Consider the following 236,427-nt stretch of genomic DNA (forward strand, 5'->3'; position numbering starts at 1 on the left):
TATAGAGTTACTACACAAGGTTTAAAAAGGAGAGAATTCTAAATATAATTTTTAGTATCCATATAACCTCTGAATCTAATAAAGCTTTCACCAAAATGAGACATTATATGAAGACTGTTTTTACATTTACTTCTCCAGAAAGGCACCCAAAACCTGTGCTATTTGTGCTGCTCTGTTTCTGTGGAAACTGTGTGTTGAAGTGGAATAGAAAAAACAGGGGAAAGAGAATGAGAGGTGAAGTGTTTTTGGCTGCAGTCCCGTTGGCCAGTCACAGTTTGAGCTGGGGTAAGTCAGACAAGGAAGCCCTCAATACTGAAGTCCAGAGTTTTCTTTCTTCCTCTTAACTTGTGGTGAGGGAGGAGCCTGGTTCAACAGACACCATTCAGAAAGTGGTGGCTTAAGCAATTTATCTGGGTTTTCCCCTGTTTTTTTACTCATATTAAAGAAGTAATATTTACAGATATTTTATGCAACAATAATTTTAATCAATCGGGAATGTTAGAGAATATCTACCTAAGCAGTAGAGAGAGATTTGCTCTGAAAGGAGCCTTCCATTGATGGACAAGTTTCACAGTCACTGCTTTTCTGAAAAGCACCATTGTATCCTTGAAAGGACAGTCTCCTCTTCCAGGACTGAAAATATACCTTTTCATTTTTCTAGGGCTTCCAATACATGCCTGGTTTTGATGAATTGCTATGAAAGACAGACAGCCTTGACTAATAAACTCAGCTCCTTATTTTCTGTTCCCTGGTAATTGGTTCACTGCCAGTCATACTGCTTTTTCCAAGAATAAAAACCTTTCTTTAAAATAATATCTAAATGAACATCTTAATATATTGGGATTTTTTTCAGCTGTTGACCAGTATTGCCTGCTGCTGTGGGTGTAGGTCCGGGTAAAAATTCTACAATGATACAGTTGGGGTTGATGGCTTTATTCTCTAAAAATAAAAAGCAAGGGTGGATCTGTTTCTACCACATACCAACAAAAAAAATGACCAGACAATCATTGCAGTCTGGTGCTCCAGGTTGGAAGGTCTGGGCATTTTCCTGTCTAGCCTCAGTAAATGCTACTACAGAAAATCAAATGGAAATGTGCAGCACATAACTATATGTCCAAAGTAATTCTGAAACTACTGCTGGAACAGATAAAGCAGTTTGGAAGAATGCAGATCCTGGAGGAAAAATTAACTAAGAAAGTGACATTATCTTTTCAAATTCAGGTATAAGTGTGTGCAGACTCAAAAATTTCAGAATAATTGCTTATAGATAGAAGGTGAAAGGAAGGGCCAAACAGGGAAAGTACCTGTACATTTTCAGGCTTCTGCATGGGGCAGTGAACACCTGCTCCTTGCTCTGCTGCTGCTTCAGCTTCTTCATAGACTTTAAAGTCTATTCCAGTCTCCCTCTAATCTCTATGCATGGGAGTTAGCAGTCAAACATGAAGAGAGTTGACTGGAACAATTCAGGGAACCCTGCAGCCCTTTCCTTTTGTATGCTTGTAGTGTGTTACACTGTGCATGAAAGCAACAGAAAGAGAAAAGAGAAAAAGCAGAAAAAAGGCACTGGTGCTGCCTTCATTCTTTCGTGTATTAATGTTTTCATAAACTACAACTGAGTTGCAAGTCAACCTAACTTTTCAGTTTTATTATATTTGTAAGCCATTCTGCATTTTAGAACAGTGTTTACTCTTTACAGTTGGCAGGTCTGATTGCATTTCTCTTTAAGTTTTTCAGGCTTTGAGTTTGACAGCTTAAGAAATACCTGTTTGTTGAACTGCTTACTGCTGTTCAGTGATTTGTAATGAATAGGAAGTTCAGGCCACACAAAGACATAGATACAGTCAGAACATGCCAGAAACACAATACATTGAAGCAACACTCCATTAACCCAAGTTAGGTAGCACAGAAAAGTGATTACATTTATATCAATATATGCTTTAGGAGACAAATTAGCCTTTTATTCACTGTAATCCATAAAATTCTCCAGGCACAGAACAGAAGGCATTAATCAGCAGCTATTTGGCTCTACACACCTCCTTACAATAGGGTCTGGAGCTGCCTTTTACAAACTGAGAAAGTGTGAAAAACTCTTTCCAGTGCAATATGAAGGTCCCATTTGAAAATCACTGATGCTGAGCTAGGTAAACAGCCACCACAGAAATACTGTGCTCACTGCTGCACTGTAACACCACACAGCAGCCCTGTGTGGGCAGCTTCTGTACAGAGACTTTCCTATGGACAACATGCTCCTCTGGAGACAGAGTGTTCTTTCATAGGTCCATTAAGTTTTCATGCCACTGTTAGTCACTGCAGTTCTACAAGTAACAATTCCACTCATTTTCTTGGTGTTACTTTTCCCATTACAGAAATACAGTTGAGGATAGAGTGGCAATTACAACGTGAATACTCATGTACAAATACATTGTATTTCCAATATTTTCTCTCTTGCTGACAACCATACAGTCTAATAAACCACCAAAGCTTCTTAAAGCATTTTGAAGCATCCCTCTACAGAGCTGTTCAATCACATACTTCCTTAGATACATTCAGTCCCTTAAAAAAAAAACCTTCCTAAGTGTGTATTTTTACAAAATGCATTTACAAAGTGTGAGAACAGCATCTGCATCCTTTAGCAGCACACAGTATTTGTTATTGAACTGATACTGAGAAAAAATGCCCCACAACGCACTGCTGATTTTCAGAAGGGTTTAGCTCCAGGCATCTAGATCAGCTCCAGGTAGCTACCAGTGCTGTACCCAAGTTAAAAGAACTAGGTTCAGGATTTTTCATAGCTTAAAAAAAACCTGCAAAAATTAAATGGGCGAATAGCTTGTATCCCCCCATGCTCAATAACAGCATATTGATAAAGGTATGCTCAGTTTTTCTCAGCAAGGTTTGTCATATAAACACACACTCAACAAGCAGGCAGCTTGAGTCACTGTATGGCTGCAGCTGAAACAGTGTGCCTTAAACAAAGCTGCAGCTCAGACTAATAAATCCATTATTTGCTTTAAAGAACAAGATGGTAGATTCTGATTTTCTGCTTTAAGTCTAGATGGTTTATATAACTGACCAAGAGGCAGGTGTACTTTCTGAGCTAAGAATACCCACAAAAGACCTATATTTATCTGACTTCAGATATATTTGTACACACTGGTAAAAATATGAACCAATTTAGACATTGGGAAGAATGCAGTTCAGCTGGTCCATGAGAGACTAAATGAGAAGATCTTGAACTTGGTGCAAATTAGAAAGTATTATCTTAAAATCATAACTTTGCACTTTTTCTTGCATCTCTCAAATAACTTTGAGACTTAATAACTGGCAGGCAAACCCACTGCCAGCTTCATTTGAAATCAGGCAATTATTTAAAAATATATCAGAGGGAGAGCAACCCTTCAGACAAATCTTGTTTTCTTGGAAAATATGCTAAGAAAATACTAATAGAAATCCCACTAAAAATTAAAACAGGACTAAAAAAACAACTAAGATAGCTTTGTGGATGTTTCATGTAGATGTTTTAATTAGCTTGAGAGTATGGGATTGCTTGCACTTAGTAGAAACAACTTTCCACTTTAGAAAAAGAAATTATGAAGGATGTTAAACGAGTTATGAGATAAGTTACTTAGCATGAAAACTCTAAAAACTTAACCAGAAGTTTCTGGCATTTCAAATGTTCTGGTGCTAATCTTTCTTGACATTTTAAAATTACTGTCTTGCAAGCTGTAGTACTTATTCAAAGAAGAACAATTTGACATATATCTCTGTTTAGGTTCCACACATTGGGCTCTACAAAAGGATGATTTTCCAATTTAATTAAATGCTACTTGATTTGAAAACTGTCTGTGGTTAACTGAGTGTCTGTTCATTAACAGATGTCTTTGTTGTATTGCTTAGGAAACAAACATAAATGCAGCATGACAACAAACATGATACTTTTTAGATAGCTTTTTTGCAAAGTTTTTGGGCATTGCAAACAGAAGTTGGGAGTTAGGGTACCATGACCTTGTTAATTAAATTAAACCTTCATTTAAAATATGAGTGTAGTAAAAATAAAGATGTTTAAAATCTAAGTGCTTAATTATATGAGGTGAAATGTTGCTATATACAAAGAGGGATGATTATCCAGAGATCAAGCCTAGAAATCCCCCAAAATAACTCTTAAGAAACAGGAAATTAATGGTACTCTATTTTAAGGAAAAAGGGGAAAGAATCTAAAATGTTTATGCTCTTTTACTGTCTGCTGGGGAAGCATGATTAAGCAGTGATTAAATTTAGAAAAAAAGAAGATTTTCATACACACAGTATTCAACACATTATTAATCTGAAACAGTCTAAACTTTAACAAGTCCAGTCTAAAATGCAAAGTGTTGTGCTGCTCAGTATAACCAAACCCTAATTACTTAGTTCTTCCAGATCAGAGACTACATCAGGGCACAGCATTGCTGCTTTCTGGCCTCAGGCCCAATTCTTATTCCACCCATGAAACCAGGTGGTGGAGAAGGTCAAGCCTGCTGGATTTCATTTCAGTGTAAGGCTGAGAAATAGCTGGGGATTCTGAGCCCTGAATTTCAGATTGACTCAGTGGTCTGCTGGCCAATGAGATTGTAATGTGTTGCTACATGGCAGAGGGTAATTTAAGTCCAAGATCACAGATACAGTTCTCAGCTCTGTAGATCTTGAGTAACTACAGATTGTCCTAATAAATTTAAGCTAATTTTAACTAGTTGACTTGCATTTATCCAGCAGTGTAGCCTGCTAATTTTCTAGGTTACTAGTTCATTAATTCACTAATTTAGCACACAGTAACCACAGGTCCCAAATAACAGGCTGCTGCTGTAATACCCAGAGTAGCTCATTTAGAGCTAACATAGACCTGCTTATGCAAGTTGCACCCGGATCTTTGTCTGCAGTGGGCATTTAAAAAAAATTCAGGAAGGCATGTTTGTTCCTGACAACAAACAAAATTACTGTGATGAAACTCTGAAGCATTTCTTCTCAGAGAGAGGAAAAGTTAAGAGTTACACAAGGCCACTGATGTCCAAAAATAGGGCAGGAGAGGAAGCATGGCTTATACTTATATACTTTGCAATCTCTTCCTGAAACAGTCATATTAGGAAATATTCTTGAAGTCCCCTGAGTCTAGTCTTATCTTCCTAGCTAAGTGTATAAATTAAAGTCATTTGGTATCCATCCCACTTATGCAGCAGAGTGAACATCAATTGCAGCATGTGCACTGTGATACTATTCTGTGGCCTTGCACACTTCAAGACAACTTCTATTTTGTCTGTCTGCTTACCCATTTTCCATGAGGGACCATACAACAGTTTAAGTCCCTGTTTTCACATTACTTTCTCCATTTCTGTACAGCTATTTCATTTAAGCAATGCAAAAAGAGACTTCTGGGACAGCTGTCTCTCAGCATGCTGTGAGCTAGCTGGAGACTGGCACAACCTTCTACTGGTCCTCTAGGGTGAGCACAGGGAAAAAGATAATTCAAGGTGGCAAACTCTTATAGTAAACACTTTTTGTAAGTCTGATAATTAAAGAATCAAACAGTCATTCAATATCAGAAAAAGAAAATAAAGTACATCTGTGTCCATTCACATTGGACAGCTTTTGAGGCAGAACGATTTGTATCAGATTTTAGACTGGGGCAAAAAGGGCTGTACTGTAAAAAATTCCTAGAGCAGAGGTAGTGAAGTAGTGACTGTGATGTGGAGGAGGTCTCAAAAACAACCAAATGGACAGAGAGCATGCCATTACCAAAGGACAGACTCACACAGAAACAGAAGTGGTAACAGCCAGTGTGTAAAATGGATAGAATTACAGCATCACCACAATATAACCTGTGCAGGTATTAATTAGTAGGGGGATAGCAGATGGCACAGTATGACTTTCTTTGGTTAAGGACAGGAGCTGTAACTTCTGTCTCCTTTTTCCCCTTGGGACCCTGATTCTGTTTGGTATGTGCACATAGAATCCCATATAAATTCCCACTGGTGAAAATTTACCTGCAGAATTAATGATTTTCTCTAGGCATGGTTTAACTGGTAACTATTAGGTTTACTGAAAGCTGGGATTAAATGCTTAGTGGGAACCAAGTGCCCGCCTTTTTATCTACCTGAACTATGTGAGTGTCACACAAGTACTAGCATTAAAGCACTGTTCCAGGGAGTGCCCATGCTAAGTCACACTTGTGTTAGTGAAGAAATAATTTTGTATTTGCTGTGTTTGGTCTCTTGTCTCTTTAGTTCACAGGATGCCTTCCAGCCAAAAAGATAAGAATCAGATTTATTTTTAGCTAGCCTTAGCATTATAATTCAGGATCCTTTTAATGTTCAACTGTGTAATTTCCCTGTTCTTGCTTGATGATTTACAAATGACTGAAAAATGACAAAAATGAAAGTGGTGAGTAAAACTGTTGGAGAGAACTTCCTTTATCTGTCCTATGGCTTACTATCTCTCTCCATTTAGTGGCTGGCTAATTGCCTGCTAGACTAAAATGGTCTTCCACCAGATACTGGGAAAAGTTGTTTCCTATTCCAGTCTGGGATCTCCAGCTGATTAATATATTCTCATGGCACGCTGTTTGAAACCTTAACTCGTAAACATCCCTTTTATCTGACAGCTCCTGTCACTCAGCAAGGGCCTCCTTAACCATCAGGGTCTCTGTGTAAGAATGCATTAATATGAAATACTATAGGCCCTGTACACTGGCAGCATGAGATACAACTGTTTCTGAACAGAAAAAAGAGATGAAATGAAAGCACAGTAAGCACATAAAATATTAATTTAAGGCGCAGCATGATACGAAGTGTTACAGGGTGACACTTTTTTTTCTTTCTTCTCTCTGTGGGCTAAATCAGATACACATTTGGTAAAAAGGACCCTTATCCAACAACAATTAAAAAAACCCAACAAAGCAAAACTAACAAAGATTCAAGGATAACTTACCACAAATAGACCTTGGATATGGGCCTAAGCTGCATGTTGAGTTCCTAAGGTGCTTCTTGAACTCTGAAATGATAGATGAGAAGTAGTTGCCAATAGTTTAGAGAACAATTGAAAAGTTAGAATACATATTACAAAATCAAGAAGAGTTACTTGAGTTGCTCCCTCCCTGCACATCCAATAAGCTGTAGCACCCATTTTTTACCAGGTTGTATGTGATATACAGGGGACATGTATTTCCCATAATCAGGTTCTTCAGATGGCTAGGCAATTCCAAATTTTAAAGAGTAATATCCAATCATTAACTCTAGAAATGAAAGACTATTTGGACATATGTAATTCTTTTATATGAGGACCAGGCTAACTCTAGAGAAAAGGATAAGAGTATGCTGGCAATGCAGACTTCCATTGCAATTGAGATTGATTTCACTGCAGATAAGATTCCTGCATACTTTTTTATTTGCAGGTAAATTCCCAGTACTATTTCATACAGTACTTTAGTTTGTAACAGAATTCTTAATCTTGAACTATGTATTATTTTGGGGGAAAAAAGGACAAGGAGCCTTATTCAAAACTTTGATCAGGGCAGGCAAAGATCATAGTCTCCTAGAATTGTTTAGGTTGGAAAAGACCTTTAAGATTATCAAATCCAACCATTGTTGTTATAACCAGAACAGTCTTAGATAAATTGATTTGTACAAGAAACCATCAACATCATCATATTTCCACATGGATTTCAAGTACAGTTCAAAGGAGGAAACAGAAAAGGCACTCTGTTCTCCTGGGTTTTCCATGATTAGAGGCATGCTGTGAGTGTACTGAGTTAGCAGTATCATTTCTTGCTTCCATTCCCATATAAATGGTCCAGTGCATTGTTCCACTGAATGCAAATAGTGCCAAGCATACTGGTAAACACATTGATTTGGATGTATCCTACCATCAACTAATCAGATACACATTCTATCACCATTTTGCAATTGGTTCTTGCCATTCTGCTTTTTCTGCAATTTTCTGCAATTTTGTGCTTACTTTAAGAAAAATGCATAAGTTAGGACAGAGGAGGAGGTTTTAGGAAACTAGTGGTTTTATTGCAACTGGTGTTTGAAGAAAATAAACCCCCTTATTTTCAAAACAAGTTAAAGTCAGGTATCTGAACAAAGAAGAAACCATTGTCCTACACTTGATTTTTTCCTCACTAGGAACTGAAATAGACATAATCCGTTAGTTTTGTGGTTTATCTGTACCAGGGCAGCCCATCTAGTAAGGCACTGAGTGTTCTGGAAAATGGATAAAAATCTTCATGGCTTAGAAGTTACTATAAATAGACAGACTTATTGTGTGAATATATTCTAACAATATAGTGATTTTAAAGGCCTGACTTGAGTAAACAGTGCAATGAAGACATACTCTTTGGTGACAATATTTACACTCTTAATGTTTATTATAATAGTTTGCAGCTCTGAAGGCAAAAGCATGTGAATATTTCCTACCACAGTCATTTGTGTTTCTACAATGAATGGTAAAGTGGGCGTAAAACATGATTAAATCAAACCCAAAAAATCAAGCCCACGGAATTAATTTCTAAGAAACAATGCACAAGGCCAAATTGCAGTAGATTAATTCTCTGTGCTTTGAATGAGCATAGATGACTATTTATAATATTTTCACCGTGATTTGATATTACATGTCTTATAGTAGGAGCACAGGGAATTTCCCATGCCTAGAGGTGAATAATCAGTCTTTCTTCAGTTCTTTGAAAATAACAAAGTTCATTCATGGGTGTTCTTTGTGAAGGCTAACAAGGTTGGCTAACAAGTTAAGCTATTTCTGCTTTTATTTTAACAATTAGCTGTAAGATTTTCTGCTTTTGAAAACACTCCTGTTGCTGCTTTACATGGCATAGATGTGTTACAGACATCTATGACAGAATGAAACTGAAGGGCTAGTCCCTACCAGTTATGAACCAGGCTGGTAATGCCTATGACTATGAAGATGGCTGACATTTCGCTTTGTAAGATCCAGTTACTGTTAACTTTGTAAAACTTTAATAATACGATATGAAATATCCCATGCTGAGTAATGAAATAATTAATGCTTTAAAAGGAATGCTGTTTTGAAAATAAGAATCCTCAGCCACTTCTCGGAAATGCCCCTGTAGCCCAGTAGTTCTTTGGATTCAGTATGCAGTCAAAACTAATTAAGCAAAAGAGGCAATGTTCTGTGCATTAAGGACAAACAATAGTATTGCCAGCGTAACTGAGCCATCCTTTACCAGATGGCTGCTTCCAATGAAACAAGTCAAGATGAAGCTCTGGAACTGTACCCAGACAAACTTGTTTGGCCAGTGCTTCTTTACTGGCCATTCCCCTCACAGAAGTTTATTTCAGGATGCATTGTAACCTGAAAGTTTGTAGAGGAGCACTGGTCCTCTCTGATCAGCAGAGGGGTACTGGCTGTAAATTTCCCAGCGGGTGTTGGCGAGGGCGTTGTAGCGATGTCACACTGCAGGATGTGTGAAGAAAGGACGTTTGGGGTACTACTGACATAACATGGCATCATCCTACTAGTCAGCTGGTGTCTGATTTTTCTGAAGGCTGTGAAAACATCTTGTATCAAGTAAAAGTACAGGGGAAGTTACAGGGAAGAAAGAAGCTTTATTCTTCTATTGAAAATGAGTCCATAGCTTCCTCTTACATTACACTTAAGCTTATGATGTGTCCCTTATTGTTTTAATTGTGACTATTGTTTGTGTAGTCCAAGTCAAGAGAAAGGGAAACAATGTAAGCCCTGAATCTGATTTCTAAGGGATTCTCATCTCACTGGTTGGCAATCCCTACCTTTGAGTAGGAGGCTGAGATTTCATAGAAAGAGGCCTTAATATCAAAGATGTGCCATTAAAATCCTTAGGAAAATCTGTTTAAACGTGGGCAAATTACGAGACTTTGTAAAACAGCATTTTGTGCATGTTGGAGACATGTGAGTATTTAGTATTTAATAATTAAGTTTGAAAGTATCCCATGCTTACTTAGCAGATGAATCTCTCACATGCACGACCATACTGCATAGCTGCCAATCAGAAAGAAATAGTAGGACTGAATCCAAAACACCACTGCATCACTGTTGAGAAGCTTTTGCTGTAAGTGCTTGTGTTAAGGTTGAACAGGAAACTCAGAGCAGTCGCTAGTGATCCTTTCTTCCCTTGCTGACCTCTAATCAGTGTGAAGGAAGAAACCATCCAATTTAAATAGAATTTAAAAAAAAGACAATGTATTTGAAAAAGGAGATGATGCAAGTTGAGATGAGAAGGGCAAGATGGGTAAAGAGCTGAGAACAAGGAGTGGAGTCTAATGAAGAAATTCAAGACAAGGACCCAAGAAACTGGAGGAAGTTTAATTGAAGGAGTGTTTGGGAGATTGCTGGAAGTAATGGGGGAAGCTAGAATGAGTCATTCTGAAAACCTAAGTGCTTCAACACTAGAAGAAATATTTTCATAAAAATATTGCCAGAGTCTGTTTTAGTTCTATTTCAGATCTGAGTTAAGTCATGCCAGTTCATGCCCTATTTTAGACAACATTCAATACATATCTGGGTTGATGCAGCTATTTCTGGGCACAGGTTAGTCTTTAATTTCATGTCAAATTGGTGTTAAACCGGTCTGCTTTGTCCTTCATGTCTTTCTTCTTTTATTAGTAATCCAAATTAACTTGATAAACAAGAGTTCTCTACCAATGTAAACTCTGTGTAGCTGGCATGCACTGTACCATTTTATAGATGAAGAAAATTAGTCAGGTGAGTCATGTAATTTGCTTTAGGAAGGGCACAATGAATCAGTGAATGAGCCAGGAACCTAAACTGAGGAATTTCTGACCTCCTGTTATTTTGGAAATCCCAACTCATGCTTCCTGCTATTTTTTCTCATTACACTACTGAGATAACAGCCTACTTTTCTTGTTTAACTTGTGCAATGTTCCTATTAATGTTAACTGGTTGTACTTAGGCACTGATGAGCCAATAGTGTTGACCTTACAAGAAACTCGGCTACTTAGTTACTGTTGCTTAATCCTTCTTATCTGTAAGTTTGCTGTCTGTGTTGCTCAAAACCAAGCTGAGAATTGTCCTCTGCTTTGTTTACATATTAGAGGAGGAAAAAACCCACTTTGGTAGACAGAAAATTCTTCAAGTGAGCAAGAGAAGGACAGATTCATTGTTTGTATGCCTCCTTGGGTGTGTCATACTTAAATTCAGAATGGGGATGGGAACTGAAGGAGCAAGAGACAACAATGAAAGGCGAGAGGATGAGAAGGCTGGACTTGCATATTAATGAGAGCTTGCCTGTAACTGGGAATTTCCTTTCACTACATTTTTCTTTTTCCTTTTTCCACCACTTACCATTTTGTTGGTTTTTTTCTTTCTCTGCCTTATACATTATTTCATATTTGTTCTATTCTGTGCAAGAGCAGCATAGAGTTGGCTCATATCCTGATTTCTGCGCCGTGCAGAAATACAGATAGGAGCCCATGCTATTACAGAGTGGGAAAAGCAGTGCTAAAAGGAAGTGGTACAGAAATCAGGGCAAAATCTTCTAACATCCCTCTGCTGAAGGAAGAATTTTCAGTTATTCTCAGATGGATGACAGTATCATGTTTACAGGACTGCTGCTAGGCAACTTCTTATTCTGTACAAAAGGAAAAGTTAGTCTTCATATGTAAGGGAATATTTCAAAGCTAGGTTAAAAGGAAACAAACCAAATATCTGTGGGTATCAAGTCCAAACTATATTATAGACAAGAAAAATACCATTCCATAAAATGCTACTTAATTATTCTTCTATCCTGATGTTTGCACCTATGATCACCTAATTCTGCTGTTGTCCCTCCCTTCTGCTTAGGTCATATCACCTGAACCTCACAGCACCTTTCCCCTGGGTGAACGAGCTCCATGGTAATCCCTGCAACAAAACAGACACCTGTTTCCATAAAGTGTTCAGAGAGAGACAGGCAGAGACATTCTGGCTCAGTCCACCTTTATGTTGTACACTGATTTTGCAAATGCTGCCTCTTGCTATTACACTGTCTTCCCTCTTGCCTCATAATTTCGTTTTGAAAAAGATGTATATTTAAATAAAGCTGGAAGATTTCCCTGAAATGGGTGGATTCAAATAAGCAGGGTAGACTCTCTCTTAACAAGCACATGAATAAAATTATTCTTGTATTTTTTTAAAAATTTAATTTACTATTTTTGTTTTCAGGGAATTATTCCGTCGAGCTTAGAAACAGGGTGGGGGTTTGTTGGTTTTTGTTTTTTCATTTTCTGAAATATGTTTAGCCTTTACTGACCTTAATTTACTCTCCAGTCAGTTAATTGCACATGATAATCCTCTATACATACATAGAGAATCTCAGTGATTTTTTTGCATTTCTGCATGATCATCCTCTGAGAGATGCTTGGCAGGGTAAGGGAGGAAGAAAACAACAAAACCCTGATAAAATGCAGTCCCAAAATATGTTTCCACTAGAACTGACTGAAATTGTATGTGCAGGATACACTCACCTCATCCTAACAATTCCTTTCTCTGTGTGCTGGCAGATTGTTCCCTTGCCCTGATTATGTTGCTGACATTATGCTCGTGAGGGAAATTCCTTCCTGACTCCAGATCTGGTGGATTTATAATCCTGTTGATGTAAGCAAAGCTGCCTGTACTTATCTAAGACTCAATTGTCCAATCAGTTCTACATCTAAAGCTCCTATTGAAGTAAATAGGAGTTGCTGAAAAGATGATCAGGACCCTGGTATGGTTTTTGCTCTAGAACCACAGCTACAAGATAACTTTAATGCAGCACTGCCCTGACAAATAAAAAAGTCTTATTGTTTTCTCCATCATCAGCTGCTTGTCTCTCATTCTCTACACAGTACAAGTATTCATGCAGGCCCACAATTTAACCAGTGAAGTTAAAATTAGCCTGGAAACAATGAGTAAATAAACTGCTTTCTTAACATTCAGCCATTATTAATTTTCATGCACCTAAACTTTCTCAGCAGAAAGCCTTCAAAATTTCAATAAAGCCTTCTGTTAAACTAACCTATCACACTGAACTAAAAGACTAACAACAGCTAGGGAGAAATGTAACCTACCAGGGTAGCAGTTTATACTGGAAATGTTTATTTCTTGTGTACTCTTATGGTGGAGGATGGGACACAGAAAATGTTTTAATTTAGAAATGCAGCTGAGGTGCCTTATGAGGGCTGCATTTTAGAAACTTCACGGTCCTATTGTTTTCTGTTCACCAGGCTGTCTAGTCAGACAAAAAATCATTGTAGTGCCTCCTTTTTGGGTTGTCTAGCTTTATCTTTCTGTGGCTCTACCCCTCCTAAGCTGAACTAACCAGACCTAGGGATTCAATTTTCTGTCTAGATGAAATCTCAATGATCCAATTACTTAAGACCAGCAATTACTGCTAGTTCCCTTCACTCTCATAATGCCTTGACTGCAGCTGCTTTTAGGATCCTCATCCTTATGGATTCTTTGTGTTGTCACTTAGGGAGCAGTTCTGCCTCAAAATTTAATGTCCATCCTCTTTTATCTTTCAGTTACTATGCCTTGGAATTCCAGTGCCACGTGAAGATAAGCCAGGTAAGCCTCACACTTAGACTGGAGCTTTGTGTATGACCATGATCATAGCTGGCCTCAGGCACTAAGGTATAGATGGCACAAAATTTCGGTCACAACAGTGTCAAGCACTGAGCCATGCTGTGCACGGCTCAGGTAGGAAGGGGCAGTGTTCAGTGGGTCATTACTATGGCAAATCTGAGCAGTGTCTGCTACCATGGGCAACAAGATGCCCTTGGCAGGAAAAAACCAACTGCCAAGAGTTGTCCGTCATGTTAATCAAACAACTTAGTGAGAATCAGAATTAAGGAAATCTAATTTCCCTGGATTTGGCCACGAGGTTAATTGGTTCTGGCATCTCACCCCACACAGGTTTCGGGACAAGCTAAAGCTGATCTCGCCGCAGCTGCTGCCGCGGGGAGAGTCTGACGCCTCTCGGCTCTGCCCCTCGCCACAGCTCCCAACGTGGCACAGCAACAGGGCGGGTCACTCCGCTACTCCGACCGCCACCCAAAACTTGGCCCAATTAATTCCCATTTGGTTCGGCGGCCCCACAAAGCCGCGGCCGCGGGGCCGCTCCCGCCTCAGGGCCGCTCCCGCCTCAGGTGCGCCCGCCCGCCGCCACCTGCCGCGCCCGCCCCGCCCCGCCCCGACCGCGCCTTTCCGGCCGCGGCCCCGCCGCTCGCCCGCGCCTGCGCAGCGGTGGCGGCGGCGCGGGGCGGGCGCGGGGCGGCGGTGCCGATGCTGCCGGACGGTGCCCGGTGCGCGGTGGCGGCTGGCGGCGGGGCCGGGAGCGGCAGCGGCAGCGGAGCCGGGAGCGGAGCCGGGCGAGCCCGGCAGCGGCGCGCCCGCCGAGCAGCGCGCGGCGCGGGGCGATGAACTCGCGCAAAGGTACCGCGCCGTGCGGGCGGGAGGGAGCGAGCGGGGGGGGCTGCGCGGCCGCCGCTCACGCCGGCTCCCGGCTGTTCTCTTCTCCCGGCAGTGCTGGCCCTGCAGGCCCGCAGGCGGCGGCCCAAGCAGTCCGCGGCGGCCGGCAGGAGGGACAAGCACCCGGCGCCCCACAAAAAGTGAGTACGGGGGCCCCCGACCTGCCGGGACGGAGCCTCTCCCGCGACCCCTCCGTTGTCCGAGCGTCCCTCACGCGTCGCTCCCGGCGCCCCGTGACCCTCCTGCGGGGCCGTCCCGGCTCCCGCTGCCCGCGGGGCACACGGCGGCTCCCCCGGCACGGCACCCGCCGGGCCGGCCCTCCCAGCGGGGATGTCGCCACGGCCGCTCGGGGACCGGCCCCAGCCCGGCCGAGCATCCATCCTTCGGGCAGGCCGCCCGGTGTCCGTGGAGCCCGCGCCAGGCGCTCCGGCCGCCGGCTCTGTGAGCCCCGGTGTGTCGGGGATCTGCCCAGCGCACGTGTTCCTCTCGATTCTCCCTCCAGTTCTCTCACCTTTGTGGTCTCCTTTCTCAGTGCTTTCTGTGCCGAGGTTTCTTTCTGCATCATTGTCCCATCTGTAGGCTTTTTCTCATCCTCCTCGGTACCATCAGGCTAGTTTCCGTTCCCAGATGTGTCTGATCACCAACGATGCTGATACCAGCATCTTTGGTTTGTTTTAAGTTTCTGTTAATCTTACAGATAAGAACAGAAGTTGTCCTCTGTTTTCCCCTTCTTGTTTTCTGCTAGCCCTTCATTGTTCTTGTCACTGTCCAGTTGATCTTTTCGCATGATACTTGTTCACTGAACCATGTAGGAATTCTTCCATCTCTGTAGTGTTCACACTTTACTCTTTCCTAGGACAGTGTGGCTTTGGACTATTTCATTTTTTGTCCTTGAAGGATTACATGTTCCTGTCACTAACTTTCACTGTGTTTTGTTCCGTGGGACTTTATTGGTGACTCATTAAATTGCCAATTGGCTCTTGTCTGTTTTTGTAACTTGGGGATCCAGTCTACCTGCTTTGTTCTGACAGGGAAATATGTCCTGATGTCACTCATTCCCCTCTCCTCCTAGTTGGCTAGAACTGGAAAGTGATGGATGGATGGATTTATATGTGGTGGGGAGAGATGTTGCTATTGCTGTGGCAAATGGCTTAAGGGGCAAGGTCTCTTTCTTTGTGACTTCTATTGGAAAAGTAATAATATATCTCTCACCATGAAGTATTTTACTTGCTTTTTTTTTTTTTTCTAGTTACAATGAATTGATGCTTTTTTCCCCTTTAGGATGGGTAAAAATAACATAGTTGAGGTGCTGCTGTGGTGGTGATCAGACTTCAGCAGCTAACTTTTGTTCACATCCTGTTCCACTAGTGCTGTTTCCTCCAGCATTGTGTAAAAGCTGCATTGCGCTTTCAGTCGTTTGAATTTGGAGTTACTGCAATGGAAACAAATGTCATGTGCAAGATATGCAGTAATTGATTCCCTTGTTTCCAAAAACCTTTGTTTTTGTAGTGTTTTGTGGTGTAGTTTCTAGTGTTACATGGATTTGTTTTTTGCCAGTTTGAAAACGGAAATAGGTTAAATTTCATTGTAGCTTGAGGTTCAGAGTTATTTTTGAAGCTTTCAGTTAAGTCTTAACCACAAGGTTGTTAATAAACTTTGATTCTTAGGTGATAAAGCATTTAATACACTTCTTAGTGGAGCTAAGTGGGATGTTTTGCTGAATTAGTTTGTTGAAAGTTTGCTTTCACAGAGACTTACTAAGTACAGAGCTGGTAGTGTTTGTGTTTGCTGAAGAAGCTGGCTTCTGTTAAGTCGGGCTGCACAGTCAGGAGCTGGCCATTTGCCTGACTGAGTTGGCATTTCCAGATGTAATGCTCCAATCCGATCAGTTGCCTCATGAAACAAGTGGTTTTGCTGTGGTTGACAGGAGCCATATTTTCTCTTCTGCTGTGTATTTTTTCTCTTCAAACCACTTTTATGCTCTGGACATGTCCTGTTCTGTTTTATGCTTGGATATGAAAGCAAGACTCTTTTCAAGTTTTTAAGTCCCCTTGCAAATAGTTGAAGTAAAACCATTATCAGACATTTTCAGTATCTCTTTTGTCCTGTGCCTAGCCTTACATTAAATTCAATTGCTATAGCATATACTGCTGTTTTGGAGGTGTATGGTATCTGTGATGCACATTGAGTGTATCTGCAGATAAATCAAATGCAGTATCTGCAGAAGAAGCTTAATTTGAGGGGTGGAGAATCTACACCATAAGTTCCCTGTAGTGAACAAGTTCACTACAAAAATTGTGAAAAAAAAATTAGTTTTGGATTCAAAATCAGCTTTGAATCCAAAGCTGAGGCTTTTTTGGATTTTCTTTTTTTTTTCTCCCTTAACTGTGGTTCTTAGGAAAACTTTTCTCTGCCAGGTCAAAGCTTTATGGAGTAACTTCCATTGTTGCTGTTAACAATGTGCTTCAAAGAGAACTGCAGGACTCCTCTTGTAAAATTGGCTAGGAGAGTTATATTGTATTGTAGCTTACTTGCAGGCTTTTGTTTGAAGAGTAGTAAGGTGATGACACAAGAAGAAAAAATTGCAGTACTCTGAATAGCTTTTTGTCTGTTATGACCTTATTTGCCAAAGAAAGTTGTAAGATTGGTCCTGTAGCTGCTCAGTGTTGACCCCCTAAGTCAATGAGGAGAACTGGTGGAGGTGAATCTGGGTTTTTTTTGCAATAGGGTGGGAAAAAAAGCAAATAGAAGCTAAGTGTCTCATATTTTGAAGAGGAAGCACCTCGTCTTGAATGAAGATTATATCTATAGTTGCATGCAATAATAAAATTTACTTGGTATGGCTTTCCTTTGAAATTAAACATCCAGGCTACTGAGACAGAGTATCTCACCGTATTAAGATACATTAGTGCTTGATTTTGGTTGTAATAGATGAATTTGCATGCAGTGTGTGCAAACTACTTATGTACTTTTTCAGCTGGACAAAAGATTAATCAAAATTGTTAATTTGGGTCTTCTGTGATTTATTTTTCCTTAAAGTGGAGGTCTGCATTGAGAGAGGTCTGTGAAATAGTGATTTTGACAGATGCCTGAGTCTGTTCAGAGATAAACTTGCTTACAGGCAGACAAACCTGTTTACTGTCCTTCACTTAGAGCTACCAGATGGCCTCAGGTTCATCTACCTTTTGCATTCAGTGGAATGGCAGGCTCTATGCTCAGACTAGTACAGGCTTCAACTGGGGTAAACTTCTACCTTGGATATATTTCTTTTCTTGACTTTATTTCTAAGTGAATATGACAAAAACCAAGTGAATACCCAATTAGAGTTGTCCTCTTTAGCATGTCAACTGTATATCTTTATCCAAAGTTAAAAGAAGGCATTTTGTAAGTTAAAAAAAATCCAGATGATGGTGTGTGTATGGAGAGAGGATTATGTGTGCTACGTATTTTGATAAAAATGTATAAATCCAGATACAAAGATTGATATTTGCTTTGTTATTAAGCAGTACTTTAGAACAGGTGATACAGACCATGTGATACTACTTGGCAGTGGTGCAGAACATCTATGTTGGCTAGCAAGGGAAATGCCAGATTTCTGCACTGTGCACCTTCCACATGTCTAACTTCTTGAACCCACAAGTATTGTACAGCTATTGAAGTTTAGGATATATTATATTATTATGCACCCTTAAATGTGTAAAAGCCATGCACTGCTTTTGTTTGTTAGTGCTTTTCAGTGTTTTTCAGCCTCTTTCAGTAAGTTTTTTTTATTTTCTTAGAAGCAGCATCTATTAGGTAGTTCCTGTTCCCATGAGTACTGGCTGCATGTGTTCTGACCCAAGGCTACAGATGTAGCTCTTGGCCTTTCTATAGAAGAGTCACCATAAACTCACACAGTCTGCAGTGGTCTTGTATCTGCCCCTCAAGTGTAATGTTTGTGAAGTTGTTGGCTGGTTTGTTTTTCTTCTTGGGATGATTTACTGAAGAATGTCAGAGAAGCTAATGTTAAATTTTTAAAAGCTTTTAAAAGAGGAGGAAAAGATTCAGAAGGATAAAACCCCAAGTTATGCCAATACCTAATGAATAAGGTGACCTCAGTTTTCTACCATAGAAAGGAATAGGACTGATAAAAATGAAAATGTGACTGTATAGCAGTTGTATTCATGATTGATCCCTTCCCTTTTAGAAGTAATTGCTTTGTTGTGATTCTACCAGAGTCTTATCTTTGCAATCTAGCCTATATTTTAATAATCAATAAGTAATTCTGTTCTAATTGCCTATGGGGACTTTGGGAATGGGCACTGTTTTACTAGGTTGTTTAAAAAGAAAATTAAAAATATTAATATTTGAAGAAACAAAAAATTGTCTCTCTACCTGTCATTATGGCTCTCAGTACTTGAGAGTACTTTGTTTTAAAGAGAGTATTTTAAAGTACTGTTTGTCTCAGCCTTCATATATTTGAAGTGATAACCCCTGCATCCAGATTTTCCTAGCAAAAGCTTTTTTTTTCCTTCTCTACAACCTTTCTCCTTGTTTTCTCACTTTTCACTTTTAATCTGTTAACAGTTATACCATATGGTAAGTGTAAGAGGGGTGGTCCTATTTGAAGTGCAGAGCTTTGACAACAGTCTTCTTGTGTCTACTGTCTACCCCAGTAATACACCTTTCAGGATGAACTCTGCTTTTGGAAACTGTTGTGTTTGGATGGATCTCTGATAATGTGCAGAAGGTATGTGGAGAAGTGGCTGGAAAAATAATCCTAATATAATAAAGCACATGTTAGAGAACAGAATTGCAGCAGTCTGCATCTGAGCCTAAGATAACCACAGAACTTTCTGCATTTAAAAAAAGATATGCTGAACCAGCTTCTTGCCTGTCAAAGGTGGTCTAAATTTCAAAGTGAACCTCTGTAAAGGTACTAACTTTTTCTGTATTTCATGTGTGCTGTTTTTATTTTAGGCTATACATTGGGAAATGCTATGATTAAAATAGTATGTATGTGTAAATAACACATGTTCTGGTTTTGTCCAGCCAAGCAGTTGGCAGACTTTTGACTTTTATACTGACATTCTCTATTTTGAAGAAATGTTCTGCTGAGGAAGTCTCTTTGAGTGTTAATGCTAAAGGAATCTTATCTTGAGCATCTTGGTTAAAGACAAACTACTGAATAGACCCTAGTGAAATAATGCTTCTTGACAGTGTTGGTGCCTCGCTATTTTTCCTCAACAGAAGTTAGTCAATTAAAAGTCAATAATTTGAATGTAGGAGATTAAAAGAATCAAGGGCTTAGGTTGCCTTGAGCTATTATCAATGCTTAGTTTGCAGTTTTCTAAAATGGAAGGGAGTATTCCATTGTTAGAGGTCAATTATATTTTCCTATCCCTGAGGAAAAAAAATTATCTCTCTACTGTTCTTGTTGCAGTGATAAAGGTCAGAGCAGTCTAGCTACAGTATATGTACCTTAAATTCCTGCTTAAAATCAGTTGTTTACTACCTTTTAAACTGAATTAAAATGGTATTGGTTTTGTATTCATGTTTCTAAAGAAAGCTCTCTTGGGATATATTTCTTCCCTTTGCATTGCTCTGCTTTTTCTAGTCTCATGTTTCACCCCAGTAATTTCTCTGTGTAATAACTGTGTTTGTGTGCTGCTTGTTATACTTGTTATGCTTGTTATTGCTCACCTGTATGTGATGTTATTCCTTCATCACAGACTGGGATGTAGATGTTTTTAAAAAATCATTAAAATCCAGGTAAAAAGTAATTAAAAGAATGCCAGTTAAGTGCAGCTGAGACTTCAGTTAAGTAAGGTACTTGACTAAAAATGTAATAAATAAAGACAGCCTTTATTTATGGCTGTTTTAATGTTTGAAAGCTAATGTTTTAAAAGAAATCGTGCTTCTCTATAAATTGTGGTTTACATTTATGGTCATTACATAGTTCACATTGTACTGTTTCAAAAAAGATTCTGTAGAACTAAAAACTGCTCAAAGAAGGAGGCAGTAAAGGTAAGGATATTGGGCAGCTTAATTTATGGCTAATACATTTCAGATATGCAAAGGTGATTAAGGGGCATTTTTATATGCCTAAAAAATCATTGCAGGTATAGAAAGGGTAGAAGAAATAACTTGCCTTTATTCATTACAAAGCAATGGTATTCAAAGAATGGCTTCAGTGGGAAACAAACCCAACCCAACTTTTTGTACAGTACAAGAGACAGAATGTGGCTTTGCAATATGTTGTGGAGTCCCAGGTTACTGGTGGGGTTTAAGAAAGATAACACTGGTAACCAGAACCATCAGTAGTTTTTAAGAATGTCAGTGCAGTGATTTTCCAAGTCCCTGTTTGCTGAAGACCTGTCAAACAAATTTGTCCTGATACAGAGTGATCCACTTGTATACTCATCTCTAAGCATATGTTTCTGGCACCCAGTGGTATAATACTGGCCCAGGTATGTGACCTAGATTAGTGGGACAGCCCTTAGATTTTCAAGGCCACCTCTGTGGATCACTTGCATCATCTGATGGTATTCACAAGCCTGACAGGATCTGTGAGGCTGGATCCAAACAGGGTGGTCTAATTGTGGCACTTGTGGACCTGGCTCAGGAAGGACCTGTGAAACTGGAGTTAGCTCCTAAATCCCAGTGTACAGTGTTTGAGAATCCAGGAGGTGTGTTTGAGAAGAGCTTTCATGCCCAAGAACAGGAAGGTTATGATGATAGGGTGAGGAGGCTTTCCAGGGAGTGGAGAATACTGAAGGAATGGGCATGCTTGAAATGCTACTTTCCTGTAGGCTTTGATGCCATCTGCAGGTCTGAGTTTGATGCCAAAATGAGCCTGGGATTGCTTTAAAGTTGTGAATCTAAGAGTTCAGATTATTTCCTCAGTTGCTGTGAACAAATAGCTTTAAGGTTTCAGTTCTCATACTTATGTAATAGCTCAGTAGTTCACTCACCTGTGAAGTAAGAGTTAAGGTGCCTGAGGAATTTCAAGCTGCTTATTTCAACCTGCCATGCGTAAGTGTCAATCATAAGATTACAGGCCATGCAAGGCACAGCCAGTAACTTCACAACCCTCCTGCAAAATAATCAGGAGCAGCAGACTGATGGAGTGGGAAGGTGAGTGATTAAAAGGGAAGCACTGCTATCAAGTTTCACGCAGGTATCAGCATGCTGCTTGACTGCTGCCAGGTAACTCTGAGTTACAAAACAAACACATGGTGATTTGGTTAGAATGAGCCTGTATGGGTCATTAAATGATTTTTCTTTTTTGCACAGTGGTCACAATTCAGCATTTTTATAAAAGAGGGAGCCCTGAGGAGATCAGAGGCTTAAGCTTTCTTTCAAGTTCCCTTTCCTGGTATCAGAAGGCATAGTATGACAGATCCCTTTTGCTGGAATCTATTCCCAGGTGAATGTTGTAAAGTGTCATGGAAACCTGAATACAACCAGAAGCTTCATGATGCTATTATGAGTTCTGGCTCAAAAGAATAAAAATCATCTTCTTGGATAATAGTATCTGAAAAAGCATTTTACTTTTTAAGGTACTCTATTGCTCAGGGTGACCTGTTTTGTGTAGTAGTAATGTGGTGTCTCAGCATATATTGGTATCCAAGTGCATGATGCTGGTCCCTAGGCATCTAATCAAATTCCACTCTCTGTCTCTTTAATGTTAATTAGAGATTTTATTGTTTGGGGTGGTTTTTTTTTTTGTTTTTTTTTTTTGTTTTTTTCTTTCCAGAAATGTTTTCTATATTGTAACTTGTAGATTGGATTGTGTCAGCTGTGTTCAGAAGATGACGCACAGTGATTTTGGTAGTTGCTTCCTGACTGTGCATTTCATAGAGACACTTTAATCAGGAATGAGCAGTGCTGGGAATTGGGAGCTTTGTGATGAACTCAGCAATGCTGTTGTGGGCAGACATAATTTGGGCACACCAGCCAGTTGAGGCTCTTGGAGAAGCTGGATGTGAAAACACAATTTGTGAATCTCAAGTGGACTTAAAATAGTGAGAGTGCTACGAAGAACTATGCTGAGGCTACCACTGTATTTTAGATCACCAGATACCTGTTACATAACTGGTTTGGTGTTTAGTACGGATCAGTTGCTTTTAAATGTTGCATTCTCACTGTTAATCCAAGTTGTTTAGTAAATCCAGCATTTAAAAACAAGGTTAAAACTATTTATTCTAATAGACAATACCTACTTTTCTTTATTTGTCTAAAACAAGTGTAATTGATATTTGGTTAGTTTATCTAAAAATGTTGCAACAAAGTTTTTCTAAGGAACATGGTGCAGGAAATAAAATTGTATTGTCCTGTTCTTATAATTGAAAAGTAGTATACTTGTATTCTCGAATGTTTATTTCTGAAGCCAGAAAATCAGTTTTGTGCAATGAGAATATTTGTCTTGGGAATAAAGATAATTCTCTTTTGAAATTATCATTTTGATCTAATTTTGTATTTCCAGAGTGACTCTCAGTGCCTTGTGTCTCACAGAGTGCCTTATTTTGTCCTAATTGTAGCACTATGAAAACTTGAGATAAAGTTTAGGTAGATCAGACTCCCTTCTCTTCCACCTTCTCTGCAGGTGCTGCTTGTCTTAATTCTTGACTTCTGCTTTGCTATGCCAGTGCAAACAGAGAATTTCTAATAGCTACAACTAAAAGGAGCATTAAAATAAACTACAGCTGAATACATATATTGAAGCAAACCTACAGATTTCATTTTAAAGTTTTGATGTTTTCATTATAGTTTTTACTATGCATCACTGTGTGGGATCACTGTATGTATCAGTGTCTGGTGAGCAGAATTCATTTTATAGTTAAAATTCTAGGCCTTTCTTAATAATTTGCCTGATATTCTGCCTTTGCAAAGGATGAAAAAGGAACATGATAACTTGGGGGCTATACAAAGGTAGGAATAAAAAAGAATAATTCACTCTTCTAATTGTGTGGCAAACTAAATCAAACAATTTGACATATTTGGCTTGCTATGCTCCTTTCCCACTTTAAAACAATCAACATTTTAGATAAGTATGTCAAGTAGTAAAGCCAGTTTAAAAATAAAACTGTGAAACTGTAAAAGAAAGTTCTTTTATGATGATTTTGACACCAGAAAGTTAAGTGTCAGCAAATAGTTCTTTTCACTTTATTTGTGAGATGCATAGATGGCTAAAAATCAGTTTATCTGATTTCTTCAATAGGTGGGAATTTTTATGGAGGACATGCATTTTAGTGGAAAAATTTGACTGAGATTTTAAATCAGGAAATGGCGTTCTATATATGTCAACAGTGTCTCTTAAATCTATACAGTATGTGTTTAATTAGGGCAAAAATAACGAGGGGAATTCAAGAATTAACAAAAACTTAAAAAAGAAAACCAGAGCTCATGGGATCTCTGTGAGTTGTTTCTTAGCATCAGGACCTGATGGGCAAAGTGCAGAGAATGTGCTTGTTCTGTTGGTTTATTCAGAATGTTTTTAAGACATAGTGATGTTAATATGCAAGGGCAATGGACCTGAATATGTGCCAACTTCTTCCTAATTACAGTTCACAGCCTGAGGTATTAGGTTGAATTGGAACTGTGCATAGTTTAAATTACTGTGTTAAACTCTGAACTCTGGTATACCAGATGCTGGCAGGTTTGACTTAGCAATGATTGCTGCAAAGCAGCAATATCCAGGAAGAGAATCTTAATTCTCAGAGTCTGCTTTTCAAGCTGTTTTAGATTTTGTTCTGTAGTGATATTTCAGAGTTGATGCTGTGAAATTTACGTTGTTAATAAAGGAGCTGCTTTAAAATAATACTGCAGAGCTAAGCAAAGGATTTTATTGCTTTTCGGTTCTTGTATCCTTTATTGATTTTCTTCTCCACAGTTTGTGTCAATTCTGCCAATATTTTATTTTTGAGAAAATATGTTGCAGTTCATATTTCATGGTTGATTTGTATTGGTGCAGGTAATAAATGATGTATGTGCATGTACTTAAAATGTTGCCTTTATGTAAGAAACTTAATTTGGGAGTCTTTAAATATAATTTAAACTCAGTAGATAAAGTCCTTTTCGTCTTCATCATAGCAGGGTTGAAGTGTGTAATCTCTTAGTGTTCCAGAAGAGGCTGAAAACCACAAAGTAGAAAAATTGGTCCCCTCTCACTTCTTTGCCTGGTACTATCACCTTTCTTTTTGGGTTTGCTTCTTGTGGTATGTATGACAATTATAAGCCAGTGAAATAATATGAAGCAAGCTTCTTTGTTTTTAAGATGCTGTGGTTTCCTTCAAACTGAATTTATTATAGATCACCTGGAAATAAAACCAAATCAATAACTAAATGTATATTCACCCCATTTCACAGGATAAAATTTAATTTTGGCTTTTATCAGCAGCAAAGGCCATATTTGCTGCCAGTAAATAGAATATACCTAGAATATCAGAATGAAGAGTCAGTGAGTGTATAGTGACACTGCCTTATCTTAGCAGATATATGTGAATATAAAGGGGGAATGGTTGGAGAAAAGAAATAGAAAGACAGAGCAGAGCCAAAGTAAGGGGATAAGGGGACTATTGCTTTATCAGAAGATGGAAAGAGACTGATGTACAATGTAGGGTTCCAGTGATGGGGTAAAAATGTGCACGTGCTCCAGTTAATCTGAGCAGGCACCCAAAATGCTCTAATAAGTCTGTGAAAATTGGAAATGGGGACCTAGTGAGGTGAAGAGAGCATATCTGTGTGTTTGGATGTATAAATAAAATGGCTTGCTATTTCCCCTCTGAGTAACACATTGTCTTATTTACAGAATGAAAAATTAATTTTGAATGCACTCTTTTCTTTATGGATACTGGGAAGGAGGGAATCTAATGACTATTCCACCTCTGTGCTTTCTCAGCCTGAAGTTCTTCTCTGTTTGTCTCCCATGTTTGCAGCATGATCTGCACCCACCAGATGCTGAGGTGTTCTGTTATGCAGCTTGGACATGTATTTCTCTGCAGGTTAAATAGCTACCAATGGATCCATTTGTATCTGCTCTTCCAAATTTCAGTCTCTTCTCACATCTTTGTTGCACCCAGGTTTCAGAGAGGTTGCCAGAACCCTTAAAGGTCAAAACAAATAATTTTTGATAGTTAGGTTACAGTGATATCAGTATTTACCAGTTGCTTATAGACAAAATGATCCATACCCAAACTTTGTAGTACCTGCTCTTTCTCCAGTGCTATGCTTACCCTTCTGGGATGGATGCTTGCATTTGGGAGAAGGGAGGGATATTGCCAGTCATCAGCCTCCTGGCCCTGCTGAGAGGTCTATGAGCTTGATGTTGGTAGCTTTTTACTCCTTATTCTGAAATCCATTTGAATAATTTTTATGTGATTCTACAGGTTGTTTCTGTGCTGCCTTGTAAATCCATGTTACAATCTACGTCGAGCCATCCAGATTTACTATATAATGGTGTATTTTACATCAGTTTGATGCTTGTTCTGTTACTTCTGTGAGTGATATTGCTTGGCTCCCAGGTTGCAGTTCTGCAGCCAGCAGCTGATCACTGTGAGGTGTTTTTAGCCTCAAGTCTCTGTATCATTCTGTCACATTCTAGTCCTCTGCAGTGGTTCTGTATCTTGAACGCTTTATACTGCATTTTATTCCAGCATCTTAAATAGTTTTATACACAGAATGATTATTATTGCTGTATTAGTTCCATATATATATGTATATATATAACAATGGGTGCTAAACTGCACAGCTGTACAAGGTGAAGCAATAGCTGGACCAAAGTAGGTAACAGTCCTTTGATCAGTGGGCTGTTGCTATTCAATGCTAAAACAAATCTCCAGGCAGGCCAGAACGTGGAAAGTCCCAGAGCTCACCTTGAACAGAGCCTGTGGCCCATTACAGACAATGGCAGCAGCATTTTTATTTGCCTTGCTCAGTGTGATCCATGGTGAGCAGCAATTGCCATTCTCTGCTCAGGCAGCCTGGATGCAAATATGCTGAATGCACAAAACTGCTGCTCTGAACTTGCTGCAGCTCAGGTGATACCAAAGCTGGCAAGAGGCAGTTAGGAAGTCACAAGGCATAAATTTGTTGTTGGTGATGGCTGAGTGAAGTGGCATTCTGGGCCTTTTTCCAAGATGATGGATCATGTAGGAATTCAAAAGTTGGTACTTAAATCAGCACATTTGAGAATGTATTTGCAGAAAGTAGGGGCAGAAATTTTGTTAGAGGAAGGGGTTCATCCTGTACATTTGAAAAATTGAGAGTATTAGCTTTAAGATGCCAATACAATCTGCTTTTTTTCTACAGAAAGTCTATATAGTCTTAAACTTTTTTATTGTTATCTTAAATTATTTCCATTCTGAGAACTGCAGTAGTAGCTAGTGGGAAAATCTGGGTAGTGGGAAAATTCTCCAGTCTGCCCAGTGAAGTGATGGAATTACCACCTGTGAAAGTGTTCTAAAGGCATGTGGATGTGGCACTTAGCAACATGGTTTAGTGGTGAACATGGTGATGCTAAGTTAATGGTTCCAGTTGATGAGCTTTTCCAACCCAAACAATTTTATTATTATATGAAATAGCAATGGAAAAGCTGTATAAATACTGAGAACTTCTTGTCTAGTTTTTCTTTTCTCTTGTAACTAAGATGCACTTGCCAGCACAGTTGTTTTGAAAGTTTTATAAGTTTCCCTTATATTAGGAACTTGTTCTGCGTTTTATTTTTTGTATTTAGGGTATTCAGATCATCTTGACATGAAACATACAACAGCAGACCTACATTCAAGTGAAGACCAGAGAGATGATCCTCTTCTCTATTTTGTATTCAAAAATAGAATACAATAGAAAAAAAGTAAACTTTATAAATAGATTTTCATAGTGGTACTTCTCCTCTGGAATTATGTGCTTGGAGAGTTTTTCAGTATTGCATTATAATTGCAAATGATTTTATGATGCTGTTTTATTCTGGCTTTAGAAATAATTTTCTTTTGAGAAGTATGTACTACTTAGCCTTAGTTCTATATGTAGTCCTTGGGGTTTTCCTTTGTTTTGGGTGGAAAACAGAATTAGATTTTTCTGTAATAGTGAAAAACGTTATCTGATGGGTCTTGAGAAAATTATTGTCGGTGTTGATGTTCTCTTGCTGGCTTTTATGATTATTTAATATTGTTGAAACAAGCCACTAGGTGGCAATATCAATTAAAAAATTTCCAATACATGCAATTCCAAGTTGTCATCTAAAATGGGGCACTAGGGAGTAGGTTTGATTAAAGGGAAAACTTACAACTTGTTGTATGCAAGATTTCCTTGATGTAGAGAGGAGTGTTCTGCCAAAGCACTTGGTGTGGGTGATTGGTGACTGAGGACAGCTGGGTGTATTTGCTTGGATAGAGAGGAAATGTGTTTTTCCCTCTTTTGTGTTTCTGCAATATTTGTTTGTTCACCATTTGCTAAGGTGAGCTGTTGTCACACTACTTCTTGATAAAACTTGTTTTAACCTACCAGTTAGAATCAGTTGGGTTGTATCAGTGTTATTTGAGAAACAAATCCTTACTGGTGTGAACATGAAGCATTTCAAACTATGTGAAATCAATATGAATTTACTTATGGCTGTGGGTGAAATAATGTTACAAGTAGACACTTATTAAGGGATGTTCTGATTATATCTTCTTTGGTGTGGGTGCCACTGTGCAGGTTTGTATAAGAGAGAGAAGACTGAAGGGACTTGCACAGCTTAGCATGTACTGAAACCATGTCCCATGTCACAGGGCTTGTCTTATCAGAGGTGTCTGGTCCTTTTATTTAGATATACATATCTTTTTTCAGCATGTTTATTGAAGATGCTTTTGCTGGTGTTCCTGCTCAGGGAACTGTTCAAGCTCCTGTTTGGATTATTATTTTGGGAATACATATAATGAAATTGCTGGCATGTGGTAACAGTGGCATTTCTGCTTCAGTGTGGTTTTACTGGAGCTCCTGTCTGCCTGCCCCATCCTGCCTGTACCATTCCACATGCATTTTTGAAATATCTGTGTAGTATACTGTGCTCTTGTTAGGTTTTTTTCCTGGGTGCTTTAACTTTCTGGGGTTTGTTTTCAGTGCTTTATTCTGTCAGTAACCTTGCTGTGTGAGGAGGTAGTGCTGTCTATTGCTTTAATACTTAGTCTTTATATTGTTAGTACTTATAATCATTTTATCAGTCAGTGGCTAGAGGAATTGATTTATCTTGAAGTGACCTATATTTTGCCTTTGTTCTCTTTGTTTGCTGTGTATTAGGCTTTTGCAGTGACTATGCTTCTCAGTCCTTATGTTCTGTAATTTCTCCTGATCTATTTCTGGTGTGGTTGGTACAGCACAAGCATTCCCTTCAAGTGGTGTTGAAAATTCTTGATCTGATGGTCTTTGTGCCCAGTAAAGTCTGTCAGGATCAGACTGGACTGCTTGTTTACAGAGGTTTTGAGTGGTGCTTCCTAAAGTCAGTGGTAGTGTTCTCATAAGTTACTATATCTAGTATATCAAGTCAATGCAATTAAGGATTGTGCCCTTAAGGATTGGATTTTTTTTTTCCTTGTTGAGGGTTTTTTACAGGTTTTACTTCAGTTTCTTTTCTATTTACTTTTTAAGGTAAGTAATTACATCATACATGGTGATGTTGTTGCTCTAACGTGGTTCTCTGCATGCACTGCCTGTGTAAGACTAGATAGTTTAATCTTACTGTATTACAGTAGACATTTAAACACTGCTGGGATAAAAAAAGTATTTTCAAAACTCTATATTGTGGTGAGACCTATGCCTGTAGAGTCTGCTGCTATTAAGGTTTTTATTAAGTTTAATAATTTATAATTTATGCACTGTTAGAGGCTGTGTAGAAAGTGCTTCATGGTTATGGGCTGTGTTAGGCATAGGGATCAGTAAAACCACATGGATATTGTATCTGGGATAACTGAGCAGGGAATGTAAATTCTAAAATTCGCTTAGCGGGCAAAATGAGTTGGCAAATGCTGTTAAAGGTTTTTAGACTCTGATCCAGAGTCCAGTGCTTTCTTGCTGTTTTTCCTCTTACTGGTATTGTCACATATTTCTGTAGGTGAGGTATCCTGGTTATGTTTGAGGTGGGCTGGGTGGGCAAGGCAGAAACTTTCCTGTATTATACATTAGAGTGTGTTTTCTGTTGTCAGTTTTGAATCCTGGTGGTATTTCTTCTGCTACAAAGAAACACTTATAATTCTCTTAGCTGTCCTTTTTCTCAGGGTGTATTGTATCCAAAAATGTTATGTCATTGCTGCTTAACAGTTTTTCTTCCAGGTGTGGTATGTACTCTGCACAACGTGTCCATGCCCTCCTGGCATTCTTGTTCTGAGTACTTTGCTTTCTGTGAGGGTCTGGTGTCTGGGTTAACACAGGCTTACCATATCTGAGTCTTTTCAAATGGGTCTCTGTTAACAGTCTTCTAATACTTTTCTGTGATTTTCTATCTTAGTGTTGCTCCTGGTTCTGTAGGAACAAGCACAGCCATGACACAACCTGAACATCCATTTTTATTTGGTGCCATCATGCTTTCCTTGTTCTGATTTTTTTCCTGATATTTGAATTGTACTTAATTTTTATTTTTTTTTTCCTGAGGAATCCTATTAAGAGTGAGTACTGAATGCCTTTGTTCTTGTAAAAGCTACGTTGTCTTTTACTGATTTCAGCTGGGTTTATCACTAAGCAGGTCCCTGATCACATTTATGTCTGGGAGAGCTTTTTTCCTTTGGAAACAAGAATTCTTGAATAAGATAAAACATAGAAAAAGGCAGCAGGCTGCAACTACCTGCCTAGCAAGTATCCTATCAGGACTGGTGCTCTGTAGACAGCCTTGTGCTTTTGTCTAAGACATATCAGAAAGTGGGATGTTTTGTAGGATGCCTGTTTTTTTTGTCTGCCTCACATGCTGCAAATGCTCGCTTTAATTCCCTTCATTTAAGGCAATTTTCACATTTTTTGCAGTGCTTTCCAGTTTAAAGTTTATAGATTGTACATGTTTTTAATGTTTTTTTTTCCCTATGCAAATAACAGTTTTGTTATTTTCCCTTCTGTTTCTTGAAGACGGTGTGCCCTTGGTTTGTCTCCCAATGATCCAGCAGAGCAGTACCTGGTTTTGTGTTTAGCAGCAACACAGCCCTGGGGAGCAGGGACTGCAGGCTGCCTCTGCAGTGAGGGACATGTGGCTCCTGGGAGGGAGCAGATCCTTGAAAGCAGCATGGGTTGAACACTCAGCACCCAAGCTAATTGATCTGTTGTTTCTTTAAAATCACCAGAAGTGTGTAAAGTAGTTACATAGGGTACTTCCTGCACCTTATGATTTGTGCTCAGGAGCTACTCCCAGTATGTGTGTGTTTGTAGACCCTGAAATAAAAAGTGTTTCTGGTTCATCTGTGTTCCAATGCCTCCTTAATTGTGATATGATAGGCAGGGAAAAATGATTTGCTGTGATTTTGCAGAACTACAGTAAATGCAAAGTTGGCAATGAGTTTTGGTGGTGATTTGAGAAATTTTGGGGGATGGCAGTGGTCTTTGCTCCAAAATAATCTGAATCCATCTGCTCCCTGTGTGGATTTTCATTCCTATTCAGTACTACATGCTTTTGAGAAATGGATCCAGCAAAGTATGGATCTGTTTTTGATAGCTGCAATACAAAAACATTTGTATGTAGTAGAATTATTTTCCTTACTTGTTTTTTTACTTTGTAAAAGAAGAGCAAATGCAATGCAGTTTGGCTACAGGGTTCATTTAGTTAAATACTGAATACAAACTAAAATAGTGTTTCTATTGTATTGAGTTTTCTCCTGTATGTTTGTTGTCTCAGGCAAATTATCCAAGTAGCCTAGGCCCAAGATCTTATCTTGAAAGATAACCAAGTTATATGCTACAGAATCTATTGTGTTCCCATTACACTAAGCTTTGTTTCCATTTGTGTTCAAGTAATTTTCTGTTTACAAGTACATGTTGACTTTTACTTAATTTCTCCTGCAATAAAAGGTGACTGTTCTGTCAGACATGAAGTTTGACATATTATTTACACAGCTATTTGTAAGTCATGTGTACATGACACACAATTGAAATTTTAGCTGGCTAAGCAGCTGGTTGTCTGTGTGCTTATGAATAATTTGAACATAAGCACAGATGCAAATAGTAAAGGGAAGTCAGATCCACAACCACAGGAAAAAAAAGCAGCATCTTTTAGTACCCTTTAGTGCATTTTGGTTTTTTTTTCCCCCTTAATCTTCCTCAAAGGTTTGGTAGTTCTGTGGTAGCAAGCAGAATACTGTCCATAACTCAGCTGCGTGCTTGGGTTGACCTCTTTTCTACTTTTGTTTGTGTTGTGTGATTGTTAAAATTAGTCAAAAATGCACCATTTTGAATGTTTCACAGAATTAGGTATTTTGTAGTTTGTTACTAGGACCATGAAGACTATTTAATAAAAATGCAAGTATCCTTGTAACTACCATGATATACTACACAGCCTGATTTTTTTTCACTTGAATAATGAGCAACTTTAGTGTGCTACTCTGAGATAGGTGAAAGGTCCCATCTATTTTCTGTTCAGATTTTCTGTGAGTGCTGTCCTCTTCTACAATGAGATTTTTTTTGAATAAAACTCTTCTTTTTATTCCTCAGCGTAGAAATTACATTTTGCTTTGGTGGATTTAAGAGCCAAGAGGGCACTGGCTTATGCTTTTGTCTAAAATAGTCTGTGAAGTAAAAGGGTCTCACTTCTTCTTGCTGTGGTTTAAAATAATGTTTTAATTTGCTTTAAACTTCATCAGCTAATGTAACTAATCTCCATGTTAGCATATTGAAGGGCTAAGATGAGCTTTACATGGTAAGAAATCCCTTGATGTGCGTATGAATCAGTGCTAGACCAAAAATAATAGTGAATGCTAGAATACTTATTTTTTTAACTTCTAAGTACAGGTAGTATTCCAGAGAAGTTGAGAGTTTCAAAATCTTCCAGGGACCTGACAAGCTTTGCAAGTGGCCATTTTTTCTAGACTAATCTTAAAACCTCATCAGGAGATCTGGATCTCAAAGGCAAACCATAAAAATTCACTGGAATTGCCTGCTGAGCAGGGAGTGCTGAATTAACACCTCTGTTTTGGCCAGGTGTCAGAGTTTTGCTGTCCTGTGTCAGGAAGGTGTATTTGAAGGGTCCTGGAGAAGCTTGCAGTAGCTGGAGTAATAAAATGCTGGGAGAAAAGGTTTAAATAATAGGAAATCAGGTTCTGTTAATTATGTAATTTGTTTATGACAGTGTTCTTGGGATTACTTATTTTTGCAAGTACTTCTACTCACCCTTTTGAATTTATTTAGTGAACATACTCAATGAAATCTCAATAATTCAACAACTAAAAGTATGATCCAAATATATCTTAATAAATATTACTAAATGGGAAAATTAGTGTGGGAAGGAAGGTGAAAAGGATACTTCTGTCTTATTGAAATTGTGTAGTTGGTTAAATTTTTTCCTAAAATATTATAAATAATAATTAATACTAATAAATACTGGTAATAAATACTAATCAGAATTGTCATTAAGAAAAAACACTCCTGGATAACCTTGTTCTTCCATGTCCTGCTGCAGATTCACCTTGTGCTGGAGAGGGAGCTGTGCTGCTGTGAACATTGTTCTTATGTGCTGTGCTGCTTTGGAAAATGGCTTTTGTGTTCTGCAAACCTGGAACTTGTGTCTAACAGGGATTTGTGACTTGTGACTGCATTTGAGACTCACTGCCAGGCTATGGTGCAGAGGCTGTAGAAAGCAAATCTTATGGAAATCTCATCACTGTGATTTTAAGACTGGAACTTTAAGCGAGAATTAGGTATTCCTATACTGCTTTATTTTTGGCTTTAGACTACAGTGACCAGGAGTGTGGATATGGCTTCAAAGATGTGGTAGTTTCAGGACTGTAATATGTATATTATGATGCATCAGTGTTATAATTTCAGAGAGCCATAGTTATGAATTTTATGCTATTCTTTAGCTTATGTGGTATTATTTAACAATATGTAAAGAAATGGCAAGTGTGAGTGAAGCTAATATTGTGTTACTTCATTTTTTGAATGCCATTAGGGTGATGTAGCTGCCTTAGATGTGGCATTTTGCACTTGTGCTGGGGTGAAAAGTATGGAGTGGGCAGAAGTGGTTGGAAGGCTTTGTATTCAATTGTGTGAGAAGAGCAATCAAAGTGCTAGTTAGTCTTGCCTATATCAAGTTAAAACACCAAAAACTGCAGTGGGACACAGCTTAATTTTAATACCAGAAGAACAGGAGAGAAATCTAATTTGACTTTAAATAAATTAGATCACGAAGGTGGCTGCTTGGGAGTTATTTAAAAAAAATTAATAGAAATTGGCATATTAAGTTTTTCTGGGTCATATTTTGGAATGAAGTTTTAAGCCAGGCATTAGGGCATTTATTCATATTTGTAAAGACTTCCATGAAAATAAAATCCCAGAGCAACTAGGAATACTTTGCTACTTATTTAGATACTGATGGGAGAAAAAAATCGCCCTGACTTATAAAGGAAAACCTTACAGTAGCTTGTAGCAGGTTGAAACATGAGTAATTAAAGTTCTAAGTCAATGTGGATTATTCCAGCATAAGTCTGTCTGAATTATTTGCTTCATTATTTGATTATACTGCTGCTGGTGATGAACTGAAATCAAGATCTTTAGTAATTTAATAAATCCATATAAGGAGATGAATATGATTAGATTTATAATCTCAGTCTTGTACTTGCATGTGTTTGAATCAAGTGTTCTTGAATCATTACTTGAAAGACATCAGTAAGCCAGAAGATTTTGTTTTGCATGAGACCTATATTTAATTTTGTTTTGTACTCTACATGTTCATTTTTGATGTTACGTGTAGCACATTTAGTATTCTAAATTTAACAAACTGGTGGTTTTTGTAATAACTTATTAGGCAAATTAAAAATCTTCAGCAAAGGTCACAGAGGAATATAACCTTAGATTCATGAAAGCTTCAGACTCCTCCTTTCAATTTAAGTGGCATGGCAGAGGTCACTTGGAAAAACATCTTTTAGGTAGACAAAGGAGACCTTTCATTCCCATCTCAGACATCAGCTGATGGGGCTCTCCAAACAAATTCTTTGTTTATGTGCAACTCATTTACAGTTATTAAATTACCAAATGAAAGTTAAATACTGTCTTAGGCACTCAGAGTATTTGTACAGTCAGATTCTCCATCAAAGCAGGAATTACATGTCAGATCTAAAGCAGATCAAAAATAAGAGAGTTTAACACTTGTGATGTCTTAAACAGAACAAATGTTATTTATTTTTTTATGCCTTCAGGTGATCGATCTCTGTACTACAGAATTTCCAAAGTGGATTTTTTTGTCAGACTCATGTGGATTGACAAAGCTTTTATTTATCTTTTACTATATGTGTTTTAGAAATTATTTAGTCATTTTGCCTTCTCTTGATACTCATTAGAGATGACTGAAGGTGCTAGTTCTTCTATATAGCAATATTTTTACATGAACTGTATAGTTATAAAGCTGAAGTCCCAATACATCATAGGTGAAAGCAAGTTTTTCCAGTTTTTTGGTAAGAAAATAACTAACTAATAATACCCTGTAAGTAAAAGGAAAAGATAAATTACTAGAAATGTTCTCAAGGTGTTTAAATTTGGAGCAGTATTTGATTTTTAGTCTGCCTTGCAAAAAAATTTTGGTTTGAACCTCATTACTTCAAAGCTTTTATCTGAAGGATTTCCCTGCTGGCAGTGATGTCAGCTTGCAGAACAGAAGCCACTGGTATAAGGAAGGGGCACTTGTACAGGAGCTGCCAAGCAGGGTCCTCCTAGAGCACAATGCACAGGGTTGCAGAGACCCTTAAGCTATCATATATTATACATGGTTTTTGTTCTGACATTGAGAATGATGTATTTTTTTAGTTTCATTTTTTCCCTATACCTGTATTTCATTTTGCAGAAGTCTAAAACTGGTGTAGTAACTTATCTTTCAGATAATGGTAAGCTTTGTAATTGTTTTCTGTAAATAACACTGAACATTGGTGATAGCTCACCATATGCCAGCTCTCCAACAGAGAAAAATACTCTGCATTCTCTAAAATTGCCCTCTTTGTAGGTTTTATATTCTTTCCTTTGCTGCCTTCTTAGAAGAAATTATGGGCTGAGGGCTCTTGAAGCTGTTGAAAATTTTTCACTCAGGGTAACTCCTGGATTCCCTCATCAGTATCAGCAGTTCAGAATTTTGAGATGTGCCCTTCCCATAGGAAAAAGTACCTCAAGCACAAACGCGAGTCTGGGAATTGCTTGTGATATTTAATTCCAAGAGAAGGACAGCTGTTCTGCACATCTACATTATTGTATTCTTTGACTGTAATGATTATATATACAGTAGTCAATTAATTTTTAGGTAATTACAGGAACTATTGCTTTGAAAATTGATTCCCTTAAATGTGGCCTTCCATTGATGCATCTACAAATATTAAAGCACTATCCTGTGCAACCCTGTCCTGCTAGGTTTCGGAAGTTTATATTTCTGCCTTTTTACTTACCTTCTTTATTTTTAATGGGATATAGATTAAATACAGGACCTGAGATTCAGGGTTCTATGCACACTACATGCAAGCATAAAGCCATTAGAATCTGCATAAACTTTTTAACATAAGTGTTGCAGTTGTCCCTAAGATTTTGATCTCTCTGACAGCTGCACTGAAGACTCAGTGGTTTGAGTAATTTCATTCTATGTTATTTTTCTCACTTCTAGATCTTTTCTCATTGAACTTGTTTTAATTGATTGTCTTGATGGTAGAAAAGCAAGAACCTGGAGCTGGTTTGTCCTGATGATTTCACACTCATCCATGTGTTGATGACTATTACAATTTAAAGTCTTTGGGGGCTCTTAGTGAGCAGATAGTGCTTTTGACAGTAATAATGCAATGAATCATTACATTTAATTAGCATAATTTGATTTAAAACAGGACTTCCTGCTCAAGAATGAGAAGCAATCAATAGACAAAGGTTTTGATCTTCATTTATTAGCTGGTATTTCTTTCTAGAAAATCATTAGGTGTATGACTTTTGATTTTTGGAGGGTTTTTAAAAAAAGATATAAAGTTGTTTAATTTTTCTTCTGCATGATTTGGCAAGCCACATACAGTTTGAAATTCTGCATGCCAAATTTGTTCTTCAAGTGATGCTTAGCACCCTCTAGAGCAGATTCAGAGTGAAGGTTGGAGTGGATGAAGGCTACTTGCATCTCTGTTATTGAAGAATCTGGAAAAGTGACCTGTAATCATCTTTTGGAGAACTAGTTGAGTAATTTAGCATCTTTTGTGTTTTGGATTTAGCTGCAGAAAGGAAATGCTGACTGGTCATGTGACATTGTTGATAATTACTAGCAGTCAGTGACACTGCAGTTGCCCACTTCATGATACAGAAATGTGTGATTCCAGAAAAGCATTAGAATATAAATGAATGGCAACAGTTTCTCCATATTGCTGCATACATAGAGGCAAAAACCAGATAGTGTTAAATATATGCAGCATTGTTTTAAAGGTAAAATAATACTGAGATATCCTACTATTCAGGCATATAATTAAGTGAATATAGAATTCAGTAGAGATTTAAAGAAATGCACATTTATGTAAGAAATCAATGTAGTTTTGTCATCTAGTGAAGTCATAAAGCCAATAACAGGAAGGTATTTAAAAGCATATGGTTCTAGAAGACACAGTCATTTAATGCATAGTATTTTTCCTATTCCTGCTCTGAGGCACTGCAGCAAGATTATTACCAATCCCTTTTTCAAATTTTGCATAACATTAATTCCATATGTTAAAGAACACTGTGCTGCTAAAGATACCATACTGCAGACGAAGTTGTCAGACTGCTGGTTCATTCCTTGTGAAGTTAGTGGGGAATCATGAAAGCTCTTATTAAAAGAATTAAGAAAACCCCTAGAGTGCATGATATTGTGCTGTGACTTAAGGTACAAGATGCAAAAGAGCATCTTAATTGAGGCTGGGAGCACTAAAATCTATTTATATGCTAAAAGGCAGCTTCTCAAGTGGGTAGAAGAATTTAGTGAGAAAGGAAATATGTATACCTTATCTGCCAACTTGATCACTGCAGGATCATCCCCTTGAGTCCTTCCAAGAAGCATACACAATGAATTCTATTTCTTATTTTGACTGAAGTATCCTTTCAAAATTTCTTCATCAACATTTGCTCTAAACTGAGCTAGATTATTTTTTCCCCTGTTATCTTCTCTAGCCCCCTGTGTTCCTCCCTCATGTGCAAATCTGATTGCATCATCTGTCTCTTCATATCTGTCAGCATTGAAAGCCTTGCCCACTCATTCCTTATCTCCTGTAAATGCTCCATTCTTCTTCCCATGGTGTTCCTGTCCTATAAATACCCTTCATCACCAACATTTGTAGCTGCTGCACTCATCTTTTTCAACCTCCTTAGCCACTTCTGCCATCATACCCATAAGGAGTTGAGATGATGATGGATTTGGTTGGCAGTTGCATTACTCTGATGATAAATGTTACTTGTGTAGATGCACTTACAAATGCTTTTATCTCACCATGCTTGCCTTCTCTTTCCCCCATGGCACACTCCTTGTATTCTTAGCCTGTAAGCTCTTCATTGTTTTTATATGGAACAGTATGTTCTAACCCTAACTGAGGGTAATGTAATGTAAACTCTATATAAGGATACTTCATTATTATGTAAGATGTTTTGGCTGGTGTAGAAAGGATCCTCAGTGTTTGCTGTGAATTGTGTCTGATGGCAGTGTTGGAGCTAGAATATGAAAAACTGGAGTCTTAGTAGGCTTTGAAGTCTGTCACAAATGCTCCATGGCTGTAATGCTGAAGGAGATAAAAATAAGGTCTTACTTAGCATGAAAATGTATCTTAAAAAGGCTTTAATACTGTAATGTAGATATGTATTTGGAGCATGCTTATGCTTGCATTTCTTTGTGAAGGTACAGAAAGTACTTAGAAATGTGCAAAGAGAAAGAAAGTGATTTTAATTGGGAGGCAGCACAATAGTCCTCAAAAGAGAAACATGTCTGGGATCTCCCTGAGAGCTGGCACTCTCCACAATCACTGGAAAAATGTGCATTTTGAATTTTGAATGATCTTATGCTACAATGTTGTGTCAATAAATCAAATATATCCTGGTACTTATTGGTCATGGTTGTGGTTTTTTGAGGAACTGTGTGCAGTACAGCTGTCTCTGAGATGAAAGGAAAGCAGTGCTTCAAGAGCATCATCAGTGCCAAGTGTCCTCTACAGCATTTTGCTTACAAAGAGAGAGAAGGCATTATTATAATCAGTCTGCCCTGAGGAATGCTGCAGGAAAAAGATGACTAATGATTTTTATCTTTTTTTTAAACAGTAAAGCAAACTGCAAAGGAACAGGGCTTACTAGAGGGATTTAAACATGGACTGTAATAAAATATTGATTTCAACTTGTTTTGCTCTCTGCCACACTAATGAATGTTTTCATTGTCCAAATGAGTCTTGCAGGGCAGAACCCAGGTCACTGATGAACATCTCTTCTTCTAGAGAGCCAGTCTAGCTCTGTGGGCATAGCAAGGCTGAAATGGTTCTTGTCTCAGCATTGGAAACGTGGTGAAACCTGCTTTGAGCCCTTCAAACATGGAAAACATCAGACTGAATGACAGTCAGTGAATATTACTTATTCAGGAGCAATATTTTGGTAGCTGTGGGATACATAGCTTTGTGTTTGAAGATGGAAAACACAGCTATTCACCATGCTTGCTTTCCTCATTCATACATAACAATTTACTTATTCTTTTCTATTTAGTACAAAGTTGCTGTTTTTGGAGCCAGTCACACCACCACCATCATGTAATGAAGCTATTTGAGAAAATGAACAATATGAAGGAGACTACTAGTTTAATATACATGTTCTGTGAGCACATTCTGTCTGGGCAGATCTTAATAGGTTAACACACAGCCTAAAATGTATAAGTAATCTATTTGGTATAAAAAAAAAGTGTGAAGGACAAGATAAAAAAAAAAAGAGTCCTTGACATGATTCAAGACCACATACTCTCAATGAAGTAAGGAAAGACTAGTAAAAGCCTGCCAGAGGGATTAAGCTGGGGTTGTGATAAATGACACCACATGAGAGTAAATACATGCAGATCACAGGTTTGCTTTTGGCATGTGTTAGCAGCTAATGATATGCAGGATTTTATCTCTGCTAGTACCCCCCTAAGTATGGTCACATTTTAGTCTCATACTTGTGTCCATTTTAGCATTGCCAAAACCTCCTTGACTGCCAAAGAGGGACAAATCTTGGCTCTAAACTTTGAAATACTTAAGGCAAAATTTGTAAAATTAGTAGCAGTTTTGAATATTTGATGGTTGTGGCTGTCCAAGGACAAGAGGGAGGAGGCAAAAACAGGCTTTGGCCCAGTTGCACATAAACCAGACCTATACAAGTGATCAACTTAAGCATTTCTGGTATTTTGTAATGACTTAAGTGACTTGCAATGACCAAAAATTCCACACCTGTGTGAACCCTCTGCTCTTTCAGGCTGTTTTGCAAAACACTGATGTCCCTATCTCAGAGGAGAAGTTAAAAAAAAGCCAACAACCAACAGCAAAAAACAGAAAAGGGAAAAAAAAATGTAGAGGGAAACAAACTCACCCAGTTATCCTCCAGTTGACTAGGTTTTGTGGGTGCTGTGCCAGAAATGCACAAAAGGTAGTTAGGGTATGGCTGTATTTTGTGTGTGTTTGTTTTTAAACTCTGGTTATCTCATGCAATTATTCTTGTTTGGACACTCAGTACGTGCATGCTATCATCAGGAGTGTAATGGAGAGGTAATTTAAGCTGCTGTGGTGCCAATCTGTATGCATGGCACTATGCAAGGCATAAGCCAACCTGTGCCATTGCTAGACAGCCTCTCATTAGCTTCTTTAAAGATATTTCAGTGGGCTGACACTGCAGGTTAATTGGCAGAATAAAATCATTTATACTTTGTGACATGGTTTAATAATAAAAACTAGCTACAATTTAGGTAATATTTTCACTTTAGTGATCACACTCTAGGTTTGAATTCTAACTGTATCTTTATATTTTAAAATGCTGCATTATTTAATATAAGCATTTATTATAAAATGGTGAGTCAGGACAAAAAACACTACCTGTCAGCACTCTGGGATAGATTTTGCCACACAGCAAAAGATGACATCTTTCTTGATTGACCTATTTCCTCTTTTGCCTGTTACTCAGACTGTGGAAGATTCAATTTTATTCTATAGTTCAGCTGCCTGTTAGTGGATTTGTTAAAACCTTAGTTCATTGAATGGTTACAGGATTAAGTCTTCAATTGTTTGTTAAAATGTGCCCTATTATAAGATGCTTCTGTTTTTCTGATGAGGATTCTGTTCCTTGAACCTGCTGCATGTCTAAACCCTCATCTTCTGTCAGGAATTCACACACTTGTATGTGAACATATAGTGTGGTATTAGCTTCAAAGTTAAAAAAAACCAAAAAACCAGAAATGCACATCAGAGTTGAAAAGGGTCCATAATGGTTGCTGTGATGTGGCAGTATCCAGAGTTTTTCAGAGCCTGGCCCTGGCTGCAGAACACAGACTGGGGCCATACCTGTTCTGGAGCACTCATGCTCTGGAAACAACACAAGAGCTACACTGATAGTTCTTTTGTGCTGCCAACAGTAGCAGTATATTTATCACCCTGAAATTTAAAATTTTCTAGGACAGTAAATAAAAATAGTGATTCTGCAATGGTCTTTGCCCATCACAGGTTTTAAAAATTTGCCTTGGTAATCAGGAGTTTCATATGAATAGAGATTAGGGGCATTATAGGTCTGAAAATGTACTTACAGTCCTGTATGTGTCTCTTAATCCACAAATATATCTGCTTAGATTTATCCCATTTAATATCAGCCTGAGAGCATTTCTATCAGTATTTAAATTTCCCTGTGCTGTTGTGTACTTCCTTGTCTATCTTCCCATAGGAATTAAAAAAATAGCCCTTTTGTTACTTTGAATAAATATCTGAGTGATGATAAGAAGGAAATACAACAGAAATTTCTTTGTTCTTTCTTGTCTGCTTTTGAAAAATTATTTTTCTCAGCCAACATGCCTATGCAGTCTTCTTACAATTTTCTTTGAACTTTTATAAGCACTTCACTTTTTCTCCACTGATACTCTCCCTGGTTAGTTGTGCGTTTCCTGTTTTCAAGCTTTGTCATATCCATGTTATTTCCTTTTTTAATGAAGGTGAAATGTTGATGTGATTGATGACTTGCATCTGTGTAAGGGGATTTATATGCTACTGGAGGTATATTAGTACCTGTTCTAATCTTTATCATGTGTTGATTGCAGTGAATAACAGCAATTTAAAAAACTGAACAGCTGAGTGACTCTGCTGTTCAGCAAAAAACCATCCAAGCCATAGCCTTCTTTTCCTGTTTATGCCTTACAGAAGAAAAGTGAGTTGGAGTCATTAATACACAAAGATGGGTGATGTAAAGTGGTATTTTAATCCCATGTTAAATGACAACAGAAGTTGGTAACTGAGTGAAGATTATATGAATTGCTACAACTACCTGAACCTGTACAGTAGAAGTGGGATTCACTTGATCTCACGTGGCTATCTTCAGTGTAGGCATCCACATTCTGTCTGGTTATACACACTTCTTTATTGTTGGTGGGGAGATGCTGGCACTTGGAAGGATTCAGCCTGTTTGGAATTAGATTAACCAAGTAATGAGTTGAGCTCTCAACATAGGCAATTTCCCTGACTATGGTAAAAGGAGCTTGGTAACTCAGATGAAGACACTAATATGCAGAATTTCTTTAATCTGTCTAGAAGTGAGTAGTTGAGAATTGTCATTGTGCCTGTTCAGTCAGTGGAACAAGTAGAACTGTAGGAAAGATGTTTTTTCCCCTCTTAAAAATAATGCTGATATCCTCAATGATCTTAGTAGTACACTAGGGATTTATACACCTACAAATGCTGGGTTTAGTAGCTTTTACAGCTGTTCCAGCTAGATTTTTAAGAGGACCTTTGGATTTAGACAAGCGTAACATGAAAGAATTTAATTTACACTTCTCCTTGTGGCCTTTTCTTTATCTAGTTCCCTTATGTGCTTTCTCAAGCATATTAACTGAGGGATGAAATAATTGTAATAATTATCTTAGAGGGATAAAGTCTGAATATTTTATCACTTTCAATCACTTTTCCTAATGATATCTCTAAGCAAAAATAAACCAGGGCAATGTTAAGTCTTGCCCTTTTTTTATTCTTGTTGCAGGAATGGTTTGCTGACTCACTTTGACTGGAAGTTTTTCCAACTTTAACATAGCAATTTGGGGGTTTTGCACATTTAAAAAATAAAAAGGCAAGCTCTTTTTCCTAGTCTTCTACATAATAAGCATAAAGAATACCTAATCAAAACTCTGAAGAAGATCCAATTTTTAAATGTGTATTTTACTTCTTGTTTCCATTATGTTATTGTACTTCCTTATTCACAACAGGCAAAAGCTGAATTTCTAATGTAAAAAAATATATGCTGCAGGTTCTCTAAATACAATTTGTACTCTCTTTAAGTCAGGTTAAATTGTACTCAATATATACCATATTTTCCAGTGTATAGAAATCTCCAAAACATGGTTTTAAATGTAAGGTGATGGGTGCAACTTGCAGATTTGCCATTTCCTCAGATGCTCTTGCATTGCTTAGTTGCTTGTTTGAGTAGAAGCAGCAGTGCAGGCGTGGGGGGAGAGTAGTAATGTCTTTAGTGTCATGACCTTTTGAGTGGAAAGCAGGTGTTATTTTCCACTGCATATTCTGGGGTGTCCTGTACACACTGCATAGAAAAGCACACTTCCTTAAAATATTCAATATGCTCTTGTTGTCCTTTTCTTTAACAACCTCTTTTCAGCTCACTTGAACACATTTGCTGCATTTAGTGCTTTCCCTCGCAAGTTTTAGTCCTCATCTTTTTTATTATGGTTTTCTTCCTACACTCTCCTGAGCTTTCTCATCCTTCTTTGTCTACTGTCTTCAGCTGTCTATTTTTGCCGTGGCAACATACCTTTTCTCCTTCTCTTTTGTTCCTTCTCTTTCTTCCAGAAAATTTTCTGTATTTTTCTATTGCTTCATTTTTCTCTGCTCTCAGTGATTTCTGCTCATTTTATTTTACTCCATGTGTTTCCCAGCAGTTTATGTACTCTTAATTTCTTTTCCTTCATGCAATTACTAATTAACATCTGAAGCTATATTGGTGATTATCATAACTTAGGAAAATCACATTGTTTTAGAATCAATTTGTTAGATGGTCTCTTCTTATGATGCTTGTTCATTGTTTCTCATTACAGGTGTTAAATACCAGGAGCAAATAAAGATTATATTAATGTAGTCACATTCCATGTTTCCCAAAGGTAGGGTGAAGTAGTAGTGACATTTGAAAATCCATAGTCTTTGAAGCGTGTTTCCTTCCTTGTATGGGTGCCAGGATGATCATTGGTGAGGTTTGTCTGGGCTAGACTTGCCAGTCCTGTTGAAACTTGAATAATCTGATATTCAAGCATGTATGTTCTGTGACTGTAAACTTAGATGCTTTAGGGAATGGTAAATAGGATAATGAAACTGGAAGAGAATTCAGGTTGTATGCTCTTTCATCAGGTTTTTTGTTTTATTCAACAAAGTTTTCAGTCTTTTTGCCTGTGTTTGTATAAAGGGAAATGCTCTAAGGATGCACCCTTGCTCTGAGTCCTCAGCAAAACCCAAAATAGTAGGTAGAGTGTTACTGCCAATCTGTCTTCCCATTTTCTTGTTCCTTTTGATGTCTTTGTGATTATCTGCATCGATTAGTTTCTAAAACAGCTTCCTTTAGCTCAGTAGGGTTTTATTTTTATGAGAGATGTAACTGACACTGTTGGCAGCCTGTTCAGCATTGTATATTTTTTAAACGTTGCTTTAACAACTGCCAAACTTAGGACTGGGTTGGTGAAAACCTGTCTTGCCAACAGTGAAGGCTGTGCCTTGTGTGGAGGGAAAGACCAGCACATGTAGAAGTCCTGAGTTCTGGTTTGAAGGTGCCATGGGCTGAGTTTGGGCACATGGCAGTGGTGCCAGGCGCTGGGTCACTCACAGCAGTCACCAGTGCAGGACAGGGAGTGGAGCAGGTGGAAAAGGCTGGGTGACAGGCTGGGTGATGTCCTGCACCTCCAGCACATCCCTCAATAAAATCTGCGTCATGCAGAGGGCCATGACATCACCACACGTGTGCAGAGTGGAGGGTGATTTCTCACCATCTACATCCATCAGTCTTTGCTCCAGAAGAAACTCCTTGTAGCCAGCTTTTAGGTAAGACAATAGCAGTTTTCTCATATGATTGCTGAATAAGTGATGGGGACGTCAGATGGAGAAGAGGAGAGGGTGTGAAAAGAAGAAAAGTAGAGCTAAAAAAAACAACCTTGAAAGTCTTAATGTTTTAAGAGGTAGGTTTGCAGGCCAGCCAAGAACACTTGTAGTTTTACATCAGCAGTGGCTGATTATGATACAATGTAGATGAGATATTAACGAACAACAGATAAAAAAGGCAAGCAGCATAGATCTAAATAGCTCTACTAATTGCAGGATCAGATCTCATCAGGTCTGGACAAACCTCTGCTTTATTCAAATACCTGCCTTATTGGGGTTGCTTTCAACTCTGTTCTTTCCTATACAAATATTTTGTCCTAAGTAGCCAGAATTTTCTTCTGATCAGATTTTTAAAAATTTCTTCTTCCCTTCTCATATCATGCAGCAAAAATTTATAAATACTTCTCCAGTTTCCTTTTCAGTCATTTACTGTTGTTGCATATATATAATGTTGATTTTAAAAAAGAAATCATCCCATTCCTTTGAAGAACAGAGCAAAAACTAATCAAGGGGATATTTTGACATGTATTTGCATGCATGTTGTATATTTTATTTATAAAATTGAAAATATTCCTAGAAGTCCTTCAGGTCTAGAAGGCTTTCACAGCATTCCCTTACCTGGAAATACTTCCTATTTTCTCTTTCCATTTTTGTGAACGTAGTATGTCCTTTATAATATTTCCAATTATAGATATTGACTACATGTATGTATTATGTAGTAGTTACATTCAGAATTAACAAAGACAAGCATGTGAGGAAGTAAAAGTATTTCCGTTCCTTACAAAATGGGAAGTGTAAGCTGGCTGAGTGCCAAGTTATCATTGTTGGGGTTTTTAGCATTTGTATCAGTTTAAAGGAAAAATCCCCAGAATTTTCATGTTGCTATGTAAACCCAGAGCACTGGCAATTAAAGAGTGAAAATGGTATATGTGAGAAAAACACTTGAAATATAATTAGATGGTTCCTCCTTTCGTGGGCACTGCATGCGTATTTAAAATTTGTCATCGTTACAATTTTATCTCTGGTAATAATTCTGAAATTTAATTTTTCTGTTACAGCTTTACTGATGATACTGTTTCCAAAAGATTAAACTTGATCAAGATATAATTTAAGAATAGGTAGATCCATTTATATAACTAAAAAATCTAAGATAATAAAACAATGCTGTATTAACAGAGAATAGTGTTTGTTCTCAGGCGTGATCATGACAGCTTTATTGTGGTTACTGGGTGTGTGTGTTGCAGTAGACAGATTTCCTTTGGTGCAGTGTCTCAGGGTTTTTCTGTTGTCAGTGGTGGTGGTGATGGCAGCAAGAAGGCACATCCACCTGTGAGAGGCAGGGGTGGCTGCAGTCAGCTCACAGCATTTACTGGAAAGTGGTGGTGCTTTCATGTTAAGTTTCTTCTGCAGTTGTGTGCTTTAGAGATAGCAAAGGTGTGTGCAGGGGCCACAGATCCAAAGCCTTTTCCTTGCAGTAGCTGATGTTGGTCTGACAGGCTCGAGGAGGATTTCAGAGCTTGCCCTTCAGCTGCAAAGAACATACTTTAAGGATGGCTGACTGCTCAAATACAAAATTTCAATGTTTGTTTAATACTGGGAAGGTTGCTGTGAAGGTTGCTTCCTATTTCATTCAATGGTGACTGATTCCAGAGCCTGTACTGCTGAGTGGGCATGGTCAGGCTTATTTACAGTGAATTGTGCCATGTCCAAATGTAGGTAAAGCCAGGAGTATGTGATGTTATTTGGTGAGTGTGGCATGGTACAGCTGCCATCAGTATCTTGTTTTGGCAATTTTCATGACTACTGAGGTTGTTCCTCTTGTTCTTATTTTTTAATGTAAAATCACTTTTTGTTTCCCTATTCTGCCCCATATTACCATATTATAAATAATATGGAACATTTTCTATGATGTTTTACAGAGACAGCTCTGTAACTTGTCCAATGCTCCTCAAGACTTGGACTTTGGGTAAGGTGATCACCATGTGGGCCCATGTCCTAGGGGGGCACAAGTCACTGCTAAAGTGAAAAGATTTTTGGCTTGCTTTGTGCTTGGGATGATGTGCTTTTTTGATGGAGCTTTTTTGAGAACTGCTTGTACTTTTATGAGCCCAGGAAAAGATGAAACAAGTCCTTTTCATGTCCTAGAAGAACAGGGCTGAGAATGTCTTTGCATCCAAAAATTCAAGGAGTATAAGAGCCTGGTTATCTGCTGGATAAGAAATGTCAAAAATATTGCAAGAATATTTGGAAAGACCGATTGTGTAGATACCGTGATAATAATCACAATATAAAACTTACTGAAAATCATATGGTGAATATGCTGTCTAAATACCTCAATTTAAAAATATTTCTACTATAAGGATTTCCAGATGAAAATTTTGTAAGGAAAAGTAAAAATATAAGGCTTTTTAGAACAGTGAATGATTCTGAAAAATAAGACTAAGAAGAAATTCTAACCTGAAGTTTAAGGTTATTACATGTATTCAATAACTGTGACCTCATTTAATCCTTTTGGGTAAATCATGTAGCTTCATCTCCTAGGAGAGGGAGGAATCTGTGTGCAAGATTTTATGAGTCACTGGTTTAGTCTTTATAAGGTAACATATGCTTGACTCAGTTTGGATGAATTGAAACCTGTTTTTTCTTTAAAACTGGAATTGTCATTCTGCTACATTAGAGCAATTTATTTTTCTTCTTGAATCTTGAAGAAAAAGCACATAATAACAAATGCTGGAAAAATAATAGCAGTTGAAAATTTGAACAGCACTTAAGACATTTAGGCAAATTATAGACCCAAAAGAAAATGCTATTATCAGAAGGATCCTAACACAGTAATAATTGTGCACTAGAATATAAAAGGAATAAATTTAAAATATTTTGAATTAGAAATCAGAAATCATTCACTCTGTCCATTGATTTAAAATAGTAAGGATTGTAAGGAGTTGTAAATAATTGATAGTAAGAAATTATGTAGTTTGAGGGTGTCTAACAGTCATTATTTTGCTGGAAGTTGAGTTTTTTTCAGCTGTAGCAGAAAAGCTATCACTGTATGCTCGGCAAACCACTTGCCTCTAGACAAGGTTTGGAAAATACAGCAAATTACTTACTGTGTTTTGTCTAACAGGGTAATAAGATTTTTATTCACTCTGTCTCTAGCTGCCTAATGCTCAGCTATTTTAATATGGAAATACATTTTTTTGCCTAGTAATAGGAAACAATTGGCAGCTGATTTTTAAAGAACAGAGGATATGTTTTAACATACTTAGAATATTTTGGGTTGGGTTGTTTGTTTTTCTTCCCCCTTAAAATTAATAAACTTGTAGGAATAAGCTTTCTGTTTTTTGGCAGCTCTAGGAAATGTTCTCCTCTGTCTCTGTCCCCTCCAAACAAAACCATTCTCATAAACCTTAAATACTTACAAAGTTCAGTACATCAATAATTAGGAAATAACAAGCACTGTTATAGTTGGGGTTAATAGTGCTTTCTTTGGTGCGCTTTCTGGTATTTAATCTGACAAGTAGTTATGTAAAATGAAGAATTTTTTTTCTTTGCAGAATGGCTTTTTTGTGAAAGCACAGATTCTCAAAGAAACTTTGGTCAGAGTTGTTTATTGGCCTGAGATGGGAGGAGGGAGGGAAAAGCAAAGTGATGCTAGGCATACCTCTGGTACAGAAAATGCTGCCAGACCCAGCAGAACTATGAGAGTGAAGAATTCCTCTTACTGTCGCCTTTGTGTTTCAGTAAGCACTTTATTAAGGAGTATTACAGTCTGGCAATAGATCAAATGCTGCATTATGCCAACGAAGCTTAGTTAAGTTATGTAGATGACTAAAAGAAATTCAAATTAATAGTTGTGTTTAACTAGTTAAACATAGATAATTCTTCCCTATGTACATAACGGGCCATTTATTGAGTAATTATAGCATATAGTAATGCTTGTCTTCTTAAATAGCTAATGCTTCCTCAAATTTATCTACAAACTTCCTTCAAAGTTATTAATATATATTCTGACTTTATTACAAATTCTTCAGAGGTGTGACTTACATGAATTATGTATATTTATTTATTTGGAAACTAATTATTTAAACAAGTAAAAGGCAAATTCATCTGTGCATTTTGTGGTTTTTTTCCCTTTTGGAGAAGCAGAAACATGCTTGACAGTATGGTGGACATTCTCAAACTTGTTTTCACTCTTGTGATCTGCAGTGTGTGATTCATTCCAATCACATTTCACTCCTTTCTGTATCCCATTTTTTCAGTGTCCTTCTCATGGTGAAGATTCAGCGAAATGAAGTTGTAAAATGATGGTACTGCTGTTGCTATTTTTCTTGAATAAAATGCCATGGTTCTGAAAGTTTTCAATAAATAGTCTTCCATTTTCTTCTGCAAAAATAAGGCAGCAACTGCAATTTAAGGTATGTACTGTCTTTCAGCTTTGGTCTCTCTGTTAAGAAGAGCAGTGCTAAGGAACTGGCAGTGTCATCTGCATGTGTAGGATGTCTGTCTTTAAGAATTGTGGTAGACTTAAGTCTTGGATACTAAGTGGGACTAAGCCATTTTGAAGCAAGACAGGTTTTTCCTTAGAGTATTTTGTGAACATATTATTTTTCAACCACAGCCCATGTGTGGAAAACTGTTTAGAAGGACAACAGTGATATTACTATGAATATGTTCTTTAAAAGTACCTGAGCATATGGTTCCAGTAGTTTTAAGTATATCAGAAATGTAGAAGGCAGTGGCTCTGAGATCACTAGAAGATCAGATGCTACATATACTTTCTCAAAAACCTCAAAAGAGTCAATACTGTTCATATTAAGTCCATTTAATGTACCTGTAGATACTGAGTAAATTCATCTTCCCCTTTGTGCGAGGGAAAATGAAAGACTTTAAAAAAAAATTCTATAATTTTTTTTCCCATCATTAGGTATTGACTCCTATATATTGCCTGCCAAGCTGAGCATGAGCAGGACCCAGCTGTAGTTGAACTTGTGCAGTGTATAGAAAAAAACTTCCCTTTGTAACTATTATCTGGTCCCTAGAACTTGGGTGTGGGACAAGGAAGTGTTTCTTCAAATGTGCTTTACATTCAGACAATGACTAAAACATGACTCTCACAAAATGTTTAAAATTTAAAGACTTTTTCTAATACATTTCTTTAGAAAAGGAGAGTTTATCATTTGGAAGTAAACAGTTTCTTAAAAGGGTGATTCTAGTATTTCAAGTATGGTATAACCTTAGAAGTTGTATTGTAATTTCCTCATGCTCTGAGCAGGAATATTATTTAACATATTGAAGAGGAATAATGCTAAGAATAAAAATGTTATCTCCTCAAGAGGAGATTGCAGACAGTTTTTCTGTCATTTATTCTTCAGTGAGGCAGTCACTGGCTTGTGTATCAGTATGGATGTGAATGTTATGCATGAGAGACCTGAGAAGTCCATAAAGCTACTATTTTTTTCCCTCACTTCAAAAGCTTAGTAACATATGGAAGATGATTTTATTTTACGGCAGTTATACTCTTTCTTCATGCTTCCATACTACTCCATTTAGTATTTATATGCTTATCAAATTTAGGCTTCCTCTCTGTGGCATTTGAAACCCCTGTTTTAATCACACAGCCTGTGATTCTAGCAGTCTTTTAGAACTATTTATTTTAGAAGTACATGATCTAAAATATACAAAGCAGTGACCCTCTCAAGTTGTGTGCAAAGCTATTTAATTTTGTCTGGGGTCCAGTGCCTCATCAGGAGAAGTTAAATTTATTGCCTTTTGTGCTGCTTAGGATGTCACTTGTACAACAGTTATCCAAAGCTGAAAACATAGATCTGCCCACACAAAATCACATTACTGATACCAAAATTTATAGTTCATTTCATGACTTCAAGGCTGAAAAATTACTTAGTCAGTTTGATTAATTTGATTTGTTTAATGATTTCAGATCTGTCTTCATAGATTCATTTGGGAAGCAGGACTATTTCTTCTAACAGTAACACTGGAAGTAGTTAACTTGCAGTAGGATGAGGGTTTTATAGGCAAATTACAAGATCCCAGCAGCTGTAGCTGTGATGAAGGGATGGAACATTTAGTGGAGACTAGACTAGGATGGATATTGATAAGGAAGTACATGTTTAAAGATAGTGTAGAAGAGAGGCTAAAAGCACTTCAGGCTTATGTCCTAACATATACATCACACAGAAAATGGAAGAAAAGTGTGAAACCTGCTAGTTTATGATCAGATTAGACTAACAAAATGTGTGGATGATCCTACCTATTAATTAAAAATGAAGTATATTTTTCTTGCATCTGTTTAGTATAATATTTATTTTTAAAAGGATATGTGGGAACTTGTATGGGTTTACATTGCAAAAAAATTGAAGGTGCTTATGTTTAAATGCTACTTTGTCTCTTCCTTTGCTCCCAAAAGGTATGGGGGTGATGGGAGGAAGAAGCTGTATTAGTTGAGTTCTGCAACAGTGGATCTCTGCCCTGGATAAATTCAATGCATGCACTGTCAGTAGGATATTTTAATCTTGACTGATGAACATGAGATAATCTGTTTGTGGTAGACATGATTAAATTTTTAGTGAAACAGTGACTTCTGTCAGTTGACTTGGAAATTGTGGTGACTCTGATATCTATCCATATGTCACAGGGAACAGTTTGTGCAGTGCTATATACCTTGTCCACACTTTTCCATCTGTGCTTAAACAGCAGCTGGGATTTTTTATTTTCTTTTATTGTGGAGAGCTCTTGTGTGTTTTTTTTAATTGCTAAAACAAATAAACAAAACTCCAGTCTAATTCTGCTCCTCTGTTCTTTTTCCAGATTTTATATATATCCCTCAGAGATCCCTAGTTCCCACATCAATTTTTTTGTTCTTCTTTCACATTGCTGAAATAACAGAATTTCTCCATCTTGTGTGGAAAGATTCTTCCCTTATAATTTCTGAGGTGGTTTGTTCTAGATTTGATGCGGAGACATCAGGTTGCCTGGAGCTTTTGGCATGATGCTCTCCAACAAATCCCCTGTGAGTTTAGAAACTGTCTACATCTCTTTCTAGGACTCTTCTCTCCGTTTTCCCAAGCCTCTGTTTTTTTTTTATTTTTTGGCATAGCAAATGCCTTCCTGCTTTAACTTCATCTGATGCCTTTTTCTCCTGTCTGAGCATATCAGAGAAGGCAAACATCTAGGCTAAAAAACCCTAAAACAATAGTTAGTTTCTGCTTTGCTTTGGTTCAAAAAAAATAACAATCATGATGATTAGGAAGCCATTTTGGGCAGTGTAGAATCTTTCTGGTTTTTGTTTTTATTTAATCACAGCTTGAATAGTATGGCTTTAGAGACTTAGTGTATCTGCTTCTCTCAGGCCTTGGCTGAGAGCCAGTTGTCTGCCACTTGATCTGTACACAGTGCAAAATTACTCAAAGTGGGCTGATGGAGTGCATGGAATGACTGAGAAGTTGGTGACAATGATACTACCCCATACCTGAATTTATTGTTATTTTGTAGCTGAAAAAATTTACTGCATTAGCTGCTGCTTTGAGATGTGCAAGCCCTAATTTTCATTTATCTTCAGCTTTTATTCAGTCAGTGTTATGATCTGTTCAGGATGTGGTTCTGTGTAGAGTGCTGTCTTTTTTGTGGCCTCAGAAATTAGGACAACCCAAAACTCTTCAGTGAGGATGTAAATGCTTGGTCATTAAGCAGAGGTTCACTGTACCTCTGGGTGCTGATCAGTTATTGAATCCACTCATGAAACCTATTGAAGGTGTGGTTCTTTGAACCTGTAAGATCTATACGTCCTGAATGGCCCAGCACTTGCCTTTGTGGCACTATGGTTGAGGTAAACTGAAAGGGGAAATGTTAGCTCTGTGTTAGGTTGGGGGGTCTTGAACCAAGAAACTTCCAGGAAGAGCTGTTCAGTTGTAAAACTTTACTTTTTCCTCTTTTCTTTCGTTGTTACTTTAACAAATACTGCTGTAATTTTCATTCTTCTGGATGCAAAGGCTGCTAGAGTGGCACTATGGTGACTGCAGTTTGAAGGGTTTTTCCTGTTGTGTTAATTCTGTAAATGATCCCAGAATTCTGGATATGTAATTTATAAATAATCAAAATAAACAAATGGGAACGTTGCTGTTTCTGCAGCCATTGTTCTTTTATTGCCTAAAGGCACTTAGTGTAGAACTCATGTGTCTTATTTTGGTGATATTATTCCTACTATCAGTTTTGTATGAGGAGTGATAGTGATGGTACCAGCGTGAGTTTACTGGTGCAGTATAGATGTGTAAAGGTCCAGGTTTACTTTTAAAAACGAACAAAAGGGACCCACTTGTAAAAATCTCAGGTAGCAGAGACAGAAGATTGGTAAATCCTAAATAAGAAAATATGTCAAATTGACAGAATAGAAACAGAGGAAAGAAAAACCCCAAAACCTTGTGATGAGCGTTATCTAATTGTGGCATAGAAAGATCATTAAGACATTAGAGTTTATTTTTCCTGTGAGGTCTCATTTTATTTAAATTCTTCTTGCAGCTATATTAAGTAAGCCTTTGTTGTCATTTGGTTACTAAAAGTAAAATTAAATTATGTGATGTAATACCATCGTGGAGAAATATCTGTGCATCATGTAGAGAATCCAGGGACTCAAAGTTTGAAGTAACTTTTATCTTAGATTTTGTTTTAAACATCTCATAGTGTAATGTTAGCAATAAAGTCTTAGTATAATAATCTCTCATCATCCATTGCAAAGCCTATGTGGAGTCTTAGGGAATAAATAATTTGATCACTTCGTTCCAAACTCTGTGGATTTTGTTTTGCTGTAAAATCATGCCTTGTTAATATCTTTTTATGTAATCAATTTTCATTTTTAAGCATCTTCAGAAGGATTTAAAAATGTGTTGGACTTTGAAATTGACGACCATATTTGTAGTCAGTGTCAAGGGTCTGTGGTAGGGAAATGAACTTCAGTTCATCACTGCGTTGGGATGTGAGTCTGGGTGTGCAGAGAGGTATCCTGGTAGCTGTGACTGTAGGACAACTTGCTGCCTGGGATGGACAATGGTGAAAGAAGTTTTTTATGGTACTTGCAGTCATGCAGTGGAGCTAGCTGTGAATTGACATTTCACAGACATGTTTTCAAAGATCTGAGAAGCATCTACTTTGGATGTGAGAACAGAGATACTACTTGGAGGCTCCTCCAGTCAGTATGTTTTGGGAAGAACAAGTGGCATATGCTTAAAAAGGTGATGATCACTTGCTAGCTTGCAAGCCTTCCACTAGAGCATGAGTGATAAACTCATTCAAATAGTAATAATATTTTTGTAACTTTAGTTGGAAAAATCAATACATCTAGTTACCCAGCTTCTCTTCTGTTTTCAGAAAGTTCTGTGGCTTTGTACCTGAGATCTGTGTGAAGAGAGGATGAAAGTCAGGTTGGTTGTCTTCCATTGTGGAATGGTTAATCCCAAACAGTTCAGGTTTACTGCGGCTGTTAACAAGTGGCCATAATGTTGCTCAGGTCTTACCAGTATTACCATAGGTGGCACTACGGTCTCTGATGAGGAAATGATCTTAAAATGATGCTCACATCCCTGTCTTCTTCGTTCTTTAGGTTTTTTAGGTTACAAACCTCTTGGCTCCAGAGCTCCCGGTGAATTGACTTTTCAGCAGTCTCTGTTCTGCTTTGACACGCTTGTGAAGCGAGTGGCAGGGTGATCTCCCCTTGGTGCCAGCACGCCGGGGTCGGTGCCGGTAACAAGGCACGAGCCCAGGCCTTACAGGTGCTGGGTTGGTGATCACAGAATGTCAGCACGTGCTGAGCTGGAGGGACCAGGTCATCCAGACCAGCTCCTGGCCATGCACGGCACCATTCCCTAGAGTCACACCCGGTTCCTGAGAGCATCGTCCAAACGCTTCGTGAGCCCTGTCAGGCTTGGTGCTGTGACCATTGCCTGGGGAGCCTGCTCAGTGCCCAGCACCCTCTGGGAGCTTTACTAGATATTAAAAAAAAGAAAAAGAAAGGGAAATTAAACATTGCTTTTCTAAGTGTATTTGGGAGACATTAGAGGCAGACCACTAAAAACCAAAATCCAGGTGTGCCTAGCGTTTTCCACGTCTGGTTTCTCACCCGTGTGTGAAAGTCGTGATTTAATACCTCCCTTTTTGTGACAAAAATGATTCAAAGAGCCATATTTTTCAGGGCTTTTGATCTGGATGCTTTCGCGGGTGTGCAGTACCTCTTAGCAAGGTACCGGGGAAGACGATCCGTGCCGGGAATCCTTTATTTCGGCGTTTTTCCCCTCAGCGGGCACCCCCCGCGTCCCCCCCGCCGGCGGCAGCGGTGGCGCGGCCCCCGCGGTGCCCGCGCGGGCTCGGGCGCGGAGCGGCGCCCCCCGCTCGGCGATGGTTCCGCCCGCCGTGCGCGGTCATGTGCGCGGGCCCGGCCCTCCGAGCGCGGCTGGGCGGCCTCGCACAGCGCCGCGTCCCGGGCCTCCGGCGGACAAAAGGGCGCAGGGAAGCGAGACCTCCGGAAGGCGAGGGCAGGCGCTGTCGGTGGTGAACGTTTTCTGATTTTTCCAGAAATCAAGCAGAAGACTGAGCTGCTGATGTCAGTTAACTCTGAGAAGTCGTCCTCTCCAGAAAGGTACGGCCGCCTCCCCGTCCGCATGAACGCGGGGCTTCTCGCTCTGCCTCCGCGGGGCTGCTGGCATTCATTGTCCGCGTGCTGCATGCCGGGTCTCCCCCGTGCCCGCCCAGGCTGCCCTGCCGAGCTCGGCGCGGTTCTGCGGGTGCCGGCTGCGGCCGGAGCCCGGCGGTGCAGCGTGCGGGGCGGGCGGGCTGCGCTGCCTGCGCTGCCCGGGCTGCGCTGCGGGCGCGGACCCCGCGCTGTCACGCCAGCGGCAGCGCTCGGACCGCGCCGCTCCACATGGCTGGCAAATGCAACTTGGTGAAGCCTTCCGTGCCCTGCTATGTGGCAAAGGGAGTGTCCTCTGGAAAGTAGCTCAGGAATCGCAAATCCCCCTATTAGTCACATTCTGTAAGATAGATGTGATCCCTGTTCAAGTCTGTGCTAGGAAATGGAGCAGTCTCTGCATGCAGTAATGGTTCATGCCTGCAGGTAAGGACGAAATGACTCAGAAGTGTTTTTAAAGCAATTATTTTATCTGTCAATCAGATTACTGCTATTTCAAGTAGCTGTTTCATTTTTAGGGAAATACTTCAAGGTACTAAATGTACATTTTAATCTTCTGATGTGAAATAGCCTCCCGGTGATTATTTTGTTGATTTTAAGTAAAGCAGCCCTGCTCATTTCTGTTTTACTTGCAACTGCATTTTAGGGCATTTTTATTTTTGACTGCTTCAGTCTAGAAGAATATTAATACCATTTCTCCCCCCCATTATTTATAGTAAACGTTTTGGCTGTATGCAAAAGACCCTCTGAATGTTCTATTTCTCCATTTTAATATTGGACCTTGGCAAAAAAATACTATTAATTTTAAGCTCTCAAACTATGTTAGGATGGGAAGGTGATCTGAAGTTTATTTTATTGAATGGCTCACATAGAGAGACATGATAAAGCACTGAATGCTATCTTAAGGAAACAGACTAAAAGATATCTTTCAAAATGAACGAATGCAGTGTGGCATGGGTGGTTTGAAAAACCAAAATTAGTAATATAATTTGATTTATAAGTATATTTATGTATGATATGTAGAAGCAAACTGCATTGCCTTTCACCAGCTGTAGTTATAACAAAATACCAGCAATGAGAGATACAGAAAATGGTGGGGGGAATGGGATGTTAAGTCACCTTTCCAAAATGGAGAAATATAATAAGAGCTTTGAGAGAAATTTTAGTATTGACTTCTTCAAAGTTAAGAACGAGGAGAAAAAATGCCAATGTTTATTTGTTAACATTTATCCCACTCTTATGCTTAAAATTTTTAAATACAAGGCTCATAAAATGGTGGTGGTAACAGGGAGGGTGATGGAGTGAAAATAGTATAGGAAACAGGTGTTAACCCGATTTTTTGAAACACTTTTGTTTGCATTGCTATTTGAGAATTTGGTATATAGTACAGATATTTATTTTATAAAAATTAATGTTATACAGCATCCAAGATCTGATCAGTCTGGTGTTGAGCAGAACATGCTCATGGTTGAACTAATGGTAGTCCTAAATGAAGAGGTCCTTTGAAAGGATCATAACAAAATTTTAAAAAGATGCATTTTTCTGAGATTCATTTGAATGTCATTTATTAAAAAGTAAGATTTTTTTTTTTTTAACAGCATGATATGTTATCATGCAGTTAAGATTAAAATCTGCTGTTGTATATGCACAGAGATTTCTTTTGAGGTTATAAAGATATGGTACTGTTCTCCTGGAGATTGGTTTGACATATCAGCTGCATGGTCACTTATAAATGAAAACATCTTTATTTTATAGGAGGTTTTATTTCTTTTTTTAAATAACCATGTTCTTTTCAGCTATCTAAAAATAGACTGAATTTTTTTGCAAGCTGTTATGAAACAGTGCTGTCTATCCTATTAGCTGCCAGTTCCTTTCAAGGCTCTTTGAAAATTAATATATAAGATTTTTAAAAAGAAATAATTATAGTATCGAGTATCTGAACTGTTAAACTGGTCTAATCTGCTCTGCAGAAGAATTGCAATGTATATTTATGCCATACAGACATGAGAATATGCATGTTCTTGAAACACACAGAAAGAGAATTGATTCTTGCATATTTATTTATTGTTGGTTTTTATCCTCGCTCCTAGTGGTTGGACTTGTGAAGCTTGAGTTCTCCATGTGGGAATGCTTTATGGAAGATCTGAAAGAGTCCATGGCTTGTTTCTTGTTTTCCACGCTAGCAGAGGCTGCTAGACAGCACTTGCATAGCCAGAGGGGAGGGGAGAGGAGGTGCTCTGTGCATTTACTGAGACTGATGAAATGGGAATAGGGAAGCAATGAGAGAGAAGCCCATTACTTGCCTCCTTCTTTGGCTGGTCTTTGTTTTTACAAGACAGTTTAGCGTTTGTAGATTTTCCTGCTCATTTGGCAAGTTCAACATGCTGTCACATCTTACTGATGAGAAGAAAGCTGGAATATAATGGATGGTTTGGCTGTTATGAAGGCTCAGCATTTTAGATATCCTGCAGTGTTCTCTTAGGGTAGTTGGTTGGTACGATTTTAAGAACCTTTCAGGAGACATTAGCAAGAAAGTTGAATTGTTTTGTTGAGGAATCTCTGAGATGTTTAAAGACATTGGCAGCCTTGAAAGTAAACTAATACAAACCTGAGATATTTCTTATAGATTCATCCTTCCTTTCCCTTTAACTTCTCCCTGGAAAATCTGAAGTTGCAGAATTGAGGTGATGAGATTAAGATACCTGTGTTTTGGCATGCTATGGGATATTTCATTAGCAGACTCAATCGGACAGCATCTCTGTCCTAAATTTCCTAGCAGTTAATGCTGCCCTGGGCCAAAGTCCTGCTTCCTTGTTGATAAGGTAGCCCAGGTAACTGCGGATGCGTGTGTGCACATGGGCTGGGCGGTGGATCAGGTAACCACTGCAGCTGCTGTTGCTGAATTGATTTGTTTGGATGTCTGAGCCTTAAGGACACCATGGATATGTTTTCCTACAGCGTGCTTACAATGTTGTATTCACCTGGTTTTGTTATCTAATGAGTAGTGATTAAACTGCCTGTACACCTGCATTCTTTGTGTTTCCCTGGGGGCTGCAAGAGGTTACTGGTCCAAGTCTTGCAAATGTCCTGAGGAAGCAAGCAGCAGCACCCAGATGGAGGAGGGATGGTCTTTCAGGAGCCCTCCAGGAAAGTAAAAATACTTTTAATTTCTGGTGTATGAGTTAGACACTCTTCTCATCTACAGTGTAGGGAATGCTTTGAGCTGCACAGATTTTATTTCCTCCCCCCTTTTTAGGGGCTGTGTGGAACTCTTGGCAAGTTCCTGTTTCTTTTTGAGAAAAGTTAATTCTTTCACCTGGATGACTTGATCCTCTTGAGACTTCAAACCTAATGTGTGTAGTAGTTTTCTTTTTCACATTTTAGGACAAAGAACTTGTTATTTCTTCAGCTCTGATTTTGGATTCTAAATTTGTGTCAGCAATGCAGTTTGACCATGGAGCGTTTTCTGGTAAAGGTTATTAGCAAGGCTGGTCAGTCTGGAGTGTTTGACTTGCTCTTTTTCCCTCTTTCTACAAGGCTGCATATGCATGTTTCTTTAAAGTGAGTTTCTGCTTCAGTTTTTTTAAAAAATTAATAGCAGCCACTCGTGAACAGCCTTAAAGTAAGTAGCTGGTGCATATATAATTCAATCTTTTTGATTTTGGTGGGTTCATAAAAAGCAGTAAAGGAAAGATACCTTCAAATGACAAGTTTGTGTTGATCAGTGTGTAGAAGTATTTGGTGTCAGGTGGTGCAGGCAAGTTTTAAGGAGTAATAGTGGGTTTGGCTTTTTGTTGAGGTTTTTTGAGCCTTGGGCAGAGCAAATTAATGTATTTCTCACTGCTTTTGCACAGTTTCTTCGTCAGATCATGCCAAGGAGGCATTCAGGGATAAAGTAAAGGAGAAAGAAATCTGAAATAATGAGAAGGAAGGGAAAAGATGGAGGCTGAGTGTTGCCAGCTTCCTTTTCTGAGAGATTAATGTTAGGTTTTAGAGGAGGCATTGTGAAACAAGTTATGATGTTGGAAGATTCCTTTGGGTTTTGGAACATCAGGGAATTTTTTATTCTGTTCTTGTGTGTGTATTTCTTCCTTTAATTTGGTTATGGATGCACTGCTTCTAAGGTAGAAGTGTAAGTTGTAATAAATATAGAAATAATGTTTAAAAGTAGAACTATCAGATAACAACATGAAGTATAAGCTGATATTGCTGTATGTCAGATAAATGGTTTGGAATAATTGTTAGATAATAGGGCATTATAAGATAATGATTCCATTATTTATGAAACTAACACTGAAAAAAAAATAGTTGTCAGAATAACGCAACTATTTCATCAGTTCCTTTTAAGTAACTTTTAAGCACATTTTAAAAATACTGTATTTTCTTTAGCTCTCTTTCTGCTTTACTGACTCTTTTTATAGGATAGAAGAAATTTTGTGTAATATATGGTAACAGTGACCAATATATATTTCCCCCTGCCCCCCTTTGTTTCTCAATTTTTTTTCCCCAAGCTTATTCTATTTCTTGTATTTTATCTCAGAAGTAGAAAGAAAATCATGCTATCTTAGTGTGGGCCCTAAGCTGTTTGTCCAGGGAGGCATTTCACTCCCCCACCAACTCTGTACCTGTATAGATAGCTCTCTTAGACTAGGTGCTTAATTTTAGATTACCAATTCTGGTCCAAAATAAATCCTATGTTTTGTGTGGTTTTTGTATTAAAGGTTTCATAGTCTCACTTGTTTTAGCACATAAGGCTTTTAAGTGAAATATGAAAAGGATGTGGAGGCATGGAATGTTGCAACATGCCATTGTCCTTGTGTAGGAAAAAATGGAAATAGCTTATATAGAAGCAGCCACTTGTGGAGCATGTTTTTCACTTGAGGTGATATTTTTAGGGGACACTGTACTCTTCTTTAGAGCTGGTAGTGCCTCTATCAGTTTATCTGTAGGCTTTGGAAAGATAGAGAATTTCAAGTGTTTTTTCTGTTTTCAGGAATAGACTTGGTTTATTTCTGTGTTTGTCTGGGATTTCTGCTATAGGTAAAAAATTACATACTTTGATGTTTAATAACAAGTGAAATATATATCATTAATATCCCTCCTACTTAGATGGCCTGTGCACTACTTAATTGTTTTCTTTAATTATTTTAAAAAAAATACTACCAGCTTTTCATCCTGCAGGTATTTGTGTGATACTTATTACAGGGAGATTTCTAATATACCTTATGTAAACTAAAGTTTTTGTTAGTTCCTGTTGGAACTAAAATGAGAGAATTTTGTGAAAGGGAGAGATGGAAAGTTCTGGGGCATTGTATGAGGTTTTCCTGTATGAGAACTATTCACTGGACACTAACTGAAGCAATCGAGTGGTGATTTGAACACAGTTATTTAATGGTTGAAGAAAAAGGTATGTAAAAAATTTGAAAACTATGACTTGCACAATATAGTTTCTAAGGTATTCCAGTTATATCCCAAGATAAAATGTCTGGGAAAAAAAAAAAGATCATTTAAAGCAAAGCCTTTTGTATTACAGATTTAGTCTGTTTCATGACTTGAAACGTTTTGCCTAATCACTGTCTTGGTCATGTCTAATCCTGTCTCTAGGTGGATGGTAGAGGAATGTTACCTGATAGATTGCATAAAACAATGTGTACCTATGCCCAATGTTTGCCTCTCTGTTGTTGCTGCAGTGTATTACAGGATAAACTAATTTTTGGTTTTCTGTGTCTTCATATTATATGCATATTTAAATTATATACTTAAAAATCAATAATAAAATGTTTAGACATTCATGTAATTCAGTGAATTTACTGTGCTGTGATACATGTATTTTCATTGATCCAGAATTGGTGTAGTTACTGAGGGGTGCTAGGAATGTATTAAGCAAATGCATGCAAATTTAAGCATTCAATTTTGTTGCATTTTTTTGTATTGTAAGCATATTATTGGGAAATTGTGCCATCTTTCAGCTTTTGACATTATGTGAATCCTGCTGTACAGTTTGGAGGACGTCTAAACTTTCCAGTGGACTGAAAAATACCTTTTCTGTCCAAAGGGTGTTGTGACCAGAAGGTCTTTTACTAGTTCTGTCTTTTACACTCCTGAACCAGTATCTGCCTTAGGTGCTTCTGTATTTTCTTCAAAACTCACCTTTAGTCTTGGGTGATCTCTGACAAAATCTAAACAGTCACTTAAATCTAAACAGTTACCTTAAAAACAGATCTGAAATTTATCTCCTCTACCATACCTGCCAAACTCATGCTGATATTTATGGCTAGATGGATAGTGAACTGCAATTTCCTTTTTTTCTGCTTCATTCTCTTTCTCTCTTTTTAGTCTTTAAAGCTTCAATTACCAAAGAAATGTGTGCAACTCCAAGCTCTGGCTGTGTTCTCCACCAGATTTATCTATACAGCTTTCCTTGTCTGGTTATAGCTTTAGGTCAGTCAGGGTGGTTGATTGCTTCTCTTTCCTGACTGGGCAGTGTTCAAAACCAGAACTACATCTCATGTAGCTGTTCTATTTATATGAAGTTTTGACCATTGTCTTTAATAAAGCCGCTTTTAATAACCTCTCTGTATTAATAAAAGTGTCCTAATTTTATCTTAATATCTGCTAATATAACAAATGACCATAAATTGGTGATACCCTCATTTACTAAAAAAAAAAACCTGTATTTTCTTCTCTTGAGAGTTGTGAAATTTTTGTATTGTAGTGTTGGGCTGGTTAATCTTCAAGACTTCTTTTCCCCAAGCTTGGAGGGGTCTAATTTCATGGAAAGGAGTACTTCTTGAACCTACTTCTTATTTGTTAAAATGTCATTGGATTAACATGAAACCTTTTAAGAATTCAGTGCCTTGTTTTCATGAAACAACTTGCTATGCCCCAAACCTACTGGGATGGTCACAGCCTTTCTAAGAAGGCAAGCGCTCATCCTTACTTCCATTGCTCAGTACTACTGTGCATGGCAGTTGTGTGTATCTGTTCTGGGGGCAGAGAAGGTCATATTATGGCAGCAGAAACTCCTGTTAAACTACATTTCTGTCCTGTGTTGTCAAAGCTTAACTTCTACTAGTTATGGCAGAAACTGGGAGTATTATTTTTGTCATTAATACTACTATAAAGAGAGCATTATTTTCTCTTGCAACTGCTGTGTCAGAATATCCAGCAGTGATTTTATTTTTGTGGAGATAAAAAGGTGGTTTGAAATTTCTGTGGGTTTCAGTGGACAGATCTTCTGTTTTTCTATATCCAGCATCAGGACCTAATGGTTCTCATTGTTGTCTTCAGCTGCTGCAGCCACTGTCCACAGAAGCATTCAGTTCCTGCTATGCCCACAGACCAGACACTATCCACCTCTGTTTACTTCATGCCATGAACTAGGATGGAAGATGTTTGGAGTTAGCTCTGCTCTTTATGAATCCTTCTATAAAAGGATTACCTTACCCTTAGGAGACCACGTGTGGTGGTTTCCTCTGAGTGGTGCTTTGTCATCCCCAGTGTGACAGTGTAAAGCCGTTCTGACAGCTGTTGCTTATGTGACAAGAATCAGGAATTTCCACTGCTGCTTGGTGTCTTAGCTACAAGAAGTGCCAGCTCCCAAGAAGACTAATACAGCTTTGGACCAAGACTTCCCTAAGGTATGAAAAAGATCATCAACCATAGTGATTCTGATTTTTATCAATTAAAACCTTTCATTCTGTTATAAATAAGAGTACAAACAGTCTTCATGGACTTAGAAATCTCGCTTGTCTCCTTTCCAGGTAATTAATGTTTCAGAGTATTAGGCTACAAAGCCAAAAAAAGAGATACTGTCATCCTCAGAATCCTCATGTTCCACAACCAAAGTAAAAGAATGAACTTATGGAGAAATTATTGGTGATGAAGGAAAAACTCTTTTCTCTCAAGAACTCTTGATATTTGTGAGTGGATTACTGACACAGTGAATTAGCTTAGATCCTGTTCCTTGGGCACCCCAACTGCAGTATGCTGCCAGTGAATACATTTTTATTTAAAAGGGGTGTTGTTCTTTATGGAAATCTCTTCATAGGTTTCCTGAAGGCAATCTTACTGAATATGTTCCTGTAGCTTAATTTATATGTTCTTTGTTTCACCTGTATGTCTGCTTTATTTATGTTACTTTTCAGTTAAATGAATCCTGGCTTGGAAAGAGAACATACAGGAAAGAACTGGTCAAGATTCTTTTCAAATGTGTTTAGCACATAGGAATTTCAAGGGCTATTAAAAGAATCAGAAGTCATCCAGTTGAAGCAGGACAGTGTCCGAGCATGCCAATATGTTTTTTTTTTTTACTATCATTTGAATACTCAGTACTTTAAAAAATGCCTTAGCAAATCTACATGGAGTGTGTTCAAACAGATGCCAGGACAGCTTAAACAGTCTGCAACCAGAAGTCTTAAAGACTACCCCAAACTCACATCTAGGGCAGATTTAGACACTTCACTTTCAAAGTGTACTGGTAGCTTTGCTAAGAACCTTGCTAAAGGTATGTGTCCTTTTAGCCATGCCAGTTGTTAGAGGTAGCCAAGCATGGAGGGCTCTGTGTCCCGGGGGCAGTATCTCCTGTCATGGCTAAGTAGGTAAGTGCAGGATGCTGTGTCCCCAGGGCCAGCCAGTGAGGAGAGCAGATTCCCATAGGTGGGTGTGTGTGTGCATGCACATGCTCACGTACAGAGAATGCATGCACAGCTGGCCATGCAGGGCAGCAGAGACTCAAACCAGGGCTCTTATTGGCACCCACAGAAACACACAGAGCACTGTGGCAAGGACTGCTTGGACAGCCCTGTCCTTTTCCTCCTTTCCAACTCCTCACCATGGAAGTCCACTGGTGGAATTTTTGCAGAAACTCACACACAAATTTCTGTGTGCTCTCCCAGGCTATTTTAAATGCTCTAAGTAGTTTCTCTCCCCTAAATGCAGGAGCCCTTGAGATTCATGTTCTCTCTCCAATTGCTGGCACTTGGACCTTATTTACTTGCTGGCCAATCTGACTTGAAATTTGCTTCAGTTCACACACACACAAAATAGGAAGTGCACCCACAAAGAAGACAGGTATAGGGTTTAATGACAATATAGGATGGGCTGTTATGATCAAGGGCAGGGCTTAGTCAGACAATTGCAGGGACCAGATGTTAATTTGTACTGGGTCTGCCCCATTTATCCTTTTTCCTTGCTGTTTTCCCTTACTTATTTCTTCCTTACCTGCTTTTGTACTGGTCTTCCTCCATATCTTATGCCTTCCCCTGAACATTTCATAGTGTCTTGCTTGTTCTCACAGCCTTCTCACAGTAATGTGGCAAGTTTTACACAATCCCAAAATGTTTGTTCTCCTTGCATCCCATAAGTCCCGTACCCGTTTAAGGCAACAACCTTTAGTTTTCAAGGTGTTTTTTTGGGAAGAGTTTTGATTCATCTTGCTGAGTTTCACACTGGGGGAATATATCTAATGGATAGTCGTGGGAGTAACTGATTCTTATGTTCCATTTTCACTGTTGAGGTTGTTAGGGTTGACCTGTTGTTTTGCTTCTTGCTGGATCTGTTTCTATTATGGTTAGCTTTTAATCAGTTGACCTAACATTGGTCTCCCAGGGGCCTAGTAGCACCTGTCAGAGCTGAATCTAAGTCTGTTTGGATTTCTTGGCATCTGATATGGGCATCTAAAAGATCGAAATTAGCTGAGGATATGAAATGCATAAATGCTTTGCTACTACTCCTTAGTCTCTTGGAAGTTTGATATTTCAGAGTTTGGTCTACTACACAACTTCTGTTTAGTTTTTAGACCTGTGTTTTTGGAAAGGAAGAGTGGTGTATATTCTTACCATGTGTTAGAGACACATTCTCTGCTGCAGACTTACCCTGCTGAATGTGGCAAGCTCATACATCTAAGGAAGGCAAAGCTCAGGCATGACCAAAACCAAGCAGTGCTACCTACTCTGCTGAACTAGCATCTGCTCAAATCCATTTGAGGTAGCACAGGGATGCATAATAATAGTAAGCACCTCTGGAGCATAAACTGTCTCATATCCTACTTCTCTGTGCTCTGGTCCAGAAGAGAGATGTCTGATAATGGTGGTCAAAAAGTGCCAGTTTAAACAAGGCAAAAAGAATCATATTGCTCTCATTCTAAGCAAGGCTATGTCTCAGAGGTAGACTGGAGGCCAGCTGTTAATCTGAGCTGCAGACATTGAGATACTGCTCAATTCCTTTGCAAGGTAGCTGAGCAGGCAAAAGACACAGAGCCACAATGTGTATTAGTTAGTATCTGGCTATCTGACATCAGTATTCAGAAAACCTGGCATGTATTATTTCTATTCTTGGAGCCCAGGAGATAGCTAATACTTGAGACTTTGCCAAGTTGTTCTTCTCAGGAAGAGAAATACATTATATGATTTGAAGGTTGTTTATATGTGTATATGTGCAGTGCTGTTTATTTACACAAAACATGTAAACAAAGCTCTTTTGCTCGAGCAGAGTAGAAACAAAGTGCAACAAGCAGCTATTTTGCTGATGTTTTCAAGTCTGCCTGTCTAGCAAGTTACTGTACTAAAAAAAAAAAACCCTTAAAATTAGAAAAAACAACACCCAAAAAGCCCCACGCAACTCTCTTCTGGAATCACAGGCACAGCATTTTTTTTTTTTTGCTGTTTTTTCTTTCTGCTTTTTCAGCTGTTGTGTAAAAGACCTAATGTTCCTTTTTTCCTGAGACTGAAAGGAGGGTATTCAGCCCAAGTCTCAGCTTGACTGCAGCCAAATACTGAATGCTTAGAGAGTAGCTCAATCTCAGATATAAAATTTATAGGACAAAAACACTATACGTAAAATAAAACTTACTAAAAAAGAAGGCATATGTACTATAATCCCTTTGTTAACTTGCTGGACAGTGCAGTTTGTTGCCAGGTCATGCTGTATGTAGGACTCTTGACCTTTACTGCAAATAGTTCCTGTCAGGTCTTTCCCATGGACAGGTGTGAGCTGCTTTAAGATCTGTCTTCCAAGGCTTCTGCCAGGTTTCCACTGGATTTCTTTGGGGCGAGAGTATTTAGATTAAGACTATCCTGGGTTTTGATTGTAGCTTTTATTCCCTCTTCTAAATGTTGCTTTTCTTCTCTAGAAAGCTTCACTAGGTTGTCATGTGGTGCTTTGTCACTCTGCTCCATTGGTCTAAACCTGTATGAGTCCACTGGAGCGGAAAAACCCAGTCTTCCTTAACTCATGAAAGCTTCTGACAATAACAGCTTCTTGGTTCTCTAAACTGCTTCTAAGATCTTGTTGTTCTGTTCACAGCTAGTAGTTCATGTGTGTACTGTTTCCTGCACAAAGTAATCTGACTTTGAATTGCAGTGGGGTTCTATATGGAAATCATACATTGGAAGATTTATCCTGGAGCTTTCCCTTTACCTTCTTCTCCAGTCTTCACTCTTCTTGTCACTCCTTTTGTTGAGATACCATCTGGTCACACTCCTTAGTCATCTTTTTTTTTTTCATTACCTCATCCCTTTGATTTTGTGTGTTTTATTTTATGATTTTTTGAAAGAGATGTGGAATATATGAAGTGAAAGTCAGAGACATGAAAATACAACAGGACTTACATATATACTATATATATATATACACAGTTCTCTGTGTGTGTGTATATATATATAAAGGTTGATAACTCAATTATCAGCTTGTAATGGCTAGAGTTCACAAGAGATATAGTGCAATGTGTTGTGATATAGCAAAAAAAAGGTCAAAGTATATACTGAAGTATAGTCTGTGCCTGTGTCACAGCTCTACCATTCAGCCAGTTCTCAATCCACCTCACTGTCCCCTCATCTAACCCATACTCCCTGAGCTTTCCTGTGAGGATGTTGTGGGACTCAGTGTCAAAAGCCTTAGAGAAGTTAAGGTGTAGATAACATCCACTTCTCTGTCCTCATCAACTCAAGCCAAACATTTAGTCACAGGAGGGCATCAGGTTGGTAACACATTATTTCCTCTTGTGGAATCCTTGTTGCTCCTCCTGATAACCTTCTTTTCTTTTCCATGCTTAGAGATGCTTTAGATGCTGGTGCACAAGTGTTAACTTGTAAAATACATAGCACTGAGGTTTTTTTAGGATAGGCACATTATAATAATTAGTGGGCTACAGCTATTTTTATTGAAATGTAAACCTTGGTGATTTGTATTGTGCATACTGCCATATGTAAATGGATTCTTGTGAGTAGTTTAATTGATAGGAGGAGGAATATATTATCATAGAGTCTTAGAAAATGCTGACTTGATAAGGACCCATCAGGATCATGGAGTCCAGCTCCTGGCCCTGCACAGGACACCGCCAGAGTCACACCCTGTGTCTGAGAGCGTTGGCCGAACACCTCCTGAGCTCTGTCAGGCTGTGCTGTGACCACTTTCCTGGGGAGCCTGTTCCAGTGTCTGACCACCCTCTGGATGAAGAACACTTTCCTGATGGCCAGCCTAAACCTTCCCTGACACAGCTTCAGGCCATTCCTCCCAGTCTTGTCAAGTAGTCACAAGAGTGAAGAGATCAGTGCCTGCCCCTCTGTTTTCCCTCATGAGGATGTTGTTGCAGTCAAGTCTCCCCTCAGTCTCCTTCAGTGTGACTAAACCAAGTGACCTCAGCCTCTCCTCATGTAGCTTCCCCTCCAGACCCTTCACCATCCTCATGGCCCTTCTTTGGAGGTGTTCAAGGTCAGGCTGGACTGGGTGCAGAGCAATCTCCCCCGGTCAGAAGTGTCCCCACCCACTGCAGGGGAGTTGAACTGAATGAGCTTTAATGTCCCTTCCAACCCAAACAGTTCTGTGATTCCATGATTCTGTGAAGTGCAACAAATATAAGGCATTATTGGCAGCTACTATTTATTTACACAGTATTTACAGTGGTATTGGTTAAGAGCATAGTTAACCTTTTGTCCCAAAGCCGTGAGTGTGATACCTCTAATTTGATCTTTTGTTCCCAAGTAATTTAATGCTTTTCAAATCAAGTCCTCCAGAGCTGAAAATCAGAGTTTTGTAATTTAAAATATAAGAGAAAATTGGGAGTTTTCAAGTTTCTTTCTAACTATATTTTGGCATGTTTGTTGCTGCTGTTAGCATTCAGTCCCATAATTCCATAGCAATGCAGAAGTCTGCTTTTAATTAAAATGTTATTTCATGGCATGTAGTAAAAACAGTTATAACTTTGGTGAAATACAGATTGGTTTCCTTGTGCTGGATTGAAGGATTTAAATTGCTGTTTTGTAGCAGTGTGGGTGATGTCAACAAAATGTCAGTGGGGGTGATTTGTTGGGATTGAATCACTAACTGGCTAGGGAGATGTAAAGTTGAGTTTGTAAGTCATCTTATTTTGTATGTTGATTTGACTTCAAAATGCAAATTACTAGGAACCATGAAATGCACAATTTCTTTTACAGAGGAGAAAAATGAAATGTAAGGGAGAGTAATGCTTCATGGGAGGGACCTTCAAGACATCTGGTTCCAACCTGTCTAACATGGGCAAGGACACCTTCCACTTGAGACCAGGTTGCTCAAAGCCCCATCCAACCTGCCTTTGAAGCCAGGTTGGGGTGCAGCTTCTCTGGGCAACCTCTTGCAGTGCTTCAGCATACTCACAGTAATCTAAACCTGCCCTCTTTTGGTTTGAAGCCCTTCCCCCTTGTCCTTGTAAAAAGTTCCTCTTCAGCTTTCCTTTAGCTCCCGTTAGCTCCTAGAAGGTGCTGTGAGGTGTTGTCAGAGCCTTCTTTTCTCCAGGCTGAACAGCTCTCTCAGCCTGTGTTCATAGCAGAGGGGTCTTGCAGCCTGAGGAGCCCCAGCCCTCCCTGCTCTCCTCTTGGACCTCCAGCTGTTGTCACAACTCTTTGAGTGCATCCATCCAGCCACTTCCTTATCCACAAGTGATCCATCTGGCAAATTCATGTCCCTCTAGTTTAAAGACAAGGATATTGCATGGGACATTGTCAAATGCTTTGAGTCAACATACTGTTGTAATAAATATTTCATTTGGCAGTATAGTTTTCTTAGTTTTATGAGCTTCCTGCCAGTTACATTTGGCAAATATGTATAGATATTATTAATTACTGTTCCAGTGTTGCTGACATGACTAGTGTAATTTTTCCAAAATCTATTGAATTTCGTAAGGTCATATTGTGCACTGCTTAAGGTTTCATTTTTTAAAAAATTATTTTATTTTTTAAAAAAAGTTGCAGTCAACTGCAAGTGGTTGTGTCTGTATACTTGAGGAGAATCCAGGCTCTTGTTGAGCTGGAATCCATAAACATAATTAACATGATGGTGGTGTTGTAGTGTAATTAGGTTTATTAACAATATAAACCCAGAGTGTTTTATTCACAGATTACTAGCATGTCTTTAATTGTATGACTTTGGTTTGTCTATTTAGAACTTTTCTTTCGAGTGATAAGATTGAAATTCTTAGTATGAAAGATGCATAGATATGTTTCTTCCAAGCAAGTATGGAGAGAGATACCGTGTGTGTGTGTATACATATATATATACATATATATACATATATATATATATATATATCTATATATCTATATATCTATATATCTATATATCTATATATAAAATATACCATAGTATGTATATTGTCTGAAGAGAAGGATTTTTTCCCTCAGTTTTTGTTTTTTTAGAGAGAATGGTATTTCAGTTTTGAGAAATTGTTTGAAGTGTAACTATAAAGGCACATGTAAATGAAATAGATCTTTAAAATGTTGTTCTGTGTTTAGCTTAGTTTAGTATCACTTGCTTTTTTTTAAACAAAATTTAAAAATTCACCTGGTCTTCTCTTGCATCTGTTTTAAGTCAGTCCTAATATCTCAGCATTGTTTTGGTGACTCCTTATCTTGTTTCCATTGTTGTTACACTTGCAGTTTACAAACATGAAGGCAGTAGCTAAAAGAAACAGATACTGGCTCAGGGTGGCCAAACTCTGGTTTCAATCAGCAGTATTAATTTGTTCCCACATTGAGTGAAAGTATCTGTCTCCATCTAATACTCTTGTTTCCAGCTTACTTTTACCAGGCTGATGAGCTGAACATCCTTGCCTGAGGAAAGCTTGATCGTATCTCCCTCCAGGACTCATCAATAACTGTATTTATTTGGAGAGTCCTTAGGGTTTTTTAAGCAGAGCACCAAAAGTCATTACTGTCCCTCAGGACCTGATTGTGCTGTGGTTAAAGTGATGCCAGCCTGTGACAGTCAAAGCACAAGGCCTGTGTTTGGTTATCAGATGCTGTTATGTTTGTACTGTTTTAACTTCTAAGCCATTTTAATCATTCTTGTGACCATTTTTACTGTCATTTTTATTTCTCCCTGTTGTGTTGTGCAGTTATGGATCAGAGAGGAGCTAAGACATGGTTGTGATAATTCTTTACTGGGTTTCACATACTTTTATTACCTTTTGATGAAGCTTGTGCTTTCTTGGAATTTTGTGGTGTTACAGCAGGAAGCAGCAGTTGTTCTGTGGCTTTTGGCAGGTGCTTGCTGTGTGTGTGCACACCCCAGCTGAGCCATGCTTGTGAATGGGAGGATTGTTTGCTTAGTGTGGCAGTGCTGCTGCCCTCCTTAGATCTATGTAGGCTTATTAGGGAATTAGTATCTGGTAGTACTGGGATTAATGAATTATGGGTATAGTATTATTTCCCTCTTCTGTTTGCTTTCCTACAGGAAGGCTGATTTCTGGCACAGAAACAAGTACCTAGTACCTGGTGATGTCTTGCACTGTCCCAGCTGTCTTTGAGGTGGATAGTTGCTGGATTTCTGGTTGGCAAAATCTGTAACAGGATTTTGGTGCTGGTGACATGACAGACTTACCCAGATTCCTTACGCTTCCCACCAAACTACAAGGGATTATTACCTATTGCACGTGGTTCTATGAGAAGGGCTCACTGCAGCCTCAGTGTTTTGCAGCCCAAGTGAGTTATCCAACTTTTCCTCACTAGCACCAGCTTTCCTGAAGTTCCCTTTGCCCCAAAAAGTTTTCCACCACAATGAGCTGCGTTAGTTCGCTGGGGCATCAGGTAAGTGCCAGAGCCTGAATGCTGGATAGGAGCATAACATTGGTCTTTAGGCTTTAAAACTTCACCTAGAATTCTCTTGTTACTGTTCCAAGTCAACATTAGTGCTTCACCATTGTTTTGTATACTTTTTTATTGTAGTCCTTGCAGGTACAGTTGGCAAATATTGTAGCATTAGTTAGAAGAAAATGTTGCAATTGAAATTTTAGGATTTAACAGAGATTTTGGCATAAAAGAATACAGTGATCTAGATGAAAGCTCATTTGTATTAAGTAAGATTATGGAGTGTCTTTCAGGTTATTGAATAATAAAATGCCTAATAAAGTTCATGCATAGTTCAACATAACTGAGTTATTTAGTAATCCTTCAATGTCTACCTGCTATGTAGGCAGACATTTCTTTCATCTTAATTATTAGATAAGTGTGATCTTCACCTTAGCATACTGCGTGGGTTTTTTGGGTTTAAGATACATTAAAACGAAACAGCAGTAAGAAAAACTATGAAATATTCTTGGATATATGGTTACCACAGAGGAATTGCAGAATCAGTCACTCCATGAAGGCTGATGTGGAAGAAGAGCTCATCTACAAAACACAGGCTCATTTGGTCTTGTAGAGCCTTATAATTCCTTACAATTTTGGGGGGATGAAAGTTGAGACTTCAATGGGGTTTTTCTTCTGGATCCTGGTTGTCTGACAGGAACATCATCAGCTTGACATTTAATTACTTTCCTCCAGAAGTGTCCAGGATAGCTGCTGTTCTTGCATTTTGGTGTTTTCCATTTTTACTGTTTCTTTTCAGCGTTAATTAATCCATCATCTCCTAATTCACAGATCAACAGCAACAATCAGTCTATGTGGTATAAGGATTTAATTTCTTGTCTCAGCAGTTCTTACTGGCAGCAGTGGAACTGTTAGATTTTTCAAGGCATTCTGTTTCTGTTTGATAAGGCTTTGACTATGTAGTCATTGATATTTAAAGAAGAAATGTATAACATTTTGACCTACGAAGATTACATGTCCAGCACATGTGATGCATCACCTCTGTATTTCTAAAAAGGAGAATATTACTAAAGCAAGGCATTGGCTGTCCTGTTAGAATTCATATGAAGTAATGATGTGTTCAGTGAAACATCCTCCTGAATGTATCATGCATGGCAACAAATAGTTATTTGTGGAATAAGAAAAGGTGTTCTGAGCTTTAATCAATATTAATGGCTTTTTTAGACCAGTCTTGGAATGACAGTTTTTTCTAAATGTTAACTGTAGTTCAACAGTAACACTTCCAAGAAAACTTTCCTGAGTTGTAAGAGAGAACCCCACCAAAATACCCTAGAGAATTACCTTATATGTTTTTGCCCATTTCAGTGATTTCACTATGTCAGCCAGAAGCTGGAGATCTAAAAGCTGTCAAGGACTCATTTGAAACATGAAAGTAGCTGTTAGAGACGATAATAATGGCTTCAAGTTCACTGTGTCCGAAATGTTTTTGTTGCAGGAAAGGTGTTTTAGCTTTAAAGTTAGAACAGTACATAGCTATATCATGCTAGTATGAAAGGACATTTGATCTAAGTTTTAATAACCCCAGGAGACAGGCTGCCTTGTTGATAGGTCTTTGTGGAGGTAGAAGAAGAATATGTGCAAGTCACTGAGCTTTTGACAAGGTGACTTAGGGTGATGGCATTTGCTCTCTCTGAAGCAGTTTAAAAGGAGGGACCTTCAAATACCAGTGACTAAAAGTATTGCATGATTCGGTTTCATTCTGAGTAGAAAGGCAACACCTGGCAAAGGAGCCCTTTAATATAGTTAATAAAGTAAAATGTAAGAACTTTCTACCTTGAGTGAATGTTTCAGCTCAAATACATGTAATACTTGTCATTATAAAATATCCACTCATGCACATACTCTCAACATTGCTGAAAGCAGTATCTGTTAAAAAATGCTGTTTCTTTATTATAATTTACAATACAGAATGCTGAATTAATCAGGTCAATAAGACTTAGCTAAGATAACGCTGAAGTGTGCATAGAATGCTAATGATTTTCCATACAGGGTTGTACTGCAGGTATCAAGAATATGAGATTTGTGTGTATGTATATGGATTTCAGTATCATTGGCAGGAGGAATGTTGGGCTGAATCACCCAGTTCATCTGAGATTTGTTCTTCATGAATCCATTATGAGCTGTGTATTACCCTTTAAGGCATTTATACTGTACATGGTACTGCATAGTTTTTAAGGTTCTGTGCAAAATTTCACAGAGAAGATATTTCATACTGAAAAAATACAAGGCCATAGTTTCACAGTTGGCTTAAGCCTGTGATAAAAGTCTTGCCTTATACCCAGCACTTACTTCTTCTGTTTATCTTTAGTGCTAGCACTGCTGCTTTTGATGTAATCAGTTGGATGAAGGTTTGATGAGCCTGAAAATTGCCACAGAGGATGGGAGCAGGTTTTTGTCTGGAGTAGGGAGCTGTATGGCATACTGGTGTGAACACAAACACAGGCAGAGAAAGTGCCTGGAAATAAGCAGAAGTCCTTTTCACCAGAGGAATTGAGCTGGATGCAAATCAATGGTACAGATTATAGAGGGGTAATTCTAATAAATATCACTCAAAAGGATACACTTAATAACAGCAAATCCAAGAACTCACTACCATTGAAATAACTTACCCATCCTCTCAGCAGTGCTGTCCACTTTGCAACTGGCCTGTTATGTTTCAGCTTGTTAGAACAACTTCCAAAAGACATGAATAAAGGAGTGCTGGGGCTGGTGCAGAGGGCAGGGCTGTGTGCCCATGGCTGTGAGAGAGAGGAGCAGACTTCTTCTTTACCAGCAGCACTGAGTGCAAGCTGAGCTCCTGTGTGTGGCTGAGGCACAGATCCACTCTCAGCCCCAAGAAAGGAAAAGGGGAGATCAGTTCCTCCTATCAAAAATGGGAAGGAAGGGAAGGTGTTGATGCCTTTTGGTGGTGTTTATTCTGTGTCCTGTCTTGCTTCAGCTGTATCACTTGTTGCTCTTTTGTTCACTGCATTTAACCTGTAAAACAGAAAAGTTAGCTGATTGGTTTTGCTTTGGAGGCTTTTTGGTGGATTTAGCAAGAGAGGAGGCAAGTGAAACAATTGAAGTAAAGAGTTAGACTTCCTGCTCTTTTGGTACTAGTACTAGTCATACTGATATGGTCTGGATAGTAAAAATGAGGAATTGCTGAAAAAATTCCAGAAAAAAATGCTACAAGAGAGGATAATGTGCATTAAAGTGTAAGAAATGTGAAATGAAGCTCATGGGGGGAAAACCTTTGTCATCTGTTGATGAGATCTAGTGCAATTATTATCAGTGTTCAAGGAATGCTGGGTCCACAGAAGTCACAGCTCAGTGCTGTAAAAGGACTGTAAGGATGGTGTTAGAAACTGTCAGGAAAGAAAATAGTGAATAAGCACTATCTTGTGCCTTAAATATGGTTTTCATCTCAGAATAAAATGATTGAGAGAAATTACATGGAAAATATAAAATGGTGAGTGAAATGAAAAAAGCAAATATTTTTTCTATTTCTTCCCACAGATGAAGCTTAGATGCAATTTTTGAGCAAACAAAAAGGAGATCATTCTTCAGATATGGACAGTTAAGTGTTTACAAGTTCTTGTAACAGGAAGTTAATGTTAAACTTCTATCAGTTCAAGGAGTAATTGAGCAAGTTTGTAGAAAAATACTTCACTGAAGACTGGTAAATACGTAGATTTTATCTGTGGCTCCAATAGCAAATGGTTGCAGGCTGGGCCAGTGTTTGGCTGTTGTTTGATCATTCCTGTACCCTTCCCAAGGTGTCCACTTTCAGCCACTGTCAGGAATAGGATAATGGACAAAGTAGATGCAACTTTGATGTGACTCAGTGTAACTTTCCCCTTGTTAGCAGAACTCAAAGTAGCTACATGGATTATCAAGATAAATTTTGTTTTGGAGAAGATTAGGTTATAATCTGTAAATGGCCTGAGTAAATCTAGACTTTTTCTTACTGAACATTAATGGACCACGCTTGGCACTGATAATGTTTGAACTCTTCAGGTAAGAAAAAATGTTTTTGAAGGTAAAAATTTGCAACTGTTGATTGTTATACCTCTGCAGGTAAAGTAACAATTGTGCTGTTTTATATTAAAATTGTAGAAGATAGGTTAAATCACCTATTAAATAACAAAGTGATTGATATACTCAATACACAAAGTATTCAGAGTTATAAATTCATGCTGCGTTTTTAAAGACCTTGGTCAGTGTAGATACCTGACTCAGGTCTTGTGTCTATAGATAAGAAAATGTTCATATGTGTGGGTTTGGAAGTGATCAGTAGTATATAGTAAAAATAATGAACTTGGTATTCTTTGTCTAGAAAATATTTCTGTATTAGTCCTTTGTTGTGAAGACTCTTTTGAAATGGTGAACAGTAAGTTGTTGAAGCCATTTCAGGTGCAATGCTAAAGGCCATAACTATCCTCTCTCTAATGATTATTCACTTGGACGTGCCATGTATGGAATAAAGAAGAAATAAACTTGTACCTTAGTTTTGAAATGTATACAGAAGTTATGAAGGTGTTCTAAAATGTTCCCTCCTACTCTCAGAAATGTTTTTGATACTCATCCAGCTCTTTACATTTTTAAAATAAAACTTCTAGTCTGGTGTATTCTCTGTTTTGCATGAGTCAGATGTGCATTAGTAGTTCTCACTGTTTTAATTAAAGTGGCAGAGTTGTTGAATCCTTATCAAGGCAGACTGAGGTGGAAAGGACAAAACAGAATAAAACCTCACATCTCATCTTAAACCTTAGGTTAATCATCTCTGAAGTCATAATCACATAATTCTTTTAACCACCTACAGAATCTTCTAACATAGATGAGAATTTTATGTTGAAAGTAGGAGCAAGCAAGGAAAATACTTAAATTCCAAAAGGAAAATGTGCAGGTTTTCAAGCTTCATAAGGAACTTGCAGAAGGAGGGTATGTAATCCTACATCTTTCTGTATTCTGAAGCAGTTCTGTTTTAAGGGGCGTGTGTGTGTTTTTGAAGTAAAAAACTGTTAAGTGCAACATAATTTTCATGACAATAGCAATGCAACTACAGTATATGTGAGATAGATGGAGGATCATAAGATTCACACAAAACTGGAAAAACCCCTTTAGTACTTACCTGGTTTTGAGGTTGCTTTATATATGCGTGTTATACATTTTATATGTATTCTATAGAAATAGAAGGGCTGGGAGTACATACAGAATTAATGAACTCATGACAGTATTTTGGACTTCTCCTTTAAGAGAACCAAAGCCAGAATTTTTCTGTTGTGAGAAGAGTACTAATTGTTGGAAAATTTCTGTTTTATTGTCTTTCTAAATGTACTGAATTAACCTCAGGGCTTAATGGCTTTAGATTGCAATCCTGATTTTAATTTGGTTTAAAAATAAAGATTTAAAATTTTTTTGAAGTTGTCTTCTAGTTTTAATTCAAGCTTTTGCTTCTGTTACAGTTGAGGAGTTTCAATCTACTCTATAGCCTGTTCCTACAGATGAATGGGATCCATTTTAAATCTAACTAGATTCATCTATGGCTTTCCTGTTTTCATAACTGGTCTACAAATTCCATTCTCTGATTCTTGCATATGGTAGCTGACATCACATTCATCTTGTCACTTGTGTGTGTTTCAGATCTCTGTTTTGATTTCCTAGCTTAGTTTCAATCTCTCACAGAAATGTGACTACAGTCTTGCAAGTAACTTCAGTCTCTGTTTGCCATAGTACTGCCATACAGATTTTGGTTGCACCCACACACTAATTTATTTACTGAAAGATACAAGCCATTTTCAGTGATGCAGTCTTTGTCCAGAGCTTTAGCAATGCTTTAAAGTGCTGAAAATCACCTTGGTGTAAAAAAGTTATACCACTGCTTTTTTTTTTTTTTTTTTTTTTTTTTTTTTTTTTTTTGGTAGGAATAGGAAAGGGCATTTTTATAAACTTAGCTGTAGTTTTTTATAGTTGTTAATAGTGCCTTATCAACAGCTGAGTTCCCTTTCACCAGTGTAGCACATGCTGCCTGAATATTACACCCACTTGTCCATATTTTTGAATTTATTTTTTAAAAAAATCTGAATGACAGTTCATGAGCAGTGCTGAAAATTGTACTAGCCAGACCCATTTGCAACTTTGAAGGCAAGTGGTGTGACTTTGGATTTAGGGTATTGTGCAAGTTGTGTGACTCTAGTTTGCTGTAAAGAAGGGAGAAAAAAAATCCTCATAAAAACACAGTTAATTTGTTCTGTTTTGCTAGACTCTTTCTCTGAATATTCAAGGTTATCTTAATTTTTTACATTTTTGACTGTCAGGCCCTGCCAGTGATGCTCAGTTTTATTTAAAAAGAACTCCTTTGATTTTGATGAGAGTGTAGTGTTTTGGCAAGTGACTTAAACTCCAGGCCTTGTTTTGATATAAGTGTACATTCAGCAGTTGTACCCACTCCAGGAAATGCAGCGATCGTGTTTCTTAGGAGAACATTTTTTTAATCCTAAGTATAAAATGAGAGTCTGAATTGGATGCCTTCATGCTATATTTCTCTTTTATAGCAATTTCTCTCCCCTCATAGTGTAGTTTAAGTGGGCAAAGAATCCATAATATGAGCAGTAAGTCCGTCAAAAGCACTCAGCATTTTATGTTGAAAGGTGGCATCTCCCCTTTTCTGCTGAAGCTCCCTGGTTGTGCTGATAAGCTACAGGCCATTATCTGTAGTGCTCTGACCTTGCTGTGTGGGTAGAGGTGTAATGACAAGACTTCATGGGGACTCAGAGCTGAGCTGAGCATCCCCTGCTGTGCCTTCAGAGGGCATCCCAGGCAGGCTGTGCCTGGAGCTGGCTGTGCTCTTCAGTGTGGACCTGCTGAGGCATTTCTCACACTTTCTGTGCTCTTCCCAAAGACTGGGACGCAGTGCGGGAGAGGAGGTGGAGATGCCGCCCTGCAGAAAGCTGGGTGAGCTGGGCAGCAGGATGAGCTGAGCCTGAGCCTGGCAGCCAGCCTGCTGGAGAGGTCTTCTGCAGCAAACACAGAGGTGTTGTTCTGGAGCAGCTGACACTGAGGAAGTGCTGAAAGGCACCTCCTGCAGAAATGAAGTCACATCTGTGAGCCTTTTTCTGAAGATTTCTGTCTTGTCTCTGTGCAGAGGATCATTGTTACAGCTATACATGATTGCTTTGTCCATAGGCTGGACAGATACAGGCAAGAGAGGGGTTTCCTGAAATAACTCTGCAATGCAAACTTAAAATTACAGAATGCCATATGCTATTATTAGATTAACTTACTTAGAAAAAGTGAACATATCTTTGAGCTTAGAGCTTTTCCTCAGCTCTGACAAGAACCAACTCACTGCCAGTCTGGTTAAACAACTCTGAGCCTGAATTCTAGCCTGATTTTCATTCCCAGTATCAACAATTGTTTATTAAAAGATTGTTACTGTTCTTTACAGTTTTAACACTACTGTGGTGCACTTGTAGATGAAGGCTGAGTCCAATTAAAAATGCTGATTGTCTTTATTTTGCATTCTGATGTTCGACTGTCCTTTTAAAGTTTTCAAGAAATGCTTCTTTATTCTACCATTCAGGATAACTCATCCTTTTAAAATTTTATGATTCTATGCAATGTCTCCAAATTCTTGTAGATTAAGTGTGAGGAGTAAAAGAGATAACAATTTGTGTTATGAGTTAGATTTAAGTCTTTTTGAGGTATGGCCCATCACGGCAGAAGTGTGTGCCCACATCTATAAGCTTTCAGTGTGGATTAGACCCTGTATTTAGACATGTTTTGATTTATCTGGAGGCCCTATCCTGGGAGAATTGAGGGCAGATTCTTCTTTTTGGAAAGCAGACTTCCAAAACTGTCACTTGCTGTTCTATTCATACACTCTTGCAGCAGTAATTTCTGAACTTTCCTGTCCTTTTTGCATGTTTATTTTAGGTGGCTGGTTCTGCAAAACATGGCCTCCTTTGGTTTGAACTGGTTATTGAGCTGTAAAAGTGGGACCTGCAAGAGCATATTTCTAAGAAAATACATCTTTTTAAGTTACGTGCTCTTTTTTATTTTATTTTTCATTAGTTTAATTTGGAGAAAAAATATGGAAAAACACATTGTTCATAGCCACATTCTCATTTTGACCTTAAGCATTTAACTTCTTGCAGAGGAGTTAATCCAGTCTGTGGTCACTAGTGCAGCATAGTTAATTATGCAATCATTACATGCACTTTCGCTTCTATTTACAGTAATTTTTAGCAATTCTACAGTTGAAAAAATTTCTGTGAAGTTTTAAATTGAGCAAATTATTGTGCGTCATTTGGGCATAGTTCCTAATTGTTATTCGATCTCAGGTAGAAGAAGGAAGCAGGCAGAACTGTGACTTTATTATGGGCCATGGGCTAAATAAAACTACCCTGTTTCAAGTACCTGTGCTTTTCAGGTAGATTGCTTGGTAAATCTGGGAGTTTTAACAAGAGTTTTAGGCAGTCTGTTCATTTTTAGAATTGATCTTTTCCAGCCGTGAATTACTTTCCCCTAGTGAATTTCTTCCAGTGTCTTTCAAAGAGCAATGTAATTTAAGTTAAATGTCAGTGTATTGCTGGCATTGTAGGGATTTCTCTTAAATCTATATCTATAAACCTTTTTTAAGCATGGAATCATATGCTTGATTATTTAGCCTTACAGAGCTGTCAGAAGCTGAGGAAAACAAAATGTAGCAATTCATTTCACCTATGTTGCCACACCAGTATTCTCTCCTATATTAAAAAAATCATGGCTTTGCAGGCCCTACCACTTCAATTATTTCTGTCCTGGCTCCTCCACCCCTGGGAATGGAGACAGGGCAGTCTGCAGCTGCCTCCCAGGTGATTAACTCAGTTCACAGTGCATATGTGAATAGGAGAGTGCTGCAGCTTGAGCTCTCTCTGAGGTCTAGTCACATGCAGCACTAAAAGTACATGCATCCTGATTCTCATTTTCTCTAAAGAATTAAAAAAAACCCCAAACTCTAAAAGAGTTAAACAACAGTAAGTAGAGCAAGGGAAGTAACACTGCAACAAACAAGTTGTTTTCCACTAATTCTACCTTTTCCTAAAGAATCATTCCTGTACAAACATGCAGCCTGACTGCTGCATTTGAGTTTTAAAAGAAAATCCTTCCTCAACCAGATATAAGTATACAACTAACAGGTAATGTTAAGAAAATTGAAAGCTTTGCATTTCCCTCAAACCTGTTTTCAGATAATTTTCTGTGTTTCTTAGAGGATGTCTGAAATAACGTCTCACCCTGTGATTCCCAAGGTCCTCATCCCCAGTATTTGTGTGACTCTGAAATCCTAAATTTGTTTTATAAGGAACACATAATGTTTATTTCACTGTGGAGTCCACATATGTTTTGCAATGCACATTGATTGTAATGCAAATTGCCACCATATTTTTTAAAACTGTAACAGCAGTTTTGCTCACATTGTTTCTGGTTCCTGGGAATTCCCTCAGCCTGAACAAAATCTACAGAATCAGTGTGATTATCTTTTGCTCGCATTGTATCTGACAGAGCTGTGCTAAAACACATCTGGAGCTTAGAAATTGTGTGGTGGCTGTGTATCAAATCTTTTTTTTTTTTAAAAGGTAAAAACCCTCAAAATATCTCAAAAAAACCCTCTCAAAATTGCCTATCTTTTGAGGCATCTGTGTTGGTGTTGAGCATCCATGTTCTTTTGCTGGTGTATTGTGTGTTTTTGACATTTTCATTTCGTGGCAGTACCCAGAGTGATGCTGCATTCTGATCCTTCCTTTATATATCAGGGTTTTAAGGACCCTGTTTTGCAAATTAGTTTTTCATAAACCCATAGCAAAAGGGGAGAGGGAGTGCTTAATTTTTGTCTATTCCTGACATTTTGTGAGGAAGATTGTAGTTTACTTTCGTGGGGATAGTGTATCAGTTAACTGATAATTAAATACAATTACCAGAGATGAATGCCTGAAATGGCAAAAAAGGAGGAGCAGAGGCTGAAGGGGCAAAAGAATTTTTTTGCCTCACAATTGAAGTAAAATCTTTGTACCTACACACTCCTCTTGATGTGATCTCCACTCTTGAACCAAACACTTTTTTTTCAGTGGAGGCTGTGGTACCTACAGTTCCAGTCACAGTTCAAAACCAGGCAAGAAAACATGAGCTAAGTCACATTTCTGACATCTGTTTTCCTTTAATTGATCTAAACATTTAGCAGAGTCAGAAAATTTACAGGAAATAAGTGAATGTATCTTCCTGTTTATATCTTCTGATTGTTTTCTGCTCTTGCTGGGCTGGGTCAGCTGAAGGCTTTGTGTGGAGAGGCTGGAGTGAGCAAAGCCCTGAAAACCAGCAGGGAAATATTCCTTCACCTGTCTTTGTCCTAACTTAGACTGGTATTTTATTCTACACATTGAAAAAAACAAAAAACCCAAACATCAAGTATCAAATATCCCTGGATCTTAAAACCAACTTTATTATAACAGTTTTGCTTCTAGTCATTGATTTTTAGGCAATATCTTTTGAAACCATTTCAAATACATGTAATTGTGTGTTAGCACTTAAGGTAGTGTGGGGCTTTTTCCAGTGGGATCTGACAGAAAAAAAAAATAATTTAAGAAAGTCAGAGCTAACTTCCTGAGGTTTACCCATGAATTTTAAGTACAAACTAGTATTTTATATTTAAAAAGCAGTTTTCATTTAAGGGTTCATTCTGTTCATTTAGTTGTATTTATTAAAGTGATCTTACCCTTTTGCCCAGCTGATCTTAAAATTCCTCACAGTACTGACAAATGTGTACATTGTTCATGTGCATTGGAAAAGTGGGCACCTTTTGTGAAAGGTACAGCTGAGAATGCTGCTGAATGCTCAGGCTCTGAACAATGATCACTCTGCTACTGGAGTTCTTATTTGCATGAAGAAACAGCTGCTTTCAAACCAGAATTGGTTCATTGGTCATTTTTATAGATCTTAAAGATTCATAAAGATTTTTTACTTTTCATTTAATGATGGACATAGATAAAAGGCATCTCTCAGAATAGCAGTTTATACAGAAATAGCTGAAGGGAAAATTACTTTTTTATGTTATTGGATTAAGCTGCAGCTTGGTACAATTTTGTAGGGACTTTATTTGGATATATTTGAACACCTGAAAAATAATAAATAGCATATATTGCCTTTCTACAAATACATGGAAGACTTCTACTAGGTTATAAATTAGTATTAATAATATTTATAAATTAGCTTGAAGAATCTGCTATATTCACTAGACTGCTAAGCCAAAATCTGCTGTAAGCTTAGAGTTGCCTGGCCTATACTGATTTTTGGCTTCTGCAAGTAGCTAACAGTGAAGCCAGAATGATTGATTTTAAAATTGTTCTCAATTATCTTAACCTATTGTTACTAGGATTTTTTAGTGCACCTGTTTTCAGAGAAGTATAGTTTTTCTGATTGAAACTTAATTTTGTGGCATGTTTGGTTCATTTTATTCATATTCTGGGAGTGTAAACAGTTATCGCAGGAATTGAAGCAACCCTATCTCTTAATTATGATCTCATAAAACGAAAAATAATTTTTAATAAAGCTTATTCATTTATTAACATAGCACTCATTCATTTGAAATTAAATACCTATTTTTACTAGTTACCTAATGTGCAAATTGCACCTTTTTTGCCATTGCTGTAGACGGTTTAAGTCTCCTAGGTTTCTAAGTTCTAGTTTCTAGTCTCCTCACCTTTCTAAATTAGCTAGGTACATTTTATCTTCCAGGCATATGGCTTCAGAATTGCAATTGTGAACACTATTATTTTCTAATTTAGCCTGTGCTACCTAGTATTTCATGTTTTTACTTCCTGTCAATGACAATTATTTCATCACAACCACAGAAATTCAAGTTTAGAGAAAACTATTTTGAAGTCCCATGTTATATTATAAATTGCATATGTTCTTTTCAAGACAGATGACACTTGGGTAGTATATTTGAGTCAAAGATAAAATTACATTAGAGAATGACTTCTGTGCATTCTTTTGCAAAACATTTATTTTGTGGAGCTGTCCAGTGTTAACTAAAGCACAGCAGTAGTTTTTGTGTATGACTTAGGTAAATATTTTTAATTTCAGGTCTCTACAATTCTAGAATCTTATTTAAAATTCATGAGACACATAATTATTTTTGTGTAAAATGATATTTTAAAAGGAAATGTCATTTCCTTTTAGAGCTACTGATTAATGTACTTCTATATAAAGATCTAATAACTCATAATCACAGTCTCATTAGAAAATAAATAGAGAGTTCTGGGGAGTCACAGTTACATGAGCTAGTCGTAGACCTAGGATGTTAGAAACAACCAATCAAATATTTGTTTTCCTGAAGATTCAAATAAATTTATTTTAATTATAGTATGTAATGGAAATATATGCATTTTTTCTCTTCCATTTTGTCTTGGTGGATCTTGGTCAAAAAAACTACATCAGGCCCAGTTCACTATACTCAGTACCAGCATTTTGGAAGTTGAAATGGCAAATGAAATTCAGCCTAATAAATGTTGAAGCAGTGCTGACATAAAAATAATCTTAACTCTAAATGTAAAATAAAGAATTCTGAGGTGATAATCATTCTTTAGGGAACTTCTGTTTAAATAGCTGCTTCATGAAAGCATCAGCTTTGTGTTCAGTAGTGATAAAGAGTCAAATACATGTTTAGAAATGAAGGAGGAGACAGCATGGTAGAAAATGTCATTATACCAAAATATTCACCCTCCACACATTGCCTGTGGTATATTATGTACAAAGATACAGCATGGAGGGTTCAGGGGAGAGTGAAGGGTGGGATTGTGAATTGTAGAGCAGCTTTCCTGTGAGAAAAGACAAAACTGAGTAGGAATCTTCAAGGCTGACAAACAGATGGCAGAGGGTGTACAGTAGATGTCTAAAATCGTGTGCCAGGAAGAAGGTGACTGCAGAATGAATTTCAGGACAGGAATCAGAGGTATCAATTGAAGCTGTGATGTGGCAGCTACAAGGTGATGATCTTTTGGAAAAGGTGTAAGGATGCTCTGGAGTTTCATGCCATTCCATATGAGATGGATGTTAGAAGTTTCCATTTGCTCAGAGGGGAACTAAATGGATTTATGGAGCAAACATCAGGTGGGAGTTACTAAATACACAGGAATCCCATCTGGTGGCCTCTGAGCTGCCATTTTCTGGAGAGCACAGAACTGCTTATGGGAGGAAGGATCCCTGTTTGCTCTTATGCTGTTCCTTTGGCATCTGCATTTAGCTGTTTTTCTAAATACAGTTTATTGGTCTGTGTGGATCACTGAACTGACCTAGAATAGCCTTTCTGTTATCATTGTGCTCAAGTTCCTGTGTCTGCTCCTTTTTATGGGATTTCTGCCCTCAAGATAATTCATTCCAGTTAATCTTTGCTACTTTAAAGCATTTTGTTTGGAAGGAAGGCTGTATAGCTGAGAAAGAAGGTAAGACTTGACTCTAATAACAATAATAATAGATTTTGGGTAGTAGATTTTGAGTATTGGCTTTATGATATAGGGAAGAACTATCTACTTGAAGTAAAAGTTACATTTATGATTGTGCAAATCAAGGTTTCTAGTCAGCTTTTGAGTCTTCCTCAGATTGTTTGCACATAGATAATTCATGTAGTCACCTCTGTCTCCCACATGAATATTTCTAGTAAGAAATTCTTCCAGACCAAAAAAAATTGCTTAAGACCAGTAGCTCTTTTCAAAACATGTTACCCTTGAAAAAGTGTTCTGACAGAGTCTAAAAGAGGTGAGGGAAATAAGACTTATTTTTTTTTCTTCTATTTAAAAGTCTCTGTATAATTTACCACCTGTCTGAGTATGCTTGAAAGGTATTTTGTATTCCATCATTTTACAGTAAGCTGCCTAACAAAGTTGTTTTGATATTGCAAATGTAATTTGAACATCATTCAGTGGATTGTTTGCTGTTTATAGGTTTTAGTGTGTCTCCTGATCTCATGCCTGGGGCTGAAAGCTGAACACCAGCATGGGTTGGTTGCCCATGAGAGGCGTGGTAGAATGTCCATCCTTGGAGATACTCCAAGTAAACCATCTGGAGATGGTTCTGGACAGCTGACTCTGTAGTTTGGCTGGAGCAGCAATGATGGTGGACCAGATGATCTCCAGAGTCCTTCTATGATTGTGGGCATACACAGCTTGTATTCAGAGGAAAAAACCAACACCAAACCTCCACCAGAATTGTGGGGCAGTGTTTTTATGGCAATATTTTTAAAGGAAAAATTTTTAAAGGGGGTGGGGGGGAAAGAAGAGAAAGACATGCCATCCTGCTAAAAGAAGGGGGATTCTGAAGGTTAGGCTGGCTTTCCTTTGTTTCAGATTGTGTTACAAAAAATAGCCTTCATAGTTTCCTATCATGCCTTTCTTGAGAGTAAGGCTCTTAAATGAATAAATTATCTTGTAACTTTGTCTTCACAGGACAATTGAAAACCACATGATTTTATTAACTTGTGAAGTATGGAGCTTGTCTGTCTTCTTGAGTGAAAACAAAGAGAAAGGAATACACTGAATTCCACATATGTATGCATTTCCTATGCTGTGCTTTTGAGGCTAGTAATAAAAATATACTTTGAATGTCTGATAGAAACAATCTGAGAATCCTTAAAGCTGCTTCAGCCAGTCTGGAGGCCTCCAATGGAATCTAAATGTTGTATATATGTTCTCTGTTGCCTATTATATAAATATTACTTAAGCTCATTTCCTGCTTACATGGAACCTATGTTGGCAGTAGAAATCCGGTCCAGTTTCCATGGCAACGCAGTGGCACTGGGAGAAAGGCTGATGCTGTGCTGTGGTTGGTATTTTTATACAAGGGAGAGATGCAGACCTACATTTTTAGACAGGAAATGTATTTCAAGGCACAAAAACATTTAGTAATTCTTACAAATTTGTTGGATAAGTAGATACGTCTAACAATAGGAATTGAAACCTATTGTTTGCTGTATGCAATAGAAAAATAATTTTTAGTTTTATCTAGCATTACAGAAAGCTGCTGTTCAATATATAGTTATAGCTGCTATATTTGCATGGAAATAGCAAGGAGACTTATGTACTGAGGAGAAAGGAAGTATTGTCCTGAGGGAAAACAGGGACAAAATAGTCTGAGGCGTAATCTCCTAGCATATTCATTCTTATTTTCACCTTCTGAACTCCTTTCAAATGGTTTTCACAAATTATTGTCACCAAGTCTAAAAGAAAAGTGTTTTTCTTTTATTTTTACAGCATTCCTTTTGCTCTGGTTCTGGATTTACAAAAGATAATCCTTGCTTGTTTTTTTCAACCTTCTGTTATCCTTCTATGATACTTAGTACTGGGAGTCATTTAGGGGAGGGATTTCTTAATCCTGCAGTTTTGATGTGACTGGGGTGAAGCTTTGTTCATCTTGGCTGTTGAGTGGGTGGTTGAGTCACTAACCCTGGAGGTGTTAAAAGATGTTTAGATGTGGTGCGTAGGGACATGAGTTAGTGGTGGACTTGACAGTGCTGGGTTAATGGTTGGACTTGATGACCTTAAAGGTCTTTTCTGACCCCAGTGGTTCTGTGATCTCTTTGCATTTCCATGTTCCTCCTACACACAAAACACTTGCTCCACCTCAGTGAAGTGGGATGTTCTGAGAAGTCAAAACTTCTGAGAAGATTAACCAAACTGGAAGCAGTATTCTTTAGAAGTGTGAAGGGCTCTGTTCATCCCTATGAATCATCATCTTTCTTTCCCAACCCTGGCACTATACAGTTAGTCTGTGTCTGATGTTGCCTAGCAACAATTCATCAAATGTCTAAAGGGAACTGATTTACCCTAGCTGGGACTCTTGTAGAAATCCAAGTAGATAAAATGTTCCTGGAGGAATATTAGCCTTTTCCTATGTCTGGCACCCACACTATAAATCAGGATTAAGCTTGAAGACATTTTACAGCTGTCCAAGGCTTGGCTGCCTTGTCATGCTGATGATTTAAGGATGTCTCATTTTATAGTGGTATATCTCCATCCCATCCTATAATCAGCCTGTGGTTCAACTATCATGTGTTGAGAGATTTAGCAAATCAAAACTGTCAGTGATAGCCTGCATGCACAGTGGCACTGACTGCATATACACATCTTCATTCAGGAGGAGAAAACCAATTTTGCAGTAACTGTAGGTATGTAAGGAGAAATGATCCTTCTGTGCTTCCACTTAGCCTCAACTTCTGAAACACAATGGTTCAGCTCAGAGTTTTCTTCAGCTCTTTACCATTCATTATTACTGAGAGTCTGCATAGCTTGAAGACTTCTCTGAGGCTTGTTACTGAGCCAGTGGCAGAGAAGACTTTAGCTGCCTTTGTCACTGTCTCAGTGAAAATCACAGCATTGGCACATCTCAAACATATGTGATGTGTCATAGTTTTAGCACCAGTCAGATCAGAAGCTTTGTCACCATCATAACACCTTAATATTTACATTTTCAGCAGCAGTAAACTTGCCAACTTCCTTGGACCTCAGTTTCTGCTTGTAAAATGTTAGGGGTTTAAAGTCATGCTGTCACTGTCCTTTACTGCCATTAGAACTCAGCACTACAGTGTTTCTGATCTCTATTGTGCCATGCCAATTATCCTGGTTATTTGACTTCTGAAACCTAGAATAGGAAAGTTGTTCAGTTTTTCAGAGCTCTGTGTTGGATCAGATGCAGCAGACACCATGACAAACCCTGAGAAAAGGCTACCCCTGGAAAAGAAGTGAACTGGAGGCTGTAGCCTTGTGGAAGTTACAGCTGCTGTCCACTTCCTGTTATAAGCTGGGTCTAGAAATTAGCTTTACAAGGTGAACTTCCTTTCCTGAGCTGCAGTTTACTGCCCTGGTAGAGGAAGCTTCAGTCACAGTGTTCTGGTACAAGACACAGGGTATGGAAGATCTCACTCTCAGAGGCAGGTGCCTCTTGAATAGTTGCATCTTCTCTACAAGAGAGACTGTTCATCTGGGATATCATGACAGCTGGGATTCCTTGAGTGCTTTTCCACCATGGATGAGACTCTCTCTTGCTGTTGGAAATAACAATATTCCAGTAAGTGAGTCATCCAGCATCCATGCTGTGAGGTAAAGCATGCCAAGGCTGGGATGAGTCAGATGGTCTGATAACCCTTATTCTCAGACTTGCTGACACAAAATAGATTCTGAAAATCTCAACAGGAATTGTCACAGTGTTTAGTATGCAAAACTGCCTCATTCAAGCCAGCTGGACAGTGCTCTGTAATACTGAGGTGACTTTCCTTACTCTACTGAAAGGACTGCTTGCTTGTTGAATATCCAGTCAAATGAAAGGTCCTTCAACGTGCACACTTCAAAAATAATGGAAAGCGCCAAAATTGCCTTTACAGCCCCCAACACAAATGGTTGATGTGAATAAGGGATGGAAAAGCATTTGCCTGGAAACATCTGGAAAGACAAAGGTCACGTGGAGGTGTCTTACAGATTGAGAATGAGGACTTCTTCACTGAGGGAATGTGACAGGAGAGATGCTGAATGCAGTGGCTTTTGGGAACAACATCTGCATAAAATAAATAAAACATTCCAGGTTGTTGGGCAAGTGATCAACTGCATTTTGCAGTAGGAAGGTATGAAAAGTAAACTAAAAAAAATCAGGGATCTAGGCACTTAAAAAAAGATTAAATAAGAAATCCTAATAAATCTTAAATAAATTTTAAAAAAGGATTAAAAAATCTTATATAAAGATTTTTAAGCCAAGGAGCTTAAGTAACTGCTTTCTTAAAAATCAGTTTATCAAGGTTATCCAGATAAAAAGTGTTTTCATGTGTTTGAAGAGTAATAATTGCTATTGCCTCTATGAAGACAAGAAGACAGAAAGATTAAGTAAATGGTCACGAAGCTAAAACCAGCTGCCTGCGATTTATCTGTATTTAGGTGAAAAAAACATCTGTGATTTTTCCATTTGCTTGCTTCCGACTGCAGCTGGACCCAGCAATCTTTTTGCTGCTTTTACTTATTTCTGTTAGGAAAATTAGTGCTTAAATTAACAGGAATGAGCGATATATGGAGAGAAACTTGAAGCAGACATTTCATATATTGCACTTAAGACCTCATATACCCAAAATGGAAGAATATAACTGACTATTGAACACTAGCAAAAAGTTTTTGCATGATAGGCATCTTTGCAACTTAAATGTAATAGTTAAGTTAAAATGTTTTGAGTTACTCGTTTATCTTGGTTTTATCAATTTTAATGATAGTTGGAATTGAAGCTGGGTACTTCCATAAGTGCTAGTAGAAATTGTGAAGAGATTTATTAAAGCTCTTGTTTTATACAGAAATGCTACTGGGATTTGGAAGTTTGGGAGAAGAGTTGTGTGTTTTTTGAAGGATTGAGTTAAATTCTTTATTTTGAAAGAAAACCTGTTAGTAAAGGAGTTACGTTAATGTAAAGAGTTCATGTAAAATGATTGTTTTGGCTTCTTGAAAGCAAGGTTAATGAGGAGAAGTCTGGTATCAACAGAATTCCAACTGGAGCATTCCAGAATTTATCACTGCAGCGAATGTTTGTATTTGCTGCAGTCAGAGAGGTTCTTCTAATTGCTGGCTTAGTCATGCAACCTTGTTCCTCAGGCTCTGGTTTTTTCACCTGCCAGTTATGTCCTCAGTGTTTGTCCAATGCAAAATGCCTGTCTGCCTACCCTTTTCTCATAGCCTGAAGAACTGAGTTCCCAGACGTAATCCAGAGCTTGATGCAGTCGCACTTAATGGGATGAATGGGTCTTCTAAAGATTAAGTAAACATAGACATGAAAAATGCATTTTTGCACTGAGATGATCACATGAAGCCATGATTACATATTACCAGGGTGTTTTAGGGGTCAGAAACAAACCAGCCAACCAAAGGCAAGAGGTACTCTGCTGCTTGACTGCATTTGATATCAAGTGAAGGGTTACAATTCCACTATTCCTAGGAAAACTTTTCTACTAGGCTGTTAAATAGGTGGAAAGGGGAGTGAAAGACTTCATTTGTTGGTTTACTTCAGCTCATTTTGCTTTTTTTGTCTTCATATGGTTTCTAACGTATGAATGGAATATATATTTCCTCGAAGGAGTCAAGTGATAAAGACTAAATCCCAGATTTTGTAATTTAGTTACAAGTTCATGTTTCAATCCTAATTTGACCTCAAAGGGTCAGTCACTTAAGTGGTTTTGGTGCCAAATCAAGTCACTCTGCTAACCTCTCCAGGGTCAGATAGGACTCTTGGAGAGTAGAGGGTAATTCTTCCCCCTCTCCATCAAAACATGTACATTTGTTGCTAATGGCAACTGAAGGGTATTGAAGCAACAACAGCATGTTTTCTGAATATATCTTATTAATAGAAAGACTAGAAACACTATAATTTAACATACCAGAGAGAAAAGCAGAAATTAAATACTACAGCATAACATGCCAGAAACAAAGTCAAAAGTTAATTTCCATTTATACACTCATGAGTCATTCTGTTAAAAGCAATCCATTGTGTGGCCATGGTGAGAGGAAAAAGAAGTCAAAATAGTAGTCATTTCTGTCACCATTTGCTAGTGTTTTCTGTCAGGTCATCTTATTGGTCAGAAGTGGAGGTTGCTGCACATAGAGGAAGAAGCTTTGCAACATGAGAAGGGATTCTTGTTGCAAGAGGATTTGAAGGAGTTGAAGCTTCATGTGTGATTTATGAGACTAACTTATTTTTTAACAAATTTTTACCATTGCATTGGAGCGGTGTTCCATATCTGATGTACTTCAGGTGGAGGTTTTATTTTCACGTGTTAGGATGTATATATAAGAAATTGTATTCTGCATTGATCAGTACATAATAAATGGATTTATGACAGCCATGTTTCTCCACTTTGTCTCTTTGGAATGTCTTAATTTTTTTTTTTAGCCTAAAGCTCTTGTGGGACCTCCTGATGAGACTTGGGTGTAGCCAGAGCAGCCCTGGGAGATCAAAACACAGTATAACCACCCCCATGCCTATGAAATACAGCCCCTAGTGAGTGCAAGCAACCACAGCAGGCAGATAGGGCATGAGGAAAGGCTCCTCTCCACAGAGGCCATTCCACTGGCAAAGTGGGAGAATCAAGTACATGCAACCCAGGAACCTGGCACCAGGCTGTGAGATCTGGGAGCTGCTAAGAGTGGCAGTGGACAGACTCAGTAGTTGGTGCAGAAGGGCACAAAGAGGACCCTCATCCCCAGTCTCAGCAGTGAACACTGCTCAGAGTTGTTCTGGTCACTCCTCAGCACTAATTCCTGGTAGCTGCTGGAGCCACTGCATCAGCTGTGACAAGGATCTCCACCCAGACACACCTGATGGCAGGTGCAGCTCTTCGGGTCTCACTTCGCCCAGTGCCTGGTGTCTCTCTGTGAAGCTGGATCTGACAGTCACCTCTTCTGCAGAAGATGTTACTGATTTCTTCACTCAGGTGATGAGTGACAGGCCTTGAAGAAATAGCATGAAGTGACTCAAGGGAGGTTTTGGTTTGATATTGGGAAAAAGTTCCTTACCTAGACAGTGATTGGGTACTGGAACCCCAGGATAATGGTCACAGCACCAAGCCTGACAGACTTAAGAAACATTTGGATAAAACATTCAGGCACATGATGTGATTCCTGGGGCTGTCCTCTGAAGGACCAGGAGATGGATTTGATGATGCTGGTTGTTCACTTCCAAGTCAAAATATTCTATGATTTTAATATTCTCAGCCTTTACAACACTTTACTTGTGACTAGAAATACAGGTAAGGTGCAAGCTTGCTGAGTATTTATATATTTTCTTTGTGGTGCCAGATATATCTGTATTTTTTAATTAACAGGTTTGTTTTTTTTTTTTGCAAGTCTGTAATGGATGACTTGTCTGGAAAATACAATTCTGTGAGAAGAGAGTATTGGAGGAAGAAAACATTACTTTTGCAAGTCCAGTTTAGCTTGAGGATTTCTGCATAGATTTGTCTTCTGGTTTATAGTCTTAAGAACATTTTAACAGAATTGCATTTGTTCGAGAACAGAATTTCATTTGGGACTGACTTTCAGAGCTTGAAACCAGTTACTTCTGGGAACTTGGTGTAACTGTGTCAGAGAAAGGTCATAAGAGCTGCCTCCTAAACTTAGCAGACTTGTTTCATCCTGGATGTGATTTGGTGCAGTGGTAGCTGCTGCAGGTCCCTGGGCTCTGCCCATGGCATTGTGCTCTTCCTGTGATGCTGAGCTGGGTGGTGGCATGCTACAACTGCAGCACTTGCTGCGTGAAATAGCATTTATTTATAGTAGCCCTTGTTTTGAGCAGAAGAAGGCAGTGTTCCTTGGCATTTCACTTGGACTCTGAGTGTGCATTCAAACCAAGGTGGCCTCCAAAACTAGTAAGCAAGATGGGAATGAAAAATTCATTCTGTGTTGCTGTTTGAGGTTGCAAAGGCTACCGTGTCTCAGCATGCTCCCTTCCGGGAGGGATTTTTACTGATGCTTCTGTTAATGTTTGATGGTTGGATGGTATCTTTGGAAGGAATGTTAACAGTCCCAGGAGGAATTGTAATTTTGTTTGATAGTGACCAGATGTAGAACTGCCTCATGCTTGTGACATGCCAGCACTCTCTCTTTTAATGCATGCATTTTCTAGAATTTTCTCAAAGTACAGTTTTGAACTACAATAAGAACACAAATAGTGCTTTTCAACAAAGTTGTCCCTGGAAGTTCACATCAACAATTTCTTGGAGTTACTTAAAAACGCATCTCCTTATGCTCTGTTTCCTTTTGGATTTGTGGACTTTGTTTCTGAAAACAGTGAGATGACCTCTGGCATAATTAAAAATATTGATTAAATTACAAATAATTTATCATAAATATTAAAATTTAAAACTATTCTGAATTATAATCCACTTAAAATCTTACTTGAAACGTGGAACATAATTTTGTTCCTTGAGTGATAACTTCAGAGATACTTTAATCTTACTTATGTTTTTTGTTGTTTGTTTTATGTGTGTGAATTTATTTAAAAAGCCTCCATTTAAGGCTGCCTCCAGTTCAAAGAGCTCAGTGTTAGAAGGCACCTGTCTAATTAAACTAAATTTGCATTTGAGAAAAAAGAGCAGGCAAGAATTCAGCTCGTAAAGCAGCCACCATTTGAACAAAGGAGAAAGAGATCCAAATAGCTGAGTCTTTCAGCAGTTAATAACAGCTGTAAGAAATTTGTGTATAGAGATTTCAGACTTTTAACTCTACAGAACCTTGAGAGCCTTGCCCAGGAACAAAAAACCTTTTTCCTTCAGGAGCTGGAGAGGAACATAGCTGAAGCTCCTTCCAGATGGAGCTACACTCACTCAGTAGATTTTGTAAAGCTCCCATCTCTTAGGAGGCTTACAGTGTAATTCATGTGATGCTAACCCTCCCCCTTGCTTCTTCTTTTTACCACTTCAAATTGAAATTCCCTGTGGAACCTCCGTGGACATGGCAGAAGGTTCATAACATTGTTAGAATATAGTTTATTCCATATTTTATTAGATATATGAAGAAGTAATTTAATTCTAATTGAATTTTCTGTTAGCAAAAAAATCTTTTGTTCTGTTCATCTGAAAATCTTAAGGGGAGTTTTGTTTTCCCCTCAGATTGAGGTAGGTCCTAGTTTAATCTGACAAATTTCTGTCTCTCAGTTTTTTCTTTCATTTGACACAATCTGTTTCCCTTCTGAAGCGATGCTTTCCTGAAGGTAGGAGAATTAGGTGCAGGCTTTAGCTACACTTTCAAGGCAAAGCTTTGTTTACCTAAAAGTAGTCACCATGAGTGCAGTGCAGTGTCCATGGAGAGGGACTCCTGCTATTGTACAAGGTTTTCCTCAGGTAGAATTCTTCTACAGCAGTCTTGCCTGCAAGACTTTCTTATCCATTATGCCATAATGAAAACGTATTTTTTGTCTATGAGGGTTTTGGATAAAGAAGCCTGAAGTCTGTTTTGGTTTTTAGTAATGGAAATCATTAATTTGTTGAGGAAAAGAAAGGAATGTCTGAAGATGGAGTGGCTGCACGAGGACAGAGCCCCGGTGCATTCCCTCTGCCAGGAGCAGGTGCCTGGGGAGGAGAGCAGGGCTGTGCCCCTCTGTGCTGGATGCTGTTCACATCCAGCATCCCAGACTGCTGGGCTTCACGAGTCAAAGGCAGTCCTGGGTTGCCATCAGCCAGTTTTCCTTCCATGAGTGTTTTTGAGCCCTATTTGAACTTAACTAGCTTCTCTTATCCACGATATCCAAGGGAAAAAACTTTGCTCCAGTTTTTAACATCATATTGCCTGAGTAATTTTTTGTTCTCCAGTTTTCCATCAACTTGGCTCAGTTTGTGTGGGATGAGGGAGTGGACAGCCATTTCCTATTTGCCTTCTCTGTATCTCTCAAGATTTTGTAGCTCTCTGTTGTCTTGTGTTCTTGGCTGAAGAGTTCTGGTATGTCCAGATGCTTCCCATATGGAAGGCATTTTGTGATTTTTATCACTCTCACTGCTCTTGTTTTACCTTTTCCAGAACAGAAGAATAGCAAATGACCCCACATCATCAACAACAAAAAGAATGAACAGAATTTTCTGGATTTCTCATAGTATAATATTCTCAGCATTTTAAGGTTTGAGTGTTAAGGAGATTGCTTTTACAGTTGGCTGTTACCCAGTGGGAGCATGGAGCAGCATGTCCATGAGGGAGAGCAGTAAAATTAAGTTGTCAGAAATGTTGTGTTTCATAACAGTGGGCAGTTGATTTTTTATAAGACTCCATGCAGGGTTTTGACGCATTTTGCTTCAAGTTCACTGTAGAGGAGAAATACTTTAGCTTTTCTTTTGTCTTTTACTAAGCATTCACTCTAAGAGCAGTTTAAAAATAGGATTTAATTGTATTTTGATTGGACTTCGCTGTAAATTTATTTTTCTCTATGGAAAAGGCAGTAATTAAAATACAAAAAATGCTGGCTAGTGTTTGCTAATTGTTTTTAGCATTTCTTTCAATACAGTTACAAGGTTTGGCATTGAGGCCTGTGGAGATGGTCAGTTCTCTGCATACCTGCTGACAAAATACTTAGAGTCTAGAAATACAAAATACTTAGAGTTTTTTTCTATTAATTAAGTGTTTATGCTTGGATGGTGATGAGCAACCTAATAGTGGTAGACCACAGAGTACCAAGTGATTACTCCAGAAAAAAAGAAGAACAGGATTAATATTTATCTCTGTATGCACATGTTACCTAATGCATATAATTACATAGCATTTAAGGAGTAAGAAAGACTGATAACTTGAAATAATGGCTGTTGAATAGCTTTTTATCTTGTAATAGTATTGGACAATTACATTTCTGAAAAGGAAATGGAGATTATGGACGTGTTTGTGACTCACAGGTTTCTAAATGGTTGGATTTTTTAATATCAACTGTGTTTTAAAGTCTACTCAAAGCAAGAAGTAATTTACATTTTAGCAGACTATACTGGAAAAAAGGAAATCTGAGTTCAATAAACCATATATTCATGCTCTAAATCACAAATGAAGGTGTTGTTGAAGCATTCATCATAGCTTATCATTGCAATTTAATAAAAGAAGACTAAGAAATAGCAAAACTGGAGTTCTCCCATTGATGTCCTTCCTAGCACTATGAAACCATGAATTGGCAGAAGAGCAGGATTGTAGATGCCAGGATGAGTTGCTCAACCTGTAGGCAGAATTTAAGCTGTCAAGTGAAGTGTTGAAGACTTGATCTTTTCATATATCCTAGAAAAGTAAAAGTGAACAAAACCAAAGAATGATAAAAATCTCTTGCTAAGAATTCTAAACTGGAGGGAAAAATTGACAAAAATGCAGAATTAGCAGTCAGACTGATGTAACTCAGCATGTTTCTTTCCCTCCCATTTCTTTCTGTACTAATATTTGATTGCTCCAAAAGATGCAAGAAAAGCTAAATGGACAAAACCAAGATCTTCCTTAGTTTAAAGCAGTGTTTTGTTATTTGCAGACAAAAATCATGAATAACTCCAGAAGGAAATACAGTAATATCTTTCCTTCCTTCCTGGTATCCACAAAGGACAGTAAGGAAACACTTCTGAATATAAAGATGAATTGGCATTGAAGACAGGAAAAATAACTCCTTTCAAACCAAAATCAAATATGATAGTTTGAGAAACTATCTAAAGCAGCCCTGTTTTCTTAACCTATTTCAGTCTATTTTTGAACTTACACCATACTGCATTTCCCTGCCCTACCCTGGGCTTTTCTATAGTTGAACCATTTCATGTAACCAAAATAGGAACATGGACACTTGTGGTCAGAACAAAGTAAGAGGATGGTACCATCCAAAATAAGAATCCAGGCACTGATTGATGTGCCTGTGTTCCTGGCACCCTGCTTTTAGATTTATTGAAGTGCAGGCTGTTTCACTATGCATTCTTTTTCTTGCTTGTAGAATCATTTAGGCTGGAAAAGACTTTTAAGGCCATCAAGTCCAACTGTTAGTTTTTAATTTTTAAATGTTCATGTTTCTTGATCTGTGTATCCAAAAATGGTCCTGTGCCCAGCAGATGAAGTTTCAGGGTTTGTAATGTAGGTCCTTTTATGATGGTTTGTTGGATTAAAACTTTCAGATCAGGTGTGGGAGCTGTCAGCTAGCTGACTCTGTGAAACCAGGCTGGTTCATTAAACCAGGAGGGTCTGTAATCTGGTTTGTAGTAAGATTAGCTGGTCAGAGAATGTGCTGAACCTTCTGTTTGCAGTTTACTTTCCTCTCAGTGTACCAAATGAAGATATTTGTTGGGAGCCAGAAATGAAAGAGGGAGGCAAACAACATTATTTAAGTAGGAGCACATGCAAATATATTTATTGTTTATGCTACAGATGGATCCCTTCTTTCTCTTCTGTCTAGTTTCGTGTTGTTGAAAATGATGTAAATTCATTTACATTAAATTTCTCATCATAACTTAAATTCATTGTTAAATTAGTTCAAAATAGCCCTTTTTAAATCTGACCATTTATTGACCAAAAATTTTTATTATCTGAAAGGGAGAGCAGGGCAGATAAATTTGGTATACAATGCAGCTTGCAGCCATGTTCTTTTAAGCAGTGGCTGTTAAGCAGCTGCCGTGGAGGTGGTGAGTGTTACCAGTGGCATTTGTTTCTGACCAACCAAGTTATCTTTGGCACCAAATGCTCTGTCTGTGTTGAACAATTGCAGCGTGTAAAAAGTAGAAGCAATTATGAGGAAGATGACTTAGCAGTGGGACTGTTTCTACTCATGATGAAGGAGGTATTTGGATCTTAATTCTAGGTGCTGAAACATCAGCAAATAACAGATTTCTCTTTTATGGCATGAAAGGCAAAGTACTGTTAATACAATGTGTTTTAGATGTGGTTAGTTTGAAGTAGATGTAAATGTAAGTTATAGCAGCTTTTGATGGCACAAGTGCTTTCAGTTACTTTGCACATGTATTTGGAAAGTATATACTTTTTATTTGTAAGATGTGTGAATGCAAAAACTAACAGCATCAACCTGTTTGGGGAAGGCTTTCTTAATTATATGACAGAGATCAAGTCATCCAAATCACTTCAATCCCTGGACTTAAATCTGTTAAAATACTTCCAGTTTTGAAGTGTGAGTAATTCGTAGTTGTACCAAGTTCAGCTTTCTTTGGAACAGGATATAAAATATATTTCACTTTGGTTGTTTTTTTTTTAAAAAATTGGAGCTTCAAGACAAAGAGGAAACCATCTCTTGCCTGGTGGTGTCAGACTTTAGTGATTTTGGGTTTTAAAAAACGAATTGGTGCATATTAGTGCATAAAGCATGTGACATGCCCTGGGATGAGCATCATGGACTGCCTAGGAAGATGAGGCTTTTTTTCTTTCTTCCTAATAGATGTTTTCAGTATTTTGTATGTTGATACAGCTTTCCCTAGTGTTGGCAGCAGCTACAGAGGAGAAGTGCATTAAGATTTGGGTCAGTGTCTCTAGAAGATTGTTTCTTGCTGTGTATTAATGAGATCTTTCCTACTTCAGCTGGTGGGCAGGAGCTTTTGAATAACTTACTCTTTGAAAAATATTTCATCTCAGGTGTGCTTGAGAAGATGAGTCTGTCTTAATGTCTCCTTGGCTCATCAGGAGTTTCAAAAGCTCATCTGTAGCTGGTTATATATATCTATATGTATATATGTGTGTGTGTATATATACAGATATATATGTAAATGTATATATATAGATAGATATATATATACACTTTGTGTCTTTTACAAGCTCTTTAGTTGAGACCTGCTCTTGGCTTGGCCAGGTTCCTCTCCATCCTCGCCTCCCCATTGCCCCAAGGGGATGTGGAAGGTGTCGGTGAGAACGTGAGACATTTCCCGGGTTTTCCGTGGCCCCTAAGGGGCTGTGTTCCCGCGGTGGGAAGGCTCTTTCCTGAGTGTGCTGTCTGTGTTCCAGGCCAGAGCCTCAGCAGAAAGCTCCCTCTGCCCCGCCGCCCCCGCCGCCGCCGCCGCCCCTGCCGGAGCCCGCCCCGCCGGAGCCCGAGGAGGAGATTCTGGGCTCGGACGATGAGGAGCAGGAGGATCCCGCAGATTACTGCAAAGGTGGGTGCAGCTCACCTGTGCTGGCTCTTGAGGGATTTCTAAAGAGCTGATCTTTAATTGTGGAACTTAGTTATACAGGAATCAGGAACAGCTCTTCGTTTCAGGTCCCGATGCATAATTGTCTTCAGCATTAGTTTTTCACTTAGCTGTAGCTTGTTTATACATTTTTCAATAAATATACAAGTACAGCATCCCTGTGTTCTTCCTGATGTCCCAGTTATAAGAGTGGAGAATAAACTTCCCTTGATTCTTGTGAGTTGAAGAGAAACAAAACCACCCAAACCAAGACAAAAAACTTCTCGCACTCCAAAACGTTCTAAAATGCCTTGGTGCCCGTAAGGGCATTACCTAAATTTATTTTTTCACTGTATCCTTTTATTTTCCTTTCTTCTCTCACTTGCACTAGCCTATGAGGTTACATGCTTTTCTACGTTGTGTCTTTCACAGCTCTCAGCATTGTCTGAGGTTTCTACATCTTCATTTTAACTCAGTTTCCTTATTTTTTGTACTGGTTACATTCAGTTTTTAAATATGATTAAATGCATAAAAGCATTACTGTGGTACAACAGTGTCAGTACTTAAGTTTATTTTAATGTCACTGCTAAAGTTGCAAATCTGTTCCCATTAGGGGAGCATGTACACTGTACTTACATGAAAACTAATAAATAACAGTTCTATCAACTCTGGATTACCTGTTGTAGTGGATTTCAAGAATACAGATATACTGACATCAGAATTTTATCACTTCAAATCAGTATTTTTGAATAGTAAAAAAGCACTCTATGCATACTGATTATAATATCTGTTATTCTGTATTCCTCATACTGAGAAACACTTCCTGTGTCAAATATGATAATGTCTTCTTAATCAGAAGTTTCTGTATAAGGCTGGAAATGTGCTATTTTAAGAATTCCCCTTCCCAGCCTGGAAAATAAATATATTTACATATTTAACAATGGTGTAAGAAGTTTAATTCATTTTGGTGTAAGAAGTTTAATTAATATATTTAAAATGTGGCTTACAAATGCCAGTAGTGGAAGCCAAACAATAAACTCAAACTAGATGTCAAAGTCTGCAGCAGCGAAAAGAAAAACATGTTGCTAAACCATGCTCAAGTGTTTTGGTTTGATTTTTGTATTATTTGTGTTAAAACACATTTGTTTGGTAAGATAACTCTTTTGGTGTCTTTAACATGTTCCATCAGTGAATAAGGGTTTGTTTAAACATCTGTGCACTCATAAACATCTGTATTTCCTTGAGATTAAGCATTTCAAAGCTCTGACTTTATTCTTTCCTGAAGTAAGGGCTGCATTTAATTTCAAACAATCCATTGTTGTCTGTGTTCCAGTATCCCTTGCAAAATGTCACCATCTGCAGCAGCTAGATCACAAAACAAAAATATAGTCTAAAGTCCAAGTTAAGAGCCTGTTTATGGGTTACCTGTCTGACTAGGGCAGGTCAGTAGTGGGATCTGTATACTTTTGAAATAAACTACATGCTACACTGAGAATGCTTGTAGGCTTCCTGGAAAATTAAAGGGAACTTCTGTATGCATAAAGGTTCTTCTGAATTCATCTGATCCTGAGGCTCTGAATTTTTGAAAGGATATTAAGGATGGATCAAGCTTTGGTTCATTTGGATGTCATGATCATTACTTGTTTCTACAAGAGGAGTGCTTTTGTTGCTTCAGTAGAGGATTTACTTTTTTCTGCCCCTAATTTTCTGTAAGACTGAGCAATGCATTTCCTTCTTTCAGTCTGCTGGTGTGGGACTGAAGGGAATGCCACCATAAGGATCTGAATTCCATGACCACATTGAGATTTGTTTATATATTTTATATTTAGTATGGGGAATGAGTAAATTATTTGGTAAAGAACTCCAGAAGGGCTTTTAGATACATTTTTCCTTTTTTTTTTTTTTTTTTTTTTTGAGAAATGTTTTATTAGTTTGAGTATCTTTTTCTGTTTTTGGGTAGCCTAATCTGTATTTACAGAGTGGATGATAAAGATTTGGAAATTACCATTTATTACTGGAGTGTCTCTTTTATTTCTAATTTTGTCTCAAAATGGCAGACTTCCAGGATTTTTGACTGAGGCCCAGAGAGTACTTCTTCTCAACCCCAGTGTGAAATCTTTTAGGAGGGAAATTTTGATGATGGGTGTATAATTATTTTTTTCAGGAATTCAACACATGACCTATTAGCTGCAGTTCCTTGAGTATTTTTGTTTCTAATTTTATTTTTAAGGTAATGTTACTGTGTGCTGGGATTGCATCTTGAACGCATTACATGGTGATTAGTAAATAGTCATAGTGGTGTTTTTTAATGAGGAAATGGGATCAGTTTGTATTAGCACCTGATGTGAAAGAGACTGACTAGCAGCCATCTGTGAAAAGCAGACTTAACTTCCATTCCCTGGGGGCTTCCTCCAGGGCCTGTTTAAATCTGTGACATTACTTCTGTTTGTGTCACTGAATTTGCATAAGATGCTTTTCAAATATTTATTTGTTTAAGGAATGGAAATATCAAATGGCCAACTGCATGATTTTTTGAGGGATACTTTGTAAAGCTAGTTTTCTGAAAAGCCTTGAAACATTTGGTGATATTTTATTCAAGAGTCTGTTGTGTCATGGATGTAATTGGAATTTTTTGCTTCTCTGATCATCTTCTCTGCCCCCTGGAGATGTCTCCCATTCATCCAGTTCACAAAGGGAATAATTCCCTATACAAACATAGAACTAACCAGCTACAATTACCAATACATTCAGGAGACATTCAGGAATAATGACCTCATTTTTCTGACCCTCCTTCTTGCATGCATGTAGCCAGCTAGCTGTGAGAGACACTTTTTTTTTTCCTGTGTGTGCTGCAGTGAATAGTACAGCAGGGTGGGTTTTTTGGTTATGTTATCAGCAGTTCCACTTGTACATTGTATATTTTCAAATGCCAGTATTGTTTTTCTGAAAGTACATAATTTTTATCAACTTGTTGGTTTTGCTTAGATGCTTTCTTGTTACTAATACTTAGAAATACTTTTGATGTCATGGAGAACTTAAATGGTTGCATTCATCATAGGATGACACCAGTTTTTAAAATACCAATACATAACTAAGTGAGTTGTTACCTGGTTATCCACAATCTGTAAGTGCACATGTTGCTCATATGAAAATCAGAGAGTAACATGTACAGAAATGGTAACAGATTATTTCAAAAATTGCTCCTGTTGTGACTTGGGACAGTGGAAAGTATCTTGTGAAATATATATACTCGTGCTATATGTGCTACCACTGTTGGCATCTGTCACATATGCCTGTGTATTGCTATAATTAGTTATGACGGTGGTGTAGGGCTCAAAACATGATTTTTACATATATAGTATTGTTAGGCTTCCAACACATAGAGTTTACTAAAATAACTTATCAAGCCCAAGTTTATTAACTTTGGTATCTTCATCTGATTTCTTCTCTATGTTGTTTTTCTTTTCTATCTGTGATGGGAATAAGCTATCACAAGTTTTTTATTATTTTTGACCCTTTGAAGCACAAATATGCCATAAGCTATTTGTAGACTCAGACTTAAAAGGCACTTGTTTGCCTAAACTGTTCCTAGAAACATATTTTTATCTGTGATGGTATATTATGTGGAAGTCTTATATAAATTTTGCAGGTCATCATATTTGTTTCACTTCACAAAAGCAAACCTTTTCAGTAATGGAAGGGTAGAATTCCTGTTGTCTTAACTTTCCTCTTGCATCTGTGACTTCATCATCCTGCATAGAATTTTGTGGGAAAAAAATTACCAAGCAATTATATTTTTGTTTGTTTGTTTTAAGCCAGTTAGTAGCTGTCTTAAATAATGATGATATTTATCCAGATTGTTAAATATCTCCATCAGAAGGAGAAGGATGCTTAAATAGACAAAATCAAATTTAGTTTTGTTTTTAATTTTTATATCAGTATTGATTCATGTATTTGTGTTTATTCAGCAAAATTTCTGTAATAATGAAGTTGCAAAAGACTTGGGCTTCATATGTGGCTGATCCTGTTTCTGTTTGCAGATGAACAGAATGATAGCCAACCCTTACTCTCAGTAAGCTCACCTCCCCCCTTCTCTACTGGAGAGTAAATATGGTCAGGTGTTCCAAAAGGGATTTTTGGTTTTTGATTTAAAAATGAGTTCCTGCTTGGCAGTGTGGGCATACTTACTGAGGTTGGCATGACTCAGCAGTGGAAATGAAAAATTTATCATTTTACTTTGCTGGGTGGGTTGTCCTGGCGGCTTTCATGAACATTTCTTTTCCAGTGATGGAAGGGCTGGGGAGGTGTTCCCCAAGAGAAGGGTCAGCTTTTGGGTGAAGCTGTGTCTGCTGTTTGCTAAGCTTGCAGTTACACCTTAGCACACATATATAAAAAATGAATGTGTTTTAGAGTTTATTAGGCACACCAGGATCTAACACAATTCATCATTTAAGCTTTTTCCTTCTCCTGAGTATGTAATCGTTATAATTCTGTAGCACAGTTGGGTTAAATTTAATCTGCTCTGGCAGCATATGAGAGTTCATAAAAGAACTGTTGAACTTCTGTTAAGGCAGAAGATGTTATTAGCAAGAAAAGAATATAAATACATCCAGATTTGACATCACTGTTCCCACAGATAAAAGGATATGAGAGAAAAGTCCCTGTTTTAAATTCAAGGAATTAAGTTATAAATTCACATTGTTGTCTTAACCAGTTCTAACAAGATTTTCAGGAGATTCAAAACAGATCCAGAAACTTTGAGAAAGTAGTCTGTAGTCTGAGGTTTTCCTGATTCTAAATGGATTAGTCAATAACTGAGGATCCTGCCAAAGGACAGGTGGGCATGACATTGTGAAGGACCAGAAAGGACAAAGAAGTGGTTCCTTGAAAGCTGCCCTGAGTCTGCTGCTGGTGAAGTCCTGGAGGGTGTCATGATTCAGCTTTCTTATTTGTTTGCAATTAAGGCAAAATTATGGATACTATTGTTGGTGTATTAAGGTCTGAATAAAAATATTGTGTGTTCATTGTCTTCCCTGTGTTTAAGTAGGAGTAAGAATGTTTCCCAAAATCCAAAAGTAAAAAAAGGCTTCATTACACCTCCTAGAAACCTGAGCTCCATCTTGCTCTGTCCTGTTGGCTTTTCTGCCTCATGGGGTTGTGGAGAACCTGTAGAGTGGTTTAAATTTGGACTGCAGACTTCAGTAATGAAAAAGCAGTTCAGACAAAGCCTGCTTTCTCTTCTCTCAAAGAGCTGCCTGCTTTCTCTTCTTCCTCCTCACTGTAAAACCTGCATATGTCAGAAAAATGCATTACTGCTGTGGATCAGGAGCCAAGTAGAAGAGCATCAGTGAAGTCTACATTGTTCTTAACATTTTCTCAGGACGTATTTTATTGCTACTTTTATTACTCGAAAGCAAATGGGAATTAAAACAATCTCTGTTGAGATTCTGTAATCATCCAAAATATGTTGACTGGAGAGGCTTCAAATATGATAAAGAAATAATGTAGATCTTTTCTGTACTGTCTGTGAAGTGGAAGATAAGCCTGAGGAAATAGAGGACAGATGGTAATATTACCATAAATAAAAGCCATAAGAGAGAAGGATGAATAAACTCCACAGTAGTTACAGGACATGAGTTTTTTCCCTCCAGGCCAAGCAAGGCAGAATTTTTATTTTCTTTGTATTTCCTATTTATAGTACAGGACAATTTGAAGTGGAAAATTTATACTATAAGAGAATGACTTGAAGACCTGGGAATTATTGTTTATTTTCTAAATCTTCTTTTTTCTACTCATTTTTTCATCAAAGGAGGCTATCATCCAGTGAAAATCGGTGATCTTTTCAATGGCCGGTATCATGTTATTAGAAAGTTAGGATGGGGACACTTCTCTACAGTCTGGCTGTGCTGGGATATGCAGTAAGAAAACTATTCATTTCCATATACTTACACTTTTTCTAAATATGTTACTTTATTTTGTTTGCAGTAACTTTTGTTTTATGTCCATGATAAAGTTATGTAAACCTTTACTATAATTTTTTGCAGAAAGATGCCTACAGTCTTATTTTGCTCTTGATTAATGGTGTAGTTTATGAAAGCTCTCAGAAATAAATTTAATTCCATTTTCTTTGACAAATCAGCTTTTCTTACTGAATTTGCATGTTGTCTTGACCATGCAAGAATAAGCTTGTATTTTTATTTCTTTTGTATCTTTAATGAAAATACAGTTACCTTCATTAAATGATAAAATGTGTAGGCAGATTTGTCTTTTAGAGACAGTCGCATGAAGGAGACGAAATACTCAGTAAGTCACACTATTAACAGAGTATTGTTAGAAGTTCTTATTAAGTGTAATCTCAGCATTTTCTGTACAAATGCATTAGACTATGAAGTGTTCTGTTTAACATTTCCCAACCTTCAAAGTATGTTTGTTTTAGCTCAGTGTTTATGTTGAAAATGTTTCTCTTCTTTTCAAGGGGAAAAAGGTTTGTTGCAATGAAAGTTGTAAAAAGTGCCCAGCATTATACAGAGACAGCCTTGGATGAAATAAAGTTGCTCAAATGTGTAAGTATCACTATTGCAATACAGTGTTCCATAACAATAATAACAGTATTAGTGAATTAAAACACAGAGAATTGATTTTAGACTTGTGGGGTTTTTTTATATATTGTCTTCTAAACATATGGCTTATTATGAGTTTATATGTTTTGTGAAGCTCCAAAATACTGCAGTTTGTGTGAAAATGTAACTAATTAGTATTTAAAAGTGAATTTTTCCCTAAAATATCAGTGTTTTCATTCCTGGTTTAGGTTCGTGAAAGTGACCCTAATGATCCCAACAAGGATATGGTTGTACAGCTAATTGATGACTTCAAAATTTCTGGAATGAATGGAATTCGTATCCTTTTGAGAACATGGCATTCTCATTAAAATTGTTCTACTGGAATAAGTAAGCATTTAGTGGTGGATTTTTTCTAGTTAATCTTACTTTAAATATACAAAGTAGAAAGACCAAAATGTATGTAGATGCAAAGAGAAGTACAATGTGTAAGGCACTCTGGAGTGAAAGTAACTTAGCTTTTCTAAACACAATGCAAAATTTAAAAAGAAGTCTTCTATGTACTGTCATGGTCTGGCAGAACTAGAGATGGATTAGTTAAAAAAAAGAGTTTACTGAAAACATTTGTAATAACTAAAGCTTACAAGAATTTATGTTTTTTTCAGACTGATAAAGAGAAATTGTCAGTGTCATGAAAAAGCTGGTTTCTGTATTCTTGTGTGAAGTGTGAGGTCATGGAGATGCTTCTCTTGTTCATGTAATCATCTTTTGGCCAGGTGTTAACCTTGTTTTTGGCAAAGGTTGTAAGGCTTTGTCTTTAAAAGCTTTCTTTAAAAAAACAAAAGATGGGTGGTGGAAAAAGAGAGAGATAAAATAAAATATAACTGCCTCATTCTCAGGGTAAATTTTAGGTCTGTGAATATATTTGATTTTACAGTCGAGCTAAACTGAGTTCTCATTGCTAATTATATTAGGTATTTCAGCAGCTTATTGTATTACTGTGCTTTCATTTAGTGTTACAGCTGGGCTGGTGTCTGTGCCCGTTGTGTTTGGAGCCCAGTGCAGACCTCATTGTTCACAGCTCTTATTGCCAGAGACAGTTCCTGCTCTAGAGAGCCTGATTACACATTGATTTTGGTGATGTGCCTCCAACCTTCAGCAGATCAGATTAAGGTAGCTTTCATCAACTCCCATCTTCTAGGAGAGGAATGTAGAAGGTGTCTGTCAGTAAATCTGAATGCTCACTAGAAAGCATCCTTCCAGGCAGGGGTGTGCAAGCAGTTTTCATCCTGTTCATCTGTCTCTTGGCATTAATTACAGAGCCTTTGGGTGTATGGTGAGAATGGTGTGGGGTCAAGTGTTCTTAGTTCAAGTGTTCTTAGATTAGACACACTGGTGTCTAATCTCCTTTTCTTTTGCCCCATTTTTATTTGTTTTCATCTGACAGTAGTACAGTTGAAGAATAATTATTCTTAAAAATCAAAAATTTGGATTTGTTTTGTTGTAAAACACCAGTGTGAAATAAGGAGTATGATAAGGCATTCATAGCTGTACATAGAAATAACTTACCTGTTTATCAGAGCAATTTCCCAATAATGTTCTTAAATTCTTGCTAAGACTCACGTGTATTTATACAACTGTATTAAAGGTGAGGGCTGTTTCTAGGTGTGAAGAGTAAATTTTATTAGATTAGATTAGATGAAAGCATATCCAAACTTATATCTTCTTGCAATATAGCACTTACACTGAGAAAGCAAAAATGGACCACGTGCTAGTGAAAAATTAGGGGTCAGGTAGCTTTGTATTGGCAGATTAAAAGTGGACAGCTCATGTTGATATATTCTATTTCAGTTTAGCCTTCATGTTGAAAACTGGCACTACAGAAATTTTTATGTAGAAGGCAAATGTCTCTGCCTTACTGAAAAGTACATTTTCCATAAAAGTACAATATACAGGATGGGCTGATACTAGACTCAAATTTAAATTGCTTCTGGAAGTCTGTCAAAGTCCTGACTGCCAGCAAAAATATGATACTGACAGTTTTCCTGAGAACAGCTTGTGCATCCTGAGTTATTTGAGCATACTTGGTTGCAATGATTATTTCATCAGGTCCTATTTAAATTCCAGGGAAAATAATCTTTGGTGTAGGTTCTCTTAGGATGGAGCAGGTAATTGATTTTAATGTTTTGGTGCTGTTTACTTTTTTAAATGCTGCATTAGTGCTACATTGGTGTCACTGAGAGAAATAGAGTAATTTGAGTTTTTTTCGTGCTCAGCTTCCTTTGGGCAAGTCACTAAATATCTGTTGCTTGACTGTAAAATAAAACAACATAGGATTCATAGAGCCTTGATTATTGGTTATGGAATGCATTTAAAAGCTAAAACAAGACAGAAGAGAGGTGGATGAATCCTTTGGATGGCTATTTCCACAAAATGTCATGGAGCTTCCAAACAGGGAAAATTGTCAAGAACCATGTAGAACAGACCTGGGAATTTGCAGAGCCACTGGCCTGCTCTGTGTGACTGCAAACTGTCATCTTTCTCCTAGGAGCTGTAGTAAGTGTTTACATACAGAGGAATTTTAATAATGTGTTATTCTGCGCTACGCTGATAATTTTTTTAGCTACTTGTATATTTTGCAAAGATTGCAATTAGGACCTTTTCATGAAATAACAAAATTTGTGATCTTGGGCACTTAGTTGTTTTCAATAAGTGTAAATTATGTTTGTTTGCAGTGGCCATTTATTAGAGCCATAATAAATGTTCATTTCAGTGTAGCATTTTTTTAATGAAAGTTTCAGATAATCACAAAATGGAACAAGTGTTTTGAGGGACAAATGGAAAAAAATAAAGAAGGAAACATTCCCACACAATCAGACATTGTAATGATTGTAATAAATGTATCCCCAAAGAATATAGAGTATTAATTAGGTGTCATAGTGCCTAAATACTGCCAATTAAAAAGCAGTTGAGATGCAACCTGAAGTCGTCTGTGCTGGTACTAGAGCTTAACTACCTTTAGCTTTTGTCATATTTCTAAATGCTTGTATTATAAATATGTGTATTTTGATAGATGCTGATGGGATTTGGGTCAGGAAAGAACAGCTCTCAGTACTTAAACCTGTCAGCTGATTAATGTTACATTTTCTCTCACTTTTGCAGCTGTGCTTAGTTTCCTTCTGTAAGGCATCCCCTGTGCTGCTTTGAAGAGCATTTCACAAAAAGCATGTCTGCTAGGTGAGCTTCAGGGTTTGTTTTTATTTTTTGCTGCAGGACTTTTTGAACCTTCTTAACAGTCACCTGACTGGTGCTGTAGGAGGATCCTGGGACTTGCAAGGCTGGTTTCCTTATAGTTAATGCAGAGCTTTTCCCAAACCCTTTGTTTTAGGTAGTCTGGCTTAAGGTTAATGTTTTTCAGATCAGGATAGTAAATCAGACAGCAGTCACATTTTTGCATACCTACTCCCAACACTGAGCCTGCTCTATATCTTCTCTCCATTCCAGTTGTCTCTCCAGTATGGAGTGTCCCTTGAGTTTGTCCAAGTCCTCCTAGCAAAATGTTGCAATGTCTTTTTTTCAGGTAGACATTGCTTTCTGGTGACCCTTCCTCTTTGTGCCTGCCTCTGCCATTCCTCTTTATGTCTTCCTTCTTGGTGCTCTCCCCTTGCCTCTCAGCTGTTTACTTCCCTCCATCCCTTTCTTTTCTGCTTACTGGCAAGGCTTAGCATTTCTGTAAGTGCAAGGAATGTCAGGAATGTGCACTGGAGAGTGCAGCAGCAGTGGTCTGAAGGACTGTGGGCGGGTGTCCTACATTTCATTTCTGAATGTTGCAGTGTCCTGCCTTTTTGCAATCTGTGTTGCTGTAGCTTTGCATCTTGGCTGTGTGGGCTCAGTTAATAAGCCCTGCAGAGCTCATGTGCTATGCTCATCCTTTATGATGCCTGTATGCTCTGCTAGTGACTTACGTTCATTGTGGGGTAAAGTAACCAAGACTGTTTCCTCTTCTGCATGGAGATTAGTTCTGAGTACACCCAGTTGATGTGAGTGGGAAATGAATGTTCAGTGTCCCCTCTAATACAGGAATTTGGGAATGTGAAATGAGATAAACATTTGGCAACAGTTGTGTTGCAGTTCTTCACTGTGTGCTTTGACCAGCCTTGAGACCTTTTGTTGGTGTAACTTCAGTGTATATAGAGGATGCAGATGTTAAAACTTGAGTTACCTTTATGTATATAGGTAGGTACTTGAGAAGAATGTGTGTGATAAACTGGCAGACAAGGTAAGTCACATTTTTACACAAGACAGTGACTCTTGAGATCACTGCCAAGACTCCGGTTAATAAAACTTACAGAAGTTAGATAAGATTTTTAACAGTGTAGAAGTGATCATCTCTGTGGATGGTCTCTGACATAGTCTAATTCATTGAGATTTTCCTGCAGTATCCATAAATTAATTTTTGGTTATTTGTATTGCATTATTCTTTACAACATTGTAGTATTATGTGGTTAAGATTTTAACATTCTTTCTGATTTCCAGGTACATTAAGGTCATTCCCAGCTCATGTTTGAGGATTAATTTGGTATACTCTGAATGTATAACTTCTTGTCAGAATGTTGTAGATAGTAAAACTTTAAATTATCTTCAGTATCTGAAGATATTCTCAATAGAAAGATAACCTACCCAGGCATGTAGGTGTAGAATCTCTTAACTTAGAAAGCCCTTGAAGCAGAAATCACAAGAAGTTCCTACATAATATTTTTTCCTAATAATCTCCTCTAATAATTGCCTGTTTGCCTCTGTCAGGGGCCAGTAGTAAATATTGTGTTAAATTAAACATTTTGGCATTGTGTTTTTTGCATGTTGCTTCTGATTTCTGTGTTTCTTTTGTTTGAGAGTTCTTTGGTTATTGCCATTATTCCCTGCAGTTAGAATTGCAGGTTTTAAGAGATCCATTCTCATAATAGGTTAGTATTTGTTACCAAGTGAATCTGTTAAGCTTAGTTAAAAAATGGTTATTATGGTTCATTTTCTAAAACACAGTTGCTGCACACTTCTGCTATTAAAGCCTTCTATTCATATAATTTAACATTTATTAAAAACTAGAGATCATAGGCCAAATCAGTACTTCTGTCTCAAAGAAAAGAAAATTGAGTTACTTTTTACAATTCTTTTCTTAGTTTTTCACCCTAATGCTGTTGTTAACATGTAGAAGTAATGGACAAGATTTGCATAATTAAGTCTTTAATTCATTCGCCAGTTGGATACTGGCTTGGTATGGGTTTATATATAATTAAAATGAGGTACCAGAACATTTTAGGGGGAACCCTTTTCCTTCTAAGGGGGGTGATGACTTCCCTAACCAGAATACAAGTAAACATTTGTGATGATCTCATAAACAAGTTTATTTGGAAGTTATCCTTAATTAAATTACAGATGTCTGCATGGTCTTTGAAGTACTTGGACATCATCTTCTAAAATGGATAATCAAGTCCAATTATCAAGGCCTTCCTATCCGTTGTGTAAAAAGCATAATTCGACAGGTAAGTTTTGTTAATTTTTAATTAGGTTTTTTCCACAATTGTTAACAGTTTGAAGGTTAGAATTATGATATTTGAACTGAAGTCTTACTGCTATCTTAGATAATTTTATTTTAATCTCAGTATGATTTGCAAGACGATCTTAATGGGAAGACTGCACTTCTGCATACATGGGTTTTTGGGGTGCTTGCATTGTGTTTTTTAATTGAGGTTTCGTACAATAAAGGAGTTTTCTGAGCTGCTTTAGAGAATAAAAAGTTGAAGCAGTGAGTCTTTTTTATAGATGTGAAGGTACTCATATTAAATTGTAGTTTTGGTTGACATATCACGCTTCTGAATAAAGTGTGGAAAACAAATGGTCATAACTGTGGAAAACAATACCATTATGATGATGATGATAATGATAGTGATGAACAAAAGTGGTATCTCTCTGAAAAATGAAAATAACCTATTCTTTAAAGAAATTGTTGTCTGTCTGTATTTAAGTTTTTGTAGAGTCAGAGTGTTAGCAAGTTGAAACACTTCAGAGCATTTCATTGGGAAGTGTTCTTTCAAAATATGTTCTTTGCTAATCTGTGAAAATCAGGTTGCTAAGAGGTGGTTTTAAGGAGAAGGTGTTTAAGCAACGAGAAAGCATATATATATATATTATACATCATAGAGTGATTCAGGGTGGAAAAGACCTAAAAGAGCATCAATTCCTACCATTAACCCACTGCCAAGTCTGCCACTGAGCCCTGGAGAGCACCACTGGTCATGGCTGCCAGTTGGATGGAACTCCATTCCCCACCAAGCTCTTACCTGGTGTCCACTCAGGTTTTTACCCAGCAAACAGTGCACAGCCCAGCCAGTTCTGCATATTGGGAGGTAGCTGGAAGTGAATTGGTTAAAGGCTCTGAGCAGGCTGGTCTGATTCTGAGGTTAGATACAGCTTTGAAGGTGCTATGACTTGGATGAAGGTTTGAATCACACAGTCTTCTGACCTGAAGAATTGCTTTTTGAATATAGACAAAGGTATTTCAAATCCTTCATACCTGAGAAAAGAGGAAGATCTTAATACTGAAAGATGAAAAATCTTTTATTTTTGTGAGACTGGAATTAGCTGTTTGGACTAGTGAGAATGGCATTGTTTGGTAATTTCAGGTTGCTTATTAAAGATAATGTAGATCTTTGTACATTTTCTCCATGGACAAAACTTGTGCTACACGTTTTAAAAACTGATTTCTGAAAGGTGAATATGAAGCAATTCAGTCATTGCATTGATATTACTGTGCATCATACAATTTTGCTTCATAAGCCTCTGTAATTCCATGCTGCAAGGGAAAATTATGTGGTTGTGCTACTATATTACTTGGTAATATTTTTTCCAATTTTTTGAGTACTTCTGAGCATTGTGATAAAATCAGACTTATTTTAAAATGCAGCTGAAGATTGAGTTTCTTCATAAATTTAGTTGCAGTTTCAAGCAGACTTTTAAAAAATATTTTTGTAATTAGGTACTTCAGGGTCTAGACTACCTACACAGCAAGTGCAAGATCATCCATACGGATATAAAGCCAGAGAACATTTTGATGTGCGTGGATGATGCCTACGTGCGCAGGATGGCTGCTGAGGCCACCGAGTGGCAGAAGGCTGGTGCTCCTCCCCCTTCTGGCTCTGCAGGTATGAACAGGATCTTGAAATGCAGTGTAGTAAACTGTCATCAGGATATAATTGCTAACAGTATTTTGTCCAATGAAAATTCACGTTTTGAAAAATGCTGCCTGTTTAATTCTTATTCCTGCTCTGGAAACTATCAGAGTAATGGTTCCCTACTGGTTTTGCACAGTCAAGTTTTCAGGGTCCCCAGATATAGAAAAAGATTTATTGGTATAAACTTAACTCCCCTTCCATCTCACAAGCTTTAATGCCTGGGTTTTAGTCACACTGGAAGCTTGCATTTCTAATACTGACAGCAATTAATAATCTTACCTAAATTTTGTTTAGTGCTGTTACAAGTTCATCAGCATCCTTGTGAAATCATCTGCCTTTTTGTCTGTTGTAACTTACTCTTAAGATGCAATGAAAAGTTTTACATTCATAGTTTTTCACCCTTAAAACTGGAATTTATTGTACCTAACTGAACTTGTGATAGGCCCATTTTCCTAGGGGTATAAAATGTTTTATGTTAAACTTGCCAAGAGTTTAGATAGGAGCTGTAACTTATGTTTAGCTAGGAGAAGCCAAGGTAAAGAAGTTCACAGCAATAAGCAAACGAGGAGGAAGTGTGGCTTTTTTAGTGATTTTCTTTTTAGTACTATGTATTTTTAGTATTATGGTTGCTACTAATTTGCCTATTAAGCACATCAGCTGCAGGCAGGGGATAAGTAATTCCCTTTGTACTATAGTCAGAAAATATATCAGATTAAAATCTGTGAGGTATGCTAAAAATACTTTCTATATCGGGAGCAAATACAAAAAATACAAAATGGTGAGAATCCATTTCACAGCGTTACATATTTTTAGATGAAAAATGGTATAAATGGTGAATATATTATATTGAATTTGACATAATGTGTAATCACATAGCTAGAAATTTTATGTTATTTGTGTGGGAAATAACTTTTGTTCATGTAGCCTTTATCTTGCTTCCTGACATTAAAATAAGCATCATTGCAAGGAATGGCATTCTTACCACACTTCATTCTTAGCAAATTGTAATTAAATACATGGCTTTCCACACAGGAGCTGAAGATGTGTTTTCTTCACAGCATTGCAGGAATAGGTTGTGTTTCATTTCTCTTTTAATTGCAGTGATAGTGCTCAGGTTTTAAGAATCTTTTTGGAAACTTTACCCTTTCAGGGGTATTCAAGCAGGTTTTTACCTGCAGGATCTGAACCTATACAATAACTCTGTATTTTATTTGGCATTCCTTAATTGCCATAGATAGGCCTGGCATCTGAGGAAGTTTGTGAGAGTTTCTCTCCAGTGCAGCTCCTCTTGCTCCCTTCCACTTTGCTTCTGTCTCCCATATTTGGTTGTTTCTGTTGGTTTGGTCACAGGGTAGGTTCTGTGTGTGTGGCAGTCAGCACTGCAGTCTCATCAGAGCCAGGCACTGGTGGGATCCTGCTCAGAGCTGCTCAGAAGAGCCCCATGCTGGAGCTGCTTTTTCTGTGATATAGTGTGTTTTGTGCCTTAGGCACTTCTTCATACCTCCAGCCCCAGCAATCAAACTGCCTTGTCTCAGAATAAAAAACACGAGTATTTGGCTTTTCTGTTGTTTCATGTTTCTTTGCTAATATTCCCTGAACTATTTAAACCAGTCTATACCTGCTCTGCCAGCTGACTACATACATTTACTCTGTGACAGCTTTGCAGCCATTTGATGATTTTTATCCACTCTTTATGGTTCAGCCTTTTTTTTTTTAAATTTCAGAAACTCTCTGCCAACCACAACACAGTGAACACAGGTGGCAGCTAGCTCCTTCCAATCCCAGATGCTCTAATGGAGACATCAAATGATTTCAGACAGCATGTATTTGTAAAGAGTAAAAAATCTGGCTAACAAAGTAAACTTATCACTGCCTTATTTAGTTAAGAATATTTTAAAATTATTTCTGCTTATTTTTGCTTTTATAGAGTTGTTTTTTGAAAAAGAAAATTTTTATTTTATTTATGATTTATTTTTTGTCTTTTTAGTGAGTACAGCTCCACAACAAAAGCCTGTAAGTATTGTTACATAATGCAATCTAACTGCCTTATTTTCTGTTTTTCTCTGGGTATTAATATGTATTAGACTGTTGGTAGCCTCAACCCTTTTAAAAGCTTCCTTTGAATTAAGCTTTTATCTTTCAGAGAATATTTTTCTTTTAATGTCTCTGGCCTTACCAATTTTAAGCACAATATTTCTGTGATGGAAATTCTCACAGACATACAGTTCTATAGCTATGTCAGACTGAGTTAAGCATTGCCATTTTCTTCTCTTGAAGAATAATCCATTCGTTCAAATCCTGACAAAAATGGGTGAATGCACTAAATATTGTGCATTGCAGATATCTTAAGGGCATAAAGGCATTAATCATCAAGGCCTGAAATTTGAGGCAATTTTATGAGATTTGAAAGGTCTCTTTGCCATATGCATATAGCAAATAACCAGTGGTAATATAGCTGCTCAGAAATATCTGTGGTCAAACCTGTTTACTGTGTGTACAGATCATGTATCATTTCAGTGGATATACAACATGGATGAAAATTATTAGGGCTGTGAAATTTAATGTCTTGTTTAGACTATCCCTTGGCTTTTTATGAAGGTAACAGGATTAACAGATAAACCTTTGAGGAAATGTTTCTCTCTGTTCCTTGTACTGTATTTTTTGGTTATACGAGGATTTCTTAATGTGATATTTAAACAATGAATGGAAATTAGATAGGTCTCATTTATCAGATAGTAAAAAGCCACAACTCAGTTAAAATGAAAGGGAAGTGTTTCAATCCAAGCTCTGGTAGGTCCATTTTTAATTTCCTTCTTGGTGTACATTTTCAATCCTTATGTTATATAAAATGAGAAACTTCATAATGACCATCTGCTGTTTGTAGTTCATATGTTTTGGGCCAGAAGGGAGTAATAAAAATCCTTTCCTTTGCAAGAGAACAGCTGAACAACACAAGTTTTATTTAAACTTCACTGTTTTCATTCTCTTTAGTTTCTCATGTCTTTTTTCTCAGAATACTTTTGCTGGTTACTACCTGCATTATATATAGAGAGAGATCAGGTATTAAATTTATGAGCAAACAACTAGTATGATACCTAGTTATTTTCTATATAGAATATAATCTGTTAATCTGGATTGAAGTTTAAGATTATTGTATTTACTCAAGGTTATAGGATCATAGGAATTTTATTATGGCGTCTTAGATGTATAGATGTACTTTGATCTTGATATCTAATAATGACCAAGTAAAAATATGATCACCTGTATAAAATTCTGGTGGATTTTTGTGTCATATAATCCTATATCATTCTTGATTTGAAGTAAACTGAAAAAAGCAATATAATTACCAAATTAGTTCCTACCTAATATTTTCAAAAAAATGGTGATCAAACTGTAAATGAGTTTGGTGTAAGCTGCCTTGAAAATAATTTTTTTTTTTAAATTTCTTTCTTTGGTATTAATATTTCAGGTTGGAAAAATATCCAAAAACAAAAAGAAGAAACTGAAGAAAAAACAGAAGAGGCAAGCTGAGCTGCTAGAAAAACGCCTGCAGGAAATAGAAGAACTAGAGCGGGAAGCTGAGAGGAAAAAAATAGAAGAAAATGTAACCTCAGCTGTACCATCAAATGAACAAGAAGATGAGTACCACCCAGAGGTGAAACTAAAAACAGCTGATATAGAAGAGGTAGTAGATGAAGAACCTGGAAATGATGATGGTTAGTATTACTTGTTTTTATTGACCCTGAGTTTACTGTTTCAAAGAGGAAATTAATAGTGCAGTGTTGCAACTAGTGCAGTGAAAAAAATGTCAAGATGTCCTAGATCATTAAGTTAATTTTCTTCTGTAGGTAAAATTGTAACTACAAAACATAAAAAGGTAAAGAAAAATCAAACCTACTACAGAAGTGAAGAAAACCAGTCTATAGCTATAAACAACTAAAAAAAAAGCACATAGAAAATTCAACAGAACAGTCACCATGCCACATTAAGTGGAATAACTGAGTATCCTAGTGAAGAAGAATAAGATGAATTTTTCTATAATATTGTGGTAGTTGGAGTCATCATTGCTTTCCCCTTTTCTTCTTACAGAAAATGTAAGAATGCTTCCCCTTATCTTCTTTGTTGTAATAATCTATCAGGTAACAAAGATTTTCTTCGCTGAAATTTTCGATATGTCTTGTTAAAATTCCTGTTCAGTTCTGGTGACTTTGACCATTGTCATTATGGTCCAGCTCCATTCTGACTTCCCTGATTTTCTGATCAGCTTTTCAAATCCCGATAAAGATGTAACTAGTGAGACTGTAGTTCAGCTTGGTTTGTTCTTGTTCTACTCTTACAGAGCATTTTCCTACTTCTGTGATGACTCCCTCTTGACACAGATTGAATCCTGAACCACTTCCCATTGTTTTTTTTACAACAGCCTTACTAGTCCTTTTCTTTTGCCTTTAATTTATGTTTTAAGATTTACATATTTCAGTGATATTCTTGTATGATATGTCAGAGGTCAGGTAGTTACTGAAGAGTTAAAAATGATAAATGCCTAATTTTAGTCTGGTTTATTGATGTATGATGTAATGTGTTGCTTGCTGAAATTTTTCAGGTGAAGCAGAAGATCAGGATGAAAAAGAAGACACAGAGAAGGAGAACACTGAAAAAGATGATGATGTTGAGCAGGAACTTGTCAACACTGACTCTACAGACCCTAAGTGGATAGAATCCCCCAAAACAAATGGCCATATTGTGAACGGCCCATTCCTATTGGAACAACAGATTGAAGATGAAGATGAGGAAGAGGAAGAATGTCCAAATCCAGAGGAGTATAATCTGGATGATCCAAATGCAAAAAGTGATTACTCTTATAGCAGCTCCTATGAACAGTTTAATGGTGAATTGCCAAATGGACGTCATAAAATTCCAGAGTCCCAGTTCTCTGAATTTTCAGCGTCAGTGTTCTCTGGGGCTCTAGAGTCTGTAGCTTGTGGTTCTGCTGTTTCTGAAGGATCAACTGTAACTGAAAGAGAGGAGAGCAGCCCATCTCATGACAGGAGCAGAACAGTTTCAGCTTCCAGCACTGGGGATTTGCCAAAAAGTAAGTCCTCTTAATGACTTTTGTCTAGTAGCATTGGTGTGTGCTCTATTAAATAAATGAGGCAAGTAAATGGAATACAGAGACAGTGGTTAGGTTAAGAAAAGATTATTTAAGTAAATTGCATGATTTTTCTTGCAGAACTGTGATTTATGGGTTATTTTCCACTCTAGAACTTGCTTTTAAGGGGTATTAGATAAATAAATTATTGTAAATATTTTCATTGACAAGTCAGTCTGCACATGAAAGTAAAGGAAATCTATAGCTGCAAATAAACATCATTCCTGTAGTTTAAAGGTAGATGATGAGCATGAGATCATGTAACTTTATGTCCTTTGATAACAAGTCAGTAATATACCATCTTTTGACCCAGTAACCTTTATTGTTGGCTTAAAATGTATTTTTCAAAGAGAAAAATACCTGTTCTTAAATGGACAAATGAAATTATAATCTAGTGTGATTGAGGTGTGTTCCACGTTTGGTACTATGAATTGTTTTAGAAGAATTGTAGCAAGTTTGTACTTGTCTGGCTGCAACTCTTTTACTTCTTGTCACATCTTTTCTCAGTCATATTGAAGATTTCTGTAATATACTGTTTTCATTCAGTAATTGTTCTTTGTGTGTCACACAGTTCCTTTCTTAACCTTTTATTAATACTCAGCAGGGAATGTTGCCAATCCTCAGCTCATTATGGCATTTCTATATTCAGCATGGTTTTGGACATTTAAGTTCTGGCCAGGAATCCAGAACTTTTGCCTGTAAATCCATTTGAAGACATGGAAGGTGAAATCTTGGTGTCATTGCAAAGAGCTGGATTTTTGCCACTGAATTAAATAGCTTCAGGATATTACACATAGGCCTTATTTATAGTGCCAGTGGTTAAATGATAAGTATATGGGTTTCAACTTTAATACAGAAAATACTGAGAGACTAAATTTATAAGCAGATAGAAGAAAATGGGAGCTTAGGGAGAAGCTCACCAAGCCTGCCATCAACATTGTCACAGATGAAGTTACTAAATTTATATTGAGCTGCATTGAAAACTGCAGTCAAGTCTGTTTCTTGGTTTAAGTCTTCAAAAGAGCAATTCATACAGTTTTACAGGATCTGACAGGTAAGGTAAGAAATCTGAAATAAAATACAGCTCAGTATTTTGCAGTATATAACTGCATTTCTGGAAGATCCAGGCAAATAAGGCTTCTAGTTCATCTCCTCTGAGGTCCCCAAAATATGGAGGAGGTTCCTAGGTGCCTGGTAGCTCCTTTTGTTGTGCCAGCTGTATATAGACAGAAAGACTCCACTGCTGTTTTCCTGGGGTGGTGTGGTGTGTAAAATCCTCATGTCTTCAGAAATTAAAGCTGCTTTTGTCCTCCTGGAACAGCTTATCTTCATAGCTACAAACCTACTTTATTCCTCCTTGAAGTTATCCCATGAGTTCACACACCGAATTTGCAAAGAAAGCAGACAGACACTAAGTTCAGTGATAGTTGACTTTTTTGAGGAAAGAGGAAAAGCTGAGTGTTACAGGTATTAATGGCTTCAATAATAATATTGAGTATAACAGTAATAAAACAGATGAAGGTATTTAGAAAGAAGAAGCATACAGGGGTTAGAGGCTATTTCACATTTTTAAATGGTGGTGCTACATAATTTTTCACCATATCTTTATTGTCCTTTTCTTGTACTGAAGTAGAATTTTATTTGTTCCTCTTTCTCTAGGCATTGCTATGCATTGTTAAGTGACATGGTCTCATCTTATTTTTTTGGGGTACTTGCCTTATTCAATGCACAAACCAATTTGTGTTCAGTGGATGAGCAGTTTTTATCTTTTTCAAGTTTTCACTGCGTGACCAAATGCCCTGAAGATAGATCTGTAATTTCCTCACGACTCTCCTCCTCCTCTTCCCAGTGCTTGAATGCTTGCTAAGTACATTGTCATACTAAGACTGTGAGAATTAAGGTGATATTTCTTAATTTTTATGGAACTAGGACACAGAACTGTTCACTGATTTTGTGCACAGGTTAAGCTTATTTGGATGCTATTTTTTTTAGTACTTTCTAGAAAATACACTTGTTTTGACTTCACTTTCAGTTGTAAATCATCTGTGTTTGTCAAATACATAATCCAAGAATTCATCTTTCAGAAGAGACAGGACTTTAAGCATTGGAAGTTTTTAGAAAATCACAAGTGTAGGCACTTCCCTATTACCTGCTCAGGTCCCTCTCAGAAAAATGTTGAAGAAAGCTGTTGCCTAATGCCGTATTCAGATGTTTTAGTTATGAGGCCTTTTTTCTCCCCTTTCATTCCACTTTTTTTACTGCAGTCCTTCAACAAGATGTGTGGGAAGGATTTATCTAGCATCATCTTTTTTTTTTTTTTTTTTTTTTTTTTGCAAAGACTACTGAACTGAGAACGGTCCTGTTATTCCTTCAGTAATGGATGTGATTATGTTAAAAAAATTCCACTATACTATGCAGCATGTTTTTAAGGGAAGATTTTAATATTAAGCTTACTAGTTTTACTAGTACCTGTCTTTTGAGTGTTTTACTTCTATCCTTATATTGGTGCTTTTTATAAACTTGAGTCTTGGACTCCATTCCAGCTTTTTTAGAGGGCTGTTTGTTGAGGTCACTGCCTCCTCAATGTCCCAAGAGTCTTCAAAGATTGCAAGATTAATCAGATTAAAGTCTTGCCTTTTTACTCTGGATCATGACTGTTGCAAGTAGCACCTTCAGAGAACTTTGAATGTTAAATTATTTGTGATAAGGATGACAGCCCCCTAAGCTCTCAAATTTGCCAGTTTCGGTGAGTCTTTTACCCCTTGAGATAGGTTTGCAAAAAACCAAAACCAAAACAAACAACAAAAAAATCAGCAACAAAGAAGGAGAAAATCCAGCCAGATTTTATTTACTGTATCCAGGCATGGAAGTGCAGGATTTATTTTCTCAACCAGACTGTTCCAAGAACATACCTTTCATGTGTGTAGTGGGTGAGTCTTCTTGAAGTCTGAGTTTTCACATTTTCTGTCTGAATCTGTTCTGGGAAACATATACACTGGTTTTGCTTAGAAGCTCCTCTGGATATTGTAGTAATAGTTATTTGGCAGCTGAAAAATGGAAAAAAATTGCACTTGAAGTGTATAAGGATATTTAAAAATCAGGGTAAGAAATGCTATTTATGTTACTTTAATTTCTTGTAACATTCAGCAAATTATTTTGACGTCTTGAGTGTATGACAACGCTGAACGAAGTGTCAAGGGAAAACTGCTTAGAGATAATGAACAGTAGGCTGAACATGCTAACTATTCTGCATTTTGCTTGTGTTAGCAAAAACTCGTGCTGCTGACTTACTGGTGAATCCACTGGATCCAAGAAATGCAGATAAAATTAGAGTTAAAATTGCTGACCTGGGGAATGCCTGCTGGGTGGTAAGTGTAACTACATAATTTCTGCTGTTCAGTATTTAGAAATGGTCTTTTTATAGTCCTTTTTTCTATTAATGTGGTTCTTTCTATTTTAGCATAAACACTTCACAGAAGACATCCAGACAAGACAGTACAGATCCATAGAGGTTTTAATAGGAGCAGGTTACAGTACACCTGCTGATATCTGGAGTACAGCATGTATGGTAAGAACAATGCAGTGTGTATTTTGCAAGAGTAAAGCTCCTAGAAACAGTTGTTTATTTACTGAGGAAACCTGATGGGGATGGTTTTGACATTTTAACACAAATGCAACATCATTTATGATAATGTATCAGATAGCTGCTGATGATTTCTTCCCTTTCTTTCAATTTCTCAAGCCTTCTTAATCCAAAGGAAATATTTTGGCAAAAACATCTAATTTTCATGTGATGCATTTTAAACTTGTAGTCAGAAACATGCAAGTTTAGAGAGAAAATGGTTATTCTATATATCTCTTTTGAATGACAAATGCAACTGAAAAAGTACAACTGTTTGTTTCATTCCAGTCCTAGAGCCTGTACTGCTGTTAGCTGCAATTAAATTCCTTTTTCTTGCGTAAAGTAGCAAAACAATTAAATACTTTAAATTGGTGCCAAGTGTAGTGAAAACATGGATTGGATTAGGCTTGGTTCTAAACTCTGAAGAGAAGGAATTCAGTTTATTGGCATATACTATGTGGTAATATTCTGTAGAATTAATTTTAACACAGAGCTGAAATTACAGCTCTTTAAGAGTCTTTAGAGAACAGAAAAAGTGAAAACTTAATAATGTAGCTTTTTTAAACACAAATATTTCTTTGAGGATGAACAAGCTGTATGCATCTTCTCATTAAAGATTGTATGTATTTCCAAAAAAACAAATTTAGAAATACCTTTGCCAATTTTAAAAGCAAAAACTTAATCAAATCTTTATATTTTACAAATACATGTCTGATAAAAGTAAGTGTGTGAGGAGGAGGAGGAGGAGAAGACTCAAATACTAGACACAGTTTGCAGGCGTGGGTGATGAGAAGAATTACACAGCTCGGAGGGAGAGGAGGAGGAGGAGGATTGAAAGGAACATAAAATCCTACAGATATAAGTTCAGCAGGCCATGTGTTGGAACTAACTAACCCATAAGTGAAATTAAAGTATGTTTTCTCTGGAGTTTAATACTAGCTTTTCCTTTAGCACACAGAAAACCCATCCATTTCCAAATTTACTCTTCTGACAAAATGGAGAAGGTAATGGGGTACTAAATAGCAATATCATACCTAAGGAATATAATATTCTTGCAATACTTGGGGTTGCCCAGCCTATTACAACTTCTGTGTGTTACATATAAATGTTACTGCTTTCTTCAAACTCAGGTAAAGAAAAATGCCTAAAGCATCACTGCCACTGGAGGTATCTTAACTCAGATTCACAATTATGTATGAAATGTCAGTATTTTAATGAGAAAAATATATTTCTGCATTTTTGTTATGCAAGCCTGGCAGATAGTAAAGCATTTGAGGTAGAAGTGCTCTAATTCTGTCTGTTGTCACAGTCTTTAGGTTTTTGCCCTTAAGAAATGCAGTAGAAATTTTGTAACATTACAGCACTGACATACAGTTGTTGAATTCACTTGTCATCATGGTATAGTTGAGTAAAAAATAAGAGAGCAGCCTCCCAAGCTCATAGAAAAAATTAATTATTTGAAAACCACCAAAATCTATTTGCTTTGCTGTGTGGCTGAGAAAATGGGTCAGAGCACTGGGGATGCTGATCTTGTATCAGATGGAAAGCAGCTCTGAGGTAGGGATTGCCTTGAAGACCTTAATACCTCTTTCTGCAGAGGACTTGTAACAGAGATTAACAGCCAGGAAAGCATTCCTGATGTGCAACTGCTAACTCCCAAATAACTTATTTAGGCTATCTTTGGAAATTAAAATGTGAACCTCTTCAATCCCTAAGGCACTCAAGAACTGTGAAGTGCCAAAGTGTTTTAATGCCTCTACAGCCCCACTTGCTTTCTCAAGTTTGGTTTCCTTGTTCTACCTAGATTTGGTTCAGAAAATGCTCTTCTAGGTTATATTGCTCTTGTTTCATATTTAATTTGCTCTGTTCCATGCTTACTGTGTTTTCAAAGGGATTGTCTGCTGGAGCAGGTGGTGTTTATTTTCAACCACAGTACAGCTCAGATACCCTGTTAGCCTTGTTGTCCAGAACTCCCAAAGGAGAGCAGAGGCAACTTTTCTTGTACAAGTCCTGAGTCATTAAGGGCATTTTTGGAAGCAGTACTGTGCAAAATTTGTGGTACAGCAGTATTTCCATTACTTCTTCCTTGTCAAGTTTCCATCCATCCATCCATCCATCCATCCATCCATCCATCCACTAATGTGACAGCACCAAGCACACATGAACACTTCCTAGCTTGCAAAATATGAGATTTTCTCCATGTATTCTGTGTTCGCTGCTGTGTCAGATATTCTAGCTCACATCTCCATTTTAAAAATTGCAACAAAAAGGCATTTTTTTGAACTTAGTGTCCATAGTTTTTCTGTGTCAGGGATTTACGTGTGTATAAAACACACCAATATTTTTATGTGTCCTGGATTAAATGAAGGATGACTTGGTGTGCTTGGTAACAGAATTCACCTGAGGTCTTACTTGGTCTTGTGCTTTATAGATGTCCATTTCAGCCTAAGGTTTTCACTGCCTTTTGCTTGCTAGTGACATAATCTTACTCACTGAGGGTAGACTGACCATGTGTAGCCCAGCAGCTGGTTCTTGTATTGGCTTGTATTTATGGCATATAGTGTGTTAAGCACAAAAGGTTGTGTTTTATCTCAGCAGCAGTAGAATATCTTTCTCCACCATACTATTTTCTTGTCCATTTTACACAGTCTTTAGTAATAATCATGAGCATGAGTTTTTTAGCAAGGCCTCTGATAAACAGGCCCTGAGCATGCAAAGCATCAGTATTCCTGTGTGCACAGCAGCTTCCAGAATATCCCCTTGTGAATCTTCTGGGACATGGTACGTTGTGTCTGAATGGAGAGCATTCCCTGCCTGGGCTCAGTTAGTTTGGGATGGCTTCGTTTAGCCAGGAGCTTGATGCTTTTGATGCAGCTTCCAGGAAAGAAAAGTCCTGTTTTATTTGTATTGACTTTAGTATGGGACTAGCCAGTTCCTGATCAGAATTACTTCTGATGGGAGTGTATGTAATCAGAGCTGTGTAAGGGCTCTACCCAAACAGCAAAAGAGGGTAAAATAACTCAGTGCTAATAATCTTATAGTGCTTGCTTGTTTCTTTGGTGTTATGTCAGTGAATAAGTAGCATTGCAAGCCAGCAGCCTGGGAGCTGAATCTTCTAATTTTAGATAGTTTAGCATGGCCCAGTTCTTGTGCCCCACACTTCTTTGAATCAGGTTTAAAGAATGAATGTGAATATCCTCAGACCAGTACCAGTCCTCTCAGGTGATCTGCAGGTGAGTTGCAGAGTCTCTAAGAAAAAACAAAAAAAGGAAGGAAAGAAAGAGGATGATGCATATCTTTGGAGGCTTGCAGTCAGTGCATGCATGAAGTGCTGTGAAAGAGGTTAGATGTCTGTGGGGTTTTCCAGACCACAGCAGAGTTGTTTGCTTGTTCAGTGCTTGGCAGAGAATTCCACAAAGTATAACTTATTTTTTTTCTCTAGATTTTGGTGATCTTGGTTAGAGTGATTGTTGCTGTCATTTGCTGGACATGTATAAGTTTGGTTAGGGAAATTGTATAGTGCCCTTTCATTTTTAACAGTGGCCTGTTTAAGTGGAATACTGTGCTGCTCTCATGGAAAGCTAGACACTGGGAATCTCTCCACATCTACTAAATTCTAGATGATGTTCCCTTCCTGTACTAAGCCCAAATTTAATTCTGCCAATAGGGAAGTGCATCTCTCATTTTCACCCAAAAAAGGGAATAGATTTGGAGCCAGCAGTACCTTTGACAGGATTGAAACCACTCTTGATTTAGTTGTATTGGTTTGAGTTTCCACAATAACAGTATTGAGCAAGTTGCTTTCTTTAGAGCAGAAACTGAACAGACACTGAGTGATTTAGCATTTCCTAAATCCCAGAAAACACGGAACACAGTACTCCACTGCTGCTGCCAAGAAATCCTGGCAAGATAAAGGAATTAGTACTGGCAAACAGCATCCCTTTGTAGTGCTTCTGGAAATGACTGCAAGCACCATGGTTCCCCTGCTTTTCCTTGTTCCAGTCTCCTTGGATTGGAGACAGGAAAAGCACTTGAAGTGATGAATCTGATGAAACTGATCCATCTGAGTTTTGTTCATTACCTTTGTTTTGAGCTGCGGGGAGGAGGTGCCTCTGTCACAGGCTGGGACATGAACAAGGCTTTTTAAGTTTTTAACACTTCTCTGAGGTGTTCTTTGTGGAGAGTTGTGATTCCTGCAATATCTTCTCTTTGTAATAAGACCTAGCAAACATGACAGCTACAGATCAGCAGGAAGCCAGAGAAGGTGAAAATTGTACTTGGTATTTTATCTACCCAGAGAGAATACAGATGATGAAAGAAAACACTACCAGGTGTGAGGGAAAGGGAACAGGCAAAGAACTTTCAAAACAAGGGGCATGCTACTGCAAGGCGAGGAAGTTTACAGCAGTGGGGTTTATTCATGGGCATTTCTGTTCATGTGAGAGAACTCAGGATCAGAATGAAGAATAATGAGCAGGATATTGTAAGTTATGATGTTAAAATTAAACATACATGTAAGTGCTTGTAGGTAAATTGCTGTAGGTAGGCTTGTGCTCCCAGTTTACTTCTTTGTATGGTGTTCTCTGTTCACTACATGGAGTAGTGGGGAGGTAACTGTCCTTAACTACTCTTCCACTGTTGTAAGCAGGGAAAAAATGATCATGTCTCCATGGGATCATGAGTATCATCATGTTAGTATGTGTGAGTGGCACATACCAAAGGTGTGATGACAAGCCTCAGTCTGCACAGAAGTGGTATTTTGAGGAAAAATGGAGAATCAAAAATGTGGTTTTGAGGGGAGAAAAAGCTGAAGTTGCTATGCACATATTTTTCAGTAGGCAGATACAGTACAGAATGCTGTTATTACTCACTGTACACCCTTTATGAAAGTGGTGGGTGGACAACCTGAAACACTCAAAAGAAAATGATTTCCCAGTGGAGTTGACTTTCCAAAGCAGCCACTCAGTATGTACATGATTCCAAGACAGGAGTACAGCAAATAAAAGAGCCCTGTTTCCTTTGCAGGCATCCCATGCAAGTCTTTGTTTTGTGTATTTGGCCTTTCTTACCAAGCACTAACTGTGCAAAATGCCTTTCATACTCTTCTCATTGCCTGGCTCTTCAGAGGGAGATGTCCATGGGAGAGCAAACTGCCAGCTGGTGTGTGTATCTCAAAAAGCTTTCTGATCTTCTTTCCATGCTCCCTCTGACCTGGGCAACGGTGTCCTTAAAACCAAGCCTGTTTTTAAAGCAGTCTTCTCATTCACATCTCTTCATTTCAGCTGGGGCAGAGAAGCTCTGGCCAAGAGCTGCATCTCATCTGTCAAAATAATAATTCTGGCCTATAGCTTGTTGTTCTTTTTCAGCTGGATCTTCAATTCAGGCAGGCTGATGCAGTCCAAGTGAATTGTTCTTCCAGTTCTCTCCCAGACAGCTTTCCCTAGGCATGCATCCATCCTTCAATCGCCAGATTGAGTACACAGCTGTCACACAGTGAAAATGTGGCTATTTCCAGTCGTGTGGTTAGATATGGGTCCATTATATAGTAATGCCACCAGTTGTGTACTGTGGTAGGTTCACAGACAATAGTGTGGCAGGAAAGAAACAGAGCCTGTTCAGAGCCTATAAAACAGCAGTGTAACCATTTATAGGAAAGGTTCACCATCTGCAGACGGAGAAAAGCAGTCTAGACTGGTTTTCTGTGAGAACCTTAGGAAAAGGGTAAGTAGAAATTGCCAGAACAGTCAGTAAGGATGGATGGTTGCCTTGGGCTTCTGTGCCATATGTTTAGTGTGCTGTATCTAATTTTTTATCTCCATATAATAAATGAAATGCTGACTTCTCTTGCGGTAAATGTCAACATTAAGTAAAAAATCATGGTATTTTAAAGTTGGAGCTTCTGTCAGGAAACAGTTTTTGAAATTGCTGCTTTCAAATGGAAAGTAAATATGGCTAGTCTGTATTTGTAAAGCATCATGGAAATTATAGGCAAATATAGATTTAAATTGGTCTCTGGTATCTGCCTCCTTGAACAAGGGTTGTTGTCAGTGGTGGATGAGGTCACTGGAGGAGTACCTGTGAGAATGACATTTCCACAGCCTTTCAGCTTGAGCAGCCTGTCCCAGTACTCAGGCAGTCTCACCAAAGAATTTTTTTCCTCATGTTTGATTGGAATTTCCCTTCTTGCTGCCTATGTCTGCTCTGTGTTGTCCTTTCCTTGGGAAGAGTGTATCTTGTTCCTCTCCACTATTGCCTTCAGGCAGAGGAGTGCAGCAGTTAAATCCCTTTTCCCCTTCTCCCCCCTGAGCAAACCCAGCCATACCAGCCTTCCCTCCTGCATCCTCTGCTCAGCCCCCATAATCCTGGGGCCAGGTCCTGCCTGACCTTTCTCCACCTGGACAGGGTCTCTGTCATGCTGGTGGCCCCAGACTGGTGGCAGCTGTGCAGACCTGTGGTCACTGTGCTGCCCACGTGTCATCACAGAGTGTCAGTGACCTCCCTTATGGGCACTGGGGGGGTGTTTGTGCCTGCAGGTGGGTGTAAAGTGTGTGTGAGTACTGAGAGTGCCCAGGAAGTCCAGAGCAGCAGTGTTTGCACAGCCAGAGCTGCTCTTCCAGCAGCTCCCAGTCAGTAACAGCACAGGCTTTCCAGTGCACCACACCTTTGGACAGGGGTTTAAAGAGAACAACTCTGACTGATGCTATCCAGAGATATATTTGTCCTTCTTAGAGCTATTTTTGTTTATTAATGTATCTCTAATGCTGATTCTTTATGATAAAAACCTCCTTCTGGGTTTTATTCTTTTTTATATGAGGCCAAATTAATTTTATTTATCCTGCACTGTGTAGCCAGTCTGTGCTGAAAATAGCTGAGAACGTACTACCAGGTTGTCACAGATGACCCTGTGAGACATTGTCTTTCATGGATGCTAAGAACCATCATTACAAATACTTACCAGTCACAGCACCTGTTCCTGTGCCCGAGTCAGAAGTGGTTTTGTCCACTTGGAGTCCTTCAGGGAGAGTCTGAATGTGTGAAGTGCTGTGGTCCCAACCAATCCTGGGCATAGAGTCAGAGCTGTACAAAAAGGAAAAGAGAAGCATCATCAGTTTTCAAAAGGTTTAGGTTTTGTTCAGCAAGAGGGTGGTATACATATCCAAATCTATGAGAGCTTTCAGCTCTTGGGATACACAAACTGATCTCAAATTCAGAGTATCACAGCTGTGTGCTTACCTCTTGTGCTTCTCTATGAACACTTTTCACAGTTCTTCAGTTTAGTCTTTAGTCCCACGCAGACATATTAATTAATACTTCATTTTGGGATGGAAACTATATTCTTGTGTAGTCTGCCTTTGTGGCTACATTTCTGTTCCTCTCCAGGGATCTGTGTATAATAGCACTGAGTTTCTCAATGTCCTCAGGAATCAGCCCCATCGGTGTGTGCTCTCCTGGGAAAGCTGCTCCAGCTCTTCCTGTGAATAAATACATTGCTATGAGATACAGAGAGGACACTTGGGTCTGCTGTCTCATCTCAGGAGCATAACAATGTTCTCTGTGTTGGGTTTAGAGATCTCTCCCAGTGATCACTTCTGGCCACGCTTAACATTTATTTCAGTTTAGAAACCTGATATTTTATGAAGTCCTTCAGATTTTTTTCAGCTGTAAAATGAAAAGTGTCAATCTTGAGCTAAGAGTGGAACAAGAGAAGTAGTTAATGACTGTTTATTAGTGATAGTAACTTTAGAAATTAATGGCCTGTTCATAGGATCAGCAGAAGTGTCAACAAGGGATGTTCTTGTTTTCTTGGCTGCTGCGTGTGATTGCAGTGAGTTATGTTGGCTGTAGCTCACTTGGATGACAGTGCAGTTCACAGCTTGAAGAAGCCAAGTGCTCGTAAATAGGCTACATTTACAGGTGATTTAACAACTCCAGATTATAAATTGGAACAGAAAAGTGTTTATTTTCAGGAGACAAGTATTTTGTAGTAAATGTTCTAATGGAGTGAAATCCCATCCTAGAATTGTGCCAGGAAGCTCTGCCTCATTTTTGGAATGCTTTTCTGGATCAGTTGTTTTCCCATGTCTTGGACATGGAAAATAGTTTGATGTTTAAACCACCTGGAAAGAATTAGATTCCTGTGGCTGTTTGGGCAATTGGTGAGCCAGAGCTGAAACAGAATAGTTTAACCAATTAGACCAGATGAATCCATGTCTGGACACAAGCAGGGGCTCTCATAGTTGCTTCAATGCTTTGTGGCTTTTCATATTCATTGCACCCATAAAGAGAAGTCAGTTTTGCCCTCACCTAACACAGGGTTAGCATCCCATGGAAGCTTTGCCTGCCCTGAGAGGGTCTGATATCCTGGTGTCTGTTCTAGATTCCCCATCAGTATCGATCTCGCCATTTACTCCTATCATTGAAGTATTAAAAAAAACACTTTCAGATTTAGAGTCATTGAAGAAGCTAATTCAAGTGATTAATTACAGTCATAAATGGATTTTAGTTGTGATTCAAACTTCCTTAGTTCAGCCTCCAACATGTTATCTGACCCTTCAGATACATATGTAGCTCTTATTACATAGTTAGAAACACCTGATGTGTGTAGAAATGCTTGATGCAATCACCAGCGCACACAGGAGCCTGCAAAGCCGAGTTTGAGGTTGGCTCAGCGCAGCAGAGCTGGGCTCTGGGGAGCCTGGTGCTGCTCTGGGGCTGCACCCCAGCCCTGCCTGATTTCCTTCCTTCATCCTGCCTGCGTGGGCAGCAGGGCTGGGCAGTGGGCACACTGCTGTGCCTCCAGGGCCCTGCGGGGCTGGGCACGGGGCTGGTGCTGCTGCTGCCCTGCAGGAGGGATGTCCCCAGGTAAGTGGCCTCTCCTCAGTCTTAGATCCAGTCCTAGGCCTGGATTGCCTCTCTCTCCTGAGATAGCTGTGATGTTCTGCTGACATCTTATGATCAAAAGTGTAACTTCTGAAACACCCATGACTGTGTCTGTTGTTGTAGGCGTTTGAGCTAGCGACTGGAGATTACTTGTTTGAGCCACACTCTGGTGAAGACTATTCCAGGGATGAAGGTATGACTCTTTTGAGGTATTGTAAGAGTTTCTTCATATTTTCATATTCCTTCTCTTATATTTCCAGTGAGCTTACAGTGGGATTTAAGTTTCATATTTGAGTAGAACTGTTCGTACACATTGTTTTCAGAATATAAATATGATTTTTTTTCTTTTTAGTTTTAAGTTCCACCACTAGCAGTGGGTGGGCAAAAACTCCCTTCTGCAGATATTCATCTCCTTAACAACTGCCTGAAGGAATTAAACTGCCCTTCTTGTAAGATTGCATATGTGTGGAAACCTGATTGAAAATAACAACATTTTAGTTTAGAAAAGAAACGACAAATTTGAACTTTATCTATTATTCTCTTTACAAGAATGACATTGGAATAATGTTTACATTGTGTATTTTTATTTGAATTAGGCAATTACTAATTATTTTTTTAAAATCAGAGTTAACTCCTGCTTCCATCTGTATACCTGTCCATTTTCATGCTTGTTTGCTTGTAAATGCTCTTTGCAGTGGTAATGTAGGCATCATTCATTGTTCCTAAATGCTACTAATGATGCCAGAGCTCTGCTGATCCTGGAAACCTCTGCATGGATTTGCTGCAAACATTGTTGATTTGGAACTATTTCTGATTTTTTACTAATTCCAGTTTCTTTCCTCTTCTTTTTTATCCCATCCTTTCCCTGCCCCTTCCACTCCCGTATCCTTTTTTTCTCTCCCTCATAGACCACATAGCACACATCATAGAGCTGCTAGGCAATATCCCAAGGCACTTTGCTCTATCTGGAAAATATTCTCGGGAATTCTTCAATCGCAGAGGTAGTACCTCTTCTTTTTGAAAGGTGCCGTGATGCAGACAGAAGTGGAATTGCTGTTGCTGGTTGTATCATGTCCCAGCGAGGAGCATTTCCTGAAATCACACAGCAAAATTGTCATTTTGAAATGCAAAATTCCCAGGAATGTCTGGCTTTTTTTTTTTTAACCCAAATGTTCTGAAAAATAACTATTGGTAAATTTTAAATTACGTGGCAAAACTTGTTTGTGGCAGCTGACTCTCAAACATTGTCTTGAGAAGGAAGTTTTGCTGAAAGCATCTTTCCAGAGGAGCCACTGAGCAAGCAGTGTGCACGTGTGTTTTTTACCAGGATCAATCTATTTCTGTCTGTACCGGGCCAGTGTTAGTGTGTGCATGCAATGTACTGATTAAACTGTTGTATGTTTCTGTTTTGCTGGCAATGTTCTCCAATGCAGACCACATAGCATTGATCATTGAACTGCTGGGAAAAATCCCTCGAAAATACGCTATGTTGGGGAAATATTCCAAGGAGTTTTTCACCAAAAAAGGTAACGGTATTTATGCAACACTAATTTAAAGCATAATGCTATCCAAAAGGAGAATATGTTCATTTACGGGTACTGAAGAAATATATCCATTTAATTGGACAGCTCTTACTAAAGAAGAACTTTGGTGTAAACTTGGCTTTATGAGCAAAGCCACAATTTGCAATGTTCATTTCAATATTTCATTTCAAACTCATTTGGGGATGTACTCAGCAAAGTGTGGATGTTAACAAGTGTCCTGTGACTGTTGTCTAATGTTGATGTAAGTGTGAGGACTCAAGTGATGCATAGCTTGTAACATGGTGAAAACTCATCTGCCAGCAGCATAGGATCCTTGCTGGTGGTCCAGCAGCTGCTACTGGTAAGGAATTAAAGGGCTGGGAAGGGAATGGCTGGGCAGTGGGCACTGAGCTGTGTGGCTGCTGGCACACCCAGGGAGCAGCAGAGCAGATGGGTGTGTGCCAGGTGATAGAACTCGGCCCAGGCTGCTCTTCAGGGCAGGTTTTTGACTCGTGGGGGAATGTGGTGATGCCTCAGGTGTCTTCCATCCCCTGGTATGAGAGAGCACTGTGCTGAATGGAGGGACAGGGTCTGTCAGGAGCATCATGTTAATGGTGGGGAAAATCCAGGGCTGCCAGGCACAGCTGGGGAGGGCACTTTGCTGCTGACAGAGCTGTGATTGCCCTGCCCTGTGCCTGGAACTGGGCTGGGCTGGGCCCAGCAGCTGCAGTGAGGTGTTGGTGTCCAGGGCTGAGGCAGGACAGTCAGTGGTTCATCCTGCCATGCACAAGGGCTGCCTGCTCTGTGCTGGATAGTCCTGCTGCAGCCCCAGGGATACAGGGATATTCCATCCCTGTGCCTCCCTGTCCCTAAGGAGGTGGCAGTGGTGGCAGTGCAGAGAAGGGCAGCGTGGTCATCTGGGAGGGAGCAGCTGCCCTTGGGGGGAGGCTGAAATGCCTCTGCCTTCTAGGTGGGTGGTAAAGTTTACTAATCAGGGAGTCAGTGGACGAGCTGGAAACAGAGCTCACCATGGCAGCACTCACCATGTAAGAGCTGAGGGAAAGCCAGTGAAATTTGCAGAGGATGGCCAATGCAAGACAAAGGAGTAACAAACCAAGCTGCTTTTTCAGATCATATCAATTACTGTTACAAGTTGGGGAAACTGAAACGTTTTGTGGAAGAACACTGTAGGTAGCCATGTCCTGCTTACTTGAACATCTTTTCTTTGCATCAGGCACCCTTTCCCTTTTCCCTGGCCACCCCAGTACTGGCAGCCTCTGGTGTCCCCAGCTGGGATTTGTGTGTAGAGGGCTGGCAGGGTGTGAGGGACTGGCTTCAGAGTTGGCCAGCAAGCTCCAGCATTTTGTTCTTATCTGCTTGTGGCTTGAGCACTGGAGATCAGAAGCCTTGTGGTACAGGCCTGAGGCTCTTGGGAGAATTCCTTGCTGTGGTCTAAGGCAGGCTTAGAAATGTTGCTGTTGGGCTCCTGTTTTGAAAACATCAGTCCTGGGTGAAAATCAAGAAATCACAATTTGAGTTTTGCTCCTGTCTGTGAGCAAGTTTGACCTCAGAGAGATGCTTTAAGCATTTGAGTTCTGCTACTGAAGTCCCAGGCACAAAAAGAAAGATGTTAGTAACCTAAAGAGTTTACAGGATCAAGTCCTTTCTCAGTAATTGCCTGAAGCAGTTTTAGACATTCAAATAGGAAGATGGATTTAAAAGATAAAAACATTTGTAGGTTACTTCTTATACTATAAAACAAATGCTCACATATTTTTATAGGGTCTCATCTTGATTGAGCCCAGTAATAACTCCAGGGAGTCCTTTTCTTCATTGTCTTCATGGAAGCTATTTTGACTGTAAAAATTATTAATATGCTTTGGCATTAAAACATAAAACCCTTTTGTTTTTCTTAGACCATGGTCCCTTCTGTTTTTCTTCTGATATTTGCTAGTCCTGTTTCCTTGTGAGCTAAACCTGTTCAGGGTGCTGGCAGGTGCTGTCTCTGCCCTTTGGAGGCTGAGCAGTGAGCAGCAATCATTGTGGTGCTGCTGATTTACCCTCCTGGAAGGGAGGGGGGGCTCCCTCCATGCTCCTCGCTTCCACCTGCTGCACCACCAGTCCTTGCATTATTTCTCAGGATCATGTCATAGATGTGTGGCAGCAGATTATATCCCAGTCCTTCACATCATCCATGTCTTACTGTTCAATAATCCATCCTCCTCTTGCCTGGTGACACATCTTAAATTTGTCTTTGACAAATTTTAAAGACTAGCTCTGGGTTTTTTTGCATTGTGGTCAGCAGAGAAAACTTTAAATGGCTTTTTTCCCCCCTAGTTCTTCAGAATTTTTTTAATGATTTCCTTCTGGCTTAACATTCCATTTTTCAGAGGGATCATCTGCTTTGACAGCAGGAGTCCTACAGCTCTGACAGCTCTGTTGTCCTCTGTGGATTATCTCCTCTGTGCTTCACTATCAAAAGTCCAAATTAAGAGCTTCTCTGAGGAAGTTCTCAATATTACATTTTTAGCATTTCTTTGAAAATTCATGCTAATGCCCTGAATACAGAATATACCCAGTGTCAGACTGGTAGGGCTTGTGCTTTTTTAATTTCTCCCTTAAATATAGCCTTGCTCTCCTCCAACTACATGGTGCAAACATCTTGAACTAGATGAAAATGTGTGTTGGCAGACACCTCCATTTCCTGTGCTACTCTCATGCTTTAGGGTGGAAATGAGAAAGGCCCACATTAAAATTATTTCTTAGACTTTTTGTCCACCTGAGTGGTGTTAATTATCTTTTACTTACCCTATTTTGTTTCCATAGTTAGCATTGTGATCCTTACTGAAAACTGAAGCATTAGTTTAAGCATGGCCCCCACACCAGTGATTTTTACTGTATCCTTTCTTCTTAAATGCTCTTACAATCTTTACAGAATTTCTTCTAGAAAGCTTCAGGCAGTGCTAAAATTTTGTTCCTAAGCAGAAAGACTGCTGAGTATTGTGCTGGCCTTAGCATGGGCATTCACAAAATGAGGAGTACTCAAACAGCAAGAACTCTCCTTCCTCAGTGGCACCAGGAGTCTCATTGTGCAATCTTACCTTACCTTGAGGGAGGAAAGATGCTGGAAATGGCAAAATGAGAGTGCAAAGATGAAGACAGTGGTGGTTGGGAGCACACCCACCTTCCCTCACAGCTAAGCCTCATTTGGTACATGATTACAGCAGCCCTTGCAGTGAATGCTGAAGAAACCATGGACATGATTTTTTTTTTTTTTTCAGTAATTTTTTGCTTGCAGTCAGTAACAAGTCACTTACCTATAACTTTTTGGCAGTATTTGAGCTCATGCTTTCCTGTTACATAATTTACTACCTGTTCTTTTAAGTAGTCACCAATACACTCTTTTGGAAACCTTCCAAAAGGTAAGATTTTCAGCAGTTGAATTTCAGGGTTGCACAAAGATATAAAGGACTGAGAGTGAGCCTGGAAATGAATGTGCTGCTCCAAGATGTGCTGTCCTTCCTGTTGTGAGGGGCAGCTGTGGGCCTAAAGCAGAGCTTTTCTGTGTGTGGCTACTGATGGGACACACCTGGAGTTCCTGTTTCTAGCAGTGCTCCTCTGCAGCTTGTGAGTGAGGGATTGTTGGCACACTTGCTCTTGTGGGGACTTGGTGACAGCAGCTGGAGAGCTGCTGCTTCCAGCACTGCATCCTGCCTAGGACCTACTGCTGAGGGCTGAGGCAGCAGGATCAGGGTCTGCTGAGCCTTTGGGGTTTTAATCCCCTGCACTGAGATGTTCAGCCCCCGGGGCAGTTGGGCAGACACGGGTGACTTCTTCTGCTCTGGAACTTCTCTAGCCACAGGCATGGCAGGACTCCAGCCTGAGAGCTGATGTCTGATGGCATTTTATGAGCAGTAGGTAACAGCCAGGGATGAGCACCATGCTGACAAACCACTTGGCTTATGAGTGGTGTGGCCTGGATGCCCCCATCCCAGGTGGTGAAGTGAGCTTGTGACGCCTGTTCAGCCTCCAGTGTTGGGTGAGACCCCATCACTCTCCTCAGTGCAGAAGCACCACAGGGTTCTCAAGTGCTTTTTGCAGTGTCCCATGTGGGCTGTCTGGCACCCAGATATGCTTGAGAAGAAGGGAGATGGCTGTGGGTTGCACTAAGAGTAAAGAAATTCAGCAGAAAACAGCTGCCTTTGTGTTTCAGCTGGTCCCCAGAGATCAGAGGGGCTGGGTGTGGCAGGGCTTGATTACTGATTAGAACAGATCAGGCACTCCTAAGTCTGGTCACATTCAATAAGAACTTTCACACACACAGATTCATGGCTACTGTAGTTTGTTGAAGCAAGAGACCATAGATTAATTAGATTGTTGGTGATAAATGCACTGGATCTGCAAAGTGTAAGTGCACTACATACCCGTGTTCCTGGCTGTGGTCTGACACAGGCAGAAGGCAGGTACTACCAAAGAGATGTCCCTTCTTTGGGGAGGAGAGAGGACAAGCTCGTTGACTTGCCTGCAAGGTGGGGTCCTATGCTCATCCTCTCCAAGGAGGATTTCAGATGTCAGATTTAAACTTCTGGGAGAAGTGGAAGTGCAGCTGTAGTCGAATTCCTGTTCCTGCTGTCATGGTGAGGGTGCAGCCACACCACATGGAAATGAGGGATGTTGAGAGGGATGTGCAGAGGCTGTGGGTCTGGTACAAGGTGACACCTTGGTATCTCTCCCTCCTGATGCAGCAGTGAGGGTGACCTGGCCTGACAGCTGCTCATCCCTCTCATCCCCACAGTGATCCCTTCACCACGTACTTCATGGCACATCTCATGGCTTTGGGCCTCATTCCTACAGAGGAGGAGCAGGAGGCTGAAGAGTCTTCCCCATCATGCTGGATGACCTGAGGGCAAACCTGGGTAGTGTAGCTGGTTTGAATGGCAGAATGGTTCTCACCCTCTGCCTTTTGGTCTGGGACACATTGCCAGGTTGGGGAAGTCCCCTTTTTGAGGGGAACTCCAGTCCTGCAGCTGCTGCCTCACTTGTGTTGGTGGTTGGTTGAAAGAGACCTGGGCAGCAGCAGGTGCTTCCCTCTCAGGAGAGATTTGGATGAAGCTTCCTGGGAATGTTTGCCTGAGAGATGGAGCAGAATCTCTGAAGCACCAAACCTTGGTTTGGTTAGGAATGAATCAGTGCTCTGCTGCATTGCTGGCAATGCCACGTGGCAAAGCAAGGACCTGTGTTTCTGAGACCTCCATCTTGGGATTGGAGCAGATTCTGTGAAATTTGGGTTCGTTGGCTGAGTGAGGAGAGGCCTGCAGTGTGGTTTGGCCATGGTGTGAGCATGAGAGTGAATGAGTGCCTGTGTGCACGGGAGAGTGAAGACAGCAGGAGCAATCAGTGGAGTCCAGGTGTAACGTACTGATGGCTGTAGGAAGAGTTTTTGGCTTTGACATGGAACATTCTCATCTCCTTGAGGACCTCGAGCAAGCTTGGTGTGCACTGCCCTTCCTGAACTGTGGTTTCCAGCCTGGTCAAGATGCTGTGAGCGCAGAGTGGGAGAAAAACGAAACAGAGATGAGTCGTTGACATGAATAACAAGGTGTTTTTCTAATGCCATTAATATTTCTGTTTGCAGGAGAACTCCGACACATTACCAAGTTGAAACCTTGGAGTCTTTTTGATGTGCTTGTGGAGAAGTATGGTTGGCCTCATGAAGATGCTGCACAGTTTACAGATTTCCTGATCCCCATGCTAGAAATGGTCCCAGAGAAACGTGCTTCAGCTGGAGAATGCCTTAGGCATCCGTGGCTGAATTCTTAGCAGAATCTTCCAGCTGTTTAAAAAAAAAAAAAAAGCCAGCAACCACTTTCCAATGCGTTGGACCTAAATGGTGACTGTCACAAAATCTTTAGCAGGATCACACGTGAGCTGGCTTCAATCCTCAGACCTTTATTTTGCTTGAGGTACTGTTTGACATTTTGCTTTTTGTGCACTGTGTTCTTGGGGAAGGGTAGTCTTTTTGTCCTCAGCTAGTAGTTTACTCACCCACTTTCTTCAGAAAACACTTAACGTGTCTTTAAGCATTGTTTCTTGTGTTGTGTGACATTCAGATGTCAGATTTTTGAACAAAAGAAACTTCCCCCCATGTGTTTTGGCAAGTTTTGTAACTATTTATGAAAAAAAAAAAATATTTTAGCTGATGCATATTATATAATTTACGAGTGTAAGAAATTTATCAAGTCAGAACTGAGTTACGGCGAGGAATTGTACAATTTTATCTTCTGGCAAAGGGATGTCATTCTTGTATAATAGTGTATGTAAATGCACCCTGTAAATGTTTATTTCCATTTAAATATGGGACTGGGGACTCAATTTCAGAGTAAAGCAACTAAGTTTTAGAGAGCTTTATAGCAAACCAATTGCATGTAGTGGACTTTAAACTGCTTTAAGGAATTGTGTAAACTTTCTATTCTGTAGCAGTTCCTGTTCATTGGGTTTTAAACAAAGTGGCTCTGGTTTACAGGATTTCATTCCCCAAATGGCACTTTAAAGGAAGGCTAGACTTCTTTCTAATAAAGTATGCATTATCATTTAGCACTCCCTTTTAGAACTTTTGCCTATTTTAAGTGCTTTTAAGAAAAGAAAAATAGCAATTTCCCTTACAATGTGATAGTGAAGACATGGTACCATATGGTGTTGCCTTTTTATAAGCACTGTAAGTTGTACTATACCTTAAGAAAAAGAAAAAAAATTAAAAGTAGAGCATGAGAACCACTCTCTGTGTAGAATTACTGATCTTTTATAATAAAAGTGTGTGCTTGGCATCAGTTAAGGAAGGATATAGCTGCAGATATTTACAGTGCAGTGGGTAAAATAATCCAAGAAGCAAGATCATGCTCATTCCATTCATAGCTTTACATGTTTCTAAAACAAATTGCACTAGCTTTATTCTTTCCCATCCGTAGACATACGACTGCCCATTGTAAGTTGCACGCAACAATTATGTGTTTCCTAGGAAAAAAAGCTGCATAGGCTGAAGCTTATAGGCAATACAGATTTTAGAATGTACAGTACGGAGGTGTGTTTGGGCCTCTTTTAGAAGTCAGTGGGATGAATGTAAGCTTACTCCTGATCTTCATGTAACTACAGTGCCACTTTTTTCTTGACTTTGTCCATATAAAATTTATTCACATGCCTTTGCAATAACTAGATTGTGAGAAGATAGCCCCATGCTGTAACAATAACCAGTTGTTTGAGGTGCTTGCAGTTGTCTAATTAAAGTGTTTTGTTTTTTCAGACAGTGTTGCTGGTCATTGGAATCTTTGCCTAGCCACGACTCAGCTGTGGGGGTGCTGGAGGGCTGGGAGGTGGGGGCTGGCTTATCCTGGCCAGAGAAAGGCAGCTTCCCATGTTCGTTTTGAAACACATCACCTGGTGTCGGTCAGAGCAGCCCCAGGGCTCTTGTGGCAGGAGAGGCTGGGTGGGAGTGGTTTGCTGGGTGAAATGTGACCAAAGAAAAGCGTCTTTCCTACCAGCTGTTCTGTAACGAGCGCTGTGAACAAGGGAGCGATTGTCCCGTCCCCAGGGCTGGGGCAGCCACTCCTCCCTGGAGCTGCCGAGGCACCGCAGTGCGAACACTCTGCCCCGGGAAACTTGTGCGGTGCGAGGCCCCCTCGGCAGTTGCGTTCCAGGAGCGTGTGCCTCACCCTCACCCTGGAACTGCTTTTAGTGCCCGCAAGGACAGCGCTGCTCAGAAGGACGAGGCCGCAGTGGACTCACACTGGAGGTAAAAATTCCGTTCAGCTTCACACCCAGCCCGGCTCTGCGGTGCCTGGCTGCTGCAGCCAGTCACAAACGCGTTCCTGAACACAGAAAATGCTGGCACAGCTCTGCCCTCTGCCTGGCCTCGGAGCTGCAGCAGCACTGGGAGCCTGCCCAGGGTCCCTGCACTGCACTGACCCCTCGCCAAGCACAGCTGGGTGTTTTATATTCTCCTGTATTTGAAATGATGTTGTCATTTCCTGGAGATACAGAAGAGAGGCAGATAACCAGATCTGAATGCTGGGCTAGACAGGATGATGCACATTTTTTTCAAAATCAGTGTCTGAGCAACTACACAGAGGATGGATTGGGTTTTTCTTCTGTTTTTAGTAGCCTAATGCTGTCCTACACTTCACATGCTAATGAATGTAAATTCCAGTGTGTGTTCTGCAGAGCCAGCAGGTGTTCAGGAAAGCATTTCTAGTGTATGATTTTAACTAGAAAGATATTTTTCAATCGTTAGAAGCAAATTAAATGGCCCCCTTTTTCTCATGTTGAGAAGAATTACCACTTCTTTCTAGTGGGTAGGAGTAGCCTCTTCCCCTCCTACGCAGTTCCAGCTTTCCACACGATGGTTCCCTCTGTGGTCTGAGGTGGAGCCATTGAGCAGGTCCTGTTGTGTGGGCAGGACTGAGAGCAGCTCCTGCTGGGGTGGCAGGACACCCTCACTGACAGAGCAGCTGCACTGGTGAGCACAACAGCACCATGCACCTGCTGCTCGCAGCAGCGTGAATAAATAAAACCCTTCCAAAAACCCCAAACTGCTACAGTTGGTAACCTTCTGTACCCTGTTATAGCACCACCCAGTCAGCTCCCCCACATCCCAACTGGGCCTGAGGAGGCACCAGAGAAGGGCAAGAGGAAGGTTCTGCAGGGCAGTGCTGCCCACCCTGTAGCCAAGGTCAGAACAGCTCCAGCACACAACACCCATCAGTGCCCCTGGTTACCCTATCAGCAAACTGACCCAGGACTCTGCTGTGCCTGGGGTGATTATTCCTCAACCTCTACAGAGAGCAGGGGAAAGAATCCCCTTTCCTCCAGCCTGTTCCACATCTGTCTGTGCTACAGAAGTGAAGCCACAGCTGGAAACTGCAGAGAAGTGAAGAGCCTGGCAGGGAGCAGGTGAGATCAGAGACTTCAGGCCACTTTCCTGCTGATAACAGCACCCTTTCAGGACAAGTAGGTAAAACTGACATAATTGTGATTTATTAACATGAATTAAAATGCCCAACCAGTGCTGCAATGTGACAGTATATTAAAAAAATTAAAGATCATATACTGTACTACTTTCACAAAGATCACACCTTTTTTTGCAAAAGACTTATTATATACAATACTATATCAAATGAAAGAAGCTTTAAGCAACTTTACAAGCGAAAGAAATACAGTATTTACAGCACTCGTCTGAGACATTAGAAACAGTCTATACATTAAATTACAATTTCTGCAAATAACTGATGAAACAAAAAGCCATGTCCACACCAAAACTATAAAAATCTGTATTGCATTGTTTCCTATCTCTATGCACACAAAAAACTGTTGACAGAAAATGGAAAAAAAAATTGTTAGTGCCATCACTTAGCCTGTGTACTTATTTAATTACATATGTATAAAAGTAATATAGAAAACTTTCACTAAATGAATTTAACTGCAACAATAAAATTTTAAACATTATGCAGCATCAAACCTACTGCCAGAAAAAACAGCTGGAATGTCCACTTACAAAATAAAAAGAAATACCTAATACTGGCTTAACAGCACGTTTTCAGGAATTTTAAAAAGCAAAAAAATGGAAAGGATACAATGGAAGAGCACTGGTGTTTGCTTTTATACAAAGTATCATGTACAAGCTTTAAAAAGTACCTTGAATAGGTACATATTAAATATACAGAGTTTATATTACAGAACATTTTAAAAATGCTTATAACTAAAGGGATCTGTTTTAATGCCACCCTGACCCATGGTAATTGTTCTGAAAGGTGGGTGGCACCTGTGCTCTGTGGATGGGGATCTGTCCTGGCACGGGCGAGGCCTGCTGCTGCCCCTGCACTCCGTGGGGAAGGCTCACGGAGCCGGGGTGAGGGCAGAAGCCGGAAGCAGTCGGTGTTGCAATACTGTTTGGTCCTTGAGGTTGGATGTGAGGCCCCTGACCAGGGAGTGGGCAATGAGATCCTGTGCCAGCAGGCTGATGTTGAGGTCCAGGTCCTAACGTCGTGTGATGCGGGGCTTGCGAGGAGTAGGAGGAGACGCTCGTGTGAGCGCCGGAGGGGAAGTGGGGGGGTCCTTGGTGAGAGGGGTGGTGCAACCCTTGTGCTGAGGGCGGGTGGTGCCCCGAGCCCATCACGCTGGAGGGAGGGGGCGGCGGGGGAGGCGGCGCCGAGTTTACAACGTGCTGGTGTTGTGCTTGCAAACCTTGGTGTCCCGTGGAAGGATGGGGAGGTTGGTGGTGGGGGAGAGGACCTGGTGGTGGAGGTGGTGGTGGCAAATGGTGACCAGCAGCTTGAGAATGAATGTGTGATCCAGGAGCCACTGCCATGGCGTGAACTGGACCGACAACATGTGCTACAGAGTGCTGCTGATGAGTACTTTGCTGCTGGACGTGGTGGGGGCCTGGAGCAGGTGGTGGTGGAGGAGGAGGAGGAGCAGCAGATGCCGATGCCTGGTGATGAATACTGGGGTTCTGAGAGGGCAAAAAATGCCCTGCAGCTACGTGGTGTCCTGGCACCGTTTGCTGACCTGCAGTGCCAGGAAGTGCTTGATTTGGTCCAGATGAAAACACAGTCTGTTGGGGTATGCTGCCCTTCAGCTGGCTGTAGCTCTGAAAGTTTCCAGAGGTCTGCTGGCTTTGATAGTAAGTAGAAGAAGGGGGTGGAGGGGGTGGGGGAGGTGGCGCATTGCTGTTCAAATTTTGTTGGTTAAACTGGCTGTAGGAAGCTGAAGATTGTCCTGATGTTGTCTGAGTGAAGAGCGGGCCGCTCGCCTGCGCCTGATTACTGGGCTGGAGGGTCGGTGCTGCAGGGTAGAAGTTTCTGTGTGTTTCCCTCTGGGGAGTTCCAACTTGAGGTGACTGTGGATGATGAGGTCTGTATGGAGATCCCAGCTGCTGTGAGTGAGGCTTTGGTGAAAGGTAACCGTGCTGCACAGGCGCGTGAGGGGTAGAAGACTTGGGGGGATTTTCTACGTGAGGTGAAGGGGGGCAATGCAGCTTCAAAGGTGCAGAAGGCAACTTCTGTGAATGTGAAAGTTGCTCAGCAGAGCTGCGCAGATGTGACTGAGATGGATGAGTTTTTGAAAGTGCTTGGACGTTGTTGGTCAGCTGTTTCTGTTGCAGCTCAGATTTTGGATGATTCGCACATTCAGTCTCAGGTGCATTAGCTGCAGTTTCCCAGTGCGAATCTGGTTTTGTGGGCGTTTTCCCAAGTGGCTGTGCTGAAACTACAGGACTCGGTGAAGAGGGCTGGAATGAAAAGTAAGGCAGTCAGTGCTCAATGTTCCAAATATTTAACCATGCACATGATAAATGAAAAAGAAATCTCAGAACGCTGTCCTCCCAGATTGTGAAAAAAGCGCTGAGGCACGGGATATATATTTGGTGTAAGAAAACCATCAATAAGAGTAAGATTAAGAAGGCACTATTTTTAGCAAGTATGTATCAATAATTCTTCCAAGTCAAAGATCACTGAAGTACTTTAAAGCTGTAACAGAAATAAGATCCATAAGGTCAAAGTCTGAATCCATTCTTTGTTAGAAGTCTTTGATTTCTGAATCTGAAAGAAGTACTTCCAGAGAACTTACAGAAATAAAGCAATTACTAGAGTGATTTAATGTTTTAAAGCTGGGATACTGCAAGCAAACAGACTAAATATGACAACCTAAATTACTTCATTTACTATGGCAATGACTCAACATCCTTTTCCCTATTACCAGAGCCCCAACTGCCAAACAATGCCAAACCTTGGCAGAGCAAGAGCAACCTCCTGTTAAGGGTAAAATCACATCACTGCTGTCGGTTCTGAGTGCCGGTTCTTCAGCATTCACACCTCACAACAGCAGATACAATCTCTTCTTTGTCTACAGAGTGTAAGATCACCCATAAACACGTTCAGCTACTGAAAGCACAGCGTATAAACCCTTTTTAGTGTATATGGACAAATATTCTTGCAAATGTCTACCTATGTTAAATTACTGCACAGATAAATGAACATATGTGTATGTCACCAAAGTAGTAAATTCTACAATTAACATTTTTAAAGGTAAATCAGAGATGGATGGAGCTATTCCTATGCACACTGTGCAAACACCTTGCATTACCTTGCTTGCTTTTGATGGACTCTTACAAGTCCTTTGTGAAGTATCTGGGGACGGACATTCAGAAGTTGGCTCTGGATTTTCAGAATCAGGTTCTACAGAAATAAAGCAGAGATATCAAAGTGGGAAAATCCAATCTTTTGCAGAGATCACTAAGCACTTTATATTTGACTTTAAAAGAGCTATTAAAGCTGTGGTTAGACTATTGAATATGTCAAGTGTCATACAAGGTCATCTGCTTACTGACCTTCTGTAATCTCAGTGAAAGAAGGGACCTTAAGCTGCAACTGGGAAATGAGATTTGAATGAGATGGAGACTGAACATGAGACGGTGAGCATGGCCTACAAGGTGATTCTCCCCCTACAGATGAAGCAGACCCAAACACAATATTAGAATTATTACAGATTACCATGGGGGAACTGGTTAGATTTATGTATCTTCAAAACAATAAATCAACTTACCACTGTCCTTGTCTTTCCTATGATCACTGAGAAGTAAAGCTCTCTGGTAACTTCGTTCTCTCACTTGTTCCACAGAGGTTGATGCAGTCCTGCAAGAGAAATAAATTTTAAATTTAATAGTATGTACTCCCCTGAACCAAATTTAGAACAATGTATACGTAAATACTGAGTCAGAGAAAGTTTACAGCAGCATTGGCTGCATGGTAGCAACCAAATAACTGGCTGTGCATAAGGAATATAATTACTTTAAGTGGTTTGTAGCTATTTTCTCCCACTTTAAATATAGTAATTTCCTGCAACCTTGTTACATTAAAGAACTGGCATTTCCTCTTATTAAGGAAGTATCTGTAGATCTGTAGGTTTTTCTTTGTCTAAACAACTGAAAAGTAAAAAAATAAAAGATCACAGTTACTGTTCATAGTCTCAAATTTGCAAAAAACTCTTCTTCCAGAACTGTAACTAGTCATCTTGCTAGTTTGTTGAGAATCTGCTCTTTAATAGCAGATGCACAGCTGTAAATTGTGTACCACTACAAATCTATCTCTGTTTAGAATTGCCAGATAGTGGGTATGCAGTGACAGTCACATCTCTCTTATAAGCCATTACATCTCTCAATCACAGCCTGACCAGGAACATCCTAAGGGACAGCGCTCCACAAAAATAATTTTCCTTTCTGGCAAGGACATAAGGCATCACTTCACAATACTGCTGTACCGGAATAAGTCTTGGTGCTGCTCTGCAAGTTTACTGCACAATCTAAGTAGTAAATTCTTCCCTGTTTAGCCTGTTTCCACAATTTAGTGCAGAAACTTCTGCACACTGAACTGTACCTATGCTCTCCCTTTAACTGGCTTTACAAAATCTTCTTTTCTGGAATAGCTGAAACATCTCAGCCGAAGAACGTTCAACTCCTAAGCCTGTGGTTCATCCCCACCACAGTTAGGCCTTCACTACAGCAGGAAGAACATCTGCAGGATTTATATTGCACCAATAATGTTTTGGAGACAGTGTCACTGCAGTTAACCATCTATTTTAAAGCTGCCAAAAATTGAGTGAAAAATTTGTGCTGTGTTTCACACGGACTGAAGTCACTCTAACTCCACCTCTCCTCAGGATCTGGGATTGTTTGGAGTACCTGGCACTGAACACACTGCCCATATGGTCTGCAAACAAGGGAACCACTGAGCAACTGCTGTGTCGCCACACACTCCCACAAGAGCAGGAGCTGCTAGCCAGGCTGCATTCAGCCCTGCACAGAGCAATTAAGCAACAGCAAACATCCCACACATGTTCCAGCCACAGGACTGAAAAACAGACCTCCTAAGGTCTTCCAGAAGCATTTGCTAATCAGTATAGGCTATTCTCCTGTTGCACCTTATACCCTACAGTACTTTTGGAAAGATTTTGAGATTTAACATGAAAAATTCTCTTCAGCTCACAGAAAATGCAGTGGAAATACAAGGACATAAATGCTCAAACCAATTACTATTTTGCCATTAGAAGATAAAAAAGCAGGATTAAAATAATTTAGTATCTTATGGGTAATTCGTCATGTATTCAAATTATTATGAGGTGTCTGCTATATTTCTGAGGAAGAAGTTAAGACAACTCTTTACTAAGCTGGAAGAAGGTCTTCCAGTGAGTAATCTTCAACAGCAGCCTTAATGAAAAATAGATTTCAAATACCAAAGACTTAGATTTACATAAATAATTCTTCTGAACTTTAGTCCTGTAGTTTTGTGGCTTACCACTGAACTTCGGGTTCACTCTTCTCACTGGAAGAAGATTCCTTAACTGCACAGTTGTTGCCAGTGTCTTCTGGAGCTGCATTATAAACAGTAGTTGGCAGTGGTAAAGGCAGGCTTGCAGTGTTATCAGCTTGCTCCCCATTTTCTCCACTGTTGTTATAGCCTTCACTAGCACCATTATTACTACTTGTATTTCCTCCACCAGCAGCATGAGGAGATACAGTAACCATGGGGAAGCTGTCTGTCTTTGAACCACTTTTTCGAGCTTCACGTTGCCTCTTACGGTATTCTAACAAGGACACCTAAGGGAAAAAAAAAAGCCAACAAATATTAGAAAGAAGTTCTACCCACTTCCTCACAGTTTATATAAAATGCACTATATTTCAGTACCATGTAATTGGTTCTAAAAAAAAGGGACAAAGATTAATTAAAGATATTTTACCACATCTGCAGTGGAATTGACAGAGTACTGAGCTACTACCAACTGTAAAGGTGATACTAAAAAAATGCTTCTGCCAAGAGAAGAAGTGTATGTTCTGCCCCAGGGAAGAAGCAGAAGACACAGGTCAGCAAAAAGTCCACTGCTGAAATCAGTCTGTTGGCTTTAGTTACAAGGGACTTCACAGTTTCTCCTGGAACTGCAGAATTTTACAATTATACTGATCTAGTAAAAGAGATGTCACACATCTTGCTCTCAGACTGACTCCCTTGCATCAGAACCCATTACCCTACTGCTTCATATACCAAATGATTCACTAGGCTCTTCATGCCTTTTTTTAAAATAGAGAATTTGGAACTTAGTTTTCCCAGTTTATTTTGAATTTGTCTTTACTGCACTTTAAGAGAGACTGATTAAGACCATACTTTTAAGCTAACTCTATTACCAAAAATAACACCACATGGTTCCTATTTCATGTATTATGTGCATAAAATCACTACACCAAAGTTCCACAGAACAGAAACCCATATCAGTGGTTAGTGAGTTGCCTCCAGCAAAAAAAATGTGTTCAAATTCTTTCACCATGAATCTTCAGGATTTGAAGTAGAAAGCTGCAATATTGACCTTCAGACCTACTTGATTCAGTAACTACACTAGTTTGGTAAAAATTACATTTAATGCCTATGAATTGTCTTCTAGTTATCAGCATTCTGCTCTGAAGCATACAGCATCCAAACCAACAAACTAAAGTGCAATAATGAAAAAAATTAATGTTTAACTGGCTTAATCCTCAACAAAATTTGACATCCATTTCTACACAGAGAGAAAAACCAAAGCAGCTGCTCTGTTTGCAGTCCTAAGGGGTTTTGTTTACTTTCAAGCAAATCTGAGACCCATCCATATGTCAGAGTAAAAACAGTGAAAAATACCTGATTTTGCATAAAAAGTTTGCATTAAAAATTATGTAAAAAGTTTGCATAAATCAATTCCATTAAGAACTGATCCTGACTTCAAACAATTTTGTATGATTTCCACATGACATGACAGGGACCCCTAAAGAACACTTCTTTAAAGAAAGCTTGTATATTAAGAAATGCCCATAGTGTGGCCGAAATGTACAGAACTGTATTGATAAAGGACTTCTACAGTAATAAAACAGAAGCAAATATCCACAGAAATGTAGAAATATGCAAAAACATCCTGCAAATACCTAAGGATATTGCTGTCTTACTTTTTTTTTTTTTGAGCATCCTACAAAATTCCTGAATTCTCACCTTAGGTGGGAGCCAGCTCACCACCTCTTTTTTTTATTAAGGTTTCAAGTTTTTGTGTGTCCTCAGAATTCCTAAACCCCCTTCTTTCAGGTTTTTTTCCTGGCTGTTTCTTCAAACTGAGACTGCTTCAGACAGGAATCCTGTGGGACTGAGGGGTGTCGGGGGCCAACACACTTTTTTTTTATTGGAAGATTAGTGTAGCATAAGCTCTCAGCAGTAAGGACCTGGAACAATCCTTGCTAGCAAGAGAAGTAGAGAGGGTTACTGAAGTACTAAGTGCTGACAGGATTGGTGAAGACTAATTTAGCCTTCAGAAAAAAAAAAAAAAAGACTGTCAAGTTACAGGAATTTTGGCTTATGTTTTCTTTACGGGTTTGCCAAAACAGGAAGGCTATAGTAATACACATAAGATCTATCAAATTCTCAGGGCTCTGACCAGGTAAGATCAGAGCTCCTACAGCATTGCTCCACTGATGCCTCAGCTTGAAGCAAATAAGCAAAACTCCAGTTCTGATAGATAACTACTAAAGGAAGACTACTCACTGCTCCCCAGCAGGAGGCCCCAAAGAAGCAGGCTGCAATGTGACCAAAAAGCCACAAATCACATTGTGCAGGCATGTACACAGGCAGAAAACCCCACCATGCTCATCACTACTTCCATAAAGAAAATAAATCACACCTTTCAAACAAGAAAAATTACTAGGCTGTGATGAAACAGAATAAGCAAACTGGTACACTGGAAACCACTGCCTTTCATCTCTGTCATTCTTTCTGCAAAGGGAGTCAACTTGACAGTACAGTGCAGTCTAAGAATTACGCAAAGTAACTTCCAGTCCTGGTTTGAGTTACCCATGACTACATCACTTCTCAACAAGAACTGTTTCATGAGAGTAGCAAATTCAGACCATGCTTATTTTTCAAACAATATTAAAAAAAAAACAAAAAAACCAAAAAAATAACAAACCAAAAACCAAGTTAAGCCAAGAAGAATATTTCTTGAAATTTCTAACTTTAAAGTCGGAGTAGCATAAATTTGTTGCTGCAATTTCTTGCAGTAATTCATAACAGATGCTCACAGTATATGGTCTGGTCTCTATGATGCTAGTATATATTCTGTACAACAGAATACTGTAACACCAGGTGGTATAAGCAACCATTTTCATTTTGCTGAAAAGTAATTATTTATTGGGCAATTCATTTAAGACTCATGAAATAGAAGTTGTATCTTTTATGCTGAAAAAATGAATTTACTAATAGTTTTATGCAGCTTTGCTCTTTGCCCCTCATTATTTCTCCTGAATGTCTAATACACTGTAGTATGCAAATATGAGCAATCAGTTGGTTTTTATTACATTGGGGTTCTTGCTGCTATAGAAATATCATTAGCAGACAATGGAAGACAGACCAAATGATTCTTAAAGTTATAACCTTTTTCTTTTGTGGAGGGTTCTGGGGTGTGCAATTTCCATCCATCAAACTGTCATTATTGACAGTCCTTCCAAAGCCAGGTGCAATTCCATCTTCTGAAGTACAAAAAACAGATGCTTCCATGAACATGCCTCTTGCGTCCTCTTGAATCAGGCACTTCGACTCGCTTATTCTGAATCCACCTCCTACCTCCAACTGATGTGAAGGGGTCAAGTCCCTCAAATTAGAATTCATTGAGAAATTTACACCTGTCCTGTCAGGACTTTTCACCCAGGAAGAATACATTGTGCCCCGTCCACAATGAGCAGTTTCTAATTGGCTGTTCGAATCAGTCCTATCATGTGTGGGGGCTTCCAGGTTTTTATGCAGTGCACTTTGCTCAATTACTTCGAGTCCCAGCTGGAGGTCTGACACAGATTCCATTTCTCCAGTGCACTGCCGTGTGACATCAGTCCTATTTCTTGGACTAGAATATCCAATAGTCTTTATTTCTTGCAGGCCCATTTCTGTCAGGTTGGAATTTCTGAAAGAATTCAGTGCTAGAATCGATGCTCTGTCATAACCCTGCATGAAGAAAAAACATGTAACTATTTTTTCACACTCCATCAAATCTGCAACTATTTGACATTGAGATGTGCCTTTAAGTAGGATTAAAGGCCTTCCAGTACCATGAATTTATCTGTTTTTAAGAAACAATTCTACAGCCAGACACTTAGTACTACTATTCCCACATACTATTCTATTCCTACATATTAGGTAAAAGCATTTTAATAAGATGTACATCAACCAAAGTAAAAATAAACATTAAGCACCAGGTTTTATTTCTGACTGGCAGAGGAAGAGCTTCAAAAGGAGCAAGTCTCAGACCAGGAAGCTAGAAAGCACTTGCTTCCACATAAAAGCAATCCTCCTCAGTGCAAAACACCTATTTCAAAGAGGGAGAAAGGAGCGGTTTCTCCAAGACACTTCCAAATTTTAGGATGAAGCCCCACAGCAGGCCACATGCATCCTACAGGCTCAGAATACCTAGGCATACTCCAACAGCACTTGCTCTTCAACTAATCCACCACATATGCTGATTTACTAACTTTCTGCTCTGCTCTCTCACTTTGAGCATAACTGGGATTAATGAAAACAATTAAGAAATGCTAGTAACAAGGAAAAATATTAATCTGAATCTAGCTACAGCACAGAAAGCAAACTGTTCTCTTTCTGTTCCTATTTGCAAATTGCAGTAGTTACTCCATTCCTTTACAGGAGTTGATCTTGATCCAAATCAGGATTTTTAAGTGATATAGAGAGAAACCAGTTTAAAACAGAGAATGTAACAAGTAAAGTGGAAATATAAAGCAGTAAGCAAGTAAAACCTAAGGGGAAGTTACCCTCTAAATTCTCAGAAACTTGCAATGGTAGGTGAAAAGCATTCACTAAGTACAGAGCAGCCATACAGGTGAAATTGAGATACCATTCACAGGTTTTGCTAATCTCCTTACCTCTTGGCTGTAAGCTCGCCTTTTTATTTCTGGGGAACTGTCAGGTGAGGAAATATTCTAAATAAACAAGAAGAAATAGCAAGTCAATTTATTTTTTAGCCTAGAGAAATACAACTCCCACACATTTTGTAGCAGGAGTACAAATATGATTACACTACAATGTCTGAACACTTTCTCTCTGAATGCTCTAAAATTCATTATAAATCTCACCTCAAAGTGCATTGTATTTCCATGTATACATGGAGTTACAGGAGTAACTGGTGAATATATGGGTTTGTAACCATTTCGACAAGCTTCATCTTCGGTTTTCACCCTTGGAGGAGTAGCAAACAACGATGGTTCAGAGGCAGTGATGTCAGCATGGGTTGGTGTGGCATAGGGAGAAGGAGTAGGTGTGGAGGTTTCTGAGAAAGCAGACTCCAACAGCTGATATAGTCTTCGTTTTTTTAGTGGTGTGGTTAGATCTGGATGTTAGAATTAGAGAAGTTACAAGACTTCCAGATATAACAATCACAGTTGTTCAAGTACTTCACGTAATGAAATGATGAATTCCAAATTAAAGAATTTTAAGATTAAAAGGGTCTCTGAAAGATGAACTTTTAACAGCCTACAGATACACCAGTAACTGAATCCTGTATGCTAGGATGCTGGGAAGAACTGTCTATGTCTCCGGAAAAGGTAAAGTCAACTTCTTTACATTTTTAAGACTGTTCAGCTAAAAGGTGGTTTTAGTGCACTCTGATTTTTTATTATGCCTACAAGATTACACAACTTTCCCACCTGTGTGCTACACTAGCATACCAAGTTTTAAAGGGATTCTAAATACATAGAAAAAGCATAGAAAAATGTAATTAATTCTTTAAAAAAATAATTTAAAAAAAATTTTAAAAAAATTTAAAAGCATAGAAAAATTTGATTAATTTCTTAATTCTAAAAGCATAGGAAATTTAATTTATAACCTGACCTCTTAATACTAATACCAAATCCATTAGTGTTTTTTTGACTGTAAATGCTAGGAAATATAATGGTTTCTTATCTAATATACATTGAAGGGGGAAAAGCTTCCAACCACTATGCAACTAAGCATTTCTTTCAAAGAAAGTATCAGGAAAACATGCAAACACCCCTGGAATTTTCATCAACTCATTACTTGAAAAAACACAGTGCTCCACAATCAGCTACTTCAATGTAACTCTTACACAGTGTATTTACAAAAGCTTCACACCTGTTAAGGAACAGCTGTCATTCAGTAACAAAGGACTTTTATGTTCACCATTGATGGCCGGACTTCTAGATCTCTCTTGTGATGGTGAATTAAATCTATCATTTGTTGTTGAATTTTCTTCTTCCAAAGCCTGCTTCAACCAACGCTATAATAAAACAAGAAGTTCCAATTAGTGACTTAAAACTTTAATGATGAACATTTCAAAATTTGTAACATGACTGGTTTGCCAAATAGCCTTTTTTCTGCCTGAATTTATGCTAGAAAATAAAACTTCTTTTTAATTAATATGGGATAGAACACCGCAATGAAGGGAAGCATTACCTTCTTACAAGAGCCAGTAATGTTTTCCACAGGTTCTTTTTTCCTCCTCTTCTCTGAAAGGAATGGAGAAGTAAAACGGATATAGTGCTTTGGAGTTGAATACACGTGTGGACTGTAAGTGAGACCAGGTAAAGAATTGAGCTGAGTAGCCAGAACTTCAGGGTCGGTGGTTATGCGAAGAGGCCTTTCTGGTAGAGTGTCTGTAGGCTTCCCTGCTTTATCACTCTTTTCACTTAACCATTCACTAACCAAGTGCTAAACAGAAAGACAAAAAAAAAAACCAAATCGTGTTTTATGAGTGTTTTTACCAGTGGCTTTTAAAAAGTACTTAGTTCAATCATTCATCTAGTCAACTATTACACAACCAGAAATGTTTTGTTTCCAGGCTCCAAGTTTAAGAATACTGGGCAAGAATGAGGTCAATTTTAGAGAAATCATAGGGACAGCAGAAGAAATCAGTACAGATTTGCTTACACACGTCAGGGGTGTTTAGTTTTTTGGGGTTTTTTTGGCTGTAAACTACTTAGTTCTACTGCATTTAATTCTCACTGAACATTCTCACTGAAGCACCCAGATCGACTGTATTTAGGATGCCAATTTAGTAGGAGAATTCTAAACCAAAATTCAAACTGCGCCTGAGTACCCAGGCTGAGGAGAAATAGTGTAACATTAATGGAGCAAAGTTAAAGAAACTCCTCATTAGATTTCCATACTGCCAGGACTGTGCCTCAGGCAACACGTCAGGCAGCTGCCTTGAACACTCTTCAACTGTAATAGTAAAAGTGGTGTAATTTAACACAAAGATACACTGGTCTAAAAAGGCTATTCTTTCCTAGCTAGTTTAGTGTTTTTTAAAAATATGCCAGTAGATTTTAGTTTCTACTAAGAGATAAACTAACCTCCTAGATTTTATAGTGATTCAAAATTAAGGACATGCAACACTAAATAATATGAATATGATATTAATGCTTTAACACAAATCATCATAATGTATTTTGTCTTTTAAAAATCCATTTTTATTTAATAATTTTTAAAGCAAGACCTTCTCTGCACTTAAGAGTACACTGGGTGCAATGCAGAGACATTTCAGATACCTGAAACCTGAATTTTACTGTACTTTTCTGCTGTTTCACAGTATTAAGGATGTCTTCCTTCTTTTCCGCTATGCAACAGGCAAGAAAGGAAGAAAGGTTCTAGTGTTCCCTGTCACAAGAATATAACAGTGATGTAAATAAGCAGTGTTATAGGATGACTCAGGTACCTTTTGAAAAAAAAAAATCTAAATTATGTTTGGGGGCTTAAGATTAAAAAAAATCTTGAAATTGCTACTTTTTCTTTTGACAAGAAGTTTCGACCTATGACTTTCTCCCGCTTTTTCTCCACCAATTAAAATTTTCAGGACTTGCAAATCACACTTTTTAATGTATTCTGTGAATTTTAAAGCAGAAAGCTGTACTGCTTCTGCTGCACTTGCAGAATTAAGATTTCTGAGTGTCTTTCAGTATTATGCCATTTTGTACAAGTTTTTTGCAATGCAGTCCAATGGAAAGAAATTTAAAAACAAAGCACTGAAGAGTGAAGAATTTTCCCTCCAGACATGCACATACACATTTGGGGTGTTCAGATGCATTGACTTCAGAACATCTGAGTAGTACCAGAAGCTAGTGACTTCCTTAGAGATACTGTTTGCTATCTGAAGCATATACTGAGCAAAGGAAAGAAAGGCAATTTTTACTTCCTTGGGTTTTTCTTCAAATTCAGCTTTAATTATATTTTGGTTATCTATATTATTTCAATCCATTTAGAAAGCCCATTTAGAAACCATTTTGTTCCAAAATTGCTCTGAAGATGTATTTTCGAGGTGTCTTAAATCCAAACTAACTTCCACTAAAGGATGTTATACATATTTTAATCTATTAATAGTGAGTGGCTATACAATTTTTCAAGACATGAGTAAACATTTTTAAAAAAACCATACATTCAGTTGCATACTGATGAATCAACCTGTACCTTTTTAAAAACTCTGTAAAGGTCCATCTTTTGCCCAGCCCTAAAGAGACTTACCTTCTTTGTTTTGGGATACTTAGTAGGGCATTTACTAAGTGCTGGAGCTTCTGTTTCAGTAACCATTTCTGTAACAACAGTTTCTGTTTCAGGCTCAGCTACCAGTGCTGCATTCTCAGTTTCGTTGTGCTGTGAAGTTACTTCCACATCAGGAGAGGAGGGCTGAATGTCTGAACACATGCTGACGGTCCTGTGTCGCCTGCGCTGCTGTCCAATGTGAGTTCTACTCCGGGAGAAGCTTTTCCTCTGTTTAGCTCTATTGACTTTCGCTGGGGTGGGCTTGGTGGCAGTTTCTTCTTTTGCCGGTTCCTGGGACAAGACAGAAGTTTAGCAAACAAATCCCATACACATTTAGAGCTACTTATCTTTCTTAGGGAAAAAAACCAGTCAGTTCCCTCTTCTTTTACAGGTCCAAAAATCTCATTCTCATTTTTGTTCTCAGAACTACAATACTTTTCTCATTCTTGAAGGCAAATGACAGGATTTCCTGTGGTTTGCTACCAAGCACACGCTGTATCATCAGCAGTATTCACAAACATCACCAGTCAGATGATGACAGATTTGTGCAAGAACTGACATTCCTTCATCTATAAGCTAGAAATCAACTGATTATATAATGATATCTTTCAGTCCAATATTCTTCCAATTCATAGTTTACTAGGTGTTCAGCTTTATCACAAAAGGTACTTAAGAGAATGCTGACAGCTCAGGGAAACAACCTGGACTGAGAATCATTATTACAAGTATTTGCAAACAAAGAAGCATCCATTAACAACAGAGTTAAATATTGTTTATAAAACATTAAGTATCATCTGCAAGAATTCAGAAAAAACCCCCAGACTTTACTAATTCATTTCCTTTAAAATAACAGAAAGGTTATAATACTATGTACTCCTGAAAAACCCACTGAAATAAACGAATTGTTCTCTACAGAGGGTGCCTAAGGACAGTTACCTCCTGTGGCTAAAATCAACTCTGATAAATACTTCTACCCTGAACTTCAAAGACAGACTGAATTACACAGCTGGTGCATGTGTACATGTTTGCATAAATTCATGTAACTGAAATTCTTCATTAAAGAATTCTATACATAACTTACCTGGAAAAAAAAATCAGGAGCTAATAGAATAGAATGTCAAGGAACCAAATAGATTTTGGTCAAATATATTTGAGTTCAGATGAAAAAAAAGTAACTTCATACATCTTAATATGCACCTCGCCATCCAAATTGACAAAATATGCATTGTTAAAAGCTAGCTTTAAAATAAAGCCCCAGATAACTACCTGAATAAATTCAGCATCATTGAGAATCTGTGGTTCCTTGCATTCTGATTTAACCTCTGTTTTTGCTGTGCTGATTCTTTCCAAAGCCTGTTCTCTTCTTTTTTCTCTTTTTTCTAGTCTGGCAAAAGCTTGCAGGATAGCTTCCATTTTCCGTTCTTCTCTTGTCTGATGGATTTAACAACAACCATGATCAGTTTTAGTCATAATCTTTCATATATATAAATATGTAATTACTCTCCCTCCTATTTTTTAAGTACTTTAAAACACGTTCAATGTAGGTCTGACATGATGATCAAGTTCAGCAGCAGCTTGGATTAAAGGGACATGCTCCAATCACTCCTTATACTAGACTTCTGAAGAAAGGCTTGCATCCATACCAGCCTGACAAAAAGAATTCTACTTTGGATTTAGGAATTTGCTTAATTTCTCGAATACTTAACAAAAAAAAGCATATTTTAAGATGCTACTTTTATAAACACTGTTCTACCAGAATCTAAAAATTAGGATTTCTGTGACTTTTTATTCAAGTAGGGAATTAAAATAAAATGGGAAAATCTTGACTCCCAATGCTATCTATAAAAATGGCCATTACAAACAGCAAGCAATATTAAAAGAGCAAATAATTAGATCTAAAACAGGCATTGCCAAGATCATCTAAAGACACTAAAAAAATTATATACATTTGAAGATAAAAGCAGATTTTTGTCAGAATGCAGTGATGAACCCAGATGAACTGTTCTCAAATAGCAAGCCTTGCATTTTTAGGATAAGTTCATGTAAGGATCTGACTTTGCGCATGCGCAGATTGTACAAGCCCACAAAAAGGCAGCAATTAGCATGGGAAGAGCAGGTGTCACTAAGCCTTAATGATGCCTTATGGGCAGCTACTTGCTTCCCAACTTACCATCTTCCTTTTCCTTTCAGCAATCTGCTCCTCTGATTCCATTTCTACTTCATTGCTAATGGGAGTTTTTTCTTCTATATCATCAATAAAATCTGGCTCCTGGAAGATGGAAATGATTGTTTTATAGAAGTTCTGCTCCTCTTGCAAACTAGAGTGAACTAAAAGCTACGAAGAACTAAGAATCCTCAGATCACTACATCAAAAGTAACCAACAAATCAGGATGAAAGTGTTCCATCCTCACTCCCTCATCCCACCAAGCAAAAAGCAGTATCAGAATAAACCTTGGAATCAAAGGAAACTTTGGACACTAACAATGGCCACTGCTCTAACACTTCATAATCGGTTAAATAGTTATGAGCTTTGTATTATACACCCACAAAAATTAGTTTTAGTTTTAGTGAACCAGAATGAATGCCAAAGTAGATGTTACCATTCACACAGTGTTTTTTTTCAGCTCAGATGCGTATTCAATTGAAGCCAAAATTTCCATTTAAATACTCACTATATAAGCTAATGCCTTATCATATGGAAACACAAAAGTTATCTAACTAACAATGGTTTTCTATTTTGAAAGAAAAAACTACCATGAAAGCATAACTTGGAAACTAATTAAGTGTTCACTAATCCTATATGCAATTTCACTTTTACATAAAGGACTAAAGATTTTAAATTTTGTCTTAAAATCTGTATCTAAACATAGAAACCAGGCAGTAAGTAGCTTTTTTCCTAGGGTGGTATCTAGGATGCTACCATGAAGAAAGTGTATGGGGAAAATGCAAATGTACTTTTAACAGCTTTATTCTTTCCACAATTCCCACACTTCAGTTTTGAAAAATAATACAAGTTCTCCTGTGACTGTTCTATATAAGCACTGTATACGACATTAAAAGATCAGGAAAAGATTCCCTATACCAGCTATCACTTCTTGAAAGCATGACACAAAACACAAATCAAAAATCATTTAAGATGAGAAAGTTTAAATACTACCTCTCTGGAAACCATAATCTGCAAGTCACATGCATGCCTTCTGGACTTCCAGGCATTTTTAAGCTATTTAGCTACTAACACACCAGAACAATGTATCATCTTGGGAACCTGCGTGTCAGTATGCTCACTTTTACTGTATTTCCTTCAGTCCTAAAATGATGTTAAAAGAACTAGGAATTGCTCCCTCCCAGAATAAATCCTTTTTCTCTGCCTCCAAATCATCATCAAAAACCATCATTTATAAAAAAAAGCATCCTCACCCCCCTCAAACTGAAGAAATATAGACAGTTACTAAGGTAACAATCTAATCACATTAAATAGTTATCTTTAATAGCTGCTCTGCAAAATGAATAAATTTAGGTCATAGACCCTTCTCAATAGTTCTTTCAAACTGTCATATTCAAAAAAGACTAATTTAAAATTTACTACCACAGTACATTACCAGGTAGCTTTACCATACTACCTGTACATTTAGTTTCAAAAAATACTTTCCTCCTCCCAATTGAATTAAACATGGAGCTGCAGAGCTCCATTAAAAATGGAGCTGCAGTCAATATTCAGTATTCTGGGTTGGAGTTTTGTTTCAAGAGCAGGGCTATGTACTGCTGTGTCAAAAATACTTCTGAGTAACACCAGAAGACTAACCAAAAGGTGCATCAGGATGGACTGGGAGCTCCTGAAACTATGACATGAGGCCTTCACATCAGAGTCACAAAGACATGCAGAGGAAAAATGTCCAACATACCTTTAATTACAACTGAGTAAAAAGGAAAACTGAAAATAATATACAAAATTCTAAACAGCTTATCCATTATTCTGACTTTTGAGAAATCACCACATTGCTTTTCAGTGACTTGTTAAAATTCCTTTAGCAGCTATAAAAGGAGAGTATCTGTATTTGAATGCTTTATTTCTGAGAATCTTCGTGTCAGTACCTGATTATTGGAAATGGACAGCCTGAGGGGAGAGAGCTTCCTCTGTTTATTATCTGCAATTTTCATTTTGGTGGCTGCTCCTTCACAATCCAATGTGATGTTCTGATTTTGAGTCTCCTTTTCTCTTGAAACATCCTTCTCTTTCTTTCCCTTTTTCCTTCTAGTTTCATATCCAGTATTGATGTTTTCTGTAGGCTCAGAACGTCTCAGAACTGGACACTCAGGATTTTCTTTGAGGCAAGCACAATCCACTTTGTATTTACTGCAAGTAATTAAATGCAAGAAAGCATATTTGATTAGCTTGTACAGCAATGAGACCCTTCAATACCAAATCACTGATATTTCACATTAAACATCTGCTGTAATGCAAACCAACTAGGTTAAAATGCAGGTGACTCAAGTCTTCACCACAATATAAAACACTACCATAATTCAAAAACCTTATCTATGGGTTGACTGAAGTTTTGACTTCTTCAGCTTTGCCACACAGAATTCTTTTAAATTCAAGGTCAGTATTCTGCTTGAAAAACAGAAGACATCTAGAACCTGAGTATAACCCTAGGTGGAAATATAACCAACCAAAACAAAGAGAGCAAAGGCATGCCTGCATTGCATCCAAGCTGGCTTAAGAGCAGGCCACAGAAATGCAGTAATAAAAATACACAACTCTGCCCACACAAACACTGTTCATTGTAAATACAGTGCCTCAGGAACTGTGTCTTATTAAAACATGCAAGAAAGTAAATAATGCAAAACCAAAGCCATTCTGAATTGCAAAGTAACTTAATGAGCATTAGATGTATTTTAGAACAGCATTCTCAAATACTTACCAATTTCCATAATCAAAATCAAACGCTATGGTAATCTCTGCTCCCTTTGGAATGTTATGGATCGAGTAAATATAAAGATGAATTGTTCCATCTTCAATTACATGCCTCACCTACAGTCAAGAGAATGTTATTACATTATCATGATTAACTTTCGAGTTCTTGTATAAAAATTGTAGAGATTGCTCACATTATCAGGAATCTTAAGGAAAAGGAGATTCCTCAGTAAATGACATCTAGTTTAACTTTCTAAATGTGCTCACCTCTGCATTTGGTGTACACGAACGCCTGATAAATCGAGCTTCATTTCCAAAAGTCCTTGCATCAACACACATTTCTAGCCCATGGAATTTGGAGTAAAACAAAACAAATGGGTATGGCCTGGAAAACACACAAGAAAACAGGGAATATCATAATTTCTGAAGATGCTAAATAGTCCTTATTCTCCTTATTAGTCAGCTTTGTAACATGATGCTTAGAAAAATACACCAAATTTGGAGGTTAATCTAAGAATGACATGTTTGTATTTAAGCTTCATGATTTTAACAGGTGCATTCCTCAAATATATTCTCATAATACCTCAAGATGGAGTTACAGCCCTGTATTATCTGCATAGGATCTAAAGGGAGAACACTTACAGAGCAAGCACTAGACATGGAAGACACACAGGTAATGTTCTTTCAAATTTCTTAAAACTTTTCTTACGACATGCTCCAAAATTAAACTCAGAAACTTGTATGTCACATAGTATAATTTTTTAAAGAAGTAAGACCACCACATCCCTGCCTAATACACTGCAGCACCACTTGCACCAACCTTCCTGAAGGAGACTCCACATATTTTGTGATGTCATGCTTTAAGTTCTGCTATTCCAAGGGCCAAGGAACCCTTCTATCTTTACCGAGCAAAAGCTGTCTGTTCTATCTCCTCCAAAAGACCTTCTGCAAATTCCCAAGCAGGTGTGTTCATGCAGTTAGTAGCAACATTGAAACCAATCCACAGAAAGAAGGAAGCAGTCACAAACAGCTCAGTAAACCAACTAAAACTCTGGCAGTAAAACAGCCCCATGCTGATCTGTGTCCAGTTTTATTCTCACTCTCATGGACTTAAAATCCATTTCTCTCACAAAAGATAAAGCCTTTACCATTAATATATGAATTACTATATTATATGGCAGACCCTTTCTGTTTTATGGTTTAAGGAACACAACAACCCAACTGAGCAGGCAGGAATCCTGTAATCAGGGAGGAACAAAAAACAGAAAACTAGCTCCTAAACAAATCTGTAAGGATATCCAGAAGAGAAAGAGACAGTAACTAAGATCTACTTGTACTTGAAGCAACAGTTTGGAAAACATCATTTAAACAATTATTTTACTGAAACATTAAGAATGAACAAACCTTTTAAAGAAATATCCATTAGCTTCAAACTGTTCTCTCAGCATGAACTTTCCTCTGTATTCAATAATAAGTGCATCGGGAGGCAAGTCTTTGGCAGCCTTTAAAATTTTCTTGTTTTTTTGCACGTAACTCTGTAAAGACATAGATTCATTTATGAATTTTCCCTTTGTACCATTTTTCCATTATTATTATTAGCAGATTATACTTCCACAACTATTATACTATTTTATATGAACTAAAAAAGCCCCTCCTTTTTGAAATTAAACCTCCAGATGGAGCTCCCCTAGTAATGCTACTAGTTATCAAATTAGATACAAGGAATTCTTCAGCCCTAGCTCTCCAGGACATGGCTGAAAACCATCATACTCATGTTCTCACAATTCAAGTACTACAGCCTTTAGTGCTTAGTAGTACTTAGCTCTCACCATGACTAGGATGCATTGCTGCTTTGTTTTGCACACCACTTTCAAAAGGCTTTGATTCCTCTGAACAAAACAAAACATGCAGACATAAAATGACATTCACAATTCATTCAAGAAAAAACAGAACAGGGAAATAACATAATAATTGGAAAAAAAAGTATCCTGAGAGAGTTTCCAAATTCATTTTCATATCTTTAGATGGAAGGATGGCTTTAATTAAAAACCAATACATACCCTGGCAATTAGTGAACTCACACCTCTCATAACTGTCATCACCAACCAAAAAGGAAGTAGCCTCTATGTAGGCAAAAGGCTCTGTAAGTAGGGATATTCCTCTAAGGAGGGTGTCCCATATGCCATGATGGTCTTTGAGAAAAAGAAGCAAAGATGCTTCCATTAATCTGCTACAGTAACTACTCCTCAAGATTTCTGCTACAAAATGCTAAGTCTTTCACATGGCTCTGATTTTAAGCCTGTAAGTAACTGGTAAGTTACTGATAAGTAAGTCTTATTAGGGAAATTGCACTATTTCTTCATAAACTAGAAATTACAGGATCATGAGTTTAAAAAAATTCAGTATCAGAACCACCACCCATGAACATCAGGAACACTTACCACAATCTAACAAAAATGTAGATAATGAACATCTTGATACACATAATAGGGGAATAAAATAAATTCAGTTTCAATGATTCTTTTACTCTGACCACTCCAGATGTCCCTCACAGAGAAATAGCAGCAAAGCTGACTAAAGTTGACTGTGTGTCAAGAGACAATCTAAAAGCTACCCACTGTTCAGGCTGAGACTAACACCCAAGCTACTTTTTAGGATAAATTATACACAAATGTAAACATAACCAGGGTGGTACAGAATGTTTAAAAATCAGTTACAAATTCTGAAAAATGTGTTAAAATTCTGATGCTCAGATAGGGTGAGACAAGGAACAGAAAGTAAACGTGAAGTCCTTCTCTTTTTTTTTCCAATGTTTATTTTTGTTTGTTTTAGGTTGTTTTTTTTCTTGTTTTGGTTTGGAGTTTTTTGGTTGGTTGGAGTTTTTTTAAGGCACCTAATGTCATGGCACAAACACAGCATGCAGTAACACAATAAGGGACAGCTTATTACCTCTACTGGAGGTTTGAAAATCAGATTGCTGGTGCTGACTTCTTTTTTGTCATTTCCATTGCCTAATCTGAGAGCTATTTTTTGTGCCTCCCTCTGGACACCTTCACTGTATTGGTTATTATTTGCTTCTTCATAACGATCCATCCATGCCTTGATTTTAGTTTCCCATCCGAAGTTTGAACTGTCAGTAGGATCAATCTCTGGAGCTGAGCCCTAAAAATTAAAGTAAGTGACCAGACATTAGAATGTAAAGTGTTAAAACAAAAAGAAAAATTCTACAGTAAGACACAAAATGATGGGCAAGGGTATGCCACTGATTAACAGTTTGGGGTTTTTTAGCAAGTCTGGTATAAAACTTCATATTACTTAAAAACATTGAGTTAAATTCAGTCCCATTACATTTGTCCTTTCAAGAATTTTATTATTTAGTAAGTATCACCCAAGTTCAGGAATACTTTCCCTCCTCAACAGTGATTCCTGCTCTTAGTGGGATGAGAATGGAGAGTGACATTGTTTCCTCCCACAACTGCACTGCATCATGAATCTAAGTGCAGGAGTTGGAGGGTCAGATCTCCCTGCCCACTCAAGTTTTGTGAACATACGCAAATATAGAGAACTCCAGCTTTTATCCTGTAATACACAGACTTGATTTTCCCCCTTCAACTTCAAAGATCATGCTGTATCTTTTCTTCCTCTGCATAACTTACTAAACTTTACTAATTGTACACCTGCTACATTAAGGTTGTGACTCTAATGTTATAGGCTTTGCATGTAAAATGTTCCTCTCTTTATCTGCTCCTCACTATACAATTCTCCTCTGCAGTGCTTCAGATCCTTTCACTTTTAAAGAAAGTGCCATTGTACCTCCAGACCTCACAAGCAGCAGCCAGGCTGCAGCCAACCAAAGCTCCTTACGGACAGCAGCAGCCAGCCAACGCTCCCTTTTCTATCCACCTGAGCAGAGACACTATTAAACATTGATGAAACACAAGTAGTTCAGCAATTCAAATTACCTGTTTACATTTCTTTTGTGCATGAAGAAAACCATACACCGCAACAGCATTTCAAAAGTGTGATGCTAAGACAACCATGAAAAAACAGTGCAACCTTACAAGCACCATATTAAAAAACCCCAACAAAATTAGAGATTTTTCTTCCCCAATTCCATCTTCACTGTTTGCAAGGCACATCTTACACATCTGAAGTGTAAATTGCATCCCACTTGTTTTTATATATACCAAGCATGAATGAACTATGGAAATACCTAGTTCTCACACCATGCACATTTTTATGTCACAGAGAATTTAAATACTGCTGTAAATCTTAAATCTTACAAAGCAGACATCCCAATACAATTCCCTCTGACTATGCCAGTATCAGTGAGTAAAATCTTGCCACTTATACAGGAGTCCCATCAGGTGTAGATGGAGGTTTGAGAGAGCAGAACCATGAACTTAACTTTCAAATTCAATATGGCCATTTCATTATTTTGCTGCTTAACAGTTATGAAAAGCTGGAGCCACTAAGTTCAAATGAGGTGTTCACTGAATTTAACTCCCTTGCATAGCACACGAGCCCCAATTAACACACTGGCTCTTGAAATAAAAATCTGCACTAATTATTTCAGTTAATTTTGCAAGACAAAGATGTAGTGCTCACTTTAATTTACAATCACTGTGATGCATACATACTATATTAGTTACCAGAAGAGAATATTGTAGTGCTTAGTGTATAGCCCCAGTTATACTCTTGATGCTTATTATTTAAGTAAGGTACAGTTAAGGTCTAAAACAAAACCCAAACAAAAATCACATTACCTTTACTCTTGAAGACTTCCTGGATCCTTCCCGAAATGCCTGGAATAAAATCAGAGATTCATATTCACCAGAGGAAATACAAAATCTCTTAAGGAATTGAAAACCTACTAACAAATTAACAACTTTTCAATTACACACGCAAGATGAAAACAACAGAACAAACTATGCTGAAATCTCAAGAAGGTAAGAGGTTTCATCTCACCAAATGTATTTTAAGAACCAATTCAGCATACCAACCTAAGTGCACAGTAGTCAGGTACCTCTACCTTTCTCTCACACTACAACTTGATTCTCCAGAATTTCAGAATCCAAGCCAAAATATCAGAAGTAACAGAAAAATACACAGCAATAGGTTTGTATTGAGAATTGCTCCATCAAAAGGCAACATTTTACTAAAGATTTCCAAAAAGACAGGAATAACTTAATCTGACTTTCAAGTTTTAAAGGACAAAATTCTCATCCAAGCCAGTGAAATCAACTATGAAATCCACTTGTTTAGGAAGTTCCATGTGCTTTACTTCATCACAAATGTTTTGTCTTCACATATATTATACTGCTTATACATCTGTATAGCTACAGATTATACAGTATAATGTCAGTATTTTTTTACTCTAGCTCAGCAGCTAACTTTATGACAGCACACTTCCACACAATTTCTACTCAAATAAATGGAGTCACATCAGGACAAACATTTCTGTACTTAAAACCACCACAAATGAAGAATTTCAAGGAATTCTTCTTTGGGTATCTCAAAGGTTGTTCTGCACCGCCTCTAACTATTTCAAACGGTCAAGTAAATGCAATTCCTTTGGTGAGATTCTGCCTCAATTATAAAACTGAACTTGCCCTGGCAGGATATATTAACTTGAAATAAGGAGAAGTCATGGGGGTCAGGCACCCAGGAAGACTATAATTTACTGCAGAGTAATACATTTCAAGCTAAAACCAGGTAGTAAAATAGCCCGATTTTTAAATCGGTGTCTCTTGGTAAGAAATATCACAGAGCTGTAATTTGTAGCACAAAGTAATAAAAGAAATTGCATTCACTTACTTTTTTACATTTTGCTATGTTCTGTTCTTTCTCTCCACTTTTTTTCCTCTTCTTATCGTTGACTTTTGTAACTCTTGTAGCAGTTAAAGTAATTGTTGTTGGTGTATGCTGATAAGCAGTATACAGTTCCACAGGAACCTCATCACCACTCTCTGTTGCACTGGTGTCCCCATCTTTAAAACAAAGAATATCCTGTAAATAATCAGTACTGCAAAAGAACACTCACTAGTTACTCTACATCTGCTTTCGAAACACAAAATTCATACTGACAAATGCTCCAAGCACTCATATGCAAAATTCACCAACAGTTGCAACAGCATAAATATGAAGGACCAATGAGAAACTGATAATTAAGAGAGGTTTGTAATGCAAGGTAAGAAGAAAGTACCAGATTAAATTCCATTCTCTGAAAGGAACTGATGACTATATTCCATTTCAAGCAAAATTAGAATCAGAACAAAAAAGGTTAAAAAAAAATTGTTAACTCATTCACTTATATATATATATATCTGCTTTTACTTGTAGTACAGCATTTAGGTTCTCTCAGATGACTATTCCAGAAGGGATTAAAATTAATGACTGACCAGCATTTCTTGTGAAGCTGCATTAATTAATCACATGTAAGTCACAATCTACTATTTCAGCTGCAATTTGCACTGTCAAGTGCCTTTTTCAGGGCTAATATGTCAATTTAGCCAAAAGCCTTTTGTACTCAAAATCCCCTAACAGTAACATTCTGCTGCTCAGGAAGAGAAGAGACGATCAGACACAAACTGACAGATACTTTCTCTTTGTGCTGCGCTCTCACAGACCTAAAGGCCAGAGCCTGAAATTCAGCACACATCAGCATTTATGTCAGACAAACACATACCCTGACCTGAAACAGGATTACCCTAGTTCTGTCAAGATGAAAGGCTGTGAAGGATGGAGAGGATTGGAAGAGAGATGATGCACACAGATAAGAGACTGCTGTTTGCATGTGCTCAGTACCAGCTTCTCAGATTTTAGCAGCTTTTCCAAATAGTCTGTAAATACACTTCACACTAAGCAAAACTTTCTCATACAGCACAGAAGCAGGCTTTACAAATACTTAACATGAGAGCAGAGAATACCTTCCTTCTGATCTCAGAAGGATGTTGCTTTAATCAGTGCACTCAGCAGTCCTAATTCTCAAAACCTTCTTTACTAAATAAAGAACTCCAGCTACTGGTTACTCTGGATTTTTCCCACTCACAATATTCCTTAACAGGATTCTTCTGTGTATAGCAAACAATCCCATTTTACCATCTTGGCTATTCTTTTGAACACTTTATCAGGTACATAATTATACCTCACAAATTAGGAATTATGATGTCTTCTGAATTTGTTTATGTCTTTGCTGAGAATATTTTCTAAGCAAGCATAAAAAGCACACGGAAAGAAGAAATGTCTAATCAAAGAATAAGCAGCAGAAGAACCAGTGCCCGAGAAATAGAAACCCCAGAAAAGAAACTTAAAGTTGTCTGTAGTCCACACACCAGTGCCTACAGAATCATGACATTACAGCCACACGTCTCCTCCTTGCCCCAAACCCCAAAAAACACTGTCTTCCTTAGGGAAGCAACATTTCAGTATTGTTGTTCTACACTGTTGCTCTAACTTACTGTAAAGAATAATTACCTCAACTGAACATGTAATTACATAGAGTTGTTTTGAGACACTCCTTCCTAACCTACATAACCTGCTTTCACTTTGAAGAGCCTTGGCAAAGCACACTCTGGGGAGATCTTGAGTTTGCATGTCAGAAGCAAGATACAAACACTTCAAATTTCACAAGTTATGGGCCCAGATTCATTTACCCATAACCAGCAAGTGATCTCAACAGCAACAATTTCAAGACCAAAAAGCTTAATCCAGCATCCTTGTGTAAGTTATACATCTAACTGTATCTTAAAACAAAAAATCCAAAAAAACCAAAACGAACCCACCAACCAAACCCAAAACATCCAGTATACAGCCGAGTATGAGCTTAACAAAGGTGCCCACTTCACTGAACCATAGCAGGTAATCCACTGCACTGTAAGCTGCTCTGGTGCAGAGAAAAAAAACAAACAACAACATCCCACACAACCAGAGGCACCAAAACTAAGGGCTAAAATGTTGACAGAAAAAAAGGTGATGTGGTTACACATAAAAGCTTAACATACACAATTTTCTATCACGTGAAATGCTCAATTATATGCTCTTTTCTTGAAGCAAACCAACCAATCTACTACCTTCTCCCCACTGTTTATACCTTTAGGTGAAACATAGCTAAGCCAGCAACTCTTTAAAAATTTTTACAACAAAAACATTATACTCTAAAGAATTCTCATATCTAAGTGAAAAGCCCTATATATATAGACTTACTCATCAAAGAGCATCCAAATTATGCAGTCTTACCTTTTATCAAACACCTGTAAGTTACTAATAATTAAGTTAAAAGTAACATTCTGCTTCTGCTGAATACCTAAAACACTGAAAAGATCCATTCAAACTGATGGCTAGCTCTAGCTTTTCCTACTTGAAATCATCTGTGAAAATTGCCCATTTTACTAATGTCTCACAATTTATACCCAAAATAACTAAGTCCATCTGAACTGTATAGCAGTCAACATAGAGTGCATTCACCCAAGCTAAATGCAAATTAAAAGGTGTAAGCACAGACACTGAAGTCATGTATTATAAATCAATACTGCACTTTGACTACATTTTAGATTAAAGAGAACCAGAATTTGCCTTTTTAACTGTTTTGATACTTTTGCTTTACCATTTAGTATTTCCTTTCCTACTGAATGCTTGTATCAGATTTAGAATACTGATAATCAAGACTGATGAAGGTTAAACACTAACTTGAAAGGTAAGATCTCATCAGCTCCTCCTAAGATTGTTATCTCTCTTCCCTTAAGTTCACAGTAAATGATCAGATAGTATGCCTACAAATCCCAAGAGATTATTTAAACAGCTCAGATCATCAACTTCACCTATTTGCTACAAAAATTCAAGTTCAACCTCACAGTACTTTCAGACCACTAAGTGAACTCATTAACTCCAAATGAGTTGTAAATCTACTTGTTCTACTATTTTAATAGTAGAAACAGCACAAATAATTTTAAATTCTAAAAATTTTTAGAATTTAAATTTGGTTGACCTAGTAGGCCAACCAAAACTGTATAAAATAAGCTTGGTTTTGTTAAAAGGACAACAGACAAAAAATGATTGTGGTTTTGTAAGTAGGTCATTAATGCCTTTAAGGGACTTAAGACAACTTAGTACCAGACAACACCAAGTGTCAACTGCACAACTGTCAAGAAGCACAGCTGTTCCATACACCCCAGACTTTCAGAAGCCATACAAAGTGGGCAGCAGAACCATATATCTACATGGTTCTTTTTAAAAGAAATCTTTAAATACACATACACAGTCCACCATTTCAGAAACGTGATCTGGAAGTAAAACATTTACATATAGGAGGATGACCTTCTCCCAAGTTATTAGTTTTATAATAGAGCTTGGAAGTACCAGCTGTCAAACAAGAATTCTACAACACACTTTGGTAATGGCCAGACAGAACTCTTGACAAGATAGGCCAGATGACTTCTGAAATCCCGTGAACAGAAACAAGAACTACTTGCATAAAATGCATAAGACTGAAACAGGTACTTGCACTACATGTCACCTCTGTTATCAAAGGCAAAAAACCCTCAGAACATCATTATTACCTACATTGTATCAAAACGGTTTAGCAACTTTTCCCATTGTCCAAACAAACCCAGAGCCATGTCAAAACACCCAATGTACATACAACATGTAAGAAACAGGAATTCTTCCTGAAATTTTTTTCCAGAATGGAAGTATACTTAGAAACCCTCTCTCATCCCAGAAGAAGAAACTTAATCAGCTAAGGTGCTTATTTTCAGCACCTTAGTCAAAGGAGTTATAGTTATTATAAAAGTAACATTGTTTATTAAGAAACCTGACCACTGTTCAATAGACTGAATTATTCCACACTGCTATAAAAAAATCACAGAGCTGAAAACCATTAATAAAACACACAGAATAATAGCAATTCTCATATGATGTTATCTTGGTAACAATATAGTCAAGTAAAAGACACTGATCTACTGAACCTTATATGCTGAAGGCTTCTCAAAACTGCAGGAACCATGTATGCCTTCTTAAGCTTGTATATGTAATTTATTTTATGACCTTTACTAAGGCAAGAGCTTTAAATTTTACTCACCTGACATATTTTCCCTTTTCCTTCGTTGCAATAGCACTGCTCTTTCTTTATCTAAACTCCTGAAATGAGAAAATATATCAGTGCATTTAAGTATTAAAGCAGACCTCTAGTATTTCCCACTGACTTTTACAGTAACTATAAAGTTCAGACACTTAGAAAACAACAGCTGTGCACTGTTCCATTCCATTTTAGAGTTCAAAATCCACAAAACTACTTACCTGGGCTGGCAACGTTCACACAGATATATGTCAGGAATATGCTGTCTGTCAATCCCCATGCAGTCAATGTGCTGCCAGACACTATGAAAACACCAAAACAAAACCTCAGCTTTAAAGTACAATTTAAAAAATTGCAAGCACAACACAAAGACAAAGTAAGCTGTTCTTTTTTACTGTCATCTTCACTCAGATTCAATACTGCCTAAAACTACATCTCAATCACTGTCTTTGCCACCACTCTGTGAGCTGACTCATTTTCTTTTTTTGGAAATCTTTCTCTTAACACCAGAAGAAAAATGGTAAATTATCACAATAGAGAGTAAGCTAGAGACAAATACCCTCAGCAACAAGACTTGCGCTTTACATAGCAACAAGTGGTTTGGTGTTAAATGATTCAATTCAGTTTTAGAAATTGATACATAAAATACTTTTATATAGAGAAATATACATTAAGATACTGTTTGATTTCCTTATACATTTTAAGAGAAAAATAAATACATACTTTTGTACACCCTGTTATAAACTGGTAGTACTCTTGTACAGCATAAAAAGAGCTTCAACTGCTTCCCAGAGTCAGGGAAGAGACTGCTTGCTAGACTGAAGACTAACCTAGAACAGTAGTTTACACTCATCTCTACACTGCTAGAAGAATGAGGGACACAAAAATAGTTTTCTTCCCACTTGGAAAGAGTTGTGATAAAGTCACAATTCGCAGAGAATCTCTTCTTCAAAGGAAAAAGACTCTACCTAACTGGTAACTGCCTACAACTCCACTGCTGGAAGAACATCTTAATACATTTCAAAATGAGCAAGATTATTAGAATCAAGGGCCATCAGAAATTACTAGCAAGCTTGCTACATAAAAAGACAGAAGGAGCTCGAATTAATACTTTAATTAGTTATAACTATCATTTTATAAATACACAAAGATTTAACAAATACAGCAGCATTCATTAAATGAAAAAATGAACTGTAAAAATACAGGCTAATATTGAGTAGAAGCACAAGATTTGTCTTCTCCTGTTAAGCATATCAGCTCCAAAAATTTTTAATCTTATTTTTCCAATTCCTAATATTAAACAGCAGCTTCTTATTATACTATGATCAAGTAGGTGCTTAAGCATAAACTCAGAAACCTAAACAATTAACTTCAACTTCTCCAGTAAGAATCTAGACTAGTTCTTGTCATACTTATTAACTGAATCCTTTGAAAAATGAGTAATCAGAATGATCATGCACAGAGAAACCAATTATTTTGCATCCTTCAAGTTCTTTGATTCATATATACATAATTCACCAAAATGCTTTATTACTCAGTACATGCAGATTAAGAAATGCCTAGGTGTTCATTTCACTGTGCTAACAAATAACTTGGGACAATTTGGATAGTACCAGAGACATCCTTTTTAGGAGGGAAAAAGGTATACCCTCATTAAGCAGCAATGCACAGGCAAAGGCATGACCAAATTAGTGAGTAGTAAAAACTGACTGGAATTAGAATATAAAATACTCACTGGCCTTAACTGACTGTGTTCCTATTAGAAAACCACACAACCTTCAAGAACTTTTCTGATGGAAGGCAATTTCTTGTGACTCAACATAATTAAAACACCATTTATTTACATCTGCTTTCACTGCAGCCTTAAGTTTTAAGTAATTTTTACTTTTTAACTTATTTTAATATGCATTACCTGCATTTGTCACAACAGATCATATATCCATCATCATGTGTAAAGCCACAAATGCATCTGGTAATATCCGTTCCATAGCTTCCATCCTCTGACGTACTGATGGTAGTAGCACTGGAGGTTTCATCGAAGTTGGGAGTGGTAAATATTCCTACTTCATTCTTGCTTATAAGCACTGATGGAGGAGGAGAAGCTGGAGGCGTTGGAGGAGGCCGAGCACCATAGTTATGGTCCTAGAATTTTGTTAAAAGGTAATTTATTGTAAATGCTCATACACCGATGGTTATTCGAGCCAAAATATAAGAATTCATTTGGCAAAAAACTTCAGGCTTATTTTTGTAAGTAAAAGGTTAAAATTTTAGTTACATCCCATTTCAATCTTATATTCTAACTTCTCAACCACGTCATACATTTTTGAGTGCACTATATTCTGCTTCTGATAGACCATTTTTAGCCAACTTATCCACCTCCCAATAAGATACAGAAATACAAACATGAATCAGTTTTTCCAGATAAAAACAGCAGATTTTGACATAATATATTTTGTACAGAATACTTTGCACAAAACTTACTGCATAGGGCAAACCAATGTAACTGTGTGAATGCGAGCCGCTGGTATATAACTGGTGTGGATAACTGTTCGATTTTTCAACTACCACAGGGCTAGCTTCTACAGATTCTGGTCTGCAAGGCAAAAGACAGATGAAGAACAAATGCAATTACTATGTAATTGATATTAATAAATTGGAGGTACTTGCTGCACAGCTTCTAATTAACTCCCTGCTGATTCTGTTTAAAGGAGCATTTGGGGGCAGGAACAAACTTGCAAACGCCCAGCAGCCCCCTCGTGGAGCGGTAACAGGAGCTGCCAAAAGGAATCCTGCCCAAGGACTGACGCTGCATTCCGAGGGCTGCAGGACCACAGAGCCCTGCAGCGACACACAGCGGCACCGGGGGGGGGGGCACCACCCGCACCCACTGTGCTACAAGCACAAATCCTAACTAGGGCAGATTGCCTAAACAAGGCAGTTCCTACTGATCAAATATTAAGAAAAAGGTGATGACGATTTGCAAGACAAGGTTTTGCATCAAAGGCAGAGTCTTCTTCAATATACAAACTATGGTTTATGTGTACTGAACCACAACACAAAGTAAGAAAGATGAAGGAACACTAGAACAGGAAGATCTTTATGAGCACAAAAAATTACACCTTCACAGCCTTTCTTGGGTAGTTGCTCCTGTGTGCATGACTGAGAAAATTTGCAGGTTTTTTGTTGCATCGTATGATTTAATCACACTAAGATAAATGAAACCAGGTTACCTAAAGTGTTTTCTTAAAAAAAAAAAAAAAAAAAAAAAGCCACCACAAAGTATCAACATTTAAAACTGAAGCAGACTTGATTCACATTAGAAATCAGGTTTAGTTCATTTTTCTAATTTCATTTTTATTATGTGTGAATCCTATTATCTATCACATATCTTACTAACTCCTTGAGCTGATTTTTAAAATAAACCTAGTATTTCTGAATCTTCAATTAAAATAGATACTGATGGAATTTTTTCTTACACATTAAAATACTTAATCCAGGCTTTTTTGCTATGCCATGAAGCAATACTAGTTTGATACATTTGTTACTTTTTGGAAAAGATATAATGAATCATTATCTATTTGAACAAAACAAAGTGTCCTACTAATGGGTTTGGTGACCCATTTCTTCTTATGAACTTTTTCCCATGTGAGGTTACTAGATGATGAAACTGTTTAAGAAGAAAATAGTTAAAAGAACTTCCGGGGGAAAGCTTTAGTTTTCAGAGTCCAAAGAAAAAAATCTGTTTTTAAAAAATTACCATCTCCAACAGTCATCAGCTGGGATTTTTTGAGAGAGTGAACAAACATGTGAGCACACATATCATGTGAAATACTAATATTAAAAATTCAACTTCTGACTAGCATGAGACAAACCAAATCTGACAGCACTTGCTCTTCATTGCCTCGTAAACCCAGAAAAATCCTCATTTACTCTCTTGCACCCCTTCACAACTTGGAAATACAATTTTATTTGGAGTTTGTTTGAATTAGCTTCTAGAAGCAGCTTAGAATTTTAGCTCATGTCTAAAATAAAGACAAAGGATGAAAAAACAGTGCCTTTCCAACTGATTTGCTTTTGCCAATTTACCAACACATCTGTTCAGTAATCACACATCTTTTCTCTGCTTCTGACAACCCAGCCAACTAAAACGCCAGCGAAAAAGGCATTAGCTATGCATCCATCATGACTAGGGCAGAAATTACCTTCTTCAGTAACAAGCAGGTCTTGACCACTGCATTGCTGCTACTGCTATTCTTCCCCATTTCCTGAATGGGACAAGCAGTAGCACAGGGGACTCTTATCCACTCTGTGTTCAATGCTCAACCTAGATCTTGCTGAAGAATACTCCATTTTCAGAGCAGGAAGGCTTACTAATAAAGGACAGGCAAGAGGGGATTCTGGTACAATCCATGCAGGATTAATTTAGGAGAGTTTCCTTTATAAGCATTACTATGACCTAAATACCAGCTACTTAAACACAGGAACATTCAGTCAAAGATACCAGAATCAGAGTGTCCTAAAAAGAGAGGTTGTGTATTTCTGATCAACTGACTACAAAATTGCAAAGATAGTCCAGGTATCTTCCAAAATATGAGGCAAGACAACACACCCAACACTCTACATCCATTTTTTATTACTCTAGCAATTTATAAATCACTTAAGAAAACAAAATTTAGTATTTAGAGGCATAACAGTGGTGGGAAGCAGAAGTGTTAAGCTTTCAAAAACATTTATTTATCACTAACTGTTTTAACACTCATAAAGCAGATTCAGAGAACAATATTACTAAGTAAACAGTACATCTTTACTTGAACAAGAAAAAACAGAAAAATGGTTGGAGAAAAATCAGGTGATAAAAGGCAGCTATTAAAAAATTAGGAGCACAGTCAGCTTTCAGTAAAACTTTTTTCAAATGCTCATCCAGGCAGAGACACTACTTTCAATATTATAATAGAAGCTCACTAGGGCTCTGAATGTTAACTGTTATTGTTCCATTTACCCACTGCACTGGGCTGGGAAAGTGGGGAAAAAACCAAGAAGTATAGGAAGGAGCTCCAAGAACATTCGCTGAAGCTAGACATTAATCATCATAGGTTTCCTTTACAGTCAAGAGAAAAGTGATACAGGCCCCATAAAGCAGCACACAATGAGCACCATTTTTCCAGAGAGCCACAGACAGAATTAACTTTGACAGGCAGGTTACTGATCTCCTTATTACTGCTGGTTTTGCCAACCATGTGCATGATCTTAAGCAGAAAAAATGCCCTCTATGCTCCTGTCTGTTCAAAGGCCAAGCCCTTCTTCTGCAATAAGTATCTCAGAATTGCATATCTTTGAGAAGAAATACCTCTTCCCAAAATATTTAATTGCACAGATGATTAAAGCATGAGATACTACCTAATTTAAAAATAAAGTTTTACATTTTTTGGGCTCAAGTACCAGGGCCCAAGCAGCAAGGCACCAACTACTGTACTACTAACATCCCCTCATCTCACCACTGGCATTCTTACAGCCATCACAGAAAGCAAGTTTTCAGGAAGAAAAAGTGTAAACATTCAGTTCTGAGAGAACACTGTGAAGCCTTCCTTGCTTGTATTTTTGGACATTATCCGGTTCTGTCAGAGATTGAGGTACTAAGCCTGTCACCCTTCTGATCATACCACATTTTTCAGCTTCACCTCAAACAACTGAAGTCTTACTGTGTAACTAAGATATTTATTGTATTTTTGGTTCTGATTAAAACTGCAATGTTTGTATTATAGTACAGTATATATGAAGTTTGATCAAAATGTTAATATTGTTTCCCAAATAAACAAACGTTATTGTGAAACTGACCAAGGTATTTTGCTAAAATATCATATATACTTGTTAAGTGTTGTGGTCAGCAATTCAAAACTGTGCAAAATGTTCATAAGGAACAAAACAAAAGGCTCTAGAAACAAGCTTTCCACATGCTTTTGGACTGCAGTGATTTAAGACATTCCTCTACCTTTAAAACAGAAATATAGTATATTCTCAAATCAACTTAAAAAGCAAATATGCCCATATTATTAAAACAAAACAAAACAAAATCCTGGAGAGAATTTTAAGTTTCATTTAGCAAGTGAAACCACCACACGTTCTGGGTAATTTCCTACTGCTCCTATCTAAAATGGAAACACAGTATTCTGCCTGTTGCCAGAAGATGGCATTAGTGAGAAACTAAAAGCAACACGCAAGACCAGTTAATCTGAAAAACCTCAGTCCCTGTACACTTATAGTTAACTAATATTCAGGAAATCAACCAGCAACCACTCAAAGAAAGTCAATTCGTCTCTAAAACGTGATCTCCCCCACTCAATTCCTTTTAAATATTGTTTTATTTCTGACCATTTAGTAATAAAGTCAAGAAAAAAAAAAAAAAAAGAAAAAAGAAAAGATAAAAAGAGCACATGATTTTTGACTAATATCCAAAATACAATTAGTTAGAATTTGGGGCCATCAACCACTTCCATAAATAGATACTCAAATGGGAAACAAAATCTTACTAAAACTAAAATGTTCAAAGACAGATGTGGTATCCAAGCCCCAGGCTGTGAAAACCTAGCTAAGAGTACTCCCTGAAAATGTGTCAGAACTCCAAATGCAACCTCAGCAACATCAATCTTCCACAAAGCCAGTTTGAGAAATCTCATTTTCAAGGAATTCAGTTTTGTTTCCTGTTTGTACCAGCACATCTGAACAGTATCTAGCTGAAGGTCATCTCAGATAAAAGAATACAATATATTTTGCATGAGAAACAACATTTTCTATTTCAAGACACTTCATCGAACCAAAGACATTGACAGGCTTCAATACCTAGTCAACAAGAACCAAGGACTGCTTCTCTACCAGGGAGTAGGTTCTGCTACCTAAGCACCTTGTAGCAGGCCCTACAAGTACAGGCTGGCCTGATATTATCTGTATTTAAGACTACACCAAGGTTCTTTTTCTCCTGGATACTGAACTCAATAGGGATCTCTACACAGTGATTGTGAGAATTATTATACAGGCCTTCTCTCTAAAAAACCTGTGGCGATATTAAAACCAGAAAAGCAGTACCATCAATGGCATTTCCCAATGTGCTGCTTGCACTTATGCTCTAAGCTACACAAGCACTCTCTGAAGCCAGGAAGCACATTTCAAACCTTCAGAAATGGCTTGTTCTGCTTACTCCTACAAGGACCTTATCACTATGAAGTCACACATCCTCATCTTTAAGTGAAGGGCAAAGTATGTGTGTTTTGACTACAATGACACATAGATCTATCTGAAGACCCCACCTAAGTATATGTAATGCAAGAAACAAACTATTTCACCCAATTTTGAAGATCCTTAAACCTTTTAGTAGGCTATTTTATATACACATAGCTATTTGCTACAATTATTAAAATAATATGTGGAACTATTAGTCATATAAACTATCCCCTTTTTTAAGAGGCTTATGTCTTGGTTTGAAGTATAAGGAAAAATCTTTCAGCACTAAGAGACTGCACTACACAAAGAGCTTTTTCCTAAGCTGCTTCTGCATGATCAAGTTTGCCACTCCCCCATTCTTGTGTTTGCTCATGCTTCAGCAACTGATGAAGCAACATCAGACCTGCCAGTCAGAGTGGAAAAATTCTAGCTCCTCCCCCTTGGGAAAACCCCAGAACTTGCTCAAAGACCATCTATGACTTATTAATACACTCTATACCAAACATGCTACTCTCTAGAAGAAAATGTGCAAGAACAAAAAGTAAACCACATAGATGGTGATAGAAAAGCTTTACAACTGTGTGAACTGGTAGGTTAGGGACACACCTTTGTGTCACTTCTTGTGACAGTGACACGGCTTTTGAATCAGTGGACGCCAATCATGCAACTGCACATATTTCAGTGAGTACGGCAGAGATGACAAGAATTAATCTAACTGGTAACAGCCACTTAACATCTGAAGAAAAGCAGCTCCTAACTGGGTTGCTCTGCCACAGTATCAAGCAAATAACACACTGTGAACTCTACCTTGTTTATACTGACAACTAAATTTATTTATTTTAATTTCTGCACGACATGCTGTGTCTGCTAGGAATGTCAGCAACCTCAGGAATCATGACCCTCTCTAAACATAAAAGAGAGCCACAGGAAAAGATAATGAAAAGAAATGTGAATGGTTCACTCAAGCTAAAAAATTTTCTGCACCAAGGTAATTAGTGTTCATGATATGGAAAGATAGAACAACTTTTAAAATTCAATGTAACAAAAAATTTTGAATTGCAATTTCTTGGGTCTCTACAGATAAACAGCACAAACCTAGAATTGCCTCATATATAACTGGAAGCACAGCAGAGAAACATCCCTTTAAAAAGCTCTTCTAGAGTTCTGCTCAAACTTTCCTTAAAAGTTTGGAAGAAAAACCACTTGCTTCTTAAACATTGAACAGCCATGTTGGTGCTACATATATGAAAAGTTTGTCTGACAAGAAACTTACCCAGTCAGAGATCAACAATACCTAAACCTTAGCCTATCAATACTGTACAGGAGACTGGGGGGAAAAAAAACAGAACCACAACACAATAAAACACACTTGCACAGCAACATCCCCCCAGTCCCCAAACCTAACCAAAAAACCCACAAGCCACCCTTCTCATCCCCCAAAACCCAGAAACTCACTACACTACAGTATTTCGTGCAAAGCCAGAGTTTACTGAAAACATTTCATTGGCTCTTTGTAACCCTTTATACACAGTTACTAAATGAATGATTTTCTAGTAGCTTTACAATTAGAAATAACTTTCTGAAGGCATCAGTATTAGCCATTTAAGCTAGGCCTTCAATTTTCATTAAGAAATGCACCCTTGTCTTAATAAGTACTACTTTCTTGCAGTTTAATGCACCAAATTAATTTATCTTTGTAATGTGCAAAATAAAAAAAAAATTATATGTAGTTAAAAAGGAAACTGAAATGGCAAAATATTTGAAGTGTGAGAAGTAAACCAAGCAGAATCTTTATTTCTCAGTCTGATAAACAAGAAAAATATGCATCTGTAGAAACATCTAGCTTCTCTACTTTGCTCCCCCTGAACTGGAAGAAACTGACTTAAGAATAAAGTGACAGCTATTAATTTAAGTAATTATAGATTCAACTAAGGAAATTAAAGATTCAAACTAAGGAAACTTTTAAGTTTTCTCCAACTGTATTCAAAAAACAGTGATGAAGGAAAAAATAAAAGTAGTTAAAAAAATAAGTAAGGAAACTTACAAATTATGTTCACATACTTACTCTGAGCCTGCAGCCATTTCCAAATAAGAAGTATCTGCTGTGTCAACCCCCAATGGGATCACTATGCTCATGACGTTCGTTTCTGATAAATTCGATTACTACGGAGTCCTATGCATTGGTATCCAAAACACTGGGGCATGCCAGCCACAGTGCTCATTGCAAACATCTAAGTGCATCCACAAACCCTGTCAAAAACAAAACAAAACATGCAGAAGACCAAGTCAGTTCATTTTAAAACCAGTCAATTTTACATCACCTATTTATTTTAATTTAAAAATTGCCACTTATAGTCTGTCACAGTTATTTCATTGGCTTTATTTTACACTAGCAAAAGGAAAGGAAAACATTCAATCTTCTCTAAAAGTTAACTGCAAGTAAACTTCTTTAAAGAGTGTGATGATCATAACACCTGAACTTGAAAATACTACAAATAGACAATCATTCCAATTCATTATTAAAAACCCCAGCACAATCAGGGAAGTGCCAGAGACTCACTTTATGGCAGATTTACTAAATATGAAACACATTTGCTTGCTGCCCTGTGTTGTCAAAGCTTAGTTGCTGTACCTTTCAACAGAAACCTAATCAGAGAATTTTCAAGTAGGTCTTAGGCAGCACTGTTCATTTTTGTTTTGCTTTTAAAAAAAATAAAAATCTAATGTCCTAACAACAATTTAGTATTTTTTAAAAAAACAAACTCATTCAATTAATTCACAATAATGATAGGAAACATTTTCCATTTTAATAAATCACCATTATAAGATACTATGCCCATTCAGTGCCTCTTTTGGGAGAGATTTTTTTTTAAAGGAGTAACACAGAATAATCAGTAGTTGTTTTTAACTGTAGAGCAAACTACAATCTGCTTGACTTGCATGAGTGAATACAGGATCTGACCTCTATGCCAGTTACTACCAGTCCCCACTTCCCTTACTGCACAGGGCAGAACACCCAACCAAGTACAGGAGAAATGTAAACAGCTCTCAGCTATTCACAGATCAGTAAACTAATGCACTTTTATACACTAATACAGACCAGGATTTACACATGTGACTAGGCAATTTAAGTAATACAGCCCAGCATCTTCAGTACTTACATAATGAGCAACTGCAAACTTCCCAAAACGTCAAAGTTGCAAGACCACAGACCACTTTGCAATGAAGCACACACTGTGCCTAATAAAGACACTTCTCTTACACCACAAAATGCCCTATCTTACCTGATGTCTACATGAGCACAGGAATTTTGAGATCAGCATATATTCACAGAATCACAGAATGCACTGAGTTGGAAGGAACCCACCAGAACCAAGACCAACTCCCAGCTCTGCACAGCACCATTCCCAAGAGTCACACCATCTGCACAAGAACATTTTCAAAATGCTTCTAGAACTCTGCCAGGCTGGTGCTCTGACCACTGCCCTGTGGAACCTGTTCAATGCCCAACCACGTTCTGGGGGAAAAACCTTTTCCTAATATTGAACCTAAACCTTCCCTGACACAACTTCAGATCATGCCCTCAGGTCCTGTCACTGTCACCACAGAGAAGAGATCAGTGCCTGCCTCTCCTGTTCTCCCCATGAGGCAGCTGTAACTGCAGTGAGGTCTCTCCTCAGTCTCCTCCAGGCTGAACAGACCAAGTGGCCTCAGCCACTCCTCATATGGCTTCTCCTCAAGGTCCTTCATCATCTTTGTTGCCCTTCTTTGGAACTCTCTAATAGTTTAATTTTTTTATTGCCTTTTTTTATATTGTAGTGCCCAAAACTGCCCCCAGTACTCAGGGTGAGGCTGCTCCCTCGCTTGCCCAGCTGGTCCCCAGGACACGGGTGGCCCTCCTGGCTGCCACGGCACTGCTGACTCACGTTCAACTTGCCATTGACCAGGACATCCAGGTCCCTTGCTGTGGTACTGCTTTCCAGCCTCTCATTCCCCAGTCTGTCCACACATCCAGGGTTGCCCCATTCCAGGTGCAGAATCTGGCATTTTTTCTGGTTGAACTTCATTTGAACATGTTACCCTTGCCAAACACTAAGCTGACAAAAAGCACGAGCCCCACCTAACCTACAGTTAGTTAATTCTTCTTCTAGACAGCAAAAGCTGTGTTTTGGTCCTATTACTGAGACACCAAATACAATGAACTACAAAGCTGTTGGGCCAAGTAACCATTGGAATATTTTGCTTTCCTCATTTAAACACTGAGCATTGTCTTACTAAATACCACAAGTAACAAACCATATCACTAGCTATGCAAAAAAAATTAGAGAAAAACATACTATTTTCAAGAATAAGTAGCAAGAAAAACGTGTTAAATCAGAAAAAGGTATAGAATATTTTCAGTAAAAGGCTTGAAAAAAACATAAGCCCCTCTAACAGTGCAAGTGAGCACATATATTTCCACCGTATAGTTAACTCTACTCATAGGGCAGAACCCTGAACCACTGCACCTATAACTCAGAGAAAACATCAACTCACCTCATCTTCTGAAAAACTGAAAAATTTACCCAATAACTGAAAAGAAACCATGAATTTTTAAAATTCAGGTAAATCAGGGTTAATGGCTGTTCCATTACTTCCTGCAGTGTGACCTATGCTACCAAATCATTAGCAGAATGGAGTTTTTACTTTATCCCTGTCATTAGGTAATTCTTAAAAAACAGCTTTAGTGGTTCAATGTAGTATTAAAAGACATACTGAACAACACTGCCTGGATCAAGATCCTCACTTAGAAAGATGCTTCTTGCAGTTAAACTTCATTTTGTTGGTGGTGTGGTTTTTCTTAAAACATTTTCTTTAAATGCTTCAGGTAGAGCATTAGCTGTAAAGTAACACAGGCAAAAACACCTTGGAGACTGATGGAGGTGAAGAGCATGCTTAGAGAGCTGTCTTATGGGCTGTGACATCTCCAAACTTTCATAAAACAACTGAGCCTACCCAATGATCATATATTCAAGTGACTTCCACTGTAAACACAGAACGAAGAGACTTGCTTACCAAATCTGATAATCACGTGATATTTGGGGCTTTTTTTAATGTAAAGCAGAAAAAAGAAGAGCTATCCATATCTTTTTAGAGCTATGTATAGATTGAAAATCAATGGCTAATGCACATCCCAATTAACAACGTCTGACACAGCAAATACATCACCATTCTTGCTAAAAAACCACCACAACAAAATCCAGAGGGAGGGTGGGACACAGCCAAAACAAATTTCCTGCCCTATGGCAAGCTGTTCAAACACAGCTCTGTCAGAACAAAAATTCTAATAGCCTGATCTACACTGAATCAAATCAGAAACTTTTTTTTTGCCTGAAGAGCATTAAATAGATATTTTATCTAAAAGGAAGCAGAACACGATTGAAATACTAACTCACTGGTTTTTACCACCTTGTTCATCACACACACAAAACCCTCAAAATCATCTCCTCTGCCTATAGTTAAATGTGGAAGAATGAAGGCAGTCACTGGCTTGCAATACCTACACAGCCAAGTTAGTTCAAACATTGCTCATTATTTATGAGTAGCCATCCTCAACAAATGCCCGTAATGGAAGTGGGGGGAGATCTAGGATAAATTTACACCCACTTACTAAACAAAACTGTGACCTTATATATATAGGCCATCCAATTATGATCACTGAAGTGGTGCCAGATTTGGAATGATGGAAAATAATTATTTTCTGCCATGCCAGAAAGAGAAGTATTGTCATGACATACTATCATTCCCAGTATTTTTATAAGTTCAGAAAGAAAATAACACAACCACTGGGGAATTTTATCTATGAAGAGATTGCTTATCCTTTGAAGCTTGGTATTTTAGATGAGTCATAAAATACTATCTGCTGTCATGATTTGGTACTTTCCAATTCCTGCAAGTATCCATCTATTTCAAGTATTTATTCTTTCAGAACTCTGACAAACTGTCATCCATGGCCTTTAAGAAACTGTTTTCATACGTAGATTCATTTTCACAACTTACTGGTTAAGAGTCTTTCTTTAAGCAGTACATGACTTTGAAAGACAGGAAGACCACACTGGTTTCTCCAGTTAATTTCATGGTCGCAGAGTTAAAAGCCACTATATAAAAACTGCTAAGTCCAAAGTTCACTGATCAGCTCTTTACTGGGCAAAATGGCTCATCTATTGTTATTTTGCCCCAATAATAAAATGTTCATCTAAAAACCCAGACAAATTTCTGTTCAATCTGGTTAAAACATTTATTTTGTGCAAGATCAACCTCTTCACACCCATCACACTTCACCATTCATTCATACTGGTTTCTTCTTCTCATCTCTAGAGAAAACAGGAGCTTTTTGACTCAACAGTCACATCAAGACTAAAATATACGGAGCCCCACCATACTTCTCCTGATCCACTTCACGACACCAGGATCCTTTCAGTAAAAATTAACTGTACTCAAACAACAGAAGTAAAAGAGTGTAATACATTCCAAAATATTCATCTCTGTGGCTTTGTACAGAAAACATAATTTATGCTTAAAGAACAGAAAATAACTCACACATATGCCAAAGATATTCCAATAACACAACATTATTCTGTGGTCTAACAAAGACTATGTTTCCTTTCTGTCATGTCCTGCTAAGATCACTTGTGTAGTGTGATCTATCACTTGTGACACATCAGAAGAAAGAACTTAATTTTTACACTGGTACACAAAAGAGTATACCTTCTGATTCAGGAGCAGAAGGTAAGAGCATGATCTCCTGAAATTACATCAATAATTTTAAACCTGCTATATCCTATGCTGTATGTCTAAGAATTCTAAAGCTCCCATCTCAATGCACACATACAAAACTTCAACAAAAAAATCAATGACAAGAGATGGGGGCAACACCAGTAATAACTCATTTGTCTTGAAGATAAAAAAACCCTACAGAGACATTAATATATTAAGATAGTATTATTACTTACAGTAATATTATTTATTACAATATGGCAAAGAGTTTTTGTTTGTTGGGGGTTTTTTAACCATGTTTACATCTAATTCTACAAAAACCAAAGACAAACAATAATTAATGAAAGCTATTTTTGCTACTCTTCTTCATATCTCTGACAGCTTTTTAAATAGGGTCACTGTTCCTCATTTCACCCTTCCTCGAATCAATTTTCAGATTCTGCTGTCATGTGACAAACACAAAAAGCACACAAAAGTTAGAAAAAAATACATTTACTATAGAAGTTAGGAACAGAATTTAAAGCAACTTGTTTTCTGATTTATAAAGGGACATAACTGGAATAATGAATTAAGCTTACATTTAGATTATATCCTACCTCAAATATAAGAATTTTCCTGCATACATAGAAGACTACACTAACTTAAGTACATGGATTGTTAGATCAGTTCAAGTTTCTGACATCACTAGGCATTACAAAAACACTAAATATTTTTGTTCCTGTTTTTATTACTTCAATATACATGTGAAGTTCTTCAGTATTTTTTTCTGCAGTTATCAGCTGTCACCCATCAACAATTACAAGATAAAAAAAACAGTTATTAGATGGTTTCAAGATTTAGGAGATTTCATCACAGAATGCCTCTGCAAAGTGAATTACCAGGATCTCCCTAAACACAGAGGTTTAAGGAGAAAAATCTAATTCTAATTAGGCTATTTCATTAGATGCAACAGAGCTGGTTTAAGATAATTACTTAGATTTTATACTGATGCATACAACTTCACAGTGAAGTCCTCAACTAATGTCACTACGGAAATATTTATATACTAACCAAATTACTGTACTACAAATATATATATATACTACAAATCTCTATACTCCTGTCTACACTGTATTTTCACAAGGTCCATAAACAAAACCCACATAACTAGAGTTGAAGAAAAAATAATCAAAACCTTCTATCTACATACAACAACTATTTTTCCTTAAAAGCAAAATTATATAGCTTGAAATACGCATTACAGAATACAAAGATGAAAGCAGTAATTTTCACATACGTAGTAAACTGAGTAACTGAAATGGTCAAGAGTCATTGTCAGTCCTCCCTGACCACCTGAAAAGTTACACTGCTTCCCAACTTACCCGGCAATGGAAAGTTCACCTCATGTTTACCCAAAGCTTATTTCCCCTGAACACAAGTACACAAGAGGCTCTCTTCTGCTTAACTACGAGTACTGGTAAATCCCTTCTGTCACACCTTTAGATTCAGGCAAGAAATTAATAACCATTTCCTGGAGAATATTAAGTATCAGAATACACACAGTATATATGAAGGCTCATTTTCATGAGATGTGTACAAATCTTAAGGGTACCAACTTGAAGCAACAAATGGAATTGCTGGAACAGACAATTTTCCACTCAAGTATTGACCAAGGAAGAACATAAAGAGTAGAATAGTTACAAGATTTACAGATAAAAAAATAATTCAGTGTTAAAACACAAACTATCTGCATGACAGTCTTGAGCAAAGCAAGACCTTTCAGTTTAATCAGCACACAATGCTAACCTGGTTGTAACTTCAATTTGAATGCAGAAGTGGTGTTCTAAAACACTAAGTCCAAACCAAAACCCTTAACTTCCATTTGCTTCCAGTGGAAAATTCACGCTACTGGGAGTCCAGGTTGGCTCCAAAGTTACAAAGGATCACTACAAACTAATTACTGTTTCCCACATTAATAAAGTCTTTCAGGCAAGATGCAAAGATTTCCAGGATTGTATTACTGCTTTCAGATGTCTGCTGACTCCTGCATATCTTATTGTTTCTCGTTTATACAAAGTCATGTCAGGTAACAGATGAGCAAAAGGTAGTATCCTGTTTTATTGTAGTTTATTACCTCATCACGCATCTTCTATGCTCAAGTTGCATTTATTGAGAATGCAATCTAAACATTCTCCTCCTCCCTCCAATTACATCATATGTGTACACACATTTTGCAATCACGAGCAAAAGCCATTCTTGTCATACTTTCCTTCAGATTTACAAGCCAATAATTTTAACCCATGGTCATGGGAACCACCCTTGACCGCAAGAAATCCACAATACTGGACCTAAGGAAAGTTGATGCACCTATGCCCTAGCACAATCTATAGAGGAGAAATAGAACTAAAAATGCAACTATCAAGAGTTTGTCACAGTCCACAAACACAGAGTGAACATTAATGTACTGAACTATCACAAGGCCAACAAACTAAGCTTTTCTACTTGCCTTTCCTACCCACAGGATTCTTCCGCCTTTGGAATTTTTTTGTTTGGTTGGTTTTGGTTTGGGAGGTGTATGTGTTGGGTTCTGTTTGTTTGTTGGGTTTGGGTTTTTTTAACTTTATTTTTAATTGGGAAAGGAAAAAGAGATTTAAAGATTTCATTAAATAAAATCATGCTTTTCTGAATTGCTGCTTTCTACTACTACTCTAAGTCTAACAAGAATTAGGTTATTTTCAAAATAAGCAAGATAAACCAGCATTTTAATGGTACATTCTAGATATCCTTCAAATAATGAACTATACTGTGCATACACATATATGGATATATATGGAAGCCCATTATGGAAAAAATATGCAGCATATATACACATACCATAAATAAATATATTAAGTAATCAATATTTATTCATTGCTGTCTGTTTCTCAGGAATTAACACGCCTTTAATCAGACCTAGAAGCAGAATATATGAATAAATGACTAATCTTACATACAAGGAAGTTTTCTCTGTTTTCCCTAACATGCTCTGTAACCATACAGATTTTCCTAAGAGATGAGGATGGATATCCAACTTCCACGTGTTACCACTGCAGTTGCAGTAAGAACTGGGCAGGCTTAGGAACAACTGCAAGTCCAAATTCGAATTTGCTGTTTGCTGCTTTCTATGGTAACCAAACAGTTAAGTTAGCAGTTTACTTCTAATTTGTACTGAGACAGAAAACAAAGGGGAGCAGGAAAAATAAGACATAGTAGGCACACTCAAATATACAAATTAAGACCTATAAATGACCAACTCCTGCAAATCATATAGTAGAAACAACTTGTTCTAGAAGAAATCTGGTATTTGTACTGTGTGCTCAAACATTCCCACTGATTTAATGTTCTCTATATCCCTCTCAGCAGTATCTTCCTCATCACAGTATTAACTGCTTCTAGCCTCACTCACAAGCCCCTAAAAAATCTCCTATGCTGCTCAGGGTCACCCACAAAGTCAGTACTCATGTCCATCTAACTTCTTCCTCATGTGCCCTGTCAGACAAAAATCCAAAAAAGTACCTGCTATGACTGAAGTCACACGTGACAGACAATGGCTAAAATCATTATGCTTCCTCTCCCTGTTTCTAACAGGACATTGCTCACAGTTTCCCCCATCTCCTTTTGGATTTTCAGTAAGCTTCAGAGAGATCAAGGCTACTTAGTTCCTAGCCCCGACAAATTTCTGGTTTATTACATTATTGGTTGTATTGACACAGACCAACATAATCATTAGACCAACTTATTTAAGAAATGCTGCTATTACAACCAACTACAAAGTAAGACTCCTCCTCCAACTTTGCTTTTAAAATAGTTCAAAAAAAGCATGATTTACTAGCACAGAATCACAGAATGGCTTGGGTTGGAAGGGACCTAAAAGATCATCCAGTTCTAACATCCCTGCAATAGGCAGGGACACCTCTGCTACCAAGCTGCTCAGGGTCCCCATCCAACCTGGGCTTCACACTTCCAGCAATGGGACATCCACAACTTCTCTGAGCAGCCTGTTTCAGCTTATGAACATCCTAAGACAAATGCAGGATTTTACATTCAACAAAGACCACAGTCATGTTTGGAAGGACAGCCCAGCTTTATGAATTGGTCAGTTTAGTATCTAAAACAGAAATAAAATTCCCTGCCTCCTTCATAGTATCCAAGATTTATGCATAAAAAGCTTGAGTTTCCATCAGTACACAGGTCACAACGTGAATTACACAGATGCTGCACAAAGCAAGCCACACTTTTAAGTTCAAACCAAGAGCTGGTCTTGGCCAATTTAGCCAAGCCTCTGCTATACACCAAAGCTGCTTTTCACCAGACATAAGCTACTTTCCCTTACTATCTGGTCCAACAGTGCTGCTCTTGCTTATTCTGTGAGTGAAAGCAAAGTCTCTTCCTCAAATATTTACGCCAGTCTCTTAAAACATGAAGACTTGCCCTTACCTCTTCTCTCTCTTCACTCCTTTTCCTCTCTCAGTGGAAGTTAGACAAAATATGGGACTAGGAAGAGAAAAAGAATGAGTGGTAGAAGGGAAATAAAGGTAAAAGCAGTTACAGAAAGAATAAGAATTAGTTGACTGAACAGGAATCAAAGAATCAGTAAGCAGAGATATACTAATGCACACCATGCTTACAGATTTTAGATATTTTATTTGCAGAACCCAACACCCAGGATTGAAAATTAACTGCCAATTGCTTGATGTCTGTAAGTTACTAAACACTTGCTATACTTCTGAAAATAAATTACACCAAAAAGAGGCCTAGCCATTCAAAAACCATCAATTATTTGAGCTGGAGAGCCAAGAAACTGTAAAATACAAAACAAGTACAGCACATGAAGAGGAGTAAAATTATTTTTTCATAGCAATATTGCTTATTGTTTGGAGAAGTACATAGCTACCTAACATTAGCCTGTTATAGTCTACCACTGAGAAATGTAAAATGCCTTTAAAAGAAAAATTCAAAGGCCAAGAATGCTAATGAAGTAGTTTCCCAGTAAAAATATCTTGGTTTTATGTCATTTTTTGTATCAACTACTTTACTGCAAATGAGTATTTCTCCATCTAGCACAAAATGATAAAAAGCTGTTGATTAAACTTAGACAAACTGCCTGTATGTGACTTAGCAATTACTCTCAAACAAAACATTTCATCTGTTACCTTACACTATTATTCTTGACAATTATCTCAAAACATATAGACTTTCTACAAGTATATACAGTCCACATTCTGTAAGAATACTCTAAATTAACGTCTACAACTGCATGGGCTAAGTCTATTTATTTTTTATTAAATATAATAGTATACCTCATGACTTTTCAGTCACCAATATTTCTCCCTACAAGTACAGGTTTTGGGGTGAACAAAATATGTAGCTAAAAACAGATATTCGTATTGCCTTCATCACTATTAATATTTTGTGGGCTTCACGATACCAAATAAAAAAAAATATTTTTTTCTATGCTGCTTAGTAAGACTTGGGAGTCTACTGTAATTACTTGCTACCTACTACAGAAAATGTAACTTCTTTTGGCTTATTTCAAGTCTGACTTCAGCTAAGCATGTTTTTGCTTTCATATATTTTCACTTATATAGATTTCAAAAACTAGCTCCTCTTTTTTATCCGTGGCATTTGATTTACCTAAATAGCTCAACAGCGCTTCTACTTTTACTCATGGAAGCAATTTGTAGATATTCACCTAACTGCTACACTTATGCCTAGGAATCTAAACACAAGCAACTCAAAAAGACATATTCTTTCAAACACAAACTTTAAATTCTTTCCAGCAGTTAGAACAACTCCATTGTGTCATTTTAACAACAGTTCAACATGGACTATATCTTTTGGTAACAATCTGGCAGTATTTCAATGTTCTTTACAAAAACTTGGGGAAGATACTGGCAAGAAAAAATGAGGGAACAGATGGAGGGATTATTTCATGTTCAAGGACACATAAAAAATACAGAAGTGTAAGATCAAAAGATCCTTCCTACTTCCAAAGAACACAAAACCTAATTTATTTTCAGTTGCAATTATTTTGCAAAACTGTATTATCTGGGTTAAGAAATTTTCATTCCATGTATTTTAGCTCTATAGCTTTGTGTTTTCAATGGAGGTTTCAGTGTGTTTTTCAACTGTAGTACCAGAGATATAAAATACCTGATCTTTAAATAAGCACAAAGAAATTCCGCTCAGCAATGGAAGCTCAATAAACAGCTTTAATTTTCACTACTACTGCCACACAGAAGGAACAAAAAGCAGTGTTTGGCTTTTGTCTTTCTGCACAAAAGATATTACTGGAAACTAAGACAAGAGCACAAACATTTAAAAGATCCCCACAACACAGTCATTCATAAAAATCCATCGTAAGATATTAAAAATTCACATCAAATGTTCCTATATAAAGCAAAGAGAAAAAAAACCCAGCAGAATTACTTGGTAAGCGTTTGAGGGAGGAACCTTACCCTTATCACCAGTAAAATAACTACTGTATTGTTTATGAATTATATATAAAGTATTCATGTTTCTTTCACAGTTCTAGAATGATAGGTTGGAAACCAAAGGACACATGTAATCACTCTGTACCTTCCTCAAAAGTTCTAAATAAAGTTGCTGTAATTCCCAAGTCTTCAGTCTAAGCAGAACTGACTAAAACCACTCCTTATTGGAAAACTTTCTTTAAATCAATATTTAAAACAGGATTAACCGTCTAGACTTGAATATCATCTGTCTTGTGGACTTGCATATCATCTGTCTTGTGATACAGTTTGAAACTCAGTCCCATTACAACCATTCTAATTAGAAGTTAGGTCCCTCTGTCTACTCAAGGCAAGGCTAAGAGCATAAACAACTCAAAAAGTATCTTCTGCTCTACCAGTTTAGAAGAGTTAAAGAGTAATGAACACCAAACAAATTTAAATATTCAGAACACCTCAAGGTAAAAGACCCAAAACTACCATTTTACATAGAACTTTAAATTCCTGAGTGGCAAATATAGGCCATTTGTTTTATCAGTTTCCGAGACTGATAAGTAACTGTTCAGCACATCTTTAACTCTAAAATGGAGAGAGACATGAATGTGATGGATGGACCATTTGGTGAATAAGGAACTGGCTGCATGGCTGCACTCATGAGAGTTGCAAGCTGTCAAGTTCGATGTCAAAGTGGAGACAAGTGAGGAGTGGCATTCCTCACAAACTGCTATTGGGACCATAGCTGTTTAAAAGCTTCGGTGGTGACATGGATTAAACACACTCTAAGCCAAGTCTGTCAATGACATGAAGCTCTGTGGGGTGGCCAACATGCAGGAGGGAAGGGATATCATCCAGAGGGGCTCTGACAGGCTTGAGAGGTGGGCCTGTGTGAACCTCATGAAGTTCAATACAGCCAAATGCAAGGTGCTGCACCCGGGTCAGGGAAACAAAAGTACAGGCTGGGCTGAGAATGGGTGGAGAAAGAGCCTTGAGGAGGACAGAGGCTTGCAGTGCTGGCGGAGGAGCAGCACAACACAACTTGGCAGTGTGCACTCTCAGCTCAGAAAGCCAACCATGGGCTGCACCAAAAGCAGCGTGGGAGCAGGTCAAGGGAGGTGATTCTGCCCCTCTACTCCGCTCTCAAGAAATCCCACCTGCAGATCTCTGTCTAGCTCTGGGGTCTGCAACACAAGGAAGAAATGGACCTTTTGGAGCAGATCCAGAGTAGGTCACAAAGACAATCCAGAGGCCTAAGCACTCTCCTACACAGGCTGAGAGAACAGGAGTTATTCAGCCTGGAGAAGAGAAGGCTCCAAAATGCCTCAATAAAGCTTTTCAGTACCTAGAGGGGGCTTATTTAAAAAAAAAAAAAAAAAAAAAAAAAAAGGAGAGTGACTTTTTACGTGAGTACTAATACTAACAGGACAAGGGGGAACAGTTTAAAACTAAAATATGAGAGATTTAGATTAGGTGGTAGGAAAAAATTATTTACAGTGGGGGTGCTGAGGCACTAGAAACAGGTTGCTCAGGGAAGCAGTGCATGCCCCATTCCTGGAAGGTCAAGGCCAGACTTTGATGAGGCTTTGAGCACCCTGGTCTAGTGGAAGGTGTTCCTGCCCATGGCACAGGCGATGGAACAAAGTGGTTTTGAAGGTCCCTTCCTACTCACACCATTATATGATAAGGGGGCCAACAACAGATTATATGGCTTTCTTCTTAAGTTGCAATATAAAGTACTATAATGTCATTAAAATTTAGTCTTATCATCTTGTCTTTGAACTTGATGGCAATTTACTTTCGTGATGAAGATATGAAAGTGAATGATTACCTAGATTATGATGGTATAAAATACAAAAAAATGCAACTACAAATGAGAATAAAATAAAAAAACTTTCCTTAACCTGAGCCTGAATATGAAATCTTAGTATCTACACTAACCAAGTGCAAATATTACACTCTAAAACTAGGAACAATACTACTTTGGCAAGCGTCTGATTTGCAAAATTGCTGGTCCTTCAAAGTCTCACTTAGGTTTTACAGCACTGGATCTCCATGTAAGCACTGTATGAACTATCACATGAATTAAGAGGCAGCACACTCGTAATACAATACGCCAAAGTAACAAACATACTTTACTTTCACAGGATGCAATCTGTGTGCTAATATAATATATGTACTAGAATATAAAATATATTCTTCACATGCACTTTTGAAACACTTAACTTGAATGGACACTGATTTACCATATTTCTTACTCATATTTTAATTTTGAAAAATAAGACACAAAACCACCTAGTTCAGGCATGTTAAAAAAATATACTCTGCAATAAAATTATCTTCAAAGGTATACAGATAACCTTATTAAAATTTTCTAACAACCAACACAGCTTAAATCTTGTTTCATTAATAAATTAAGATTTGCAAGAGAAAATAAAAATACTACTATCTCCTAGCAAATATATGAAACCTTGAAGAGGTTTAAGTACTTATTTGTTATGCCTTAAAGGTTAAGAAAAGGTTTTCTTCAAACAAAACTACAGCAGGTTTCTTCCATAATGTGAAGGTCATGAGTAGAATTTTGGATCCTCAACGAGATTATGTTTTGTGGGAACAATTCCTCAGTTACTAAGAAAATGTGAACACTGAAGTAGATAAAAATTTCCATCTTCCACCATTCAAAAGACCACTAAAATTAATATTTTAAATAATCCAGAATTTAGAAGCATGGATTTGACAGTTTTTTCCTTAATCCACACTGCACATCTGTGGAAACTTTTTCCCCCCAGAGATACCTTAAGTGTCACCCAGCAATAAATCAGAGCTATTTGCACAGTGGAAATACTTAAACGGTGTACCTGTTGAAAAAACACTGTCCAACAAAATCTGCTTTTAAGAGATTCACAAATGCTCATTTGTATGGAAGTCATGAGGCAAATAACATAGATGCACTTCTTTAGGATCTCGGCAGAAGTCTGAATTGGGTTCTATTTTATATCTTCTCCCATCTAAACTCCTCCCATTACATTTTGTTAGAATGTCACGTGACAATAGCAAAAATATCTTCATTAAACCTTCATGTCCATTAATCTGGTTAGAACAATACCACAATTCCATACATACACCACTCTTTAACTCAGTCCCACAAATAGTCCTTACTAAAATTAGTTTTAGCGTGCATGCAAAATTAAGACTGTCCTTAGTCAAAACAAAATCAGAACTGGAGAAACACTTCAGCCTTCAGTGTGACACGGATTTCTGTATTTCTGCTGCTTTCCAACAGAACTTTAATAGTTGTGTATGCTGAAATTGTCAAAGAGAAATCAGGAGTTGCACTACCTCAAAGTAACCTGAAGAGGTTATTTAGTCCTAAGAGAAACTTTCCCTAGATTTAGTCTAAAGAGTCAGTATTATTTCCCCTCTGGAATTTCCCAGATGGCAAAAACACTCACTCAAAAGGCTAAGTGACAAGCAAATTTTTCCTTTAGATACGAAAAACTTCAAGATACATAAATGGTTTCGTAACTTCAATCCATACTACTGCATTTTTAACAATGTTTGTAGAACAGACACGTGTCTTAAAAAAAGAAGGAATTTAGATTTCAAACATTCCCTCTTTCAAGAAGTTAGTATTAGTTTTGGGGGAGTGCGGGTATTTTATTCTTTATTACTACATACATAAAAACATCAACAGAGTTTAAAAATAATGGTAGAAATTTTTATTTTTAAAATAAAGGTAGATTTGTGTCTCATCTCCTTAAAACAAACCACAGGTCTGTTTTTACAGATGGAGAAACTGAGTCACGAAGGCAAACTGACTCATTAAAACTCATACAGAAAAACTATGGAAGATCTCTAAATTCCCAAGAAGTTCTTAGTGCATAAAACAAGCTGTAAAAATTGAATATGAGTTTTTTTGGGGTTATTTCATTACCCTCCCCCAAACACTTTTTGCAAAGTGTACGAAGTTATTTTACTCTATTTGTGAATCAGATGCTTGCTTGAGAACATGACAGAGGCCAAGAAGAGCTGCAGACTGTACAGCATCAAGAACAGGAAAAAGAAAAAGGTTTCCATAAAGGCCCTTATAGTCTTTAAAGTCTTTCTCATATACTTTTAAATAAAGAGAATAAGACGTGGTTTAGGAAAAAAAAAAATTGCATTTGAAGATGGGAGCACGCATTACTGGAGAATAAACGAAATCACTCAGCCTTTGCCCTCAAAACACACTAAAGGCATGCATTAACAACACCCTGAAAGTCTAACTACCTTACTGTTCAACTGCAGGTATACCTTAAATCCCACATCAGTGCTCCTAAATGGTATTCAAATTAAAATTCGTCAGAGATTGAAGACAGCTTTGCCACTTCAATACCTCACTTTTGATTGCTTAAATCGAGAAGGTTCTAAAGCTATACTGGAATAGGAATTCATATCTCATTAATTTAAAGGATGAGATTAAAGCCAGGCATTAAAAAAGGTGAAAATTTATTTTTTGTTATTGTTGCTTAAAACATACAATTTGCAGCCTCTATAGTATGTATCAGAGTACACTACACCGACTACCACATAATGAATCCTTGTGACCTCCCTTCCCCCCACTCAAACATATTTATAGTGGTGATACTAAAAGGTTCATATTTCATTTAGGAAAAAAATTAGAGGTTACAAACTGCACCTTCCCTCAGTACTTGTGTATATATTATCACATATACAACTTACACAGCAATACACAAAAAAAACTGAAGAGAAAAATGTAATGCCAAGATTACATGGCAGTAGAAGAAATTCCATGTCTTTACATTAAGTAACAGGTTATAATCTCGGGTGCATTATTCCCTTAAGTTCATCTTGTATTCTCAAACTATGAATACATGGAATTACTACATCAACGTCCAGTGAAGGTATTTCCTGGAAGATGAACATGACATTCATAAATGTGTTTCCACAAAGAATCTAGCTGGCTGACTTAGTGATCCTAATCCACTACTCACGTTGATAAATATTACTGATTTTACGTCGTTAGTAGGACAGACAGCTGTACAGTATCGATCACAAACGCAGGAGCTTTTCCAATTTACTAAACTGACATACATATTACCTTACAGTACCATATACACACCCCTCGAAGGAGCTGCTTGAGTCTGTTGCCTCTTTCCACCCCCCTTCTCCCCGACAAGAGTGGTCTCGTTCACTTGCCTTTCACACACATAACCAATAAAATTAATCAGCTGGAACACAGCATTTTTAAATCGCAGTAAAGGCAAGAGCTGTTTTGTACGTTATTTGAAGGGAACAGCCTTCTCATTTAAACATAGTAAGACACTAATATGCTGCAGACAAACGCACTGCATGGGGTGTGGAGGACCCGAGCTGATTAGATTACCACAACATCAGCCTGAGGCCGCCATTTTTAGAATCTCTAAAGGACAAAAGAGGGAAATTAATAAATTTGCTCCACATTTTTTAAAAAGTAACTTTAAAAGTATAGTGATGATAATCAATTAATCATACGTTGCAAGTACTACCATGGATATATCCTGCTTTTCTCTGATCTGAACCCTGAGTAGCAAAAATGCTTCGTTATTATTCAAGATACTGTAAATAAACAGGCTAAAACATTCCTAAATCTAGATGCAGCACTGAACTTCTGCTTTTGACGACACGTAGTATGTACCATTTCAGGGACCTCAGGGCTTTCAGACACCGCACGTTCCCTAATAGCCGAGTATGGGGGAATACAGGACCTTTATAATCAGGCTATATTATGTTTCTCTACCCTATTTAGTAGTACACAGTGAACCGTTTGTTTCTCTTCCCCTGTGTCTGCAATACGGTCTGACCCACCAATACTTACTGCTTCAGGAAAGAGAATGAAATATGCCACCCAGGGAACACGAACACTGGCTGCAGAAACTAAGGCAAGAAAGGGGTGCAGCACCGTAACTACTTACAGCCTCGAGAAAGGGGGTGGGGAGAATGATCCCCTTTTAAATTGGCACAGAAACTCCTGGGGACAGCTCTCCGTTTGTCCAGGTTACACCACGAAGCGCAGATATTAACACGGAGGCAGGCGGGGAGGCGGGGGTGTGGAAGGCAAAGCGATTAGGCCTATAACGAGCCATTTTAGCACCACAAAGCAAAAATATACAGGATGGAGGAAAAGAATAGGCTTCCCCAAGCTTCGTAAAACTCAATACGCAGTCCCAATAACGCACAAACCCGTTCTGAAAACCGCCAGCCCGAGGAAGCCTATGTTGTCACATAATAGCTCCTTTTGGCTCATTTTCCGAGCATAATGCATAAATCTGGCGTAACTGCCAAAAAATTCTCCTCAGCTCCTCCAGTTACAGTAACCCGCCATATTCATAAGATATAGCGACAGCCTGCCATTTTTTAACCAAACCCCACAAAAGGAAAAGCAAATTCAAGGCAACTCGAACAGAAATTAAACACATTTCAGGGTGAGACGAAGTTATACTCGCACCGAAGGTAATGAGACATTCCCGTCGCATTTCACTCCCTTTTCCCACCTTCCCCTCCCCCAAAGCACCCACAGCAGAATATGCTGGTAATAACCAAAGACTCACCTGTAATGGTCACAGGCCAGGCAGCAGGACTCCTCAGCTGAGCCCCTTCTCTATCCCAACCAAAACAATGCAACAGCCCCACTGCGGATATCCCTACCCTAGGTAGGACTCAGCCCTCAGCAAGCTCTAGTAAAAGAAAGGAAAGGGAAAGAGGAGACCCCCCCTCCCCCCAAACCTAGCTCAGTGCGCAGAACCCTACAGGGACCAGCTCAAAGGCGCCTTTGCCCTGGGACCTGTGTACAAACCCCGGTGCTACCGCCGCTGCTCCCGTGCCTCCCTCCCTCCAGCCTCCTACGCTCCCTTCTATGTCACTGCCTCTCTCTGGGAAAATGGCGTCCGCTCTCCCCTCCCTCCCCCTGCACGGGGCTCACCCGCCCCGCCTGACAGGGGCAGGGTTACCAAGGCGAAGCCAAACAGCCGCCATTTTGCTTACGGGCTGGGAGCGCAGCCCGCGCCCGCCGAGCCCTCAGAGTCCATTTTGCAGCACGCTGAACGGCTCCGGGGTCTGGGCGCGGCCGCGGCACCAGACTGCGGCAGGGGCTGGGCAGGGGGGCCGTGAGGAGGGAAGTAGGGCAGCGGAGGAGGGGCGCCGGCAGCGGGGGCTGGCGCCGGGGGCGATCCGCAGCCCCGGCGGCGCAGCCCGCGCGGGAGGGGCGGGGGCTCCGTCCCGGCCTGTTGTGGGGCCGAGCGCGGGCGGGAGCGAGGATGTCTGAGTCAGAGCTGCATCCTCGGAGGAATAAACGCCAAAACTCCCTCCTCGGCCGCTCTCACACCCCCAGCCTCCGGCTTCTTCCTCACGACCGTCGATGCTGTCAGCATACGTGTTCTTTATGAATCTCTTAACAGCACATTTTCGGCCTAGACTGCGCGAAAAGCCGGGCAGACCTGCCGGATCTCACACACGCAGAAGAACTACCTGAGGGGCGGGGAAGAGGGGAGCGAGAAAGGAGCGGGAGTTTTGGCAGACCTGCTCAGGAGGTTTTGACTGAAACTCTCAGTAAGACACTCGAGGCTGAGAACCTTCCCCGAAGCGTTTAGGACTCAAAGGCAAGTGGGAGAAAGCTTCTTTCCTTAAAGCGAGTGGGACAGCACTCCCTGAAGGCATTTCTGTTCTGCAGGGAATGAGACAAGCAGCGAACGAGCCGCGTTTGCCCTTTAGGGAGGATGCGCGGGGAGCAGGAATGGCGCGCTTCCATCCCAGACCAGCGGGCGCTGCCAAAGCCAGGAGCTCGCTCAGCCTTTCAGGGCAGGCACAGCCCCAGCCATTCGTAAGGAGCCCCTTTTCCTACCACCATATCTCCTCCCAGCTCCCGCTGTACCCGTACGCCGCCCTGCCTCCCCTGCCCGGCTTCAGCCCCTCCAGCGATACGGCTGATGGAGGGAGGGGAGGCGGCGGCTGGGGTTTCGTTCGACGCCCACCAGGGGCTGAGCGAGCCTCCTTCAGTGCGCAAACTCGGGGCACCAGATAAAAGCTGGGCTGGCAGCTCTTACCCTGCCTCGATGGAGCCGCCACATTCGGTGACTGGAGAAGCAGTTAGCAGCAGCGCCATAGACTAGCGTCCCCCCACACCTTGGGCACAGAGAGTTTGGGGCTCTAAACAGCTGCTGCTGCGGCAGGAGGGAGCCGAGGTGAAGGGATCTGCTAGCTGGTTGGACGCAGAGGAGGCGGCTGTAATGGGGCATTAAGTCTGAGGGAGGAGGGGGGGCGATTAAACGTCTTGTGATCATGGCGGAGTCTATGGGTATTTTTTTCCTGTCTAACTCTTCTGTGCGTGTGTCTCTTGTTTCTTTCTCTCTCTCTCTCTCCTTAGGGCGCTTGGCTGGGGCTGCTCGCTCGGGTTCTGCCTGTTGTTGCGCGAAATGGCGGCTGGCGTCTTGGTGGGTTTGGTTGTCGGTTTTTTGTGTAGGGATTTTTTTTTTTTTTTTTTTTTTTTTCTCTTCCCTTCCCCTCCTATTCCCCTCCCCGCACTTGTGCCTTGGCTGCGGCTCCGTAGCGAACCGCGGCAGAGCCCGAGTCAGGAGGGGGGCGGGAGCGGCGCGGCAGCCAATGGCCGGGCCGGCCCGGGTGGCCCGGCGCGCCCTGATTGGCTGGCGCTGACATCATCCTGCAGCAGGGGCAGCCGCAGCTGGGCAGGGTCGGGAGCTGCCGGGGGAGGCACAGGGAGAAAACGGGCGCCATGATCTCAGCGCCAGGGAGGATTCCGCGGGCAGGGCGTCCCCGAAGAGCTGGCGAAAAGGAAAGCAGGACCAGGCCTGGGCTTCTCTTTCCCAAATAGTGCCGGGGCTGTGCCGAGAGGAGCGGGAAGCGAGCGAGAGGGGAGCAACTGGTGCCTGCCTTTGTAACTGCGTCAGTACAAGATGGCGCAGGGTGTCCCTGGAGAGGGAAGGGAGTTGCACGTCCGCCGGAGGTCATGTGACCGCGTTGCATTCCTGTGGGGTTTGGCTGCGGACCAAGCTGGCTGAGGCGGCGGCGGCTGCCCGGGAGAGCCCGGGCTTCCCTCCCCCTCCTCCCGCACAGCGGCGTCGGGCCCGCGCTGGTTCCCTTCCCCCATCAGCCTTATGCACGAGGGTGTAGCTGCTGCCGAGGAAGGTTCTCGCTTCTCCTTACTCTCCACCCACCTCCAGGGTGTAGCTGCTCTTGGGGGAAGCTTTCCATTCCGCCCCCTCTCTGCGCAAGGCTTTTACCCACCTCCAGGGAAAGTTCCCCTGCGCCTGGCGGCTCCGCCCGAGCGTGGGAGCCGGGTGCGCTCACGGCAGTGCCGCCCGCCCGGTGCGAAGGCACTTTGCTTTGAGTTAAGTTCCAGCGGGTTACGGAGTGGTTCTTGCTGGAACAGTCGTTTTAAGCGATGTCTAAATGACCTCATTAAAGCCGCTGAGGAAAATGCACAGGCTGTGCGGAGTTGTTCTTCTGACGAGGAGGTCTTGGCTGTTTTAGTGTTGCTCTGCTAGGGGTACGGGTGGAGGGGCCAAGGGAAAATCTTCCAGGTGTTCATGGCTTTATTCTTTTTGAACAGGAAAAGTGGATCGCTGTTCTTCGTTTGTTGTTGAATCCTATTGCAGGAGTTGAGCAGCTTTCTGTGGGGTGATAGGTGTGTTCCAGAATCAGGCCCCAGATGGCCTGCATCTTTAACATGGGAATTGATGTATTAGTCAATATAGATTAGCTGTATTATGATTAATCCAAGTGAAATACGATCTGCGAATATTTTGAGGACTCCCCATGTTTTAGGTCCATAGGAAAAATAACTCATAACTCTGGATAGGCCTGGAAGGTTGGCAAATCTATTTTCTGGGTATTTATTTTATTTCAGAATTTGCTGGGCGGGAAGTGAAAAATGGACGTTTTCCAATCCTAACCATTTTCTTTAATGAATGTAACTTCTGTTATTGTTTGTTTGAGGTTCTCATATTTTCAAAGCAATTCAGTGCTAGTTCCCATATTTTGTTCTTGTGTGCCAGAGAGCAAATTTAGCCACTGCATCTAGCCCAGTGAACAAATTAACAGTTAAAATTGTTGATGATTTAAAGGTGTTGGATTGTCCTGTTTAAAAATGTTTTGCTTTTTCTGTTCCTAGTCTGTCCCTGGAAAGATAGGGTTTTTTTTCTTTTTACCTCCACAGTAGCAACCTGATAGGGTGTAAAGCTTGAGAATTTCACAAATGTGCTGTTTGAGAACTGGAATGAAAGTAACTGATGTATGACTAATAGAGAAGATTCCTGTATAATAGATGCTCTTTAATACGTGTTACATAAGTAATATGGTGAGGTGGAGTTCAGTTACATAAGAACTGACTGGGGACTTGGGAGCTACTGTAAGTAGTTCACATTGGTTGCATATATAGCCTGCAGGGCATCCCTGTGTTCTGGGAGGAGGGGTAGAAAAACAGGATTGGAAGCATCTAACAGCACTACATTTTTCCTTTGTCGGTTTATAGAGGATACCAGAAAAGAAAGGGAGAAGCCAGTAATTAGGAATGAGTGTGAAGCTTTCAGAGGTCTGTAGTCTCATTTGAGCTTAGGTTTTAGGATGTAAGCTCTGTTTTCTAGACAAGCAATCCCCTTTTTTGAGTATCAGAAGGTGGCTGTTAGCTGATCATTGTGCCAACTGACTTATGTGCATATTATAAAGAGCAAGATTCTTGAGTCCTAGAGATTGTGAGCCTGTGCCCTTTTTTTCTTTTTTTTTAAACCTACTGGAAGTAGTGTTAGGAGGAGGCAGTTGGTTTCTTGATCAAACATTAAAATGACTGGATTACTGATTCTTCTTGTGTAGGCATCGAATGACCCAAGGTAAATAATCCTTTGTAATAGAAGCTTCCAGAGAAGCTTTCAGTGATTCTTTTAACAGAACACTGATTTATGTGGGACATTGTAACACTCCAGATACTTCGTTGCAGATGTGTTACAGGGAGAACACTAATTTTAACTAAAGATGAGGGGGAAAAAAACAGTATTTAGGAATGTGTTCTGTAATTATGAAACAGTAATTGCCTGCCTTACTGTAAGAGAACCATTTAAATGCTTATGTTATAGAACAGTTTGTATAGAAAATCAGCTAGAATTTTAATTCTTATAGCAGCCTTTTAGGTAACTCACTTTGATAACAGACTTTGCTTGAAAACCAAGAAGTTAATTACTTTAAAATTTTTCTGTGTAACTTGCAGCAGCACTTGAATGGAGGTGTGGCTGTGATTTTATGACATAGATTTTATGATACAGAAAGAGTGATTTTGTGATACAGAAATGAAGGCAAGTTTTAATGACCTGGTAATAATTTCTTGTTTTTTTCAAGGTTGTTTTTATTAGCAATTATCTTGAAAGAAGCAATAGCTCTGGCAGCATTGCAGGTGCAGTCTTGTGTATTCTGAATTATTTGTGCTGTGGAAAATGAGTAAAAACAAAATGTGTATATTTCTTTGAGACGGGGCATTTGCCCTATGCCAAATCTGATGCACGCTGTTTTAATCTAGAAGGAAAGAGCTGTAGGAGAGGCGTGTAATTTACATTTATGGTAGCTTACTGGGGAAACTAACAATTTCTGCTGAACTACAATTTGTTCCTTAATGAGGATACTTCAGTGGGTGGGATGTTCTCCAGCAGATAGACTTGTGGTTCTAACTTGCCCTGATAGCCTGTCTGTGCATGCATGTCTGGTCTGAGCCTTTGCTGAGACCTGTTATTTAAACAGTGTTGTTCACCTTCAGCCATACAAAGGGACTGACAGGAGTTCAAGGGTATTTAGGGGAGAAAGGAGAGAGATACTAACAGTGTAGTAGAGCCAACTATGCATTAATGTCGTAGTTGAGACTGCTGAAGTGCTCATGCTGAAAGATGATCCTGCACCTTTTTTCAGCTGTTCATTCTTGCTTCTGCAAGTGATCATGGGGGAAGTAGAAGCAAAGAATAGATCAAACATAAGCCTGATAGTAATGGGTGGTTTTCTAATGTGAATCTTCATTGTGTGGCTCAACAAACATTCCTTTTTGAACAGGAGTGGAATGAAGCACCTGCTGGGAAAATGGAGATGTGCAGGTTTTAATTATCAGTGAAGTTAGGTATGCTTTTTCTCAGGAAAGCTGCAGTTATTAAGGAGTTTTGAAGGGCACCTCTTAAAGGCTTTTTGCTAGTGTAACTAGAATCACTGAGCCCGGCACTCTCAAAACAATAATTCTAAACTTTGAGTATATAAGTCGTTGCTAGATTGACTTTCAGTTGTGGATGGCAAGAGCACTTCAGATTCACTGAATTGGTAGCCTGTAAAATTAAGGAAAATGTTATTCTCACTACAGGCTAGTTAAGTGTTCATAGGATTTTAGATTTTAAGTTTATTTTGTTGGAGCAGGGTAAAACTTGAAATAAGCTTGCTACATCCAGAAGTGGCTGATAATCTAATAGCTGAGGTAAAATTATTCTTACAGAATGAGTTCTTGGCTAACTGTAAAAAGTGATACCTGTGGATCACACTAGTCACAAGCCAAATGAATTTGTGTTATTTGCATGAAGTAAAGGAGCTCTAGTGAGTTAACAAGTGATCAGTTTATCCACCTGGATTTGGACAGACTGTGTTCAGTGCTCAAACAGCAGCAGGACAAGAACTTCCTTTGCACACTGCTTTAGGCTTTGTGCTATAATAAACCTTTTTGAAAAAGATTACTAAGGTTTTGCGTTAGCAGGAATACAGGTTATTGGCTGGTTCTACAATTCTTAACAGTTGAGTTCCTCACTTAAAGAAGCTACTTTAAAGCTGTTGTGTGGCCTCCTAATCCTGGAATTAGTGGGAGTTTGTACCAGGTTCACTGCTCTGACCTTTTAGTAGAGAAGTGGGGCATTGGTTTTTCTCCTTCCAGCATGACCTTGTTACTTGAAGTAGAATCTTTCTGTTGAGCTACCATTTGCTTTGGAGGGCAGTATTAAGGTCCACATAGCTACTTTCATAAGTGAGGTAGTGCTCAGACATGATTATAATGCAGCCCTGAAATGCTGTCAATAGCAGTTCTTTGATGAAAATAACTTGTGACTGAATGGCTCCTAAGTAGTTTATGCACAATGGTGCTTTTTGAAAATCTTCAGGAAGAAAATGGGGAACAGTACTGCCACTTTGGAGACTTGGACTGTGCCAGAGTTGGGAAATTACTGATCTGGAGACTCTAGCATCCCAGAAGTACAGCTGAAGGTGATCCTGTTACAGAAAGCAAGAGTTTGTGTTTCTTATAAGCTCAAAAAACAAGCAAATCTTAGTTGCTGTATTTTTGTGCTTATTAAGTGTTGGACAAAAAAACTACTGAAACTTATTGTGACTGCTCCATTTGTGAGCTTGTTAATAATGTGGCATGGTCATACAGCAGATGTTACTCAAAAGTAGAAATGCAGCAGCATATCACATCTTTTCCAAGGTTTAGCTTGTGAAGACTGCTGTAGTCCTACTCAGTGTGGTCTGTTAGGACTCAAAACAGAAATACTCAATAGGCTGAGAGCTGGGGCTTTTCAACATAGAAAAGAGAAGGCCCTTGGGGAGACCTCATTGCAGCAAAAAAGTGTGCTAATAGGCACCTTTTTGACATTGACTCAAAGGAAAAAAAATATATAATCAGTTCTATAACCATTGGTTATAGTAATGGATTTGTTTCCAGCAAACTTTGGTAGATTCGTAATTAATTAAGCTTTTAGTGCTTCTTGTTGATATTTTATTAACAGAAGTTAGTATCTTTCTGCCCAGTTGGCTATTGTACATGGATTTTTGATAGCTGTTTAATCCAGTGCTAGTACAGCTGCTATAGACAAACCAAATAGAAGTCCAGAACTAGCTTGTGTGGCAGATAGAGGTGTTAGTGTGGAGGGCGTGAGAACTTAAGCTGAAGAGGTAGCTGGGAAACAAGCATTAGCATCAATTCTTGTGCTAAACTCCCTTCTTCCATGTTCCTGCCTTTACTTAGCAGGTTAGTCATGACACAGGACTGTCGTGTGAGTCCCCAGATTTTAGTGAAGTAAGATAAAAAAAATTGAAGGTACAGAACTGTGCCACTTTATTAATGCAAACAAAGCAATCTCTCAAAGAGACTGTGGGACTGGAGCTGGTCATGATTCTGAGATAGTAATTTAATCTCTGGCCTAAGAGGTATTTTACCAGCTTTATTGCTACGTGCTAAGCAATGGTTGTGCTGCTTCATTTTGGGCCACTGTGTTTGTGGCCCAGTTTGTCAGGCTGGTGATTGTGCAGTATGGTCTTATCTGTTGAGCCACGGTAATCGGTCTCAAATTCTATCTAGAACAACTATAGGTCTTCTCATTAGAGACTTATTTAATAGTATTGAATGTCATTGTCACAAATACCCTGATTTAGAAGACTACTCTTCATAAAACAAAGCTAATGTTTTTTTATCAAAGTGGTGCTACTTCAAATTCATCTCCAAAGCTGTGCTCTGTTACCCCAGCATACATATGCTGGAATGAGCTCATAAGCTTATAAAGACATGCTGGGCAGTTGTCAGATCCTATTTTTAAACTGTTTCTGAGAAACACTTCTGCTTCCCTATCTCTGCATAGTCGTAGGAAAGGCTATACTTCATGCAGGAGCCGCAGTGTCTGGGCTCAGCTAACAGTAATTTTTGAACTTGAGTGTCTCCTCTTCAGATATAGTAAAATTAAACTGCACTGACTGCTGTTGTGGAGGGGAGATGACAGATCACTAGGAAATAGTGGTAGTGGGCTATTGACTCCTTGGCTCTAGGTATAAACAATAAAAGATACAGGTATCTTCATTCCTGGGACCAGTTACAGAGCTTGAGGAAATGGCATGACTCTGAGGCAGTAAAAGTGTAGGGTGGCTATCAGGAAAAAGTTTTTCACCCAGAGAGTGGTTGAGCACTGGGATGGGCTCCCCCAGAGAAATGGTCACAGCACCAGCCTGAGTTGGAGAAGCGTTTGTACAATACTCTAAGGCACATGGTGTGGTTCTTGGGGTGTCCTGCATGTGGCCAGGAGTTGGACTCTGTGATCCTTATGGATCCTTCCCAACTTGGCATACTCTTATGATTCTACATCTGTGGTGCTTGACAGCCTAACTAAACTTTACTAGGATGTCTGTTAACTGATGCCTAGTATCAGAGCACCTGCTTTGCTGTATTCAGGAGAGTGCAGAAGAGTTGAGAGCTTTAAGTACTTTAAATGATATTTCTCCTGGTGAATCTTGAACATAAAGGTTTGCTTAATCTGCTACTGATTTGCAGTAACCCACTTTTGGTAACTGGGTGACACTACTGCATGCCACCTTTAAATTTTCACTAACATTGGAAAATTACATAAAAATGCAACTGGATTCTGGAGGCAACCAGTTTTTAAGGCTTTTTCTCCCTGTGTCTAGCATTGCCTACTTTAGTCTAGGCCTGAAGTACAGAGACTGCATATGGGTGTTCACATACTCCTGTGCTGGGGAGAAAATTCCAAAATTGAAGGATTACTTCAGGGGATGTATATTATGTTGTTTGGGTCAAAAAATAAAGAATACCAGTCAAACACACTTGATCTTGTTTGGCTCTTAAAACTGGCAGGCAGGGATATTTCATACTGGGGAAACTACTATGAATGGGAATTAAAAATCATGCTGATAGAAATGATACGGAGCAAAATCAACATACTGAATTCTATGTGTCTTAGAACTTCCAGGATGCTCCTGGGACACTGCAGTTGCTAGTGTAGACCTAATTGATGGGAGGGAATTGTAATTTCAAAGCATTATTAGGTCTGAAGCCTGTGGGCTGTAGCCAAGTCTATTCTGCTTCTAGGAGTTACAGTGCAGGGTCTTCTGATTTTTTATTTTTATTTTTTCTCTAGAACAGGCAAGCTCTTCTTCTACACTTCCCACAGATTGTGTGCTACAAATATTAGTGGCCTTATAATGCAGCTGTTAGTTAAATTACTTTGTCTTGTCTTCTGTTTCAGTGGTATGACTAATTATTAATCCTGTTCTTAATCCTTAGGTAAATTGAAGTCGTAAACAGTAACCAAGGAGAAGAGCAGCTACCTAAATTTTGCCTTGTAGCCTAAGTGTTTCTGCTTAAAGGAAGGAGAAAAACTTGGCATTGGACCTATTTTAACCTCATCATACAGTGAGCAAAGCAGGTTGATCGTTTTGAAGGGTATGATACCTTTTGTCTGTTTGCTTAAACATGCCCTTTAATTTCAGTAATGTAATGACGCTGAGATGGGCTATAGAACTGTTCACTCATTTAAAACAAACCTCATTAATATGTGTAAAACATCTGTTCTCTTTTTAGAAATAGCATGTTGCAGTCTTGGATCACATTTCAAATTGGAAGCCTTTAAGGAATGTCTGAAGTAACAGTTTATGTAGTGGGGTTTTCTTACATGGTGCAAGAATGAATATTGTCTTGGTATTGCTATTATCCTTCTGCATCATCAGTCCCTACTATAGAAATAGATCAGCAAAGGGGAGAGAAAAAACTGAACTGGGTGTCCCAAAAAAGCAGGTCCAGTAGATCTTTTTTTCTTTGTGTGTTTGTAAGATTCTTGGTTGAATCTGAATTTTTGGATGTGCCTAGGTGCCACTGGAGTGAAGGAGAGGGTTTTTTATTACTAAGCAACACTTGTACTGTAGTTCATAAGCTGAAATCTTGCTCTGTTTATCATGTAATAAATAAAGATGAGATGTTTCATTAAGCTCATTCACTTTTCTGTTATGTGAGTCTAATGTAATCATTTATTTAAATATGTATTTTTGAGTCCCTTTAAGCAGTAGCATGTCTGACATGTGATACCTTTTGAAACTCCTTTAGTTTTGATTCTCAACTGGAAGTGTTTCAATGGGGACTCCTGGTCTTTCTGGCTCTTCCAAGGAAAAATAATTGAATATATTCTTCTGTAAATAGCGAGTATGTACACAGTATATACCCAAGGTCCATTTAGCCTGTTTAGCTGTTTTTCAACACAGAGAATCTGAAACAGTGAAAGCATGAAGTAGTACCAGTATATGTGAATGTCTGTTCTTATGATTACCAGTGGCCAAAGCAAAGGATGATGGAGGCCTCTGCCTGTAACTGCAGCTCTTTAGAGGCGTAAGTAAAACCAAGAAGTGTATTCCTGATGTTGACTAGAGAACAGTTGCTGGAAAAATATTTTTATCAGCATTTGTAGGTTTTCTAAGCTGTTGTTCACTTAGTGTTTGAAAAAAGGAACTGAAAAAAGCTTGAATTTGAATGTATCATTAGTGGAGGGGTTGCCCCTAACTGCAGCAACAAGGTGGACTGTAAGAAGGGAACCTGACTGAAATCTTCATTGGAAAATAAGCAGGCCTAACCTGTAGTTCTTGAATGGTGTACAGCTTTCGAGTAGTTCAAGGCTATGTATGTCTGTAGTCTGCTGATTATAGAAATTATGAAAACAGGCATTGTATGCAACTATGGAATTCTGAAAGACCAGTTTAGAGGGGATCTACATGTGAGTAACATCCTTATTTCAAGCACTTATGCTGCATCCTCCATGACATGATTCCTAGCTGTTGTGCAGCACGAAAGCCTAGCCTCTTTCCATTCATCCTCTGGAGCTCATGGAGGGAAACACAGATTGGGCTTGTATTTAACTATAACTTCCTTCCCTTTGGGAACTCATGTCTGAGCTACTACGGATTTCTGGCCATGTGGTATTCTTTGGTTTCCTGCACATATGTGAAATTTGAGTAAGCTTTGGAGTCTCAGGGTGGAGAGAGTAACTGGAGACTTTCTTTCTGTGGAAGGAGAAGGTCATTCCATGGTTGTCTCCTTCCCCAACTTTCCGCATGTGTACAGCTAGGTATACTCTGTATGTCATGGTCAGCTGGTAGTATGTATGAGCTGACAATATAGCATTAAAGATTTATTTAAGCTTTCTTATTTTCAAACTTAAGGACTCTTTCAAACCTTCAAGTGGTTTTGCTGTATCTGACTGAAATCATTATTTTTAAATGTCAAAAGAAAATACTGGACTGAAGGCTCAAAGAATGACAGTTTTATGTCTAAATTTTCACCTGCCAGACAGACTTTTCCAAAATCAGCTTGTAGGTTTTCCATGCAGTGAGAACAGACTGTGAGAAGTACATAAAGAAATTATGGAAACTGGCTAAAGAATGAGGGATTGCAGTACAGAAAGGAAGGTGCATTTCTTTAACTAGATTTGTATTTTAAGTAGAATTTGGTTTGGAACTAGTTGTTCATGCCTGGTCTTTTGTAGCTTTTTGAAAGGGAGGCATTTCTAACAACCAAATCAATTGCCTTTTTAAATGCGGGAGAACTGGAGTAAGGAAGCCTGTGAGCATGCATGCCTCCAAAATTCTGCTAATGTTCTTTCACTTAAGTTTGTCTGAATACCACAATCAGTCTTGTGTTTTACAGATTACTAGGAATTTAGTTTCCATGTTTATAGATGTTTTCTACCCATTTTCTGATGTGTGCAGTGTTTTTCCTAGCAATTTTCTCATGTAGTTTGACTTCATTTTTTTTCCCACAACATGGTACTCAACTTTATTATTGAGGTGTTTATTTCCTTAGCCTTCTAATGTGAAAGAGAAACTGCAAAACCTGTGGAGTTTTCAAGACAGAGCAAGAGGTGCTTGGAGAGGGGAAATTAGTGTTCAAGTTCACAAATCAAATCAAAATAGGCTTGTAGTTACAGCTTAACTGACTGGCAGGAAAAAAAGCTGTAGTTTAAGGACACAGCTGGCAACAGGCTCATGTCTACCCCCAGAAAAAGTAAACTTTTCTGCCAGAATCTCCAGATTTGTTTGGATAATGATAAAAAGATACTGGGCAAAATGCAAGAGTTCTATGACTGTTTGTTCGGAGTATAAATATTTCAGGCTTTGAGTGCTTGTGTGGCTTAAACGTTGCAGAAAGACTCGGTTATTTTTAGGTTAGGGGTGCAGGAAGAGTACTTGTTTCCTGTTTTCCCCTCCCCCAGGAACCTTGGGTACGTTAATGAGGAAAAGAAATATAGCAAGCCCTGAGTTGGTTTACCAGTTCCAATTGAACAAGGTCAGTACATTTCCTGACCTGCTTTGTGGAGGGGGTGGTTCAGCCTCTTTGACAGTATTCTCCCTTTTGAACCAACACAAAGGCATCGAGAGTTTCAACTGAAACAAGTCCGCAGTTTACTTGATTAGTTACATGTGAATAGTCTCCAAAACAGCGACTACTAAAGCTTGTAACTAGAATTAGTTGTCTTGTTGCTGGTATGTGAACTTTGATGCTATGCACAGGCATGACTAACTTCAGAAATTGGTGATACTGTATACTTCAGTTCCTCTTAGCTATTGTAACATTTAATATATTTGGGTAATAACCATCTTTACATCAACTGTTTTTTCTCTTGTATGCAGCTACAAATTCATCCTACTTGTAGGTGTTGGTACATATCCATGCTATAAAACAAAAGGAATGTGGTAACTTGGTAACAGTACTTGTCCAGTTCAAAACTGCTTCATTTGACAGTTCATGGGTTTTTTGTAACTTTGATCCATAGAGGCAAAAAGAAAGCTGTAGCTTGTCTAGGATTTTTTCCCTAAGGGGGAGAGGCAAAAAGTGCATATGGTCCTTGTTACTGTAAAAATTGTGTAAGACAATGTAATAGCTTCTTTTCCTGTTGTATGAGTATTCGCAGTACACAGGTGTTAACTTTGGGAGGAAAAGTGTCTGGGCCTATTGTATGAATCTCGTTATATTTGCCATCAGTGTGCACATACACTTCATAAAAGTGATCACTCTTCCTGACAAAAAACAGTCTGCAGCACTCTACCTGGAAGTACAGAGCACTATGACACTATGAAATGTTCTTGGCACTATGAAGCGTGTGCAGAACAGGCTTAGAATCACTCAGGCAAGAAGCAGAAATATACTAGCTTTGGCATGCAGAAGTGTCCCCATGTGTGGAGCCAGCCTAGAAACAGCAGGCTTGTCCTAGCATGCTCCTCCAGCAGCTACACAGAAATGTAGCTTCACTACTATGCAGAGCTGTGCCTTTTCTTCAGTGCGTGTTTTGCACTTATGTAACCATGGTGGTTATGATGTCTTTGAGGATAGGGTTTTGTTTTTAAAGATGTTAGAAAACTGAACAGTTCTTGCTTGATCCTTCCTGCTGAAGCAAAATTTTGTGCTGGTATTAGCTGCCTTTGGAAACAAACTGTATGAGAGGATACTGAGAGTGCAATTTTTAATATCTTGAATTTTGGAGAAAATTGAGTGTCTGCTTACAGAGACTTGCAACCTCTCACATCGCTAATTAGGCACAAGCAGTCAAATCTTAATCTGATGTTCAAATTACACTTTTTCAGTTAAAAAGACATAGTAGAGGGTTTACTTGACTAGTGAGAACGTTAAGCAATTCCAGTTGGCTTCAAATATATTTTTAATTTGCAGATGAAAAATCAAAAATTTTGCTGCTGGTTAAACTTTTGTCAGTAGTTCTATGGATTTGTACAGTTTGCTCTGCCGGGATTCCCATTTTCTAACAGTTTTATTTAATACAAAATTAATAATAAAATTGTGTGAACACTTAGCTAGTTAAATATTGGTAGGAGTATCCCTATCAAAAGATGAAAAGAAGCCTTTGTTATTAAACAGTATATAAATATAAGCCGAAGTGGTGAATCACATGAGGATGGGTTAAGTCAGCATCCCCTGCTTTATGACAGTAGGGTCTGCACACTGCAGCCAAGTTCTTTGAGGGTATTGAAGGGTCTGAACATAAGCAGGGCTGGTGCCTTCTCCTGTTGTTCTTGATGAAGTTGTAGATAGCAGAATTGAGAAGATGAATCATGCTTCAGTTCTTGGTTTGATGCTTTAGAATAATAAAGCCTTTTGCTGCTTATTTGAGAACTCGCAAAAAAACTTGTCCAAGTTGTGAACCTTTCATGGGAAAAGAGTAGGGGGAGGGAGGTGTGGTTTAAAGAAGCTTGTGTTTCAAAATAAGCCTTTCACAATTCCTGCTTCTGGTCATATTGTACATACTCCACATGTTTGAAACAGATGTGACTTAGCCAGGTGTATTGTAGCCTGTTGGCATGTATCCTTTGGAGGCTGAGAATAACATTATCTAGATATGGAAGAGTGGGATAAATTCTTTATATAATGGTCACCCTGAGCTGCTCTAATCTGTATGAGCATGTGTTACTGGTAGTTGCCTCTAACTGCACCGACATCTGAGAAGAAGGGAAAGAAGAAAGCACATGGTTATAGCTTTCTGGTGGTATCTGGTTAAAAGTATCATTAACAGGATGCACATGGTAGATTGATATATAATACACACAGTAGGACTAAACGGGGTACATGAAGATGAAATTAGGAATTTCCAGTTAGGGAGGTGGAACTGAAAGCTAGGGGAAAGGGGCTGGGGAAATAGATGAGGTGAGATGGTATCGAGAAGAAAAGTTTTATGAGCTAATCCAAGAGTAAGAGAAGTGCCTGTGGTGAAGGGAGCCATTTTTAGAAATAGTGAAAGAACAGGAAGCCTTACATGAGAACCTGCTGAAAGTTAATGTCTGTTAGCTAATGATACCTGTCATCAGGGAGTCAGTGCAGAAGCCTGGAATCATGAGATGGCCAAAAACAGCACTGAGACAGCTGGTGGGGTTTTCAGCTTGGCCTGTGAGCTGGAGGAGGAGTCATGGAGCTGTTGTAGGTGGTTGGAAAAAAGACTGTAACTACTTGGGTAGTAACCCAGCTAAGTAAAAGGTGGTTAGCAGTAGAGCCATGTTCATCAAGGTGACTGGAGTTCAGCTTAGCCTTCAAACACTGCTTCTTGATGAGCCTGAACTAGGAAGTGTTGCGTTGGGGCAATTGTGGATGCCATTGGCATTCATGGCTTGAGATGTTCTCCTTAGTTGCTCTATGGGCTGTTCTGATATCACACTGTAGTGCTCCATCACCTCAGTTGTTGATCATTTGTGGGACTATGCTGTTAGCAAAGGACTGATGTGTTTGATAGTGAGATCACTTCCTCCTACTCTTGCATTTAGTTTCTGAGTTGGGGCTGACTGTGGACCTAAGATTAGTCAAAATAGAGGCAGAGATGTTGTATGACGTGAAACAGAATCCCTCTAGTGCCATACTGCTGCAGAAATACCTCTCTCCTTTTCTCACTCTTTAACCACGCGAGTGGATTTCCAAAGCTTATCAGTAACTCATGTCACGGGCACAGTTAACTAGAAACTATTGGCTTGAGGAGAAGGCAGAGATGGGGCAAAGTCTTGTTAAAGGTATGTTGTTAAATATTACCATGAGATGCTTTCAGCTGTAGTTTCGTTGTTAAATTTTCACAATTTAACAAAACTATTGCTACAGGAAATGAAGTAGGGATCTTTTACTGATAATATGACAAGAAATAAATTAGGTGACAGTATGCAGCCTATAATTTCAAGCTATAAAACAAGGATGTCCAGTGGCCCAGGCAGTCTGTTCTAACTTTCCTCAACTTTCCCCTGCTTGTTTTCATAATGCTGCAAAACAGCAGATGAGTGGAACTGGATTTTCTGCAAATGTGTGTATTCTGAGCATCAAACACTTTTCATTTTATTTCATGGATTAAAACTATGCAATAAAATGAGCTTAATGACAGAGCAAGTCCTGCTTTTTCACAGAGCTTTTTCTCCTACCCTCCCTATGCCTTTCCATGGTAACTCTGGAACCTCATGAGTTACTAGTAATTCTGGCAGAGGCTCATGTTTACAACTCAGTCTGTTTTTTGAATACAGGCTTCAGTCTTCTCTAGCAAATTAAAACCAGATGGGAACAGCAGGGAGCAGAATGGAATTTATTTCTCTTATGTGGCTTGTGATGTTAACAAAACTCTTTGGGTATTTTTGTTATTTTGCCTAGAAAATGGCTTGTACCTTCTTTCTCTCCAGTCTCTGTAATGTGGAAGCCTACAGCACTTACTCCAGCACTCTGAATATCTTCACTGAGATGTGTTACTTTACTTCCACTGCAGTGACAGTCTGTGGTATAATTCTGTTACATTTTTTGTGGGGTGTTTTGGTTTTTGTTTTCAAGTAAAAGGATAAAAACTAGTTAATCCATCCAGAAGTGTTTTTTCTGCTGTTCTTGCACAGCTGATGGAGGTGAAATGCAATTGTTTTGCAACATTTAACAAGCCTTTCTCTTTTCTCAAGCTACCCTAGGTGAAAGTACACTGAAGGAAGACTTGCTGAAATCTGAAGAGGGAGACAGGCTCAGTCACTCAAACTCCAGTGGTTCCAGAATCTGTAATACAGACAGGATAAGGATTTTTTTCTCTGCAGTTAGTGCTGTACTTCTTTTGCTGGTTTCTCAGGGGAAAAGATTCAACATGTTGAATCACAGGGATGTTACTTCCTGCTGGGTTTTGGGATTTCCTTGTAGCTCTCCCCTCCATGGCTGCAGGAGCTGTTTTTGCATAGTGCATGTTCTAAGGCAGGAACTTGCTGGAGATGAAGACAGAAGCCAACCAGTTCTGTGCTGAATGTGATAGTTTCTGACTCAAATTGTGTGGTAATTGTCAAAATATCATAGGGTGTAGTAGGAAATTGCTGTGTCAAACATGGCTGAGGATTTATTCCTTCATAATTTTCCTAAATGAGTATAATATGCTAATCTGAATTAACATACAAAAATGGGGGGAAAGATTGCTTGATGTATTTTAGCCACTTGAAACCTGATTGTGTGCAAAAACAAATTTCAGCGTGTTGGAGTATTCATGGGTTTCTTTCCCCCCACTTGCTCAATCTTAACTCCCATTCTTCCTGATTTCCACAAAAAGAAAGAAAAACTACTTGCTATAGCTTCAAAAATATTAACAAAAAATTGTAAGCACTGGAAATATGATAGAGCTTCAGATTACTATCAGTTTCACTAGGAATTAAAAACATGTAATCCTGGAAGTTATGGTAGTAAATTGATATCAAGTATTTTGTCATTCATACCTGCTTCATACAACTGGCTTTCCTTGTAGAAGAGAAGTATTCCTAGCAGTTTGTTACAGTACTGAGTTTCAGTGTCCAGTATAAGATTGGCATGTTTACTGTGAAGACAGACTTTGAGAATTCACATCAACTCTTCTTTTTCAGCAGTTGTTCTTGGTAAACCAGGTCTTGCAGCTCCAAGAGGCAAACAGGAAAGGGATGGAGGAGTGGTGGTCAAATTCTTAGGCAGATCAACTCAAGTTGGAGTTAAGCTGTCTAGATGTGGAATAGTATCAAACAGTGCAAAGGTCCTGTATCCTCTTTTTATAAAATTGACTTCAGATCTGCTGTCTTTGCCCTGCAGTGCTAGCAGAGAGTTCTGGACGAAGCCATTTCTCTTGAGTTTTAACATCTGCTGTGTGTTGTCCAGTCCTTGTTCAGCAAACAGTTCCTTTTGATGGACTGTCCTCTGGTGCTGTTTGGAGCAAAGGGAAAGAGTTGATCACTAGATGAGTATCTGAAATATGGGACTTCAAAGGACTGCCTGAAGTTGTTGAACCTAGTGACTTAGAACATCTAGAAAAGCCACTTCACAGGATGATCCTTCCCAGCACATTCCACGATGATGTTTCCAGTGCCTTTGAGTTTTTTTCTCTGGGCTCTGGTGATCGCAGGATGTGAACTGGCACCTATAGCACTATCAGAAGTGCAACTTCTGACATAATTTTAAATAAGTGAATCTTCCATCCCTAGATGTAGTTCTTGCTGGATTAAAAAAGGCTATATATTTTAATTAGGTATGGTTGTGTGCCTAATTTGACATAAAAAATGCTTGCAAAAATATTAATGAAAATTTTCCTTAATGGTAAATGACAGATGTGTAAACACTACTATTAGACTCTGTATGTGTGTGTTACTGACTGTTTGTTAAAGGAAAAGCATTTTTTCAGAGTGTGGTTTTTGGACTTCCAGACAGATTACACAAACTCAAGGAGGCCCAGCCCACATCCTGTGTAGAAAACCAGCTCACAGAAATGCTCATTGTTCTTCAGGGTTATAAGTCACTTTATTTTATGCCTCCCTTCTATTTCAAAATATTGTATGGAAAATACTAATGCAAAGGAACCACAACAGCTTAACAAGTGCTTGGTCCTGCCAGGTACTGAGTAGTTGCTCTTACCAGAAGGCTGGGGGACTGGGATTAAAACCTTAGGCTCCCTGACTAGAGAACAAAGAGTTTGTGTTGGTAAAAGTAGCTGAGAGTATTTATCAGGTAAGTAAATAAATTGATAACTGACATACTTTCAATCTGAGAATCATTTCTGCAGCAATGCCAGTATTTACTATCTCAGAGTGGGAGTTACAGAATGTGAAATTTCCTTCAAGCAGGGTGAATTCCCCCTGACACTGGTTCACCTCTGCTCAGTCTTTACTGCAGAAAGAGAGAATGTGGGGTACCTGATACCCTACCAGAAAGTGGTTAGTGTTTCTGAATCTCTACCCATGCTTATTGCTGAGTTATTCCACCTGCATGCTAATGGACCTATCCATCAAGGGAGCTATCAAGTAAAAAATGCTGAAACCTGTTCACTCTTCCCTTTTTTGAACCTACATTATCATCTTGGAGGTTATTTTATAAAAATTAGGTGCTTTCATTTTTCACTTTTAAACAGGGGAAGTGTTCCAGTGTTAATTTTAAACTCACTGTATTGTTTTTCTTCAAAAAAGCGACATCCTATGTTTTGCTAGAGTTCAGTACTCATTTAAGACTAAAATATTTGTTATGATAATACAGATGTAGCTAAGCAGAAGGCTGCCATGGGAGTGTTTGAGGTTGTGTCCTGCCTTTCTACAGTCGTCTGAAAGGAATCATTTCCCTTTAGTTTCTGCCAGTCTCCTGACTGTGCAGAATTCCCAAAACATGTGGCCCATAAAATAGGATTATAGGGAAGGCATTCAAGTAAACAGGAGTTCCCTCGGGATGAGATTTGCTTTTTCATGCGGAGCTCCTCTGTGCTGTAGCCTGGCACTGGAATGAATTCTCTTCTTGGTGACACCAAGAGATCACCCAGGCCACCCTCATGTTTTGGGGATAGTCTTCTCCTGGCTGGCACAATAAAGTCCCGCTTTGCAGTGTTTTTGAAGGACACACCCAATTGCAAGTTTTTTTGTGTCTCTTCAGTGTGTCTGTGTAACAATAAATGACAAGTCTCATGATGTGGCTGTAGCTGCCAGAAATCTGCAGTGAACCTACAGCTGTATCAGTCATTAATTGTACAATGTTGCTGAAGTGGCTCAATGCTTTTTTGAGTTGTGTTCAAGGGTAAGTAGCTGCTTAAAGATAAAAACCTTTGTGCTTCTATGAGCACACAGTTACACTGGGGGATAATAGTGCATTTCTGTGATTGCATGGTTCTGTTCAGCCTGTTCTGTTGAAAGTATACAACTTGGGCAGGCTCAGTCTGCAGTTTGAGTACTTTTGGGTTCTTTGTTGAGACTAAGTTGTATTGGTCTCAGCAGGGAACATTTCCAGACCTGTTCTTCATCTGTCCTGGCCTAAATAACTCAGACTGTCATTGCTGCTCCACAGGATGATGCTGTGTGGGATATCAGGGCACAAAGTCTTCAGACTTGTGTTCATTTCGCTGTAGCCATGTTTCATATTTTGAAAGAACTTGCCACAAATGGATGTTGTCCTTCTAATTCTCCAGTGGCTGCTAGTCACCAGGAAAACGATCTAGTCAGTAGTGTTCCCTTTATCACAGACTCATAGAATGGTCTGGATTGAAAGGGATTTTAAAGAGCATCTAATTCAACCCTCTTGCCATGGACAGGGACACCTTCCCCTAGGCCACATTACTCAGGGCCCCATCCAGCCTGCCCTTGCACACTTCCAGAGATGGGACATCTGCAGCTTCTCTGGACAGTCTTTTCTAGTGTTTCACCACTCACAGTAAATAAAGTATTTCTTCCTGATATCTAATTAAACCTGCCCTCTTTCAGATTGAAGCCATTCCCCCTTGTCCTTATCACTACATGTGCTTGTAGGAAGTCCCTCTCTGGTTTTTCTGTAGGGTCCCTTTGTGTACTGGAAAGCTCCTTATTGCTAGTAGCAAGGCTTAAGATGTTGGGGGCCTTGGCTTGGCTTCCTGGAGATGCTGCTCTGTCCCACAGCATGGCTGCTTTTGTGCAGGGGAAAGCTGCAGTTGCAAATACTACCCTTAAAAAGGCAGGAATTCCTAAATTCCCTTAGGTGACTGTGTTGCAGACATGGCCTGTGTTTGCCATGTCCTTGATGTGCTATTGGGCATTAGTGAGGAATATGATAAGAGATCCTGGCAGGTTGGAAGCCTGCCCTCTGCATTTGTTCAGCACAGCCTTATTTGTACTGACTGCCTTTCTTTAGAAGTGACTCTGAACAGAAACAGTTAAACCTCTTGTAATTGTGAAGCTTTGAATCAATACCAGCAGTGAGAATTTTCAGTTATCTGAAGAAATGTATATCAGAAATTCTCGGTTTTTATTTCTGCACCTAGTACAAAGAAGTAGAACAGCCCTGGGAACAGGCAAGACAACCCAGTTCCTGCCACTGTCAAAAGCAGCAAATCCATTCATTTGTGTACCTCCTGTTGTAACCAAAGCAAAGAATTACTTGCTATGGGTTTTAAATCAGGAGTCACTATTATTTCACGTTTGGTTTCTTTTGAAAGCCTTTACAATGGGGAGCATGCTTACAAAATTAAGAGGGGTAAATTTAGGGCCTCTATCTCACACCACAGGTGACTGCACTCAGGAATAATGTCATTGTCACAGCTGAACACAGCTTTTGTTGCTAGAGGGTCACATTCTCTGCCCTCATCTATAGAGGGGGTATAAATGAGAGAGAGGCTGACTTAATTTGGTGGCAGAGTGTTGGTAAGAGTAGTGGTTATTTGAAGACTGCGTAATCCTATTTAAGTTGGGATTTTTTTTTGGAAATCTGATTTATGGGTATATTTTGTACAGGAGCCCATTTAAGAGCTAGGTCTGAATAAATCTGTCATTTGCTACATCTGTATTGGTATTTTCATAGTATTTCAACTGTATGAGAGTTAAACAGAATTATTAAATAAAATGCTCTGAAGGTCAAGAAGATTAATTAATGTTTTTAATACCTGCAGGTTTTAGGAAAATGATGCTGAATTATGAGGGGAAATACCAACTTATTTAATAACTGTATTTTTCTAATAAATATAGATAATATAGCTGTAACTGCAGGGAACTGAAAATGTCATGTGAATAACAGTAGCTCCTGCTTGTATTTCATTTAATTTCTGTGTGGGATTGTTTGTATTGTAGAAAATGGCAGTTTATGAACAAGCTCTTGAGGGGAATGATACGTTGCTAAGGCTGCAATATTTTCTATTATACTGTACAGATTCTGTATCGTAACCAAAAGGATTTGTGAGCTTCCTTCTCTTTGCAGTCCACCTGCTTACCAGTGCTGTCAGGAAGGTTTAGTTTAGCAGGAGAAACCTCACTTACCTTGCCGTGTTAGCTTGATTCCGGTGTGGCTCTGTGAGTGGCTTGTTGCAGAGTCAAGTAGGTGCCAGTGCAAGGGAAGCAGGAGGGAGAGTCTGCTGTTTTGGCAGCAGTTGGCAATCAGATTGGCTTTATGGTTTCATGAAATCCTGTCTGTAAGTTATGGCCACATCTGTAACTATCTGGAAAGCCATGGCTGTTGAAGGCTTTGCTTCCCTGCTGCCAAGTGCCACCCCTCTCCTGAGCACTGCCACTGTTCGTCAGCTGCTTGACAAAAAGGCAGGTAAGGGGCACAAACATGGCTGTCTGTGAGTTTCTAGGATCTGGCTAGAAATTTCTAGGACTGATGGAGAGAGAACTGCTTAACACATCAGGTTCAGATGGGCCTGTGTGTTCACATTACAAGATGGAATAGGTGACTCTTGGGTGGCATTAGCTCAGACCTGGGCAGCTGCTATTTTCTGGAAGATAAAGGAATCCACACAGCAGAAAGACAGATGCAAGAATGGCTTACCAAGGCAGTTGGTAATGCACTAGTATACCATGGGGGAAAAAAGAGGAAGGGGAGATTTAGAAATCCCAGCCAGTTTATCTGGATCATTAGACTGGTGTCAAAGTACTGAAATATGTGGACTGGCGTAAGACAGTAAAAGGTCACCATCATCTCGGGGAAAAAAGGGCCCCAAGCAGTGTCTCTCCAAGGACCTGGTTTTCTACTATCTACTGTTACAAGTGACACTAGAGATTACTAAAACTGGAAGAAATTAGATGAACCAAACCCTTTTCTTGTTTTCTGGTTAGCGCCATTGTTAGCATTCTTGGCAGAACTTCACAGACACTTTGCGTGGTTTTTCCGCTTGGTTGCACTTCCTGTCTCATTTATTGGCATCATGATGTCATTCTCACACACCACTGGGGAGGAGCACAGTGGTGTGCTCTGCCCCAGCTCTGCAAGAAAGGCTTTCTTGTGCCCTTACAAGAAGACATATTTCCTGCTCTGGTGGCTAAAATCCAAATGGAAGGTCCTTTTTTTGAGCCTCTCCTGGATGGAAGTGGGAAGCAGAGCAGGAGGAAGAGGCAGCAGGAGAAGTGCCATGTCCTGCCATCTTCAGTAGGAAGCTGTATGCACCTGGAGCCTGCATAGCTCTGTGTGTGCCTCCAGAGCTTGTTGGAGCTGCAGAAGAGAAGGCAAGGGTAGGGAATATGCTTTCCCTAAGCAAACTGCAGTGAAAAGCAGGAATGGGAGCTTCAAACACGTCCCTGCTCTTCCGGCCAGGCAGCCCTGCTCACTGAGACAGTCCTATTTCCCAGTGCTCTTTTATAGACCAGAAGAGCAGCAGGGTTTGTTTCTCTGGTTCTTCTGCCTGTCCCAAGAAGGCAGCATGGATGGAGCAGCTTGTCCTTGGGGATGTTGCTGCAGGAGAGGGAGGAGTGGCATCAAGAGGGGGAGCAGGTGGCCCTACAACCCTGGGGAGCAGCCTGGGCCTGCTGCTTGGTGAGGTCTGTACCTGTGCACTGGCCAGGTTGTGCTGTGCAAGCTGCAATTATGCAGGGAGCTTTAAAGTGGTAGAAATCAGTGTGTTAAAATGAACTTGGGAAAACTTAAATCTGGCTCAAAGGGCCTCTTCCAGCATGAGTCATCTGCAGCTGTGGAGAAGCCCTGGGCAGAGCTTTCCTCCCCATTGCTGAATGGAGCTGTCAGAGTGCTCGGAGCCAGGGCAGGGAGAAAAAATACCCCAGTTCATTTCCTAACAAGGTATGCAGGGGAGAATTCCTCGGGGGCACAGCTGGGGGTTTGTGGATCTGTGTTTTTCAGTCCCTCAGCTCCACATAAGAACGTTGAGCAGCTTGAAACACCCTGAGCCCATCCCCAGGAAGCAGACAATGGTGTTGATATGCCTGTTGCTACAGAGGAAGTGGCTTCTGTTATAACCAACAAGCAATCTGCCAAAGTCCATGGTTTGGCTGGTTGCCAGAATAAATTTGACATAAAATTACTTTGCCTCTTTGGCTTTTGTCTTGATGTCTGGAGATGTTTCTCTTGCTTCCTAACATTTAAATCTCACGTATGGCAGGATTTCCACCCACTCACACCCTCCCTCCGCCCTCAAAAAAAAAAAAAAAGACTGAAATTATTCATAGAGAATCCAGTCTTTATTTAATAGATGATGAAAATATTCTTAAATGCTTTCAGGATGGTAGTAAAACTGAAGCTAAACTATATGTAGCTATGATGTTGCTCAGAATTTTGTCATGCCGTTGGAAATACGACATCATTGCAGAAAAGAGTCTGTGGAAGTTGGACTTGAGATGTTGGAGCATCAGGCGCCCTCTTGTGCTGTTTCTCTGGGAGCAGCATAAAGTGAGCAGCTTCCTGGGAGCAGAGGCTGAGCCAAGTTCAACCTTGGTTTTAGTTTTATTTGGGGGGTAACTGGTATGTCCTTTGGCACCTAATTGTGATCCGTGGTTCTGATGTGTAGGAGTTGGTGGATCCACAAACTTAACTCTGGCTATACAGTGTGACCATTCAAAATGAAGCTTTGAACAGAAAAAAGAGACTTATCTTCCAAAAGACAAAAATCTTTAGATTCACACGAAAGTAGCAATGTCTGCTAAGTACAAAATTTCTCTGATGGGCAAGATTTTAAGTTGAATTTCAAACTTCACTGATTGTTAATGATCTGATGCAAGTTTAGATTTTGTTAGTTTGTTCGTTTAGATTGTGCTGTATGTTTATAATCATTCACCTCTTTGGGCTGTAATACTATCAGGAAAATGTTCTGCATCTGCTTGGAAGTCAGTTGTGGTCAAATAGTTGTTCAGATTGCTCACTGCAACTGTCTGAAAATACCATATTTCTCCAGGTACCAGACCGTAAGCAGAAGTACACACTCCAGAGTAAATGAAGTACATCAGTTTGCAAAGTTAACTAAACAGCTATGTCAGATCTGAAAATGGGTCTTTGCTGACTTAATGCCTAAAGAAATATGTTCTACTCTCTTTTGACATGTAGAACTCAAAAGTCATTCAAAGGACACAAATATTATCATTTTTCTGGCCTGATGCACAGTCTCAAACTTACTGGTGCCTCCAGGATGCAAACACAACTAAGCATAAAGTGCCTTGCCAGCACTTTTTTGGCTCTCCAAAGACTAAAGATGTTGCTTATTTCAGGCTTATTGACCCAGAGCAGTTCTAGAGTGGGATACCTGCCATTCTGTGACAACATTTATAGCAGAATAGTAGTTTCTATAAAGTTTCTCTCTGCATGAAAGCTCCTGAGGATTATGACCATTTCACAGAGCAGCAGTTAGAATAGAAAAGGAGAATGATTGTGCTGGGTCTGGCTGAGATCCATTTATCTGATACTGATCCTGTCTGCAGCAGACATGATAAGCAGGTGCCTTGATAAAAGCCTGAGAGAGCAGGTATAAATGCTGCTTCTTGGACTGCTGTCCCAGCTTCTAATAGTTTTCATGTCCTGAGTTGAATGTGGAGTTTGTGCATTTAGCAAACCTTGATAGATTTAATTCCCAAGATTTTTCCAGTCCTCCACTGAGCTAATGCTAAACTTTTGCATTCATAGCAAACTTGTTGCACCAGTGAACCCGGTCCATTGTGAGCACTGACTGTCCTGTCTCCTATTTTTAACAATCATTTGCCTCAGAAGGACCATCTCATGACCATACCTGATTCTGTGTGAAAAATTCTCCAGACTGAGGTTTGGGAATCTGTGGAGTACTATGGGGGAGAGGGGGTGGGGAAGCACCCTTCCTTGCCCCCTGAAGTCTTTGTGCTTACATTTTATCTCTATGAAGAGGATGGGGAAAGTCTTCAGTCAGAGATTAAGAAAGAAAAACTTTTGCTAAGTAAAGTTTTTCTGGATATTCTGCAAAGTACTGTGTGAAACACTTCAAAAATTACAGGACTTCATTTGTGTGGTTTGCATAGCTAAATAGCTAATGTAAATTAATTCAGAGACAAATCTCCCAAGCAAAATCAACTATTCTTGAGAACAGAATGTTGTCATTAATAATTTGAGCAAAGTGTGTGGTCATTATTGTCTTTTGTTAACCTTACCTACTTTAAAATATCAAAAAGTTCCTTGTGGCTGCACAGCTTGACATCAGTGTTTAAAAAATTTACAGTGTCAGCTGATGTAGCTGCTGGGGAAACATCATTCACAGATTGAATCCTAAATTACCCAATGAAATGACGCAAAATATGAGAAAGGGAGAAAAAAATACTCAAATCCAGAAACTTGGGAGTAAGTCTTCTTCATAGTTTTTCTAAGCATCTGAATTACTGTTCAATGAATAATGGAGTAACAATTTGCAGGAGCCTGTCAGCTATACTGTAATGTTTTGATAAACAAAGAAATGCATGTATTAGCATAGACCTGATAAGTTTGTGGATTCAAATGTGTGCACTGAGCAAGTACAAGAACTGACATTGCTGAAGTACAAGAGCAGCACTTTGTGAAAGACTGAATGCAAATTGCTGCTTCACATCCTGTTCTGCTGCTGTTTCATAGTAGGTGTGTATACATGCTTCTCCCTAAAATATATGTTTGTATATGTAGGAGACATAGGCAGTCATGGTCAGTGCTTCGCTCACAATGGACTAAGTTCATCACTGTAACAAGGATGCTGTGAATGCAGATATTTAATATTACACAATTTATAACAAAACTGAAAAGTAGCATCTTGCATTTACAGGAAGAAGGCAGGGGGCAGGCAAGAGTGTGCATAGCAGAGCTGCTGGCTTGCAGCAATCCTTATTCAGTATTCCAGCAGTTAACTCCTGCCTTTTAAAAAATGAATTGTTTAATTCCACTTTCCTAGCTGTGTCCAGGAGCCAACTCTGAGCTCTATTGCCACATTCTGTCCTTGCGTGCAAGATTATATTTTCAGATAAGCATGAATAGAGTTCAAATGAATCTATCAATAATCAGTGGAAAGGATGTCATAATGCAAAGTCTGATACTGTACAAAAATATACAAGTCCTTAAAAACATGTGTTTGGAAAGGAACTGCTTTATTCTTAACATAGCTGCAGGTCTGGCAGCAGCAGCTCATGAAGAGGTGTGGGAATTAGCTGAACAGACTCCCTGCTGGCAAGGAGAGCTAGGAGGCTGTATGCTGCCAATAGGAGACTGACTCCTCAGTTTTGAGTCCCTTTGGATAAACGAAGGTAAATTATTTTGCTTTGCTGATGAAACACATTTGTGAAGAAAAAAGTGTTGAATGGAAATAAAATCTGTAAACTCAAGTGAAATAAGGTATGTAAGATTCCAGTTTCTTTTAGATTGTCATAATCTCTTAGATTTGTCACAATTAATTCAGCTATAAGAAGATGTATGAGGAAGGTGGGCAAAGGAAGAGATGGCTGAAGATGAAACACACATTTTTAATTGCTCCATTTCTAATTCCCTGATTTGGATCTGCTTACAATTAAGCTAAACTATTTTCAATGGAATTTTTCTTTGAAGCATTTTTAGCAATGCAGAGTATGTGTGTTACTGTACTGAGTCTAAGGAAAGAGCAAACAGAAATACTCTCTTGTCCTTTGAATGCCACTGTCTCTAAGGATTCCTGTGACTATTAAGCAGGCACTTTTCCCAAAATCTACTTTCTTACAGCATCATTTATAGGGAACTTAAAAAGCACTCTGTAATGATGCCCTCTGGTGACTCCAAGAATTTTTACACACAAAATGGAAAATTTGGCCTGCTAAGTACTCTGGCAAGTTGGACTATTCATTAAATATTAATGAGCAAATCAGAGCTAGAGCTCAATCAGGCAGTATATCTAAGCCATACACTTACAGAGGTCCAGGACTACCTCCAAATGTTATAGGAGCAGAGCTGTAATGTGTAAGACAGTCTCTCACCCTACTATGCAAGTAATCTCTTATACATTAACAATAAAAAGAGACCTACCTTTTGGCACTGCCAACTGATGATTTATTTTCTACTGCTTAGAGAAAAGAAAAGATAAAACAAAAAAACCTCTTGAGCTTTTCTTGAGGCGGAGAATGTGGAGGATGTTAATTGATTATATGAAATCTTAGAAATTAGCCAGCTGTGCAAAGGCATGTCTCTTGCATATTCTACACTTAATGTGGCTGCCACACAGTCTCTGGAAGGCTGATTTCTTCCATGCACTGTTTCCTCTCCTGGATATTGCTTTTTATATGCACAATCTGTCTGCAGCATCTACTGTCTCTACATTTACTGCCCATCATTTCCCCACCATACAGGCACACATGACTACTATTGTACTGACTCGGGAGCTCGTCTGGTTCTTCCTCTGTTCTGGTTGAAAAGGACTCTCTTTATTTGCATGGTTGTCTTATTTTATAGCCAGATCTTGGTTGTATAGTGTCTACAGACTAGTGCAGATGGAAGGAAGCAAGTAATTGTGGCTGGGAATGGATGGGGTAGGTGTGGGCATCCCCTTCAATATTGCTTCTGTTTTAAATCATGACTATGAAGCTATGTCCTGATCCATATGGATGCAACGCTGGCAAGGTAATGAGATTATTGAACTCTAGGGCAGTTAGCCCAACAGAAATCCATCCACAAGCAGATGCAAGCAAGGTAATTAATAGGGGCTGAATAAAACCCAAACAAAAAAACCCAAACAACAAAAAACCCCAACCAAAAAAAAAAAAAAAATAAAAACCCAAACAAAAAAACCCAAACAAACAAACAAAAAAACCCAAACCCCAAAAAAACAAAACAAAAAAAAAAACCCCAAAAAAACAAAACAAAACAAAAAAACCTAATCCCCCACCCAAAACTGTGTTAATAACTTTGTATGATGGATGAAGTATTAACTAATTAATTCATCTTTATTAACTGAATTGTCAAATTAGTCTTATACTTCCAGTAAATGTATTAGGCAAAGTAACTCCACTACTTTTAAGCATTCTTCCCCCATGCCATGCTTGGGAGAGGATGCATCTCTTCCCATTCATATCCTTTGCAAAACAGCCCCTTAGGCACAGTGTAGATCAACTGGGGTTTATGCATATTTTCTTTAAGAAAAGCTAAAGGAGCAAACAAAATACTTGTTCTGACAAGATGCCTACTTTGATCATAAGTGTTAAGATCAGGAGGTGCAAGTATGGTTTTATTTTTACCTTCCCAAACAGTATAATCTGTAGAATCTACTTCACTGACTTCTTCATTAAGTCATTAATTTCCCTTTCAACTGCAGTTTGTGTTTTAGAAAAACACCTTATCTTGATTTCACAGGCCATTTAGTATCTGTAGAGGAGTCAGTGATATCAGTTTTAGGTCTGATAATGCATCAGGGAAGGGTATTTTTCTGTGCTAGCATTTGCAATGTTTCAGTGTACTTGTCTTGCAGTCACACAGTGCTTTGTCCTGGCCTGAACAGTTACCCAGGTTCTTCAAGTAGGAGAATAAACCCTTTGATAAATTCATACATCATTAGTGTGGTATCTCTGAATGTAGCACACCAAAATTAGTGCTTTTCTTAGTGGCCATGCCTAGCCTTTCATTTCTAGATAAGCTAATGTTTCAAAGAGCCCCTACTTTCTTCATGATCAAAATTGGAGTTGCTTACTTTGTCTGCTGGCCTACTGATTCTTTCACACTGGCTCATGTAACTTGACCAGTTGTCTTCAACCTCCTCTTTCTATTACAAATTTATGTCCCATGTGATGTACTTGGGCAGTGATTTTTGCTGTGCCCAGCTATCTTCCTCCATAAAGGAACTTCATTGCTCTTCAATTTAGCCTCAGTGAAGATGTCAGGCTCACTGCCCTGTCTGCATCAGCTGGGGACTGATCAAAGGTACATGTGGTATCTTGTGCTTTCCAGTCTGACAGCCTTTGAGATCATGAAAACAGCAGTAGAAGGAGACATGAGTTTTGGTATGGTTGTATGACTGACTGGTTGTAGGATATTGTGTCTGTGCACATCTTTTCAGCTGTTCAGTAGGTCTGTTATACAGTCTGCTATCACAACATGAGGAATGTGTTGAACAGAGCTGATTTGAGTACAATACCTGTTAAGTGGTCTGCTTTTATTTTTCCAGTCCTCTCCATCTATGAGTTATTCTGGTTGAGCAGCTGGAGGAAGACCTAGAAAGGAACATGTATTCTACAAGGATTTGGGGGACTGCTCTGAAGCTCATAAGCTTTTAGCCATAAATATACTTGTATATTTCTTATCCTATGCAGAGAGAACTCTAAGGCAGCATTTTCGAGATTAGGCCTTTGGGTAAACTGTATAGGGATTGCTGGTATATAGATAGCTCCTTAGGGGAGCCTGCTGAACAGAGATTTTTGCCTCAGTTATGGTTCAGATAATCTGCCCTCTTACCTGTCAGTGTGTCAGTTCCCCCTCTCTGTTGTTACTTGCCTGCACTTCCTGTGGCTTGTATTTGCTCATAGCAGTGTTGGTTCAGTTTCAGTTTTTTGGTTTCAGGTTTTCACTTTTCTGGGATTGTGTTTTAGGTGAAAGAGTTGCTCCTACAGATCATCGTCCTGGGCAGGAGCAGCAGCGACTTACCTCAGGACAGGACATGAAACTTGTCAGTGAGCTGAAGTTGCTTTGCAAATCAGGTCACCATGTTCCACTTCTCTCTCTCTGTGCTTTGTTGTGGTAGGTTAGGAGTGTTGAACAGAGAAATACTGGCTACAAGAGAAGGGTTGTAGACATACAGAGAACCATGCAGAGCTATGGAGAAGTTTCGCAGCTGAGGTAGGTGGAGAATTATCCTTTGATGTCATCAATGAGAGGGAGTCTCCAGTTGGACAACTACTCCACTGACATGTTGAGGCAAGTGACAGCTCTGCAGTGGAGAAGAATGTCCCCAGTGCAGCTTTCCCAGAAGCACCTTCACCTGGAGGTTTCTGGCTCAGGAATTAATTTGCTTGTGAAAACGCATCAGTCCACAGAGCCTGGGGTAACAGAGTTGTGGGCAGGTTGGTCTCATGGGGATGAGGATGCACAGCTGTAAGCAAGCCTAATTAAGGCCTCTGACGAACTTTCCTGCATAACTGCACCAGTAATTGTCAGGATCTATGAAGTAAATAAAGGTTAGTTGTTCTCTCAGTCCAGAGAGTTGTGGAAGTTTATAATCATCCTGTCTTATCAGGAATGAAATACATTGAGGCCTGTTAAAGGAGGCAGCAGTTGCTATTCACTGGTGATTTGTTAACAAATAAAAGCTTTCAGAAGTAGCACAAGATGAGTCTAGCAGCAGTCAACTGACCTGTAATTTTAAGATTGGGGAAATGATTAGAAAAAGGAAGCAGAGCGTAGCAGAACTCACAGCCTGGTAGTTCCCATGAACTTATCTGGAGCTTGAGCTGCTATCATGAGTGAGACCCCGAGTATCTGAGTCTCCTGAACTCTACAGGTTTGTACTGCAAGTCCCCCTTTTGGGAAAAAAAGACATGAATGCTTCTGACAGAATAGTTATATGAGCGGCTTTTCCCCTTCTAAGACATCAGCCTTATAAATAGCACGGATACCTAGGTCTACTTATTCTATAGACATTATATCCTAGCCTTTTTTTAATTAAAAAGTAATTTGCTTGAAGATGATCATTGCAGGGAGTGACCCAGTTATGAGGATACTTTTGTAACTCCTGTAAACAAGTTTTGCTTGATTCTGGCAGCACAAACCAGTTTTAAACCTGGTTTGAAATGGATAGCATTCGTGGCAGTCCACTGCAAAAGGCAAAGGACAGAAAAAAAACAGGTGCTTGCTATCAAGAAGCCCAGTTGGCAAGCATTATGTAGGAGAAGCAGTCTGGAGTCAACACCTGAAAGCTGACTTTTCACGTGGGACAGGAAATTGTTGAATGTCTGGAGTATCTGGTTTATTTGCTGTCAGCTTTTCAATCTCCTAAACAAGATAAATACAGTGACACATGGAGTTTGTGAGTCCCTGTGCTGGCATTGTGAACACTCTTCTGCATCGGAGAGTGTGGTGAAGCAGAATAATTAAAGCATCCCACTGTGCAGGCAGATGTGCAAGTGTGTGTCTTCATTTGCTAGCCCCTCACCAATGAAGGTGAAAGAGGTCTTTTGGAATCAGTTAAGTCCAAGGAAGCTAGGTGATATATTAACCTCTTTCCTCCAGGACAGGGTTAACTGCAGAAATGGAAGTGCCCTGGCCTTGTTCACCTGCTAGATTACTCCAATCTACCAAACATTTGAACTTTTCAGCCTGGATTCGTTCAAACTCTCAGGTTAGTATAAAAAAATGTGTGTGTTACCATGTACCCTTAGGAAGCTGCTTGACTTCCCAGGATCATCTGTCTTACTTTCAACATGTGTTTCAGAGTAAGGCACAAACCCAAAGGGATTCACTGGTTGTGTGACTGTAAAGGCATATTCTTCTTTCCTGGCTCTGATATATATACACCTTGGGGAATATTTGATTGATGCATATTGTAAGATATCAGCATGCATTGAGTGTATTCAAAAAAGGGTGTTCAATTGCTATTGCACAAGAAAAAAAATCAGCTTGTCCTTTTGAAACACCCTGGTGTGGTTGGATTCAAGAATTATTTATTAGGGAGACTTTAAAGTAGGATGAAAGTAAGAAGTCCTATGAGAAAAATTTCTGTTTGTTTCTTACATTTTCTCCACCCCTCCCTCACCCTGAACTGTTCAATATGGTTAGAAGGAAAATCCTTTCCAAACTCTTTCAATCTGAAGTATCATCAGATGGAGCAAAAGGAAAGCTGAACCTGCCCCAGAAGCATTCCCACATTGAAATGTTAGATGCTCCAGCCCCAGAGCTTGGGATACAGGGAACTATGAGTAGCAAGATGTTCATGCTGTTTGTGGAGGAGTGATCACAGAGTGGCTCATGCCTTGGATGCTACAGGGGACAATTTGTCAGGGGAGAAGTCATCCTTCAGTTTGATGGTGTGGTGACTCTGGTTGCAATACCAGCCTACAGACCTCTGTCTTGTTCTCTGTCCCTCCTTGTTGGTTTCCATGCCATGGGGCACAATACTTGTGGCTGGATTAAAGCAGTTCCCTACAAACAGCACTGAAGACCAGAACACTCACAGGGCAGGGTGGTGGTGTCCTTTAAAGCCCAGCCCTGGTGGGATTTACAGCATTTACCACGAGCAGCTGGGTGATGGTGTCTCCCATCCCTCCAGTGGTAAGGGTGCACTTGTGTACTGTGCTGAGAAAGGTCCTTGCTTTAAGCCTGTAGGTATGTGCTGGAAGGCTCTGCTCCAGCTTCAACTCCATCAAATCATGATCCTGGGAAATAAAACATCGTAAAATGTAGTGTCCCTGTGCTTCAGAGCAGCTGAGGAGGCATAGGGAAGGTTCAGATGTAGGTAATAATTTGCTATCTGAGCTCCACCAAAACTGCTCAGTATTGTCACCTCTTTTATTGAACAGCACTTTCACAACACTGTATTCAGTAACAGGACTTCGAGGAGAATTTAAATTCAACAAAGGTGGGAATACAATCTACTAAACAGCTATAACTTTTTCTTGTCATACTGGACAGGAGAGGAGATAGCATTTCAGGTACTGCAAGATTAGGTGAGATAGACCTACCTCAATTTTTGCAACACAAGTCTGGATTTCTAACCACTTCCTAAAAAAAAGACAAAAGTTAGGCTCTTTCTCTTACTCTAGTCAACTATGAGTACAAACAATTATCTAAAAGCTTTTCCTATGGCATTTATTGTTAGAAAGAAAATTAGAGAAAGTGGATGCCAGCATTTATTATAATTTCATTAGTATCCAAGTAGATCTAATTTATGTGGAGGTTCTGCTTCCAAGATGAGGATCAAATGAATCTCATCTGACAGGCAATTGAGTTATAAAGGCTTCACATGAGAACTGTTCTCCAACAGAATGTAAACAAGACGTATTGATTAATAAGGTCAGACATACAAGAGGGAGCTAAATTATGGCAGGACTCATCAAACAGCAACACATGCTAGACCTTCTCAAATGGTGCAAGTTAGCTTGCAGTAAAGCAAAAGTTTTAAATTAACCCTAGTATTTTACCCTCTGGGCAGTAGAACTAGAAGTTAGAGGAAATAAGTTTATAAACCGTGGAAGTAATGGGACTCCGTGTGACAAGTTGTAAAGACTTGAATTTCTCACAGATTTTTACAGTGTTAAATATCACTGTAATTATTAAATCGTGCATGAAAAACACAAGGAAACAAACTGTAGCATAGATGTAACATTTGAGACTTAAAATTTATGTTCTGGGAACTGACTGAAACCGCACAAGCAAAAGATTCCTGTAGCAAAATGTTGAAAGGGCAATCTGCTAAATGCCTTGTGGAAAGTGCTAAGCAAACGGGAATAGATCCAAAATATGCAGGTGGGATTGCTCTTCACAATGCTGGGATTTACTCCATTATTGTCCAAGTGACTCAGCTGAAATTGCCCACAATCTACTAGACATACTTTATTGTCAATACATTTTGCCCTGCCTTTCTTTCTCTGTAGCTACATGGCCTTCATTCACCTAAATTCCTAAAGTGGTGGTGCCAAGTGGTCCTGATAACACCACTGCACTTTCTATATCCAAATATTATGGAGACTGATCTGCATTTTCAGGACAGTGTGTCATTGCCTTGTATCAACATTTTCTTTGTTAATCTACTGCCAAGAGAAAGATACTGCCTTCCCTGCGTTTGCACCGAGCTCCTTCTGTGACATTGCCAGTTGCTAAATGACCTTGAAAATTATTCCCAAACACAGAAAAGCACTTATTTGAAGCCATGATGCTTAACTAAACAGTCAATCCATGAATTGTGTTTGCTCTTACTGTGGCAGAGCAAACAGGCCTTTTGTCATTCAAAGATGGATTGGGCTAGATCAGCTTTGTGCAGATAAAAACACAAGGTTTCTACTTCTGTATCTCACATCTGTATCTAGCAGGATGATATCCCCTGATGCTGTAGTCCATCAGTCTTTGACAGAAAACAAGCTGTTCTTCCTCCTTTTTAACTTAAATATTGGATCAGGATTTGGTCAGTCAATTCACAGCAGTTCATGTAATCTCAAATGGAGATGAAAATCCAACCCAATGCATGGATTGCAGTATTTTGTTTTTAGGGCAACCAGTGTCAGCTGCTTCAGCAGAAAGTTTAAGAAGCTCCTTAGAGGACAAGTATCAAATATTGTTGGATTCTATCTCTGAGCATTTGAGGGCTCTGAAGCATAGTGGTTTATAACTCTAGCAATTTTTCAATCCTGTCTAAAAAACGTCAGACATCCTCATTACCCTCTTAACTGTCCAGTGGTGTTTTGGAACCTAACTCTTAATAATATCTATTGACAGGGATTTTTTAGCTTGGCTTGAGGTGTCACCTTCCTCTCTCTGCTCTTACATATCTGCCATTTGTAATTGACTTGCTTTCCATTTCACTGTTTCCCTTATTCACCTGTCAAGATATATACTGGAGCTCCTAAGCACTTTTTATCTTCTGGTTCTAGTATTTCACTCAGCAAATTAGATGCCTATGCACTAAATGTTCCCCTCCATCTCTCCTGGCTCCCCATGGAAAGAAGCTTAGGCATGTTGGCCACCAGGAGATGCTTTGGCCAGGTACCATGCAGGTCAGAGCATCCAGTTCCCCTAAGTCTAGGTGCAGCTCTGGTGCTCTTTCTCTATGTTCTGTTTGGGTAAAGTTCTCTGTATAATACTTTACTTTAACATAAAATTCCCTATAATTATCTCTGTTTTAATCAATAACTAATTCTTGTATAAATTCATTGCTATGCTCTTTAAGATGAAGCAAAACATACCATTGCTCTTTATTAAGTCTTCTTAAGCATGTTGGATATCCCAGTGCCAAAACAGCTGCTCTTTTATTTTGGATGAGGGCCACAGATCCTAAAAACTGTGTAAGCACCTAATTCCTTTTAAAAATTTAGTCACAAAAATAAATTCTAAAGCACTTGACTGCTTTTAGAAATGTAGGCCAAACAAATTGTGCTGAAATTTGCTTCACTGGTTGTGAATTTGCAAGAAAAAACAAGATAATCTGTGCATCTCACAAGGGTTCCTGTTACAGTCAGGATAAGGAAGAGGCCTTTCCTGTAGCAAGCAGCCAGAAAAAGAGAGGAACTAACAGCTAACAAGGAAAAAAACCTACAAACTGAACTCCACTAGTGATAGTAAGCCAAACTGTAGGGATTGTGGAGATGATGGGGGACTGCACAAAGAAAACACGTGGCTGAATTTTGAGGTATAAAAAAAAATTCTGTATTTTGTAGGATACTGAATGGCAAAAAGAACTATTGGACCCCAGGCTGATGCTTTTCAAATCACTCTACTGACAACATGTCATAACCAGACCAGAACACAACTACAAATAACAGTAGGAAATCTACCTACATCACGCCAAGAGAGTGAGTCAGTGTTAGTCATTTGGTGCTTTTCTTAATAATTGGGGGTTTTGCCCAAATACTACTGAAAATTACTCCTCTCCTCCCTCTGTAGTACCAGAGGGTATTTGATGTATATATATGTGTATTTTTTTTCCTCAGATTTCATGCCATCACTTTGCCTGCCCACAACATTTACCAAACTCTTTACCATCCTTATTAAAAATTAAACTTGTTTATTGAAATAAATTCCCTCAGAAGCTTTCCACCGAAGTGTCTCAGCCCTTTGCAAAGCACAATTAACACATGGGATGGGAAGTTCTGTGGAGAAAGGAACTGTGTTTACTACTGATTTATTTATTTATTATTAAACTGTGTTTAATACTGATCAAGCAGCATCTTTTTAGTATTAAAGTATGGTGTACACAAAACAGTGAAGTCAGCCCTTCTTACATTCTTTGACTATTTTCTTTTTAATTTTCAGGTTTTTAAAGTGCTTCTTTTGAGATTTGTAATAATTAAGTAACTATCAATATATTTAATAATGCAGCCCATTGTTACACTTAAGTATTTGAGTTTCTCAGCATTTAGTGCTTTGAAAGTCTGTACTACAATTTGAAACAAACTAGGAATAGCTTGTTTAGAGGATTTTGCTACAAGATCCTTTGACCAACACTTGTTACTTATTATCATGCCTCAATTAAAAGCAGCCTTTTCTAATGGGCAACAGCTTTCTGTGGTATTGATACTCCCTCTTCTGCAAGCAAAGCCACATGTGTGGGGGCTGCCTACGGGATGGAGCAGAGCCTGAGGAGCACAGAGCACCACAGGATCTATTGTGGCAGGTCTGCACTTCAAGGGGATGATTCTGGATGACCCAAACAAGGTACAAGCTAATAACATGCTTTATAGGTCAGCTGCAAGCCTCTTTTGTTCCAAATGTGTAGACCACCAGGTGAGCTGTTTTACATGTAAAGCAGTATGTTATGGGGAAGGCAAGTTTGGTCATACTTGGTCATGCATACATGATTGATTAAAATGGATTTTTTAAGACCAAGGTTGACCTGAGAAATCCACAAAGGACATACATCCTTAGAAATGCCTTTTTTTCATTAAGAACAGTCAACTAAGAGGGTCACTGAATTCAGGATCAAACCTCATGTCTGTAGGTGTCATAGTCTAGTAGGCAGGTAAATTTGGTTGAGAAAAATGTCCTGAGTCAAACTAAGTACCATCAGGGAGCTTTTTGTGTGGCATGGAGCTAAACCATCTATACCAGTACAGTGGCTCCTAGCCTGGTTTTGGCCTGAGGCAAAGATGGTCACCCAGATGGGGATGAGCTAAGATTTGGGAATTAGCATGTGCCAGGCTACCCACTGAAAACAGTGGGTAGCCTGGGTGAAGCCATGCTGCTTTAGAGGCTGAGACTTCAATAGAAAGGGTGTGGGCCATTCTCTGCCAGCAAATGGTTTCAGACAAGTTTAATTTACTTTAATAAGTTAATTTTAATTTATATACATGGAACTGTGGAGTGTGGGTGAAACCTTAGAGGGACAGGCATTGCAGCTGCCTTGGCTTTTCTCCTGCCCCAGGGGATTCAGAGCTCTTTGGTGTTCTTGGATTCTCTGCTGCTGCACAGCAGGAGAGTGTCTCCTGCCCCCAGTTTTGAATAGTTTGGTGGCAAATAGAGGTGTGAGGAAGCAGGGTGATCATTGCAGTAATGGTATCAATACTCAAATGCATTAGCGTTACTGTGCTGTTGGTTTCCTGCCAGAGGCTCCAGCTACAGATCAGCTTCTGGGAGGGAAGGGAAACCTTTCCAAAAGTTGTAGGACCTGTGGAGACTTGCTGTCCTGTGTCTGTGCTGCTGGGGACCAGCTGTAGACCATGTGTCAATCACTGATGAAGGTCACTCATGAGGCATATTTTAGCATTATGCTCTGTGGTGATCCCATCACTACTGAGCCACACAGGCTGGCAGGATGGGAAGTGTTTCAGTGCCTGTGGCTGTGTATGTGCACGTAAGCACATGAACTGTTTGCAAGGTACAAAACCCCCTCTGCCTCCCACTGCTGTACCTTTGCAGTGGCTCTTTGGAGACAGGACTAAGAAATCTGCAGAGGACCAGCATCCATTGTGTATACAAACATGCTTGCAGGCAGGCCCTATCAGAAAACAAGATGCTTGGAATGATAAAGTACCAGTATAGTCTTGAAGGAGCTGGATTTGCTAAGAATGTGCAGCTTCATTAAGGAGTTTTTGTGGGTTAAAGCATGTTTGAGCTGGTAAAAGTAAATGAGGGGTAGGCCCTGATGCCCAGGCAAATACCCCAAATGGCTGCTCTCCTGAGGCAAAACCTTGGAGCTGACAGAGTTCCTGCAGGGTGAAAATGCTGAGCAGAAATTGCTAAAATGCTTTAATTAAACCACAGGGAGGAGGAGAATGCAGATGTTTCTCAGGAAGGAGAGCATCTTGTGGTGTTTCCTCATGGGACCTGACTGCAATGATCAGAGAGAAGTTGTTGCTTCATACAGGAGCTCTGGCCCAAATGTCAGCCCTTGGCATCTTCCTGCAAAGAATAAGGATGCAGAGGTGTTACAAGCAAACCTACCCCGAAAAATGAGGATTGGGGGGGGCTGGTACTGCCCCCTTGCCGTGCCAGCACTCACTTATGAATGAGTGCAGGTATGTGCCCAGATTGTCCAGACTCTGCTCTCTTGATTTTTTTAATATGCTTAATTTCTTTGGAAGTGTTCAATTGATTTAAAGTGCACATCGAGGTGGCACAAAGAGCAAACAGGTTCTCCACTGAAATCCTGTGAATTGTTGCTCAGCCATTCACTGTTGCAGGCAAAAGAGGCACCAGGAGATGCAAGAAGGAAATCTTCAAAGTTAATTATTTATTGGTTTATAGACTTTCAGCTACTTCAGCCTGGCAGGTTTGATAAGGAGGCCTGGAGCTTCAGCAGAAGCAATTAGCGTGACTTCTATGAGGTATTAGTGAGTAATTGTGCCATTGTTTATTTCCTGTAAAGTGACAGACTACTAGAAAGGGTTTGTTTGCTGTTTGTAGATTATTTGTGTCAGGGTGGATGAATTCACCAGGAGAATGGCAAGTAGGAGTGAAAACACTACAGAGAC

General features: G+C 38.8%; 3 protein-coding genes across 13 annotated transcripts; 2 read left to right on the plus strand and 1 right to left on the minus strand.

Annotated features, from left to right (window-relative positions):
- The first annotated feature begins 14,257 nt into the window (after positions 1-14,257).
- Positions 14,258-139,636, plus strand: SRPK2 (SRSF protein kinase 2). 6 transcript variants are annotated; one of them, XM_056514244.1, is made up of 17 exons: positions 14,276-14,451; positions 14,543-14,627; positions 99,221-99,366; positions 105,191-105,299; positions 105,857-105,944; positions 106,190-106,277; positions 111,372-111,478; positions 112,972-113,137; positions 115,155-115,180; positions 116,637-116,883; positions 117,768-118,256; positions 121,581-121,681; positions 121,774-121,881; positions 130,939-131,008; positions 131,724-131,816; positions 132,249-132,341; positions 137,974-139,636. In XM_056514244.1, the coding sequence occupies exons 1-17, from the start codon at positions 14,436-14,438 to the stop codon at positions 138,156-138,158; spliced, it is 2,217 nt and encodes a 738-aa protein (XP_056370219.1). In that variant the 5' UTR covers positions 14,276-14,435; the 3' UTR covers positions 138,159-139,636. The 6 variants fall into 6 exon arrangements, with proteins under 6 accessions (XP_056370202.1, XP_056370174.1, XP_056370219.1 ...); XM_056514227.1 differs by lacking the exon at positions 132,249-132,341 and having other exon boundaries at positions 14,258-14,451; positions 130,939-131,024; XM_056514199.1 differs by lacking the exon at positions 131,724-131,816 and having other exon boundaries at positions 14,258-14,451.
- A 1,707-nt stretch (positions 139,637-141,343) lies between these two features.
- Positions 141,344-197,608, minus strand: KMT2E (lysine methyltransferase 2E (inactive)). 3 transcript variants are annotated; one of them, XM_056482551.1, is made up of 27 exons: positions 196,974-197,570; positions 188,357-188,413; positions 179,211-179,395; positions 172,412-172,523; positions 171,843-172,072; positions 170,152-170,232; positions 169,934-169,992; positions 165,673-165,845; positions 164,622-164,660; positions 162,805-163,017; positions 161,260-161,390; positions 160,123-160,240; positions 159,863-159,972; positions 159,033-159,294; positions 157,110-157,208; positions 156,206-156,370; positions 154,922-155,230; positions 152,858-153,112; positions 152,537-152,681; positions 151,522-151,775; positions 151,312-151,368; positions 149,819-150,382; positions 146,678-146,979; positions 144,930-145,018; positions 144,715-144,828; positions 144,471-144,562; positions 141,344-143,616 (listed from the first exon to the last, which is right to left on the minus strand). In XM_056482551.1, the coding sequence occupies exons 3-27, from the start codon at positions 179,279-179,281 to the stop codon at positions 142,102-142,104; spliced, it is 5,559 nt and encodes a 1,852-aa protein (XP_056338526.1). In that variant the 5' UTR covers positions 179,282-179,395; positions 188,357-188,413; positions 196,974-197,570; the 3' UTR covers positions 141,344-142,101. The 3 variants fall into 3 exon arrangements, with proteins under 3 accessions (XP_056338526.1, XP_056338525.1, XP_056338527.1); XM_056482550.1 differs by lacking the exon at positions 188,357-188,413 and having other exon boundaries at positions 196,974-197,608; XM_056482552.1 differs by lacking the exons at positions 144,715-144,828; positions 188,357-188,413 and having other exon boundaries at positions 196,974-197,608.
- A 21-nt stretch (positions 197,609-197,629) lies between these two features.
- LOC130248654 (uncharacterized) lies at positions 197,630-199,859 on the plus strand. Of its 4 annotated transcripts, none has more exons than XM_056482554.1 (4): positions 197,630-198,020; positions 198,092-198,241; positions 198,785-198,851; positions 199,250-199,859. In XM_056482554.1, the coding sequence occupies exons 2-4, from the start codon at positions 198,095-198,097 to the stop codon at positions 199,546-199,548; spliced, it is 513 nt and encodes a 170-aa protein (XP_056338529.1). In that variant the 5' UTR covers positions 197,630-198,020; positions 198,092-198,094; the 3' UTR covers positions 199,549-199,859. The 4 variants fall into 4 exon arrangements, 2 of the variants coding, with proteins under 2 accessions (XP_056338529.1, XP_056338528.1); XM_056482553.1 differs by having other exon boundaries at positions 197,931-198,020; positions 199,085-199,859; XR_008839675.1 differs by lacking the exons at positions 197,630-198,020; positions 198,092-198,241 and adding an exon at positions 198,429-198,602.
- Positions 199,860-236,427: the final 36,568 nt, after the last annotated feature.

This window comes from Oenanthe melanoleuca, chromosome 1A, assembly GCF_029582105.1.
Source record: "Oenanthe melanoleuca isolate GR-GAL-2019-014 chromosome 1A, OMel1.0, whole genome shotgun sequence".
NCBI lineage: Eukaryota > Metazoa > Chordata > Aves > Passeriformes > Muscicapidae > Oenanthe > Oenanthe melanoleuca.

Bases quoted from the DNA above. Each gene is read 5' to 3' on its own strand.
- SRPK2 (XM_056514244.1), top strand. The intron at 105,300-105,856 runs GTAAGAAAACTA...CTTCTTTTCAAG, and splicing joins TGGCTGTGCTGGGATATGCA to GGGAAAAAGGTTTGTTGCAA. The intron at 131,009-131,723 runs GTATGACTCTTT...TCTCCCTCATAG, and splicing joins AGACTATTCCAGGGATGAAG to ACCACATAGCACACATCATA.
- KMT2E (XM_056482550.1), bottom strand. From the start codon at position 179,281: ATGAGCATAGTGATCCCATTGGGGGTTGACACAGCAGATACTTCTTAT. The intron at 159,295-159,862 runs GTAAGTATTTGA...AATTACTTGCAG, and splicing joins GATTTTGATTATGGAAATTG to TAAATACAAAGTGGATTGTG. The intron at 151,369-151,521 runs GTGAGATTTATA...TTGTTTATTTAG, and splicing joins GAAATACAATGCACTTTGAG to AATATTTCCTCACCTGACAG.
- LOC130248654 (XM_056482553.1), top strand. From the start codon at position 198,095: ATGAGACAAGCAGCGAACGAGCCGCGTTTGCCCTTTAGGGAGGATGCG. The intron at 198,242-198,784 runs GTAAGGAGCCCC...CTCTCTCCTTAG, and splicing joins AGGCACAGCCCCAGCCATTC to GGCGCTTGGCTGGGGCTGCT. The intron at 198,852-199,084 runs GTGGGTTTGGTT...ATCATCCTGCAG, and splicing joins AAATGGCGGCTGGCGTCTTG to CAGGGGCAGCCGCAGCTGGG.